Here is a 259,400-nt window from a genome sequence, read left to right as displayed (position 1 = left end):
TTTTTATTTCAGAGATACTTTATTTGAACTTATGCCAAAGACTCTTGAGTACAGCTGTGAGCGATGATGCTGATCTATTGGTGTAAAGGGAGGAGGATTTTTGCCGCTTCTTGTTTTGTCTTTTATGTATTCCTGCTTGTGTGTTAGCTGTTAATACAGGCTGATTCTGACTCAGTGATGAAGGTTGACTGCATGTATGTCAAGATAAAACCGGCATAATCTTTTGTTGAGTCACTCTCAGGAGAAGTAGGACAGAAATTGCCTCAAGTCATGGATGCTCAGCTTCATAATTAGTGTGCCAGCATGTGTCCCTGTGCGACAGAGTGAAGCATGTCTGCCACCGTGCTTGTTATACATGTGGAAACAACCTGGGAATATGTACCTCGTGGCAAACTGTGTGTTTGCTTTCGCCTTTCTGATCTGCCCACTTTCTCTGATCCACAGCAGAAGAGCAGATTGATTGTCAGCTGTGTGGGTTCAAAGAGACACTGTGTTTATTACTTTGGCTTTTCGTGTCCGCCTCTGGTTAGAATCCTGCTGACTGGGAGTGAACATGCATCATTTAATCACATCTCTGGGCTTCTGACTTAAAGGACACAACGGACCTGTGTGTCGCTATAAGAGCAGCGCGGGAACTGGTGCGAGGCTGACTGAATCCAGTTTAAGGGCCGTACTCTGCCATATTATTGTCAGAATCAGAATCAGAACCATTTATTGCCAAGCAAGTTTGCGCCACAAGGAATTTGTCATGGCGGGTGGTTCATAGCATTTAACAGTAAACAATAACATTAAACTATCACAATCAGCACAGTGCAAGAAATAGAAACATATTCAAATTTACAATAAAATATAAAATATGGAATAAAGTGCACAACAAAACAGATAACAGGACTGTAAAACAAGTGAAGTGTAAGTGAAAAGTTAAAAGTGATGAGTGTGTTTCAATAAAGAAACAGGGATGTGCAGGGGAGAGACCAGAAGGAGATGTCCTGGGGGTGACAGAGTCAGTGGGGGTCCTGGGCTCTGTTAATGAGCCCGACTGCGGACGGGAAGAAACTGTTTGTGTGGCGTGAGGTCTTGGTTCTGATGGACCGCAGCCTCCTGCCAGATGGAAAGGGCACAAACAGATCATGACCAGGGTGAGCGGGGTCGGCTGCAATCTTTCGTGCTCGCTTCAGGGTCCTTGAAGCGAACAGGTCCTGGAGGGAACGGCAGATTGCAGCCAATCACCCTCTCGGCAGAGCGGGTGATTGGGCTGTTGTAGTGTGTTTGAAACCAGCATATAAAACATCAAGAGCAATGGTCTCAAATTAAAGTGCTGATTTAAGTGCATTAAACGCATGATTACGCAGAATTATTGATTGGATAGCTGGGCTTTTTCTTCTTTTTTTTTTATAGCCGCAGGATATATCACTGGATATGATGTGATGTGAGCATGATTCACCAGGATGTGTTGGCCGTGTGTTTGGATCTGTGGCCTTATATGTATATGTGAGGCTGCAGCGATGATGTAAGTCACCGTGCCTTCATCCATAAGTGGAGAAAATTAGATGCTGGCAGGTCGAGGAGGAGGTGGAGGAGGAGAGGAGAGATTAGCTTGCGCTGTGAGGTTATGCTTCTCTGTGCTGATGACTCACCTCACAGCACATAGAGAGAAAGCACTGCGACAGCACTGAGGTGTGACTGTGTGTGTGTGTGTGCGCGCGTGTTTCATTACTCTTGGTCTTCTTGGTGCAGTGCATTCATGTGAAGAGGACTTTCTCTGTGAACTTCTCCTCTCTGTTTGGTGCAAAAGTAATAAATCACGGTAGTGATTCTCAGGGCTTTCGTCCAGGTTTGTCTCCTCTGGGAGCAGCCTATGAGTCCTACAAACCAGCTTTGATTTTTCTGTACAGAATGAAGTGGACAAGAGAGTCTAAGGACACAAGAAAGAAGGGCAGCCCCCTCTGTCCTATTTAGTTGCTTGGAGGGGGAAAAAAGGGCTTTAGTGCCGGTGCATCTCTGTGTGAACGTGCCGTTGTGTGCGGCATGCAAAAAAAGATGTCAGCAGTGGGTTCTCATGTGAGAAGGGTAATGATGGGGCAGGCTGCTCTGAGCCGTTACTGTCGAGATGCAGAGGGGGGATGCCAATGTGAAATCAAAGTGCTGCATGCAGCGGGCTTCAGACTGCAGCACAACCACTGACCCACTGCTGTCTCAACGTTTCCCCACTGACACACTACTGCTGGTTCCCATACTCGCTCCCTGTACTGTGTGTGTGTGTGTGTGTGTGTGTGTGTGTGTGTGTGTGTGTGTGTGTGTGTGTGTCCCTAAGAGTTCCCCCTGACACTAATGACTGCTGTGTCTTACATGCCTGATAATGACGAGCCTTAGCGTCTGATTAATCAGGAGCGTCATCTGACTGGCATCCTAGTCAATGGGAGGTGACAGAGTGCTCTGCTGGTAGTTTTGTTGCTGCTCTGATGATTACATTAGCGGTGTATTAGTTGAGTGTTGACTGGATACAAAAAGGCTACTAACAGGGAGCAGCAACATTTTCTGTATGAGGGATCATTCTTCACAATCTAAACCTGCAGTGAGGTACCAACTATTATCTGCTAACTCTTTTCTTATCACATACAATTAGGTGAAAATGCTTCCAACGGAGATTTAAGGGTTACTGGGATCCAACACCAAAAAGACAGTTTCTTGTTTCTTGTGCAACGACATGCAGTTGCAGCCCAATTTACACAAGAAGAAACATATGACAAAGAAAATCAAACAGTAAGTATTTTTTTAAATTTGCATCAGAAGAAATGGAAACGGCTGCAAAAAAAAACGATTTTCTGAACAGATAATATGGCCGACATCTTAACATTAAAAATCCTAAACATCTTCCATCAACTTGACAATGTTTAAGCTCAAAGCTTCAACGATGTAAACACATCATTTGTCCCACCAGAGTCCTGCGCTCTCTCCTGCGGTCCAACTGTCAAGCGCAGTTTGATGGCACGTTTAGCCAGGTCTCTGTAAAGATGTGGACACGACAGTCAACGACCTCACGCAGCTGGGTTAGCATGAAGTCCTATTTCATCTTATTGTTCTGCGACTGGACATTAGCCAGGACTAGGCTGGGTAGTGGAGTAGTCTTGGGCCCTAGCTGGGTTAGCTTAGCTTCCATCCCGACTCTCTTCCCTCTCCTTCTTTGGCGGTGGAATCGATTTTTGGGGGAGTTGGTCCGGCTGGTTTGGCTGGGTATGGTAGGATGCAGTGGACGGTGATCATCTCGAGGTCTGCTACACTTTATCCAATCCCCACGCTTCCTTCTCTGATCTTGATGTTAAGTATCTCTGTCAAGTGCCTTACGTGCATCCACTAATAAACACCAAAAGCCACCAAAAGCATCTACGTGCGCTGCCGTTGCCATGGCATGAATTTAATTATTAAATGTGGGTGTTTACACTCAGTCAAAAAATAGCAGCCTAAAAATATACAAATATGTGTCATACGTAAACTTAAAGTTGCCAAACCACCCAAATTCACAGAAAATGTCTCAGTGGTAGCTTATTAAATTACATGTTTTTGAATGGTACTGATTCCATTTTACATATTCTGTTTCAAACCCAGAGATCTGCGGAGAATCCATGTTTATTTCAAAAATATTTTTTATTCCTTCTTGCTACACAGATATTCTTAGGGGGCTTCTCGTCTGCAAATACTACATGGGAGAATTTTTGGACATATAAGGAAGAGATAAATTTAGGTTCCTTTTATGCCCTGAAGGATTTTCTGCTTCCAGTCAGCCAGAAGTAACTAACTGGCAACCACAAAAAGAGCTGTTATAACAGAAAAGGCCCGATGTTCATTCTCTGCGCATTACATTACACTTTGCTGTAAATTGAATTCATATAATACCGAAAGCTAAACAAACTTCAATGCTTATTTTAGAAATAGGGGCTTTTACCATTTATTTATTTCACATAACCACAGACTGTAGCATATTTAAACATGCAGTCATATGTTTACCCTACACTTGCTAAAGAGAGGTTTACACTGACTGTACCATAGGTTTGCATGAGGATCCTTTCATCCATAGAGCACTACAGTGTCATAGGTGCATATATTTTTAGCAACGAAAGCCACAGAGGGATTCGTTCCCCTGACGCTGGCGGTGTCAGTGCCATGCTCTGCCTCTTTAGCTGTATATGGTAGAAATCTTCTGGAGGACACCACCGTTGCCGTCAGTCTATTGACCGAACAACAACCCACGCTAGCCTCTGTTTAATGACGGGTGGTGTGGGCACAGTCCACTGAGACAGAGCTGCTGTGTACTGCACCTCCATGAATTTAACGCCAAGTCACTGGATAATATGCTGTGGAACTGAGAAGCATATTTTCTATGTCAAGCATCAAAATATGTCACATTAACTTTACATTTCTTATGGACAAGGTATAATACTATTTTGTTCTTCCTGATACGGGGAGAAATATGTTCAGCATCACCAATAAGACACTCTTAATTTATAACAATATACAATATCAAGAGTTCCCAACATAGCCCAAGCTCTTTAAGACTGAAAGTGTAAGAAACTATTTAAAATGTATGTAAGTGTGAATTATTGTGCAAATGGGCGAAAGACAGTTATGAAAATATATTGTAGCAGGTAGAAGAGGTTTAAAACGCAAGGGATTCATAAACGACAGATGGAATTCATATAAGTGTTTCCAGTGAAAAAGGCTGATGAAATGACTTAAGTAGAATAAGACCATTAAAATATCCAATAGCTGGTGTCAGGTAGAGGAGGCTTGAATTTTGGAATCATTTTCATACTTTCTCACCCATCCAACTTAAAGGGAAAGGCTAAAGTTTTGTTTTTACTTTCTGGAATTTATGGCTGTACGGTTAAAACAAACTCGGCTCATGCTTGTGACAATGTTTCAACACATGATGGTGCAACTTGCAGTTTCAGGTAATGGATTGTACCAATAGTGCAAGATGTTGCATGTGACATACAACAAGATGAACCCTGATGTGCCCTGCTTGGACCAAATAATATATTTTATAAAAGAAATGCTGCATTTGTATGTGGAGCTCCTGACAACAAAAATGTACGCAGGTGAAGCAAATTGGTAACTGAAAAATAATTGAAGATAAATAATCACCAAGACTTATAATAATCATCATGATAACAACAATGATTATTGTTATTATTATTATTGTTATTATTATTATTATAACCTCATTTAGCTGTTACACTCACAGAACTTTCACTTTACATTCACATTGTTCTGGGTTAGATAGAGATTGACTCCATATGAGCTTGAGGTCTCATTATTGAAATTAGTGATCTTGGATAAATTTGACAAAGAAATCTTTCCACAATGTTCACTTACTGTAAATGTTTTGATGAAGGTCATGTGATACAACAATTCTGTAATTTAAACTGTCAGTCGCATTTTATGGCCTCAATCAGCAGATTCACTGATGAAGTCCACAAGATGTGGCTGAAACCTCCGGAATATTTCCACTACGTGGATCTTGAGCTATTTCTTTGTTTAAAAAAGACACACAAAATAATGCAAAGTACGTTTTTACGATTCACTGAGGAAAAGTTGGTGTGTCAATGAAAGCAAAATTTGTTGCAATTTTGTTGCACCCTGATATTCCGCAGTGGTTTAAAGGCACCTGACTAGAGAATTAACGCCTCCTACTTTTTATTTTAAAGAACCAACTCGTAATATTCTCACACTGGATGCAAATGCACAATCATTCGCATTTTATTTTGCACATTTTCTGGAAATTCGGTTAAAATTTGTGCTAGAAACTGAAGCAGCTAAATGGAATTCAAGCGTCATTAATTGTATTATTTACACCTGTGCTTTTCCTCCCATGACATGTCAAAATGTCCTCTGTGAAAAACGACACAGAACAGGAAATGCCCACAAAAATATCCCCCCACCTCCAACAAAAGGAGGAAGGGGGCTCAGACTGTCTTGTTCCGCACCTGTGAATCATTCCTTGTTCCAGGAAGCACTGGTAACACAAAGATACTCCCCTTTTATAAATAAGCTCCAAGTTAACAAGTAATTAAAGACAAACTGTAGACTTCCGAAACAGATGCTACAACTGAGCCCCTCCAAATGAATCGGTCCCTCGCCTCCCTCCCCTCCTCCTCTCCTCTCCTCTCCTCTCCTCTCCTCTCCTCTCCTCTCCTCTCCTCTCCTCTCCTCTCCTCTCCTCTCCTCTCCCTCCTCCCCTCCCTCCCAGTCGCTCTCCTCTGACTACACACACTCTCTGCCCTACCTCACACACACGGACGCCTGGACGCTGCAGCGTTTTTAAGAGAGTGTTTCCAGTCCTGGATAGGAGAGAGGAGGCAGGAGGCAGGAGGAAGGCGATAATGTCCGAATCCTGACCGTATTCCTAAAAAAAAAAAAAAGGAACAAAAGAAACAAAGACATTGTACATCGGATGGATCGGCGATCTGTTTACCAGCGCTAAAACACGGTCAGAGTGTCATTGCAGACATGGGTCGCAGCGGTACGGCACCTTTCGCTCAGCTCCTTGGGGAGTGTTTTCACTGTCAGTCCTTCAGCGCTGGAAATGGCGTTGTGATGCTGAGCATGGAAGACGCAGCGGAGGCGGATGCCAGGGAATAAAGAAATATATGATCACCTGTGCTTTTCTTTGGGTTGGATTTTTAGTAGCGGTGGACAGTACCATGGTGAATTACCAGAAATACATTACTGTTATGCAGCTGGCTCTGGGGGTGACCGCCTCCAACAAAGAACATTGTCTTCCACCCAGGAAGCATATGTGGTGAGTATGAATACTGGTGCGGATGATGATGATGATGATGATAAAGATTATGATGCAGGTTGGGAGAAAAAAAAAAAAAGAAGGTGGGCTTCGATGAGCCGAGTTGTCGCCTGCCACATCTTGTCAAATGATGAGCGGGTCACGGATCCACGGTGCGCCCGCTCACTCTCCAAAATGGCATAATATTCCGTTCAGCCATGCAGCCAGTCTGCACCATGTTGCAAGCATCACAAACCCTACTGTGGTCGATACTAAGGCAACTGCTCCGCATGCTTGGAGTTTGTGTGAGTGCGTGCGTGCGTGCGTGCATGTGCGCGTTCGTGACACCCGTGCCTCAAGCTATGTCCTTCTCCACCAGTTTGTAAAGTTGAATGCATAGGGATGATGTCATAGCCTCATCATTGTTTCCTTGCCTCTAGCTTCATGTGCTTTAATGTACTATATGGCCTCCACTGCACTGCTGCTGTCACTGGAAATGTCACCATCAAGCTAACCATGTGATAAACCATTACCCTTCCTCCTCAAAGCCCTCTCTTAACCCCCACTGCTGTGTTGTAATTCATCAATAAAATGTAAAGCATGACACATGATCTCCTCCTGTCTTTATTCCATGTGCTGCAGCCAGGCCTCTGTACACCTCTCATTGCCATGTCGATTAAACATTTCCATACTCTGCTCTCAGCATGTGTGTTTGTGTCTTGTATCCACCTCGTCAGTGTCCTCATTACTCTGTGTGCCTGTATGCTACATATTATTGCAGTGACCACCTCTCATTGTCTCTCTTTTTCTCCTCCGTCGGCCTCGTTCATTTGTTTACTTTAAGACAGACTTTCATTCCTTTTCCTCGCTGGAAGCAGTTTGCTGCCAAGCCTGCAACGTGTGTGACATAGTATCCCTAATTACAGCCGGATTACCATCTAGTTTGAAAGTAAAGACGGTTAATTGGGAGTCAATAGGCTCAATGGCACTCTGATAGCCAAGTGTCTCGCACGAGCTCAAAATGGATCGCACGGCGGGGATCATTTTACCACATAATGCAGTTACCGGTACATCGGTGTGGCTCCAGTGTGTGAGAGGCTGAACTATTATCATCACCTCTTCAAAGCCAAACTAAACCACAAAATGTAAAAACACGGGTGCTGAGAATCTCTGGGCGTCATATTGTCTTGAAGAAGACGATCATGATCAAAGGAGGTTTACAAACTTGAATTTTTATAACGTGAAATTACCTCAACATTTACATTATGCAAATGTGTACAGTGGGATGTTGTTACAGTTTGTAGTTATTAATGGTGTAATAAGGTGTTTTACAAGAACATGAACACCATCTGTTATGGACTCTAAGAGAAGAGGAGCGATGCCAACGAAGTGCTGCTGAAACCTCATCATGGGTCAGACGCTGATCACATCCAGCTTTGTTTATCTCTTGGTCTCTTTGGCTGACATATAGCTCAGTCATCCTCTTATTAGCCCAATTGCACCCCCGAGGAGAAGATGAGGGACTTCACTGAGACAGAGGACTCCTTTCATCTTTCTTCTGTCGTTGTTATTTTGATACCTCCATCTCCATATTCAAGTGGATTTTTAGAAAGAGCTCTTCTTGTCTCATCCACAGCAGTGCACTTGTACAAAAAGCTAACATTATGTAACTCTTAGAGCAAGCTCTGACCTTGTTAAAATGATTTTTTTTTCACCAGAGTGAAAAGCAGCAGCCCCAGCTTATTTCATGGAGTGAAAATGCTGAGTTCTTCATGCACCTCCAATAATCCAGTAAAAAAAAAAACACTGACTGATCCATAAGTGGTATTTTTGTGTCTAAACGTTTTATCATTATATGTCATTTATGGACCATACCAGGATTTTGCATGTTTCACTCCATTTGGTGCCCCGGCGTTTGGGTACAACCAATCATTTTGCTAATCGTGTTGCTGCGGTTTGGATGTTTCAATGTCGACATGTTTTTATACCTTTTCAAGCAGCTGTTATTAATTTCCATACCGTGAAAATACATTTCTGTTAGTTGTCTAATTTATCACACTGAATATCATGCCTGCGAGTCACAGTGTTGTTACGAGCAATGCAGTGCAGTCTTTTCAAACCAATCTCCATTTTAAGTTCATTACCTTCAGCAACAATTGATCTTTGACAATGAAATATTGCAGACTTTTTATTGACAGTAACTGTGATACATCACCCGTCTGTAGAACATTTTAATGGACTGCTAATTTTTATTTGTGCTAATTCACTAATTCTGTATTATCATAGACACTCATAGTGATTTGCAGAATGTTTCGCTACAATGTAAAAATCATGTAGGCCAATTCAAAATTGTCAACAGTAAAGTATGTGGATAAGAAAATAAAAATAGCAAAAACACTGGTGTGGCCCTTTTAAAATCAATAATTAGAGTTGATATCAACACAAAACTCTTAATATGGTTTGAGAACTAATATTGACACTTATCAAAAAGACTTTTCAGCAACAAGGAGACACCAAAACCTACAGTTTGTTTTATATCATATTAACCTGATAGCTGAAATAAAGAATCCGGGATTAATACTCATGGTAAATGATTATGCTGGGTGTCATCCTCTGCTTTATAATTGTCATTAATAGCATCATTAAAAGTAGTACAAGTAACAGTTGTCGTTTCAGTTGTAAATGTAACAGTAGTCGTAGTACTAATACACTGCCAAGCACCTTTTACAGAATGTGTGAACATGAGTCATTGATCTTCCACTTCCTTCTCATCCTTCTCAACTGAATATTACACAAGCAAATGTGACCAAACACCTAATGGATGTGATCAAATGCAATGCTATGTAGTGCACAGTGTCCTCATTTAATAGGCGTGTGTTTTTGGACATGTCTGTGTCGATGGAGACCTTGTGAAACATGTGGTGTCCGTCCACCTGACTGAAATGCAGCAGAGTGACATTGTAGCGTTACGTTTCAGGTGGAGTGCAACAGCAGATTTTGACACCTCATGAATCATAAACACTCAGTAAATACAAAATGAATTTGATCAAAGCCAATAACCACATTTAAAGTTTCTTTAGTTGTCAGACATGAAGCACAACAAATGTTTTTATCATGATAAATGCACGGTGTAATGAAAGCCCTGGTTGCAGAGTGTAGTTCCTTGCAGGTATTTTGGAGAAAGATGCTCTTCTGATAATTTGATCAATACTGCTCCATACCCATTTACACTGTCTCACTCGGAAATGTGAAATAATAGAATTACTCCACTAATGGAAATGAATCTATGGCAGTCATGATAATTGAATTTTGATCAAGTCTTGTTAAAGCCTCCAAAATGAGAGGATCCGCTGGTTTCTTCTTTAATGTTATTGTAAAGTGTGTTCAATTTGAAGAAATCTCTTTGAGCTTTGATAACTTATGATCACCATTTATACTTATACTTTACTTCCTAGAAAAACCATTAAGTGAGCAATAAAATAACCAATACTACTACGACTGTAACTAATAATAATAATAATATTAATAATAAATGATAAGTTGCCTCCATGAAGGGAATTATTATTTTGTATTTGTCAACTCTCCTATCAAGGATTATGAAAGACAATGCGCTGTATGTATCTGGAGTTGGATCACATTTCGGTCACCACAAATACATTTAGCATACAGATGTACAACAGGATGTGACATCACTGAAAAACACACCGATTTAAACGGAGGAAAACACCTCATTGCATTTGAGTTCAGAATTGAAGCATCCTGATTTTAAGGTTGCTCTTTGCATAATTGCAGCCTTAACTCTGTCCCATTTCTGGTGAAATGGTCCGAGCTGCTCCCTGTTCTGCTGATCTCTCAGCGTGTGGTGGTGAGATTACACACCGCTCTGCCCCAACACTTATACCATCCACTGAGCAGAGACAGAGTATGCCATGTGCATCACATTCTCCTAAAATGAGAGGAGGCACAGCTTCGCTTGCCTTTGATAAAGACTGAATAGCAGCAGCAGCTCTCTAAATTAGGAATAATCTTTGCAAACAGATGTTCCTCTTGCCTGCAGTCTTAAAAACCCATTCCCCTCTGCACACAGCCAAAGATTAGCATTAACCTGGTTTAATGAACTTTACACTCGGTTGCAAGCCTGCAGGGATATTACAATAAGTCTATTGTGTTCATGTAATGTTTCCTCTTATTTCTAACCTGCACCTTTTCTCCAAAAAAGAAAACAAAAGCAGACAGATGGTGTGGTCACGGTGTAGAGATAACTCATTAAAGCACTGATGTTGAATTAAATTGTGTGTCTTTTACAGGGCGTTTTGCTGAATTCGTTTTATTGTGTTTCTATGTGTCCCAGGCACTGGTCAGGACTGCTCTCCTTGTTAAGTGTTATATTAGCAGTGGGCAAGATGGGAGGAATGAAGCGTAACATTGCCTATTGACCTGCTGATTAAGCAGTAGCCGTTATTGCTCGATCTAATCGTACCTGATGGCCCCTCCAGGCAGACAGGGAACAGAGAAACGGCATAATGTCCTGCAACGGATTCATGTGTGTGTGTGTGTGTCTCTCGTCCTTTCCTTGTAAAAGCATCAGGCATCAGACCTTCCCTGACTGTGAACTACATTATCACACTCTGTGGTGGTCGGTGTGGGCCATCGGCGCTCTTTGCATTGATCTTATTCCATTTTCTTTTGAAGTGGATTTTTCTTTGTTCGCAGCGACTCCAATAACGTTGTCATATCAGGGTCGCGCAGACATTGTGTTGTGAACTCGCCACACATCAAGAACCTGACCTGTTTGCTGAGACAAAACCGCGGATAGAGGATTGAGGCTTCTGTGTAGCACATTACTGATCAAGATCACGTAATCTCAGTCTTTACATCGCTGCCTGAAATCAACGGAGCAGAAATTTAAAATGAGATTAGTGCGTATACAGGACTAAAACAAGCTCAATCAGACAGAATATACAGTAATTCAAATATAAGTGTTTCACATTTAATATATTATTCTCTGCTTTACAATTGTCTTATAAATACGCCATAACCTTAAATAGGTCAACATTTGGAAAAATGCTCTTATTTGCGTTCTTGAGAGCCATTGAGAGGCAATTCAAAATGCTGCAAATATCATACATGCAACTTTAAATCTGTCCATAAACCAAAGTTTAAAAAACGACAAGTTGTGTGAGTTACTGCTGGAAATATTTCTTGGCTGGGAGCAGTCACAACAGTGATGCCAAGACTCTCTGAAGTCGCCGCGCAGGTCAAGAAATAGTCCGGCACATGACCCCCTGTGAAACCAAAACTTGTTGTATTTACACTTTGTACAAATTAAAGAAACAAGATGTAGAGTGTTGATAGCTGTAGAGATGCTAGATGGAACCAGGCTAGCTGTTTCCTCAAGTTTCCAGTCTTTGCACTTTAACTAACCTTTCATGTCTGTACTAATATGAAGCCACTGTCTCCTGACTGTAGCTTCATATTTAACGTAGAGACATGAAAGTAGTATCTGTCTCCTCATTTGACTTTCTGCAAGAAAGCTAATACAAGTTTCCCAAATGCCAAACTGTTCCTTTAAGACAATGTCTTATTTCATGAAATTGTGTCATAAAAGGTCTTTTGACTTTCCATAACTCCGGTAATATGTCTTGGGGTCATTATGCCAAATGGCGTTCATCCAGGTGTAGTTTAAAATGTACCTATTAATGTGATATAGTGAATCAAAAATGTTAAAATTCCTTCTCTCAAACCTCAAGAGAAACACATGATACCTGCATCGTTGATAGAGAAGACAAATTCATCCCAAAAGCGATGTGAAATCGTTCACTCCCCTTTATATATCTGAGTCGGCACAGTTGCTGGCACTATGTTACATTCTGCCTTTTGTGGCCTGAAGTGTTTTGGCAGAAATCCATTTCAAAATCAACATCCACGAAATGAGCCTGTGAATGCGCAGGACTGCACCGGGCCTGTGATACAGTCCAAGCCGTTTTTCTTATTTGTCATGTTTGCTGTATTGTTTATGAGAACAATCTGCGGTGGCTTGTAATTGACTGCACGTATTGCAGAATGCCTTTTACCTTGCACTTCCAGCCAGTGAGCACGTTACATTGCTTCAGGCAACTATTGACTTAATGCAGAGAGAAAGTGGAAGGTGATGTTCTCTTTCCTCCCATCTTTGTTCATTCCCTTCTCTTCTAATTTCCCCTCGCTGAGTCTCCAAACCCCGGGAGCTCCTCTGGGCCTGCTGCTGGGCACGCTAATGGATATCTACTGACCCTGAGCCGCACTGTGTAGACAGGATTTCTCCTCATTGAATATTGCGTTCGGTAAATCCTCATTAAAAGTGACTGTTCTCCATGACACTGAGAGAAAAGACTGAAGAGAAGAAAAGAGAACAATAGTACTAATTTGAGCTACACTGCTGTATGAGCACTGTACATTCATGGGACACAGCTTCTTCTCTAAGGAACTTGTCGTTTGGTCTACACAATGTCAGTAAATAGTTAAAGATTCTGTGTCGTTAAGTGTCGTCCTCAAATAGTTGGTTTTGTCCGTCCACAGTCCGAAACTCAAAGATATTCAGTTTACAACGATATAGAATACTGAGAAGCAGGTTATCCTTTACAATTGAAGAAGCGAACCAAATAGATTTATGCAAAAACATTATCATCAAAATAGTTGATGATTCATTTTCCGTCGATTAAATGTTTCAGCTTTGCTAACTACCAATGTAAGTGATATAATGGTACCACTTTCTAATAGGGCACATTTCATAAAACATTGTAACTAATGGCTTTGTCTGTGGTAAATAACTAACTTATAAACACTTTAAATACATGTTTTATAATTGCAGAATCACTTTTGAGTTGCCAGTTGGTGCGTCTCATAAGGACACCTATCATGTCATTTTGAATAGTCTTCATTAATCAGCGAATGGACCACTTACTGTAGCTCCTGGAAATAGTTGGACCGAAATCAAGTTATTACCGACTTGTTAACATTTGTAACTTTGTAGACTTGACTGCGGCGCATTAGAAAGTGTGAAATCCTAAAGAATTAATAGATATAATGACATGAACATTTTTCTGCATTATTGCAAAAGAAAAAGACAAACACTAGCCAGAATTTATTTTCAAAATCTGCCAACCCAAAGGTGCACTCATGAACTGATCTACAACCAATTTGTATTTTATTTATTAACCATTTCTAAAGCAGTTTCTTGCAACCTTTACATTTTTTTATAAAGGGTGCATTATTATAAAACGGCACCAACATAACATATATGCCTAATGTTTAGGACGCAGATGTGGCTGGTTTTAAAAAGAGAACCCTACTGCAGATGGCTTGATAAACTCTCAGTTCAGTTCAGCTTTATTCATCCCTGCAGGGACAATTCATTTTGTGGCAAACACAGCACATTGCAGAGCAATTAAGCAACGAACATGAGAAACACAAAGGAAATGAGAGGCGGAGGGTTTTAATGTGGTCAGCAGGGTTCCAGCAGTGCTGCTGAAGTATGTCATTTGTGGAGGGTAAAACCTTTCCTGAGAGTATTGGTGATGGGTCAGCCAAGTGTGCCTCCTCCTCACATCTCACCATGACCCAGCTGCAGTCTGGCTGGTGTGGCCCACAGAGCTGCACAGGCTCTCTGTGTTCGAAGCTGCAGTGCTTCCTGAGCTCCACCCAGCTCCCCTACAGGGCCTCTGTGACATTAAATCCAATTATAGATTTCCTTAAATGCCATTTTCCAGCGGGGGGCTGTGGCCTTTTGAGAAGCAGCAACATGACCACTGTGTTCCTCCTCCTCTTCTTCCGTCTTGCCTGTGGCACGTTGTCCTGCTGTGATACAACCATGCTGGATGTGTGCTTACTTGCCCTGATGTAGTGTTGTTGTTTTTCTTTGCCCTTCTTCCTCCCGCTTCCTCTACACTGACCTCAGGATACACCCCAGCCCGACCGCTGGCTCCATCACAGCAGCCTCCTCAGTGAGCACCATTCAGGGCAAACCATCACTCCGCCGCATCAAGGGCCGCATTCACAGGAGCAAGAGCCTGGACAGCATTGATCTGCTCGACTCCAATGTAAGTAAACTGACTCAAAGGCAACGCATCAACGAGCTGTATCACAAAACCACAGACACTGTAATGACTAAAATATATAGAGCATATGATTCACCATCCTGACATTAGAGAGACAAAAATGTCATTCAGAAATGTGTTTCAGTTGTGAAGGGGTCTTTTAGGACTCATGCAGGTATTGTGCAGCAGAATTAATTTGACTTTATCTGTATTTGATAAGTGAGTGACTGAAGAAACCACACACAATGCATTGTTTAAACAAATCCAACCCAAATCTAACAAAGGTTAGGGTCTATTTGTCTTGGGTAAAAACATGAAAGCAGGGATATGATCCACATAAACACACAGGTCACAAATGGTGGCAAATTTCACAAATGATTGTCTCTCGCAAATTGCAGAATATTTATTAAGTCCTTTGATGAGTGAAATTCGTCAACATGTAAGCAACAGGAAAATAAATGTTGCAAACTGCAGCTTGCATGTTTTGCAAATTTGGTGAAACAGATTCACGTTTACAGTTTATTGATGATGATGATGATGATGATGATGATGATGGTAAAGGGTTCGTACACTAAATTAAACACTAAATATGAAGCAACAGTCAATTACATGGTTTTATTGGAGTTTATTGGGGAGTTTGGAGGTGCTGGAAGGCAGATTTTGATACATTTGGACAGAGCAAAACTAGCAGTTTCCCCTAGTTTCTAGTGTTTGTGCTAAGCTAAGCTAACCGGTTACTGGCTGTAGTACAATATTGACCACACAAACAAGAGAGTTGTGTGAATCTGTTCATACTAATACAACTCATGTGAAAAGGTGTATTTCCCAAAATGGCAAACCATTCCTTTAGGGTGGGCCAAAGATGCGTTTACTTCCACATGTAACTCAACGGGGAAATCCTGAATATCACCACAGTCAGTTTGATAGTTAATCTCTCTTAATTTTGACTACTCAGCCGTTGATCCGATTAAAGATTAAAGTTTAATGTCAAATGTATTATATTGAGTTTAAATTCAAGATTTTCTATATTGGTTTCCAAGAAGACATTTGGTTTGAGCGTCAAGGTTGCTGTTTTATTTATAGACACACACACACATACACACACACCTTTCATCCATATTCACATTCAGAAAACAGGTGCCTCAATCCTTCGGTGGATCAAACTCTTTCTTGTCTTTATAGTCACACTAATTGATCCTGACGTACCCTTTGCTGAGTGTTTATGAAACAAAAGACATATTAAATCACAAAGCAGTGTTTGAAGTTCAGAGATCTGATGAGCATAATTCAAAGCAGACACAATTTTAAAACACACATGTGCTTTGTTGTTTCCAGACAGAGCAAACTGCTGGAGGGCCTCAGCCTCCAGGGAATTTGATCGTGTTGACAGCTCAGCTATGAGCTGACTGTGAATTCAGCTCAAACGCGCCATCTCATTAAAGGATATCACAGAATCACTGAGCTGGTTGAGGTATTGATAAGTACTGGTCAGCAATGTCAACATGGGCTTTTAAAAATATGCGAGTTTTGAACTTTAAGACATCAATTACATTTTTCAAAGCCGTTTACGCTGATTTGTAGCAGCTTAAAACCACGTTGACCTACTATTGTCTGCTTTTTTTAAATGCTTTGAAATACCATTTAGTGTACCTCGAGGGTTCATCTTCAACACCTGTGAAAGTAAAGACTCTCAGCTTAGTGTTGCTGTGTGGCACAGTCACTCTGACATGCTGATTTATTAACGAGACCAAGAGTCTGCAGACATGCTTGAGTCTCTGTGAGGCTGCATGCTAACATGCTGATGTAATGCAGTTGTAATGTTTACCATGTTCTTCATCTTAGTTCAGCCTGCTGGCATGCTCATAATGGCAACTAAGCACTACAGCTGAGGCTGATGGGGATGTCGTTGTTTTTGCAGGTCATAAACCAAAGTATTTGCCACATTAAATCTTTCAGCTTGATGATGGCGCTGGATGAAAAGTCAGAGCAGTTATCAGTACGTCAATGTCAATGAATATTATTTCAAGGCAATAGTTGTCAAGATACTGCAATCAAAACTCTCTTTCAATCCCGATACCGAGAGCATTAGCTGGGCTCTGGCCGAGTACCGATCCAATAGCAGTGCTTAATTAATAAGCTGTATTCCTCACTGTGTGGAAGAGACTGGGACCATTCGGTATGTGTAAAACAACATCAGGCTTGACATAAACATTGCTTTAAAACAAAATGTAACAAATAAATATGTTGAGTCAAATTTACTGAATTGTTATTTATGATTCAAATTTTCATCAAATTGTGCACCGGCAACTTGGTAAATCTAAAACATGAATTCAATTCAAGTGTAAAAAAATTAAACGGGAATTAATATTCCAATGTAATACTGTCACTGATACCCTGTTCAGCTACTTGAGCCAGTATCGGCCCGTTATCTGATATTGGTTTTGATCATGGGGGGGGTCACCAAAGTCTTCACTGCTGGATTCATCCTCTGGAGATCTCTAGATGTCTCTAGAAGATGACAAAATGTAGTTGTTGAAATATAACAGTCTGATCCGAAGTGTTGAACTGACATTGCCATACCTAAAGCAACGCAACTAGCAAGGTTAAAAAAAACGGTGAAAATATGACAGCACAGAACATTTGCATTGTCTCAGTCAAAAAAAAAGAATAGTCGTGACTGATTCAACAAAAGACCTATATTTCCAAAATGATTACAAAATCAGCATTCAGTCTCCACCCAGGACAGTGGACAGTGGATGCTTTTAGGCTGTAATTGACAGATTAGTCTTGGCCTTGATTTTGAGCCACACATGGCAATCATAAGCCTTCATCTGAACGGGAAAAGACAGTGTATAGTGTCAGTGTATTCTCATATCCTCTGTTGCTCTGTAAGTCATAGAGAGTGACTTACCACATCGATGTCATTTGTCTTTATGGCATGCCACTCAGAGGACGCGTCACATTGCTCGAGAGGCCACTATCTCACCAGAGACTGCGAGCCCAGCTCAGGGCTCCCGGCCTTTCCACGGTATATTTCTTTTGTACAGGCTGTGTGTGCACTGGAGGAAAACTTGCTGACTTGCCCAAACTCAAATGCAGCTGATGGAAGTAACGGTCCGCCTTACAGTGAGTGATGAGACTGCAGGATGCTGAGCTGAGGAGCAGTTTCCATTGCATCCTACTAAAATGTCACAACAGACACAACACTGCCTCTGAGCCGTTGGGTGATCTGCGGTCGTTTACGAACAAAAGAATCTCGTCTGATTGGCTGTTTCTACCGAAAACTGAAGATATTAATCAACTGAGTGTATGAATTTAGGTACATAACTATCATTGCCCATCAGCGTAGCGCAAAATAATCAACAGTGGTTAAGACTTTGTTTATATCGATTGTTTCTTTTGATTGCTTTTCTCTCTTGATAGTCAGGGGAGGACTTTGGACCGTCGCCCACTCCGGCTGTCATTTGTGTTGGCAAGCATCGCACTTGTTCACAGAAAGCTTGAATCAGATTTTAGTGCTAAGGCTGCAGAAAGCACAACAGAGATGGAGAGGGGGGGGGGGGAAACTACAGCCTTTTATGCACCCGATGCCTTTGTGTAAAGCAGGAGTTATTTTTCCCCGTTCATCAACAACACCTCGTCCTATTTCAAAGCAGCAGCGTTCACAGCATTTCTTAATGCTTTAGGGAGATGCATGAGTACATCTGTTTTAGTGTTAAACAAAATCGTATTCTCTTTATTATCTACACCACTAATCACTCTTCTCTGTGAAAGGATAGGAATTAATGATAAGAAATAGTAAACTGACATTTTCCAGGGGATACGCCGTCCTTGCTATGTGTGTTTTACATGGATCGATGTCGAGATGATTCTGAACATGCAGTTTATTCCTATGTGCATTATATTTCATGATGACAATTGGAAAAACATCTTTCACATACACAAAACATTGTGTCCTTGGTGCAGTGTGGATGCTAAACTGAGGCTGTTGTTTCTGTTTCATGTGCCTTGATTTGGGGAAAGATCTGTTTTTAATGCAGTATTTTTCCTGCCCTCTCAGCTGTTTTGTAAAATGTTAAAGGAATGTTTGCTGCAGAGGCTGTATAACCAGGTGAGTTGCAGGGAAACAGAGAGAGTATCAGCAGGAAAAGCGCAGTTAAATGAATTACTCCTTCACAGATCAGGATCAGTCACCAACTGGGCATTGAGCTTTGCCTTGGTCAAAGTCTTAATCTCTTATTAGTTCTACTTGCCCCATCCCACTTCTAAAATCTCATCCTTGGCTGCAGTCTAGCGTGGACAGAGGCACTCCCCCCTAACCACCACCAAAAAAAGCCCCAGCGTAAGCATTTATTCGCTGCTCAGTCTTCGGAAAGTGCTTGCAGATGCATTTACGGAGAGAGCAACTGCAGCTGAATTAACCAATCTGCATATTCAGGGCCTGTTAGAGGGAGATTGCTCCCGTGTGTTGAAGGCGTGGAGGTGGGTGCAGGGGGTCGGACCTGAGTGAGACACACCACAAGGGCTGAGGGAAGAGACAGAGACAGAGAGAGGAGCAGAGTGTGTGGGTTTATCACGACTACTGTAGGAGGCCTTATAGGAACGAGGCGGAGGGCTGTGATTGGGGTAGCAGCTGATTTTCTTTGAGGTACGACAGGTCTGTTGTGTAAGAACAGAGTCGAAAGGATGAGAGGTTGTTTTTAACCTATCGGTGATGGGCCCAGGGGGGTGGTTTGGAGGTGATTGAGGGGGTTTGTATGTGACACTGAGGTGGAGCTGGCCATGTATGATGCGTGTAGAGGTTGCGTGTGTCACCCACAGGCTGCGTGGAGGACATGGCAGATGTTGGTATGTTTCTGGAGGCTGTGACTCGGGAGGCCTGCCTACGTTTCCTCTGATGGGACATATGGCAGGTCACTGAAGGCAACATGCACTGTGTGTGTGTGTGTGTGTGTGTGTAGTATCACACATCTTGTAGCAATGCGTTGACTTTACAGCAGCAGCAAAAATAAATACATTTGAAACTGCATAAACTAGATAATCGTTAATATGTAATACTAATGTGTAATAGTGTTTCATGGTAACAGTTTTATGTTACATCCACTTCAGGATGACCTCAAATGGATTCCCTGTATAGCTCTCAGTAACACTGTTGGATCAAAATACCCTCTTGCTCATTTCTTCTTCGAAGGATGCTGGGACTATAAACAGCCGAGACCTTGGTTGTCAGTGGAAGGTTTGAAGACGATGACTCGTGCTTCTGAATTGTTTTCATGGTCGTGCTTGTATCCCTCATCTACAACAAATCATTTTGAAGAGACTCAAGACTCAAACCCACATAAATCCGAACAACTCTATTGACTTCCCCACATGATTTATGTCAGGAGAAGAGACCTGGACAGTAAGCGCCATCGGCAGCCGAGGATTAGTGAAAATGTAGCACTAAACCAACATCACTTACAATATTTTCCGGTCCAAAAATCTATTAATACCACAATAACAAGCTTTCATTGTAATTTTGGCTTATTTTCAAGGAGGACTTGATGTCCATGTTACCCCCCCCCCCCCCCCCCCCCCCTTTGAGCTCTTGAGTCTGTGGTCAAGTGAAGGACAACCAGCAGAATGATGTAATGTTTGTAGGAATCAAGATGGTAGCCATGGTGGGGAAGTCAAGCATGAAGAATGAAACACTGGGAAGGTTGTCCCGAGACAAGTTAATCAACCGCAGGATTTGATGCTCACAGTTTTGGACGCTCTGTAGATTACATTGTCTGTTGATTGATTATCCTGAGAGGAACATGCACTGCTTTTGGGGAAGCGATATTCTGTATTTACTAAAATTACATTTTACAGGCAGCAAATACGCTTTGGATCTACATGTGTTCATTTGTCTAGATAGCATGAACATGTCTTTGTTAATGCACTAAATATAAACAAAAGTAAACTATTTATGAGGTCTGCACCAGGTCTGACTTATCGTTTCAGCTCTTTTATTGTTGTCAGAAATATAATTCAGTGACAGTTTATCCTTTATTCATTGATGGTTGAAATAAAAGCAACATGCACTGTGATGAGATGTTATTAGTCTCAAATAGCACGATACTGTCAAATCACGTGAGATTCAACACAACCGAGCTCCATTTATGGTCAAAGAATCTAAATCTAAATGAAGCTAAAATATCTCTTGGAAATGAATGAAAGGATGAAGTGTGTGTGTGTGTGTGCGTGTGTGTATCACACAGCCTGCTGTGTTGCTGGACATGTAGGATGTGCGTTGATGCCCAGGGAGGCACCATATGCTGTTTAGACTGAGGAGCATCCCATCACAGCAGACCCGTGGGTGAACAACCCCAGCTCCTTCTTGTGTCTCCCTCCATCAGCTCACGCACGCATCATCGGCCAGCAGGAGATGAAATCACGCGGATCCACTTTCCTCACGCTTGTTTTCGCGCCACCATGAATAATTCTTCATATAGATTTTCCTTTTTTTAAGGCGGGAGACGGTCATGCTCGACGCAGAGTGTTCAGCTGAAGTCCTGCAGAGGGCAGAGTTTTATTATCTATATGTACAGGAACACAGTCAACATCCATGTTTGTGTCGCTGATGCAATAGAAGAAGGAGGGGTTGGATGTGCAGTTGGGATGTTGGATTTGGATGAATGTTTAGCTCTGATATGTGGTATAGAAATGTCGTTGTAGTTGCAAAGAAACATATTATTAAAAAAAAACAGGTGGCAGTGCAGCGGCTAGAATGGTAAGAGTTGTTGGTATGAGGACTCTTCATGCTCATGTTGGTGAAGTCAAGTCGGAAAACATAGTTTAATCCACTCATCTGTTGTATTACACGGGGCGCAACCTTGCCCTGTTCCCTCTGTTGAAAGAAAAATAATTGGGGTTTATTTTTGTATTTATCAATGAGTCCACCTGTAGTTGTGATCAAAATGCATTTCCAGTTGAATTAAGAAGGTGGAGATTTATACCATTGTCTGGCTTCTTTTCCGCAGTGCGGTAAATTACCCCTGGGTGATTTTTCTCCCTTTTTCTTTCCTGTCACCGTTACCCCCATCACCTGCCCTCCACAATGCCCCTTCAGTCTGGTCCGAAGGGAGCACCTGATCCCCACCAAGGCCTCTAATTGCTTTACTCTCATCCTGAGCAAGGGTGCTCTCCTGGGAAAAAGACATGAATAGACTTATGAATCAAAACTAATTTAAAGGTCTGGTAAATGGAAAATAAAAAATAAAGCCACCTCATTCATAATTTAACTGGTAGGTCACATCGAGGGTCACACTGCGGGGGAGGAGATTACACTTGGTGGTAAAAGATTTTCACATCTTGTGACATTATCATAACATTGTGTGGTTTCAGGGCATTGCTGTGAAAGAGCATACTGCTTGGTCAATGTTCCCTGAATAAACAATGGTTGATAACGTGATAGGGTTTAGAGACGTCTCTATGGGCTTATGTGAGAAAAGCTGCGGAGTATTTGTGGTTATTAATTAACAGATAATTAATCTGCCGTCACCATTTCCAGCTGTCTCTGAAATCACAACCGGATGGATCAGGATCTTGCTGCTTTAAAAGCTTTCATTCCCCTCAAGGAATTCAGCTTCATGGTCTAGCACTGCAATCTGATCTCTTGTCTTAAAAAGCAAAATAACTCCTAACTCACCATTTTTCTGTTGAAGACCTCTCTGTCATACACATATCCACATTAACTGATTGGAATTGTTCATCTTTATTGGCATTAGTGCTCCCCTCCTGGGATAAACATACTTAGGCGATTGATTCTTTGCAACTGTCCATGATGCTGTAGTTTGATCCAGAGAGGATTTGGATGTCGGTGGCCTGTTGTCACATGATCAGCAGGGCCGGGGATGTGAGGTCATTTCAGGTCACCTGATATGTCTGAGCTCTCAGCTGTTGGTGGGAAAAAAATTGAGATGGAGATTATAGGTTCATTTTGGGAGTCTTGAAAAATATGTATTTCCTCCCTGTATGGGTTCTGATTTTTATTAATGAATGTTATGCATCAGTAAATCCATATTTGTGCTTTGTCAATCGCATTCTGTATGTTCACAGTGTCCTTTGGTTACTGCCTGTAGCTCAACAACATTACTGAATGCCACTTTTCATATAATATCTACCTTGCAGCAATTCCACTGCAGCTAGTGCAACACAAAAATTGCCAAACATGTATCTCCTTGCAGATGACAATCCAATTGTTCTTGAAATACGGTATATTAACTGTTAATTTGAACTGCAAGGAAGCAATTCACAAAGAACTGCAAAATATGTTGTTTAATTGCTTTAGTTGGCCCTTACATAAAAGCTGAGTGCACTAAAGAGCAAAGCCAGTTGCATTGTTATCCAAATGTTATTATCTAATGCAAAATCTAAATATTATACATGCCTTCTTTTGTGGGACAGGTGTTACAATCACATACTGTAAAATGAGCTGCTAATAAGCTGGACAGAGATCAGGAGGCTGCAGCCAAAATCTCTCTCCTGCATGGTTCAGCTGCATTCTACTGCTGCACATCCTCAGCTCTGCCTCACCGAGCTCACGCTTCACTCCTCTATAAAGCACCTTCTGATCAGTGATGTTTCTGACTGCTGACTTTACGAGATACCTCATGCTTGCTAGATTATGGGCCCTCGCTTCGCCACGTAATCGTGAGGCATTATGACACCTTGTGAAATGACTTTCTGTCCCAAACAAATGGGTTGGCTGTTAAGTCAGTGTGCTGTTTCCTCATGTTAGAGGTCAGTGATACTGACAGAGGACAACACAGAAATACAAGCCTCTGTACAGACGCCAGCTCACTCCCTTATGAGATTACATTGATGTACTCCAATTTGTAAAAGCAAAGACTGGATAACAAGATGAGAAGCACAACATTTTGAGTATCATCTTTCCGCCTCGGCAACACGCCGCCACATATTATCATCTATTCTTTCGCATCGGACAAAATGCATTGGTTTTCCTCTGCTGCAGTGCTATGTTTAACGTCTGTCATGTCATTTGATAGCTGCAGCCGTTAAAGCTCATGGATAGCCACGCCGACCTTTGCTTAGTAGGCTGTTTTCCTGACCTGTGCAGCTGAGAGGTGACTCACGCACCGTCAGGAACAGTGCACTCTAAAAGCCAACCTGCTGTGAATTTGTAATTTGCTTTTCCACTCGTGTGATTTGTTCCTGCAGTTATACTCTGGTTTGAATCCTGTCCGTGTGCCTAAATGCGCTGATGGGGGAGAGGGGCTGCATAATTCTGTTGCACGGCATGTGAACCTCCCTCTGTGCTGTTGGAGCCAGTGATGCAAACACTGTCGTAGCATTAACAGAGGGTGTTTCAAGGGCTTCAACAGAGATACATGAAACAGCAGACGCTCACATCAGAGCCAATTCAAACACATGCAGAAGAAGTTTACATGCATGCATTTCCAGAGGGCTTAGATAGCTTGATTACACTTCTGCTGCAATACTTTAGCTAAATACCGTAATGCATGATGATAACTGATGCCGGCATCTAACTGTCATCCATGCTCATTGAGTATACTATCCTGATATACTGCCAAAGGTTTGCATGTAATCACTATCAATAGACACTCAACAAAGCTGTAGAGGGGCAGATCACGGAAACAATCATTGTATTCTGAGCAGTTTCTTTTTGTTTCTATATTTACAACGACTGTTCACCATATTTTGTTTTCCCACAGGGTATAAATGACTGCCCTTGTTTATCTAATTATTCTGACCTTGTCCAACTCGCATTCTACCATTCAAGATGCCCCCCCCCCCTCCTTCAAATCCTCCAATGGAATCTGCGGCAAGTCTCCTTACGTCAGCAACATTGCAGGACCTCTGTGCTCCTCCAGCGTTACATTCAGCCCGTATCTTCTCCTGCACTCATTAGTGCCAGAGGTAGAGGTGACAAGAACAGTCACACGATCTCAAAGTGATAAAATGCACAACAGAAGGTGCTGCAGAGAATTAGCCATACTTCTAGAGAAGCCAGCACAAAAACTAAAGTGCATGCAATGGAGTCTTAAGAGTGGAGTTTGGTGCAGTGCACAATTTACATTCTACTGTATATTGATTAAATCTGTATACCCCATGGGAAGGAGTATTGAGCATCGTGACTGTGGATTTTAGTTCTATCCTCTGCATTTTAAATGGCTTTATGCAGCATGTCATTACTACTTAAGTAGCCTGCCTCAGCTTTCCCTGTAAAGACTTTATGTTTGCGCTAGTTAAAAGTGATATCCAAATGGATTTTTCGCATTCAAAAAAACACATCAAAGTGAAATATATTCCACTTTAAGGGCCTCTAATCTTCATCTTCACAGCATATTTTACAGAACGCTATCATTTGAAAATAAATAGCTGTTTTTCCTGATCATGCACTAAACACACACACACACACACACACACACACACACACAAGCGATGAGGGATTAACCATCTTGTCCTTGTCCAGTCCTTTGTTTCAAAGGATGCCCAATCAATCAAACCACTTGTGTTTTTTTTAATTCGATCTGTCAAATCAATATTAAGGCTTGCTTAACATAAGAAAGTTATTTAATTCATTGGCATATATAATATGCACCTGGGAGTTAAGTTCTAGGTGTGTAGGTTATAACAATAACAGGATATCTACTGTATCTTGCTGTTGTCACATAGGCATAAAAATAAAAATAAACATATTGTATGATTGTTTTTTTTTCTTTCTTTTTTTTAAAGTATTTTGTAGTACTGCAGTACTGTTCAGCACCTGGTTGAAATGTATTGTGCAAACAGTTTATTTACATAATCTAATAAAGCAAACATTTTAATATGATGAACAGTTTTAAAGATGCCTCTCTTAAGGGGCATGTGGCAATGATTCACTCTCACTGCAGACAAAGCTCTCGGTAGCTCTTTCATCTCGTACCGATTTATTTCCGCTCTGTTTGCTTGTTAAAAGCTCTTTAAGATAAATTAAACCCTTACGTCACATGCAGCAGAGTGAAAGCTTACAGTGCTTTGTGTGCACAAAGGTCTGTTAGGCCTATACCTGTAAAAGTCTACTGCACCATGGGTGCAATAGGGAAATCATATTACCTGGAAAAGCAAGCTTTCGTAGGACATTCAAAGTTGAAACAGGCCATAACTGGCCTGTTTTAAGCTGTCTTGCTGCAGTATAGGTTCTCAAATCTTTAGTATTTTCATTATGTTAAATACATCCAAATGAAGTTGTATGGAGAAATATGAAAACCGTTAGACCTAAATAAAATCAAAACCCATTTTGGAGATTTTGTTGTCAATACTTCTAACTTCAGATGAACACAACACAGTTGGTGTTTTGGTATAGGCCTATAGGTGCTAAAAATAGGCCAGTGACAAAGACCATACACCATGCACATCTATTTCTTATTTTAAAATAGGCCTAGTTAATGTCATCCTTTAAAATAAATAAATAAATAATGTTGAACATATGAATATATGAATCATCAGTCCATACAATTAAAATATGTTGGTATTATTTCGTTCAGATGGGAATTATTTTGAAAAAACTAATAATACCCTGTGAAGAACAGCGTTGTAGTGTTATTTAACATTGTTGTGGGCTAATATGAAACATTGTGCAGTGAGAATGCCATAGGGACTTTCCTAGTATTTATTTATTTTGGTTCCTCAATAATTGATGCATTTGAAATAGATGACAAGGCGATACGAGTCGCATCCAGTCCTACACGTGAAGTGTTCACGGCTGTGTTCACGAAGCTTCTTCGGTGCGTGTTCACCCTCATCGACGACCGCTCGTTCTCACGCTGGAATTGCGCTTGATGCTGCTGGATAGCTGCTGCTGATGCTGCTGTGGACAGCCTCTCTGCACCCCCCCCCCCCCCCCCCCCCCCCGCGGACAAATCAGAATGGTTTCTTCCAGGCGAACCTGTCACTGTCACCGCGGCGGTGACGGCAGCCGAAGTGTGAGAGCAGGGGGGGGGGGGGGAAGAGAAGGAAGGCTTCATCCACTGCCTGCCATTGCAGTGCGGCGGCTGCTGCTCTGGAGCCACACCAGCAAGACCTTTCCATTCCCTTTTTTCTGTAAGATTTTCACGAGCACGGCGTGAGGACCATTGCTTTTACTAAAGGTGAATGGTTTTCTTGTTCTGTCCGCGAGTTCGTTGTTTGGGAGAGCGTATTTCGCTCTGGCTCGCGGGAGCTGACTGGATGTGTGTGTCTCTCTGCGGGCACGAGCGAACGATAACGGTGCAAGCTGAGGTAACTTAGCCACCTCTCTGCTAGCGAACTGTATCTACGCGCTATGCTAAGTGGTTAGCTAGTTGTCACAAACATGCTAACATTATCTTCTAGCTGCAAGCATTAATAACGGTGTTCATTGCCCTATTTTTCTTTTTTGTGGAGCTTGCATAAGCGATAACGTTAACTGACAAAATGCATTGCGGTTGAGCTGTCATCGGGCGGAGCGTCCAGGTAACGCTAGCTGTGATGAGCTAGCCTAGCTGCTGGAACAAAATGTCGGCCAGCTTGGGGTTGATTTGACCAAAGAGGGTATAAAAGGGGGCAGAAGATGAATTAAGTGTCAACCTGCAAGAGGCAAGGAGGGAGCGGTATCGTGAGGCCAGCTGCTACACATATGACATCGGGGTTTTGAAATTGCATGGACGGATAAGCGGTGGCTCACCTTGTTGTGATGGTCTGTTAGTCAAACTTAAGTGGGTCTTTGGTGAGGCTAGGTAGCAGTTGGCTAACGTTAGCGTTTTAGCTGTGTTGAGGTTTTGGTGACACTAGAATACCTGCCTGCCTGTCCCCGGTGTCTGTCACCAACTGTTACCAGCTGTCATAATAATGCCCTGTCAGCTGCGTGTGGGGGCTTTCCTGTGGGCTACAGCTGGTGTTTGGTTGGCATCGCTCATGCTATAAGCTAACTAACTATTTACATTTCCATAACAAGGGATAGACTGCTGCTAACATGAACACAAAGCACCAGGCATCACCTGTTGAATGTTATAAAAGCTGGAATCTGTTGACTGTTCTCGTTTGTTACATTTGCATTAAGTTAGACTAGTCCTAACTACAGCTAGTATATGGACAGATAACATTGTACAACACACATTCACGTCTTGTCACTCGAGCCAGGATACAAGAAAATTATCTTAGATAAAAGTAACAGACCTTTAATCATAATATTGTGATTCAATGTGAATTCCCTAACTTATCCTTAAGCCAACATATTTCACAACCTCTGTTTTGATTACATAATGTATGAAAGCATCACTAATAGTGGCCAAAATCAGCTAATAAGTATGCTCTTGAACGAGTACATTTGGGCTGTATTCGCTCACGTTGTGAATGGTATGTGATTGGTTGGACCTGTCTTATTGTCTATAATGGACAACAGTCTTTGAATTTAAAGGAAGCTGTCATTTAAAGCATTCAGTAACATAACATTTATTCTGTTACCACAACATATATCCACATTACAATCTATAATTAGATGTGTGTTGATGTGCTATGTGACATCATCACTGGCCTCATGATCGTAATGGGTACATGAAGTGGCAGCAAGGCAAGTCAACAGACTTTTCAAATGAAGTGGGTGAGGCACAATACAGATGATATTTGTGGCAGCCATTAGATGTTACATTGCCCCATTTAACTGTTTTGTTTTTTTAAATAATTGACTTGGCAGTGTTGTGCTGGTAAACATGTCGCCTGAGTAGAAGAACAGAATCTCTAGCTGCTCAAGGGCAGCCATACATGTTGGCCTGTAAGTCTTGTTGACCTAAGCTGTCATGGGAGCAGCAGTCATTGAGTCATTGTGGTTTTGGAAGGACAGATGTATCTGATATGTTGCCAACCTAAGTTACATGTGACTGGAGTTTTGTAGTCCTGTGTATTTGAGGACACGGTGTGGTATGAGGGGCTTTTGAACCAGCTCTTGCTGGTTGAAACATACCTATGAGACTGTATTAACATCATATGTTGACACGTTCTGTATTTCTTAAACCTCAGTTATGCACACATGTTAATGCCAAACTAAATGACTTATTGTATTGATATGAAAGAGATCAAAGTAAATGTCCTCAGGTACCTCTTTACAGAGATGAATGGTCTAGATGTGGAGAGAGGGGCTGCTGGAAAACAATGCCAAAACAATGGCGGGAGACTGTGAAGATGGCACATGTTCCAGTGTTAGTGATAGCCTAGAGGTGCTACTAGAATAAAAAACAAAAATATGAACCTGCAATGAGCTAAGTATTATATCTCTGCTAACTACACCATGGATTAGTTTGTACAATTAACATCGTTGTGATATTTTCATCCGTTGAGAGGTGAGACATCAGACTGAGATGGACTTTTGACACCAATTGTTTCTCCGTGCCTGAGCTAATAGATCTAATCCTTTTTTTTAATACAGGAGGATTTTCTGTTCTGCATTTCAGCCTAGTTTAATCCTGCCCCTCTTTATGTGCACTCAAATGTTACACTGCATGCTTTATTGGCACAAGATGAATGAAATAGAACTGGTGCCGATAGAGAGGGTTTTACATAAAAGTCACACATCTCAGCATGTATAGATCATTGACTGTAATAATGTTTGTGTCAACCTTCACACCCAACTCTAAGGACAATATAATGCAACATAGATTGCAGTACACTTACAAATACCACTTGATATTTTCTGGGTCAGGCTTTAAATAGTGGTCGTCTGTCTATCTTCTTTGGCTCCTTACATATTTTATACTATCTCATTTTTCGGCTACTTTTTGGAGCCTGTACGAGTTGTTGTGAGATTGATTAATGGGTGCTGTGAACACTCAAAGGTCAATGCTTTGACACGCGTCCAAGCTGAGGCTTCCTAGCAAACGCTGCTCAGAATTAGGACGGTAAAGTCCTCGTCCCCATCGAACAGTAAGTCTCTGTGTTGGCAAATTACATGTTTATGTTATGTTCATCGCTCCGGTTATACAGAAGCTTTCTTATATAAATCAAGTCAATCGTAAATTTGAAAGGGGTGTGAAGTCATCACAATGACGAGGCTTGCAAATCTCTCGTCGATCACATTTCAACCTGAACCTCCTTTTTCTTCCAGCGCAGAAACATCCCTTATCATTGCTGTTTGTCATTGGCTCCTTTGTCCTCGTTTCAGTCCCTGTGACTGAGAAGAGGCAGGGTGCAGGTCAGTGGCTCAGCTTATCAGCACATTCCTGCCCTCCAATGTGCTCTGTGTGGGGCGCTGATAACTTCCACAGGACTGATTTCCTCGTCCACGTGTTCAGGACACACTGTGGCTCTGGTTATGATCACTGACTCAAGCTGTGGATTCTGAAAATAGACTCCCCTGAGCCACTGTCCCTGAGACGAGTATAGACTTTGGGCTTCATTTATTTATTATTGTTCTGTTTTGTGGGAAATGGTGTAAAAGAATCCCAAACTCAATTCAAGAGTAATTTTTTGTTCGGGTTGGGTGTTTCTCTTCCGTTGCCCCAGAGTGGCCCAAACAGTTCTTGCAGGTTTAATATTTCAAATGCATTAGAGAGACAGAAGGACTTCTTCCACTGGATTAACTACGACAACACGACTTGAATTATAAAACGCGTTATGACAAAAGAAGACAACCAGCAATATACTGTCTCCTCTCCGCTGAAGAACGTTTTCCGGGTCTACACTATTGGACAGAAAGTACACAACTCATGTCGGCATCAATATTATGACAGATATCAAAGTAATAACTGCTCATTATCATGCTGTCTGAACAAATTACATGAGATCACTTGTTAATGACAGTGTTGACAGCCGTCCTCAATGTTTAGCACGTCAAATAAGGTTTGCCTGCTGGCTTCCTCCATTTTGGAAACTGAAACCCAATCATTGGTTATAAGTATCTTTGTCAGTTCTCGTAGGTTTCCGTGTGTTCAAACCATCACAAAGACATTTTACTCAATGATGCCTATTTGTCTCATGGACTGCCTTCGAGACTCATCCCTCACCGAAGTCGTTGCCACTCCAGTAACTTTATGTCAAGTCTCTTCCTCAGATGTGACCCCTTTAAGAGCGGGATCGAATGCTTTGACAGAAGAAGATCTGTAGTCACCGGATTGATTCTGTTTTAATATTTGCTACAACTCAGTAAAAACATTACACTTATGTAAAATCGACACGCAGTACATTGCTGAAGTATCCGTAACTGAAACAAGGAATGTAACAGAATGCTGGAGTAATCGTGGTGTGAACGGTACTGGACAGAGAACTGTTCATTCGCACGAGACAAGTTGCGTTTCTGCGTCATCGTTTTTGCGCTGGGAAAATAAATATTTATGTTTTATTTCTACGATTTATTTTGCAGCGTTTCATTACACCCTTGCATTCAGTCGTCACAAATGAAGTATTAAGAATAAGACATAGTAGCGGCTAAACTGCAGACTTGGAAGCGTTTAGCTGCTTGGGTTCCTTAAATGCCTCTTTAAGTTGTTGTGGGAATAATTAATTTGGAGGCTGGTCGGCAGGAGCTGGTGGAGAGAGCAGACTATGTGTGGAATCTGTCACCACGCTCAGGCTCTGCTCTGAGGGATGTAAATTTAACCAGCGGTGATTGGGTGTCCGTCAGGCTTGTCCAACTCAATCATTCCCTGACTGAGAAGTGGGAAGTCATGACCCACATGGCCTTTGAATGCCGTTAGATCCATGTTTGTAGTGCAAAGTGAAATGTTGCTTCATTTGTCTGATACAGAAGTATCGTAGTTTCAGCGCGTGAATCACCATCAACACTGTGGAGGGACTTCATGACAAATACATACGTTGTAACGTTATTGCTATACGGACGTTTGGTATGTGTGTTATTCGACTGATATGCTACACTAAGGCGTCAAACACAGACATCTTAATGGGGTAAAAGGATTAAACTACTAAAACAAATGTAAAAAGTTCCTCTTCATGCTGCTTGATTAGATGCACTCACTAAGATGTTTTCCACAGGACAGAACAATATTCTCAGTTGGTGGAACCTGCAATGCAGTGAGCTCTTTTCCTACTAAAGCCGTTTCAGTTGCCGCACTGTAAACACCATCATAATTTCGGCTGTACAATAATGAGCAGTTCCTTTGGCGATTTTTAAGTGCTGGCTTTTGAGTTAATTTCCCCATAAAACAGTTGAACTTATTGAACTACTTTGAAAGATGTGCAAACTAAATGATGAGTAGTATGCTGCGACCGTTTTAGCTGCCCCACAAAGAGAAAATGTAATAAAGAAATCTATAATGACTTGTTTAAACATTTCGTTTTGCGCTACAGATGTCAGAATGTCCTTCCTCATTGAACGATGTCACACAAGTCACATGTGCCTCTTTGCTTTCCTCTCATCCTGCCTGCACCTCAGATTTCCCTTTTTTTTATTGTTAGATTTGGTTTCATCTGCTTCATTGGCAACCTGTTAATATAGTTGCTGTTGGAGAACAAAGTATGCGTTGTTTATTATTAACTGTCAGTTTGACGGTCAGTAATCCTTTACGGGACGCCGCTGATACTTGAGCATAATGTGTGCATGCACATGCAGAGAGAGGACTGAAGAATTCTGCTCTGGCTCAACCCGGCACCTCGGGGGTTAAGTCCGATACAGCAGTTTACACTGCGGATGGTTGTTCGCTAGTACAGAGGAGTCCCATGCTGTGGCGGAACTGCAGATCCCACACAGATCTCTGCCAAGCCAGAGGGGATTTGCTTCGATCCCATGAGCGTGTGAAGAACAGAGAGTTGGGAGTGAGGGGTGCATTTTGAAGAAAAGATGTTTGGAGCAGAGGCAAGAGGAAGCAGTAGGGTGTGTTTCTTAATCCCTCACCTGTGGTCGTAGTTTCAGTTGTTCCAGAGCCAAGAGCAGAGAAAGGAAGGCGGGGGTTCGTCCCTCCTACCACTGATTGGTGCGGGTTATGCACGGAGGCTGCTGATGTGCGTCTGCAGGAATCTCCTGCTGGATTTACTGAGGAGGAGCTGGGGGCTGGAGTCGCTTCTGTTTGTGTTCTCTGTAGTGACCAGGATGAAGTGATGTAAGTACCTCCTGATCTCGTATGCATCCAGTTCCATCTGAATACTTAAGCAACACATCAAGAAGATGGTGGTGGAACTTTGTTTTACTGTAGCTTTTCGATAATGTTAGTTGTTGTCTTCTCATGGATGTAATGGTTGGCAGTTAAGTTTTTGTTTCAGAGCTAATAGGTTCCATCTGTTAGCCTTCTTAGCTTTGCTGCCTCTCCACAGCCCAGTGTCTGACCATGTTGTATGTGCACGGGGCCACTTATCTCTCGGGACCCCCTGGCTGGTGCTCAGAGATGGGCCCTCATTAGCATTTGAATATGTTCTCCGAGGCAGTGGAGATTTAGCAGTTATCAGCACTCCCCAGAACATCGTTTTCAATTTCTGAAGTCGTCAATCATCCGATTCTACTTGTTTGCTGCTTTACTGCCAGCAGCCACAGTGGAGTGCGATCCTGTTGTTGTGTTTCTGTCGTTGGCCGCAGTGCAACTCGCACACTGTCCTGAAAGTACCCTTGTTCTGGCAATTTGTTTGCTAGTCTTTTGCAGTCAGTGTCATTCGTTTGATTTAAAGACCTTACGGCTCTGACAGACTAAGAACTTTGGAAGCAATGAGAGACGTTTCTTTCCCTGCTGGAGACACGTGTAGCTTCATTGCTGCTCTCATCACGTGGGGAGTTGTATTTGTAGGACTGTGGAAGCTCATTTGGGTCTCTAAGGATCTGAAAGAAAGTGGTGTCTTATCTCAAACTGATACTAGAAATAGAATGAATATATAAGATGAATGGAAGAAATGTGTCGCACCATTATCACGTTTTATTCAATTATTGAGAAGTAATTTTCCTCAGTTGGTTTTGTTTCAGCGAATCATCATAATTCAATGCTAGAAATGTCCTTTTTGTGCCGCTCTGTGTACCCCGAGTGTCCCAGCATCAACGTTGAACATTCTTTATCGTAGTACTTGTTTGAATAGCCACATTTTCACTGCGCTGGCGCTGTAAAGGCTTTGTGAACATGATCTACCTCTCTGTTTTCCTCAGGCCAAATCCAACAAATGGGCACTAGAGAGATGGTGAATGTATTTCCTATGCCGTAATGCATCATTTGCCCCAGTGAGTCCGTGGCATTTAATATAACAAGAGGTCATTAAACGTTCTCCGGTGTTCATGCCGCAAGTTTCCCTTAAATCACTCTGTTGCAGCATCACAACGGCAGAATTAAAGAGAGCTATTTTTAGCCCCTCTTGTCCCAGAGTGGTCAAAATTGAATAAGGTTCTGCCTCACCCCTAAACCATACTACAGCACAAAATCTATTCTCTTCGTCAGATAATTGAACACCCCACCATATTGCCTCAGTTCCCTCTTTGGAAGAAATATGATTTTGTTTTTCTGCTGAATAGCGAGTTGTAGAGCCAGCACTCTTTAATTTTAATGATTCTCCAAAGTGAATACAAAATGAAACGGCATCTCAGCTCCCCTCCTCTCCGCTCGTGTTGGGCTAGCATCGTGGGGACTTGTTGGTTTTTAAGGATTTGTCTCCAAATGAAATTATGATTATTTTCCTTTTTTTGGTGCAGATCTTATACTTGACACAAAGTATGGATTAGTTAGAACCTGGATTACTACTTGTAACGTAGCAAAGCAATTGCTTCCACCATTTAGTTTCAGGTGGGTGAAGGTTGAGTGTTTTCTGTTTCGTAGCTACAGTACATTATCTGGAAAGGGAAGAAATAGATAAGTTAAAAAACAATTAATAGTTTGAATAGTACAAACTTGATGAAGCTTCTTGACATATGATGTAAAATAAAGATATCTTGAAAATTTGCTGGAAAAACTCATTTTGAGCTACATTTCATTAGTATTAAGAAGTGTTGTGTGTCATAAGTCTGCGATATTTAGAAGATATTTAGAAGTCACAAGATTTTGAAGACACATTGTCTAAAAACAAGTCCCTCTTCCTCACTGAGATGTGACTTTAGGTGTCTCATATTAAGTGGTATGAGATATTTTGACTAGCCATCACATAAATATACTTATTTTCTATTTGTCTTGCAATGAAGCACCGAGATCAGCTGCTCTTCACTATTTTACCAGCCAAATCGTTTTTTTTTTGTCAAATTGATTAGAAGAGAACGGTCAAAAGACGGGTACTTTGCCAAAGTGTCTGGGAGACTCGCCAACAGTCGCCAAAATCTGATGATATCCCTTTGTGCTTCAGACGGTGCTGCCAGGTCACACAAGTACTTCGTCTTAAATTAAAGCTGCAATGATAAGTCAATTATTTGATTCGACGTTAGATAATGGAATAATCATCGAAGCCATTTTAGGCAAATATACCAGGCTGGTTGCAGCCTCTCCAACGTGAGTATTGTTTCTGTTTTATAGAGTTAACTGAATATCTTGGTGTTTGAAAAATAATACATTAAATTACTTCAACAATTGATTGGTGGTGTTCAGTTTTCTGATAAGAGTATTTCTTTGACCGGCTTAAATAGTTTGTTCTGCCGAAGAATAAAGCCACACTCGGTTTATTGAATCATTTAGATATTGACATGGTCCGTTTTGCCCACAGCTTTCCTGTCCGTTCTCCACTCCGCTGTGTGTGTGATCCATCGGTGTTGTAGTCCATCTGTGTTGTAGTGCTGGCTGTAATCCCCCAAGCATGACCCAAACCGTCATGGTGTGTCTCTGCCGTGGAGAGCGGCTGCCAGCTCTGGCTTGTGGCTTGAAGGTTCTGTTGGCACCGGTAGTTTGTGGCCATAAAGGGCGAACACAACGGTGCCACAAACACTCCTCAGTCACTGGCCGCTGAGGCGACTTTAGTAGAAACCACACAGGAGACTCGAACGTGTCCCTTCTCTGTCTTTTATGTTTACTTGACCTTTGAGATGAGTGTCTCTGCCTCTGAATAGGACACCAAGACGTTTGCTTGTGAGACTGAACACAGAGAGCTGTGCAGTAGTTTTTGGTTTTAATGTACTGCAAAGCATTACTTTTAATTCCTACGAAGAACAGCACCTCTGAGGTAACATGTTTGTAATTAGTGAAGACTGTGTTTAGGGACAACCTGAGAAACGGTGCTCGTTTAAAGTTCAAAAACAGCTTTTGTTTCTAAATGAATTCAGCCGTGTCTTCTTTAAACCTCCCATGGTTCAGAGGAACCTTCAGACACGGCCTGAAAATGTCACATCACCACACTGTTCCACCTGTTACCAGAGCAACACGCTCTGCAGGAGGAGAAAGCTAAATTATATCCCTTCAAAGTGGTGTGTGTGTGTGTGTGTGAGAGAGAGAGAGAGAAAATGGAGGGTGGGATGGGAGAGATGCACACTGCAGGACCTGCTAAATCTTTTTTCCCTCCTAAATTCTGTTGAGTTTTGACTCTATTTTAGATTCTGTTTCGCTTCATTTGGGATCATACATCCCATTCATTTGATGGTGATTCATTTCCATTGGATCGGACACAGTGAGCATTCTCTAATCATATTTTCCGGACAACAAAGTCACATTTCTCCCAAACAGGGCTTAAACATTCTATGTGTGTGCGTGTGCATGTTTGTGTTGTTCTTCATGAATGCCGATACAGAATTTCTGAAAGTAGGAATGTCAACTGGAAACAAGTACCTCCCGTAACTTTACCGCTTAGTGACAAACTATAAATTTAGAGGAAACGTTGGAGTTCTTTGCATCAGCGTTTCCACAGTGCTGATCAAGAAGACACGAACATAAATCCTCCTCCAGACCAAACTTTCCAGTGAGAATTCACGTGTCTGTTTGCAGCAGTCTTGTTAATATTCAGATGTCTTTTCTTTTTTTTTTCCTGCAGTGCATTCCATGTAAAAAAAGGCCAGCGGGAGTTCCCCTGGTCCGTCCTTTTGTTCCCCCTCCTCGCATGAGTCCCGCCATAAGCTGCTCGAGGAGTTTGTGACCGTCGCTGCCAAGCTGAGAATATCTGGGGCCACTTGCGGTGACTTATTCAGCCGCCTGTGTTCCCAGACACTCGCTAAAGTTGGCACTTGGCTGACAGGTCGTGACGGACAAGAGGACGATGTGTAGAAGGAAGCCAGGGTGGTAAAACAATAAAACAGGACGCCAGCAGGGACAGTCGGCTAAATCACCTCCTCTGACTTTTCTATCATACAAAAACCGAAAGGATGTTTGCCCGTGGCTCATTATCACTTTAGCCATACCATGAGCAGGATGTCGTGCTGATGTGGTGCAGATTCCTCGTCAACATGAAGTTGGACTGACGCTCGCTAGACGTTTTGGGTATGAAGCTGCCAACAAGGTGGCAGTGATGTCAGCCGAGGGTCCAAGCACTGAAACTGATGCTGCTTTTAATGTACGGTTCATGTCCCGTCGCTCGTCTGTCATCGCACTTTAATGTGCCGCAACATGAGAAATCCCTCTTCCCAATGAGTCCTCTGCCTGGGCGAGCGTTGTTGTGGAATATTTCTATGAATGGTCGGGAGAAGAGTGTCAAAGTGTTATCAAATCAATGTCAAATGAAACAGAGTCTGGATGAACGATCAAGGTTGTAATAGTCAATTTATTTGCTTGCAAGCAAAGAGAACACTGTCCCACAGACACATCACGTCATCTGCAGGAGGTGCTCTGAATAACACAGTCAGATGCATGTCTTGCAAGCAAAGAGAGCACAGTCTCATGTAGAGATACAATTCTTAGATCTCTGTGTTTCTGTGTGTGCGTGCCTCCGTGTGTGTGTGTGTGTGTCTGTGTGTGTGTGTGTGTGTGTCTGTGTGTGTCTCCCCTGCATTCCTCTTGGACATCAACTTATTTGTATCTGCTTCACCTTTTTATTTCTAAGTCTTTGACTCGGTCTTTCTTCATACATTTAATCTGTTTCAATTTACCTTCTAAATCCCCTCTTAACATTTTGAGCTTCGCGGCGCTCAATCAGCCGTTTTCAGGAAAACCAAACTCCTTTAACCAGCACGTGAGGCATTCTAAACACCAGTTTCCATATTTCTGTCGCATCATATCAATTATTGGGCCCGAGGGCGCTGCGCTTTTACTACTTTTTCCACCCATCTTTCAGGCGTGGATACGTTAACGTTACCTTTACAGTACAGTCGTCACCATACAGCGTATGTTTATTCTCTCGAAGGAAAACTTTTTGCAAAAAACCTCGTTTGAAACTCACGTTATGTTGTGGAAAATCACGATTCTTATTTCAAACCTATTTGAAACTCACGTTATGTTGTGGAAAACCACGATTCTTATTTCAAATGTTATTTGAAGTTCACGTTAGTTATTTATCACGATCTTATTCTATCAGTATAGAATTCACGTATTGGCGCATAACAACGGTCTTACAACAAACCTATATCTGTAGTCAAGCGATCTGTGTCTACGATCACCGTATAACACAATCCTGTCTTCTACGTAAAAGCGTGCAAATAGTGAGATGCCAGAAAATGAAAAAGGGAGTTTACATGAACCACATTCGTAAAACGAAACCACGAACGTCAAAAACAATTGTTACCCAAATAATAAAAAAAAAAAAAAAAATGACTACTTGACCATTCATCTGTGTCTGTTAAATCACATGACCTTAGTATAATTTTACCATTACTTTTACAATTGGAATTGTAACTTTCTTACCCGATATTGTAGAAATTAATTCTTTTTCGTTGGATTCGCGTGCCGTCAATCAGAAACTCCCTCAGGTCTGCCGGTTCTCTCTCTCTCGGCCAATGAGGTATAAGACAGGAAAACCACAGGTGTGGATTCCCGGGAGAGGCCTCTCCCCCGGTCAGTCCCTCTGGAGCTCCGACAGACAGACAGCGAATCCTGCCGACAACGCCAAATTGTTGTGGAATATTTCTATGAATGGTCGGGAGAAGAGTGTCAAAGTGTTATCAAATCAATGTCAAATGAAACAGAGTCTGGATGAACGATCAAGGTTGTAATAGTCAATTTATTTGCTTGCAAGCAAAGAGAACACTGTCCCACAGACACATCACGTCATCTGCAGGAGGTGCTCTGAATAACACAGTCAGATGCATGTCTTGCAAGCAAAGAGAGCACAGTCTCACAGACACATCGCCGTCATCTGTTAGAGGTGCTCTGACAACATAGTCAGATACATGTCTTGCAAGCAAAGAGAGCACATTCTCACAGACACATCACATATACATACAGAGGGTCATGCTCTTCAGCTGATGCTCATCAGGAAGTACCGTAATCTAAACCTCTGTGTGTCGCCGTCTTTGAAGACAGAAACAATGCACAGGAGAACAGATAACAAGATAACAGATAACAAAACACCTGGATGCAAAACTGATAGAATCATCTACTCAAATAGGTTTTGTGCCTGCACTTTTAAAGACTTACATTCTTCAATCCTAAAGCATAAGACCATGACATATTTTCCCATAACAGCGTACCGTAAGTGTTCCAGGTGTCAAACGAAATCGCCAGCGAAGCGGGAGGGAGATGTGCGATCGTCTCACCTATTAAGGTCACACTTTCGGGATCAATTTACATGACAAATGTGGGTTATTGGCATTAGGTGCTGCGCTGCGGGTTGTAATTTGCCCCCAAAGGGATGAACCTTGTAGTATTTCACATGCAGTCATTGAACGGCTAATGTGTGGCGAGATTGTGGTGGAAGTGGAACGATGTAGAAGATAAGATAAGAAGTGAGGCGCAGAGGACAGTGCTGACCTGACAGCGGAAGGAGGTGACTGTCATCGTATCCTCTTTAGTCGTTAATGTGACGGAGGATGTGCTTTACATTTAAAGACGTACTGTTAGTGTGGCCCCGTTGTGTGATTGTATTAAATGCCGGGTAAACATTGTGAATGTACCAGGAGAGAGTATGTTGCTCGTGTGTGGTCTGTTTGAGTGCACTGCAGGTAAAACCAAGCACAGTGCTATCAGCCTCACTGTAAATGGGTGACAGTGACGCAAACTCAATAACCTGCTGGGTGCGGCTCTGGATGTGTATAGTGGCTGTGACAGTTTGCCTCCTTATTAGATCTCACATGTGAAGAGCCCACTGAGACTGCGGCCCTCTTCTACTAGAACCTCTTAACTTAGTAGAGGGGATGAAGTGGAAATTGACTTCAGTCGAATGCTGTTAGTGTCTGATGACTTTAGACTGTTTTTACTTGATGCACTTTCGTTCTCTACATTCGACAGTGCAGCCTTTTAACGATTGTTCATTTCCTCCTTTTATTTCCAGTGCAGGACTTGTGCAAATCACAATATGAAGTTATTAAGTATACTGCAGAAGCACTGGGTGTACAGCTGCGCCTGGAAGCTGGAGTGTACACATTATGAAGGCAATTAGCTCGCTTGTGCTGATAACATCCACATTATTCACTCACGAAAGATGAAGGAGCATCCTGCTGAGTTACATCAAGGTTAAAGTCACAGTGTGAATCCACTTCAGGAGCGAACTGTGTGGAACATGGACAGGTTTACAATTCATCAACTTGAAGGATTATTTCTGCATGCTCTGTGACTATTAGCATTTGAGCTTCTTGAACCAGTGAGTTTTTGCCATATTCGCTTATCTGTGGGTGTCTGCGATAAGACGATCAGGCAAACAACTACTTTATTTCTGTCTTCCAGAGTGCAGCAATGGAGGAGACTGTCATCTGGGAACAGCACACAGTAACACTACACAGGGTAGGTATCTGCTCTCCTCCCTCTGATGCTCTTTACTTGTGTCTGTGTCGAGACTCGTCCTGGTCCAGATATCTCTCTCCCCTTCCTGCTTCTGCTATCTTTCCTTCCATCCCCCATCCCTGCATTTTCTCTTCCCTCCTATTTCCAGCATTACATCATGTAGGAAGTGTGCTTACTGTGTACACAGTTGCAGGTGGAACAAACAAAGCATCAGTCATCACGGTGCTTTTCTTCTGCATAATTCCCTCCCACATGTTTGGCTTGGGAGCCTGAATAACAGACACTAGAAGTGCATGTTGTGCATGCTTTTGCATTCAAACTACACTGACGATTCTAACTCGCTATAAGTTCATGTGCTTGCTGGCAGTGAAAAACACCGATGTGTGTGTTTTGTAATAATGTAGATTTGGTTTACTGTCTAATAAAATGGTTGAAGTACATGTATGCTTTTCTTAGTCAGCTCTGTCTATCTGTATTCGGACCTTTACATTATGTCCAGTATTCTGATCTACACAGAAAGCTATGCTAACATGCTAATCTATGTTTCTCTGTCTGCAGGCACCAGGGTTTGGCTTCGGGATAGCCATATCAGGAGGTCGGGATAACCCTCATTTTCAGAGTGGCGAGACCTCCATTGTCATCTCGGATGTGCTGAAAGGAGGCCCAGCAGAAGGCCTACTGCAGTAAGATTTCGTTCTATTATTGGCAGCCCGGTCAAATTGCAAGTTATTAGTATTAAATGACCCTTCCGGCTACAGAGAGACTCCAGCATGTCTCATGTCTCTGTGTCCGCTCTCTAGGGAAAATGACAGAGTCGTTATGGTCAATGCTGTCTCCATGGACAATGTGGAGCACGCGTACGCCGTCCAGCAGCTTCGTAAAAGTGGGAAAATTGCCAAAATTGTGAGTCAACAGCCCATTGTGAATTCCTTTGCTAAACTTTGGACTAAAACTTACGTCAGTCACGGCAAAATGTTGATACATTTTTATCATTGTCTGTCATCGAGCCATTTCGGACTAGTAGGAGAAATGTACTTAAATGATTCGTCTTACTGTAACTGATCTCGTATCGTATTTCCTTTCCCCAGACAATCAGGCGGAAGAGAAAGGTGCACGTTCCCATGGGCCGCCTAGGGGAGAGGGAAACTATGTCTGAGCATGACGAGGAGGAGGACGACAGTTACGATGAAGAGATATACGAGACGCGGAGCGGACGCAGCGGCGCCTACAGCGGTGTGGGCGGGGCCATGGGCAGGCGCAGTGGGCGGAGCAGCGGGCGACGGGACAGGGAGCGTGAACGCAGCGGCTCGCGGGAGAGGAGTCTCTCCCCTCGCTCAGACCGCCGCTCACACAACCTGCCCCCGCGGCCCGCAAAAGTCACACTTGTCAAATCTCGCAAAAATGAAGGTGAGGCTCACAAAGTCGGGGATGAAAAGACGGAAGGGCACTAAGAAGGTTTTCTGAGGTAATCCAGCAAATCACCTGCCATTTTCTTTATCCAACTATGAGCCACTGACAGCCAGACGTTAAGGAGAGAATAAGACCTCCAAATCAGCATTGGTCAACTGCCAGAGCAAACAAAACTTGCCAGCCGCAGCAAAATCCAAGTTTACTCAAGTAAAGAGCAATTAATCTTCTTTAATCAGAACTGTTAATCCCAGTGGGAGCAGCGGCTTGACAGCAAAGTGTGGTCAGTGCGGTGTGGCCACGTGAGCTCTGTGCTAATATGGTCTTTGTTGCTGTCGTTCACTTTGTAAGCAGAATATGGCCTGCGCCTGGCCAGCCACATCTTTGTCAAGGACATTTCCCCCGAGAGCCTGGCAGCCAGAGACGGCAACATCCAGGAAGGAGATGTTGTTCTGAAGGTGAGGCATACGACTTCAAGAAGCCCGGTGAACATTTAATATGTATACGTCACGAAATATTAAACGTCAACGAGACAATTGAAAATGACATATTATTTATTTTTTCCCCTTTTTGTGCTGATGGAGAGAAGAATTAATATCGTGCTGAAATGTACGAGTACTCACTGCTGTACTCATCTATTTGTTTCTATCCATCTAAAGTTGCATAACAGCACTGACAGCTTTATCGGCTTGATGTTCCTCAATTCGTTGACATTTTTGAAAGAAATGAAAGCATAAAATAGCTCTTTGTGCATGACGGGTGCTTTTTCAACTGTAGCTGTTCTGAATCAATCGCTTCTCACATTTTACTCTCTTTGAATGTTCGCACTTAAGGAAGGAAAGGTTAGGCAAATGATGCAAGGAAATACTTGTCAAAGGGATGTGCTAGTTGATACTGCACAGCCCAATCTTAAGCTTACAAATTGATTTGACCGTAACAAACATCAGTTTTGCACTTAATTTGCACGTGATCTTGTGTCTTCAGGACGATGCATTTGTAGCCTAAACTTAGCTTTTCATTTGACAATTTTCTTGCAATAAAATGTGAAACAAAGACTTCATTATTTCATTTTTCTTTTTTTAAATTGAACTACTGTTCTTTGTCATGTCATGGCTAATAGCTTCTCTCTCTGCTTTTCGACAGATCAACGGCACAGTGACAGAAAACCTCTCCTTGATAGACGCCAAGAAGCTGATAGAAAGGTCAAAGGGCAAGCTAAAAATGGTCGTGCAGAGGGACGACAGGGCGACCCTGCTGAACATCCCTGACCTCGATGACAGCCTTGCTTCAGCCAACGCCTCCGACAGAGACGGTGAGAGCGGTGTTAACCGTTGGATTCGGCTGAACTGGGGCGCAGCTGAAAAGCCAGACTTGTCCGTGTGCGTTTCAGACCGCCGTGGCTCAACGGTGGCTTTTGTTTGATCAGACATTTCAGATATCCATTCTCTGGCATCCGACCATTCCAATCGATCGCATGACAGACATCGTAGCAGCCGCTCCCGCTCTCCAGACAGAAGATCTGAACCCTCAGACCACTCCAGAAACTCACCCCCACAAATCAGCAATGGCAGGTAAAGATCATCCCGCCACACCTTAACATTTCAAAGTTTAAATGAAACGGTGTATAACTGGTGTATAACTATAGCCTGACATTTTCATATCGGTTCAATTTTGCTACTTTATTTCTGCTGCTTTCTCTCTCCGGTTGATATGAAACTTCAGTAATCCAGGACCAACAATAATTAAGATTTCAATTTAATAAATAGAAAATGAACGTCTCAGTACAGGACACAATATTCGACTACTGACTGGAACAGCACAGCAGTGACTTCTTGCCACTAAATGTTACAAATAGATTACTAGATTATTACAGTTCACAGCCTCTATAATGGTTCCTTTTTAATGTGAGTGAAGGGGAATTGGTTTTCATATTCATAATGTAGATCTGAAACAATTCATCAACAGAAATATAATTGCAATCTATTTTGATGATCGACTAATAGTTTGAGTATTTATAGATTTGTTGTCTAATTGGATCGTAAATTGATTATTTAGAGGCTTTTTTTGTTGTTTTTAGGTTTGGTAATACAAGTAATTTGATGACATCACCAGAGGATTTTAGAACAAGTGTGATGGGCACTGTTAATACAATTAATTAATCAACAGTCAAAACAATAATTTGTTTTAGCCCTTTATTCATATTTAAAACGTTCTGATGTAACTGATCTTGTCGTAATGAACTTCTATCTGTCAATGTTTATTAAAACAAATGTGTTTGGGGTTTTTGGGGGGTTTTGGCTGTGAAGGACTTTCGATTTTATGTTTGAGTTAATACCAGCCATCAACCCATTCAGCACTTCTGTGACTGTAACCTTGTTTGAAAGTACCTCCATAAATTCTTCATTTCAACTCAATAGCGCACCGGAGTTGTTCCCCTTTCACGCTGCTTATTGACCCGAGGAAAATAAAAGTCAACTGTTCAGCTGCAAAAGAGACAATCTTGGTCAATTAGGGTCAAAACTCTGCTCTACTCTGTGTCTAAGTTCAGTGCTCAACCTACATCACTGTGTCTGGAATGTAACGTCCTCTGCCTTTTGGAACGGAGCATTTCCATCAGTTTCAAAAACACAAATTTATTTACTCTGTGAACTTAAAAAGAAAATCGTCACTAGCAAATAGCAATGCTGCTTCTACGTATAGTCTCACCAGTCTCACGATTTCTCTGTCATTTTTATTCCCTTAATACGACTCAACAGCTGGAGAATACCGTAAGTGTATCGCCTTTATGCAGTACGAGTAGTTACCAATAGTAGTGCTAGTAAATCCTGACTAGATTTAATGTAGATTAATAGACGACCCTAAACTCTCGCAATAGCGCTGATTCTCCTGAAGCAACTTCATTCTTTCTCTGGTGCAAAGACGACTCTAACAGCAAATTACTACTCAGAGGAAGATTGCTGTCGTGATGTTATATAACATCAATTATTCAGTGAGGCGTCTTATTTTGACTTGAGATGATTGAGTCACATGATCCTCCTGTCTCTTCAATGTTTTTGTGGGCAAACCGCAAGTTTGGCACGAGGACAATACGGCTCCAACAATGGAGGAACAAAATGCTGTCGCCCACCATCCGTGTCAACTGTCTCCCCTTTAGCTGCTGAGCGTCTCTGAGATCTTTCTTTATACCGGTGGATGTCTGGTTTGATTTGTTTATTTTGCTTTAATAGATTGTGTTTTGTGTGCAATATTCTCAATGTGTTGCTTTAGTTTATTTGTGACCCATCTAGGCTACGGGAGCACAAGTCATTTACGTATTTCACTGAGCAGGAAGGAGATGCTGGGACAGGATGTTACTGTTTATCTGAACCTGGATCTGTGACCTGTGACCTGTTCTCTCAGTTCAGAGAATTGGCAGTTTAAAAGGAGGGGCTCCTCCTGGATGGATTAAAAAAGAGCTTTGTTCCTCTCCAGCCAGTTCAGACAGGGTCCTGCATGCTACTCGGTCACTCAGCCTGTGAATGCAGCAGTATTGTGCCAGTAAAGTTGTGCCAATGAGCAGCTATGTGACCAGGAGTTTGGAGACGCAACCATAAAGCCTCCTTTGCATTTGAAACGCATACAGAATGTCAGCAGCGAAACGCAGGGTATTTATTTCATCATTTACTGACTCGTAATTGACCAGGCTCACTGCGTATCAGTTAAGACGGCCTAACTCTTTAAAAACAGGCATTGAAGTCAAACCGTTGCTGGTCTACAGCCAGTGTCGCACTGTGAAAGTCACCTGGAGGAAATAATCCACTCTGACACCTTAGATCAGCTGCTCTAAAAATAGAGCACAAAAAAAAGTAAAAAGACAACGTAGTGACCTTCAAGACTAGGGTGCAGCCTCGGACTCCGAGCCGTTCTCTTCACCCGTGTTTCCTTTTCTCAGCCAGTGCGTGCCCACTGCAGTCAGGACAAACGTTGTGTTGAGTCGTATACGGCCTTGGTATTGTTGCGTGTACTCAAGATATAGCCTTAAAGCTCTCCTGTTACCTCCGAGCGCTACATCTCCAGAATGCATTATTTATAATCTCACGCATTCCTTCGCTCAAGACAAAGTATTTTTGTCTGCAGTCACAGAAGTCGCGATGACGAACGGCTCTCAAAGCAGTCTTCAACTCCCGTGAAGCTACCGGAGGAGGTTCCTCTGCCCAAACCGAAGGAGTCGGCTATTGCTAGAGAGGAGAAACAGCTCCCACCACTCCCAGGTCAGTAATAACACGGCCATTAAACCTCAATATTGTGTGTACACGTCAGACAAGTGATTTGTAAATCAGAAGTTATCGGATAGACATAAGTACACCCATTATTTGTGTCTTGTACCTGTCAACAAATACGACATGTGGGTTTCCCCGTCCATCATAAGCAGTCATTTAATTGTTTTATTAAATGAGTATTAAATGATTTCATGATCGTAACATGAAATCTTCTTTGAACCAGTCATTTTTGACCTTTTTTTTAAGAGCATAACTACCGGGAAAAAAAAGTTAGATCCAGACGCCTGGCTCGCCTGAAGCCAGATGAAAATAGACCGTTTGAGTTGATCGAGTCTGACGTTCCTCCCCAGCCTGCAGCGCTCTGCTGCCTTTCTGTTTGACCTCCCTGCTCAGGACTGCGTGTGAGAGTGTGTGTGTGTGTGTGTGTGTGTGCAAAGCGTCTGTGATGACACTTTGACAGTGTGTGGTTTTGAACAGTTGTGTTTTTAATTTCTGTAATTGTACTTAGTTTAACACGTGTACCTGCGGTGTTGTGAATGTGTTTGAGGGAGTGTTTCTCTGTTTTTAAACCTGTTCAGCGTGTGTCTGCATTAATAACCTGAGGTTGTGTGTTGGTTCAGAGCCCAAGCCGGTGTATGCTCAGCCTGGACAGCCAGATGTAGACCTGCCAGTCAGTCCCGCTGATGCCCCGGTGCCAAGTGCTGCCCATGACGATGGCATCCTACGGTAATAATAACAGCGAACAAATTCACACCATCAAATATTAATGTCTTATTAAAATCTACAAAACAAAAAGTGACCTTTGTGAGCGCCTCGCTCCATAAATCTCAGTTCAGGCCAGAGTGAGGACCTTTCTACTTGCAGTATATAACAACAGCACATCTTGAAGTAGCAATTGACAGTTTTCAAAATGTTATCTGTACGAAGCATTTCGGCTGCAACAAGGCAAAGATTTAAAAATGTTCTGAACACACTGGATTGTTCTGTGGGAGACAGTTTACTGTGGTTATTTTTCTCTTTATCAAAATTATTGAAATATATTCAAATGTTCTCCATCGCTGCGCCTTTCTCTTTCTCCAGAACAATTGCACGTCTTTGCTTTTATAAGCTCGGTAAAGAGAAAACCTGGCTTACAGCCAAGAGTCACTCAACAATTCATAAATTGCAGTTTTCTCTGCAAAGACAGAAATGCCATCAAATGGTGTCGTGTAAAAGAAAATCACCCTAACAATCGTCTTCCCCATCCTCAGGCCAAGCATGAAGCTGGTGAAGTTCAGGAAAGGGGAGAGCGTGGGTCTGCGGCTGGCCGGGGGGAATGACGTGGGCATCTTTGTAGCCGGAGTGCTGGAGGACAGCCCAGCGTCCAAGGAGGGCCTGGAGGAGGGCGACCAAATTCTCAGGGTGAGATGCTTTTACTTTTTAACACAGCATGTGTGTAACCTGACAGCTACAACAGAGTGGTTCTTGTCCAACTTAAGAGGTGTTGAAAAAACTGCAAAAAAGTTCCATGTCCAAAACTTAGAGCTGTTATTCTACGTCACAAAGGATTGTTCTTTTCTTCGCCTCATTTTAACAATGGGTACCTGATGGCGTCTGTAAACAGACATGTTTTATGGGGTATGCGTCCTCAAGCTTTTACCTTTTTTTTTATTCATGGTTTTACACACTAGCTGCTCCAAAATGCTTGTACCTCCATGCTGGTCTCTTAGCAATGGCCCAGAGGGAGCACGCACAAAAAAAAAGCTGTGTTTCCTCTCGCTGTGTTTGTCCCGTTTCCTCAAAGCCATATATCTCCCTGTTTGTACCTCCTCCTCCGTTCTTTAAGTATAAAGAGGAATGGCTTGAGTTCTTTTAGTGCAGTAAAACCTTCAGACAGACAATACTGAGAACAGCAAGAGCGATGTAATCCTTTCTATACAAACAGAGATTTACACACTTTGAACAATGAAACTTACTTCTTAACTCAAACTTTAAAGTACTCGACAACAGCGGTAAGCATAAATCGGTAATCTCTGTGTTCCCAAATTGCAGGTAAACAATGTAGATTTTGCGAACATAATCCGAGAGGAGGCGGTGCTGTTCCTGCTAGACCTTCCGAAGGGTGAAGAGGTCAGCATTCTGGCCCAGAAGAAGAAAGATGGTAAGTGAAGTGAGTAAGGAGATGAAATGAGAGATTAAGTTCTGTGGATCACATTAGCCCAATGTTTCTGACTCGCTGTCTCCTGCTCAGTGTATCGGCGGATTGTGGAGTCGGATGTCGGCGACTCCTTCTACATCCGGACACACTTTGAGTACGAGAAGGAATCTCCGTATGGGTTGAGCTTCAACAAGGGGGAGGTGTTCCGTGTGGTGGACACCCTCTACAACGGGAAGCTGGGCTCCTGGCTGGCCATTCGCATCGGCAAGAATCACCAAGAGGTGGAGAGGGGCATCATCCCCAACAAAAACAGGTGACCTGAGAGACATGTTATGGGTTTAATGATACACTTTATTTATAGAGCACCACAAGAGATGTAAATAGGAGATGCTGAAATGTAAAAGTTACATAAAAACCAGACCATTAAGAATAATAAAAATGATAAAGCATATAAGAATGACAGCTGCGGGTTAAAAAGGTTCATGTGTCAGCTCTAAGAGTGAGATGCTTGATAAACGTTTGCAACAACAGCTCCCTTGTTAATATTACATTTGTTGTGATTATCATTGCCATGTAGTGTCCTGAGGCATTGGCAGTGTTTAGGTTAGCGGTGCCAGATTTCTGACATCCATTAGACATTGTGTTACATTAAGAACCGTGTCTGTCTGTCATTCCTTAACAGAGCAGAGCAGCTGTCCAGCGTGCAATACACTCTCCCCAAGACGGCGGGTGGTGACAGGGCTGACTTCTGGAGGTTTCGTGGTCTTCGGAGCTCAAAGAGGAACCTGAGGAAGAGCAGAGAGGATCTCTCTTCTCAGCCAGTCCAGACAAAGTTCCCGGCTTATGAAAGAGTTGTACTGAGAGAAGGTGAGGACTCTAACAGTGTCTGCTAGCCTACAGTCTACAAAACAGGCTTTATATATTTTTTTTATATTTCTGTGCAGCTGGTTTCCTGAGACCTGTGGTGATATTTGGGCCGATCGCTGATACTGCTCGAGAAAAACTCGCCAGAGAAGAGCCAGATCTTTTTGAGCTTGCAAGTATGTTTGTCTACATTTTATTGCACATATGTTGTAGAAAACATCAACTGACAGTAAGCTTATGAGTGTTCAAGATTTATTTCTCTTCATGAATCCCTTTTAATCTCTTTTCCAGAGAGTGAACCGAGAGATGCAGGAACAGACCAGCGTAGTTCAGGAATCATTCGTCTTCACACCATCAAGCAGATCATTGACAGAGTGAGTAGGCCTCCTTGTATCGTATAAACAGCGTTGTAGGTTCTTAGAGTATTTCCTAAATGATATACGTTTCTTCTTTCCTGCCCTTATCTCATGAAGGACAAACATGCTGTCCTGGACATCACCCCGAACGCTGTGGACAGGCTGAACTATGCTCAGTGGTACCCGATTGTAGTCTTCCTAAATCCTGATGCTAAGCAGGGTGTGAAGAACATGAGGACCAGACTGTGTCCAGAGTCCAGGAAGAGCGCCAGGAAGCTCTACGAGAGAGCCATCAAACTGAGGAAGAATAATCACCACCTGTTCACCAGTGAGTGTGCAGAGTGTATCCTGTCTCTTTTCACATGTTTTATTCTTCTTGAAGTGATCGTGACCCAAACAAAAATACCCTCTTTTAGCCACCATCAACTTGAACAATATGAATGATGGCTGGTACGGAGCTCTGAAAGAAACGATCCAGCAGCAGCAGAACCAGTTGGTGTGGGTGTCAGAGGGCAAGGTGAGAGACTGTTGTGTCATTCCTTGTCCCGCAACAATATTGTTGGGTTTCCTGTTCGTCTCACTGTCGTTTCTCTGCTCAGGCGGATGGCACTACAGAGGATGACCTGGACATCCACGACGACCGTCTGTCCTACCTGTCTGCGCCAGGAAGTGAATACTCCATGTACAGCACGGACAGCCGCCACACCTCTGACTACGAGGACACGGACACGGAGGGCGGAGCGTACACGGACCAGGAGCTGGACGAGACACTGAACGACGAAGTGGGTCTGCCCACGGAGCCCGCCATCACCCGCTCATCCGAGCCTGTGCGAGAAGACCCGCCTGTAATTCAGGACACCCCTGGTTATCCTGGATACCAGCACCCTGTGCAGCCCGACCCAGCCAGTCGCATAGACCCCGCTGGGTTCAAGATGGCCGCTCCGCAACAGGTAACATTTATATCTAGCTTTGCAGGCTGCACCCGTCAGAGATGGATGATGGCTGACGGTACTGGCGAGCTGAGGAATAGCTCCTTTGTGTTCAGTGTTGTGTCCTGACCGTTGTTAAGATTTAATGCCCATTGCTAAGTAATAAACCTGTTCTAGAAGCTACTGGTATGTTATCTATTCCAACCACATTCTCTGGCTGGTGTAAAACTGATTCAGTGTAAGGAAGAAGCTCGTGGTGTTGGGGTGAGCAGTGCTTTGTGTGCCCTTGGCAGGCTGTGTTATGAATGTCTCTTAACAATACTTCACAGCGAGATGAGGCTGCTCTGCCCATGCCCTCGTTGCCTCCGCCGGCGGTAGCGCCCCCTGCTGTTGCGCAGCCTGTACAGCTTGAGGGCGTGCACCTAGAGGAGCCGCCTGCTGCAGCCGCAGCTTCTCAGGCGGACTCACTTAGCAGCCCCAGCCCTGCCCCTGAGCTTATTCAGCCCCCATCACCACATGAACCCCACCTGTCTGGACCGCCTGGTCCAGAACCAAAGGTACCCGCTGTTTCTCCAGCCGCTCGGACCGGGCCTGGGCCACAGCCTGCTGTTTTATAACTGCCTGTCTTCTCGCACATGCTTTCCACTCGCTCTCTGCATGACACGCCCACACTGTGTGCCTCACTGAGCCCACTGTGTGCCTCTGGCTCCCAGAGAAAATGTGCGACAGACTAGTCCACATGCACCACAGTGGGCTGGGAGACCAGGAGGACTGGTACGTTTGAGTCTTTGACCAGGGGGAAGACATCCATAACCAGCCCTAACTGTTGCCTCTTACTTCCTTTGCATGGCTCCTAATGTTTTTGGGGTTCCTTTCAGCTTTAACTCTCTCCTGTAGATGAACGATAGTAGCACTTACAGTGGCATCATGGTGGTAGATGTGGCGTCTGTTGTAGTGCCAGTAGTTTGACGTTGCATTAGATGCAAACTGAATGTTGGTTGCATGATGCAAGCTAACCTGCAGACAGTACTCTTGGGAATGATTTCCATCTAGCAATATTCCATATCTAAAAACAAACACATGTCTGCATTGTGTCTTCCGTTGAGTAGTTTTGTCCGGAGTAGATGACAACAAATCAACCTTCTTCCATAGGAAGTACCGGTACTGTAACTAGATTTGCTGTCTACAGGCTACACATCATTTGTTTGAAATGAGGCCTTTCAGAAATGTGCAAATTGCTTGTTAGTTCACTGTTTATGAAATGTGTTAATGTGTAAAACCTCGTCTCCATATGGATTATAACCATTCTTGAGAGGCATCTTGTCAAACAGGCATTCAGAACTGTTTTTGAATAATGGACAAAGGTTTGCTTGTGTAATTGCACTTTGAATTGATTTTTGTTTAATTAAACAGTAGAGGGATTCTCTAATGATTTGGTTAATTTTATACATGTTAAATTCCTCAAAGTTTCAGTTTATATTCCAGTCTTGAATGTAATCTTTTTAATTATTCTCTATCTGGTGTTGGGAAAGCACTTTTCCCCCGGCTGCTTTCTGTCCTCTGGTGATTGTTAAAAGCAGAAAATGACGACTATGTAATGGATGAATTCATTCAGTGTTGTTTCTTCACAGATGTACAAGAAAGATCTGTACAATATGGAGGACCCTGTGCGAATCAACCATGGCCTGAAGCAGTCTTTGAGCTACTGTCACCAGCCGTTCCAGGACAAACAGCCATACCGCGATTACGACCACCCGCCTTACGGATACGATGGAGGCGGCTTCACCGATCCAAAGCCTCACAACACTGACTCTCACCTGCACTACGACAACCGTGTGCCTCATTACAACGAACAGTGGCCCCCCTATGACCAGCAGACCTCGTCCTCCCAGCCCGCAGGGTACCAGCCGGGCCACCAGCCACCCATGGGCTACAGCCCCCGGTCGCCCTACGACGACGGACCGGGCAGGGACTACAGCCCCACCCAGCCGCGTTACGATGAGGCCCCTCCGGTGGGCTACGACGGCAGACGACGGCACAGTAAACCTGGGCCCATTCGTTACGATGAGCCCCCGCCCCCAGCTGGCTATGACGCCCGCTCCCCCTATGAGGCAGAACCTCACGGCTTCCCCATTAATTCACCCCGATCGCCGGAGCCCCCAAAGCAGTATTACAGTGACTCCGGTCTGAGGCCCACCTACATTCCTGGGCCTGCAAACCGTGGCTTTAAGCAAGGGATGCATGACCCTATGATGAACTCTGAACCCACAATTCCCCCTCCTAAACCAGAGACCCTGCCCTCTCCCGGCGAGCCAGCGATCACTCCGGGCTCCAAACCCCTCCCTCCTCCGCCACGGGAAGACCTGGACGAGGACCCGGCCATGAAGCCACAGTCGGTGCTCAACAGAGTGAAGATGTTTGAGAACAAACGCTCTGTTTCTATGGACAGGGCTAAAGAGGGAGGAGAATCAGCTCTCAGGGTGAGTTCCTCACGGGGGTGTACAGATTAATGTGAACACCTCGTAACTCTACATTTTAACCCCGAAAAGAACTTCATCACCGTTATGAACATCGATAAGGAAGAGAGATTCTGTAGTTGGAGAAATTGGAAAATTGCAGCCAGGTCACACTCTGAAAGAGGGAGACAACTAGGATCATATTGTTACTCTAGATTTAAACATTGCCTGGTACAAGGTGGTTCGTGTTAGGCTACATTTCAGATGGGAGCCTTTGTTAGCTATTAAAGGGGTTTAACGATTGGTACTTTGATATGTTAGCATTTCAAAGCAGCACAAGATAACCAGAAATGCCCCACTGAGGCCGAATGATCTTTTCCCAAACTGCAGTCAGAAAACTGCAGAATAGACGGGGCTTCAAACTGCAAGCTTGTTTTTGTGAAATGATGGTCTGCTTTGTAATCCTCTGGCCTGTGAGCTGTCAGGCACAGATAGCCATGTGAACAGAAATCTGGATCAGATGCACGAAGCACTAAAGAGACGCCTTCGCTTTGCTTTTCAGCCTGCAGATGTTCCTAAACCTGTGATTGCACCTGGCCCAGTCCTCAAAGCCAATTCCCTCAGCAACCTGGAGCAGGAGAAATCCACCTATAGGTATGTAGTCCTCACAGAACCCCAGGCTGCAAAGTAGGTGGGTGAAGGACAACCAGGAGATCCTTGCAAAGGCATCTTGTAAATATATTATAGTTGTTTGAGCTCCACCTAGTGGACACAGGTCTCCGTGTAGCAAGCCAGACTCTGGAGTGGTGTGCAAAGACACACAAGGCATCGAAAGAATGTCTTTCTACCAGGACGACCAGTTCTGCATGTTTACGGAGTCATGAGGAATGTCGTGGCCCCCTGCTGTGAGGAGGTCGGCTCCAGTCTCATTGCCGTGCTGAGCTCCTCACCCCGTCTGGGACGTCCAGATTATTATTCAAACATACTTGATCATTTCAAATCACAGTCAGGATGTCTTCCATCAAAACGTTGTCCAGCGGGCGTTAGACCAATCCTACTGTCTTTCCCTGCAGTTTAAATCTCTGCAGCTGTTTTACTCGTTTCGTTCTGCTTCCTCTGCAGGGCCCCTGAGCCACAGAAGCCCCATCCTAAACCCCCGAATGATGTAATGCGGTCTAACCACTATGACCCAGATGAGGATGAGGAGTACTACAGGAAGCAGTTGTCCTACTTTGATCGCCGCAGCTTCGACAGCAAGGCCATGGGCCAACCCAGTCCTGGCATCAACCGCTTCCACGATCTGCCCAAACCAGCTCAGCTGTCCTACCCGTACAACAGGTAGAACTGCACCTCATGCCAACACCTCCGCTTTTTAACTCCACCCGCTGCGGAATCACAATTATTTTGTTAACGGTTTTGTTTTGTGTACTGCAGAGTTGAGTCTGTAGAGAAGGTGAGTCCAGTGGAGAAAAGATATGAACCCTTGCCCCAGATCAGCCCCTCATCCCAGTATGGGCCCCCAGCGTCCGCCATCCCACCCAACGCACTGCTCAAGCTCAGCCCCAGTGACGGTAAGCGCTCTCTTCTAAAGTGCGAGAGTATAATAGTGTGACAAAGACTGTGTTTAAGTGATTGTATTTTCCTTCAACCATCTCCAGCGAACTCCATACCCGAGCCATTGAGTTCACCCAAACCCGAGCTGCCGGCTCTCAGGCCGGCCAGCAGAGACGAACCCGCTCCTGGCGGCTACCTGCCCCCGAGGGGCATCCCCGACAAATCCCCAGTCAATGGCACCGAAACGGCAAAGACGCTGGGCGCTCCCGCTCCAACGAGCTATAACCGCTACGTCCCCAAGCCGTACACCAGCTCAGCCCGGCCCTTTGAGCGCAAGTTCGAGAGCCCCAAGTTCAACCACAACCTGCTGCCCAACGACACACAGGTGAAGACGGACCTCCTCGGCAAGCCCAGCGTGGTGAGCAACAGCGGCGGGAAGCCTGCGCTGTCACCACAGCCCCTGGACCATGACAGTGGTCTGGACACCTTCACACGCACTATGGACAACAGGCCCAAATACCAGCACAATAACATCAACGCCATTCCCAGGGCCATCCCCGTAAGGTGAGAAACTCGTTCGTTTCCGAGGGTAATTACGGAGCTGCTGAAAGATATATCGAGACTTGTTTTGTTCACAGGGGGTTTGTTCTTGTGTCCTCTGCTGTGCAACTTTCTCGACCTACACGGTTTTGACTGATGATGCTGACTTTTGCGCTGCGTCCCTCAGCCCCAGCACGCTGGATGATGACGACGAGGACGAAGGACACACGGTGGTGGCCACCGCCCGGGGGATCTTCAACTGTAACGGAGGGGTCCTGAGCTCCATCGAGACAGGTGTCAGCATCATCATCCCTCAGGGTGCCATCCCCGAGAGCGTGGAGCAGGAGATTTACTTCAAGGTGTGCCGGGACAACAGCATCCTGCCCCCCCTCGACAAGGAGAAAGGTCAGTCCTTCCTTTGTCTGAATGTCAAGGAACAAACTTTACTACACTCAGAGAAAAGCTACACTTGAAGTTATACAATAACCGCAGTAAACACGGGAGTTTGAGGCTTTTTAGTTTTACTTCAGGGTAGTTTCAGCAGTACCTTTTTATTGTAGATTTGATTCCTACATTATCGAAGACTTTATACATTTATGACTGACTACAAAAGCAAACAACTCTACATGTTATGAGAAGAAGTATAAACATAAAAGTCCAAAATAAATAGCTGACGTACAGGCAAAACGGTGGTTACACAGTTAGAAATTAGCTCTGATAAAATAACATCCCAGCAGTTATATTTAGAGGATTTCTTTAGATTAACATTCAGCACCGAGGGAGTGTGGTCATTTAATTAATCTGGCAAGTCCGTTAACAGTTAATTATCATTCACCATGAAGGCCTAACTCCATTTTGCCTCTTGATTGGGTAATAAATAATCCGGTGTGCTGATTAATTCCTGCAGGTTTAATTTGTGGAATTCAAATCTTGTTGTGTGTCCGTGCAGGAGAAACGCTGCTAAGTCCGCTGGTGATGTGTGGCCCGCATGGACTCAAGTTCCTGAAGCCGGTGGAGCTGCGCTTACCTCACTGTGCGTCTATGACCCCTGATGGTTGGTCTTTTGCTCTAAAATCCTCCGACTCCTCGTCGGGTACGCTGTCCTCTGTCCTTTTGGGGTCTTTGGGCTGGCTTTTGTGATTAGAGAGGAGAGTTTTTTTGGTGTCTGACTCATTTAAATCATGTCATCTCTGTTTTCCATATCTCCCTCATTTCTTCTTCATGCCTGTGCTGTTTGGAGATTTGATGTGTTTGCTTCATATGAACTGAGGTGCCTTGACTATTCAAATCTCAGGCTTCCAGACATAACGAAATAAATCACTTCAGCGCCACTAGAGCTGAAACATTTAGTCGATTTATTGGAGTCGAGTCAGTCACAGAAACCAGTTTTATAATTAAGACCCTTTTTTGAGCAAAAATGCCAAATGTTACATAAGTTCCAGCTACTCAATGGTTGGTTTAGTCTTAGACAGTACACTGAATGTCTGTGGAGTTTAAGTTGCATTTGTTTATAGTCACGTCAACATCTTTTTTCTATTCCACACATTCCTCTTCCTTCTCAAAACCTGGTACCTACATTTCCCACAATGCAACACAAGTCACCGTAAGCAATCGGTAGCTTAATTAGCATCGGGCCACCAGCATAATAAACATAAACAAGACTGTTGTGTCATCTACCAACATGTAGACGTTTGCAGCTGACCACCTTCATGCAGCTTTATATTTCCATGAGAAGCAGCACTGCTGTGTTTTCAGAGAGGCACCTTTGGAACTGGATTATAGCTCATTTAGTGGCATATGAACTCATGTATGAAGTAACTGAGTTAACATGAATGAGATTTGAATGATCCATTAAACATTAACTAATCACATAAACTCATGGTGGGCCACAGGAATTAATTCCCTGCTTTAATGTTTGCATTAAATCATCATCAGTCGTACGTGTTCTCATTGAGACTTGTTGTAATTATGATACATCTATCAGAATAATCCCTTTTGTTTTGAGCATCTGTTGTGTTTTTGTTAGGGATGCACCGATATGATACCTGATATCAGGCCCATACTGACTCAAACAGCTGCATCGGGTATCGGTGACAATGAGGCAGATCTATTCAAGCCTACATGCAGATGTTACATTATATACTGGAGTTGTAATTCCTGCTCATTTTGAAGATTGCTAAGCAGGTTGCTGGTGCGCTATTTATTATTTTAGTAATAGTAACTGTTCAGTCAATTGATATCTATGGATTTATTTGTTACATTGTGTCTTCCCGAGTTAATAAAGCAATGTTAAAGTCAAGCCTGATGCTTACACATGAAAGTTTATTAATTCTAACACAGATTTGTACTCTGATACCCAAAACACAGGTACACACCGGTGCATCCCCCGGTTTATGTTCTGTATTTAAGCAAAGGAAGGGAGGCTCCAGCAGCTGACATCATGTCTCTCTTTCCTGCAGGTGATCCCAAAACCTGGCAGAACAAATCTCTCCCCGGAGACCCAAACTACCTGGTGGGTGCGAACTGTGTGTCTGTGCTCATTGACCACTTCTGAAGAGGAAAACAGCTGGCCTGTTACTGAATGTGATAAACAGGGGACCTCCGTTGCCCCTGCCGGGCTCCCTCCCCCGTGGCAGGGTGCACGATGCTCGATGAAGTATGAACCTGATACTCTCACGCTGTTAACGGTGCCCAAAAATAAAAAAAAATGAATAAAAATCGACACACACACACAAGGAGAGTCGAAGGAGTCCAGCATCCCCAACGCTGTACTCTTGTTCTTTTCTCTTTCTTTCTTTTTCGGTGCTTTCAAGGCTTGCAAAAAATAAAGATTCAAACAAGGGAACTGAAGTTGGAATGCATGACCAGTGTCAGAGACTGAATAATCTCGTTTTGACTTTTTTTTTGTTTTTTTTAGCTAATTTTGTAAAAGGTCAGAGCGGTGCAGGAAAAAGGAGAATTTTGGAAACTCATTTAATCGTGCAATGGGATTTTTTGCATACCGTTAAGGAAAAAAAAAAAAAAGCAACACTCACAAACAGCAAAGTTGGTATATGCAAAACTTTTGTTTGTGAGTTCTGTGGTCATGCGTTTCACTCATGAAGGATCTCTGAGGACTTGAGAAAAGCTGAGCTCGACTCACGAAGGAAGACGTAGGCGCATCGCAAAGATGAAAAAAATAAAATAAGAAGAATGAAGGTTAAGTATTAGTATCAGATGCCCGTTTGTTGTGACGGGGCTCTCTCTGTTTAAAACTGATGTTTTGTAGCAATGTTTTACCGTAGATAAATATACTGACTTGATTTTTACAAACTCCTGCTGTCTAGAGATCTATGCATGTGCTATGACTCAGGTCCAGAAGCCTGCTACTACTAAGTTCAACACATGAAAACCCCATCGTACACTGCAAGCAGTGATGCCTTATCTGCATATTAACTTTTCAGTGAAACTTTAAAAACATCGGTTCCTTCAGTTATCGCGATCACTGCGGAAAGAAAAAGTCGTCTCTGCATTTTCTCATGAACCGTGAACTTGGATTTAGCACACGAGAATAATTGAGGCTGATGAAAAGGTACGCTTTCTTTTACCGCTATGCATATGAAGTTTGAGGAAATTCAAAAAGCTAGAAGATGCTTAAATTGTTGCTGTACATATTGCTAGTATATGGCCTTGGTTCTCTGTAAATTAACTTTTGTACATCTTTGTTATTTTGTATAAAAGAGAAAACGTTTGTTTAAAAAGAGAAAGCGGTTACATTGGTTATGTTTGTATTCTGGTTATACCCCTGAGCCTTGGAACTGACATAAGCAGTAATAAGTCTGACTTTTCTACCAACATATACACACACACACACACTACTAAAGGCATTTTTAACAGTCAGAAAACTTTTTATTCTTATTTACAAAATAGAGAAGTGCTTGGTTTGAATGATTTTAAAAGATGTACTTGAGGGGGTCTGCTGTGAAGAGTGGTCCCTTCCTTTATTTGTGATACTGGATGCTGTATTGTGTGCCCTGAAATGTATTTTTGTACTAATAGACAATTTATTATGGCACATCGGTACAATTTTCTTTTGATATGACAACACTGCTTCAACCCAACACTAGTTTATTTCCCCGTGTGGCTGACGTTTTTATTTATTTGCCTTTTTCTTTGGTTGAACTTCTTTTTTTTTTTTTCGTTTCTCATTTGGGTCACATTTCTAAGTATACCACTGTATTAATAAATAAATTCATTTTTAAAGTAACTGCTTTAAAGATGCACTGCTTGTATTGGTGTGTTGTGTTGATCTAAACTTCCAGATGTTTTACATACCGACACACCCGGACCGTTGTGTATTATCAGCGTTCAACTTTTGATTCAAGCTTTCTGACATTCACAACATGCTTCACAATTCATTCCACATGTAAACTCCGTGTATCGAGTCGTCGGGTGGATTCCAATGCAAGTCCAGTGCTGACTGTGTTCTTTTAAAGATGAACAGCTATTGGCACGCATCCTATTGGGTTTGCTTGGTAACTGCCATACTCGTGAACGTCTTGAGAGCATTTCTTCACATTTGGCACAAACGTTTACTTGGACTCGAGGTTATCAAACATTAAATATTGTGTCAGCCGTTCTCTTGAGGGAATTTCTTGGAATTTGGGACAAACTGCCACTTGGTCCCAGGATGACCTGATTAGAATTGTTTTTTATAACATACTATGACATTTCAATGGTATACTATAAACATACTTCACAGCCATGCTATACTACAAGTTGTTTTAATGTGTTACGCCCCTCCCGCTGTCTTGAAGGCTGTCCTGGTTGTCCGCTTGAGGAAGCTCATCGGGCCTTCCAGCCCTTAAAAGCTGGTCCACGTTGTCTCTCTCCCTTCCTGCAGCCGACATCCACACTGCATGTCCTTTCGGTTTTTGTACCTTCAACACCGCCACAGCACACACGCCACACACACACATGCACTGCTTTCATCACTGACTTTGCTGATCTGCACACTCCATTGTTTGTTTTGTGTTAACCTCAGTCCAAGAAGTCGTTTGGTTTCATAACGTTGCGTGGTCGTTTGTGATATATGACATACTGTACTATGACTCAATGGTATCCTATACTGTGGCACGTTAGACTTTTCTATGGGATACTATACATTGACATAGATATGACATACTATGTTTGTGGCATTCTACAATATCATTTATTTTATGAAATACTATACTGTGAATTTTTATGACTTAACTTCTATGTGACATTATACTATGACTTAACGACTTATGAGAAACTATACGATTACTTTTTTTAACATAGTAAGACTTCTTATGACATGCAAGACTTTTTTTGAGATACTATAAAATTACTTTTTAACAACATATCATTCACCTTTTATGACATATTGTACCATTGACTTTATGACACTATACTCAGATTTTTCTTTTTCCTGACACTTGCAACAGAATGTATAAAGCTACTCTGCTTTTAATAATTTGGCTGGTAGTGTTTCAACAAAAAACTTCCGCTAATTCATTCTCTCTCTCGCTCTCTCTCTACATCAAATCTAGGCCCTCTACCTCCAAATGCAAAATCTAAAAGAAATATATATATATATATTTTTTTTAAGTTTAACCAGATACAAAGTCTCCTTTGGTGGAAAGTAAAAGTTTGATGTTTCCACACCAAAGGTCTGAGGACCTTTGGCTTATAACCCAGTTGTGAAAGTCAAACACTTAAGGGAAGTAACAATAAGAACAACACATTTGAGTCATGGGTTAAGTTGACTAAAGTTCAGCTCAACTTATTTCTCTGAAACCAGCTGATTTCAAAATGTTTTCCGTGTTTGTCACAGTGGCAGTAGTTAGTTTCACTCTCTGGTGTTAGTGCACACACACGTTGATAAAGTAAAGACTGGCTCTACATAACAGTACAAGTTCACTGATAAAACCAAGAGGGATTGTGCCAATATGTGACATAAGTAGGTCTTCAAAGTGTATGTACAGCTGTGTAATATCTGACCCGAGTCATTTTCAGTCGAACGCAAACACACTGAAACTTCAAACGTTATCATTTATCATGAAATAGGAGCCAAGGGGGGAAAAAGACAACCAGAGTTTAATTATTAAAACTACAACAGTGGCAGTAAGACATATCTGTAAATCAAATACTGTCAGCATTAAGGTACATTTGCAAGAACTGCAGAGATGGACGGAAATTGTTTTATTAAAAAAATAAAAAGTACCGTAGTCTCTCAACCCTCCTATTATCTTTGGGGTCAATTTCAATGTTTAGAGTCTCTAAATGATGAGCGTTCCCCAGCTGTATGAAAACTGATTTTGAGCTCACTATGCAACGTTTCAATCTTTCGGGCCCTAGCCTGCCATAGCACATACCTGTAGTAGTGTGAGAACCCCTGATATGTCCCATTTTGGGCCAGTGAGGTTTAGCCACAGCTCTCTGACAGCGATTTAGAGGAGAATGTGTCTGAAACTGAGGAGAATGTTGAGAAGGACCCCGATTATGAGGATTTCTCCTGCGAGGAGAATAAGACCCTTGAGGTTGCCCCTTCCTGTCGCCTCTCAAACACCAGCAGAAGATTCTGGGGTCATGTTTTATCACAAACTACCCCGACACAAATTGGGTAATAGGTTGAATTGCAATCATTTTCTGGGGGTCCAATTGACCCTCAAGGATAAAAAGATAACGGGTTAAAACATGATGCAATGTGTCAGTCTGTCCCTGAGATTAGTCGACTGTTAAACATTACCTAGAATGAGGTGTTATCTGCTTCAATAGCTGCTGCGTCAAAGTTTCTGTGTTAGAGTTTTAGATCTCGACGAGCGATTGCTCTGTAGATGTCTTCAGTCAGGGGAACATAAGTCTTTTTCTCAAGATCTAAAAAGTATAACGGATCTTCGATGTGAGCTGGATTGAATCCCTCCTCCACCAACTTCACTTTCTTCATCTTGAACGTCCCCGTCATCTCCAGGCAGGGCTACAAAACAAACATTTTATGAATTTTTTTTTATTTAAGTTTGAAAAATGTTTTTGGGATAAAATTTGGTAACAGTTAATATGAAGGTTATGTTTATAACGCATCATAAGCCGGTGGCGCAGCGTGTGTTCTGGCTGAGCTGCAAAAGCCAGCGCAGAAAGGTCCTTAAATCCCTTGATACTGCTTTAAAACCCAAAAAGTCTGACGATAATCAGATGCCACAAGGCTGCAGGTGCATGAAATAAGACAACAAAATGCGACGCAAATTGTTATTTTTACCTGAATCCTGATGAATCGAGGTCTTGCGTACGCTGGGAGGTAGCTCACGACCTGCTTGTAGGTGTGCAAACAGTCAAAATCGTCTCCTTCTTTCAGAGTGACCGCTGCCATGCCGATCCGACCCTCGTGACCTAATAGAATTAGTTACATATAGAAAATATTAAAAAGCAGAGAATACAGCATTTCATTTTAACGTAATAATTTCTGACATCGTCAGTGGCTTTACCGTCAACTGTAACGCCGTAGACATTTGCCTCTGAAATACTGTTGGCTATTGAGAGAATGTCTGCAACCTCCGACGTGGCAACGTTTTCTCCTTTCCATCTGCAACAAGAAACAAGCAACAGACACTACAATAAGAAAACACTTGTGCAAGATGTCATCCCAAATGACTTCCTGACTGGCACCAGATTTAAACAAATAACTGAAAAGATATCTGTTGGGAAAAAAAACTGCACCTATGAAGTGTAAATGAGAGCTGTGCAAAGTTGAGAGATGATTAGTTAAAGTGAAACTCTTTTATGATGTGAAAACAGTCTAAAATCTAATATCTCCATGTTAAAACACCGAAACAAATGGAAGACCTCCTGTCCTCAGAGAATTAAAACAACTAAATCTAACCGAGCAACACAAATGTGTCACGACTTGCCTGAAAGTGTCTCCAACTCGATCCTGAAAGTACACAAACTTGTTGTGATCAAACCGAAGTAAATCCCCAGTGTTGAAGTACAGGTCGCCTTTCTTCATCACGTCACGGAGCCTCTTCTTCTCCGTCTGTTGCTGGTTGCCGGCGTACCCGACAAAGGGCGACCTCCGAGTGACCCTTCCAACCAAAAGTCCCGTCTCACCTGACAAAAAAAAGACAGATGAAAAAAGTCGATTATCGATCGGAGGTGTCGCTTTAAGGTTGCAGGTTTGGTCCAACCAACAATCCAAAACCAAATCTTATTGAATTTACAATAAATAAAACGGATTCAAAAGAGAAATAAGGACACAGAGGTGTGTTCTCACCTGTGGCTGCCTCGATGCACAGACCCTCTGAGTTCCTGACAGGCTCTTCCTTCTCATTGTCAAACTTGATCAAAGTGTACGGGAAGAAAAACTAGACGGAAGAAAGTTATAGAAAAAGTTAATTCGTCTACACTTAATTTAAATGATGACACAACGGTGTCGCTAGAGGAAAACCGACATATATAAACAATTCCTCTTGTGGGGAACACAAACGTCTAAGATTCTCGTTTTACTCAAAAACAAAAATGTCAACCTCATGGTGGCGCTGGAGGAAAAGTCAGGGGGGGGGGGGGGGGGATCACCAGTGTTATTAAGATTCATCCTCCGGAAACCAAGACTGTCTGTACCAAACGTATTCACAAGTCAGCCCACAGCTGTTGAGATGTTCCAGTCTGGACTGAAGCAGTGCTGCCAGCGTGGCTGATGACAGCGGACACTTTCCTTTACTTACCCTGTGCACAAAATTGAGTCGCCCAACTGCACCGATTTTGGACGTGTAATTGATGAAGCCGATGTTGCCCTCTGTGGCAGCGTACAACTCTCTGACTTTAATGTCACCGAAGCGATTCAGAAACTCAGTCCAAATGTCTGTTCGCACTCCATTGCCGATGGCGATCCTCACCCTGTGGTTCTTCTCGTTGTCTTTCTGCAAAAGGAGAGGTTTTTTTTTTTGAATATTTTATTTTAACAATGCAAGAGAGCATATAGAACACACAACATTAAACATTACAAACAACTACATAACAAGTTAAGAGAAAAAAGAAGAAAAAAAACTAAACACAAACAAATGAAATAAAATGAAGTAAATAAATAAATAATCCCCCCCCACCCAAACAAAAAAAAAACAGAAAAAAGGAGAGTTTGACTCCGGGTCTAAACGGAGACATGCACAGCGTCATCATCTCTTCCATCAGAACAATAGTTTAGTATTTTAACTGGAGATTCAGTTCACCCTGGGCGTGTTGCAGAGGTAGCGCATCGTTTCACCGATGTACTGCATCACTGTCACGTTGTACTTCCTGCAGTCGTCCCAGAACTGAGAGGCAGAGAACTTTCTCCTCAGAACAATGGTTAGACCTGCAATAAACATCATACAACGCAGCTTTCATCTGACTGTAAATGTACACAGCATCTTCTTAAGTGCCCAAACCAGGTGTGGGAATACTTTGGCAGATTGAGAGGATGGGATTACCTCTCTCCATGCCGCCGATCATCCCGATGAGGAAGCCTGCGCTGTGATAGAGAGGCAGGTTGATGTAGAAGATGTCCTCTGATGTGACTCCACATACCGCCTGGAGGAAGGAGGCGGCCCAAACCCTCTCATGGGTGACAACGGCTGCTTTAGGCAAACCTTCCGAAGTCAACGAGAATAAATCATCATCATCAGGTACAGCTAGTATAAGGTATATGCAGTTTGAAAGGAAACTTCTCAGTCCTGCAGTATGAGCCAATTCTCTGCTGAATATTTTCTTTAAAGCCACATTTTTTTATGCGAAACAATTTATCAAATGACCATGTGCAGTATGAAAGGAGTCGCTTGTAGGACATCATACAGAGAATTATCACTGGACTCTGGACATTCTGGTGTCATGCAGCTCATTGTTTGGGTTTTGCAGCCTGCAGCTTTACTGTTTGGACTCACTGTCACCTCCATCATCAGATGTGACAAACTGCTTGAGACCGTTCATTGGCGAGCACCCGAGAAGAATCGAATGTCCACCCTCGTATGAATGCAGTGGAGAAAATATAACACACACACACACCTCTCAGTAGAAGGAAATACAGTTTAACTGCACCACTAAATGAGCCTTCATAGTTACCATGAAGTGGAATCTCTCTAAAAACAGTTTCAACAAAACATTATGATGCATTGGAGGACTGTTGTATTGGACTGCATTGGTTTTAGCTGGGTGTTGGTGTACCTGTGGTGCCCGACGTGTAGATGTACAAAGCGATGCTCCTGATGTTGACGTTGGCTCTGAGGTCCCGGGACAGCGGCTGATCGGAGGCCAGGGAGATCTTGTCCGACAAAGCGTTGATGCCCTGGATGCTGCAAGTCTCCGACATGAGGTACACACGGACACCTTGCTCTCTCAGCGTCGGTAAAACCTCCTCCAAAGCGTCCTGCAGCTCTGCAAACAGAGAGGCATTCAAGCTCCACACAAGATGTCAAGAGCGCCGTGTTGCGCAATGCAGCACATGTGGGCTTCATGTTACCTCCCGCCCCACTGGGACACGAGCACATGCTGCAGGAAACTAAATGTGTGCATTTCTCTGGGGTGGACCTCTAGCGCCAAAATGGGGAGAGCGGAGAAACAAGTTTTCAGAGTGCCTCGGATGAACAGTCGGACTGAATGTACAGCACACTGACTGAACCCATGTGTGGGGGGGGGGGGGGGGATTCAACTTTTCATCACTATGAACTGAGCTGTTAGTTAAGATGACTCATCAACTGTCCAGTAAAAGTTCACGACTTTAAAATCACACTGCTATGTTCTTCAAACATAAGAGAGATAAATCATTTGATTTTGTATCTAGAACTAAATGAAACTAGTCTTGGTTTATAATGTGGAGATTAGGACGGGTGACAGGAACTCAATATTATCAGTTGTTGTCTTTTCCATCTCATCATCCTGTGACGAAAACACAAAACAGCAATTCCAATCATGCAGTCAACACATTTCAGTGTTAATCTTGCTCATTGTGTCTTATCAGATCTAGTGCCGACTGACGCAATCATCAACCTTTAATCTGCGGTAAAAGTTATTGTTCATGAAGGCTGATTAGTACTCAGTGATCAGAGTTGTTACCGACACTTACCAGCAATACGAGGCCCGATACTTGATAAGAACATTTGAATAAAAAGGTATCTTTGTGTTGTAATCTCGTAGAGAAGATCAACTCAGATCGGTGGTCTTACGTGGACATTGGACTGTTGTGAACGGCCATGCTTGTGTCAAAAGCAAGTTTTAAAGACTTTACTATTTCAGTTGATATGGTGCATATTCCTAATATATACTATAATTACAGCAGACAATAGTGCTGCAGAACAGAGTGGTTGGTGTCTGGGGCTCAAGACAAAATAAAGAATCCAGCATTCTCTGCTGTTTGCTCTGTTGGTAGTTTAGTTTAGCATTTGTATTCATTTTTTCCCAATCTTAGTTTTTTGTGAAATATTGCAGAGTTGTAGCTCTGTGAGCGTTGAACAGTTACTTAAATTAAACCACGTGAGCCCCAACTAGACGATGCATCTTCGTTAGATGTAAAAAGGCTAAATGTCTTTGTGTTGCATGATAGAAGTTCATCAATGTTTTAATTTTTACAGCAACGTAACCAGTAGATGCTGTCAAATTAATCTAGTGGCGTAAAAAGTGCAATTTTTACGCCACTTTCGAAATGTAGAATAAAACAGCATAAAATAGAAATACTCAAGTACAAGGACCTCTAAAAAAACGGTATTATGCGCCACTGAAAGTTGCACATACTGTAAATACTGAATGTACCAGCACATCACAGTTGTACATTGCACGTGTTTGCATGCGTAAAGATGCAAAGACCCCTACTCGCCTCCTCGGGGCCCCTTGACTCGTGTATTAACACGGTTCTGTACCTCACCTTGAGAGGCGATGATCACTTTGGCCCCGCAGCAGGAGAAACAGTGCAGCAGAGACTTGGACCTGATGTTAAAGTTGAGCAGAGCAGCCGGACAACCCAGCTTGGCCAAACCGAGCCAAGTCCACACGAAACTGGGCTCGTTGGCCAGAAACAAGGCGACCGCGTCCCCCTCCTTCAGCCGGGCTTCAGCCTGCAGAGCCCTGGCCACCTTGTTGCTCTGTTTATCCATCTCTCCATAAGTATATTCTCGTCCTTCGAAGTGCAGAAAGATCTTACTTGGATGCCTCTTCACCGCATCCAAGAAGCAGTCCAAGACGCTGTAAAAAGGTTTGCACTTCTTGTATTTGAGGAGCCTGAAGCCGAGCTTTACGGTCGCCAGGACGTACATAAAGTCCTCGCCTAAGTGAGGGAAACATGTCCTGCGGAATGAGAAGGACAGAATAGCCAGTCCGGCCAGAACGGTGAACCAGATGTACATGTTCGCAGCGCGCACTTCGGAGCTGGCATCGGAGGAGGAGAGTGTTATGCGGCTCAGCGAAGTTTGTGAGAAAGTTCACCCACCCAGTCCGGGGCGGTGCTGCACTGTGGCCCGCTGACCCCTCCTTCATTCCGGATTCTTTTTCTGGTTGCCAGACCGGGTGTTTCCACATCCACTCTGAACGGATTTTACGCTCGTTTCTACCCATATTTATTATCGATATATCTTCTATCCATCGTTATCCTCGTGTTGCGTTCGCACAGTTCCTCTGTTATGATGACAACCGGATTCCATTAAGCAGTGAGAAAAGTGATTTTTGTTTAGCTGACGGACATTAAAGAAAGAATCTCTGCATTGGGTTAAAACAGTTAACTGCAGTTGACTTCCTGCTAATTACTTTTTTACAGGATATAAAGTGCCAGCAGCAGAAAGGAGACTGAATTCTGATGATTCTACGGTGCAATATATAAATAATAAAAGTCATATATATCACGACATAACTCTGTAAATGGCAACCCGAATAATAAATACGCATTCTGAGCAGGCGGTAGGCGTGCACTCCTTAAACTGAGCTGTATTTGTCTGCTGATTATGAGGAGGGGCATAGCGACAATTCACTCACGCACGCACGCACGCACGCGCGCACACACACACACACGTGCCATAGGTCATAAATATCAAGTGGGGAGGGTGGCCCCTTTCTTTTTGTTAGCTGTCCCATGTATGGAGCAAGGCTGCAACTATGGATTATTTGCATCACTGTAGGCTGTTTTCCCCCAATAAATCAATTGAATGTGTCAGAATATTGCAGAAAATGCCAATTACCAGAATTCAGCTTGATGCCTTCAAAATTGCTAATTCCAAGAATATCAAATGCAAATCTGTCTGAGCTGTAGGTTGATGGACACAGATAAACACACTTACACCACAAAATAACTTCAGACTTGACTTGATTTAACGTAGATTTAAAATCAAAATGTTGAAATACCACTTAGATGGTATATTCAAAGACTTGATAATTTATTGATCACTTGCCCTCAAAGACGTGCGACTTGTCTCGATTGATTTAAAACGTGACGAGCTGGAGCCTGGAAATGTTGGCCTTTTTGTTGATCAGTGATTCATTGATAATCCAAATTCAGGGCATCAGGGATTCTCAAACGTATGGGCCCAGAGACCCCTCACATATGCTTACTACCGTTTACACTCTTGGATGTCAATGGAACCAATTCAACTTTTTATCCTAAATGCTTAAAACCTGTGTCATAGTGATAGTCTTCAGAAAATGAACAGGAGCAAGACTGGCTTAGTCCTAATAAATCCAGACATTTAACTAGTAGTTTACAGCAGACTTTCAGTATTTGCTTCAACTTAAAAATGATGAACAGCACAAAGTTGTTTGATGCTATAATAATGCTCTCAATATCGTATAGAACCTTCAAAGTAAAATAAAATATGTGATAATGACGGATACTTCATTTATCATTCGGTTGCACATTTTCAATCAACAACATTTGAGTGAGATTAACAGTCTTGTTGATGATCTTGTTAACATCAGTGACCTGTTCTCCTTACGCCTGAACTGCCCAACCTCATTCCCCATGTGTGTCTTTGCCTGTCGAGGTGTCCTCCATGCTCCAAGGGCAGCACAGCCTGGGTCACCCTGCACCCGACCTGAGGGTGAAAGTCAAGTTTCTGTCCCTGGAGCAGGTCATATTGATCAGAAACACTTTGATGTGCTTAAAAACCCCAGACGATTTATTCAAGACACATAAAATTACACCTTTTTTATTACACATTACTGTCCACCATAAAAAAACACACATGTGAATAATTTAAGCAAAAATACTTAAGTTATATTTAAATTGAACTCACATAACTTAAGAAGGAGACGCACAGGTGTTACTTATACTGTGAACAATGAATGCAGCCATGTTGGTGTGCCGGCATGCACAGTGGAAGGGCCCTGGCTATCTATTCACCTTTATGACGTTAGAGGACATAAATAACAATTTGTGTTTGTGATTGCTCCAATCATATTTTGTTTAAAAATATGAGCACAAATAAAGAATTTGATCTCTAGAAAATAAGAACCATTTTATTCACAACATTGATTAGAAATATCTGAATAACTCGTTTTTCATCGCTCAGCCCGACAGAGAGGGAGGAAGCGAACAACAAACAAGAAGAAATCTATTGTTTAGAAGGCAGAGATTCTAGCTGCTACACTCACAATACCCTCAATAGATCAGAATGGTACGCAGCATGTCCCCGCTTCAATAAGGAGCTCAGAGCTTTCACTTTTCTCACCTGGAAAAATTGTGCAACGAGCTCAAACATGATGTGTTACAGAGCAGGCAGGATTATTTCCGTTACTACAGAGGCAACGAATGCTACTTTAGATTTTGATCTTCCCTGATGTAATTGAGTTGAACATGTCCACCGTAAGTGGGACATAATTCTTGTCTTTTTCATCCAGGAAGTAGAGCGGGTCAGTTATTTGATTAGGGTTGAAACCCTCCTCCACCAGCTTCCCCTTCAAAAGCTTGAAGGTGCCTGTAACGTCCATGGAGCTCTGTAATCACAGAAACATGAATAGTTAGGGGGAGGAAACATGTGATGCTTTGTAAAAAAAATATGAAATAAAAGAGTAGAAATACCTGAATCCTCATAAAACGTGGCCTTGCGTAGGAAGGCAGGAAGTTTTCAACATGTTTGAAAACACCTGCAGAGTCAAATCTCTGTCCTTCATTTAAAATAACGGCAGCCATTCCAGCTCTCCCCTCCTGACCTGGAAGGTTCAATCAGAAGACAATAGTTTCCTGATGTAACGCGCTAGTGATTGAACAAAACATGTGGTGCAGAGGTTATTTCAGGTCGTGGGCACAAAGCTCCCGGTCTACTCGAAAAGTCAAATATTTCGGCCAAAGTTTGTGACCAGGACAATGATCGACAAAGTGCAAATACCACTGGCAGACTGGGTCAAGTGCCATGATACCTGGGTTTATAGTACGAGTACCATTTCACTTCAATACACGAACGACTCCTGGCAAACAGTGTGTCCGGTTAATGGTAAATATATCCAAACTTGTACGAAAACACAATTCTTATTTTGAGGTAATTATTGTTTAACAGAGCTTAAACGATATGCTGCTTGCCCATGTTTAATGTTGTTGTAAAGAAGATGTACAGAGGATGTTACCTGGCACTTCAACTCCATACACATTGGCTTCCTTCATGCAGTCAGCCAGCGTGATGACGTCAACCACCTCGTTTGTAGCCACGTTCTCTCCTTTCCATCTATTCAAAAATAATAATGGGAAAAAAAAAATGTTTAAGGCTAAAGCGAGGCTTAAAAACCTGACGCTGAAAGATGAACTCACCTGAAAGTGTCTCCAACTCGATCCTGAAAGTAGATGAAATGATCTTCATCAATGCGCAGCAGGTCCCCAGAGTTGAAGTACAAGTCTCCTTTCTTGAGCACGTCATGCAGCCTCTTCTTCTCAGTTTGCTGCAGGTCACTCACATAACCCAAGAACGGAGACTTGGCTGCTATTTTACAGACCAGAAGTCCAGTTTCTCCTGCGGGAAGGACGTACAGGACAGGTCAACATTTCATTTTGTCCAATAGTTTGTTGCAGAGACACAAGTATTTAGCTCAAGTAACGCATCACAGCTCCGCTAACATGGCTGTAGACTCTTGACAACTCTATTCATTTGGATATGTTGTAATATTCTTCATTCATAAAGAAGAGTTGTATGTCCCAGTTTCACTACATGATAATCCAATAATTGTTTTAAGATTAGTACTCTACCAGGGGTATATTAGGTTCAATGTTCATTTTTTTCCCAAGAGTCAAATAAAAGGGCATTGAGTCCCTTAAAAACATAAAATGATTAAATGCAAACTGCACTTTTGGTCTCCATATTACCCAGATGAAAAAAAAAGAAGAAAACTGAGGACATGATCTCTGTTTTCATCAAGCTACCACCCAAGTACTAACGCACCTTTGGCAGCCTCTATGCACAAACCAGAAGAATCCCTCACGGGCAGTCCTTCATCTACGTCAAATTTGATCACAGCGTACGGAAAAAACCTCTGCAAGATATAAAAATAAAAAATAAAGTAACGCCTTGTTATTGATTGACGTATTTGACTTCATAATGTGGAATGAGATCAGGACTTTTACCTTGTAGATGAAGGTGTCTCGGCCAACAGCTCCGATCTTACCGCTGTAATTCAGCACACCCCAGTTCCCTTCAGTTGCTCCATAGAACTCCATGACTTTAACGTTTCCAAACCTGCTTATGAAGTCCCTCCAGACATCGGCTCTGATCCCGTTGCCTATCGCAAGCCTCACTTTGTGTCTTCGATCGTTGAGTTTCTGTCGGGGAGAAACCAACAGCTTTATTTTGTTTGTTTTCATTTCTGGTGAGCATTAATGCTCGTGCTGTGACACACAGTACCTTTGGTGCGTTGCAGAGGTAACGCATCGTTTCTCCTATGTACTGTATGACAGTGACGTTATGTTTTCTGCAGTCATCCCAGAACTGAGATGTAGAAAATTTGCTACTCAAAGCCATTGTGGTACCTACAAACAGCAACAAGATGACACATAACAATCTTCAAGGATAAGATTGGTGATATTTATCCATGAAAAGACCAAAACCAACAACGATTGTGATCTACAAACAAATATCCAAAGCCTTATAGCAGTTCCTCCCTCCCATCTGTTCATCTGAACAGAAAGATGTTAAACTGAAACACTAATCGATCGTAAAAGTGAAACACTGGTCCAGGGCAAATCAATGTCTCAGCCTTGACTTTTGGTCAAGTTAGCAATCAAAGCTGCTTGTTTCAATCATTTATCTGGGACACATGCTAGTTCTCACTCACTTGCAGCTGCAGCAAATGGTGTTAAAGCTGACGTGAGGTTGGTGGGATGCGAGTCTGGTTGCAGTCAGCCTGTGTCAGCTCGTTTGTTATTGTGACAATAAATGTAATCTTTAGACTAAGATTAGCCATTTTTATAACCCCTTGTTGGAAATCAGTGCACCAAATGTGAAATGTGAGAGACTGACTCATGCATTCATGGTTTTGCTCTTTTCATTGGATTTGGTGAGAAACATACAACACCAGCCTTATTCCTCAACAAAACGTTTCTCACACAGTTTATCAAATAAATACCCAAAAGTGTGCTTACCTCTGTCAATAGCTGCAGCGAATGCCATGAAGCCGGCGGTGTGATAGAGAGGGAGGCTAGCATAAACCACATCGTCAGATTTCATTCCTGCTTGACCATAAACGCAAGATATGGTCAGCAGTTTGGCCGGCGTGATCAACGCAGCTTTAGGGAAACCTGTTGAAAGAGCAGCCAAAGGTACATATAGCGCAGGAACCATTTATTTGACTGTTAAACCCTGAATATGTAACACCTGAAGTAGCTCACCTGTTGTCCCGGATGTGTAGATGTAGACTGATGGACTTGAATGTGACCTTAAATCTTTGGATAGAGGCTCAGAGGAGGCCTGGCTCATTTTGTCTTTGAAGCTCTCCACATCGGCAGTTTTGCGTCGGTCAGCCAGGATGAGAACGGTGACCTGCTCGTCCAACAGACTGGGCAGGACCTCCTGCACAGCATCCTGCAGCTCTGGAAATGAAACCGAAGGACCATCTTCACCGCAGCTGAAATTTATTTGACTTTTTTTAGTAAATGATGTTTTTGCTCCCCTGCGGCTGAGGCAGGGTTTTACGGCACACCAGCACTAAAGTAAGTGAAGAAGTATCAACACAACAATGTAAACATGTTCCATTAGTGTTGCATTCAACTGCATTAACTGGACTGAAAGTACACGAGTATCGGTGAAATGTACAAAAGACAGATCGTTAATGCGGTGATGCGCATGTTGTGGTTGGTTGAGCTAGTTTTAACTCAACAGGCCCCTTCAAAGAGTCAGGAGATAAATCTGAGCAGTTGTGAGATGATTAATTTATCATTTTTGGGCTATTTGTTATTTAATCTTTACTTGTTTTGTGAAATAATAATTACTGCTACTGATGCATTAACTCTTAAGCAGAAGTTTCATTCGTCACGCAAGATCATTTTAACTACTCTATTAGGTAGTAATATCCATGCATCACAGTATAATTAACCGATCGTGTTGTAGCTTCTATAATACTATTCATTTAAAAAAGTAACTAAAAACGGAACACAGTTTTTGGACACAATTTGTTGATCATACTTTCGTCCTTCATAACCTTCGCATTACAGGATTATAGCAGACTATTTGCACCATGCAGTGTGGTATTGCGCACTAAATACCTGTGATGTGCAGTGTTCACCACTGAGAGCAGACACACGTGCAGACCTTACCTTCAGCTGCCACCAGAGTCTTGGCTCCGCTGCACTTGAAGCAGTGTAGCAGCGACTTGGATCTGATGTTGTAGTTGAGAAACGCAGCGGAACATCCGATCTTACTCAAACCGAGCCACAGCCACAGGAACATCGGGTCATTTCTGAGGAACAGCGCAACCGTGTCTCCTTTTTTCACGGCTCCGCTCTGCAGCAAAACCCGTGCAGCTTTGTTACTGAGCTCATCCGCGTCCTGGTAGGTGAAAGCCTCGTCTTTAAAAAGGACGAACGGCTTGAGTGGCTGCGCCTTCACCAAGTCCAGAAACCGGTCCAGGAGGGAGTAATTAGTCTGCATGTATTTCATGACGCGGTCCCTTGTTTTTATTTTGGCCCACACGTACCAGGCATCCTGGAAAAAGTGCAGGTGGCGGAATAAAAAGGCGAGAAAAAGCCCAGCTGCAAAAACGACCCAAAAAATCATGTTTATCTGTGGATGTATACTTCAATCACGAGTTCGACACTGAGGGAAACATGATCCGAGCAGAAATATGTAGGAGGAGCAGTCATCTCAATCAGGGTGGGAAAAGGTTACTTAGTGTTTAGTCTAGTTATGGAAACTAATCTGTAACTAGTCTGTGCCCTCATCAATGATTTACACCTAATAACAGCGAGAGATATAGACGGAATAAAGGTGCAACTAACTGTTATTTTCATTATTGATTAGCCTTCATACATTGTCAGAAAGTATAATTGTAAGAATAGGGCTGCATTCAGCTTATATAACCAAAAGTACTTCCACAGGATTTGCTGAAGAAGCTCCACTCTCACGACAAATTAATTATTCCCTCTCAATAAAATAAGATTTATTAAAACAAATTAAATCAACACATAAAAAACATTTATAAACTATGCACAGCATATCTCATTAACGTGATATAAAATATTTTAAAATATAATAAACACAGACAGAGTGAGGTGAGCTTTGGATGAACCTAATCTACTCCACAGGCACAGTACAGGGAGCTATCAGTCACTCAGGGTATCACAAGGTAAATATTACAGTGTGGGCAGACTTTTGACCTAAAGAACATCAAACAAAACAGAAGGGTACAAAACGTAACCAGTGTTTCATTAACACTGGTTCATGAACTAAAACCTGTGTGGTTTTATGCAAAGCTAACCAGCTGCTGGCTGTAGCTTCACACTTCAATCTTCCTATTTAAGTGCAGTTCGCAATATGTTAGAATGTTCCTTTAACAATGTCAAAGCAAACCACAAACACACTGCAAACCGCTAAGGCAAAGGTTGTACGTCGTGTAAACTTCCTCCACTGTCTCAGAGGCACTATATCTGTTGGTTGAATGGACTGTCGAAGCCGCTGTCCTGCTGCCGTTGTCTCAGCTCAGAGAACAACGGCCTGGAACCAACACCATGCTGCTTCTCGCACTCAGAGCCAGGGGTGGGCTCTCTGTGTGTGCTTATCGTTGCAGGCGGAAATTTCAAGTTCTTTTTGGCAATTTCATTATAGACGGTCAGGTCAGAAACGTTCGTTGAGAGGTCGCCAAACTCTCCCGAGTCGTTGGCCGACACAGCAGAGACAGAAAAGGGCTTCACTGGTTCTATTCTCCTCCCCGAGTAGGAGAGGGTGGAAACATGGAAGCCTGTGTACGAGTCACTACTGCTGATGCTCCAGTCAGTCCGTTTCTCACCTCTGGTAGGAGCCTCCTTGATGAGGAATGGTTTGCTCCGTCGCTCTGAGTCGGGGTGGTTGTCTACTTTGCTGGAGTGATCTCCCTGCAAGTACTGCTCCCTGCTTTTACTCCTCACAGACACATTGGCCAAATCCACCTGGGATGGAGATGCCATCTGTTGAGAGGGTTCGTAAGAGCGGAGGTGTGAGTGAGCGGCAGTTTGGGGTTTCAGCCCTGAATCTACTGAGGCCTCCTCCTTCCCAGGTGGAGAGACGTCTTGGTGACTCAAAGGTTTAGTTCTCGCTGCAGCGGTTAGCTTCTGCTCTGAATCAGCTGATTTTATTTCCCTGTCGGATCTCTGCTCTGGTCTGATGTCAGGCGGCTCAGTAAGTGTTGACGGGTTCTTACTAAAACCTGCGTTTCTACCTGGAAGGCAGTCAGCCGTCAAACGACCTGTCGATACAAAACAGATTCCCACCACTTTGATATTTTGAAACGAAAAAGAAAACGTCTACAGTAAAGCATTTCCGCACTCACTTTGTAAACTGTAGTTCTTTCCAGATTTACTTTTTAAGGGCGTCTCTAGCACTTTAGCCATGGCTGCCAGCTTGCTTGCAGCATTCAATATTTTCTTTTCAGCCCTGCAGAAGACAGGAAGATCAATACAATTAGCCCGAGGAGCCACGATGAAGCAAGCAAACAAGTTTAGGACAATTATGGCCTCTTGCCCCGTCGTCTGTCCTCCGTCCTCCAGTAACTCCTGCAGACAGGTCAGATAATAGCGCCGCATCTTTCTGGCAGTGTCCTGCCTCTCCTTCTGCACCTCCATGCGGATGATCTCTGCTGCTCGCTCCCGACTCTCCTGGAGGTACTGCAGCATGTCTCCTGCCATGAACAACACAATTATGCTTTGTTGCTGCTATCTGACTCCGTCTGTTCCCAATATTTACAGAATATTTTAAATCCACAAAGATCTAAACACCACTACCAACCTCTGATGTTTTCTACAGTCGTCAGGTATTGCTGCTTCATCTCCTCGAGGCCTTGCTGAACATTTAGTTTGTGATCAGATCTCCTGTAAGCAAGAACAACTCATTTTTTCATAAATGTCTGAAAATAATGTACAGTAGATCCGATGGATGTTTTCAGAGCACTGTCACCACTCATAACACTGAACATGGGTGTATTCTCAGTTTGTTTTAAAATATTTCCGACTATAAACAGTCCAGAAAAATAACCATATAAACATTCTGTATGTTGAAGAGACCTCAAATCTTCACTCTGTTAGAGTTAAGGTTTGTATACAAATAAACTCGTGGGGCCTGAAGACACATACTGGCTGATGGGAGCACTACGCTGTGTTTGGCCTCACAGCTGATGGAAGTAACTTCCCAGCAGGACCGACTGTTCAGAGGAGGCTTTAAATAGACAGTTCAGATGCACAGAGCAGGTGCAGACAGCTGCAGTGACTCAAATAAAAACACGTCTGACATGCTTGCGGTCTAGACGGGGGGTGGTTGCAGTAGAGCTGCACTTTTCTAGTTTGATATGGTTCCTGAATGGATCGTGATGTTGGGGCTGGATGTAAGTCTCGAAGAACTTAAGATAAACTGAAGATAAAGATAAAAGAGAAAACACAAACCCTGGGGATTCTTTGGCTCTCGTCACCTCCTCAAGCTGCTGCAGATGTCCCTCCTTTGCCTTTCGCAAGCTGCTTTCATGCTCATCTACGATACACAGATGCATTGCCTGTTGAATAAATGGCTTCAAATGATTTAAAGAAACATTTTAGATGCATTTAAATACCTTTCAGATGCTGCATGGCGGTTTTGTGCTGGCGAACGCTGTGCTGGAGTTGACGGCAGGCTTTCTCTAAGTGCTTCTGGAGCTCCTGGTTCTTCTTCTGCAGCTTCCCTGAAGGCAGAGTAAGTGCTTTTTTGTCAATCTACAATGTTTAGGTGCGAGTTGCCCAGTTTTGGAGGTCGTAGAGATCTCGGCCTTCTCTCCAAAACAATGGGACTATAACGGCTTGTGGTGCTCAAAGTGCAAAGAAAAGTCTCTTTCCAGAAATCATGACCTTTTTCCTCAAGACAAGTGCTGAGTGCTAATAGTCCCGTTATATTTGAGAAGAGAGACATTTCTACAGCTGATATCTCAAAGTCTAGGCAACTACATTGATAATAGCACTACTGATTTTGGGGTGAACTGTCCCTTTACCTAACGTCTCAGCGCACTCCTTCCTGCAGCGAGCCTGCTCCTTCCTCTGGGACAAAACATCTGGAAACCGTGGAAAATATTGTTCAGGCAACGTCTTTATAGGCACTAAACTAATGAACACTGCACTTCATATGGATTGAAGTGGAGTTTCCAAACGCCCTGCTGAGTGAAGAGACAATAAGGGAGCGTTACATACTTTGCATTTTGTGGATTTCTCTCTCATGCTGCTCCCGTGTTTCTTCTAACACTCGGCTCAGTTTCTCCTCGTCTACCTGTGGGTCAGAAATAAAACCATGAAGGAAAACACTACTTGCACTTTTTTGTCCTGCAACTGTGCCCAACTGTGGTTACATAAGTGTACACAACTCTCCTGTATTGTTTTGATTACTTCTTGTGTTACCTTTGCCCTCTTCAGACTCAGAAGATGAATCATTGAGTAAAGGTTGTTTAACTTTGGCTAACAGATGATAAAAACTCACCGTCCACTCCTTCTTGGCTTGAGATACGGCTCTGTTGACGAGGTCTTTGCAGAATGCTTGGAGGATGTGTGTTATTGTGCCCTCTGATGTGGCCCCGCTGGTCCTCTTGGTGTCTTCAGTGCCCTGCCGGTCTGTGTTGGGATCCCTGAGAACTTGTGCCTGGACCTCTGCCAGACCAGCCTGAAGCTCTGCTCGTAACTCCTCTCTCATCTGCTTTCCCCGAGCCTGCTCCTTCTCTGCATGCCGACAGCTCCACTCCTCCTCTCGGGCCTTCAGAGTCTGTTGTAGCTTGGCTTCCACCTGCAGGAGCAGCTCCTTCTTATGGAGATCGGCATCCTCTCTGGCCTGCTGCAAAGCCTGCTCCAGCTTGTTGCGCTGCTCTTGCAACTTGCTTTGGTAAACCTGCTCATTGCGGATCTGCAGGACAGAGATCTCCTGTTTGTCTCGGTTCCAGGCCGCTCTAGCTCCGGCCAGCTCGGCCTTTAGCAGGGCCGTTTGCCCTCTCTTCTCCTGCTCCAGCTGACTGTGGAGAGAGGCCACCTCCTCCTGGAGATCCTCCACCCTCTGCGTCCCAGAGCTCTGCTCCTCCAGCTGGTTCTTGTTCTTATCACACCACTGCCCCTCTGCCTCCTTCAGGGCCTGGGATACCTGAAACGTTTACATTGAGGAATATACATTATCAGAAAAGAAAAAGAAAAAACAGCTGACGGGAATGACACTTTTTGAGTCACAAAGAAATATCATACCCGTTGTTCTGTGTATTTTTCTTGGAGTTCTTCCCATTTCTCCCTCTCTGTTTGGAGAGAGGCGTGGTATTCTGGTAATGAAGTCAAATCCTCCATCCAGCGATTGTAGGCCCTGGTTACTGCACCTTCAACCTGAAACACCACCACTTCATTTGTCAATCTCCAATGAGGGCAAGATAACCAAAATCCTTTGGGGGACAGAGCTTGGTGTGTAGGAGAAAAGTTGTGCAACATTGAATTTTGATGGACCACTGCTTGATTTGCTAATTTCAAATAATGGGCAGATAAATCCTCATGTTTCTGGGAAATCTAAACTGTGTGTGAATAACACACAGTCTAAAGGCCTTAGCTTGATTCCAATTGGTGCCACTCGTGTAAGTACAGTATAACTAGCACAAGCATCAAACTGACCTGTTTGGCCATGTCCTCCAGGTGTTTCTCATGGAGCTCTCTCTGGGCTTGTTTCCGGGCTTCTTCCACAGCTTTGCGTTTTACTTTGTCAGCCTCCAGTTGCAGCTGCTGTTTCTGGGCGCTGAGCCTGGAGTCGAGCTCCTCAACAGTAATCGTCACACTGCTGGCCTCAATCTCATCTGCCTGACAGGTTGCCTCAGCAGTCTCTTTGCGTTTCTCTCTGCTGGCCTCCTCCAGCCTCTGGACCCAGGTCTTCTCCATCTGCACAGAAGCAGTCCATTATTTAAACTCCGATGTAAAAAAAATCACCATTACAGAGTTGAGGGAGCTGGACGGTGATTACAGCCAATCGTACCTTTTGTAGTTCCTCCTTCCAGGCAGCCTTGGCCAAGGCTACCTGAGAGCTCACCTGCCGCTGGATCTCAGCCTCCTTTTCTTTGGACCACAGAGCCATGAGCTGCTTTATTGAGGCCTGATGCTGAGCCTCAAGCTCAGCCCTCAGCTTCTCCACAGCGGTGCCACTCTCATCTCTCATCTTTTGCTGGACATAATAATGAAAATCATGAATCATTCTCAGTCCGCAGGTAATCTTTTGTTAGCTACAGGCCATGAGCATAGGAACCATGTCCAACTGCTTCTGGTGTTGTAAACATGTTTTAGGATCTTATACCTCATTTAGTCTGATCAAAGCCTCCTCCTTGTTAACCATGTCCTTCTCCTTGCAGACAGATATGTAACACTCCTGCACCGCCAACATCTTATCATTGGCCTGAGACAGCTGAGCCCTGTGAAGAAGTAATGCGTGCTGTAAATGAGCTGCACAGGTTTCCAGAGAACGACGTTCAGCGACCGATGCAGAGGACGTACTGTAACTGTTGGAGCTGGTGCTGTTGCTGTGCAGTCAGCTGTTCAACCTGAGCATCGTGTTCCAGCATGAGCTCCGTTCTGACCCGATCCACCACGTCATCCCTGTACTGCTGATGAATCCGCTCGGCTCTCCATAAAGAAACAGAAACACGCATATATATATATATATATATATGTATGAATACATGATAATTTAAGGCTAAGAATAAACACGGTGTTATTTTCCTCCTCTGTGCCGAACCTCTGAGAAGCCTCCTGCTTCTCTTGGTCGAGTTCCTGGATCATCTCCCTCATCTTGGTGCAAAGGTCCAAGTTGGCAGACCTCAGCTTTTCCTCGCTCTGTTTCAGCTCCATATTCTGCTGTTCCAACACCTAGAGTTTGAATAGATCACCACCAGTGAGTCATGAAATAGTCTAAAAACAAATAATTCATTTGATGAATCTACAACCAACCTCCACTTGTTCCTGCAAGTGTCGTTTGTCTTCCTGTAGTCTCGCGAACTCTTTCTGAGACTCTCCAGTAATGTCGAGCTGTTTCATCTGGCTGGTGTCTCTGACCTGTGAACACAGTTATATTTATGATCACTGTTGGAATTAGACATTCAATCTCTTACCCGTTATTCATGCATTGTTTCTTTTTACGCCAACACAACTGGATAGTTTTGGTATGAAACATGCATGAATGGAATATTCTAACCCTATCAGGTCCATATGTTTAATAGTTTTGTCATCAATTGCATATTTTTTTCCATTTATGTTTTATCAGCAAGAAATCCAATTGGCCAATCTACATTAAGCTGAATAATATCTATCAGAAAGTGTACACCAGTGCAGTTTTAAATGTTTGCTCAGCAATGCAACATTTAAGCTCATCTCTGGTCGGGTAGAGGCCAGTCCTCACCGAAGAGCAGAGCTTGGCTTCGTCCAACTGGGTCTGCAGCTCGCTCAGTCGACCCCGACAGAGCTGGAGCTCCTCCTGCAGCCGACTGATCTTCTGCCGCTTCCCCTTCAGACTGCCCAGGCAGCGCTGCATCTCCACCCGCAGCAGCCGCAAGGCTTCATCTTTGGGCAGCTTGGAGTCCGACAGGTGAGCCAGGGCAGCACTGACCAAACAGCAGAGGAAGTTAGATTTTGATCGATGGGAGGGGTGATAAATGAGTAGAAATATTTCCAGTTGACACAGTTTCACAGTAAATACTAACACTTATGACACAGAAAGACACTCAGAGTCATTGTATTGATGACAGTGACTCTGCTCTATAAATCACAATGTACCTGTGAAGCAAGCCATTTTTCCTGTTGGTTTTCTTTAATCCTAAATCCACACAGGAGTCAGACAGCTGGTTCTCCCACTGACTGCTCGGGTCTAATGCAATAACACCGTGTTTCACTGCAGATTCATACAGAGTGATCTGCTCCTTCAACTCAGCCAGATCCTCCTGTAGAATAAAAAGAAACCATGAAATGTTTAAGCACATCTTTTTTTCAGTAACAATGTTTTCAGAGTGGTTCCATTCTTCAGCAGAAACATCAGAGGTCAAACCTGCAAGCCTTTGTTCATGTTGTCACTCAGTGCTTTGGCTGATTGAGCCTGTTGTAGCTTGATTTGGATCTGACTCATCTCCTGCACTGAACCTGAAGACAATACAGCCACCAAAGAGAAGAAAACAATATTTGGAATTGAGCAAATAAAAATAAAAAGTTGCGACTTAATGTTCTGGGATTTCTTCTCAACTTAGTTTCAGCAAGTACGTAAGATACATGCAGGTGGTGGAAGCCCCACAGTCACTCACATGTCTGCAGCAGCTTGGCACATTGCTGTTGACTCTCCTCCAGCCGCTGAGTGAGGGTATTGACCAATCGGGCTCTCTCCAGTTGCTCTTCTTCTCTCTGGCTCTCCAGTTGCTTCACCTGCTCTCGTAGCCTCTGACCAACATCAATCTGGAAGCCACAGAACAACAACACCGGAATTTAGTACGTATGCAGGCGACTTAAGACGATACCTCCTGTGACAGTAACACCGCAGACCTTTTCGTTCAGGGCCTGAGAGGTCGAGTCCAGCTGCTGCTGTAGTGTCAACAGGGCATTCTCATGCTGCTCCTTTATGACAGCGAGGTCTCGGTCATGCTGCTGCCGCGTCCTGGACAGTGTGTCGGAGCGACACAATTCCAACATCTGCTGCTTCAAGCTGTCCACGGCAGCTTCTGCCACCCGCTGCTTCTTCAAGTTCTGCAGAGCAAACAAAGTAAAACTACTGTATAGACTAATGAAACATGAACCTCATATCAAAGGCTTCAATGAAGGTATTAATGCTGTCTGTGCGTTTCAGAAAATGACAGAAGCAGAATCTCTTTGGGTCTGTTTAAGAACACGTTACAAAACTTTTCAGTGAGGCCTCGACATTATATCATATCGGATGATTTAATTCTGTAAAGCTGACATTGCTTTTGAATGAACTGAATAAATCCTGTATGATGTTTTTATTATAGATAACCTGATTTGTTGCAGACTGTCTTGTATACAATTAAGATGATGCGAAGGAGTAAAACAGCAGTGTGTGTCCGTGCACAACTCACCTCGTGGTCTCTCTCAGTGAGGACCTGTACTTGCTGCTCCATTGCCTTCACTTTGTTTTGCATTTGAACCTCTCTCTCCTTGGCATTTTCAACCAGTTGACTCGATTCCTTCAGGCTTACTGCTAGGCCATCCTTTGCGTCTGTTGATGATAAAATATGAGATTATGTCCCCACAAGCAGCAAGAAAACACACAAACACCGCCCAGTTCATCAGAGGATAGTGTGAGTCCTCTCAACAGCCACAAGGGGGCATGTACACAAGTGAGTGAAGACATATCCCATTTTATTTCCCTTCATCAATCAATGCTATAGATTAATAAGATAACAAGCCGTTTGGCTTATAATGGCATATCAACAAAAAAGTACGAAACAACAGTCAGACAGTGAAAAACTATTCTTTAAAAGAGAACAGGTTGGAGTGAATTATTTATTCATTCCAAGTTCGACAGACTTGCCTAAATGTTAGCTTTTAAATGCATATAAGAAAAGAGAATAGACTATAACATACAGCAAAATTAAAGTTCAGTATTTTGCTTAACATGTAAACAGAAAGTGTGAAACACACCTTTGGCAATCGCAAACTGATGCTCGATGTATCTCATATTACGCCTTGAATCCTCCAGTTTCCGCTCCAGGTCTTCAATCTGCCTCTGCTGAGCCTTGTTTAAAATCTGCAGCTGGGCAAGCTGCTCTCTATCAGCAGTTTCTGGAACACAGCACAACATTTAGATTCAACAACTTAATCACTTATCCCTTATTTGAATGTGATTTGAGGGTGCATGTTAAAAAAAAAAAAAAGATTAGGTTAGGCATCCAGTCTTATATTAGCAAACAGGCTCAGTCAACCAAGGGTTATTGTCTTTTCATTTAATAGATCATAAAATCCCTAAAAAGGTTAAAGCTAGTCGTAAATTACACGTTTCCTGTGGTCTGGCTGAATATTTCTTTATGACACAGGAATATAATAGGTATAAACGTAAGCTAATTATTGTTATTTCCACATAAGGATTTTAAAGTGAAACTTTGCTCATCTGAAATAAAACTGTCAAAGTGTGATAGTTTATTTAGGAGGTACATGGACCAACATTGCACATCTCATTTGTCAGCCCTTTCCAGTGAATAAGAGCTCATTTGTATACTAAAGTTTAGCAGATAAAAGTTAAGTGTGTTGCTCAATGGCACTTTGACAACAAAACAATACTTTGGATTATTCACCTGGATAAATTTGTTTCCAAGTATTATTGTGAGTGGCATGTCACTGTACTCCTGTGCTATTAATCCACAAACTAAATCGAGACTGTCAAGACTCACGTTGTGTCGAGTCAAGGAATTCTCTTTGCAGATGGTCAAATTGAGCTTCTTGGTGAACGGCCTGTGAGTTAAACATCTTTGGCTGACGGGCCGGACGGTGAGGACTGTAGATGGCCTGGTGCTGATCCACCCCTCTGTCCAACACTCCGGACTTTAAGGTCTGAAGACAGAAACACAAGAAACACAGTACGTTTGAAATAAAAAACATTACCGTGTTCAAAAACTACCAAATCTGTACAACAAGCTCATGACTGGTGGACTTCCAGATAAGATGTTTCTTGAAAATGTATTAGAAAAAAAAGGCGAAGCAAATGTATTTCATACACAAGGAAGGACATTTTCAAATCACACGTGTGACATAATACAAAAACATCTGCGTTGATGAAATAGACCAAACATAAAACTCTACTCACTTGAAATTGGTTTCTGCCGTTGTTGTGATCGCCGTAGTTTTGGACGTCTCTGCGTCCTCCTTCTCCATCATACATGACAGCGTTATCAGTGCCTTGAGGATACGGCTTAGACTCATACTCGTCTCTGGAGAAATCATTGGTCTCTGTACATTTGTCTGAGACTATGCTGGTGTATGAATAATCTCCCTGGGTGAACTGATGATCCTGGTTCCAGGTGTTGGGGAGAGGTTGACTTTGAGGGTGATGTCCATTGTTCTGAACAGCTCCATCCTCATAAGCGTACTCATCATGGGAGCGTTGATCATAGTCAACTTCACGGTGCTTCAGAGAGACATCGACAGGAATCATGATTTTTTTTTTTCAGAAGACAAAAATCTAAAAAGCAGTGAAAACAAACTAACTACCGGTACCTACCTGTTCATGAGAAGTCGGCATTGGATGATCCGACCATTGCTGAGTCCATGCGGACTGTGGGCTGAGTGGAGAGGGCAAAAAGCTGAATTATATTACAATGCAATGAGGTATGTCTAATTGTGTACAACAAACCCACAGTTCTCCAAATCTGAGATTACTGGTGTCAGCAGCAATGTATGTTTCACCTGTTGCCAGTGTTTTTATTGCTGCAGGTGGAGTACACCAGCTCTGGGGAGGAGTCTACGCTGTCCTCCAGCATGTCATCGGGCAGGTCGGTGAGCAATTTGTGCAGCTGCGGAAAAAATGCACACGGAAATGAGTCACTATGGTTGCTGCGTTACAGAGTAATAAAGTGTTGCAGATAGACAAAGTAAACAGCAGCGAAGAAATCACTGACAGCCTGAGAGACAGAATGCGTCGGGGGGGGGGGGGGGGGGGGGGGGGGACACATTTGTTTTGCTCCACAGTTATCTGAAAACAAGTTAAACCAAAATGATGTTGTCGTGAGAGGACTATGGCTCAATGTAGCCAATGAAAACATTTAAATCTGTTTTTAGTGATTATAATCACTTTTATTCTTATACGTCAAACATTCAAGTCATTTGTTAAACACAAACAACAATGTATTCTTCTGTCGAAACATCTTAGCAGTTAATGACACAAAAACAACAAGTCAAATCAACATCTGCGTCAGTAACAGACCGACCAGGCTTGCTTTACAACCAGCCATGTGTGATGGAACAAGCAGCGCATGCTGGACTTACTTCCCCCAAGGACCGATGAATATTCCTCAAATCCTCCACCGTGTCCACAACCGAAGGACCCATGTTATCCCGCTGACACATTTAACAAAGATTGAAGAGGCGCTTCTGCTTCAGCAGTGAAGCCACGGGATAACCTCCTAGTCTAATCTTACTGCAGAGAAAACGTTCGGTGTGAAACATCCAAAGCGTGCCTGGCATGTTGTTGGCCGAGGCTCCCTGCGGTATCGCCGTGTGTTTTGCTCCCAAAGAACTCCATTGTTTAGACAAAACCTATAGCAAGGTTAACTAGAGCAGAAACATTCCAATTACCGGTGGCAAACATTTTCCACTTGACCAACTTATGTATACTAAATAGGCTATAACACGGAAAGAAATTCAATTTGAGAATTAATATTCAAAGTCCCTTTCTTCTGAGTGTTGAAGACCACTGGTAAGACATGCAGTAACAGTTTCTTCATGCTTGCGTCAGTTAGTCAAGTATAAGTGAGCAAAGCACAGACTCAAGGTAATCTGAACAGAGAGAAAGTAGGGAAACCACAGGGCAGAGCGGGTTTCTGTGTGACACACCTGGAAGGAGCCAATAATAGCTTAGGGTCGTGGTGCAACAGATTGTAGGCGTGAGTAATAACTAGAATACTAGAAAAACAACAAACAGGGACCTGACAAATGTAAAGCTCAAAAGGAGCATTACTATTTTTTGTAAATATATCAATACGCATAATCAGAGCGCAAAAGGTGATAATAATTGTGTTATTGCATTAGTAGAGATGCCCACAGCACTGCAAAAACCACAGGTTACTGTTTTATAATCCGAGCATGTCCTTGATAGTTCAGGTCGTCAGACATTTTGGATGACTGATCTTTTGGATATATATCATTTTAAAAATCAACATGAACTCAAGCATTTAGCGTAGCAATCACATTGACATGTGACACAAGAGGGTTCAACAACTAGACACAAACGTTACTGTCACAAAAACATTTATCCCAACAACTTCAGAGTGTTGTATGCGTTTAATACCTCCTGTTCTCTTGCATAGTCCTCCTGGTCGTATTCTTCTTCTTCATCGTGCTGGGTTTGAAGAGCAGCGCTGTCGAAATCAATAGACATGATGCAGAGCCTGTTGGTGTAGGGTTCTCTGCGAAAAGAGGTGCAGAAACAAACTTCAGAGGGACATCACAAACAACCAAGAAACATATTTGTTACGTGTAGTGTAACAATATAGTATGGTCGACGTTAACATTGCTAACATTAACGTTACAAGTTAGCTCAAAGTTAAAAGCACTAATATGAACCAGTGTAAACAAACACAAAACGCAAGCTTACCTGTAGGCATGGATGAGACCGTTGTTTCTTTTGTTGGGTTACTTATTTCTTGATGTGAGAGACGTTATAAGCTATCTAACTGTTCGCCACATTAACTACTGTGTACATTGCAAAGCAACGAAGCTAGCTAGCTTAGCGGTAACTAGAGTCATGTTAGAAACGAGCCCAACAACTTAAAAACCGCCTGAGCAGGCTTCGAAAAACCTCCGCGGATACATTTGATCAAATATTCGTTATCCAATAAAATGTTAAGTACCAGTTAACGTGTAATTTGGCCGAGCACTCGCGTTAACCGTGGTGAGTAAAATTAACTTTGCAAAGCTAGCAAACTCCGGCTAGCTTCTTCTTCTTCTATTTTAAAGACTCGCCCACTTTGAAAACTCGCGCGCATTATCAGCGGCAAACCACTGCGGGTCTTAATGTAAAACACACAGACAACTCATAATATATAACTACACGATACACATTATTTCACTACATATGCATTTACTAATTAAATATAAATTCACTGGAACAAAACATATATGGTAGAAGCTATTTTGTAAATATTTGTGTTGCCGCTGCCAAACCCGGATGTAGAAGCTATTTACGCTTCCATGGTAACAGCGCGTCTAGAATTATGGGAAGCGTAGTCGTTGTGTTTTACTGACCGAACGAACACACTACTTATTAAAAGATTGATTAATACGACAATTGCAAAAACGTTACATGTCAAAGCAGCATATGCAAATTTATAATCTGTTATTTCCAAAGAAAATAAAAGTGAAATTAACAACAAATGGCTGTAAACAGCACAGACCGAACATTTCCTGCATGATTTTGTTCATATGTCTTTGTAAACGTGCAATCAGTATTGTTGGCCATATATATACATACACATGAAATCACAACGTGTGAAAAATAATCAGAGAATCAGGGAAATAGGATGTGCATAACCTCTGTATGTTCTCTAATAAGAGGGACACACAATACATACTTGCTTTAGTTTTCTTCACAAAGCAAATTATCGAGTAGCTGTTGTAGGTTATACCGCTGTTGTCTAAGAAACATCATCTAGGTCACTTTATAAGCAATACAAACCCTGAGGTTTCTTCAAAATAACTTTTTAAAATCTAATATTATGTTCCCACCTTGTGGTAAAACAGTGACATTGCAGCAGTTTCCTTTAGTGAAGTGCGTGGGATTGAACCATTATCCTGCACTCCAAATTGGGGAAATCAACTTTTAGCCGAAATCACATAATTTAATACTGATTGCATAACATATCACAAAAAAATTAAAGCAAATCTAAAACAGAAAATGAAGATATGTATCGTATTCACAACATAACAGTCATACAACATTATGATAAATTGGCCTACGTGTGGAAACACCGTAGACCACGCCTCCTTTCCTCCAGACACTTCCGTGTTTTTGCTGCTGTGGCCTCAAATGTTTCAGAATCAGCTCAGCTGTCACAAACTGGAACTTGACATCCGGGATCTTATGACAGTCAGCTGATCGCGGTCAGGATCTGCAAAAAGCTGTGAGCTCTCCTGTCGGACAGCAAGAAGTACATTCGGTTCACACATTCATTCATTGTTTTTAAAGAAGTAGAAATGGCTGAAAACCCACCCAAGTTAAAGACTGCAATTGCTGCCAATGAAAGGTGAGTAGCAGTAGCTCAGTAGCTACATGCGGATTGTCAATGAGAGGAAACAAATGCGATACTCACTTCATTTTTTTATTTGCAATTTTTTATACAGGCTGCAAAACTTGAAAACCACGTTCGAAACAAAGTATGGAGAATCTCCTCTCTTCTATGCATGTGCACCTGGAAGGGTAAATCTAATAGGTAATTTAAATTTACATAGGATGTGGTTGACTCAAAACAACTATCAATTCTGACATTACTCTGATGTTGCTGTATTGGCCCGAGATACAATGGACGAACACGTGACAAGTGACATTATGGGGAAAAAAAATTCTGACACATTTTTGCTTTTTGCTTAATACTAATTGCTTAATATTTGTATTAATAGTTAGATGAGTGGCTTCTGCTAATGATAACCCCTTTTTCAAATGTGTCATATTTAATAGGAGAGCATATCGATTACTGTGGCTATTCTGTACTTCCGATGGCCATTGAACGGGATATCCTGGCGGCTGTCTCAGTGAACAATTCAGGGACAATCGCACTGGCCAACACAAATCCTCAGTACAAGTAAGGCTTGAACACCCATGATCATTGTTGAATATTAACAGTACGTTGTGCTTGTGTAGTTATTCAGGAGCTTAAAACGCAAATGTACATTATCATCAACTGTGTGCAGGGATTTCACTCTGTCATGTTCAGAGGACATTGCCATAGACAGAGAGAATCCAAAGTGGCATTATTACTTTCTCTGTGGAGTAAAAGGTATTCAGGTAACATCAACATATTCTTCATTCATGACAATTTGGTATGCAATATCAAAGTGATACTTTCTGCAAATTAACTGAAGTAAACTTCCCGCTGTGTTTCTTTCACAGGAGAAGTTTGGCATTGCTCAGTTATCAGGGATGTCATGTGTCGTAGATGGAACCATTCCTCCGAGCTCCGGCCTCTCCAGTTCTAGTGCTTTAGTTTGCTGTGCCGGGCTCGTAACAGTGGAGGCCAATCAAAAGTCCCTCTCCAAGGTAAAATGCTTTACAGTACAAGCATATCATTTCAAAACACTGTATATATATATATATATATATATATTCATTCATAAAAAAGTGTGATATAGTACAAGTAAACTTCTGAGCTAACCTATAACGTGCTTCACTTTCATGCCAGTAGTCAATATAAGAGAGTATTTGTTATTTCAAATGTTCTATTTAGTCCTTTTCTCATTATTTTCTGGATCCTCCAGGTGGAACTGGCTGAGATTTGTGCCAAAAGTGAGCGCTACATTGGCACAGAGGGAGGCGGCATGGACCAGTCCATCTCATTCCTGGCTGAGAAAGGAACTGTATGTCGCTTTCCTTTCAGTACATTAGCTTAAACAAGTGGTACAAGTAGATCAGGGTCATCTGTTAATCCAAGCTATTCCACGTATTCAACAGTTACCACTTGTTCTATTACTTTTATTTTTTTCAATTACCCATCAGGCAAAGCTGATAGAGTTCCAGCCTCTGAATGCCACTGATGTCAAGCTCCCAGACGGTGCCGTGTTTGTGATCTCCAACTGCTGCGTTGAGATGAACAAAGCTGCTTCTTCTCACTTCAACATCCGTGTGGTGGAGTGTCGAATCGCCACAAAGGTCAATATCTTAAACGTTCCACTTAAAATGAATCAAATCAAACAAACTGAGTAAATAATAATAATAAAAAATGGTTTTACCTTCATTACACGTTATGTCGCATGTGCATCCTATGACGGTAGTAGGTTTGGTGCAGGAGAGAAGCACAGTACTGACAACTACAACAGATTAGTATGTAACTTTAGCACCATATGTTATTAGGCAGTTAAAACGGGAGTTATTGTCCAGCTTTTTCATTCAATTAAGCTGCCTAGTAACATTATAATCATGATACATGAAAATATTTAGCATGTAAGTGAAGCAATGTACTCAGACAGACAGACAGGAGAGTTTGTTGTTTCTTTATTGACAATCCTGATGATAGACCTACAGCAAATATGTGTAAATATCAATATAGTTCAAGTGAAGAGAGGGGGGTAAATAATCTCACATTCCAATGTGTTGGCGGGTTTGGACTCAGATGCTGGCACAAGCACGAGGTCTGGACTCGAGCCGGTTGTTGAAGCTGGTGCAGGTTCAGACGGCGCTGGAGGCCTCCCTGGAGGAGATGCTGGCTCTGGTGGACGAGGTGTTTCATCCTGAGCCGTACAGCCGAGCAGAGATCTGCGAGAAGCTGGGCGTCACCTCTGAGCAGTTTTCCTCAGAGCTGCTGAGCGCCAACACTCAGCATGGTGAGCAACAGTACACGGAAACAGCTTTGTGTTTTTATATCTCTGAACTGAATCATGTCCAATCTAGCAAACAAGCAGGAAGTTTGTTCTGACCAGATATTTGACCTGACAAACACCTGTCTCGTCTCGTCTCGTCCTCTCTCAGTGAAGCATTTCAAGCTGCACCAGCGAGCCAAGCATGTGTACGGTGAAGCTGCGCGAGTGCTGCGGTTTAAGAGCGTGTGCGACTCTGAACCTGCCGAATCCGTACGGCTACTGGGAGACCTGATGAACCAGAGCCACGCAAGCTGCAGAGACCTGTATGACTGCAGCTGCCCTGAACTGGATCAACTGGTGAACATCTGTCTGTGAGTACAGCTCACAGCTATTACAGATAGACTCAGGATGGAATCCAATTAAATATTAGACAATGCCGTTTTGGAGACCTAACTAATAAAAACAGTGAATAACAACCAACTTTAGACAAATTTGCAAGTTGTGTGGCTGAAATGCATTTAGCTGCTCCTGGTATTGTGCATGCTGGCTTCCAGTTTGATACTACTGATCATAAGGAGTATAACAAACTAAACTTTAGACTATACTGTTTCTTTGCTGTTGGTTTCCAAGAAATCAACATATTAAATCATATGCTAACAGAAGATGATACGGTACCTAAATCTAACTTTAAAAGTGCCACGACCAATTTACCATGAAGAGACTGCAAAATCTGCTAACAAATTAAAATTTTTACTTTTAATTTCCTGTGTGCAGCTCTTTTATTTCCTTTGTGCATTACATTATTGGCAAATAGCGTACACCAACAGCATGCTGTACTCTGTGTTTTGTGCTTATTAACAAATGTTAGCATGCTAACATGCTGAAATAAAATGGCACCACTGTGCCAAAGTACAGCCTCACATTGAAAAGCAAGATGGATGAAAATAAGAAACTTGTCAGTAAATGTGGACATCTTTATGTGTGTGTTTATTGTGGTTGGTCAGTTATAAATATAATGGTGTGTATTGTATAAAGCAGAGAATGATTGTCTTTACTGAAATACTGGCTTAACAGCTGTTTCCTTTATCTCTTGGTGACAGGAAGTCGGGGGCAGTGGGCTCCCGGCTGACAGGAGCAGGTTGGGGCGGCTGTGCTGTTTCAATGGTTCCTGGTGAGAAGGTTGAGTCTTTCTTACAAGCAGTGAGCGAGGCCTACTACCTCCCCGATCCACGCAGAGCAGCGATGGAAAAACAAAGTTTGTTTGTGTCAAAGCCAGGCGGGGGAGCTGCAATTTTCCTCACAGAGTAAAATGTATTATCCATGTTTGTACAAAAATAATTCATTCAAATACACTGCTGCTGGGAAATAAGAATCAGAAGGTACTCACAAATGACGTCAACCAAAATTGAAACCTTACTTCAATGTTTCATTTGACCTCTTTACTCTTTCTAGATTATTCTGGAATATAAACGCTGCACATTGATTACAGGTCTAAGGCACATTGTACTGTGACGAATGTAAGTGCAGCATTCTGCATTTAAATCTGTTCATTTTTATCACATCAGACCTCACCCAGACAGTATTCGCTTTCACTCTTTCTGGTCAATCAACTAAAGACTTGATAAGATGGGATGTGATTGTTGGTTTAAATGCTTGAGGTTTTTAAAGCTGATCTGCACCGTATTTTACGCTCCATTTATTCTCTTTGGGATGCAGACCAAGAATGGAATCATATTTGGTGTTTGATAATAATCATTCAAATATTGTTTAGCATCAACTGTCTAAAGTGTGGGATAAGTCAGTATTTTGAAGAGGAGTTTTTTTTTCATCATATTCAAGCCATGCATTCCAGTTTCACATCTTTTTTTGAATAACTGAAACATTTTTTAAAAACTTAATAAACTCAAGCCAAATAACCAGTGAATATCGAATAAAAGAGATGATCTAACAAGAACCATGTAAGGCACAGCACAGGGAAATGTACATATATTGACAAAATATGGAGTCAGTAAAAATCCTTTAAATCAATTGAGTGGTGCGTATAATTTTCAGCAGCTTTATGTCAGAATGTACAGAAACACTTGTATTTTAACACTTTGGACATAGGCTGAGAGGTGCATCGGCTTACAATCGAAAATCTATTGAGAAATGTTTGTGCTGGTGCTCGGGGCTACCTTTGTTTTTGCTTATGTCACTTATGTATGTGGACAGTAGTTTGTGATGGTTTATGGTTCCTCTCAAGGTACTGAAATGTTCCAATATCAGTCAATCAGAACATAACGTTAAATAAAGGCACGAACGACTTAAAGATCGAATTGGATCAGTTGACACAGGAGGACAAATAATTCTGTAATTTCCACAACTCTTGCGTAATGTTGTCCGAAGATATATACCGGCTGCGTTCCCACATTAACGTGCTTCAGACTCAGAGGAAGACACAGAGCAAAGGGCTGCTGGTCGGAATTGAACCCGGGCCGCTGCCAAGGACTCAGCCTGCATTGTGCGCACGCTTGACCGGGTGAGCTAGCGGTAGATTGGTATTCCTGCAAACACTTGGTGGCTTCCATCCTTAAGATGGGAGATAAGGACAAAGATTAATGTAGTACATAACACAACACAAATATGCTGATTCACAGTGGGGCATAATAGTGAGAAGTCATCTGAGGTTAAAACCCTCGAATGCTGTAAAGTTATACATATGTGTTTGGGAATTACAATAGGATATTAGTTGTTTTTTGTTTCTTCTTTATATTTATTTAGATCAATATATGAATTGTTCTTATACATCTTATCTTAACCAACTCCACTGTCTATAAATGCCCTCTGTCCCCCATTAAACATAGTGTTATATTAAGATCATTTGGTTCTTATTTACAAGTCTTTTTATTTTGTCATTTTTGATATGAAATTAAATGAATTGATGGAGACTATTTGTTATGAACCATGGATTTTGTTTCTAGAAAACACTAATCCAGTCAAATATATCTACAACAGTACCACTGTACTTAAATTCCTTCATAGAGGCTTGAATAATATAAATGGGATATTGAGGAGGCAGAGTACAGTTGATCTGTCTTTCAGCCACACCATAACAGTGTGGTCCCACAATACAACAGGCATGGAGAACGAGACTCCACTCATATTTATACCTGGTCATACTTCCAAAAGCTGTAAACCAAATTGCCATTGGGCTCCTCCCTATAGTATTCTCATTTTAACAACTGCACAGTCTTCTCTGTTAGATGACACCACATAGTAAACCAGATAACAACATGGCCACACATCCAGAGCTCTGTCTGCAGGTGCTGCCATTCTGTTTTTGACCGCAGCGTCCACCTTTCAGAATAACAAAATGAACATATACATACTATGCAAAATAAGATTAATTTCTAAATGTGGAACTATCTCGAACTGTAATCTTTTACTCAGTGTAACGCCTGCGTATATTACAAATAGGTTCCTCTACTTTTAGCACCAATTTAGAATATAACTCCTGCATTGTTTGCTAAAGACAGAACTAGTGTTTCTTTACTGTTTAATACACAAACAGGTGTGCAGAGGGTGCGGCTGAGCCTGCAGGAATATAAAACCACCTGATGTTCTCGTAACAACCACATTAAACTCTTCCAAAGGCCACAACTGTCTATTCTTCATTGCACAATGACTCATTCTCCAATTACTCTGCAGTACAGTATGTGTGCGGAAACTGTGACAGTTAGCTTTGCGTCAACAGAAATTCTGATATGATTGTAACACCCAGCAATAAATTAATTATTTTTTAAGTTAAAGCACTTACTGCAAGTCAGCTTTAGACTGCTATATTTAAATATCTGGATCCATTACTATGCCAGTCTTGCTACTGTTCATTTTCTTAAATGTAATTTGAATAAAATCACCCTCTGTTCAAAGATAAATGGTATTCAACAATATTGCAAATGTACATATAAATGTGAGGATTTTAGCTGGTTAACTGCACTTTTTGGGATAAAACAAACCGGGTAAAAAAGACATGATTGGTCAACGCTTTTCCGCTTCATTGGAGCGCTGAATAAAAGTTGAGGCCAGGTTCAGATGAACTAGCTGTAGGTCACGCCCGTCACAGTGGCAGTCAAAGGGACGGTATCATACCGACTTTCTTAAAAAAAATGACGCTGTGAGTGTGAACGCAGCGTCTGTAAACTGACAGGTGAGACTGTTCAGACTTTTGATTGGTCGAATGATGGAGGAGGCGGGACGAACGCATTGAGCGTCAACATATTTCGCCCGCCCTCTCGCGGGCTGGTTTAGGGTTCACATCTTGTTGTCTTCATGCATCTGTGGAAGTCCTGCAGTCTTTACAGAGTCGAGACAGGTCGGATTTAATTATCCCGGGTTTTGTCCAATTGTCCGGTCAGACAGACTGTTCAACGGGCGGTGAGCTGTAGTGCTGTTCAAGGTAAATATCACACAAGTCCTGTCTCTTCCGATATGACGCAGCAGCAGCGCCCTTATTATGCAAACTTTTCTACAACGTGTCAAGTAAAGTTGCCTCATAGAAGATATTCTGGTGTCTGTGTGTTTTGTCAGGTCAATTATCTGTGATGGTCCCTTTACCAAGAATGGAATCATATTTGGTGTTTGATAATAATCATTCAAATATTGTTTAGCATCAACTGTCTAAAGTGTGGGTTATTTACACTACTCCTGCATCTCAAAAGCAAAACCGGTTCCTTCAGGAAGTGCAGGTTGTTGACAGAGTCCCAGACGGTATAACTGAGTTTATTGCCAACCACAACAATGCCTTGTTGTTATTTCTCACACAGAATGGCTGCACTGCGTCGTCTGAGGCAGTGCCACTCCACAGGCATTGCCATCTCTCATTTTCACACCAGCAGCCGTGCCTCTGCCAAACTGCACTATAAAATGCTTGTTGTCGGAGGAGGAAGTGGAGGCATTTCAATGAGTGCAAGAATGAAGAGGATGGTGGGAGCTGAGAATGTGGCTGTTGTGGAGCCCAGTGAGGTAAGGATCCGGTGGATTGTGATTATTATTTGCCCCACCTCTCTTTGTGTATTTTCCCAGTGTGTCATACAGCTTTTCTGTTTCTACAGATGCACTACTATCAGCCAATTTGGACCCTGGTTGGTGCCGGTGCAAAAACCCTAACCTCATCAGGTCGTTCTACTGCGAGTGTTATGCCCTCTGGAGTGAAGTGGGTGAAATCAAAAGTTCAGGAAATAAACCCAGACACAAATACTGTCCGCACAGATGACGGGAATGAAGTATGTTTGCTTGAGGGAACTGTTGTCTTCCAGTGTGCATATTGAATAATGTGTCATTTACTGGCTCACATTGAGTGTGAAGTAGATTATTCTGAAATGATTATGATCTATGTGCATCTTGCCTTACTCGGACCTTCTCTCACATTGCAGATCTCCTACGAGTATTTGATTGTGGCTCTCGGTTTACAAATCCATTTTGAGAAGGTGAGGTGAAGCTTTGTTCATTCCCATATCATGTGCAATATTACTTTTTCAACATTGGGCAATATTAGTTTCCATATATCATGTGCAATATTACTTTTTATTTTTTCCAATATCATTGCCGATATTACTCTTAATATCAAGCACATGCTTTACTTTTCTATTGCAGTTTACTTATTTTACTAAATGTATCTTATACTTGCTATTCTATTTTGTACTGGTGTTAGTATAACCTTTTATTACTTTATTGAAGAATTTTCCTCTCTCTTAATAAAGGTCCATTTAATCTCGCTTTAAAGAAGTATATTCCAGGAAATTGACACTCTTCTGGTGTGTAGATCAAAGGCCTGCCTGAAGGATTTGAACATCCAAAGATTGGGTCAAACTACTCGGTCCAAACTGTGGAGAAAACGTGGAAAGCACTGCAGGACTTCAAAGAGGGCAACGCTGTGTTCACTTTCCCAAATAGTCCTGTGAAATGCGCTGGAGCTCCACAGAAGATTATGTACCTAGCGGATGCCTATCTCAGAAAAGTACTTACATTTCAGAATGTAATGATGATTTAGTACATTTTGGAGTGTGGTTCTCCAAAGTAAAGGAAGATGTTTTTATATTTCTATCCAAGACAGGAAAAAGGGCAAAAGCCAATGTCATATACAATACATCGCTGCCTGTGCTCTTTGGGATCAAGAAATATGCAGACTCATTGTGGGACATTGTGAAGCAACGAGACCTACAAGTGAACCTGAGGCAAAACCTGATTGAAGTCCGAGCAGATAAGCAAGAAGCTGTGTTTGAAAATCTTGACAAACCAGGTGAAACCAAAGTGCTTGAGGTAACTGTGTTACTGTCCCTCAACAGTAGCTTTTACATGTATATTAATGACTGCTGTGTTCACTGGACACCTGTTACACTGTGTGCGATGCTATTTACTTCCTCTTTACATTCTTAAAAGAAGGTTGTGCTTTGTATGTAATGAACAACCTAATGCACTGTACATTATTTCACTCTTTGCACCTAAATATTAGCCAAATTAGAAAAAGACTCCTGTGAATAACTGAAACTTTTTTGTTTTTCTTTATCAGTATGAAATGCTTCATGTCACACCACCAATGGGACCCAATTTGGTGATTAAAGGCAGTCTTCTGGCAGATGAGGCTGGCTGGTTGGATGTCAGCAAAGACAACCTCCAACATAAGAGATATCCAAACGTGTTTGGGATTGGAGACTGTACCAACCTGCCCACAGCCAAAACGGGTGCGGCTGTCGGTAAGTTATTTCCGTGTCAACATTGCACCAACGCAACTCTGGAATGCACTCTGTTGATGCATACAGTTCATGCACTTACATTTATTGTTAACTGTTTGGGATTTTCTGTGATTCGAAGAGAGTTCTTTCCTCAGTAAGTGTATTGCACACAGGGTTTGGTAATAACGGATTATGTGTCATCGGGATTATGCAATCGTATTACAGAAAATGTACACCAAAGAAACCGGACCCCACGTGTTGTAGAACACACGCGTTATATGTTTTGTAATTGTTTGTTCTGACCAACTGTAAATGCCAACCATAATCATATTCTGGGTTAATTAATGACGCCACAGTCACAATTTCAAAACGTACATCGCAAATAAGTCCTAAATAAGTCAAATGCATTCTGTCGGCAGAAATCGATCCTGCGCTTATAAACAGAACACAGTTTGTTAAAGAAGTACGGTAAGAGGCTACCGAGAGAAAACACCTCTACAGTGATGATTACTGTCTTCATTGGTATTGAGTAATATTAGTGACTATTATAAGTACAGTGATCATGTGAACAGACAAACTTATCAAAAGTCTCGCCAGCTGTGATCAGCTGATCCTCCGTCATCAGAAACAGACGTCGCTTCACGTGACGCTCCAGAGGAAAGGACGTCTCATGTGTCTTAAAACATATTTCCTCGTTCCTCTCTCCTCGCATGGCTTCCTCCATGCATCCCTGGTGGGAGGGACTAAGACACAAGGAAAGGACTCAAGTGAGGGAAACGGGGATGCAATCAAGAGACTTGGGATGTACCCCCATATCCTGTTTTAACTGTCAGGATTTAAAGTATCTGTGTCATGAAATGTATCTAAAAATAGATGACAAACACCGAATGACACAACTGCCTCAGACATCCAAGCAGTTAGTTATTGAGTGATAGCTGTGGCAGATGGCGCAGACAGTCATGATCCCCTCTGGAGAAGATATTTGACATTTGGCTGCCGCTTCCAACAAGGACTGTGAGCCAATAGTATAATTAGTATCACGCGGTATCTCTGTGTAGTCAGTTAAAAAACAAATAAATGGCTGAGTTTGACGGTTCAGTAAATAACAATCCTGTCAAACCCCGGATGCACAACATGCACACTCCCACATACTGTACATCCTTACCAGAACTGGCAACCACTTGTTGTGAAGTGAATGCAATGGAACAGGGGGGAGAGTGAGACCTCTAGGAAGAAAATCTTATCGGCTCAAATCTACTGGGGACTTTCTGTACAGGCGTTGATGAAGGCCCATTGAATGTGTGAAGCCCCAGATTTTGTTATACGCCGCTGATGTTACGTTTGCATGGTCTCTCTTTTTTCCACCGGATCCACAGTCCATAGACATGCCTGTTGGGTGAATTGGAAACTCTAAATTGTACCTGGATGTGAGTGTCTGTCAGCTCAGTGATAAGCTGGTGGCCTGTTCAGTGTGTGCCCTCCCTGCCTCTTGCCCAGTGTGTGCTGGGAAGGGCTCCAGCCCCCCAACATCTTGCAACATAATATGGATTTGGGTCACATCTTTCGTGATTAAAAAAAGAGAACTTACACGTGTATTATAAAAGTTTACCATTTCTTTTATCGTTCTCAGCGGCACAGACTGCTATCTTGAACAGAACCATCAGCAAAGTACGGAAAAATGAGAAGCCAGATAAGATAGTAAGTGACACATGAACGTCAATCTTGATTCATCTCTTTCGATTTTGAAAACGATGCAAATACATAAGTAACCTCCTTGTTCACAGTATGATGGCTACACCTCGTGTCCCTTGGTTACAAGCTACAACACAGTGATTCTTGCAGAGTTTGACTACAATGGACAACCACTGGAAACATTTCCCTTCAACCAAGCCAAAGAAAGAAGACTTATGTACTACATGAAAGCTGATGTGATGCCTCACCTCTATTGGCATGGTCTTCTGCGGTATGTATAAAGTTAATTAACAGAATGTTAATAGTTTGTAGTAAATAAACCAACCACAATTTATTAATGTTCTGTATTTGTCTTGTGTCAGGGGCCTGTGGGGTGGACCAGGACCATACAGGAAACTCCTTCATCTTGGAATGAAATGAAAACTGAAAATGAATGAAACTACCAATAATCATCCCCGAACTTTTCAATTAAATTCATTTTGTCTATCACAAATTTGCAATCTGTACACATACAACATCCTCTGTCCCAGGACCCTCTCATTCGCACAGGAAAAGGTGTGAATGCCCCCACCCCCTAAAACAAAATGGAGGAAGAAACCTTATGGAGAGCAACAGAGGAGGGATTCCTCTCCCAGGATGGACAGAAGTGCAATATATGTCATGTTTTACAGAATGAACAACACAACATAATGAGAGTAAGCTGAATAATGATGGAAAAATGACGACTACTAATGATATTAGCAGCAGCAGGGGATATAGTAGAATAATGATTAAAGCAGTAATGACATCAGTAATAGTAATGTGACTAATAATGGTCGCAGTGGGTGTCAGCAGGGCCATGGCAGGAGGCTCGACCACTATCCAGGTGTATCCGTGATCCATGGAAACCTGCGAGGCGCAAAAGCACAAATACTGCGGGGAAGAAGCAAAGTAATGAGCATTAATGTCACATGAATTCATACAGAAGGAGATAGAGAGGAGCTCAGTGTATCCTAGGAAGTCCCCTGGCAGTTTAGGCCTATAGCAGCTTATCTAGGGCTGGTCCAAGGCAAACCTGTTCAAGACCTAACTGTAAGCACGATCAAAAAGGAAAGTCTTAAGCCTACTCTCAAATGTGGTGAGTGTGTCTGCCCTCTGAACTGAAACTGGAAGCTGTGCTCTAGTACTCTACTTCATCTCGAACTCTAAGAACCACAAGTAACCCCGCATTCAGGGAGTGTAGCGCATCTAGTTAGATAATATGGTCACGATAAGCTTCTTAAGATATGACAGTGCCTGACCAATTAAGGGTTTGTAGGTGAGAAGGATTTAAAATTATATTCTAGATTTTACAGGGAGCCAGTGCAAAGAAGCTCATACAGGAGTAAGATGATCTCTTCTTAGTTTTTGTTGGTACATGGGCTGCAGCATTCTGAATCAACTGGAGAGATTGAAGAGACTTATCAGAGAAGCCTGATCATAAGGAATTGCAGTAATATAGTCTCGAAGTAACAAATGCAACAATTGTTTTTCCATCTCTTTGAGACGGGATGTGCCTGATTTTTGAACTGTTATGTAGATGAAAAAGGCAGTCCTTGACATTCTCCAGCTTAAATGCAAAATGTATTTTTTTGTTGATCATTTGTGCTGCCAAACATTTTATACCACAGATTTGTCTTTTGGGAATACTTGACCATTACAATGCAAACAACACAGTGCTTTTCTTATACTTCAACATCCATACTGGAAATAGTTTTGTGCATTATTTTTCTATGAGTGCTTAACTGGGTTATAAACATCTTGGTAGTTATATCATCTTGGTCGGTGCTAAATTCATTGTTTTATTCATTGCTCTTTAATCATAAAATGACTGTGTATAAATGACGGTGATAATTAAAACCTAAAATTGCTGATAAAAAAATAAACTCTCTATAGTTTCAAACTTGTTGCACTTTGTTATTTTACATCAAGCAGTTTTACTGAGTAAAGCTAACAAAAAAGTTTATTGTGATCCAGTGTCATTCTCAAACACTTTAAAGTTGAAATAATAGCTGCAAAAAGAGACCTTTTCATTGTCATTCTGCTTTGGTCCAAATCAGCTACTGCATTAACAAACAATGCAACAGAATACGGTGTAAAAACATCTATACGAGCACCAGACTACAGCTTATGTTTTTTAGATTCCTTGCTGGTATTTCACAACAATACCAGCAGGGATCAAGTGCAGCAGTGAGTCTCGATCCAGCTGCGCATCGCATCGCTCATTCACCACCATAGCCATCTCTCTGTTGACTCCGCTCTTCGCCACGTTGGTTACCCGTACCGTACGCGTGTGTGTGTCGCATTCCACTGCGCATCACCAACGTTATGTTTGTGATGAGGCGGGAAATGGCGTCCGCAGACATGTTTAGTCTGTGACTAGCTACCGAGCGACGGACACAACAGCTGGCAGCAACAACCACGGAGCCGACCTCTACCGGTGGCCGCCACGGTCGCGGCCGAGAGCTGCCGCTGCGGCTAGTTTTGAGGAGCTTCCTAGATCATCAGTAAGTAACGAAACGTCAACATGTAAACAAAAAAGGGTTGCACCCCCCCCCCCCCACCGATAGCCTGACTGCTGCTAGCTAGCGGCTAACGTTAGGGGGCGTAGTCTTATGGCTGAAAATAATTATGGAAGCTAACAAAATGACGCGGTAGCTAACCGACTAATTGTTTTATATTACCGATGAATTGTTTCCATGTTAAACAAAGCTATGTGTACGAGGACACATGTGAGAAGTGCCATAAGAACTGAAGTGAATAATGTCCGGCCTTGCTGTTACTGCCATTGGCGTTTGTTAGCCTGGTATTAACTGTAGCTTGGTAGCCTGGTAGCTAACTGTAGCCGCTTCTGTTCACGAGCGACTGAACCCACTGACCGCATCTGGTTTCAGTTACGTTTAAATGATTTATGATTGATAGCAGACATACTTAGCTGACAATGTCAGCTTTATCCACAATGAACCATAGTCCTGTCCCACCTCAGTTAGAACACCAGCGTCAAACCAGTGGTGGCTGTACGCTGGGCTTTTCATGCTAAACACCAGCAGCTGGCTAACATTAGCGATAGCTTCCGTCGTTGGTGTTATTACAGCTATACAACGACGTTACGTAACAGTCAGCGACACTGGTATGCTGCCAGATCTAATTTAGCAACGAATGGCGAACAAAAGTGCAGTTTAATTGACCAAACGTGCATTATTTAAGCGTATTGTAATGAACACCCGCTCAATTTGAACGTATTAAAAGGCCTCGTATTTCCGTTCACCATTCATGTTTATCACGTAACGTTACACCGCCCACTCTACTGACACACACTAGGTGGTGACAGCAACTTGTGCCCATAGTCGTGTACAAAAGTCTTTTAACGACTAAAAATACATTTGTACGCAGCACTAAGTGTCAAAAACTGTCAACTACAGTACGTTGTCATCAAATATCCAGTCATATACATAATCTTGTTTACTTATTTGATGATATAATTCTTGATTTGAATCCAAATTTGCCATTTTTAGACTGTTTTATTCAGTCACATTTCTTGTAAAGCTGCTTTTGGTTGAGCAACCTGTAACATTGAACAACTTTGTTCTTTTGTTCAGTGAAAAAGGGGTTTTGTAGAGACCCACGTTTATATTTCTCAAGAGTACGTTGTTTTCATTATTAGTCAAATGTTTCCGAACTTATTGTTCTACCCTCTTGTCAGATTTTTCTATGTGACGTTGGAGCATGATGAAGCTGAGAGTGCGTAAAGCTCCTCAGCAGCCAAACTTTGGCCGTCGCACACACCCGTCCCAGGCCAAACGGAAAAACCGTGAAGTGGAGCCGTCCCCGGTGAGAGGTCGAGGCAAAATGCAGAAGAATGAAACAGGCCTTTTCTCCACGATCAAGAAATTCATCCGTGGAAATGCTGTCAAGGTGGGCTTACATCAGAATTCCCAGCTGCTCTTTCCACAAGTTTGTTTTTGCTGCTGCAACATATTGATACAGTGTATGAGCACACACTCTTACTTTATGCAGAGAAAGCAGTGCCTCAGCTGTATTTTGTGCTGGTAGTTTGAAACAGTGACTCACACATAATAACTTAACAGAACGTCTGCACACAGCCAACACTGTTTCCGACTGGCTCTTTCTAAGTTTTTGTGGACTGTATTTTCATTCTTACAGATGTTATACATTATAAATGGTCATTTAGTACATGTATTTACATGTGGATGGAGACACAGTGGTACCATGATGTAATTGCTGTTGTGACAAAATATGCTCTCATAACTTATTTTTACAACACTACTAATTTGTATTTCTCATTATAATAAATTGGAGATTTCTTTTTAAATTTTTCTCAGGTGGAGCCGGATATCCCCGCAAAGAGGAGTCGTATTGATTGTAATCCTGAGAGCGATCTAATTACTTCAACACCGCAGACTAGAGGCCTTTCCAACAAAACGGTCTCCAGAGTTTGCCGGAAAGGTACAGAGAAAGAACTGTTGTAAAAGAAATAACAGCAGAACTAATTATATGCCTTTTCCAAAGTAACAAAAAATATACAGAAATCTATACATATAATCTATCCAGATGTTTTGTTTTGAGAGTATTATTAAAGAGTTGTCTTTTTTCCAGACACAATGACGTGCAACAGTAAACCCATGAAGCCGAACGGTAAACTGGACGTCCCCGTTGAGGCAGCGAGCAGCCCACCACGCACCACCCTGCTCGGCACAATCTTCTCTCCAGTCTTCAACTTTTTCTCACCAGCAACTAAAACTGGTAAAACAAAATGTCTTAATATTTCGGATTGATCAAAAGACAAACAAAATCCTTTTGTGACATGTGAATTGAACTGCTCCTGTCATTCGTATTCAGCCACTCCTGGTTCAGACTCTCCTGGCCAAGCGGTAGAGGCAGAGGAAATCATCAAGCAGCTGGACATCGAGCCGGCAGAAGAAATGGCGAGCAGCACCCTCACGTCCACAGAGGGCATCACTCCGTGTCACACGGCCCCGGTGTTACCGCAGAGGCTTCAGATTACCTCTGATACAACCATAGAAGAAGGACAAATAGCCACTGAAACCGACATGCCACCATTAACGGGTACGTCCACTTTCACATTTGACCTCGTTCTTTGTATCTGGGAAACTTTCTTGACCATCATCGCATGAAGACGAATACTAACTGAAGACAGCTCTGATTATTTATTTGAACTGGCTTTGATATGGTTTGCTGATTTGTGTTAGAATATGAACAGTCAACCTCTACAACGGGCTTCATTTTTTGAGAGAGGCCGACATCCAAGATGTTGAATGTGAGATCGACTTACAGAAGCATGACGAACCGAATATATATATATATATATATATATATATATATATATATATATAAATAAAATATTTGAACTCTTTCTCCATCTCTCTGTCTTCTTCAGCTCCTGGTTGTATGCCAGCCGGCGGTTACCCTCATGCGCTACCTTCAGCTCCTCCAGAAACCTCATACGAAGAGGAATGGGAGGTTTTTGATCCGTAAGTTGAAATTGATTTTGAAGGAGCTAGTCATAAAAAGTAGCTGTTGAATACAAAATAAGGAACTGTAAATTAAGACAGATTTTGTGTAAAGTTTCAACTCGGCACTTTTGACGACACCCTCCATATAGTCTCACTTCCAAGGTGACATTGCATGTTGCTGCAATGTGACATTTCCAACCACTAGATGGCGACAAATTGGAGCAGACGTTCTCCCTTTATTAAGTGGTGGAAAGATCCCATTTCAGCCAGGATGACATGCACTGTATGTTGTTCCAAATGTGTTGCTGTGTGTTTGGACACCTCTTCTTTGTTTTGGTTGAATGAGGGTCTTTTTATGTTTTCTCTGCTTTAAGGTACTTCTTCATCAAGCACGTGCCTCCACTAACAGAAGAGCAGTTAACACGCAAACCAGCGTTACCTCTGAAAACACGCAGCACACCAGAGTTTTCTCTCGTCTTGGATCTGGTAAGCAGCGAGTGGTTTCGTGTGCTGTGTCTTGTATTAAAAGTAAGTAGACTTCAATGGATTTTTTTTCTGCATTTTCTCAATTTTTTTCTCCTTTTTTTTTCTGTTGTCAGGATGAAACTCTGGTCCACTGTAGTTTGAATGAGCTAGAAGATGCAGCCCTGACATTCCCTGTGCTCTTCCAAGATGTCATATACCAGGTACAGACTGTTACAAGTCATTCTCTCATCTAAAGGTTTCCATTTTCCTGCTGCTGTGATTTAAAATTTCTTCATTTTCAATCTGAAGGTGTATGTTCGGTTGAGGCCCTTTTTCCGAGAGTTTCTTGAGCGCATGTCTCAAATGTATGAGGTGAGATGCAACTTCTATTTGCAAGAGACTTGACACCGTATCTGTTTCATCTGACCGGCTCTAAATGTACTTACTATTCATCTATTGCTGCTGTCATTACAATTTCAGATTATTCTCTTCACGGCTTCAAAGAAAGTGTACGCCGACAAGTTGCTCAACATCCTGGATCCGAAAAAACAGTTGGTCAGGTCAGTGACAAAACGAGACTCTGAAGCAGCTTTTATAGGAACTGGTAAGGATTCAACAGCCGGTGCAACTACAGTAAAGCCTGAGGAAAATTGTCCCTAATGATTCAACAAGGAATAAGAGAATTATTCTACACTCGGCCGTGGGAAGTAATACAAGATAAACATATTAAGTTTGTCAGTGGGACAAAGAAGGCCCGAGCTCTTTGCTGTTTTCTTTTCCAACCTTTTAAACAGTCGCAGAAATAAATGAGGAAGAAAATGCTGCTCAACATAAAAAATGAAATCCAATTGGTGTTTTGTCTGCGTGGAAAGCTTCCTCTTCCTTTAGTCCGATGAACAAATGAGAGGAAGAACCGGTTTAGCTGATAGAAAGCAGACGATCTCTGTAATCACACACAACTGGTTAATGCTGCTTCTCAAGTTTGTACGAATATTTAAAGAAGCATTCTTCTCTCCGCCATTAGAAGTGTACATTCACGTCCTTTAACCTAAAACCCTCCGTCAAATCTATTTGTGCTGGTTTTTTTTCGAATAAATGAAGATTATCACCACTCTCTCTTTAAATACTCTACTCCATATTATGATCATTATGTCACCAGTTTGTTTGATCTCAAGAACTTGTTGAGAAGCTGCATTACAGCGCGTAACCTCACCACCGGTCTCTCTTTCTGCGTTTCTTTAGACACAGGCTGTTTCGTGAGCACTGTGTGTGTGTTCAAGGAAATTATATTAAAGACCTAAACATTCTCGGACGGGATCTTTCCAAGACGATAATAATCGACAACTCACCCCAAGCCTTTGCCTATCAGGTAAAACCCTTTCACACCAACCAGTGAACTATTTCTGTCGTATCGCGTCTGTGTGTTAAAGTCATACTACATCATGGGGGTTTGTGTCTTTTGTAGCTTTCCAATGGAATTCCTATCGAGAGCTGGTTTGTGGATAGAAATGACAACGAGCTTCTGAAGCTCGTTCCTTTCCTCGAGAAGCTTGTGGAGCTGGTACGTATCTCGACTTCCGTCTAGTTAGACTGAAGGAAACACTCCGAATATCTGACCCCCTCTTTCCCTTTGAGAGGCTCAAGATTGGATGCACAGACACACGGTGCCTACAATATCATACAGATACTTCGGCAGATATAAGAGTAAAATACATCATACATTTTCTCCTAGTTTTTTTTGATCTGTTGTCTCTCTCTTTGTCACAGAACGAAGATGTCAGACCGCACATCCGAGAGCAGTTTCGTTTGCACAACCTCCTTCCTCCAGACTGACCGTGTGCGCGTCTCTCGGTCGGAGATGGTATCAACATTGGAAAGAAGATAAAATGACTCCCAGAAGAATATACTCAACGGATTTCTCTTTGCAAACATTGCCATTGTTATTTTTTAAATTATGCAAAACATTGAAAGTTATGATTGAGTCAAAAAGCCCTGGATGTTTTTATACACGCCATATTCTGAAAAAAGCAGAAGCGCTCGCTGCGGCAGACTCTTCATTCGTTTGTTTCTAGTGCGACTTTGAAGGCAGCCTCCTGGAAGGTCTGTTGAGAACCATTTTGGATTAACTAAACTGAATGTCATGCAGTGTTGGATCATATGGACCTTGGTGGCTTCAGCCTGACCATGAACGGACAGTCAAACCTGTATAATATTCACTCTATTTACTTGTAAATATGTGTACAGAGGTTGTTTTTTTTTTTCTTCGAGGGTTTTAAGTCATTTTATTTTCATTTCAGATTTTAGTATTCTTTTGATCAGGTTGCTTTTATAAACCAACAAAATGTTAGTGAGTTTTGTTTGAAGTTGTTGATCAACAGCTGCTTTTCTGTTGTATGCCTGCGTTATTCCTGTGATGCTTTACTCCATTACATGCAGTTGTCTGTAATACGGTGCAGTTTTAAAAAAAGAAAAGAAAAGAAGTATCTTTGAGGGGGGGGGGGGGAAATGTTTCTGAAACAATATTTTAAAGTTCTATAATGTAAGCTAGACTTATGTCTCAACTGAATACAAAGCCATAATGGCTGAATTTTAAATTTGGAGATTTGTATTTGACAGTACATGGGGGGGGGGGGGGGGTTCAGGAATCTTGCACTTTGACATCCAGCCCTTTGTAAGTTGATGTAAAATCTTGTCACTTTTCTATACAGGTGTGAATCACCTCGATTTGTTATGTGGGGTGGAGGGGGAGGAGAATGAAATTGTAGCACCAGCAAATTGCCAACATGTTTGCTTTGAAATCTTGTTTTCCAAGACGTCGTGTATGTGGGATCTTTATGATGTAGGAGTCACGAGTTTTATTGACTATTGAATGATCACTCCTGTTGTATTCAGTGTTACTCAATGGTTTCCTTGAAAATAAATACATTTTTATACGACTGAGCCTCCTACCACTAATTAAAATGCATAACGTTGGTTACATTTTTGAACATTTATGTTAAAATGGGTGTTCCTTTTGGTTATTCCAGTTTAACAATATAGTATTTAAAGCAAACAAGTGAATTGAGTTTGACATGTCTGAACCTTGGAAACAAACCTTCAACTCAAAGGCCACTTACTCATTTGTTTTTGTGCTTTTAACTGTATCACACTGTCCTCATCAGCACAGTGCTGTTGAGGACCACAACAAACATGTAAGTAAGTGTATCTGTGAGTTGACATACTCTGTAACTATAATGAGAAAGTTGGTATTTTTACTTGTGAGTTCCAAGTACGAAGAACTCAAGATCTGAAAGACTCTTCTGTTCATATTATTCTTTACACCTGTGCTTTTCCTGCTGTGAAAATGTGTCTGTTGGGACAAACTACCGAACCCTAAAGGAGCTCCCTTTGCACATGTTTAAAGAGTTCAGTCAAACTGAACACGTTTGAGCCACTCAACGCATTAAAATGTGTTTTTTATTTTAATTTTAAAACATCTGTGGTGTTTATGGTAAACACACGGCCATCTCATTTTGAAAGCTAATGAAGTTTTAAGCCCTGCGATGATTATTATTCCTTCAAACTACTTATGATCAAATCCATTAAACGCTTTCAGAATTATTACTTTTTTCAATATTTTTCTGGAACATTCTTAACTCATGTGACCTTCAAAAACAGACGCATATTTTGCAAACATTAATACATATTTGGACAGAAAAAAAGTGTTGTACAGTCACAGTGTAAACAAAGGCAGGTGCTCGCCTGCCTGTTTCTGCATCATCAAATATATAATCTCAAAAATTACAAAACACAATCATTGAGTTTAATAAACCAGATATACATTTCTATTCATCTAACAATGTAACGTTGCCAAATAAGTGGCTACTTTGTGATATTATGGCTTTAATTTAGCTCCATACTTTGCTTTATTCTTTAAGTGTAAAGCATTTTCTCTAGTTACCGTACTGTAGAAATAAAAACATATTTAATGTACATTGTTTAAGTTGAATAAGGGGCTAATTATTTGATCACATAATCCCCTCATGCCTGAAACACACTCTTTAGCTGCTCGTTGTGCTGCCATGTAAGAAGGAAGCCAGATAAAAATAAGAATGTTAAAACCTCCAGTGTAACTTAATAGTGACAGTAGTCATCTTTTACTGTTGTGTACACAATTGATCCTTTTGTTCTTTCAAGAAATAGGTCATTACCTGATTGTAGGTGTGCACTGAATTGCCCCTTCCAGAGGTCATGTGACTCCAAATACAAAGGGGGCCAGTCTTCATCAGACTTATCTAACAGGTGTTCAAAAGGAAGAATCATGTCAAAACAAAATCCCACTGTTGATAGTGTGAAGATAAGACCTGGGGATAGTTAACTGTGTATTTAGAGGGGAAGAAACCCCTCTGGCCTCATCTATTGGCTGCTGGTGGGGGGTGGAGGTTGTGGCTCATAAACTATGAAGCCTTGCTGCTGAGTTTTCCCGGGGTCAGACAACTAAATATAAAAAGCTGCTGTCTAGTGTTCTCACCTCGGGATAACAGGTTGATAGAGGATGTGGATGCTCTTCTTTTTCAGTGCCTTGTTGGGGGCGTTGGGTTCACAGGAACAGGAAACTTCCTCTGGAGCGGCTCAGCAGCTTCAGGCTCTCCACTGCCCGCCCTGCGAGCGGATACACTGCTCCTCCCGACGGGCGCTGAAGCTCCAGTGTAAAGGGGGTGTCACGACGGGTGTGTGCGGCTGCTGCCCCGTCTGTGCCAGAGCAGAGGGGGAGACCTGTGGAGGAACGTGGGACTATCTGGGCAAGTGTGACGATGGTCTGGTGTGTGTTTACCAGGACGCAACAGCTGACAAACCAGACGCAGAGCGCAAAGGCATCTGCAGAGCAGGTGAGATTATGGTTTATAAACTCAGCAGGACCGAGCAGGTGATGTGATGACTTTCTAATCATTGATCCATATATTATGCCACAGTGAGCCACATTTATTGTTAAATGAATCACCAGATTAATTGAATGCATTTTTAAAAAGATGCAGCAATCATAACAAGTCGATATAAACTCAAAAACACATGTTGTTAACAGCAATATCACAATGTATAAATACTCCCTTACAAGTAAAAGTCCTGTAGTCAATATGTAAAAGCACTGTCGGAGAAATGTACTTAAAAGTATCAAAACTAAAAGTACCCACCATGCAGTAGAATTGCTCCTGTTAGTGTTACATTTACTGTGTCATCGTACTAATATTACAGATTATTTTAAATGTTGGAGCTGACTACTTTATATACAGTTGGAATATGTCATCTTTAGCAATGCATTGTATTTCTGGTTTTGTGAATAACTATAGCTGTGAAATAAATGTAAGTAAGTAAAAAGTCCAAGATTTTCCCCTGAAAAGCTGAATTATTTCATATCATTGCAGAGGGAACGCTGCCAATGTGGTACATCTTGTTTATGAGCAGTGAAGACTGATAGTGTGGTCAAGGCTTCCTTTGATTCAAAGGTGTGTGCTGAAAGCTAAGCCGTAATTACACCTCTTATCTCCTCATGGGGAACAGAGTGGTCACTGTTATAGATACGGTATCAGACGTACGACGAGATTACAGAGATGTTCATGATGTGTTGCTGCTCGGGAAAAGATGCAAATATTAAATTTGAAACATCGAATATGCCTTGTGAATCGCAAGTACATCTTCTGTGTCTTTGAAACTGTTGTTCTGTGCAGTGATTGAATCGCTGGATCCAGAGAGCTGTCACCCAGAGTGCACCAGGGAATACTGTCAGGCCAACCCCTCGGAAGTCTGCTCTGCCAGGTGACTTAAAAATAAGAAAGAAAGGCGTTTTACACTTAGTATCTTCTCCTGCTGCATTTTTTAACATACATCTAAATCTCCTGCTCTTTAGGTCTGTGTCTCTGGAAAAGACAGCATGCCAGGGCTCCTGCCAACACACCTCCTGTTCAAGCTGTCTGCTACTGAAGCCCCCATCATGCCCTCAGACCTGCACCCCCTCCGATTCCCCCTGCCTGCAACGCTTTGGAAAGTGTGTGCACAATCACCTGAGAGCCACTCATAATCCCGTATGCCACAACAACCTGCAGGTATTTTGGGAGGAAAAGCACCAGCTACATCAATAAACTGTGTTTCTTCATTACGCTGTACTGCCTCGAAGCACTTCCCCCATCAATCCAACACTTTGTCTTTCTGTTTTTCCTTCTCTAGAGTCATCCTGAGGGGCATTTTCTGTGTTTGGTGCCAGCCTGTCCAAACACAGCCAAGTAGTTCTCTATGTAGAGAGAGGACATCTTCACTAGTTCATGTAGCAAAACAGACAAGGGCAGCTATACACTTCTTTATTCAACATTTTATATACAATGTAAACCTGAATAAAAACCTATGAAATGTAATGTATTATTAAATCATGAGAAATAAAAACAATATGTCGTACTGTACTTTGATTTCATTAATCAAGAGGGAACAATGGCGATGTTTTTGATTGGGTTGAGGGTTTTAGCAAAACTTTATACATATTGATTGTATCTTTTGTGTGTATATGTGTGTGTCTTCCTGCAACACACACCTTTTGTCCATTTGGACCCAAATATCTCAACAACTTAGATGGATTGCCATGAAACGCAGTTCAGACATTCATGTCCCATTCAGGATTAGTCATCTTACTTTTCATGTAGAACCATCATGAGGACACAATATTAATGTGTCCAATACTTATATGACCAAATACCTGCACAACTAACGGCATTCCCATCAGCCTCAGCTGTTCTGTATGTTTAGTGTTATTTAGCAAATGTTAGCATGCTAACATGCAAAACTGAGATGGTAAATAAGATAAACCTTATATACGATATATAAGATATACCTGCTTAACATCAGGCACATTGCCATTGCAGCATGTTAGCATGGTTGTATTAGCATTCGAAGCAGAGCTTCCTCTTCTCAAGTTCAGTCTCGAGTCCCCTCTGCCATCGCTGCCCCCCCCCCCCCCCCCCGCCAGTTGATGGTTATTGAATAACAGACGGTTTATGAGGCAGCAATAATGAAGCTCGTACAGAAAGGGAATAAAGTGTGGACCAACAATGGACAGTTTGTTCTGTGTCCTTCCAATGTGAGCCACTTCTAAAGAGCAGAAGCAGTTTATCTGAAGGGTTTCGCAAGGAGGAATCGTTTTTTTACACCAAAACAAAGGCTTGCGTTTTCTTTCATCTTCATTCAACTTGTTAGTCATTTGCATCACTAAAGTACAGTGACATCTTATTAATATCTGGTGTTTAATCGGACAGAGGAGAGGAAAGTGCAGCTCCTTGTCCTGTGTCTGTTCTCTCAGTGTTATACAAGCTTTATGACGAGATTAATGAAATCATTGTTAAATACAAGGCACTCTCATCATTTACAAATCTGGATACAATAGCCTACCAGAATATATATATAAAATATTCAATACTAAAATTTCACAAACATTCCTGCTTGTAAATATAGTACTAATTTCATCATTTCAGTTAATTAGTTGTTATAGTTATTAGGTTTTGTGGCAAACTACAAAAAACAATTGAAATTCTTCTTCTTTTGGTGTATTTCTTGTTCTAACTGTGGAAACCAATCCGCATATCAGGTGTCGATTAAAAGGACAGGATCTGTCACCAAAGCAGGCCGCCTCTGTTATCAATCCCGTATCGCCGTCTCACTTCTTTCAACTGATAAAAACAACGCATAACAAAGGACCGTCTGCGTGCCAGCGGTAATAAATGTGCCCCCGTCAGAAGAACGTTAAAGTTTGAATACAACGCAAAACAATAGAAAAATACAAGAGATGATTATGAAAGAGTGACCTTCAGGTAGAATTTGGATGTACGGGATGCAGCTGCAGAGATTTCTCTCAGCCTGAATAAAGTGCGATATATCTTTAGAGTCAACCACTACGACACTAAGATCTTTAAGTCAACTTTCAAACAAACTAACCTCATTGACAAGAAATGAAATCAAGTATTGCTTTATTAGTGTAACAAATGTTCAGAAGCTCATGCCTTTGAGCGGACGTACAGTTTATTTCATGTACCAATATAAGGATGTAAAAGCATATCCTAAATCATTATCAGTGAGGTTATCCGTGGCCTTTCTATGATCCATTATTATAAATACAGTATGTCAGCACAAAAAAACATGGCCACCGTATATTTTTTCTTTATTAATAGCGGTTATATTCAATACCTCAAAATTACACTAAAATCATGAGTTATAGAACAAAATGTCCGGACCCATAACTGAGTGATGCATAATCATATCATTAAAAAGTAAGAATGTGATCAGTAAATGTGCTAAACATTCTCAGTACATGAAAGGAACAGTGTGCAGCATGTAGGTGGGATCTATTGGCAGAAATGGAATGTAATATTATTAAGTATAAATAACAATCGTTACCTTAGAATTGGCCGTTTATATCTACCTACGGAGTCGGCCCTCTTCATGGAGCCGTCCGCCATGTTTCTACAGTAGCCCATAAAGGACAAACCAAACATTGGATAGAGCCATTTGTATTTTTGCGTCGGCCACCGAAGTTACCAGTCACGCCGCCGGGAGAAGTTGCAGTTGCTTGCAATCTGCAACCTAAACACTAGATGCCGCCAAATCCTACACACTGCACCTTTAATACAGGATAAACCAAAAAGAGATGTTATCACTCGACTCTTTTGTTATTGAAACAAATTGCTGTTTTTATTCTTTGAACACTTCGTTTAGAAAGACCACACAGCAACAGATCTCATCTAAAACACAGGATGTTTACTAAAACAAACTAATTACAGGTGAAACATTGCATAACATTTTCATAATGCAGAATGGTCTTATTATCCATTTCAAATAAAATGTATCCCAATATTTTCTATTTGAAACTCATAGGTTATAACTGCATATAACAGAACAATAGCAATTATGGTTATTTGTAGACGTAAGAATGATTGTAGAGCGAAGTCAGTATAAAAGGTGCATAAAACTGTATCTTTGCTCCGGCCTCTCGTCAGTCTCTGATCACGAAGGCACTGTGGATAATAAACATTTTTTCTTGTCACCTAAACAGTCTGTTCCAAAAGGATATGAAGGTGGTGGAGTTAAAGGCACCGATGAAGATGAGCAGCAGGAAGTAGAGACTCATCATGATGGCAAAATGGTGTCTGAGGAGCCAGGAGGTGCTGCGGGAACGTCTGAAGAAGAACAACACAAAGATAACCTTTCGTTTACCAGCACCAACCAAAAGCCTCTCGTCTGTCACAAGCCTGACGATCACGAGTGTGTTTGCATTAAGTACATAATCATATATTATCGTCACCGCTGACCACAGTGAGAAGCTTTCCTTCATCTTGTTCAAGTTACTTTTACGTCAACAATGTGCTTTTGTTGAACTTAAAACGTTTAGCTTTCCCACATCGTGTCGCTGGGCGCCTTTTAAGCATTCGGGTCCTGCTGGGCAGCACAAGCATGTTTTTCAATTTATAATGAATAACATCATGCCACATCTCCTTGGCTTAGGTTTACATGTATGAAAAAGTGTTGTAGACGTTTGCACAGCCCTCATAAAAAATGTTTTTATGTGTAATTTGTCAAGTAATTCTTACCTGGACAGGTGCTTCCTCTGAGAGTACACGAGCAGGTACTTGACTCGCAAAAGCTGATTGTTGGTGACTACAAAGTAGTTCTGCGGTACGTCGCCTCCTTCGCTGTTCTTTGCTCTTGAGCGCTGACGGTCAATGATCTCAGAATCTGAATTAGGAAATGAGTGGCTCATTTTGACATGAAGCGATTAAAAAAAAATCAGTGTTGCAGGATTTACAATTTGTTGTTATCCTGCGAGTCACAGAGTTCACGCACCTTTCTTCTTCACCTGGCACTTAACATGCGGGTGATCAATGACTTCACACATGGCAACACAGCTGAGCAGTGGGCCCAGCAGACTTTCTCTCCAGCCGCTGCTGTGTGGACTGTAGAGGACAGCCATGCTGAGGTCACTGGTGAGGTAGGTCCCCTCTCCAAACATCGAGTTCTGCACACGATGTGAAGACAATAAACCAGAGTGTCGGGCAGAAACAACAGAACATCTCAACAGCAGTGATGACTGCACCAACCTTGTTGAGGTGGCAGTGCAGCCCATTGTGAATGATGGAGTGAAAGTTTTCCAGACGGCTCCCGTGGAATGCATAGAAGACGTCTCTGCCTTCCCTCGTCTTCTCAAACCTGGCGTTCATCTGATCACAGTACTCCAACTCAAACAGGAAGTCAGGCACAGGCGCAGAAAGCCCATTGTTTTCCGTCAGGTTGCAAAGTTTGGCATACTGGTAAGAGTTTAAATACACACTGTAAACAAAGAAAGCGGGAAGTAGACATATCTGTGTTTATACTTGTAGTGGTGTACCTCATCTTTCTGTAGTGTCTTTACAGCAAAGCTCTTTGAAGAGAGAATCCAGTGTGTGAGAGCCAGATGATGAGCTCCATCTCTGGGTCGTAGTCTCACCAACTCTCTCACACCAGGCAAAGAGTGCACATCTGCCAACTAGAGAAGAAAATTCACTTTTTTTTTTGGATCTCATTGCCACAAGAGTAGTCACACTTGTCCATAGAAGGTCTTGTTTTCCCTTTCACTGCATGTGAAGCTGTGTTTTCTGTGAACCATGTATCTCTCTGAAACAGAGCGGTCATCTCTGCGTAAATATCAATGTGGGCATCGTCATTCTATATCATGACAATGCCCACAGAAACCAAGATACAAATCTGTACAAATCTGTAATGCACAGTACATATATACTGCAAAGCAAAATGGTCTCAACACCTTTTGATCAAATGTTGGAGACATGGTCATTGCAAATACCCCTAAAAATACATGTAATACATGCTTACATTTAAGCATAAATGCTACAATAGTGTGTTAAAAATGTGTAGCTGTCAGTATATATATATATATATATATATATATATATATATATATATATATATATATATATATATATATCTCTCTCTCACCAGCTCCTCAAAGTTCTTATTGTCACCACTTATATATCGAGGGGGGAAGGGTCTGAGCAAAGAGTTCCTCTTGTAGGTCTGTGCAGCAGCAACAAACAGGCTGCAGCGGAGGTCTGCTGCTACTGGGTCTCTGTGCAGACAGGAGCACACCAGCTCTCTGACTGCCTCAGGTGGGACCAGGGGCTGCATTCCCAGCACTGAAGACAAGAGGTGATAAGATAACACAGCCAAAGGATAAACCGCACAGCAAACACCTCATGACAACGTGTGTGAGGGCGAAGATAAATTAGTTAAACACTGGTGTGTTGTGCCAAACTGTGCACTCTCATTAGAATCTGTTATTTTTATTATCAGTTAATCTGGTGATTGTTTTCCTCATGAATTGATCAATTGCATGATCTTTGAAAAATAGTGAGAAATGCAAATCACAATTTCGAAGGGACAAAATACAGTCCAAATCCCCCAAATAGTCAATTTACTATTTACTACACAACAAATCATCCCATTTTTTCATGAAAAAAGGCTTATTTATATCAAAAATGACAACGGATTCATTTTCTGTTGATCATCTTCTTTTACTTTGAAGGAAAGACATTTTCTGACAGAGAAACTAAATGTGTCATTACACCTAGATAAGCTCGAGTCAAGTTGAGCTCTGTTACTTGTATCAATTGTCTGCTGTCCCTTTAACTTTTTAGGTCAACGTCAAAACAAAAACTGACACGAACACAAAAAGTCCAACAAAGGCTACAGTTATTTTTCCTGAGCTGTAACGTTAAATAACAGAAGTTCCTGGATGAGTCCTGCGTCAGGTTATCGAGTAACGTTAAAGTTAACTCTTGATTAGTGTAGCAGGGTGTGAGGAAGCTATGCTAGCTAACATTAGCTAAGCTAACGCTACAACAAGTGAAGGTATGCTAACATATGTGTCGCTGCATAACGTGACTGATGACACATACAGCATTACCGGAATGCTGTGGGAGCCTGAACATATTAAGAATACATCCAGGTGGCACACATACCTATTTCACAGTAAAAACACTAGTTTTATATCAGTGTTTCCCTTACCTTCAGTCTTGCTCAACTCATAGCAGGAAGCGCTAACGTTAGCTTAACGAACTGCTGCGTTCATGACCCGTAGAAATATAGGAATTATAAGTTTTCGTGCATAGGTGAGAAGAGTAAGCACACACGTGGCAGTTTAAGCGAGTGGAAAGGCGTAAAGGGTGTGTCAGTAAAGACAGAGGACGAGCACACAACTAACTTTGGTAAAAATGCCAATACATATTTAGTGTGCGTTTTTAATCTTCGTTCTATTATGTTCCGGAAGCCTATCCGGAAATGTACGCGGAAAGTTGAAAGCAGCATTCAACATTTGGCCTTTTAAATTTCACTACTGAAACAAAATATCACTCTTCCTCCTGCAAAAACAGCTGATCTGAGCCGGGCTTTGTCAGGTGCAGGGTCACAAACAAAACTGATCAACCAAAAGTGCACGGTACATTTTGTGAAAAAAGGCACAAACCTTCAGGCAAACTTTGTATCATTGCATCACAGTTTTTGTAGCCATGATGTAGATACACGCACTGTGTGTGTGTGTGTGTGTGTGTGTGTGTGTTTTAATTTTCACCTTAAATTTTTGGGACTCAATCTGCTTGCTCAACTAGTGACAAAACAGGGCATGCTATACATCCCCTTACTGGGTCCAGAGCTGACATCACCTGAAGACTATTTTAATGCTGACATCAGATCTGATTTAAAACTATTTTTGTGTGTGTCTTGAGCAGCAACATCTGACCTTTTACAGTTTATACCCAAAGCTTACCATGACACTGACTGCTAAAGGCTTTTGTTAGGAAAAGGCCGAGATAAACCAAACCTATGTCACAAACCTGCACAGACAAACCAAACAAAACCTTCCAGCATGACATACAAAATATGGTTTCAGACAGGGGGGAGGACCGTATGTATTAATATTTAATAATTTACATCGTTTATTGAGAATTTGCTGATATGTTATTATTGTTGGTTATTCTTATTTAGTTTTCTAATTATTTTGTACACGCCAAAATAAATCTACCTACTGCAAACATTTGTGTTTTACCACCGCCTTTCACTGAACCCTGAGCACTTTTTTTCCACCTTGCAGGGAGATCTTTATGCATTTTTTTGTTTATTTAGTTATTTTACCTATTTGATTCAAAATGTTTGCTTTACTTTCAATTTGTGTTTCAATGTTTTACGCATCACGGAAAGTTTTTAGAATTGCCTTTGTTTTTTAAATGTGCAACAAAAATACACCTGCCTTAAATTTCTGACTTGGGTACAAAAAATGTCTAAAAAAGTAGTACATGTATACTCTGTAGGCTATGCATCCTGTTCATTCATTTTGTTATTTACCCTCAGAGTAGCCTAATACTGACACAGGCCACATCTTTTTACTTGTATCTGTGACATTAGTATGCTTCGTGTATTTGATAATGTGATAATAGGCGGCCAATCACATCAGATTGTGTGATACCCTCTTCGATTTTCAGCACTGTGGACAGCATCAGGGGGCGGGACTTGTTGAAATATTCCTGATTTCTGATTGGTCGGATCAGGCCAGCAACACAACCCCTCGTTTTCTTGGCCCTGGTCCTGCCCGGGCGGGTAAAACCAGCGGATGGGGAGGAGGGGAGATATGCACGTAAAGAAAAGACCGTACGTCACGTGACCGCCCCTTACTCCCAAACCCGTCAGTTGAGGAATAACGTAAGATATTTCTGTCTAAGCAGCTGGCCGTTTCCTCCATTGTGTTTTAATGCAGATTAATCCATATAATGCTATTTAAACGAACCGAGGGATTCTAAACTGACGAAACTGGAGGTAAGGCTTTCATCACGGCATTTTCATTTATTACAGATTACAGGATGGGGGGGGGGGGGGTGTAGGCTCTTCAAATTACATAATTCTAGCATCAGAAAAACCTAGAACTCTGTATCCTGTGTGGTTTATTGTGGGGAGTTTGGGCTTGACCTGCTCGGCATCGGGATGAAGAGGAGGCACCAAATGCACCGTGTCGCACAGGCTGAAGGACGCTCCTCCGCCGCCTGTGATCACGATGCTCTGTGCCCTACTGCAGCATCACTGCCATCCGCGGAAACAAATGCACATAGCGGACAGTTTAAAGATCTAAAAGCATTTAAAGCAACCGGGATCAGTCTGTTTTTCTTGGCAGAGATTGCTTTATTTTGTGGTCGAAAGATGCTCCCCATCCACCATCATATGCATTGCAATGTGGATTACAGACCCACTCAAGTGACGTTTAGGGTGATTCATTATAGCGCGTTTGCAGGGTAAAGAGCTAGACAAACATCTCTGTCATAGATAGTCCAATCTGTAAACGCTGTAGGCCTGTAACGCATATTTTTGCATATATTCAAGTTATGAATAGCCTTCATTTTAGGAATCGCGACAAGGCCACACTGTCCCCCCACCACACCCACCCGCGCGGATTACACAGCTGTAAATGCTACCATTAAAACGTGTTTGTCTGTCGATTTAATGAATGTTGCTTCAATAGGGGTGGATACACCAAAAGGGCTGGGCACCACCTCTAATATAACCATGCAGGGATATCAAGTATTTTATTCCAGTGAAGTGAATGCATCCACAGGAAGGCCTGTGGAGGATTGTGGCCCATGTTGCCCACAAGGAGAGCAGTGTGAGTGAGTGATGCTGCACTTAATAAACCAGCTCTGTTATCTCTCTGCAGTCTGGTTTTCAAGCTGAGATCAAAGTCTGTGTGATTGTCGAGGAAAATACTGAACAGTCATCATGGCAGGTAAGCTTTTCCTTTCTGTTCAACTAGATAGTGTGCATGCGAGTCTCTGCACAAAAACAACCCATTTATACATTGTAATCCTTCATGCAGCTGTCTTGATTTCTTCATGAATTTAGTGTGTGGGACGCTGGGTTGACCTGTGTCTTTGTGTCCTAGAAAACAACTTCCCTCCCCTGCCTCGATTCATCCCCCTCAGGCCATGTTTTTATCAAGACTTCAATGAGATCCCAGACCAGCATCGCACCATGTGCAAAAGGCTCTACTACCTATGGATCTGTGAGTGCCCCTGCAGTGAAAGTTTGTGTTGACTGTTAGGTTGCAGTACAGTATTGCATGTACAACATCTTTTACCACAACTCAAGTTTCATGTGTGTTGTTGGCGTGTGTTTCTTATGCCGTGTCACTTTGTTTTGCCCAAAACATCATAGACACTCCAGTCTAGCTGTGAGACCAGATTAACCAGTCTCACTGTCACAGAGAATATATTCTACGTTATCTTGTGCATTTGTATGCATGGGTTGAAATATTGTGTCTAAGTTAGTTTTACACATTTGCGTTGTGCTCTCTTTTGACAAACAAAATCTTTACAAATCTAAAACGGGAGCTCAGGTGGATTTTGATCAAGTTGATCTGCAAAACAATTCTAGTTTGAACTATTTTTCAAGCAGAAATAGCTAATTTCTCTGGCTCCAGCTTCTTAAATGTGAGAATTTGCTGCTTTTCTTTGTTGAAAATCACTGAAGATTGAATATCTTTAAGGTTTGGTTGAAAGAAAAACTAGATATTTGAAGACATCTCAGTCATTACATGGACTAAACGACGTATCTATTAATATAGAAAATAATTGGCAGATCAAGATTAAGATTAAAAAAACAATCAAGAGTTACAGCTCTTAGTGGTAACAGTAAAGTAATGTGTCAAAATGTATTCATGTGAGCATCACGGTGTCTTTTTCATCACCACATAGGTTCTGCCAATTGAAAACAGGAATGTAACTCTGATGAAAAAGGAGATTAGTCCCCACAAACTGTTTGGTACTTGTAGAAACGGTGTGCTGTGAGTGCTTCATAGCTTTAGTGTAGAACTGGACTGCTGGTGTTGAGTATTAGCTGAGATTCATAGTGAGTCAGTCCTGCTGAATTATGACTAATGCAGCCTGTGGGATATTCACTATGGAGGCTGTTGTCTTCACTCTGTCTTGTTTTGGTCACCCTCGCTCCTTCTCTCTGATGTTGACAGTGAATAGCGCCACACTGGCTTTTAATCTGATTGGCTGTCTGGCGTGGATGTGCGGAGGAGGTGGAGCGGCCAACTTCGGCATGGCCATCCTGTGGCTCCTCCTCTTCACCCCCTGCTCCTACGTGTGCTGGTTCAGGCCCATCTACAAGGCATTCAAGTGAGCTGGTTCCACGTTGAGCTTACTCAACATCTTTTACCTGCTGTCCTGCTGGGTCACATCAGTCTTGATGTTTATTATTCTCTCCATGCAGGACCGACAGCTCTTTCAACTTCATGGCTTTCTTCTTCGTCTTCATGGCGCAGGTGGTGATCAGTATTATCCAGACTGTTGGCATTCCAGGCTGGGGAGTGTGGTAAGAGCGTTGATATGTTTGATATGAAGCGTAAATACAGATGGGTGACAAATAAAAGATATGAAAAACACCACCATTCTTCTGAAATGTATTTGGATTTCTGATTATTTTTTCGATGGAGAGATAATGCTATCCTGGGGAAGCGTAAGTTACACTGAACCCAAAAACACTTCTGTCTGAGTGTTCAGATCTGACTGAGTTATGACTCAGATGAGTGTGAGGAGTGTGAGTTTTGGTGCTACTGGCTTTAAAGTACCTTAACTGCACCAGCATGCACCTGTCTCTTTCACATCATGCCATGTCTTTGCCTGAAGTGTCTCCCTCTGTACCCCTCTTGAACTCTCCCAAACAGTTAGAAAACCTCTGCCGTAAACCAATGATCACACATATTTTCGAACAATTTTGCATTGTCATAGGTCATGAGGTCATGAGTATTTACTAACTCTCTTGTTGTTCCCATCAGTGGCTGGCTGGCTACCATTACCTTCTTCAGCACCAACATTGGCTCAGCTGTGGTGATGCTGATTCCCACCATCATGTTTACTGCGGTGGCTGTACTCTCCTTCATCGCCCTGACAAAGGTGACTTATACATTTCTACTTCTTTCAGCAAAAATTAGTGATGTTACAGAGCCATTATCTGCTATGAACGTTGTTAAAATCTCACGTACTGTTTCAGCGTACAAAATAGCATGTTCATATGGAATTTCAGACGCAACCTGTGTCGTAGACTTGTAGCCTACATGCCCCGATACAAAACATTTTCCACTCGTTTTCCAGGCCACATGGCGTTGGTTTTGAATAACAACTTCTTTTGCAGGTTCATAACTTGTACCGTGGCTCTGGCGGCAGCATGGGTAAGGCCCAGGAGGAGTGGGCCAGCGGGGCTTGGAAGAACCCCCACGTCCAGCAGGCGGCTCAGCAGGCGGCCATGGGAGCCGCGCAGGGAGCCGTGCAGCAGAACCAATACTCAGCAGCTCCCACCTACAACTACGACGAACCGATGTAGGGCAGGGGAGGGGGCCGGGCTGCCGAGTGGGAGAGATAAAAAGGGATCAATTAAGAACGCAATTCATAATTAGGTGCCCTTCATTATAACACTGTACACGCTGAATTCAACCAGACGTGTGCTCTTATTGAATTCTGACATACATGGAGGTAATATTTAAGTCACTTCACATTTAAATCAACAGCCAGCTATTAAGCTGGCTCTTTTTATTTTAATCTCTTATGCTGCTCAATTTTAGCTGGTCAGTGTGTGTTGCTTTCCAACGGAGAGACATAATATAGCTAAAAACAATCCCCTGAGCGTCATCAGTTTATTCAGGTAGGTTCACCTGTGGTCATCAGAGGGACCTCTCTGCCTCTGCCTGAGTCACACTTTTAAAACTTCTTTTGATTACAGTTAATGTGTTTTTTCATGTACTGTCGTAGCGATATTGTCAACAGTGATTACTTTCATTAGCCTTGAAGGTCACTAAATGCTAAAAATATTTGCCACCCTTAGTTGATGCAGCTGCTTAATATTCAGCTGACGTGTGTTATCAAAGAGATGGGTCAACAAAATACACTTCTTTGCTTTCTATGTCAAACGAGTCCATTAAGTTTAGGGTACAGTTAAACCTTAAGTTAATTATTTAGGAGCATATTATCCTTTTGATACCGGCCAATCGTTTTCTTACTTTGTATGCTTTTGTTGAAAAATAAAAAATTGAACGAGGCCAAAATCTTGACAACGGAAGTAGCATTTTAAAATATAAAAATAATGAGATTTAACAGGAAGAAAACTCGTCTCAAACATAATTTAAATCAGAAGACATTTGCTGGAAGCGATATCTAGCACAACATGTATCGAGCAGGTATTTCCACAACTCTTAATCTTAATCTTTGCAAGCATCTTGGAAAGCTCATGCTTTGGTGACCTGGTTGTTGTTTTCTTCACTGCTGAGAAGTTGCATCAGTGAACCTCTCAGTTAAACTCAGCATATTTGTTACATTCTCAGGAAAGATGTGACGGCTGGTTTTAAATTCTACCAGTAAAGCCCTGAAAGTGTCAACATGTCGGGCGTTTGCCTCCTTTTAATCACCTTTATTCAACCATTCTGGTTGGTTTAGACATTATGCATTGCTTATGTGTTTAGCGAGTTGATTTCAGTGAAATGAAGAATCATTACATGTTAAAGTGAAGCACATGCAGTATTTAGGATTTCAGTTCATTGGATAAAACATTCCAAATCAACGTTGTACAGGTTAAACGTGAAAGAAAAACCAAAACACTTGCAGGTTGGACATGCAGTAAATATTAATAATCATTGTTGTAGGTGGTCATCACATTGTATGAAGTGATGGATATTTTCACCCCTTTGGCAAATTCTCCCACTTACCCGTATGTAAATGCTTAATGACTACTTGCTCCTGAAGCTCTGGATTTCAGGCCTTGGTGTGTCATTCCGTGGCTGTTGGTGTTATTCTGTGAGTAGGTGTGATATGATATTTATACAACAGAAAATATAAAATCCAAGCCAATCATTTCTTTATGAAGTGAAATTGAAAGACAGAATAGTTATGTGTCGCCAGTCAGTCAGAGACAGTGTCATATTGATATCAGTGTCACTCAAGTCTTCTTTGGAAACGTCCTGAGTAGATGGTTATTACAGTAATACAGTATTAGACTTGAAACAGAAGTTAAGATTTGTGTCCGAATGCTCGTTACTTGAAAACCTGTGAGTCGTCTTGTCCGATTGTGATGATGTGGTATTCAATAGGTTGTTGTTTCACTTTTTAGTTTGTTGTTTTTTGTACCTATTATTATTTTGTGTATTTTGGACGATGTGTGGATGAGTTTGAAGCACATGTCCTCTGTGTCTTTCCATGGCTGTGGGTAACAGATTTATTTTGTTTTTTGAATAAATCAAAAAAATAAATGGATAATGTTTTGCTCTGGGTTACCTGCTGACATCAGTGCAAACTAAACATACATATATTAAACAGTAATTAGGATCAAGTGGGTCCCTGTTGTGCAGGCTTTAAATATAGACGTGAGTAGTAACGACCATAACATAAATTGCTTCGACTTGAAAAATGGTTGTGTTTTCAAGTTGGACACCACGAGTTTAATTTAACAAGTGCATAACATTTCCACCAGCAGATGCACACAGTAGTTATGTATAACCCTGTAAGCCGTAGCATCCACACGCTCCTCTGTTAGCAAATGCACAACGGTTAGCTGATCGGTTCTATCAATTAAGTGTGAAGTCTGCACAAAGATGAACAGAGTTATCAAATATTTAAAATTATTTTTTTTTTCCCATATGTACATACAGCACATCTCATGTGATTATGGAAACTACAGCTGTATAGTTAACATGCAGCAGGAGCTGCAGTGCTTATTGGATACAACTACTAACACTTTGCATTTCATGCTGCTGTATCAACGCTTCTGAAAGCCATTTCCCATGAACTCCCCCATGTTCCCACATGTACTGTATGTGTTGTTTGATATGTATTATCATGTACTATATCATAGATATAAATCTATGATGACTTGAGGTGCGGTAAATATTTGCCATGGATAAACACATTCAGTAGAAACATGTTGTAATTAGGTGAATGAAAGGTTCGAGGAGGCTGTGTCTCCATGAGTGAAGTAAATGAGAAATACATTTTTGTGTATTACTTTTGTATTATTTGGTCTTACCCTAATAGATATTAAACAGTTATTGTTGCATCCTGTTTATTTGATGACTTTGTACGTTGCTGTAGATGTTGAAGGAACATGAACCTCCATATTAGGTGATTTTTACCTTTTCATGAATGAAAAACACAACTTAAAAACCTGCCACAAAGCTTAAAACATGAACAGATAAGAGCCTACAGCTAACATAAAACCCTTCTATTCTTAAAATGTTTCTAAGCTTCATCTGCCCTCCAACCGCATTTGAATTATTTATTGTCTTTGGCTAAAACTGACAGAAAGTCAGATAGTGTGAGCTTACTCGTGATTAATACCAATTTAAATATAATTCAGTGTTTTCCCTCAAAATAAACATGTTGCATGTTGTAGTTTGGCTCAGGCAGGTTTAATGTATCCAGTTAATGCATTTCACCAAGCTGAGGATGGACTTCTGCTTCAGACTGCAGTTGCTGGACTTTCCAGGGAAAACAAAAGAAAAATGAGGAGCAACTTTTAAAATAAAGTAATAATAATATATATCTATATTTAATCAAGGGTTTGTGGAGTTGGATGTTTATCTAAATGCAACTATATTCTAATTATTTAATAGCATATTGATTTCAATTTCAGGTGCTTGAATGGCAATTGTTTCTCATGCTTCTTCATCCACGTCATTGTAAACGCAAAAGTTCAATGAAACCCAGACCGATGAAAGTCCGATGCAGATTTGCAAGGCTGTCAGACAGGAAACACTTTCATACAAAATCAAATCAGTATGACAGTTGTGACAGCAGTAAATTATTTTATTCATTAAATAAAATATCAACATCGGCCCAATACATCGGCAATCCATTAAGCAACAGTGAAAAGAATACACAGGGAAACCAGTAAAACAGCAATACTCTTAAAATTCTTTATTCATAAACTTGATGCAAGTTTACAAATTACTGTACATGGTCAAAATTTCTTCAAATGGAAAATGAGAAATAAAAGAAAACCAAAGTGGGCCAACGCTGCCAGACTTGATCATGTTTTGTTGGAAAAATGAATTGACAAGTTGAGATAAATTTATATTTTTCAAAACACAGCCCAGTTTGATAAGCGTGAACGTCTCTGAATGGTCTCCTGATATCTGACGGGAGTCTCGGCCCTTTAGATGAGGACACTTGTTGTTGTTGAGACCTGACGATTCGTCCCCGCTCAGCTTCATCAGACGTGTAACAACGAGATGCGTGCTGAGAAGAAAACGATTTCTCCCGATGTTGAAATATTTAGCTCAGAATGGGTTTGTTGTTATATTTGACCTCTACAGGCATGTTGTTGCCAGTTGTGCAAATGCTTTTTTATACCAGGAATATTTAAAGATCAGACGCTGAAATCAAATCTACTTCAGTATTTGGGATCAAAAACAAAAACAAAGCATTATATACTACAGCGGGACATCATTGGGTGGTCATCATGCTACTGCAATGCTGTTAAAATGGCATCTTTCTGCTTAAGTCCTTCCGCTAACATTGCTTGAATTAAAAGAAACACGTGGCCCATATAATTGTAAAGTTCATCTGTTTTTGACATCAGATCAGTGTGTGTGTGTGTGTGTAAGCCTAAACGTCAGCAGTACAGAGCGTTAAGTAATCCAAGGAAACAACCACAAACTCAACATGTACTGATTCCCCTCTGAAGTATTGTTTGTTACCTGAGTTGCCATTCAAATATACTTTTTGCAGACAGTGTGAACAAATAAACTGCAAAAGAGCCGACAGATTGATAGATACAGTGCGTCCTGCAGTACGGGGAACAGTAGCAGTGATGAAGTACTACTGCTGTATATTGCATGGTCAAAGTTGAAACGTACAATATCAGAGGTTCCGTTCACTTCTGAATGTACATTGTTGGGGCAAAAGGAAGCTCTGCAAATGGTGGCTGTTTAGCTGTTGACTGAGAAAACAGCAGAGAGGAGATGAAGCCGGCTGCGTGTGACGTAACAGGGAATCAGTTTCAAATCTAAACTGGGCCGGGGGAGCAAACCACTACAACCCATGTATGTCAGGAAGATATGAAAAACTAATTTGCTGCTAAACTGGAGCGATATTATGGGAAAAAATCCAAAACACATCTAAACACAATTTCATTTATTCCTTCTGTAAAGCCAATCCCAGTGCGATTCTGCTGGAAATCAAACTACCTTTTATAACGCCGGTTGAGAAAAGGCCCGTTTGCAATATGCTGTTTACACACACAGGGCGTCATTTTCAGCATCAACCTCTGCAGCTTTAATCGATAAAAAGACCAATAACCAAACTGAGCGCTTGCGGGGCTGTTGGAGTAACATATGAGGCAAGAAAGAAGCTCTTTAGAGGTGTTAAAACTTCTAAAATGACGGCTTAACATCTGGTGAAAATATTTCTGTTTTCTCCTCCCAAGATATGCAACGTGGAGATTCTGAGATATTTCATGCCCATTGGCCCTGTTTTATTATCAACTACTGGTGGATTTGTTCACAGACAACAGTTAATCTTAGTTCAACAACATCCCAGCATTTTAATTCTGCTCGGCCCGATATTCTTCATATATTTTAAAAAGTAAGAGCTAAAAGACACAGAGTGGAAGTTCATCTCAGTTTTAAGATGAGCTTCCAAAATATGAAATTTATTTATTGTCTAGGATGCTCAAATAATAAAAACAATAGCTGAATAATATCTTTATAATATTTGCAATTATGTACCAGTTAGTTTGCAAAAGGAAGAAAAGGGGAGGGGGATAATGTGGCCGATAAAAACAGGTGCAGGGAGGCGCCACATCGAGAGCTTCAGTATCAGACTTCCGTTAAAATTCCCATCTAGAGGCGGAACCGACTCGTCGTGAAGCCCACTTTGTCAAAGCAGCTAAAGAAAAAGCACTTCCCCAAAATTAAAGGGAGAAATATTTTTTTTAAAGACAAATGAGCATATTTAGAAGGACTAGTGATATCCTCACGTCCTCCTCCTTACTAAAACACTGAGGGGAGAAGCAAAGTGACACCAGAGTTAAGTCTTTACTGGACCGCGGCGAAGGAACACTTGTCAGATGGGCCAACAAGATGGTTTCCGCCAGGAAGATGATATATTCCCAGTTCAGTCAGAGAGGGTGGTGGGGGTGGGGGGGAGGTTCCAAAGAAAACAAGATACTTTGACCCAAAGACATGTTCCCAGTGCATAGTGGTAGCAGCTCCTTATCCGTCCTCTTTAGGTGGTGTGTACCAGCCTGTAAAGACAGAAAGACAAACCCCTTTGCCGATGGATCCAAACCACTGTGTACTGAGGCCCAACAGCAACATGTACTCACCATTCTTTTCATGAATCTGCACAAGGGATTTGTACGATTGTTGTGCTCTGGCAAGATTGTACTGGTTCTGAAAAACAAACAATGTTTCGTTAGGTCCACAGAGATTGGTTGGTGTCTGACATCTCTCTCTCTCTCCGGAACTCTTTCTCGCCATCTTTCGGTCTGATGGAATTTCCTCTACAGCTAAATCATCTGGATGCAAGATACAAATGATGGGTGGAACTATGATTTAATTCAACTGTGACATAAACTACTTGTCATGTGTAACCGTGCCACCGTGTTCATTTGAAAAGCTCTCTATACAATATTCAGAGCAGAAATACAGCAGCATATCATTATCATATCGTAATGATGTCTACCTGAGCAGAGAAGGAAGTCGCTCTCCCTTGTGGGTGTTGTAGTCCGAGCTTCTCTGTGCTTTGCTGACTGGCCTTGAGCCAACGAGTGGGGAGCGCTCACATGCACTAAACACATGCACGGCCAGCCCGGCGGTGTAAAAGCAGCTCCGATAACAACGCACACAGAGGGAGAGCGACTTCATTCTCTGCCTAGGTCGACATTACGCCACTATATCTTCACATAGTACATAGTTGTTTGATGATGTGTCCATGCTCTGAATATCGGCTAGAGACCGGACCAACGACGTCAGTTACCTTATTGGCTCCAAACTGCACCCTGGCTTTTCCTTTCACCAAAGTTGCATTTATCTGCATAATGACAGATTCTATGGAATAGGCACTGCTCCAGCCCTGAAAACACACAGAAAGACATTCGTTCTGCTGTCGTAAGTTGAGTAAAATGATGCGATGCCATGTATCAAAGTCATTTACAAACCTGTTTTGTGAGAAGCTCCATGCACAAGGCCCCTCCTCCTAGAACATAACTGCAATGAAAAGATACAGATTCAGGATAAAGGTTGAGTGTTGCATGATATACACGAATATACCAGGAAGGTTAATTGGATCAAGAAAGTGTTCACTTGACTTTTTGTAAAGTTGTTGTGCTTCAAATTGAGTTCACAATATCTTGATTTGCCTTGTGAGAGAGATTTTCACAAAGAGGGGATTTAAATCTAGGACCAGTTGTGAATGCAACTTTTAAATGTACCAAGAAATTCAACCAGGATCCAACAGATCTCACATTAGGCTGTAAGCAAGCAAAGCACCGCATCAACACATCTGCAACAGATGCCAGCGAAACATACGATGTGAAACATTTGCGTTATTTCATCCACAGTGGGACAAATTAATACTGTGAGTAAATCTCTCCCAACAAAGTCCCAAAAATTCCTCTCAAAATTGTGCCCACAACAAATGTGGAGCAAATCCCAGTGACTGAACTTTCATCAGAGCATTTCATTTGCAAACAGAGGAGATCACACTCACCCTCCGGAGAGCACGGGGGCCACAACCCGGACAAAAGGTGGGTCAAAAGGAAAATTATCCTGTCGTGTGAAGAAAAACAAACAAACCGTGAGTCTCGAGAAAACTCTTTTCCCCGAATAAAACGATTGACAAATATTATGACAGGACTCACTTTATAAGAGAAATCGAGCAGAATGTAGTCCACTCCTTCTTTTTCTTTTAAGACCTGCATGTCACTATGTAACGGACTATCTGGGTCTACCCTGTAATACACAACAAGTCAAATCTAACAGGAAAAACTACATTTCACACAATATTTGAAAATGTAAAAGCAAATGAATGTGGGCACTTACATCCTTAACTTGACGTGCCATTCATAAAGGCTGTCACCGACTAGTTCACATGAATAAATACCTGCGAAACACACGAACACAGAGCTTTACTTCAATCTGCCGATGAGATGTTCAAACGTTAAAAGTCATCACTGTAGTGCCACTGTAATCACCTGTCTTGTAACTCTGTGATCTGTAGATCTCCCTGAGTTCCTTCATGAGGCGGTCTGAGGCTTGCACAGAGCCAGACACGGCACCCTGCAACACAAATCACATCGGCGGTAAGACACCGGGACAAATAAGAAGACGCAGAATACTACAGACATCCCGAGGTGGAGGTCCTGTGCATCTTCTGTCAATCGACAATGTTACAATTGAGCATTTTCAAGTTCCTAAACTCTTCTTCTATGAGCCCATAAGCGAAACGTTAGATCATGAAGTGTTCCAATAACAGCTATTTTAAGATGTTGACCTTTATATAATCTGAATAAATTCAGCAATTAACGTTGGATCATTTGGCAGACTATTGCCAGGTGTTTTGTTCCTGATTTCAGCTGACATCTTTTATCCTCTGCGTTGCCCGATGCAAACTAAACTTTTTGCTGGGCGGCCTTGCTTTTCTCTCTGCGGCAGCAGCCACACAGTGTCAGCAGTGAAAGGAACGATGAGTCTGCATTTTGGAAACAGTGTCAGTGTTGATCTGAACACGATGAAACTGACAGAAGGAATAAAGAATGAGCCTCTGTGTCCAGCGATCAACATTTCCTATCGTGTCATTTTCAGGTGGTAGTTACAGTTTGTGAACGTTATTCGGGCTGAAGTACAGTGTTTCGACCTTCTCAGCGAGCAGAATGTGTTACATTACAGTCACCAAAACGAAATAAAGAAAAGAAAAGACCCCAATGAGTGCTTACATTCAAGTGATCCTGCCTCTGGTTCTTACGAATCTTCTCCAAGATGGCCAGATTTTCTTTTTCTATCCCGTCATCTTCTGACTTCTTCCCATCAACTGGCTCCTCTTCTTTCATGTCGTAATGGTCCAGGTCTTGGTCCAGGTCAATGTCCTGCTGTTAGCGTATCAATTGTGTTTAGAAACAGGATGTAAAACAAAGTGCACCTTTAAGCTATGAAGCATACGAATGCAGTGAACTGTCATTAATACACATAGGTACCTCTCCCATTTCTTCCTCTTCTTCCTCTTCAGATGTCACCTCATCTGACGGCCCATGCTGCAGTGATGAGAAACGTTGTGAGTTGACGAACATTGAGTTTTAAAATGCAACACACAGACTCATTTGACTCTTTTTCAAGTGAGTACCTTTCGCTCTTGGGTAATCGGTCCAGTGGGCAGAGGCTGGTCGAGCATTTCCACATCTGGATGTTGTGGCAGGTTGTAAAGCCGACAGAGATCACAGATGAGGCGCTTCAACTGCTGAAGGAGCTGCGGGTGGAATCATGAAGACAAGACATCAATTACTGCGATTAAACAATTCTACCAAGTTTCCACGGTCCACGTTCTCATTCTGAAGCTGGATCCACATCAGCCAACTTACCAATGTGCTGCCTTTTCTCACATCCTCTAAGCGCTCCAACACTTCGGCCAGACTCGGATCATCGGAGTCAACAAACCATATTGGGGGTGTTGAGGGATAAGATTCCTGCAACAGAGAGACATGGAAATTTAGGGATATCTCAAAGCTATAAAGGATTTCAAACAGAATGTCGTAGCCCACATAGACTCCCACTGACAAAATGATTTGCCAGCTTTAGGCCGGGTGTATCTCTGGTGCTGTATCGTCAATCTTAATATATTTCCTAAACAATGTTCGACCTTCAGTTGATGACTGAAGATGCAACAGAATGATTGATAAAAGGGCAAATTCTTCATTCCAGGAGATTATGGTAAAGTGGAAGTAAAATATATATATACACACCGGTAGTTGTCCATCAAGCTGTGTGTTACGTACGGTAAGTAGCGTACTGAGAACCATTTTTTTGTGTTACGGATCCCATGTCCGATTTCCAGAATGGAAAATACTGCACTTAGATATACAGCAACGGTGATGTTTTGGTATAAGGTTACAGGTCGGTCATGACTCTGGGAGTGTATAATACAGTGTCATGTTATATAAGGACCAGTTGTCAGAGACACAAAAGACTCCCATGTTTACAACTCGCCAACAAAAGTAATTTGACAACAAAAGGCAGTTGTATAAGTATGATGTTAGTCACGTAGGGTTTAAAGTACTGTGCAATCACCGTTTCATTTTACTTTAATTACCGTACTTTCCGCGCCACAGAGCGCACCGGCATATAGGCCGCACCAGCTGATTTTTAAAAGAAAAAAGAAGGTGTACATAGATAAGCCGCACTGGTCTATAAGCCGCAGGTGTCCCCGTTGAATAGCAAGATGCTTTTATCAGTACTAAAGTTGTCTTCTTCTCTGAACATCATAACATGTCGCTAGCTTCTAAGCTAATTTTAACATTACGGCCAATGGGGAAATGCTAACCGTGATTGGCGGTAATGTTAAAATTAGCTTAGAAGCTAGCGAGTCGGACATGTACTGTTAAAAGCATCTTGCCGTTCAACCTTTTTTGTTAACAGTCCTAGTGAGAGGTAGGTCAAAGGTACTTCATCCATATTGTAGTGACCCTGTCAGTAACAGCTGGTAGCAGAGGGGTTGCTGGTAGCAACTGTTCTGTGTCGGGAGCTAGTAAATGTTGTGTTAGACCGGAACCGGAAGTTGCGGTTGTTGTTGTGGCGGAGAAAAGCTACGGAAAAATCCGTATATAAATCGCACCGGACTATAAGCCGACGCCTCAAAGCGTGGGGTAAAAAGTAGCGGCTTATAGTCCGAAAAGTACGGTACCTTGTATGACGACTGTGGCATCATTGTTTGGTTTTGAGACACGTATGCGTTGTCAAGCGCCAAGCATCGTGTATCAGAGCATTCAGAAAAAGTGGAGGCATAATCATGACTTGTGTGTTGAAGTGAGCGCTATTCAACATTTCAGCTCTCTCTCTATCAGCACTAATCATCATGAAGCCAAATTCAAAGAAGACACTCGCATACAAACCGGTGTATCTCTAGCTGCTCTCCTTATAACTGATTGTCTAAATCAGGTGGGTGATGACCACACATGATCCAGCTAATCAGACATGGGAAATCTGCAGAGCTTGGGGTACCGGATTGACTGACTTACTCACTTCTTATTTCCTAAATTCATATTGCGACTACTGAATGTACTCTGACATCTTAGAGATTGCGTCGATGCGGACGACTTGACACAGCTTGAGTCTCGACACGACATGGCCTATAAAAACATTTTAACAGGCCATGTCTGTGTGTCTCAAAAATCGAGCAGAAGTGCAACTGCGTGTTTGGAGGAGAGGATGTGGTCAGGATGTTAGGATGGTGTGTGTGTGTGAGTGATCTGCACCCCCTGAACCATACAAATACAGCTGCAGTGACACAAAGAGTGAGCCTCAGTTGTTAGTGACATCACCTACACAACCTCACGGTTGACTTAATGCGTTCTGCACACACGCCAATATTATTTACAATACTGATAATGTATACACACCGCTTCAAAGAGTTGGTGTTGAAATACATGTTAAAAAATAAAATCTACGTAATCATAATACGTTTACAGCTAAGCTCACATTCTTAGTTGTTAAGTATAATATAGTGAACACAAGCTGTTGTCGTCATTATGTCGCTTTCTACGTAACGTTAGTTTTGCGTCCTGATAAAGAAAACAGTGAAGTGGTATTTTACGTTCGTCACAGGGATCCGTCTATTTACTGAAAAGGCACAAAAACACAGTGGAACAACACTCCATTAAACTGCCTCTATTTAATATATATGAACGGGGACATTCAGCCGTATGCCTGTGTAGATAAATGCGTTCTTATTAAATGTATTTTTGTTAAAACAGCCATGATGTTGTGAAACGTTAAATAATGTTAACATTAAATTAGATAGGGGTTCAGTTCAGTAACTCGAAAGTTAGCAGCTGTTAGCAGCTGTAGCAAACATGTTATTTAGGCTAACAGGCTAGCAGAGAGCTACCGCAGCGTCGTTCCTAAACGACGTATTCTTCTACACTTTTCCAAAGTACATTTAGCACTATAGTGCTGTGTTGTTTTCTTTAATCCACACGGTTTATTGAGTATTGGTGGCTTTAAACACGACATGAAAATAAAAAGTGAACACTGAAATCGTAGTTAAATTGTAAACACGGAACCTTCCGCGGACAATTTGGTTCCAGTCGATAGTCGGTGGTTAGCTTGTGGCCTGGACTCACCGTGATGTTGCAGTGAATGATCAGCGGCTTCTCTCCTGTTACGTTGAATTGGCAACTGAGTTCGTCTGGTTTCCAGTCTATTATTCTGAATCGTTCGTGGTTTGGGTCAAAAATGGACTCCAAAAACTTCAATTCGGCCTTCAGACCCGAAACCGACATCTTCTACTCATCTCAAACCATCAGGCCGCTGGCAGAAGGGAAGTCGGGGCGGAATGTGACCGCGCAGTTGAGTCGGGTCTACGGATCTCGCACATTAGCGTGAGAACAACAACAAAGGGCTGGAGGGTTAGGTCTTTGGTGAACACTGTCACTGGAATCTGACAGTGCTGACAGTCTACAACTACAATTTTAAATAACTTAATTATGTTTTATTGTGTTGTGTTATTTGGTGATTATTACATGACATCATTTTATTTAGAAGTGAGCATCAGCCCTGGGGGCACTAGACCTCCAGGGGCCCCAAAAGCCTGTGTGTGCTTTTATTTTTTTGGGGGGGGTTATTTGAGTAATTGCAATTTTTTTTACCACAACAGAACAATGTGAAATGCACGACATAACTGTGTGGTCCTATGTCGAGCTTTTAAATGCTTTTAGTGCTCTCTATAGTGCAAGGTTTTCATGGCTTGACGGACACAATTATTATTTTATTAAGTACTGGATGGCTTCTGGGCCTCTGTCCAAAATATGATAAAGCTATACCATTTATAGTGTCCTCTGTACTTGATGGGAACTTGCAGGAAGACAGGGGCCCATTAGCAAGTATTTGCCGTTGGGCCCTGAAAACAGGATCAATCAAATGCCTTTCAGAAATACCAATCAGAAAAATGCTTGATGACCAGGCAAGATGTTCGCTTGGTATAATTAAAGCTCCTCTTTTAGCTCTCAGATCAACCTTATAAATAAGGTCTCAATTTACCTTTCCGCTTTTGTCATGCAGATCCTGATTCTATAAACACCAAAATCGTAACTTTAGCAGAAGACGTCAAATCCCTTTTATTTTAAGTAATTCCAACTAAGCAAAGATTGGAGCAGTGGTTTTCAACCTGAGGGTCAGGACCCCCAACAAAGTCCCAAAATACATCTGAGGGGTCATAAGTTGATGAAAATAACATTAAAGCACAAGGTAATTTAGTTCTACATAATTATGTTTATGTTTTTTAAACTTTGATTTTTGCATTTGAATTCGAAGATGTACAATTGTAAAGAAGTATATGTATAATTATACATATGTATAATTATAATTATTCTAGTCCCTGAAAAAGTATTCAGGTAAAACATTCTGGGAGGGAAAACTGTGTCTTTGACCTGGCATGTATCATCGGTTATCCACTCCTTTCTATCCTTCTGTTTGAAGCCCAGACATTTTTTACTGGTTTCTAGATATGTTTGCTTTGCTTGTTCCCATTTGGTGTTAATCTCATCTGTATATGTCTGTATCCTGTTGCATATCACTTTGGTCAGATAATGCTTGAAATCTATTCTTTAGCTCCACTATGAAGGAGCTTTTCACTTTAGGATCTTGTAACTTTTCAGTGACAAACTGTTGTCTTCCTATCTTTCTGCTACCAGCTTTCCTTAACTTTACTTTCAGCACTGCTAACACTAGGTGATGATCACTAGCAACATCTGCTCCTCGCATTACCCTGACATCAAACAGTGAGCGTCTCCAGGTTCCATTTATCATCAAATGATCTATTTGGTTCCTGTCTCGCCCATTAGGTGAATTCCATGTCAATTTATGTATATCCTTGTGTGGAAATAAGGTCCCTCCGACGACAAGGTCATAACTGGCACAAAATTCCACTAATCTTTCCCCATTTTCATTCATGATGCCACAGCCCTGTCCTCCCATTGCCCTGTCATAGCCGGTGTTGTCACTTCTGACTTTTGCGTTCAGATCCCCCATCACTATATTCATGTCATGTCCTGGTGTGTTGTTGAGCTCAGCTTGTAACTGCTCATAAAACTTGTCTTTTGCTTCTTCACAACTATCATTTGTTGGAGCATAACACTGGATGATGGTTGTGTTGATTTGTTTTCCTTTTAGCCTGATCTTCATGAGCCTGCTATTGATCGGTTTCCACTCGATAAGACTTTTCTCGACTCCTTTTTGTAGAATGATGGCTACTCCTTCGGAATGGTGGCCATCATCCCTCCCTGAGTATAATACTGTTTTGTCTGTACTGGTTCTGAGACGTCCCGACCCGTCCATCTGCTTTCGCTTACCCCTAGTATGTGTAGGTTGTATCTTCTCATCTCATTTGTCACTTGCGCAAGTTTCCCTGACTCATACATTGTACGCACATTCCAAGAGCCTATCCTTGTCTTGTGCTTGATATGAAGAACTTCCAACTTCCTGTCAGTGGCTTCCTTATGGCTTTGACCACTGGCATTCATGCTGGCATCAATTGATACACATGGAAACCCATCACATCTCGTTGCTTTTGATACTTTTGTTGCTGTTTCCGTAACAATACTTCTTTTACAGGACAGAGCTGTTAACCCTGAGTCCAACCCCCAAACCTGGAGGACCAGGTGCCGCCTTTTGTCTCATACATTTTGAGCGCTGTTATTCAGAGCTCCACACTCGGAGCGGCAGAGCGTCTCTGGGCACTCTATCAGAGGAGACAGGCCCACCCAAATGTTTACTGATTCAGTACAGTACAGTACAGGCCTTGAATTGATTGACAGGGCATTACAGCACAAAGTATTATATTTCTAAACAATAAATGTTCATGTATTCTTTGCTGATTGCATTTGAATATTGTGTAACTGTACATCTTCAAGTCCCTGAGAAGTATTCAGATAAAACATTATGTGAGGGAAAACTCTCTCTTAGACTTAGTTTTAAGGGGTTAGAAGCCCAAAGGAGGCTGTGAAGAAATTGACTGGTTTTTATTACTGCTCTCTTCGGGTAAACAAGAGCAAAATCAAGAGCAATTTAACATAAAATACACAAACTTGACACTATATGGCCCAACAGATCAATGAGCTGTGCTTACAACTAAATATTAACTCTTGTTGCGGTACAGAACACATATTATATAACAGGGATGTTTTCTGCAGCAGTACACACCTTCTTATACAACAGATCTGTTCATAGTACAATTACATGTTACTACACGCCAGCCAGTCATGACGTTGACACACCAGGAGGTTCATTCACCTTTCTTTCTTTCCAACTGTGCACAACAACTTATCACGTAACTGATACAGTCGTTGAACTGACACTTTGAAGTTGGATTGTCTTTCCTCTGGATTTAGGTAAGTGTTAATAAAAAGCTCTGTTGTGCACACGTAAAGTAAAGCAGCCATGGAATGTGTGTTTTGTTGAGATATGGTCAGTGCAAGTCTTGGTAGTTGCGTGTACTGTATGTGTAAAGTTTAACAAAAGATAATATTAGTTAACAGTCTAACTTCTGTTTGAAAATGTTATTTCATTTATTGTTTTGTGTATTTTGGCCTCAAGCTGTGATATAAATGAGGCCATCTGAGAAGTGTATAGAGGGGAAATGTTTCTTAAAGTAAAAGTAAATAAAAATTACATGCACAGTACTTGAGTTAACGCACTTAGTTATTATCCACCACTGTATTTCATGTTATAATGTGATTGTAAAGGGAACAAATTGCATTTTGATCTCCCTTTGTGCTTTATAGGTCTCTGGGGGACGTCACTATGAAGGTGCTTTCCTCGTCTCTGATCACCTTTGCTCTCCTGTTGATTCAACTCTCCAGTGCATCTGGGGGCAAAATCCTGGTGTTCCCATTGGACGGAAGCCATTGGATAAATATGAAAGTAATCATAGAGGAGCTGCATGCCAAAGGCCACGAGGTCACTGTGGTTCGGGCGTCCGATAGCTGGTACATCAGTGAAAAGTCTCTGCTCTACACTTCTGTCACTGTTCCTATCCCTGGTGGATTTGAGCAAAACTACTTTGAAGACTTTTTGTCTCGACAGCTGGAGATCAGGCTTCAGGGTAGGCATGCATCTTTTTGGTCTAAAATCTGGAATCGAATTCAAATGCGGTGGCTGTTTGTGGGACACTTCTCTCAGCTCCACAAGGGAATGAGTGAAGTGACCATTCAAATGTTTGAAGATGAAAACCTGATGCAGTCTTTCAATGAAGCCAAATATGATGTCGTTTTGACCGACCCTGGTGTCGGTACCGGGGCAATGCTGGCACGTCGGCTCCAAGTTCCTCTTGTTTTTAATGTCAGGTGGACCATTCAAGGTGAAGCTCATTTCCTTGTGGCCCCCTCACCTTTGTCATACATTCCTTTCACTGCAACAGAGTTGACAGATAAGATGACCTTCCCACAAAGAATAAAGAATGTTTTGAGCTATATTTTAGGGATGTACACAATGTCATTAATCACGGAACCTTATTACAAACCAGTCGTTAAAAAGTACTTTGGTCCCGATGTGGATTACTCAACGTTTTTTCTGGATGCAGACATCTGGCTTATGAGGAATGATTTTGTCTTTGAATTTCCACGTCCAACAATGCCAAATATAATCTACATGGGTGGATTTCAGTGCAAGCCCCCAAAGCCACTCCCTGCAGACTTGGAGGAGTTTGTCCAGAGCTCTGGAGATCACGGGGTCATTATGATGACCTTAGGAACTTTGGTCGGGAAGCTCCCTCTAGATATCGCTGAGGAGATCGCTGCAGCGTTCGCCCAGCTGCCTCAGAAGGTCGTATGGAGGTATATGGGACAAAGGCCAGCCAACCTAGGCAACAACACATTAATGGTCAACTGGCTGCCACAGAAAGACCTCTTAGGACATCCCAAGACACGAGTGTTTGTGACCCACGGAGGCACTAACGGGGTTCAGGAGGCAATTTATCACGGAGTTCCTGTAGTTGGACTTCCTTTATTCTTTGACCAGCCTGATAACCTCTCCAGAATCAGAGCAAAGGGAGGAGCTGTGATTGTTGACATTGTCGAGCTTGACAGACACATCTTTGCAGATGCCCTCAAGACGGCTCTTTACAATTCCTCTTACAGGGAAAACATGCAGAGGCTCTCAAGGCTGAACAGAGATCAGCCCATGAAACCACTGGACCAGGCAGTGTTTTGGATCGAATATGTCATCAGACACAAAGGAGCCCGTCATCTGCAGACTCAGTCCACCAAAATGTCCTGGTTTGTTTACAACTCTATTGATGTCATTGCTGCTTTGTTGGCAGTTGTGTTGCTTGTAACATTCACCTGCATTTCAATTGTCATGTTACTGTGGAGAATTATTCTTGTGGGGAGAAAAGTTAAACATGAATGACATGAAAAATAAAATGTTGGTTTTGTGTGCAAAATTCAAGATTTACCAAACATCAACCCAACAGTTCTCTGTGTGTGATGTTGCTGAAGTTGACAGCATTAGTAGAATTAGTCATTTGGGAATACCAATGAAAATACGAGCTCCGACAATCAAAATCCTCCCAAACAGAAATCAAAGGGGCTAAACCCAGCAATCAGGAAATTCTGCAGAATAAATTCCATTAGATAGGAAGACACCTAAGAAGATAACAGACCAGTTCAATCTTACTCAACTGATGCAAGGACCAACAAGAATAACCGTAGCAATACTTTTTTGACTACCATTAACAAAGTAAAATCCTCCTTTAGAAAAAAGATGCAATACGACCCAAGACAAAAGAACCCTTTACCATGGCTCAATGACGCCCTCTGGTGAGAAATGAGAGCGCGAGATGCTGCGCTGAAAAGTGCACTTAAATCAGGAAATAGTAATGACGAGCACACTTTTACATCCCTTCGAAATAAGATAGAAAGAAACATAAGGAAGGCCAAAGCTAAATGTTTTCATTTGGGTAATTAATGATGCAAGGGGAAATGAGAAACGGATCTGGGAAAGTCTTAATAAATGAACTGGAAGAAATAATAAGAGAACCTGAACTAAAAATGTATGAAATCTTAACCCAAAATCATGACATAAAAACAAGTACTTTTACCAACTTTTTTTATGAATTCAGTTGAGGAGCTGGCCCCGAAGCTTCTCCTCCAGAACTGTAAAATAGACCCAATAGGATAGAATAACAGAAATATCTGAATCAGGAGTGGTCACCATCATAAGCTCCCAAGAGACTCAAAAGCAAAGGATGATTATGGGTTGGTTACCACTTTTTAAAGCAATACAAAGCAACTCTTCTGCCTCCTCCATATGCTTTTGCGTTTTGTGTTTCTTCTGTACCTCGGTGTATCAAGTGGAATGGATGCAGTATTGCACCAATGGCCTCTTCTCCAGTTTGTTCACTTTTCTTTATTCTGTCTGCTGATCCTTGTAACTGTACATATGATGTATGTTGTAACAATGAGTTGCACAGAATCCACATCCAGTGAGCATTGAGTATGAAATGATTCCAATGACAATAACCACAAGTAAAGTATGTTTCGGCCACTTAACAGGCTCACTTTAGTTTAGGGACAAGGTAACAGTGTGACAAAGGTGCGTGAGGCTGTCATTACCCGATATTAGTTCAAAGAGAAATAGGATTACGACTTAAAGCTCTAGGTGCTGTTAAGGTCAGGGCTTATGTCAGACTGAGAGACTGCTTGACCCACAGTTTCAGACCCAGTAGCGGTTTGTAAAGCTCTGGGTGCCGTTACAGTTGTATTAATACCTCCGAATTACTCGTTCCTGATGTTTTTTTAATTGTGAAATGAGAAATAACAGCGTCCATTTTGTCTGTTTTAATATAATTGATTTCTGCTCTACTTTCTGATGGGACGTAGTGTGGATGTACCCGCTTGTCTCTGCGCTCCTCCAAGATCTCGCGCGATTTAAGATTAAACGGGTGGTTAAGAAAAAAGAAAAGGTGGTTCCCTTGCTGCACCGGGCTGACAGCAGAGAGCCGTACAGGTAACCAGCTAACACAGGGCTCCCGCTAGTCTACCTAGCGACACTTCTGTCTCTGCGTGATACGATTGGAGTGTGTGGCGGTGAATCCACGTCCCGCATCATCGCATCCCGCTCAGGTCACCTTAGCGCTCGGTCCTACCGGCATTTTCCAGGCCCCCCCCCCCCCCCCCCCCCAGTCTCCAAAGATGATACCTGGCAAACGAAGAGCTGCAGTCATGTCCTTCTCGGTGGCGATATTTGGAGCCCTAATGCTGCAGTCTGTATCCTCCCAGAACGGTAGGAACCGAGCTCTTCTTATAGAAAACTACACGGTGGTTATTCTCACGTCATGGCGAAAATGCGGTGCTTTTAGGGAGGGATGTCGCCTGCATTTCTGCATTCTAATTAATCATTACAAGACGTGTCTTTTCTTAAGAACGTTGTCCATCACGAGTATCTCACCAGCAACCAGGTTTCATTACATAATCCCTTCAACGTTGCACTGTAAGAAACTGCTATTTGTCGAATAAAGCGCTGTTTTTTTGGCATTCTGTGCATTTGAAATTAAGTGTCAATGCATAATTGGCTTATTCGTTGGGCTAAAGTGGGCCACGCGCAGGCCTGTGTCCCTAAAATGTCCTTTGAAGTGTGGAGCTGCATGTAGCCTACATGAGCGGTTGCTGATTGCAGCAAGGACAAGTTCTGCTCATTGGGTCGGGGGGATAGCAGAAGGTGGATGTAGGGAAATGGTGTCACACTGAAGTTCAAAAACCTGCCCTGCTCTCCTTAGAGATTGGTTCTCACACAGTCATCATGCTGTTTGTCACGCGTGGGTCTGCTCAGGTATGTCAGGATGTGGCTCAGGAATTCAGCATCCAGCAGTCTATCACCAAATCCCACTCCTACAGGGTGAGATCATTCCCGGCATCAGTCCAGGTCCTTGTGACCGAGCACATGTCATTAGATGTAGGACCTCAGAAGTGCTGTAAATGGCACCAGTTCGTTTTGCTGCATGCTTCTATTTTTAGCGCTGAGATGCTGCACTGAGACCATGGCTTTAATGTCCTCTTGCAACAGTGAATCTCTTAACTCTTCGCTGAGATGTACTGCACTGCAGAATGGAATTGATTTCCCCCCCAACAAACTGTTGTAAACCCGTCTCAGCTGAGTCTTCGGTGGTGGATGCTGTAAGTCTGATTAGCAAACATTGTGTAACAGTAAGTGAGAATTTATTCAGCCCGGGCCTTCTCTTGAGTTGACCGTGCATTACACATCTCCTACTGCACACCCACTCGTTACATCTCTTCTTCAATCAGCACGCCAGCAGATAAAGTTCTGCTTAAATGTAATGCCTTTTCATCTGACAGGCCGCTAGTAAGTGTGAATTTGTCTTATCTTCTTCAAGTCCAGAGAGGATGGATGGCTCAGAGAATGCCACAGTATACTTTAAATACTGATAATCACCATTAGTTGAGTCTGGTCATGCTATTAACGGGCACAGCAGCCAGCCTCATCACAGAAGCCATTTTTATCTGCTAATGGCTGCTCACTTGCGAAGCTATTCCCGCCAAAGTTCTCTAAGGATGTGTGTTTGACCTGAAGTGGCTTTTACCAAGGAGGCAGTTTACATCATTCAAACTATTTTATTTCGAACTTTCACGCACAAGCCACAACAAAAACTTCAATAAATGCAGGTCGGGCCACAAATATTGATTATTTTAATTATTTAATTATCAGATTACTTTTCAATTTGTTCATTCATTGTTTGGTCAATACAATGTCAGAAAATAAAAGACTGTTTATCAAAATTGCTGCAGATTATTTTAATTATTTTCAATTAGTCAATTGGAGACGTGGTTTGTAAGAGCAGAACAGAATCAAATGATACATTTGGTTATTAACGCATATTAAAACTATATGGCTGCAGTTTAAAATCACTTTTATTTTCTGTAAACATCAGTTCACAATCATGTCACTCGTGGAAAATGTCAATACTCAGCGCTTAAATATATGCAATAATCCGTACATGCTTTATGCTTTTTCTAATCTACAGTGAGTGTCGTCACTTCTGTTCAGATAGAATATTAATTTAGCATCTAATTCAATATGTATTGCTGCAGTAACTGGGACAGTATAACTATACTATATTTATTGGTGTAAGTGGATTCATAGAAGATGTAGAGAGAATATCTGCAAGGAAAGACTCATGACTGTTCCAGGCCTTCTGTTGTCAGGTTGTCACATTTATGGTTTGAATAATGTACCACAAATTAGCATCAATATAAATTCATGTCAGTCTAATCATTGAAAGTTGTAAGGTTATGAAGTTGAGAATGTATTTCTTATTTTCTGGTACAAGCACTATATTTACCATCCTCTCAGTTTACAGTCACAAGGGGCTGACAGGAAGTGACTGAAAGGCAGATTTTGATTGGTCCTCACTAAAACATCAAAGTGTCTGATTGGAGAGAAGTACTTTACAGTCTTATACATGATAATGCAAATGGTTTTCACTAGATAGAGCTTTCAGGTGGTGAAAATAACACCGTGTGGTTTTGGTTTTATTGCACACTTCCAAATATTCACCAGAACTTCCAGAAATTCACCAAGAAAATAAACAACATCTCGCCTAAAACATGGATATAGAAACACAGAACGAATACACTTTACAGACATTTAAATGTCAAGAAACAATGTGGAAACAATAAATATTGAATTAATGAAGTGTGACACGTGGACAAAAAAAGAAAACATAGAAATGAAAAGTGATAAACGGCATAAGAAGGCAGCAGAAAATAACAGCTTTTTAAGCCTGCTTTTAAAAAATGTATGGATGAATTGGAAAAAATAAAATGATCATTTAGTAGCAGCCTAGCACATTCAAAGCCTAACAATATGTTGACGATTTAAGATTAATCAGGTATTAAAAAAAAGAACAGTGCAATGCAGCCTTAGTTCTAAGATCACACACGTGAGACACGCACAACACAACACTAAACTAACATCAACTTGACATGAGTGATGTAATTTAGACGTGTGTGTGTGTGCGGTACAGCGCTACTCGCTCAGCACTTTTGACACATGCACACGATCCGAGGTGGCAGGAACCGTCTCTCAGCAGTTCTGTGTTAAGAGCTGAGGTTTTGGTTTTAGTTTTCAGACCCACTCCGGTTGTTTACTGCTACTTACAAACACTCAGTTGACTGGTGCAGTCACATACAACAGTATCAATGAGACTAAATAATGAACACCTGTCAGTATAATGCAATAATTCAACAATATAGCCTTCATGAAGGGAGGATGTATTGCAGGATTGTTGTATTAGACTGCATTGTTTTAATATGGGGTACCTAATAAACTGGCAGCTCAGTGCGAATCTATTTGTGCCTACAGTAGATGTGCTGGTCTCAGTGTACCAGTTCCGGGCTGTACAGCAGGGTTATGATGTCTTTCTGCCTTGTGATGATCTGCCCGGTCTGGTTGGTCGTCTCTCCCTCTTCCCACTTTGTTGCCGTAGAGTGCTTCTATGGAAACGGAGGGGGTCCATCACCATTCGCCCACATGCTCCCCAGAGACCCAAAGCTGCAGTTTCTATAAATCTCCTCTCAATGTGCATATAGACCATACATATGATTACAGCCAACCGCCTGGAAATAGCAGCAATAATGGCTTTAGGCAGATCTGAGGTTGCCTCTCTTTTCTCTCTCTTCCCAAAAATGTTGCTGTTGCCGTTCCTGACGGACAGTTTGATGCAGATTTCACTATTTTGTGTTTGATGGTTTTATGTTGTATGTTGGAGCTGAAACTATTCGTTTATCGAAAACAAAATGAATCAGCAACAATTAAATGCTAAAAATGGCCAAAATGTTCTATTTCCACATTTGTAATTTCAGTCTTCTATGATAGTTAATTGAATATCGTTGAGTTTGGGACTTTGGGGTTTAAGATTTTTTACATTTTCTACTCTTTTTTTATTTTTTATTTTTTATTTTATTTTATTTTTTTTATTTTTTTCTTCTTCTCCATTTTACTTGAATTAACCTTTGTTTCACTTTATGATAATTTGTCTGTCATTTTTTGTTGTATTATTATTTCATATTATCTTTTTTCTGTTTGTCTTTCCATTTCTTCTTCCCATTTAATTGACCCTGTTATTTTCTTGCCTTTCTATACTCCACCTGCTTTCCTTTTTGGGGGGGGGGGGGGGGCTTATCTCTGGACATGCTGTCCCCTAAACCTCCACCACCTCCACCAGCGTAACGACCTGCACCAAAATCCAGCCACCACCTGGATCCGTGCTCAGGCCACTATCACGGTGCTGCAGAGTGAGTGGTCACTGTAGAGGAAACACCCTCTTCCCTTCAGTCAGCAACCAAACTTAGCAGTTCCTGTGTGATCCAGCCTCCCTCAAACCTCTCCAGAGGGTCTGTAGCTTCCTCCATCGGTACCATCCTCCACTAGAAGAAAAACACCACCAAATATTCTTTATTTTACCAGCAGTTGATTGAGTAGTATATTGTGCTCATCCCTTGGTTCAGTACAACTGAATCCCCATCTCCATTTCCCCTTTACTTGATTTTTCTCTCCCTTTAGCTCTCATCCTCTAATTTCTGTGAACTGTATAACATTATATTCTATTTAATTTTCTTATTTTTTCTTATATTAATCTGCATTATTTCTGTGTTTCTAACACTTGTTTGTTGTTTGCTCACCAGCAGCTGTACCAGAATCTGAAATCTAGATTCAAGTTAAAACATGCGGGTGCTGAACTTGGGTGTTTAATCTCAACACTTTTTTGGTACTGACCGAAATGTTTCTGCAGCTCAGAGTATCAAAAACGGATGCACACAGGCTTGTAGCTTAACGTTTTATTAAAGAACCAGATATTTTCTAATACAGATTGACATCTTATGTACTGATGATTCAACCGAGGGAGTTTCATCCGAACCTTGGAAGTGCTCCCACTTCCCAGTCACCCACCAACACAGCAAATGACTACTTCTTCTTAAGGAACCCTGGATGCCTGAAAATAATTCCTCCCACTTCACAACTCTATTCCTGTGCTATTATTGTATAAAGTGTGGCTGGCTGTGGTATCTGTCCGAACCCTTTGTGCGTTTACATCCTCCACCCACGAGTCCCAGCAAACATCACTTCTGTCCAAGCTGATCTGTGTGTCTCTCTTACAGAGCCGTCCATTTCCACCTCTGAACACGCCACGCTTCCTGTGGAAGGCGACTCTTACACACTGCAGTGCAACCTGACCAGCGCCCACAGTGTGCACGAGGAGAGCTACTGGATGAAGAACGGAGAGGAGATCCCGGAAACACGCAGCCCAAATAGGAACACTGAGTACAAGTAGGCGTCACGGCAAACTGTATACAACTTCTGTGTGTGTGTGTGTGTGTGTGTGTTAAACACAGAGTTTAGCCTGTTGTGGGTTCACGTGAGGTGTGTTTCTGCTCTGCAGGCTGAAGAAACCAAGAGGAGACGCCGCCGGATGGTACATGTGTGTCTACACTTTCGAGATGGCTCCTCCAGCAAACGCCACCATAGAAGTTAAATGTAGGTGTTGATTTGTGAGCTGCATGCGGGTTTTTTCAAGGCCACATTAGAGATGCCCCTGATTTAAAAAATGGCCCGGAATGGCCTTGAGCACTAGCAGCGCTGTCATGTGAGGACCTGTGATTTCAAACGGCTCTGCTTGCTGCCCGGGGGGCAGCCTGTGCCCTTGACACTTCCATCCAATGAAGGCCCGGCTCAGTGGCAGCAGATGGCGTCTTGTTTGTCTGATGGCAGGGGATTATGTCTCAACGTTAAAATCTGGTCAGCCTTTTCTGCTGTCACACGCATCGCTATGGAGGGAAATTGGATTTTATGGGGCATTTCTTTTCATCCGGGAAGGAAACAAGATTTACAGACCAGGCAGAGTTATAATATACAGAAAACACAGACTACTACAGGCAGCTCGGTGTTCAATTGGATCACATGATCCTGATTGATGAAATGTTGTGAATGAAATATTTATATTTCACCTCTTTTCACTCAGAAGTTAGTGGGTCTTCCCTTTGTTGATCATGGCTTAAAAAACTTGTGGGTTTTATTTCTTTTATGTTTCTCTACTTGTTACAATGTAGTTTGCTGCATTATTTTACCCTCCTGCAGCTGTTTTAATGCCAATTATAATGTCTGTCATCTTCTTAAATCGTACTTTGTGCATTTGGCTTGAAAAGTACTCAATGAATAAATAATAATAATTTTTATGATCTCAACACAGTGAAGGTAAAACGTAACTGTTTTCTATAAGCACTGCTTACTTAAGTAGAAACGGATAATAAATGTTGTTTTCATTGCATCTATTGTTTATATCAGTTAAATGATGAAAAGCACAAATTTGTAATATATTTAATCTCATTCCTATACCTACAATTATGAATCACTGAATCCACAGTAGACCTGTAAAGCTTTACTTTGTGAATTTCGTGAATGTATTATAACATCTGATCTGTGCTATTTTGTTTTAGCTGCTCCTGACATTACAGGCCACAAGCGCAGCGAGAATAAGAACGAGGGCCAACTTGCTGTTCTCTACTGTAAGTCTGTGGGCTATCCTCACCCGGTCTGGACCTGGCGTAAGTTAGACAACGGCATTCCCAGGGTATGTGAAACCAATATACACTCCCTGATGTAGTCAACATATCATCAATCCTAAACATTATAAAGTACATTTCTTTCTTCTCCCTAAATAGGAAATTGACAACTCAAGCGGACGTTTCTTCATTAGCAGCAGAGACAACTACACCGAGCTCCACATTGTGGAGCTGGACATTACCTTAGATCCAGGCGAGTACCACTGCAATGCCACCAACATGCTCGGCAGCAGTGACGAGAAGATCGTACTGAGGGTTCGAAGCCACTTGGCCCCCTTATGGCCTCTTCTGGGGGTTTTGGCCGAGATCATCATCCTGATCGTCGTCATCGTTGTTTATGAGAAGCGTAAGAAGCCGGAGGATTTACAAGACGGTGAGTCACCAGCGGTGGCGCTTAGGACTCTTATTATTCCAGTGTTTTTAATATGTCTGAGGAGAAACTGGTTTTATTGCTCGGAGTTGACATGGATCTCTCCTAAGTGAAGTCTTTTTTTTCATCCCGAACCTCCGTCGGTGTGGTGTTGGGCAATCAGGCGACCATGAAAGAAGCCACACTTTATTTTTAGCTGTCTGCTTAAGTCATTCTTTAGCAGGAGACACGAACAGAGTCACCTGACACTGTGCTGTGCCCACACTCAATAATTCAGTCTGGCGAGGTTGACCTAACAGGCAGACACTGTTGCAGGAGGTCGCACCTTGTCAGGACAATTTCATGCATTTAATATTCATGAGAAATATGACACTGCAGTTTTGCAGTGGTGTACAGTTTCAATTATTTACGGCTTTCCAGGGACCTTGTGCCGTCCCCGAGCTGCTGCAAGCTTAACCACGAGACGCATCATTTAGCTATACAATCTGTGTATGCCAGCCTGGGGATTTTCTAATACTACTGAGTGCTTCCAAGAGTCAAAGCTATATCATAAATTATGGATCAAAGGTATTTAGGTGACCTTTTCCCCTCAAACTGAATTTTGATGTTGTCACATGCTGATCAGATGCAATGTGCAGCGAATGACTGACAGCTCAGAGCTGTGACATTCAGTCAGTTTGAGAAATATATGGTCATTATGGTACATTACAGGCTGTTTACGTCACCTTGAGAATCCGCACAGTCTTACAAAATGGACAAGGATGTTGTGAATCATTCAGCAAATTCTTACATGAAATGTTGATACTTCATGTTTTACGTAGGTTAGCTAAGGCTGTTAAATATTTTAACAGATTGTTCCCCTTCTCCCCAAATTGCATAACCTAAAACCATGTTTGTGGTAAGTGTGAGACTTTGCATGCTTCATGAATATTAATAAGCATTCAGCCTCATCTTCTTCCAGTTCACACGACAGTACACGGTTCTGTTCAGGTTCAGCCTCAGCGTTAGTGTCAAATGCCCTTCTGAATCTTCCGTTTTTAAGATTTTATTTACAAACGGTAACGTCATGTTTTTGCATCAAACCGCGGCCGTGAGATGGCATGCAAGTCACAATCAGTCATTGCTGCTGTCACTGCTTGACACTGCTTTAATGACGTTATTACCTGATATTAACGGAGCTGCTCCTCGCTAATCTCTTTGAGTGATCAGCTGTTCTTTGTGAACGCTGCCTGTCTGTGCATGACAACAGCATTTTTTTCAATATTGGGTTTTGCCTGTATGTGATTGTTTTAATGTGGTCTTGTGCTGGATTTAACTGCACTCTGTGTTTTGTGAGTGACTTCATGTGGTGTTTTTTTTTCCTGTGGCATGACAGCCTGTTGTTTAGTATTTTGTTACTTCATCTGGGCGATGTTTTCATCCCATAGCACGATCTGCACATGCAGTACAGTTTAACATAAAACGCTGTGTAAACCTGAAGAGTCACAACTTACTGTTCTTAATGCTTTGTGCTTTTTGTAAAAAAAACAGTTTCACTTCATCAAGTGTGCAACATTCTTGCGATTATTTTATTTTTTGCTCTTCATTTCTCCATATTTTCCCTTGTTGCCTCAGATGATGACCCTTCAGGTCCAGTGTAAGTATAAACAATTTACCTCCGTTAACTTCTGTGTTTAACTTGATAACGTGTGTTTTGTTGTAGATTATCATGATGCATCCACTCCTGACTGTCTTTAGAGCTCAGTGTGCAGTACACCCCAAATCTGTGTCCCAAATATCTGGGAGCATCATGCGATAGTGCTTTGCTGCCTTCATATAAATCCCAGGGAAATACATGTGAAATATATGCGACATGTGTTGCCGTCAATGACGAGTTATCATCTGAATTGTCCTGAAGAGTGAAGCCCTGCCCATGATGCTCTAAGACTTAAAAAGTTTGAATGACTTCTTTAACTTACCATATTATCGGACATACGCAGTGTGCAAACGTTTAATAAATGGTTTATAATGCAGTTGTAAGCAGGAATGAGCGTTAATATATTTGTCAACAACTATACCTCCTCCCATGGGCACCCACAAGGAGGCTGGTCTATAACAAGAAAATAAATGATGATGTACTGAAACACATTTGGAGTAATTAGAAAATACAGTTCAAAGGAGAATTTATAATTGTTGACAAATACTTAATAAACATTTTGAAATGTATCTATACTGCTTATAAACAAGGGACTTGAAGTAAAGGGTTATCAATAAAGGATACAAATATCAACAATTTTTTAATAAATAAGTAACTGGACCCAGGTCTGCTATACTCCCCCAGAGTGAAATGTTTAATTTGTGTTCATTCAGTGTACAATAGAGCTGAACTAAGTATTTTTTTTCCCCAGTATTGATTAAAGGCGCATTTCACCCGATAATTTTCTCAGACTTTATAAAGCTCCCATAGCCACAGAAGACATACAACTGTTTTCACTGCCTGAATAACTGTGTGTAAAATCAGTGAAGTGCCCCTTTAATCTACGGTTTTGTTTTTTTCTAAATTGAATTAGTATGTACGCTGAATGACAGAAATTAGGCTAAAAGTCCATCGCGAGGTGATGTGACTTTAATACGTAAAACAAGAGAAAAGCAAATCTTTTTAGTTGGTAAATGACTGCAATGATTCAACAGTTATTAGAATCAGGATGAAAATTATTTTCTGCCAATCATGTGACTGATTTTATTTGAGGTATGAACTGATGGTGTTGTTTTTCCTCCTGCTAAAGCAAAACTAATTCAACCAACAACCACAAAGACAAGAATCTCCGCCAGAGGAATACAAACTGAGCAGCCTGTCTGCTGAGTAAGTATTACATTATTTAGAGGAAGTCTGGTGATGAATATGTATTACAAGCCTGTGGCCACAAGTTACATTATGATCCACCAGATGATCTTATCACTGAGCGCTCAACCAAAATAAGACTACCGTCAGTCTGCTCTAATGAGTCAAATGTTCTCTTCATTTGCAGGCTTCATTGCACATGTATTGACCATATGAAGGTAAACGAGAAGGGAGTCCAAACCGGTTGTAAAGAGGATGTATCTGCCACTACAAGTATGGTTGAGGAGGAGTTCAATGAGTCCTTATGATTTTATTGTGTGAGGGTGCGAATATGGAATATGAAATTAACATTATAACCGTTGTTGCTGCATGCAGTTGTGACGTTAGAGATTTTTCTTTTCCCCTCTTATCCGCTAATTTTACATTTTTACTACTTCTAAAATAATGCATGCAAGATGTTGACCTTCTGTTTGATACAGAAACAGCTTTTTTTTTCTGGGAGTGGCTTCATTTAGATAATCCCTACTGTGTGTTCTAGAGGAAAAACAAAACTTGGCAATGTAAACAAAATGCCTCCATAATTGGGTATGACAGTTGTGTACAGTTTTATCATACCACTGCATACCATCTTATCATAGAATATCTATTGCATTTTAAGGGCTTTGCAATGTCCCTCTAAATTTGAATACGGTTTTCTTTACTGTATGTATTAAATCACTATAACTATGTATCAGATCACCAATAATATAAAGACTATTCATATGATATGATGCACTTAAATGTTGAAGATAATAAAAAACTGTTTAGACCGACTTTAGGAAATCTGTACGAACCATTCTAACATATTGTTTAATATTCATGTGTATTGTACAGCATGGCTATTATCCTATGCAATTATTATCCATATCAATATATTGAAAACCATCGCAGCTTTTGATTTCTCCGTGACAAAGCTTTAAACTAGTAGAATCACCGTAGAGCGTTGATGGCGTACTGCACAGCTGCATGGATTCTCTAGAGCTGACGTGGGAGGCGGCGAACGTCAGGACTGATACATGTGAAGCAATTCAAAGATCCCCGACTCATTTTTAAGAATAAATATCTCAAAAAAGTAAGTGTCTGTTGAGTTGGTTTCCTTGTAGAGCACAGTAGACATTCAGTTGTCCCATCAATGATGCAAGCAGGCCGTCCCATCAGGATGCTGGGACATATGAACATGCTGAGAACAGCGCCATCTAGTGAGGTTTTCAGTTGCTCACTTCAGGCTTGTCAAATATGATGATGGACTTCACATCAGGGGAACAAAGACAAGTTCTTGTGAAATGCAGAACAACTACAGTTCATTGGCAATGAAAATCTTCTCTCTCAGATTATCGAATATGTATAAAAAAAGGAAAATCACACAAGTAGTTTTTAACATTAGGATTATTTAAAATCCTAACTTTGGGCCTGAAGTGACGAACAAACCCACAAATCATCAACACTATCAGTAGCTATGTGTGATTGTTAGTGCAGGTACTATATGAACATGGATCCCAATTTATCTACGGCAACATTTGCAATTTAGAATATGTTTTAAACACTTGTGTACCAGGTGATAGTGGTATTGCTACTTACTCATTTTGAGGAGTTTTGCCATTTTAATGTTTGACGAAGACAGGAACATAACGCTAAAACTAATGCAGTCTAAAACCGTTATAAATCATACTTTTATAAAGGTGTTTATTCAACTATATTGTTAGTTTGGAGAATGTAGTTTATGGTGCTGGTAAGTCGTTTGTGTTTTTTAATATTTAGTGCTCTCGTATATGAAAGACATTATAAATGGGTTGGACACAATATCACATGTGGCTGTTTTAGCCCGGTGTACCTAATAAACTGCCAACTGAGTGTATGTTTCTCCTGTGTTATTCTCAAACAGAGTGGGCAGCACATTCAACACATTATGTATGCAGCAGCACAGCAAAGGGAGGCGCTATTTTATTGTGGCTGCTGTCTGGAAACATTGTTGGGCTTTCATCAACATTTCTAACTATTTTCAGATGGAGAGTAATGAAATATTGTGATGTGTTTTTCATACCTTTTTTAAGCTGGTCTTTCATTTGTCTGGATCTGATTCACATGATGTAATGTTGACCTCGATTAATACGCCAGTGGGATTCAAACAGTCATAAGAACAGTCCATTTCTGAAGCGGACAGACATCTGTGACCTTGTGAACCCGGAGAAAAATGATTTGTACTTCTGTCTGTGTGGTTTAATCTCTAATTCGGGTGATGAGTTGTTTGGTGAAGTTTGAATACGGTACATCTGATGGTCTAGTTCTTAAACAGGCCAGTGGGTTGTATTTAACAACAAATTCAGTGGGTATTTCAAACTTTGTCGGAAATATTTACAGTAAGGAATTCACCAAAGCCCTTTTTTTGGACGTGTTCTACTTGCCTCCTCTGTGACCAGACTGAGTCTACTTTAAACGATTCTCTCTGGTCATGTTTTACAACATAACCAAACATCTGCAATATTACAAAATAATAATCAGTTCTTGTCAGATGTTCCCAACATTGTGAAGCCTATTAGTTCACCACCTGGGCATTGAGATTCACGACTGTACAGTGTGTGTTTCCCATTTGGTATTTTGTGAATAGAAATCCCATGATGGTGTTAAAATCATTCAAACTACACATGTAGTTCATGACAACAAGAAAAGCATGGAACATGCATGTACACTCAGTGGCCAGTTTGTTATGTACTTATAGCTAAAACTAATATTTAGGCTATCCTCATTGACATAAAAGGGGTGGACAAAATACATGACACTATGGCACAACACAGTTCAACAGCACAAACAATCCAAAATGACCTTAAAGCTGACTCAACCCTTGTTACAACTGTTTAAAAACTGCATTAGTTTTACTGTAGGTGTAACGAAAACAACTGTAAACTGTGTGCAAACCTGCCATGTGATCTGCGATGGCGTCCTACACTTGGTGATAATCGGGCCTGCAAACATAATGGAGAGTGATGACTGGAGGTGCAAAATAGGGCACATAGTGTGAACTTCTATTCCCTGTAGTTCATGAGACTGACAGCTTGAAGTGCTGACGCTAAGACACAGATTGTTTGGATCTCCGTAGGAACATTTCTGAAGGACAAGTCCCTTTTTTTTCTTCTGTTGTATTCTATTCAATTCATGTCATTTTACCGTCCCATGTTGTTTGACCACCGATGAAAATAAATAAAATAGGTGAACGAAAAATAGTATCTGTTGCATACAGTAGCAGACTCTTGACCTGTGATAGATTCACATTTATATTAGTTTATTACTGTATCGTGAGGAATTATTATAGCAGAAACAAACTGTTCACTATCCTCTTCCTTATGGCAGTAGGCCATATTAAATTGCTGCGTGGTTTGTATTGAATCATATACAGTAATGCAACCAGCTGTCAACAACCTGTAACCAAATTCATTTGCAGTATTGGTCTTTGCCAGGAAGGATTTCATCTCTTTTCTACCCGACTGAAAATGTCTTCTTTGGGGAATAAAAATGAAACACTGCAGACACTGAGAGTATTAATACATCTGCCATAATAACGTGAGTAGTTGGCCAAACAGGTTGCACCTCGATGTATTATCATCACAGTAAGTAATGAAAGTTGAAACAAATCCCCCATTAACAAGGAAAGTATTGGACATTATTCACATTCTTCTCTCCTCAAGCTGTAGGTTCAAAAGTTGATCAGAAGATGTGGGGATGTAAATTTGGACACAACTAATTCTTCAGTTTATTGGAGATGTTTCAACCCATTAGGGCTACCATGGATACAACATGTTCTATAGATCACTGGAGAAATTAAGGCAGTATATTGTCAAATCAATTTTAGTTATATAACCCAATATTACAGATTTTCCTCAATGAGCTTTATAATCTGTACAGAACACCCTCTATTCTAAGACCCTCGATTCGCAAAAGGAAAAACTCCCCCCAAAATTTTAAAAGAGTGATTTAAATTGTAATTGTAATAAATTGTAATAATGTAAATAGTGTTAAATCACTGGCACTATACACACAACATGTGGGTATTTGTCAGCACAGCTCTTACTTGATAAATATACGATAGTCAAACTAAAGAGTTGTGGGCTCGTCTGGGATTTGAACCAGTTCTGAGACTGTTGAGTATTATGACCACTTGTAGGCTGACTGGTGTTATTATATCGCAATGTGTCTCTAAAGCTTAAAACTATATTAATAACATAATAAACATAATTTGTCTGGCAGATTATGACACAAGTACTGTTTCTTCAGTGTGCAGGGCCTGGCGACAAACATTTGTTAGATGCATAAAGATCTGACTTTATTCTCTGGCGTTCACTCGCTTTCTCTCCGCGAGTGAACTATCAACTCCAAGGCTGGATCGCATCCTTGAATCCTCCTCTTCCAGCTGTCCTGGGCGGGGTGAGCGCATGTACCGTGCAGGCTCGTATGGCAACCCAACCCAAGCCCATCGATATTCACGTTAAAGCGGGAGGCTGATGGATCAGTGGTGTCAGCGCTCTTTGAACGCCGGTGCTGGCTGCGTGCATGTGTGTCATCGCCTCGCACTGACAGAATGCTCAGATATTTTGGGGAGGTGGAGATCATGCTTTGTCATTGAGGAACTCAGCAGCAGCGGTCTCCCACTCCGGCACGTCCGACGCTCAGCATGCTGCATCCTGATGCGCTCTCGTCTGCACGCGGTGGGCTCACCTGGATTTACACGCGTTTCCCGTTTACCGCTTTCACATGACCTTCGGAATTGAAGCAACCACGTATATCGTTGACGCATCTCAATGTTTGAACCGGGGGAGAGAGGAACGTCCCAAGTGTCAAATAAGATACAACCTGTCCTGCGGATGCGCCGTCACTGTTTGCCTCCAGTGGCACCCTTACGAGATTCATGATTGATCCCTCTGTTTTCACGGGCTGTCCTGAGAGCGCATCTCTTCTCTTTCTTCAAAATGGAAATATTTCAGTCTTCCATGCGCAAACGGCTGTACAGCTTGCCGCAAAACATTGGGCAAAAAGCCATCGTGATTGACGAAGGAGACAACGGCGACAAGGACACTAAGAGGAAAAGTATTCGGCTAAAACATTTCTCCTTTCCGTCTCCTGCAAGCAGTTGCAAGAGTATTGAGGAGACCAGGAGCGAAGACTTTGAGAGAAACGTTACTGTGAAGACCAACTTGAACGGGGACTGTCGCGTATTTCGGGGCAGCCTCTCTTCCATCACCGGGCGGCATCCTCCCGGGTCAGATCCGGCGGAGCAGCAGTGCCTCATCCCCGAGGCGGGCGTCAGAGAGAGTTACCCCGGTGAGCACAGCCCCGGGGCCCAGCAGCGAGCAACGGGTGGTCTGAGTGGCGTAGCCGGGCAAGGATATGTGTTTGACCAGACAAGTTTTATTAAGTTGGAGGGCACCGAGCAAATCATACCTGAGGACGACCGGCTGTACCAAGCCGGCTTCATGCACCGGCAGTTTGGGGCGATGCTCCAACCGGGTGTCAACAAGTTCTCCCTGCGGATGTTGGGGAGTGAGAGGGCCGTGGAGCATGAGAGGGAGCGAGTAAAGTCTGCTGGCTTCTGGATAATCCATCCGTACAGTGATTTTAGGTAATTTGTGTGCAGAAAATCTTTCTTTACAAACGGCTGTTTTAGGAAAAACAAACAAAAAAGTGCAGCAGTGATCCTGTCACACATTTTTAGGCTTGTTTGACATAAAAATGTGGAAAAACAGATCATTTTAGAACAGCCAAATCTTGATGAGACATAAAATACTGTCAAATATGATAAGGTCACTCTTAACTTAATATCATAGACACACACTGATCCCCTTTACAAAGGACTGCTTTTTCTTTCATCACTGTGATGATGTTATGATAACCAGGTGTGTGAGCCTGCAGCAGAATAGATATCATAAGCTAAATGTGCCTCGGTAGGCTATCCATATACATAAATGGCTTAATTCCTACAAAATGATCCTTTTCTAAAAACTCAATCACTCGCACTGTACAGGCCATTCTTACAGGGAAACATCAGTCAGAATGTATCGTAAAGGAGTTGACTGGCATACAAAATCTGTTATTAGCACAATGACAGTCAAATTAAATCATACAGATGTGGAATATAAATCGATATTTAGTTTGGCCTGTGGGAGTGTTTGTGTGCATAATTTCATTCCCACAAGTATGCTTCATATGACAATCTAACAAACCAATTGTCTCTGCCTGTAAATTAAATGTGTGCAACAAACTAAGCCAACCTGTATCCTCTAATTTAACACACATGCTGTGCTGTGTTATGCATGTTCTACATTTCATGGAACGCTGCATGCAAACCAGCATTCTGTTCATCGCGGCCATCAAGGGATTTTCATGACATTTAACCTTGAGGCTCGCTGTCATCATATCTTCACTGGCCAGTTGTATGCCGATGTGTGTCACTGCAGTTTTTTTCCCACTCATCTGAATTCCACTTTTTTTTTTTTGATCATTTAGCGAGGGCAATGGATTACAGAGAGTGCAGCAGGGGCTTGGGAAATGGGTAATCAAAATAGGGTAACATGACCATTCGAGATATTAGAAGCACACATCAGTGGAGATTATTACAGTACAATTAGTCTAATGGAGCAGAGATGGTGTGGACGGGGAGGGGACACTCTCCACAAAACACCGATCACACAGAGACTGAGAGGTTGAAATGGAAATGGTGTTGAGAGGAATCAGGACATCCAGCTGTTACATGTGTTATGAGGTGTCATTACTTAAAGCCCAGTTTGGGTCTCTCTCTGAGCTTTAGATAGCAGGGTTCTGTGCCTCTTAAGGAGGACACTTCATCCCGCAGTTTCCATTTTAAGTTACCGGTAACCTAAAGGTTATTTGGGTCTTTTTAGCTGTCCGAGAAACTGTTGTATCCAATCCTAAAAACACTCGCTGCTTCCATGACCACTGTGCATCGGCTCAGCAAACCAATGTATCTTCTCCTTGTATCTTTTATAGAAAGTCTGTGTTGTTCGTAGCATAAGTAACTGCTGTCTTTTAGTCAAGCTGTCCGTGGATAGAGCAGCAGACATACTGAACTGGCACGCTGCGTAAATATGGTTAATATGATTGCTGGTGGGCCTGAGCCACAGTACAGGTGTGTGTTAAGCCACTGAGCTGCATGCAGGCTGTTGGGCTTCAGCTGCGCTCTGGCATCACGAGATAAGTATCTCTAGTACAAATGTGATCCCTTTTTCAGCTGTCCTGATTGATCTAAGCTCCTTTCACCATTTTAAGCCTTTTGTGTTCACTTTGCTTGTAACTCCCCTCTCTTTCTGCTCTCATGCTCTTTGACGTAGTTGCACTCTGACCCAAATAGTGCAAGATTCCTTTCTGGACCAGTAGAGGTCTTGAGAACCCATAACTGTCAGCTGTATTTTCATGGTAACACCAGAATGTACCAGCAAGTTGTCTGATCTTTGTGGCGTGAATGCTGTGTGCACAGTCAGCTGATCAGAGTCAGTGAAATGGTCTGCAGGTGCAGTAATGCACTGTCCCCTGTGCAATATTTGCAAGATTTGTTAATGAAGCTATGAATTTGAACATTTTGCAGTACTTTGAAATCCAATTTGCTGACTTAACTGTGAACAAAAACTTAACACAGCGACATTTTTCAAGCAATTCCTGAGGAAATCGAACACTCTGCTGCTGGTACTTGAGGATTAAGTTAGTTGTGAAAATCAAAATTTCCTCATGAGCAATTCGGATGAATACCAATAACATATTTTCCTCTCCGTCCGTCCAGGAACCCAGTATTGGACTGAATGTGTTTGTTTGCATTGTTTCTGCTCATTTGAACAGTCTAAATCTACTTAAATGAAATGGATTTTGACTTCCAGAATTAGACCTCAAGTTGCACAGAGATTCATTTCTATTTGAAGTTCCTACATGTCCCAAATTGCTTTGAATATGCAGCACATATTTAGTATGCACATAGACACACACACACACACACACACACACACACACACACATTCAGACTCTGGCTTAAAAGTCTCCTGTGTGAACCGAACGGAAACCATTGATCAAATTGGTTTCTGTTCATAATCTGTTCCTGTGTCAGGATCTTTCCACCATTTCACTCTTTACAGACCATGACGTTTTCATCTGCTGATTATTGTTCATCATTTTGCCAGTAAAATCTACAAAAATTGTGAAAAAATGCCCATTGTAATTTGTCTAAAATGTTTTGGACCAAAGACAAAGACGAGCATTAAATCCTTGTATTTGAGAAGTTGGAACCAGCACATGTTTTTATTTTTGCTCTAATCTCAATGAAAGTCATACAAATGACAAACAACCCACAAAAATAGCGTATTAATCCACGCATTAAAACAGTCAACGCAGTTATTTTGTCAAAGGTAGGAGTGAACCTGAAGGACCTTCGCCCGCTGTTTTCTACAACGTGAGTTATGTGTGTGGCCGTGTGTTACAGGTTCTACTGGGATCTGACCATGCTGCTGCTGATGGTGGGGAACCTCATCATCATCCCTGTGGGCATCACCTTCTTCAAGGACGAGCACACGCCGCCCTGGATCGTCTTTAACGTGGTCTCGGACACCTTCTTCCTCATGGACCTGGTCCTCAACTTCCGCACGGGCATCGTCAAGGAGGACAACACGGAGATCATCCTCGACCCGCATCAGATTAAGGTCAAATACCTGAAGTCCTGGTTTGTGGTGGATTTCATCTCATCCATACCCGTGGACTACATCTTTCTCATCGTGGAGACACGCATCGACTCAGACTTTTACAAGACGGCCCGAGCCCTGAGGATTGTCCGGTTCACCAAGATCCTCAGTCTGCTGCGGCTGCTGCGCCTCTCCAGACTCATCCGCTACATCCACCAGTGGGAAGAGGTAGATCCTGCATGGAAAGGCTCTCTGGATCTCCATATACACGACTAATAGAGCTGCAACATTCAGTCAAAATTAATCAGCAGCAATTTTGTTAATCATTTCATTCATTTGTGTTGGAAGAAAAATGCCCCAAATTCAAATCTCATTCAAAATAGTTTTGTCCTCTGACTAAAGTGCTGTACATGGTGAGATTTCCCTTGCATTAGCAGATTCCACCTATCTTGTAATCTTGTCTGGATTACCAAATTCATTTTTTTCTATTTCAATGAAAATACTTGACACTGCATATTGTAAAAACAAATGTGCATGTTCTTAAAGCTGTAGAGTTCATTTGTCGGTTTCCCTCTGATGCTCACACACAACCAACTGACTTAATAACATATATTTTTTCCGGCATTATCTTATTTTTATAATTCCAGCTGAGGCTGCACCCACAGGCCATTAATGTTGCTTGCAGATTGTTACGCAAGACTGAAACAGCCTCTGGTGATCTATAGAAGATTAAGAACAGTATGGTCTGATGTAGGACCACTGTGCCCATCGGCCCACAAAGCACCTATTGTACATTTCAAATCCTCTGGTTGCATGCCAGAGAAGTGAAATTAGTTGTTTCAATTGTATTAATGCTGATAATCTGTGTGACAGGTTTTCCATATGACCTATGACTTGGCCAGCGCCATGGTGCGCATCATGAACCTGATCGGTATGATGCTGCTGCTGTGTCACTGGGATGGCTGTCTGCAGTTCCTGGTTCCCATGCTGCAGGACTTCCCTGCTGACTGCTGGGTCACTAGAAACAAGATGGTGGTAAGTGGACGAAGTAGTCGATGGGGTCCTGCAAGAACACAAACTTTTTGGTTTTTTTCTGTGCTCGTTTTGCTGGTTAGACGTAGGCGGGTCTCAGCTAGAAAAAGATGTTTCATGCTTCCATGAAGCAGGAGTTAGCAACATTTAAATCAAAATAATCTGATGTAATTGTGGGTCTTGTTTGGTTGCTGTTAATCAAATCAGATCACAGTCCAAAGACAGCATTTTTGAATGGTAATCTTAATAAATAATATTTAATGGTATTTTTTCCTTCCAAACTCTAATTTAAAGCTGGTGCTTTATTTAGCACCAGCCTCTCAAATGTGGGAGTGTGGATATTTTCTTTGTCATATATTACAGTAAACCAAATATCTTCGTATTTTGGACCGTTGGTCAAATAAAACAAGATATTTTAGTGCATATCTTTGGGCTGTGGGAAATTATCATCAGCATTTTTCATAATTTTCTGACTTTTTGTAGATCAAACAATCGATTCATTGAGAAAACAATCTGCAGATTAATTGATAATGAAAATAATCATTCGTTGCATCATATTCAATATACAGTATAACGTACAGAATATATTATTAGGTATACCAGTAGCTGCAATAGACTTACACCAAAGAATAAATCAGGACAGTTATGTCAATGCAAAAGTCAACATGCATTTTATAAGGTGTTGTCCTAAACTGCGAATAGGCTCACATAGATTTTCTGCAGCATTAATGTTGTGCTGATAAACATTCTCCTTCCTCCTCTTCGTCTCTTACAGAATGACACTTGGGGTCAGCAATACTCCTACGCCCTGTTCAAGGCCATGAGTCACATGCTGTGCATCGGGTACGGCCTGTACCCCCCTATCGGCATGGCTGACGTGTGGCTCACCATCCTCAGCATGATTGTGGGCGCAACCTGCTTTGCCATGTTTGTGGGGCATGCCACTGCACTCATTCAGTCTCTGGACTCCTCCAGGAGGCAGTACCAAGAAAAGGTCGGTGTTTGCTCCCTGCGTGGCTGATATCTTTCAAAGAAATCAACTTTCTTTAGGTCCAAGAGAGTTTTATTCCAGAGAGCTTTGTTTACATTTAAAAAAAACCCTCTCCAGCTCAGCGAGTGAGTGCGTGAGTGAGTGAGTGTGTGAGTAACAGCAGTGGTTGCGTGAGCTAGAGAGTGAATAAAGAGACGGGGCCGGCATTAGTGAGAACAAAGCCATGAATCAAAAGAATAAAAACGCTATTTTCAGATTTTTTACGGCGGTTATGTTCCAAATGGAATGAGACCGGGCTGCACATCCTGCTTATTGGCTGGGGGTTACGCTCCCACTTGGGGTCCAAATGCTCTTTGCCGACGCCCAGAAATGTCCCGAAAACATGCAACATAAGAAAAAAAGAGAAAATACGGGCAGAGGGCAGGGTCAGATACAGACACTGCCACGCTTCCAGTGAAGGGATGATTGAGAGGGATTATATTTTGTATCGGTCTATACATTTGTTGGAAATTGTTACACATTGTACCTTTAAATGGAAACAATGATATTGTGAGTGACAACGTATTTGTGTGAATACTTACCCCACCTGTCATAAATATTTAGGCATTTAAGTGAGAGAAAGCCCCACAGAGGGAGACGAATGGATGAGAAGGGATAGAGAGCAACATGTGAGAGTGATCACTGAAAGATTTGTGAGCTGCTGTTGGGGATTTTTAACACAGAGAGGCATCTGGAAGAGTTAAAGAGCTCGTTGATAAAAGCTAAACAGCAACTTGCAGCAGGACATAACTTACATAGATTGGGTACACGGACCATTCATGGTGCTTTGCCAGTAGAGTACACCGCTGAAGGACACAGTAGTTAATGTTATTAGCTTGCAGCCTGCAGAGCGCAACTGTATTTGTCAGATGGGACAGAGGCCCAACATCGCTCTGTGGGCAGGTTTCACAGATGGCCCGACAGTTGACTGTTAACATAATGAGACGCATTACAGTCCACCTCTGAGCCAACACATCAATCACTTTAATACATTCTGACATGACTTTGCATTTTCTCTTGCAGTTATTTAAGTGACATAATAACTATTATGATTGTTATTGTTGCTGTTATTATTGTTATTTTTATTCTTGTTTTACAAATGCAATCCCTGTTTCGTTGTTGCAGTATAAGCAGGTGGAGCAGTACATGTCCTTCCACAAGCTCCCTGCCAGCATGCGGCAGAGGATCCACGAGTACTACGAACACCGTTATCAGGGCAAGGTGTTCGACGAGGAAAGCATTTTGGAGGAGCTGAACGAGCCACTGCGAGAGGTCAGAAGTCATCTAACTTGTCGCCTTGATGATGATACTGCTGAGTCATCGTAATGTTGGCTTTACATTTACTTTTACTGTTTAGAATTTATAAGCAGTACGAAACACAAGTAAATGGTTTATAACACAATGCGATGGAGGTGTCAGCAGATAGACGTGTAAATGAATATGTTAGTCAACAACTATAACTCCTCCTGTTGATACCCTTAAATGGAGGCTGCTGTATAAACAGATAGTGAATGACAATATAGTAAAGCATAGTTGTTATTCATAGGATCATTTCTAATTACTGAGAAACACTGTGCATTAACCACCACTTCAAACGTCCTTATATATCCACTTAAACATGTATTACATGTGTACATACAGCTTATAAATGCTAAATCGATTTTTTGTTTGACGTGAGCATGCTTGATCGAATGGTTTCCAGTTAGTTATTTACTCAATCTAATATGCCTCCCTTATTTTGCATGATAATGTTAATCGTCATGTAATCTGATTAGTAACGGCTGGAGACTTTATGAGACAGATCCTCATTAACGGAGCACTAAGCCGTTAACCGCCCTGCTTTTATTATGATTTCAATGTGCACATGTCGTTATACTGCCATTTCTGATGCGAAGGCCTCGCCTTAACAGCTAAAACACTGTTTTGTGTCTTCTGCAGGAGATCATCAACTTTAACTGTCGCAAACTGGTGGCCTCCATGCCGCTTTTCGCCAACGCTGATCCGACCTTTGTCACCTCCATGCTGACCAAACTGCGCTTCGAGGTCTTCCAGCCGGCCGACTACATCATCAGAGAGGGAACCATCGGCAAGAAGATGTACTTCATCCAGCACGGTGTCGTCAGTGTCCTGACCAAGAACAGCAATGCCACCAAGCTGTCCGATGGCTCTTATTTTGGAGGTAATGTCTGCACACAAGCTGCTGTGTGGACTGCATGCTAATATTTTGTGTAGCTGACACTGAGTCAGTATGGATGTATGTGAAGGAGTGCTGATAGTGTGATTTGTTTTGATTTATTTTGCTCTGGCACTCAGCAGATTAACTGCCCTGACTATTACAGATGGGAAAAATTGTCCACGTCATCTCCTTAAAAGGGCTCGGGACTAAGAGGGGCAAAGCTGTGTGATCTTTGATTCTATTTGTGAGGTTTTCCCCGTTGTTCATGCCATATTTAAAGCTGAAATCCGGAACTTTCAATTTGTTGTCGCCCATGTTACATCGTCTCATTGTCTGTAACCGGCTGTGTAGAAAAGGGAAATTTCATCATCAAATATCTACTAGGAAATATAAATGTATAATTTACTTTTAAGGCGGTGTGATCTGACAACTCAAGCAATTATTTCTAACCATATTTTTATGTTTAATGTTTACACTTTGATACAACCTGATGATATGGTAATCACAAAACATTTAATATTTTGGCTTACAGCTACTCAACACAGCTGAACACACACACACACACACTGATGTGATAGTGGTAAATGAGTACAGGAAATGTGTTTAAAAGAGAGAGCGTGTGAGTCTGTGTGTGCGTGTGTGTTTGTGTCTATATCCTCAATATGGCCGTCCTGAAAAATATGTCCACTTTACTTTTTTTTTTTTCAAATGGCGAATTATTTTATTTTTCTGATCTCTGGCACGACAGATGAGGTCGGGACAAACTGTAAGCTGCAGAAATTGCATTAAGTGCTCCATCTGTGGGGTTCAGAGGCATCGGCCGTTTCATGCTTTATCTTCTCACACTAATGATACTGTTTTTGCATTTTCTTTGATGAATGGATCTCAAAAATATACACGTGTCTGTAATGTATCACACAACATGTCGGAGAGAAGTGGAAAATCCTCATACAGTACTTCATATGAATCACCCATTTAAAAAAAAAACCTTGATGTTTCTGACTTTCACTCAGCAGGATGTGTTTCAAAGAAATGGTACAAACTTTTCCCGTATCTGCTCTGCAGAGATCTGCCTGCTCACCCGAGGCAGGAGGACGGCCAGCGTGCGAGCTGAAAACTACTGTCGGCTGTACTCTCTGTCGGTGGACAACTTCAACGAGGTGCTGGAGGAGTATCCCATGATGAGGAGGGCCTTCGAGACCGTGGCTCTCGACCGCCTGGACCGCATCGGTGAGTCACTTGCCTGTACATAGAAGCTAGTTTCATGTTTTACAGTTAAATATTATTAATTATATAAGTTTGATAGTTTGCTTTGCTTTCTTCTTCTTCATATATTACATTTAAAAACAAGGCTATAACAAATTGTTTATAGCAGTCAAGCATTAATTGATTTGATTGAATTTATTTTCAGGACACAAAAATGAAATATTACAAAGAAAATATCACCAATCATACCACTCACGATTGATTAAAGTAAATCAGATTATTCTCGCATTATTAATTCATCCATAATCTTTGGATTAACGATCTTCTTCAGGCAGGAACTATGAATCCAATACCAAACAATAAAATACTCATACATACAAATCCATGACAAACTAGCCAAATTAAATAAGAATTATGAATATGAAAGTTAAGAAATACAGAATACGAATAAGAATCATTTCATGGTCTGTACTCTGTACTGTTTTGGATCCCACTCCGTCTTTGCTGTTTCAGCCGCATTGTACTGTAACGCCTCACATAAGAACCGGACATCCATGTAAATTGGTTGCTGATATATGGAAATTGTATGTTATGCTATGACATTTAAACTCTCTCTAGTTTAAAGCCGCAAGGCAATGGTGCTGTGGAGTAGTCCTCATATTTTGCGGTGTATGCTCTCATTAATGAAAAAGATAATTGCATGACCTTATTTGTGTTTTCTTAACAGGGAAGAGGAACTCTGTTCTGCAGAATAAAGTCCAGCATCACCAAAGTGCTGGCACTTTAAACTTCCAAGAGACCGAGATCATCCAAAGAATAGTGCAACATGACCGTGACATGGCCCAATGCACGGAGCTGATCCAGACCAGCCCACAGAGCCTTCACCTTCTCCCCGTTCCCCCATCACCCACCCCGGTCATCTGGGCCCCGCTGATTCAGGCCCCGCTTCAGGCTGCTGCTGCCACCACCCCGCTGGCTCTGGCCTTAGCCCACCACTCCCAGCTGCTCCCCATCCTCTTCCACCATCCTCTGGCTCCAGGCTCCCTGAAGGACCCCATCGGCCATCCAAAGAAAGTCCATGTTGGAGCGAACATGACCAGTAGCTGTGGTTCAGGGCCCAGTTCTCCTGTCAGTTCCAACAAAATCAGATCGGGGATTGAGACTCCCACATTGGCGTCGCTCAGGGCACAGCATCTCGCAGCTGGGCCCGTGTCACCCACACTGCAGTCCCAGCCCGTCTTCACCAGCAGCCTGCAGCCTCTGGCCCCTCTGCCCTCACACCATCTCCCACACCACCCCCCCTACTCTGGCATGGCCTCAGTCTTCCCCATCGCCCAGACCACTGTCTCCTACACCTGCTCTGCTCAGCTCCACTCTCAGCCCTTCCACGGTGCAATGACCACCCCACCACACCCGATAGGTTTACTCCAGCAGGGGGCGCCGGGTAGGCTAGCAGTGAGGTTCCCAACTCCCTCTTTCTCCACCATAAGCCCTCTCATCTCCAGCTCAGTCGGCCCCATACTAAGCCATCTGCAGCAGCCCTCTCACGCCACCGTGCAGCAGATGGGGTACAGTCATGACAGAGCAGGCAGGACATCCAGTGGTCTGAACCTCACACATTTTCCCTTCATCACCAGCGCTCAGTCCCCCACTGGATTTATTCAGCCAGGGTCTGCAGTTGTAGTTGGGGCCGCAGCCTCCCTGGCGCAGCAAAGCCTTGCAGGTCTCCAGTCTGTTTTCCTCCCCCAGGTTCTCGCCGAGCACTCGGCCCTCGCCTCCCTGGCCCAGTATGGCTCCGCCGAAGCTTCGCCCTGCTGCACACCTCAAGTCCACAGTCCTAGCATACAGAGCCCTGTGAGGGGAAGGACAGTTTACCACAGTGAGCTCCCCAGCGCTGTGGGCTCTCGTAGCCCTCTAATCCTTCAGACCTCATGCCCTACCAGGGTGGCCTGTACACTCAACGAGAGGGCCGAGTCCTCGGTGGATCTCTTTACCCAGGAAATAAAGACTATCTCAGGCTCTTCCAGCTCTTTACACCAGGAAAGGCCTTTGGCCATGAGCGGCTCCTCAGAAGGGGTAGCAGGGGGAACCAGCCCCTTCTCCTCCCCCATGGCTGTCAGCAAACCCTACAGCCCAATCCTGGGTCAAGTTGCTCCCGTTAGTCGGACACATTCAGGGCCTGAACCTCAGAACCAGTCGGTTGGTGTTCACTCTTCCCAGGCTAGATCCCCTGCTAAGATCTTCGAGACCGAACACAAGCAGTCCAAGCTTCCATCTAACTTGTGAGGTTCAGACACACCCTCCTTTAATGCCTGAACAAAAGGAAGGTCACCTCCTTATTGGCATTGTTGGCATTAACACATTTTAAAGTAGGAGGGTGTGTTATTTTAGACTGGAGATTGGTTTCATTTTTAATCAGGCTGAATGGATCGGGGATAATCATGTACAATGATGGATATTTTTTCTACAGGATATTGTATCTTTGAATATGGTAATAAAATCAAAAAACCTGTTGATGGGTATATATAGCACCTCATTCAAATATAAATTGTTCTGTGTATTGTATTATATCCACACTTTGTTATTCAGTATTTTGTTTGAACCCCATTGTTTAGCCAATTTTGTGAAACCTTTTAGCTACACCCGTTTAGTTGAACATTTGTCCACAGCTGTATCCCGTTATGATTGAAACCAAAAACGATTGTCCTCATTTATGTCTTTTCCCACCACCGAGTGTGTCGTGGGAATGCAAAGTTACTAAGCGATTAGAGGATAGAGAGACACTTTGCTTGTCTCAGAGATCACCTAACGTAGTGGTTTGATGACGCCATGTCTTCCAAGATAGCTTTTCAGCAATATTGCACGCCCATATGGGTCACACAAATCAGATCACACTCAAAAATAAAAAAAACTGAAGTAATGAATGTAATGTAATGTTTGTCTGTCTGAGTGGGAGAAGTAGGATTAATTCATGAATGTGTTGAACTCGAGGGCGTTTACGGTGTTCTGTGGAGAACTGGAAGCTGCAACCAGTTTAAGAGACAACACACATTTCCCCAGCCGCTCTGAGACGCACCACCGATGCCAACTAGTTTCAGTCTGACGCTAACTTCGGTACAGAACATTTGTTTGTGTGCCATCAGCATAGTATGCAATAATCTGTGTTTTTTTTATAGGTGTACAAAGGTACTGTGAATAGAAGCACTTGAGTCAATGAGGGAGATTTTGTTTTGAGTTAGAACAGATTAAAACAAGGGAATCAAAGCAATCGTGCATAATCAAACACCCTGAAACCAGCAATGCAGTAAGACTGATCTGAATGTTTCTTGCACCAGTCAAAGGGCTAAAAGCAGTTACTTGGACACGTGGTTACAGAGAAGCCCTGATGGGTCACATATTGCTGCATATTTACCTCTTTCATTTTACAGTATTTGATTGTAAGATTTGACATCTGTTGTTAGACAATTGCTGCTTTGTGATGCTATGCTGAATCAGTAAGACATGTATCACAGACTGCTTTTTAAAAACCAGACTCTTAAATCCTTCTTGTCGATCCAAAGCATATTGTTTGAGTGCATTCAATTTGTGTAGGAGAGGACGTGTCATTCATTTATTGATATATTTATTTCTCATTTTGCTGCCAACAAATGTTTCAACCAACAAATGTGAGCAATCCACCACCTATGTGTGTTAGGCATATTTTATTTCAGCTACTGAATTCAGTGCAATAAAATAACATGGTCAATGATGCTCGTCTTAGCTGTTGATTTCTTTTCCAGAGCAGAGTGTGGAATGTAAGGAGAATCTGATGAAACCCTGGTGAACTTTCAGACTTTAAACCGGATAGTGAATTGAGAACTGCATGATTCCGACATTCAAAATAGCCAGGATTGTAATCTACCAGATATTCGACTCTGCTGTGTTCACGGGGTTGATAACTGCTGGATTAATGAGTATTTAGAGCCACTGCAAGGTTTGATTCAAATTAAATTGATGAAGATTTTAAGGTCGATCCAAAGCAGACAGAACTTGTACATCTATTCAAGCACTGTGCAATTCTGAGATACTCGTACTTTACTTGAGTATTTCCATTTTCAGCTACTTTTTGATACCTTTTAGTTATTTTCTAGTGACTTTGCAGATTCAGATTAATAATACAAAATATAATCATCAGCTAAATTCTGATATATTATTATAAATAAGAAAAAAAATGTATCGATCACTTCATGAAATTTGCACGCTGCCTGGCAATATAGGAAACAATATGACCCACATTTACCATTTACACTTTGTACTTTAGGTAGATTTTGATACTAAAACTTTTGTACTTTTTATTCAGTATGAGGCATACAAATATGGCTCGCTGTAATACTTAACATTAAAAATACTGAATGAAAAAATGACTCTTTTTCTAGTTTAATGTGACGGTGATGACGAGAGGAAAACAAACACAGTTGACCGAACACCGAATTCCGTTTAATGGATTGAAACCCAGATGACTTTGTGCCAACTGTCAGTTCAGCATGAAACACTGGGCAAGACAATACTAGCACATATTTATGTTCATCCCTGGATAATTAATGAACCAAAAAACAAGGAAATAACAAAACATGTACTTTACAGTGAATGCAGAGAAACACAGATTACCACTCTGTTCAACATGCAAGCTAAGTCGACACAGTCACGATAGAAAGGTTTCCATTAAAAGGATTTAGACAATACATGTAATTTATGGATAAAGGAAGTAAGGAGTTATTGTCTGTGAACGACACCTTCAAAAGTCCTTTGAAGGAGCGGCCTGGTTTTGATTTGCTGTTGGGGATGAAGACTGAGAGGAAAGAAAAGTCCAAAATGACAAGGCAGGTTACAGGAGAGGGGAGGGGGAGCGGTTACTAATGTCCTTTGATGGAGTTCAAGGCACCAGCACAACTCTCATAGTGTTGGTGTAACCGGTACCTGGGCGCCAGCCAGTCACAACAAGGGCAACATCTCCAGACTTGAAGAATTTGCGGTGCTTGCCTACAGATAGAGGAAAAAGAGGCATTAGTGGAAAAATAAGGACTCAGTTAATTAGATATAAAGTCTTGTCAATTAACACATTTATCCCATACCTATTGCTCCATAACAGTTTTACAATCCTTTTTCTTGAGACTCATTTTAACAAAAAACACTCACCAACTTCCAGAGCAAAGTTCACACGCAGGTCAACGTCCTCGGCCCAGACATCGTTGGCAGGTTTGGTGTAGAGCACAGGGTAGATACCGCGGTACAGGTGGGCCTGGCGGGCGGCCTGGCCACAGCGGGTCACAGCAATGATGGGAGCACGGGGCCTGTACCTCGACAGCATGTGAGCAGACCTGCAGGTCGGAGGTACAAGTTCTTTCAAATACGTAGAACTGAAAATATACCAATTCTAAAATGTGTGTGCAGTGGAAGGCAGTCGTAAAACACAACATTGACATATCACTTTTCAAGTGGATTTGGTGAACTTTGTAGTAAACAGTTGCTTATTTGTACATTCAGAAGCTACATAGCGACATTAGCATTCATTTGAAGTTGTGTCTGTGTCCAATTGTCCAATATTCACACTTTTTTTTGATTTAGCCCAAATGGTCCACTATGTTCACCAGCTAGTTTCTAAATGTGTCCGTCTGCTGTTTAGTGCTGAGCAGACGTGTATATTGGGTTTTTCTAGCTTTTTTGCAGATGTAAACGATGCTATAAGGGCAGAGAAAAGGAACCAACACAGAACACATGCAGCTGAACAATAAGCTGACAGACGTTATAATGCTGCTTAGTGTTGAGGTGAACAGTAGAGATGGGTAATAATTCTCTGTATCACCCCTTTTACATATAGTCATGAGATCCATTGTGAATATGGAAATGTTAATTATAGCTGTTTTAATTTTTCCATTAATTATCATTACGAAATCCATCCAGCTGACAGTAATACGCCTTCTGTATCATGTGATGTGTGGATGATCTCTCAAGTAGAGAGGAATGAACAGGGAGTTAAAATTAACTTGTAAAATGTCAGGGTTCAGATCTCAAAAGGTCACAAGTGGAGCACAGATTGTGAAAGTTGGCTGACTTTATCTGAGCCAAGGGCTTGTGTTAGGGAAGGAGCGAAGGCGGTGAGCTAGAGAGATGTCATAATGCACCACTTTCTTTGCTCACAGTGGGCACCGTGTAGGATATTATGAGTCAGAGCTTTACAGGATAGATTCTTCTTTTTCAAGTCTCACCTGCCAGACTTGGTGAGCACGATGATGGCGCTGGCGCAGCACTTGAAGGAAGCCTCGACGGCACCGATAGCTACGGTCTCTGTGGGGTCACGGGTCAGATGGGAGGTGCGACGCAGCTCCTCGAACATCTGCCTGTGGTACATGGCTGCCTCGGCTTCACGGGCAATCTGAACATGAGAACAGATTACAGTCAAGTCAGGCTGCAGTCACACAGCCAGTTTCAACTGCAGGAGTTAGTTGGTATTTCAAAGGACAAAACAAAGGGGCAGTCAACCTCAGTGCAGAGGTCTTCATACCTGAAAGCACACTGAGACATGAAGCTGAACAACAGCGGTGGCTGTGATGTCCAGGGACTGTTGCTGTGCACTGCAGATCCTCAGACACATGCTAACTGAGTAAATTAAACACACACAGTTGAAGCACAACGCGAGACAACAGCAGATGGACAGAGGGGCGGGGGGGGGGGGGGGGTTAGGTGCAACAACAGGGATACACAAAGCAAGTTAAACAAACACTAAACAAGCTGTCAGTGAAACCCAAGCTGGTACCAATGATGTAAATGCCAATTTTCTCTTCCTTCTACATCATTTAGAAACTTAGTATTTATATTTACTGTCGTTAGTAGTACATTTTACAACATATTTTATCAAATTTTGTATTATTCATGATGTTGATCATGCACTTACATGGAACTATACCACCAAAATTACACAGAATTAGACCGATGTGACGAGTAAAAGAGCTAAAAAAACAATTATTTATTCAGTGCAAAAAGTGGCTTCAGGTCTGCACAAAACATATGCCGATGCATATAAAGCCAAAGAGGGCAAAGCCATTAAGTTACCAGCACCAATGTGTTGCTTGATCGTGTGAATTTGGTAGCTTTTGTCATTAAAAACATTGCTGTTTGGCAGCCAACTTTAACACTGATTATGCAGGCTTTCTCCCAGCCTCAAACACATGAACAGATGAGACACACGTGTGCTGGCACAATTTTAATGTCAAATATGAATTAAAAGAAAACTGACCAAACCATGCAAAAACACTGGTATGGGCTTTTCAAATTAAGGAATGGGAGCAGTCAATGGTGCTCTTACCATGTGCTGTGTGTGCACGGCCTCCAGGGGATAGTCTCCCTTGGCGGTCTCACCACTCAGCATGATGCAGTCGTTGCCGTCCAGCACGGCGTTGGCGACATCGCTGGCCTCGGCGCGAGTGGGGCGGGGCTTCTTGGTCATGCTCTCCAGCATCTGAGGAGAAACAAGACTCTCTGATAAACTGTTCTTTTTAAAATGCATTCAACAAAACAGTTGTCCACCTGATGTCACAGACCTGTGTTGCACAGGTGATGGGCTTGCCGACCCTCATGCACCTGCCAGTCATCATCTTCTGCGCGATGAAGACCTTCTCTGTTGGGATTTCAATGCCCAGGTCTCCACGGGCCACCATGATGCCATCACTAGCCTCCAGGATCTCATCGAATCTACCGGACAGAAAAATCTGTTCAACCATTTTTCAAAGATTCAGACCTGTGCAGATTAAAGCGTGACCGTTGGTAATGCCACCACCTGCGCACACCCTCGTGGTTCTCCAGCTTGCTGATGATCTTGATGTCCTTGCCCTTCTCGCCCAGCACTTTCCTGACAGCCTGAACGTCAGCAGCCTTGCGGATGAAGGAGGCGAAGACCATGTCAACACCCTGCTCCACGCCGAACTCCAGGTCCTGAATGTCCTTCTCAGACAAAGCAGGCAGGTCAACGGCAGCTCCAGGCAGGTTGACGCCCTTCTTGCTGCCCAGCAATCCGCCATTCTCAATGTTACACATCAGGAAGTCGTTGCCTTAGGACACATGCAATGAAGCAAAACTTAATTTCCACCATTACGCAGAAAGGTGAAAGCAAAATCTCAATGAAAGCTAGAAAAGATGAACCAAACAGGTGACTGTTTGTGTGCTTACCAACTTCTTTAACCTTGAGGGAAATCAGACCATCGTCAACGTAGATGTGGCTTCCTATCTGCACAACCTTGGTGATGTTCTTGTAGTCGAGCCACAGAACTTTCTCGTCACAATTCTCCATGAACTGGTTGTCGAGTGTGAGCTTGATGGTTTCACCCTTCTTGAGCTCAACCTCAGCGGTGCCACTCTAAACGAGAGCAGAGAGAGGGAGCTTGTTTGTTCTCAGGATGAAAACCTCTGCATCAAACCTTCATATCAAACCTCGTGAAATGAATCAATGATGGCCTCATTTGAAGTCTTGGTAATTTGGCAAGAACTCACGCCCTTGATAAGTCCAGTCCTGATTTCTGGTCCCTTGGTGTCCAGAGCGATGGCCAATGGTCTGTAGTCAGCAGATCCGGCAACAAAGCTCTCAGCAGCCTCACGGACATTCTTGATGGTCTCAGCATGGTACTGCATGACGTGAGATGTTAAACAAATGTTATCACATTGAAAACCTCAATAGATCTAGAATAGCATAAAAAAGGGACAGAATTTACATTAGTGACCTGACTCATAATACCTTGTTTTATTTGGGTTCCTAAAATGCAGATACAACAGGTGGACAAACGTGGTCATGCAGTCACAAGGGCAGCACGGTCACATAACTGTATGGAGTAAATCCTGAATGACAACTGCAACATATTTTTAGCTCATGACAGTTTTACTGTACACAAATAGCTGCCAGGGATTATATGAATAGTTTCCAAAATATCTGATTAAATATGATTTGATTTGATTTAATTCAAGCGGGGTGTTTGACAAATCCAATAAAAAGCCAATACTTCTAATTTTCCACTTCATGTGATTGACGTGTAGAACTGCTACGCTGTCTACCTACAGCTTTGGATCTAGTAAATGCATAATACATGCAAAAACAACAAGTTTAATGTCTAATCCGCACAATAGCACTGTCCTCAGTCAATAATGAACGCCTCTCTGTGGTTTCGCTACATGCCTTCTACTCGCACTGTTGCTGCGAGGCTGACTCTCACACAAGAACTATTTATAGCTAAACTGACAACTGACACGCCAATGAGACAGAGGTCAGATCTATTTTGTCCAAATCATATATCGATTTAGTTGTGATTTTCTGGAGTTCTGATCATATATTTAAATTTTTTACCAAAACACAGACTGGACAGACAACTCAAAAGCAACTCTGAGAGTTGTGCTACATTGAAAAAAAAGCACTGCTTTTAACCTTTGAAAATCCAAATATCAACTGTGGGTGTTCATACTACAGCTGAGGATAGATTTGAAGGCTCATCCACTCAGGTGACAGTGAAAAAGGTAAAGAGGCATGACTTTTAAAGGCGAAGGGGCAGTAGTATAAGGTCGGCCAAACAGTTGGCAGTGATGCAGTTGGCTCACCAAATCTCAAGCTACAACACAGACCCGGTGAAGGGGCAAGTACAAGCTCATAGATCACATTACAGCCACAGACAGCTACCAGGCCAAGCGAAATGTCACACTGACGGATGCAGCTGTAAAGGGCAAATCCACTGAATTACTTGCAGAGGGTCAAGAAGCTACTGCTGCACTGCTCAATCTGGGTTCCAACGCTGCACAAATTAGAATCAGTGATGTCACAGCAGGCGTTTTTGGCTTTGACATCTGGTGTGATTTCAACATTTGGGATTGTGTTGCTCAGCAGGCTACACAGCTAAGGTGAAGTTTTGGAGATGCAAATAGTTTAAAAAGCAAGAATTGACCCACCTCATGTGTGCCATGAGAGAAGTTCATTCTTGCAATGTTCATCCCAGCCTTGATCATATCCTTGGCCATGTTCACAGATCGGGAGGCAGGTCCTGCATCAAGACAGGTGAATCAATACGAGGCTAAATATGATGTTTGTAAATGACAATGAGATAATCTTTGTCGTCACGAGTGCGTAACAAGAGAAGAATCAACAGAGTTTGTTAATGAGTCTGACCGATTGTGCAGATGATGCCGGTGTTGCGAGACACAGCGGGTTCAGAGTCGATGTCCAGCAGGCACATGTGCTCAAGGAGCGTGTCCGCCATGGCAGCATGCATCTGCTGGGTGTGAATGATGGAAGAGCCCATATCCTTTGACTTCGACATGACTGGATCTGGGTCTGCAGGAAATGTCCTGTGGAGACAGAAGAAACACGGGAAAAATAAGTAATATAAGCTATATTAACATAATAAATGATCACATAAACGTGAGCACATACATATTGAAAGAGTGTGAAAGGTAAATTAGAAACTATAGCAAGGTTCTCATGAATATCTAAATGTGAAAGTGTACACTTATAGAAAGGTGTGACCTCTCCAGAGTGACCGAACAGCCTGTGTAAAGAGAAACAACAACAGTATGTGCCTGCCTGACTACACTCTCCCACATTCCAACGGGAGTTTATGTGCAGCTGAAGAAGAGGAGCTGGTCAATTGACACAAAAAAACAACAACTCCAGGACTCAAGGAGGAAGCTAAACAACATTGTAATCCTTATTGAGAAGCCAAACAGTCGACATTAAAAAGTATAAAGCAGCAAAGTTATCAGGATTCAGATTACAGTCCACTATGATAGAGGTATGCAACATGCATGACTATGTGTAGTCAGTGCATGGGAATCCATTCCTGTCTCCAGCATTCACCTAAAATATCAGCTGAGAGCATTTATGGACTTTAGAAACATATCAGAAAAAAACACATCAGGAAAATTACCGTATTCATAATTACATGAAAAAAAGGCAGTGTTATTATATAAATATTCACCAGACAAGGTCAAAGACACCTCAAGGTATTTGTGACTCGTGCCGCCTGCAGAAGCTTTGTGTAACAAAGATAATTGCAAAAAATAGTTTTGTAATAATTCACAGGTCACAGGTCAGGCTGCTATTCATTTCATTAAGAAAGAAAAGTTTAAAAAACATGCAGTTTGAGTAGAAACAAATTGTATCTTTGTCTGTAGAAGAAGCAAAGCAGAGATGTACCAGAACAGGATACCGATAAATAGATAAAATACATACAATTAACAAATAAATCTAAATTAGAGAGCTGTATGGGACTTTACCCTTCTACCGTGTGCATAAAGGAACTGTAAGTGCAAACCAGTGCACTCTCCTCATATTTCAGATCAAAGTTACATTTCGTTACATATTTATTATTATTATTATTATTATGTATTATGATAATGCACAACAACTTCAAATATATTAATAATGTTGTAGAAGTTATCAAAGAAAACGTTTAATCAGTAATTGAAATTCGTTTTTCTTTTGTTTTTTTTACTTTTTAAAAAACCTGTTAGAGAATGATAATTTGATTCAGACATTCACTTTAAACTGCATTTCCACTAAATTAGAAATCTCCTCTCCACTCTCCAGTCATATAGTTGAGTGTTCTTGTTGCTACTCACCTACTGGGTGAACTTTGCAAGGATCAAGACGCCACTGGCTCAGTAGGAGCGACAGGTTTTATTCGCCTCACTAACCGGGACTACTTTCCTGTGCGAACAACGCCCAGTGATTCAGGATATAGGGCGCGAGAGTTAAAGTACCGTTCACTGTTTTGACAGCGAGTTGAACGTATGTTTTTCATACGGAAGTTGTTTTCTATACCTAAATAACAATAAACAGAATGTCAAAATTCCAGATAACATCACAGAAGTACAAATAATGTGGGAGGACACAGCGCAGGTGCGTGTGTTGTTCGCCTGGCCCAAAACTCTCCGCTGACGACCGAACATGAGCCTGGGTCTTCAACTTGGACCCGATGAAAAATATTTTGGATCATACGGGACCAGCCTTTATTTCCTTTCCTGACCTCTGACCCCAACCTTCTCAACCCATGCTGAAACTCAATTATTACACTAAGTTAAAGTCCCACTTTTAACTTGAACATTAAACATAATCTGTAAATATGTTAAAGATCTTTAAATAAGTGTATTGCAAATGTATTTATCAGTTTTCTGTTGTTTTGAGGACATTTTGTGAGTGGGAAAAACAAAATTCACATACTTTTGATTTGTTCCCCTTTAGCTTCCTTTCCAGAATACATTACCATCAATAGCATGCGACACCTAAAGGATGTATAGATAAGAAGAAGAACAATTGATTTATAATTATATATAATTTATTATGTTTTACTTTATTTATGTTTTACTTAAAATAAATTATAATATCGCCTCCTTTTTTGCTTGCCCTATAATCTTTCATTTTGAAGCTGACAAATCTTCTCTTTATTTTTTATTTTCACATGTTATACTTGGATCTGCAGGGCTGCATATTAGGTTGTTTCATGAGCTCAGTAGGGGTGGGATCGTGTCAGCATTCCTGCACCATGATATGACTGTCCAAATGCATTCATTTAGAGCTTGATATGTAGTTATGATGCTCCAAAATTTAAAAAAAAGTACATCCAAGCTGAAAATGACATGCATTGGAGGGTATATCAGCTGATGAGTCAAAAACAACAGTAAATGCTTGCAGAGACGCAAAGTTAATATACTAACATTTTACACAGATGCACAAATGCATGCTTAGTCAGTATGGCCATGTCACACATCTATTAAAGAGTACAGTAGTGTAACCCCATCGTGTCTGCCAATGTATGTTATGGTAAAGGTCTATATATCGTTGAGCCATGCCCGGCTCCATGCCTGAGGAACATATTTGGAACATATACCATAACGTGGCAAAAAACATAAAACTATAGGTCCACACAGTGCCATTCTCAACTTAAATAACATAAGTTCGTTTCAGTGTTCCTGGTCTGTTTTGTTTTTTGGATTTGGCTCTGTTACCTGCACTCTGTAAGTGTATTACCCATTTGAATCACCTGCTGCTTCATTGTCAGTGTTCTCTGCAGTCCAAACCTGCTATTCCTGAACTGTGACGAAACAAACTGACCAATTACGAACCCAGCAGAGCGATGCTTTTTCTCCAAGAAGGTTTGTAAGTTTGATGTGACTGAGGAAAAACTCATTGCTCCCCAACCACATCAGCAAGCTCAGCTTTTGGAGAACATCTGTACACAGCAAAAGTGGTTCAAGGAGAGGGTGACTCATTTTGTTTACCACCTCGATGCCATCCGGGAAAAACTGTTTACTGCAACCCAGCCCAATCGACTCAACACCAGCCTGCACCCTGGCCTACTCAAAGCCAGCCTACCTCCCAGTCTACGAGGCATGGCTTCGTGAGTCTGCAGCCAGCCTATCCTGAGCCTGCTCCATTGCTAAACTCGTCATGGAGAACCTGCCTGGCCCTGGGGGGACCTTGAAGCTTCTGTCAGGCTCCATCAGAAGAAACCGAGTGTTTCTTTAGCCATTGCCAAATTCTGGTTTCCTGTCACCGGTCTGGCCGACACCTGTTCTTGCTTGGCTGCAGAAACCTCCAGCGGAGCTTCAGCAATCTCCTGTTTCCCTGGGTTCTGGCCGCCAAACTCTGGGCCGTTCTCTAGAGCAACTCTGCCGGTCTAGTCTTCCTCCAGTGGTCTGGCACCCTGGTCACCCTCCTGAGATGTCTTGCTCTGCTCCTGTCAATCCTCCAGGTCGTCCTGCTGAGATCCCTCGCTCCACCTAATGTCTAGACATTTGCCCCTGAAGTTTGTTCTCCCCGTTTCAGTGTTCCTGGTCTGTTTTGGGGGATTTGCCTGAGTTGCCTGCCTGTTTTTGTACAGCGATCTAAATTTATTCTCCATTTAAATGATTTATTAGCACCTGCTGCTTCCTCGTCAGTGATTACTGCATCTGTGTCCAAATCTGCTATTCCTGAACTGTGACAGTACACTAAATCTGCTTCATGTCTGAGTGTGCTAGTGATGGACAATGTCCTCTGACATTGCATTGCTTAAAGGTGGCGTTACTCACAGTTCAACTAATTGTAGATGTTCGTTAAAACAAGGAAACTCAAATTAAGATAATCAAATAAGTGGGGAAACATTTTGATGAATAAAGTTCAATTGTCAGGGACATTCCAAAAGTTCTGTTTGATATTAGTACATAAAGTACAATACTATCTCTGTCTCCCTCTCTACAACAACAGCTCCCTCTTGTGGAAGACTGGTTGAAGTGTTGTCTGGGTGATTGTGTCAACCTGCAGAACAACTGAAATGTGCTGAATTGTAAAATGAATATTAAGTTATTGTAAATAAATAAGTCTCACTACAGTTATTACAATATCAGGTCACAATACTTTTTTTTTTTTTAATTTAGCTGCACCACACTTTTAAACGTATAGTCTGTGGTTCAAACTCATTTTAAATGAAATGTTGTTTAGTAGATATTGTACAGAGCTGGTTGCTGTGGAGATATGATTACTGTATGACTCATTGTGAACCTGTTTGTTTGTCTTGTGGGAAGGACAGATGAGGCCTGAAAGTTATAACAGTGGGTGTATCAAATGAGAAGGGGGTGGATGCAACACAAAAACTACACAATAAGACAACATCAATCAATATATCTGCTAAAAAATACTACTTTTGTGTCTGTTGTCACTGTGTCTGATGACTCACCTCTGCAGAAATTTCAGAAGCTTTGTATTCAGTTGCTTCATCTTCTTACTGTTCATGCAATGCCTTAAAAAATAAGAAGTTTACAGTGTAAAGTACAGGGGTTCATGCTATTGTGCCCAACCACTATAAATAAACACCGCCACATAACACCCACTCATGTCTAAGTGGATTACTCTGAGAAAATCACTTGTTGAGAGACAACTTGAATAGATGTATGCAGTCCTAGAAGTGTGTAATCTGACCAGACTGAAGAGCAGCAGGCGACTGCTAACAAGGGTAACTGGTGATTAAGGTCAGACTACAGCGCAGCAGACAGATAGGAAGACTAATAAATGCCAAACATCACACGTATCACCAGCTTTCAAATGTGCCACCAGGGATCTTTGTTCTCATCGCAGTCTTAAAACTGATGCATTGACATGGCTTTCCTGGTCTGGAGGATCGTATGACACACATATCTGTTTCGACAGGCAGCCAGTCAAGCCAACAAACAGGAATATTCCTTGTTTTTGTTGTTGCAGCGTCAAATGTGGAGATGCGATTATTTTTATATGTACCATAAAGTTGTTTGTTCACTTGGAATATGTTGAAAGTTCTTCTCAGGAAGGAAAGGTAAGCGCTGTTTTTACATTAGTACAAAACATGTTGCCGTCTTTTGAATGGTTTCATTTACATTGTCAATAATGTAGATGTTGAGATAAAGGGAGGCACATGAGAAGAATCTTGTTGATGAAAATGTAGCTTAAATTGTAAAGAAACTAGGGACAGTCATGTGTTAGTATACTGTATTTATAATGTAGAGGTAGCTGAACTAATCAGGTCACATATGTGTTTAATTGTGTCAGTCACAGTGAAGGAAGAAGACTGTTGATTGCTGCTGAAGAAGTGCCAAAGAACTGAACACATGGTGAGTTTAATATCCCTTACATTCTTAGTAAGTTGTTTGCATTGACTACACAGCTCTTATTTTTAGAACTGGAATCATCAGCCAATTCAATGATTTGTTGGTCAGAATTAATTTGCAACAATTTTGATAATAGCTACATTGTTTGACCCTCATATGTGTTGAAATCAGTGGCAGTCTCAGCTGCACAGTTGGTTGACTTTGTTTGTGTGGACAGAAGGAGCTAATTAGTGGTGTAAATAAGAGGATCGTTTGATTGACAGTTTCTCCCATTAACCCGACAGGAGACTGAGAGCCAGCAGTGGACAGAGAGCCAAATTGATGAGGACAGTGACTCGGAGGAGATCCTGTGTAGAATCCCTGTAAGCATGACTTTGTGCTGGTTTGAATGTTATCTTAGCACAATCCCAATCATCATCACACACTTGAGTGAAGACACCAGCAGAAAAGGTTGCGTATGATGTTTTGATTTAAAGGTTATCATATGGTTACTGGATACTGGAATGGCAATTGGTCCCTTTAGTTTGCATGTTGGGGAGTAAAGTTTGGATTAAAGTCATACTTGACATGTGAAACCAGAATATACTTAATAAATTGTTCATAACACTATAATATAGGTAGTAACAGCTATAAGGCCTTTTATTCAAGTTTGTATCATGCATTGAGAGACGATTATAATTTCTAGTACACATAACAAACATACATAACAGAGAATAAATGATAAATTACACACTATAACATATTTATATGTGACTCCACTCAAACAATCCTCAGTGTGTTATAAAACATTTATTAGCTCTTTATACACACGTACAGATCATTTTCAATCAGGTTTTAAACTATTCATAAAAGTGTTATTTCTCTTGGCCTGCATCAGCAAATAGACTATATGAAAATAAAGAAGTATTTATAAATTGATAAATCCATGCCATTCATTTATACAAGAAACAGTAGTCATCTTATGTGTTTGTTTAATTCATTTATTAAGCTGCACAGGTATCATGCAAATACAGTTGACAACACTTAAATGTTCCCTGTATCTACTATGGTGTGTTACTGTAACATATAGTCATAATGCATTTTTAAATGTTTATATGCTGCCTATATACATGCCAAATAGAAAATAGAGGTTGATGGAAGTAAAGTATTACCCACGTAACGTTTTGTATCTTAAGGAGGAGTAAAAGCCATCTTCTTAGCCATTGTGGTGCTGAGCCGCTTGGACCATAAGGCAAGTGTGTCAGTGTTTGTCTCGGCAGGAGAGCTGTGCCACCGACCTGACTCACCACCCTCAGCTGGAGACTGACATTGAGGCAGTCAGGACTTTGTATTCGGACTCTGCAGCCTCCATCGGGTCAGAACATCTTGTCTTTCTCATGGTCTTAACAGGATTGCTGCTGATTTTATACATTGTTAAATTTGTACTTCCTTTTCTTCTTCTAGGGAGTATGGGTCAATTGATGATGTGGATGTTGACTTAAACATAAACAAAGGTAAAGATGCATGTTTCAAAGCAATAGTAGTTCAAATTTGCAGCCAAATATTATATCATAAACTGTGTTTTATACAGTTTTATACTGTTTAATTGTATTTTGTTTGTGCTCTCTTTTGATCACTTTTTTCCACATTAGCAACTTAAGTTCATGCACACACCCCATCAGTTCCTGTTGATCAGCAGCCCTCCATCCAAAGAAGCTCATTTTCAAACTGCCAAGAAACTGTATGGCAGCACCTTTGCTTTCCAGTGAGTAAAAGCTGTGCCACTAATATAAAACCTTCATATCAATACAACAAACAGAATATGAGCCTGGCTTTATATTGTCTCTTCTTTCAGTGGTTCCCACATCGAAAACTGGCACTCAATTTTGAGAAATGGACTGATAAATGCCTCTTATACAAAATTACAGGTACAGTATGAAAACACAAAAGGAGTTTGTATTCCTCAAGCTAAAATGAAATTAGCCTTTAAATCGAATGTCATGTCCCAGTGGAGATTTTAACAGAGTTTGGAGTTTATCTTGTTCGACTTGGATCAAGTGTACAGTTAGACCGAACAATTAATGATTTAAAATTAAATAATTCATTAGTGTTCACATTGTATCTTCTTTAAGCTTCATGGAGCTGCATATGGGAAAGGAATCTATCTGAGTCCTATCTCAAGCATATCATTTGGATACTCTGGTATGAATGCACAATATAATTATTTTCACAACATAAAATATATACAAAAATTACCATTATTTATTGATTCTAGCATCTTTTCTTTTTAAACTGATCCTTCCTGTTTGTGCAGAGATGGGTAAAGGGAAACACCAAATGCCCACCAAAGAAGAACTCATAAAGAAACACAACCAAATAAACAAAATCAAACAGGTAGATCATCATTAACGTTTGTCCAAAATGTGTCGACTTGCACTTTGTAGGACGTCTTCTCTTGTTTGTTAAATCTCATCCTGTCTGCTCTCCTTGTCTTAGAAGCAGCATGGACAAGCCAGGTTTCTGCAAAACAGGAATCTAAACTGCATTGCTCTCTGTGAAGGTACATTTAAGATACAAATACATACATGTTACAAAGAGCCTCGCTTTGATAACATTATGATTTTTTGACAAAGTTTTATAAAAGTTGTCTGCATGTTTTGACAGTCGTAACTTCGAAGGACCTTCAAAAACACAGGAACATTTGGGTGTGTCCGATATCCGACCATGTGTGCACACGTCTCCTCTTTGTGTGAGTACAACACAAAGCAGCAAAGACAGGAATGCCGGAGAAACCTGTCAGTGTAATGATACATTGCCTGACTATATTGCAGATTTCTACAATATTCTGCTTGTGTCTTTCTCAGGTATGAGAACGGCCAGGTAGGAGATGTCCACATCGACACTCAGGAAGCCAGGATCCACAGGGAGATTTTACAAGTAATGGCTTCAAACCGTGCTGAGAAAACAAAGAATGATTTATGATATGATCATGATAAGTGCAGATTTGCTTCTTTTTTTTCAAAACTAACTGAAAATAGATTTGTTTCTTTGTGGCTAAACATGGCTTATGGTTTGACAAGTCAACGTAAAAACAATGCTTTACGTTACGTTCATCAGCTTTTGTTTGTTTGAATGAGAAACGTTAACTCAAAGGAGGGAAAATACCAACAATTAAGAGGGCATCTCTTCTTTCAAGTGAGATACTATTCGATTGATGAAGCTTGTTTGTTTTGTCATGCACCTGTAAAAGCTTATTTGCCTTATATCGTCTGGCTTCGTTTAAATCTTCATCTCTGTATTGTAAACTTGTGTTTTGTACGTTTTGTACCATGCATTTTTTTTAAATAAATATTTTCAATATCTGCTAATTTTGTTCAACAGATCAAATATTTTACTTCTACAGCTCGAAGGGCCACTTTGTTATTTATGTATTACTTGTTTTGTACCACAAGATGGAAGTGTAACCACCAACAACTACTGAGGGCTTTTTCATTGCACACACATAGCCAATAAAACACCACAATGATTATAGTTCAAAATGTCTGTAGATATTGCCACAGATGTTTAAATTAGAAAGCATTTTCATCACATTAAAAACGTGGGTGTTGATATGATCCGGTGTTGTATTCCATTTCGGAAAAACAACAGAAAACTGCCAAACACACCAGATGTGTCACAGGAGTCGCACACAAACATAATCATGTGCTTTGAAGAAAATGCTCCAGTGTTCCACAACTATATCATCCAAATGTTTTACAAATAATTTGCATGATGTGAATTCACTGAAACATGCATTGTATTGACATTCATGGACAGTGGCTTATTCTCCTGGGAACCAATTGTATTTTGTTCTGAACTATATTGACACCACTGAGAACCACATCTTTGTGCTCATTGTTCAAGTCAGTGAATACCATGGGGTGCATCCCATCCTGTGAGGCAGAAATGCACCATTATAACAGTACTGGTTCCATATTAGCCCTACAGCTGCCTCCTGAACTCCTCCCTTGAGTGCTTCTCTGAAGAAAGCCTCTCGGAAAACACATCTGTTTGCATCTGGATACAGAATCTATTCTTACAAGTTCTGGTTTTATGTAAGTTTGGCAAAAAAAAGCCCAAGGTATGATTGTCCTCATAAATGTCATTGACTCAAAAGAGGCACAAATGAGGGAGCAAGCATTTTCTGGGTCAGCCCAGCAGGCGATGGACTGAAGGGAGGAGAGCTGTAAAGTTGCTGTGATAGCCCAAAGGAAGACATTTTTCAAGGACCATATGGCTCTCTGATAATAGTGCAGAGGAAGGGTTGTCTCGAAAGCCATGATATGTTGACATAACTATTATGTCATTTCTGAATATCTTCACCCCAGTGAGACTGTAGTTTGGTGCAATATAAGGCAAAAAGGCGCATCAAGAATGTCAACAATCGAAACCAATTCAGTTGAAACAACTGCACGCCTTGTTAGATCTCATTAACTCGTGTTAATTCATCCATATAATTCAAGCATCCACATGGACAAATACAATCTCTGAACCCTTTAGGGTTCAACAAAAGCTTCCCCCCAAAACCAACAAACTACAACGTGACAGACATTATTAAATGTTGCATGTGCCTTTAAGAGCACTCTGTCCCATACTACATGTCTCTCTCTGAGCCTCATATGTGTTTGTTGGCATCAGCTGTCCTCAGTGCTGAATAGAGCAAGGACATCCTTTTCTTCACGTCAATGGGATTAGAGGAAGAAATACCCTCTTCATACTGCTGGCTCTCATCTCAGTGCTCAGAAGACAAAATGGAAATGCAGTACACAGAACAGAGAGAAGATCAGGATAAGTCACAGTTTTTGATTACAAAGCTGATCAGTTTTTAATTTCTTAATTAACGAGAAACGTGTTTGTGATCTCAAGGGAGGTATGCAAATAATCCGAGGCTGCAGGCTCAGAATCCGCATCCTGCGCTGTTATTCCACCGCTCTCTAAACAATGACTGAACCCAGGGGTCAGACGAAGAGTTCAGATGCTACAAGCAGCACTGGGATGGAGCTGCAGTCTGTTTCACTCGACCCTGATGTCCCATCTTCATCGTTGTCTCCAAAAGTTGGCCAGAGCAACTTCGGGAGAGTCAGCCGCACAGAGGACAGCAGTCCCTATCCGATCCCCGGCCTAGCAGCAGACATCCTGCACATGCGAGTGAAAGAAGGAAGCAAGATCCGCAATTTGCTGCGGTTCGCAACAGCTCGCATGCAAGGGGAGGGGAGAGACAGCAATGGGACATCAATGAGACAAGTGGTCTTCACTGGCTCAGGAAGAGGAGTCACCAAGACCGTCACGTGTGTGGAGATTCTGAAACGTAAAGTGGGAGAACTCCACCAGGTGTCCAAGCTCTACTACAAGACAGTGAATGAGGTCTGGGAGAGTCCACAACAGGGAGCAGCAGGTATAACCATGCAGAGGACAGTTCCTGCTATCTGTATCCTGCTCTCTAAAGACCCTCTGGATCCCCAGGAGCCTGGATATCAAGCCCCCCCGACCCTGAGTGTTCCCACGGAGGACGCAGAGAGTCAAAGAGGTCTGATCAGGCCAGCTCACAGTCCCTCCTCACAGCACACAGCTAAGAGAGTCTGTCTGGATGACCTGAATGACTGAATGTTCTCCATGAACGTCTCCATGAACGTTTGACTAACATGTGAAAGATCATAAAATGTACGATATGTCTTATATATTATATTTGGCTGGAACTGAATGTTATTTTATCATGTCTTTATGCAGCATTAACTTTGCCTAAAATAGGAAACACCTCTGAAGTTCAACTTTTATATTGTAATGTACAATTTTCTGCTCTTAGAGTGGACAATTTCCTTTGCCTCCGAAGTCAAAAACGAGACATTCTCTCAATTCATAATATACAATTTGCACACAGCTCCACTGAGAATGAATAAAGGGGATACTTTGAATTATTTGTAGCAATAAATGTGCAAGGTTGGTCATATCATTGTAAATATAAACATCAAGGTTTTATTCTGTTTTCTACTTTTGGAGGGAAATCATGTACATTGTCATTATAGGACCAGAATGTTTTAGTTGAGGATTTATTTTCCGAATGATGCTGTCCCTTTTTACAGATATAACACTGAAATAAATTAACTGCATTTCAACTTTGATGTTTTGTTCTGTATTGGAGAGTGTGTACACATCTTTTATTTGAATAAAATCCCATAAGGTAGAATCAGTTTAATAAATCTAAATCTGGAATTTTTAACAGAAACAAACCTATTTTACGAACATTACCGTCAGTTAATTTTGATCCAAGTTTGTTGTGTTTTGGGGTGAAATCTGTCCTCCAAAACATGTCATCTGGCAGACCTTATGTTCTGTGTTATAGTGGAACGCAACACAGTGAAGCTGAAAAATAGTATCCAACACCACAAGCGTTGGGTCTATTTAACTCCAATTCTCTCATTTTCCTCCTGACAGAATATATCCTATAAGATACCCAAAAGACCAATACATCTAATATTGGTGTAGGTACTAGTGTGTGTAGTAATAATGATTGGGGTCATATGTAAGATAATTACAGAACATTTTATTCACAAGTAATGTCATAATGATATTAATTGGGTCTATACATGTATGTAAACAGTGAGAATAATAATATATGTATGAACATGTTGAGCCAGTTTCCCTTTGGGGCAACTCTTTTGAAAATATTGTGAAAACAAATATAAAAAAGGCAAGTCACTTCATTGTATTACAGTATTTCTGGGTCAAAATCTGATCAGAACCTCTGCAGTTTGCACATGCGCAGAACGGAGATCGCGTACGTAACGGTCTAGGAAACTGAGCGCTGGCTTCCTCTTTCAAAATCTCACCGGTTCGTGTCGTGTTAGCCGGCTGTCCCACATCATGTTCAGAGCCGCCGTCCGACTATCTGTCTCCGGGGTCCGGAGTTTAACCCGTATGCAACCAGGGTGCAAAGGTATGGGTTCACCTCTGAATGTTGCTCCTGAAGCTGACTGGGCGAAGTTCAAACGGAAATCCTGTGTGGCTGTCGGCGCATGGCTAACGTTAACTGATATTAGCTTAGCAGCTTAGCCGGTGTATCTTATCACGTATAATAACGCGCCTAACTGTTAAACGTGTATGTGTTTCAGTCAAATTATGTAGACTTGTGACCAATACTACTAATACCCTTAAAACCCGGATGTGTGCTGTTCTGAAAACGTCTCCGTGTTGAGCTCGTTGGTGTCTGTGTCCTTGTCATGACCCGGTGCAGAGGCTCCAAATGGGGCCTGTGTTTCTGCTGCTGATGCTAGTCGCTAACATGCTAACTAGGTTAGTTAACTGTGTTCTGCCAACTAGCTAACTGCTAGTCGCTAGTGTGCTCTGTACATCAACTTATAGTTTGGTAAAAGACAGGAAACACGTAGGTTAGCTTAACTCTATATATAAGCCAAAACTTAGCTACATTATCTTTGTCAGGGAAGTGCAGCTGTAACGTTAGATGTAGCTGTTATTACAGCTTACGTTATGTAAACTATATGCAAATCGTCTGATTGCCACAGTCTCTTCAATATATTACGAGAATTAACGTTAACTATAGCAGAAATACAAACGTCCTGGTTGCCTGTGTGTGTTCCAGCTGGTGGGTGCAGTAGGTTGGTCATATCAGGACGTTGGCAATGATCCAGATGCATTACGATACTAGACTGCACTTGTCCTTACTCACTGTAGAGAACACACCCTTGACTGTTTCTTGTCCTTCGTTACCTGACGCTAGGCGCCATTGTAAATGCATTTTATTGGTGAATCGCTCCAACTAAAAGTTGTGTTTTCGTCATGCAGCTCTTTTGGCCTCGAGGTGTTACTCTCATGGGAAGCAAGAGACAGATGAGGAGTTTGATGCCCGCTGGGTCACCTATTTCAACAAGCAAGACATTGACGCATGGGAGCTGAGAAAAGGTATGTTTGTGGATGTCAGACAATGATTTAAGACTTATGTATGTATTGAGACTTAAAGACTCAATACATAAGGTCCAACGGTGATCGCAGGGGTTAACACGAGGAAGTTGCATTCCTGTGATGAGATTATTGATTTTCTTTTGTTCCCTCACAGGATATTACTTTAAGGAAGTAAACTATAAACTGTATCGTAGTAAGATTACAAAAATGCAAACATGGTTGACGTAACATTTTTTTATTGAACTAGTATGCAAATTATATTTTCCATAAAATGTGCACTGAATTTTGAATGGGTGACACAGCTGATCTGTCTGTAAATGGGATCAGTGTTGCCATGATAACTTAACGGGGGTGAAAAGCTCCGTCTACATTCAATACCAGGGCCAGGTTTTATTGGGACGTTTTCAATACCAGTGCCAATTTTTTTTTTTGTCATTTAAAGGTTCTCTGTTTGATATTCAGAGCATCTTTCTTGGTTAAGGCCACACTCGGACAGACATTAATCCTGTTACAAAGCAATTTTAACAGTTGTGCAGTGTTTTGAATGAATAGAAAAAGGCACAACAGAAGAAATATTTTGAGTTGCAGAAAGGAGCGAAACAGTGAAAAGCTCATTACAAAATGATGAGACCAGATACTTGTGGAAATTGTTCAGTAGGTACTCCTAGTGTAAAAATATAGAATATCACCAGCCTTATCCTTTCAAGCCACAGAGGAAATTAAGTAAAAGTGTTCAAATCAGTCTCTGTTCTCCAATTCAAGAGATGTCATTTCTTCTTTCAGGAATGAACACATTAATCGGTTACGATCTGGTACCTGAGCCAAAGATTCTCGAGGCAGCACTGAGAGCCTGTCGGAGGTTAGACGACTTGGCCAGCGCCATCCGAATTTTGGAAGCTGTGAAGGTAAGAGGAAAAAGAGCCCCTCCTGAGCTTGGTAATATTTTTTTCGGGGAATGTTGCCAATCATCATCTTTGCTTATTAATCGTCATACGTTAACGATTGGTGTGTTTTAATATTTGTCATTTCCTCAGGATAAATCTGGCCCTCATAAAGACATCTACCTGTATCTGATCCAAGAGCTGAAGCCAACATTAGACGAGCTCGGCATCCCGACACCTGAAGAGCTCGGCATTGACAAAGTATAGATTAGAAGGTAATGGTGTTCTCTGATCAGTCATGTGTGTTTTTCCCACATCAGGTTGGTCATTGGACGGAAATCTAACCGAAATGTTGTGTGTTTTGTTTCAGACCAAATGACAGTGGATATCCCCAGGACACAGAACCCTTGTACTTAGCTGTTTGCCTCATATGATGCGTATGATATTTAATTTGGCCTTTATTAAGTTCTTTTGCTCGTAAAATATTGATGAACATGATAAAGGGAAGTGTATCTTTATTGAGTGTTCGCAAGTATTTTGTGATATTTTAAATAGTTTGAAACAATACACTCAGTTAATTATAAGTTGTTTAAATGGAAAGCACAGCATCACTTGTATGGTTCGTGTCTGTATGTCTCGACATTCTTGTGTGAGTCACATTTTGCCACCAGGGAGCAGCGTTTTCACATGAATGTAAAAATCATCTTACTGTACTCAATCTACATTACATCGGTTTTAATTTCACGGAAAATGTACATGCTTGTAAAATAAACATCTTCATGTAATGTTATTATAGCAATATATATAAATGGAATATTGCTCCTGGACATACTAAAGACATATGACAACTTAAATTATTATTTTCTTGCAAGATTGGGACAGTACGAAATACTTGCAGTTCATGGACATTTCAGGATTTAAAAGATAAAGAATATTGTGATTAGTATTATTATTACTACCATGAATGCTACTTTTTATTGGGATGAACAAAAAATACCTCTGTGTCGAACTAAAACAGAAGATGTACTCAATGCTACAATTTGTATTTTTTGTTAAAATAACCTGATTTAAGTAAATATTTCAGAGCTTTTTTTCTTTACTGTAACTGTTGCAAGTATTTTCTGCTATTTGGCAAAACTGCGGTGCAGTTTAAAGGGGTATTAACAAGTCAACGGTATTTAAATGTGTTTGATGCCTGGAAGCTCTAGTGTCCTTGGAAAACAATTACTTAATAAAGCAAGCTATTTTCACCAACTTAAACATATAAATGCATAAATCTACCATTCAGGGCTCAACAATAAAGATTGTCCACTTGCATGTGGAAACTAAAATGCCACGTTGGGCTAGTAAATCTAGCAACTGAGTTGCTCGATCAGGCAAGTGGTAAAACATAATTAAACTCAGTTTTTCTCCAGATCTGATGACAGAAATAGCTACGGAGTGAGCCATCTTGCTTCCTTCTGTTGAGTTGCACATGTGCAATTCCAATCAGGCAGTCAAGAGAAAATGGCGGCTGGTAAAGAAAGTTTATGAGCTGAAGTGCAGGCAAGCACTTAAACTATGTTGGAAACAGGATGTTTGTTGGGAGGCATCAGAGGATGTGGGTGAAACTCCAGAGTGATTACTTAAGGATTAAACATGACACATAACGTGGTCTTTATTTGATAACTGATGCTAGTTCAAATATTTTTAAAGGGGCAATTAAAAATGTACTTTGGGCAAGTAGATTTCTGAGCCACTGGTCCGAACTTGTGGCATGGAGGAAAAAAACATGAACGTGAAGACGACCAGGAAAAATAGAGTAACTGCTAATTCAATTAGTCACGATTCTGCTCCTGCTATGAGGCCACTTCGAGTCAAATTGTACTTATCTGAGGGGAATTCGTTTTGTATGGTTTGCCCTTTTCAATTACAGGAATTCACCATTTAAAAGCTTGTGTTAATGAATTATGTGATTTATTTCTCAATTTAAGTAAAGTGTCTGCCTAACACTCAGAAAATGACATCTTGAGCTTAATGAAAGTATGAATTGAATTCTTGACATCAAAAAGTAGTTTACTCTAAACCTTTTTATCCACCAACAGCATCTACCCATCTAGAGGCGTTACTATAAGCAAGGTTCCAGTTCCAGTACTATGTCATACAGTATTGGGCTGCTCTTGGTAACAAAGTGAGATGTTCCCCAAGTTGCAGTTAAAATAGTTTTTGTTGCCAGGCAAAAGTCAGAAGCCCTATTTGTTGTTTGAGCTCATTGAAACCATTTAATACTGAGTGATGAAGTTGGACTGCAGCACATACATTGATGGTACCACCATGACCGAGAGGAAAATGGAAATTTCGTTGCAGTACCTCCAACAGATGACCTTTGCCGGCCTCTTTTATACACCTTTTGTGAAATGTTCCTAATCCTGCCCCCAAAGAAAAAAAAAAGAAGCACAATGACTACTGAACTGAGACTTTATAGACTGAATTAACATGTTTCTGCTGTGAAATGTCACTGATTTAGCGGTGGAGGGGGGAAACGTGTCCTGTGGCTGTTGAGGTCAGACCCCGTTACAATGTGAATGAAGCAGCTCCAGACTGAAATGTTTTTTTTCTTCATATTTTTTAAGTAAAGATCGTGTTGTCTCAATAACTATTCCAGTAGGATAATAGCAGTGGGTGGGTGAAGTTCCACAGATATGCCAGAAAGAAGTGTCCCACTTTGCCAGTACAAACCCACTTTACGAGCTTTACGCACGGGGCGGGCCTTTCATTCATGCGAGTTGGGGGTGTAGGCCACTCAGCCAAAGACAATCAAAGATGTTTGAGTTTCCATGCGCAGTGACCAGGGAGGTAAAGCGCAGAGCAGTTTTACCCCTCCTCCAGTTCTAGCTCCGAACACTCAGGCCTCCCAACAACGGGGGCTTTTAAATCACATTTGATCAGAGGAATCTTTTTTTCCGTTAAAAAGAAACTGATCATGCGATGCGATTTATTTCTGCCGGAAGGAAGAAGGAACAACTAGATATAAGACCTGTTGGCGATGATGGATTACTCAAAGGCGCAAATGGTGAGTGTCGACGACTCTCTGGTAACGCTCCTACTCGTGTTTGTTACAGTAACAAAGCAAATGGCGATTAATCTAGACTTTTTCAGGACCATTTGACCTTCGTGGACTTAATCTCGCTTTATTTTGGAATTAGGTTAAGCGTTTTCCATGATTATTAGTGTAGGCCTTGTTTTCACATTAGCCGCACTGTAGAATAATTCATTTCCATTTAAAAACCGAAAAAAACTTTGTGAAATAACCTAACCCTAATCCTTTCATATTTAAGTAGATTTTAACAAAAGCGAGGATACATAAAGTCTTAGTGAGAAGCATTCTTTTATCCTGCTACTAAATTATTCTCAACTAAATTAATGTAATTATTGTCTGAAGCCATTAAGCTTTGTCTCACTTGAGCTCCAGACAGCTTATTTAAGTTTCCCTTTATATGACTTACATTATATTGTTTTGTATTCCAAAACAAATATGTATAACTTTATTCAGACGATATACGTAGTATTTAATCAACACATTCGGTTCATATGTCTCTTTTAGCCTTCTTATACTTGTTCAATGCTGTTTCTTTTATTTCATAACTTTGGATAATCTTTTGTAGTATAAAAGCAAAAACACAAAATCAAACATTTTCTCATTAAGTTGGTGATTTTAATTTGTTTTGTTTTTTTGTCCGTAGTCAAACTTATCCGAGGAGGGCAGTTCAGCTGGGTGTCCACAGTCCAGCAATGCCGGGGTGAAGCTGGAGGCGGTGATGGAGCAGCTGCAGAGACAACATGGGGCTAAACTGGAGATGAACCTGCAAGAGAAACATATTCTCCACGCCCAGCTCTTGTTTGCTCAACATGCTGCCTCTGGCTCCAGACTAGAATCTGCATTATTTGGCAAAGCAGATGGACAGACCTATCAAGCAGCTCAACAAGCTTTGAAAAGCCATCTCAGCAGAATAGATCCAGATGAGGAAGATGAAGACTCTGATGAGGAGGAACAGGAAATGATGGAGCCTGACGAGAACGACGAGGTGGAGGAAGACGATGAGGAGGATGTGGGGGACGGGCCTCATCAGCAAGTGAAGAAGCCTGGACTCCAGCAGGTTGCAGGCTTCCCTTTCACTCCGTACTCCACACCTCTCTCGTCTGCTGTGAAGCAAATGTCAGAGTCTCCGCCTTTAGCAATAAAACAGGAGCATGAGGAGAAGGAGCTTCTGTCTCCTGCAGGCCAACACAACTTCACGTCACCCAATGGCTTCGCTGACTGGGGCTATGACGAGTCATTGAAACAAGTAAGTCATCTAAGTTAGCCATATTGTTTTTCTTCGCTGTTTTGTTTACCATCTTTCATAGTGAACGCTTCCTCTCATAAATTACATATACAAATGCCATTGTAATATCTCTGTCCACTCTTCGATGGATTAAAGTGATTATAACTTCATTTTGAAGTAGCCAGAGCCTCAATTCAAGAACTGAACTGTCTCTCCCTGTTTGCTGGTGTGTGTTCGAACTCTTATTATTAATTGTTGACTCAGAGTCCTCCTGTCCTCTCGCATGCGGGGTGAAGGAGCGTCTCCTTTTGGCAAGATGCCCGAACTTGGTAGTGTTACTGGCCAGGCCAGAGATCTCTCCTTCTGCTACGCTGCACCTCATTTCTCACACTCTTGGAGAAAGTGACCCCAGCCACTGGCCGAGCTAATTGGTCTTGGCTGTGGTCCAATCCTAACTGTTCAAAGCCACTGGTTCAGGCCTCACAGAGATGAAGTCAAAATGAGAGCAAAGGATTAATGAAATGGCCTCAAGCGTGTATTAATGGACACGGTTGGCTTCAAGGGTTAATTGATGTAAGGAATTGCCCCTTTACCCAGAAACCCCTTTAGTAATTAACCCTTTTCTCATTGTACCAGACGGCTCTCCTTTTAAAGCCAAAGTTAGTATTTACGAGTGCTTTCCAACAGATATGTTTGACTACTGACAGTAAACAGTGGGTCCCTTCGGAGATTGTGTGTGTATGCATTACCCTTAAAAAGGCCCCACTTCAATACACTACATTATGATTAATGAGGCCTGTGGCCAGAAGGACAGCTGGGTTAGTGCCTCACAGTATACCAGCAAACAGCTACCCATAAAGTTTACTTCCAGGATACTTCCAGTGGAGCAGAATGGGCTGTTGGTATATGTTATCAGTTTTACACATTTCATGTTCATCATTTAGAGATATGTCATATTTTTTCTTCCCTCTCTGTTGCCTGTGTTTTGGTCCAAGTAAGACGTGGAGGGAAGAGTTACTGGCTCTCTAATAGTTTAAATAATGTGTCGGCTCTGTTTTAAAACGACTCGCTTGTTTAGAAACCTCATTACTGACGTAGCTCAGTGGATAGGTTCGCATAATTTAGCCGTCGCTTGGCAACACTTAATGGCAGCCTTTTTCAACTGCAAGTAATTAATAGATTATATGGCCAGATAATTGCATTTCCTTTTGTCAAACCAGCACACAACACCTAGAGCAATGAAGAACATTTGTTCTGGTTTAATGAAAGCACAACGACGAGTTGTAAAAATAACTTGTGTGTGAGACACAGTTTGGATTCTGTGTTTGGCTCGCTTGAAGCACAGGAAACCTCTCTACCATAATTGATCATTTAAACAAATGTTTGAGAGACGTTTGCTTTGACCCATTTGAGTGAAGATTTCGGAGGGATTGCTTGTGTTATTTAACTTGATCCTATTTTCTGTGTTCAGTTTATCTAAAAAGCATTCTAGTTTTCTTCATCATTCCTAACTAGTTTGTAGGAAACATTATTGAGCTTAGCAAGCTTTTGTTAAATGGCATTTGTGTTTGTTTTGGTATTGTTGGGTTTGAATTTGAAAGCAGGACTCCTTCAGTGGTTCACTTTGTTAGCTTGAAATGGGGTCTTCTTGCAAGTTAATGGTGGCTGGTTGAAATGATTGTAAAGATTGACTCTTGTTACCCTCTTTCCATCCTAAAATCAGCTCCCTCTCGAACGTCTTTCGCTTTTTCTTTCAGTAATTTCATTAATTACGCATCTTTGAAGATGTGGACATGTTGTACAAGCCTCACCATGCGGGGCAGCCATTGTTCACTCCTTGTGTGCGGTCTCGATGTACACCCTGACTTGTCTCATGGGCGGGGAAAAGGGCCCCTGTTTGCTCTCAGTCCCAGTTCACCGCACAGCAAGGGGCCAGATACTTTGTCTTGACTTGTTCGGGTTGACTAAAGACCCAATCATTTAATTTGGATTCGACTTTTGATCCCCCTGTGGTTACATTGACATTACGAGAGTGATATGTATGTCTGCTCTGCTGGAGCAGCTGAATGATTTTCATGAAGCTCATTATAAAAGGCAGCTTCCATATTTCTTAGGGGCATTCCACATAAAGTGTCATTTATTTGGGTTTTATTTTTTATCTTGACTGGTTGAACAGACATACTTTCAGAGAACTACTTTGTGTGTTTATTAACATACATTAACCGGATAATTTGTAATTTGTCATATTTAAAACACAATAACAACGAGCCTTTTTTTTAACAAAACAAAAGAAACCCTTTCCTGACCTACATACTGAATACTATCAGGATTCCCAGGGCTGAATGTGTGAAAAATGTGTGAGCAATTAACTGAAAGCTCTTTGTTAATGGAGCCACAGTAGGTCTCACTTGCTCATCAATACGAGGGGGGAAGGGTTTTATTTCCATTTCATGGTGAAAAGACTGGGATGTTTATCTACCTTCACCTCAATAAGCTCTCTGCTGGGGGAGTAGAAGTGCTTTTATCAGACATTTCTAAGCTGAAGCCATTAGATGCGTCAACAGCTGTGTCGCCACAGAGGCAGTTGTATGTGTAAAGTGGAAACAGTTACATATTGTTCAACAACTAAAAACAGGAATATCTTCTTTTTTTTTTTACAGAGGAAATGTTGGTGTTTACAGGGGTCCATTAAAACAGTGGTTCCCAGCCCAAGGAGCAACTTACTTCTGTATTTATTGGGAGAAATTAAATAAAATTTAAAAAATCGATTTAGAAAGTGCAGTATGTCTTCATCAGTCAGCTGTATAACCTGTGTTTGTGATTTGGAGTGTGTGAAATAAACAGTTGGATGAAAGTATTGTACACATGGTTGGCTGAACATAATGGATAAATTGTTAAAATGTGATGGTTTCAAATATATTCAAATGATCTCTGATGGGGCTGAGGGGGAACATCTGCATTAGAATTATATGTAGCAATAACATCTCAGCAGGCTTTTTCTTCTTTTACAGTGCCCCGCTTTAAACAGACACTCCCTTTGAGAAATATAAGTGAATCATTAGAAGTATATAAAATAACACTAGAAACCATACAAGAGCAAACTCAAAATTGCAAGGCATCCAGTACACATCCAGTATTTACTGTAAACTTCCAGTTCAGTGTAAGTGAAGTGACACAGAGGTGTGGTTAGTAGCTGCAAAGTCAGCAAAACAAAGCCCCTTCCCTACTTGACAAAAACCCACTTACACCCACTAACATCTGCCTTTTGTCTTTTCGTGGGAAAGGTTACAATTGCTATGAATGAGTCTGCAGTAGTCACAGGGATTTATCGGCTCCAGCTCCGATCAGCAGTGATGGAAATGTGAGATCCAGTTGGAGGAGCTAGTTGTTGCCCCATTTCTGGCGCATGGCTATGTGACATACAAACATTCAAGTAATATGCTCTCCACAAATAAAGAGAAGCTTTGTATAGGAATGCTATCGCACCTCAGAGTGTTTATATAGTGTGTGTGTGTGTGTGTGTGTGTGTGTGTGTGTGTGTATATATACAGTATATATATACACACACAGTAAGACCATCCATTGTGCATATCTGTTTTAGTCTGAAATAAGCAATTGGGAATCACTAACACAACTTGCCAGTGTTTTTGCCATGCTCTCTCCATTAAACTCATCATATAATGCACAAGCGGGACAATCTGGAGGACTCACATTTGACTCGTGTTCCTCTGTATGTGTGTATCTACAGAGAGGAAATGCTATCTGGGCCGAGGAAAACGAAGGAGGAAAAATAAGAGGAGAACCATCCAGGGACTTTGCCAAGGTAAGAAGATTTAGTGGATGCATGTAAATGAGAAAATGGCTGAAATAATCACAGAGTAAAAGGTGATTAGCTTGTTGCTCTTTTTTATTTTTTAACTTCCAGCTATATGAACTGGATAATGACCCACAGCGGAAGGAGTTCCTTGATCAACTCTTTGTCTTTATGCAGAAACGTGGTAAGATTCCGAGTTGGAGCTGGTTTGGTTCAAATACTTTTGTTTTTGTGAGTAGCTATGGGACACCTTTCTGGTATGTTGAGGAATTACTGCAAGTGAATGCAACAACACGCGCAAGTTTTAATAATATTCACTTTAAATTCCATATACAACTGATGGATTTAATTATTAATTGGTTAACAGATTGTCATCACTGTCTTAACTGGTGTTTACTCGTGTCCACGGAGGTCATGGTAACAGAAAATGACTATCTTAAGCACCTTGTTTCTACAATTGCTGTTAGCCTCCTTGCTTAATTGGCTTTACTTCAAGTAGGGATTGCATGGGTTAGCTGTCAACCCTGTGATTGGCCGCCACTGCTGGCTCTAAAATCCCCCCCCCCCCCCCCGCGCTCAAATCAATGCAGCAACAGAGCTGCTGTGGAATTGTCCCCACCCCCATCCATCTGAAATAAGCTTCATTAGAGAAGTCTATCCACGCAGATTATACATGCTAAGCCATATTATCAGGTTAATTATCATTAACCTCCGAGACTAAGGGCCGTAAATGAGAGTATGTTGTTCTTGTTTACCTTGCTCCTCTTATCTTATTGCGTGCCAACTTCTCAGAAGTATAATTCAAAGGCAACAAACCCATTTCATTGGATTTAAAGTGTCTGTGTCCTCCTCTCACTCATTCAGGAACTCCTGTGAACCGCATCCCCATCATGGCGAAGCAGGTGCTGGATCTGTACAAGCTGTATAAGCTTGTGACAGAGAAGGGAGGCCTAGTGGAGGTTATTAACAAGAAGATCTGGAGGGAGATCACCAAAGGTCTCAACCTCCCCACATCCATCACCAGCGCAGCCTTCACTCTCCGCACCCAGTACGTGTCTTTCTCATTTTTATAATAATTATTATAATATTGACAAATAAATTGGATGTATTTGTACGCCATGTGGGTGGCCTTTAGTAATGATTGCATTACAGTATTCAGTTTATCACATCAATAAATATCTTTATTTATATATTTTCAAACTTATATGAGAGACATTGACTACGTTTTGAGAAATTATTTTATTATTTAGTAGTTGTTACATTATTATTTGCTATTATGTTTGCCATACTTTTTTCATCTTGAAGGCAGCTATGTAATTTACTAAATTATGAAAAATGTTCATTTCGTTCAGCAAAATAACTAAATAATTAAAAGTAATTTCTGTAAAGTAAATCCCCCAGCGTTGTCATCTTTCTTTCAGATTAGTTTATAATTGTTTTTATGCTGTGTGTATATCTACATGTAATAGTAATTAAAGAATATATATATACCGTCAACATGAACACAGCTTGAGTAAGTAAAACACAAACATTTCACAACACTGATATTTTCATTGTCTTTTCAGTGAAGAGGGAAGCTACTTCATGGATGCATTAAATGTTTGATCTTTTACACCCAGCTTATCTTTATTTTAATTTGGGGCTGGTTTGCACCAGATCAATTGACAGATTACAAATGTCTCTTGCAGGTATATGAAGTACCTTTACCCGTTTGAGTGTGAGAAGAAGGGTCTGAGTTCTCCAGGAGAGCTGCAGGCTGCCATCGACAGTAATCGCAGAGAAGGTCGACGTCCCAGCTACACCAACAGCTTATACCGCTACTCCACCTCCCCGAGCTCCGCTTCACATGCCCTCCTCTCTTCACCCACCATGCAAACCACCCCGACCGGACACAACGGCCTAAATACATTTGCGAGCGCAAATCTGAAGAGAAACACAGGTATGACGCATTGTGTGCTGTGTAAGAAAACTGGTTTCCCTGATTTTGTTTATTTTGCAAATCATTCTTGTCTCAAGAAAGCCCTGTTGGTACTTTGATCACCATGATAAAATACCTTGGATTCCATATTGTTTTATTCCAATCCATCAGAAGACTACTTGATGATTAAAGCATGTTTGAACTATTGTAACCTTTTGTGGTGAACCAGGATTTACGATACTTGTGGTTTAAATCTTACTGCACGTTTAGCAGATTTATCCTTTTTTTCCAGTTTCATAGGCAGAATTATGTTTCAGGCATATTTTGAACTTCTGTCTTGCTTTGCTTTTTCTTTGTGCCATTCTTCTCATTACACAACGTGTTTACAATAATTCTCGCTGTGGTTTTTTTACTGATCAGATGAGATGTCAACCCCTGTATTACCCAGTCGGCTGCCCATGGCTCTGGCCCTGGGGCAGCAGCAGCAGCAGCAGCTGGCACAAGCTGTGACGTTGGAGCAGTTCAGAGAGAGGCTCGAGCGAGGAGCCGGAGGAGCTGCAGCCGATGGTCCAGAGAAGAAAATGATGCGGATGGCGGAGGAGCAGCAACGCCTCATGCAGCAGGCCCTCCAACAAAACCTCCTGGCCTTTGCGTCTCACTTCAACCCCATGAACCTCAAACTTAACAATGGACATGGTGAGTGGCCTTCGCTGGGATGATACATGAGCCTGTCGTCACTTAACATGATTTCCGGAAAGTCCATAAATTGGAGTATTTTCTTTTTCTCCCACAGAGAGCAAACAGGATTTGTCTCTGAGTATCTCCACTAATGGAGCAGCCAGTATCAGTGTATCTGTTGAGGTCAATGGCACCGTTTACTCAGGTGAGTAGTTACATTTTAACAGGGTTTTGACCTTAATGTGTTATAAAATAAAAGAGGCAGCTAGGAAATGTATTTTTATAAAAATTTAGCTGGTTACAAATTTGTTATAATTTAATTTAATTTTATCTGTTTTATATATATCTTCTGTTATCTTTGTAGTCAATTTTAATGTACATTGCGAAACCAATGCTCATTCTTGTGAGATATGAGACTGCACTTTACAATACATCGCACTTTAACAGTAGAATCTCGGTTTACTCTCATAGTTCTCGGTTTACACGAATAGTTTAGCAAGCAGGCGTTGAGTTTAAAGACTGCACAGCGAGCCCGGCTCTGTCAGAAGATAAACATCTCCTGTAAACCTCAGTGATTAACATGTTGTATCTTGTTTGTTTTCATCTGTGCAAAAGCAGTGTAAAAAAACACAAGTTGTGGTTTTAGAGGGGGTTGTGTGCCAGACTAGTTCAAGGCTTGGAGAAGTGACTTCCTTCCGCAATGTGTTGTTTATACACTGTTTAGGTACGTATTAAACAAATATGTCATTTGTTAATTGATGGGATTTGTTACCTTTCGACAGTGCTAGGCTAGGCCATCCACTTCTATTCTGTATGCTAAGCTAAGCTAGCCTGAGTGCTCATCTACGGTAACTCCCAGCAAGACGCAAATTAGCGTCTTTTCCAAAATGCTGAATTATTCCTTTAATACTCCTGTATTCTACGGTCTCATTTTACTGTTTTAATCTGTATCTCTATTGTGTGTAGACTGCAGCACTAAAGGCTTTATTCTTCTGAATATTAAGTACTGAATGAATTCAAATTCTCCCTTGAACTTGACCTTGGAATCAGTCAAATGTGACCAGTTAATCATTCAACACATCTTTTTTTTTATGTCTATTTGTTTTAACTTCATCTCTGTATTGCAGGAATGCTGTTTGCCCAGAAGTCAGCTGCTCCCGTGGCGTCACAGAACATAACTCTGACAGGAACAAATGGTTTCAGTGCCATGTCCTCCTCACACAGTCCCTCCTCTTCATCTTCCTCCTCCTCAAAGGGACCACATTAAGCCTCACTGAAGCTAAATAATGAATAATACATTTCCAACACGCATACATCTCTTGTCCGGCAAGAAGTGTGTAAACTATACTGCTGTTTGCTTGCACACCTCTACCAGTCGACCTCCTGTCTGTTCACTCAAGCAGTGCAGTCCTTTTGTGAAACTCAGCCGTAACACGTGAGGAAATCTAGCATTTGTTTTTCCATTTTGACGACGTAATGTACTTTTAAATGAGTCTTGTCAAGGGGACATTGATATTTCACCTGAAAGGCTAACATATTTACCATAATATAGATTCAGATCATAGTTACCTTTTGTGCCTGTTAGAAGCTTTTCTGTTTTAAAATGTAGTGGGATTCATGTCTAAAGGGCTTTACAAGGTTTGTTCAGAAGTGTCTATAGAGCCTCGTTGGGTGTCAACTGCATTTATAGCTAATTATGGAACCGTCCTGTAGCTGCCTTTCTCCATAGTAGAACAGTGTGGTTGCCAAAAGTGCAGCGAATGAAGACCAAAAAGCCTGAGTTCAATGTCATAGCTCCTGTCTGTATTTGTAAATATTTGGTTTAACCCGAGTTCATAGTTTGTACTTTTCACAGCAGCTTTCAGGGATTATGTACACCATCGGTTTCCTTAAAAATGAGAGGTTTGCTGCAGTTTGGATGGATTTTTTTATGTTTTGTATTGTGTTTCATTTCACTCTTATTTAATCATTTGTCTCTGCATCAAATTTACAGAAGTTTTATTTCAATTCAGCTTTGAATTGAAAAAGGCAAACAAATGGAGACACTGTTTTGCTGGGAATTGTCTGTAGGATGGAAGTGATTCAACATTTACCTCAATTGACTTCCCATGTTGGTAAGTTTCTCTGGAATTCATTCTGGACTCAGGAATGGTCTCTGGACTCATCATTGTTAAACTGCATCTCATTATATATTGCAGTGTTGTATTTGCATAAACGCAGAGAATGTATCACTAATGACCTCACGCTTTTGACAAGTGAACACTGAAACACTTCTACCTCACTCTTCTCGAGAAATATGCAATACTTTGTACGTGGACAATCAAGTAGACATATCAATCATGCAAACAAATGTCACTGTGAGCTTTAAAAATCAAGGTCATGTGAAACTCTGTTTTGGTCTTTGAATACTGTATTTCTTGGACTTATGGTCATGAAGAATAAAACAAGCTTGTGTGCTGTAGAAAGACTGTTCATTTTTTACAAACAGTCAGTCTTACCTTTGTGAATCCCTCAGGGCTATACATGTATTCTTAATGCAGCGGGGCCTCCGGCAGCAACCAGCCCGCCGCAGACAGACCCAGATGCGGCTTCGCTGCCTCCTTCGACATGCAGTCGTAAGCTCCGACGAGAGGAGGAGAGCTGGGAGAGCTGGGCCCGCTGGAGGGAAGGGTGGCACGGGAGAACCGGGACTGAGCGGGGAAGACTCAGATCCTACTGCAGTAAAATGACAGGTTTTCTTACGGGATTCTGGTGCTTGGAAACACTACCCCTTTTGTCCACAGGGACCGCCAAAATCAACCCAAAATGAAAGATTGCAGTCGCTTTAATATCTTTAATGGAGAACCTGAACCGGTGAACAATTAAGAGATTTATTTGTTAAACAATTCCTGTCCTGGATTTTAATTATCATTTAAATAGTGTTCCTAATTTTGACATTGGTGACAAAGCCAATTTGTAAATGTGGTTTTCACAATAGGTGTTATTCTATATCAGATTAAGTTTAAAAAGGTGTGTGTGTGTGTGTGTGTGTGTGTGTGTGTGTGTGTGTGTGTGTGTGTGTGTGTGTGTGTGTGTGTGTGTGTGTGTGTGTGTGTGTGTGTGTGTGTGTGTGTGTGTGTGTGTGTGTGTGTGTGTGTGTGTGTGTGTGTGTGTGTGTGTGTGTGTGTGGAAAGGAAGCACAGGAAGAGTCCATATTGAGAGTTAATTCCTGAACTCTGCAGCAGACCGATATGACTTATGCTAATGGTGATAAAAGCTCATGAGTCAGAGGATGAGGGCGGGGCATGTGTTGCAGGATTTACTGTTGGGATAGTTGTTCTGTAGTGATACTGCTGGATTGGCATCTAGAACACTGTAGAAAAAAAGATGCTTCAGGCACAATTTAGAGGCATTATGAGATGATATCTCCGCCCACAGCCCCCGCCCGCGTGGGAGCAATAATACCGGTCAAGTCACTCTGCAGATGAGGAGATCACTGTACTGGGATGAAGACTGGAATATACTCCATGTGCAAGTAGGGACAGCAGGATGATTTTTTACAACTTTGAACCAGGAAAGACATCTGAACATTGCTTGACTATAGCTATATGAGAAATCATTTTTTTCTAATTATGTAGTGTGCAGGGTTTTGCGACTAATTTTGTTACTCAAAGCTGAAATGTGTGATTCAAAATATCCTAGATGTTTTTGTGCCTTTGTGACTTTTTTTTCTCTCCAAAACAATGGCTTTGATTGACTGAGGCAGAATCATGAGGGAGATATCTCCAGCACTGAAAGCCAGAATATGTTCTCATAAGTCAAACTAATGATCTTCTCCACTGGGACCTCTGGGTTTCTACTTGTGGATGTTTTGAAATAGGCTCTGACAAACCTTCGGCACACTGTTGGCACCATGCCTTACCATGATGAGGAGTACCCAGGTCAGCCTCTGTGGCAGTCTGTGCTGCTCTTCTGCTGTAAGGGCATGACTGAGGGCATCATGGTCATACTCTTCTTCTGGCTTCTGGTGCAGGTCCTTTTCACCAAACAACTAGAAGGTATGGTCTTAAAGGATTGGTTCATTTGTTTTTTGGTCTAAAACAATACGCACATGCGCATATTTACATTAATTGGTGCAATGTTTGTTTTCAATGTGGGCATGTGATTTAAAACACTCCTTCAACAGTACTTTGATATGAAACATTGGGTCTATGCTTTCAGGGAAATGGGGTAAAATGGATGTTCTGTTCATGTAATCAACGGTAAACAGTTTTTAAATCGGTGCCAACTGATCTTATTATTCTCTTTTATGTCTACAGTTCACCTCCAAATTCTCCTTCTGGTCGGCCTGATAGTCTTTTGTCTGTGTTTGGTCCTGGGATGTATTCTGTGCTGCAGGACAAGTCAGATTTGTGCAGGGAAAGACAAACATCCTGTGACATCAGCACCATCTCCTGCTGAACCTGTGACCTTTGCCCAGAACCCGCCTCCCTCAGCAGCGACGACAGCGTCCACGCAGCAATACGAGGAGCTGGATGTTGACATAGTGGAGTACAACCTCCACTTTCACCAGCCCTGCGCCTTCGGAGCGTGAATTTGCATCTCTGCCATTCTCTAAACGAGCTAGAGCTGCGTCTGAACAGAAGGAGCAGCCAAAGTCTTATTCTTCCCTGCGTCGCCTCAGCACACCACCACCAACATCACCCCTTTATAAACCCATTGATCACAGTCATGCTTTCCTGTCTACATTTCCCAAACTGGGTCTGTTGTCCAAAACATGTAAGGCTCTGCAGAGGCGCTGCATGGTGACGGGAGATAAGATATCTTATAATGAACACAGCAGGCTCACCAGCCCCAGGGCTGTTTCTCCTTCTATGCCTGAAGAACCAATTCCACTGGCTCCGCTGAGCTATGGCTCCAGTGCCAGCTGCCAAATGCCAATATCACGGAAACCCTGCCTCCATTTCACTATGGCCTTCTCCCCAGAGCAGCAAACCCTGGCAGTCACTGTCCTGAACCTCACTGGGATGCTCCACAGACTGGAGGATGTGTCTGTGCTGGGAATACGTCCTTTTTGACCTGCCTCCAGGAGACATCAGTCAGCTGCCCCTCATGCTCGAGTTCATAATCGTGCAGGTAAAGATTGCTTTGGGAGCTCACGATCACAGCATAAAATGCATTTCTGTTGATTATACATTTATTTGTAATGTAACCCTGCGAATTTCACATTCCTGCTCAAACTCAGGTCCCTTCAGAAGGTAAAGTTCTTGGTCGAGTCCTTATCGGAGCTGAGGGTGCAGATGCAGGACGTGCTCACTGGAGAGACGTGCAGCCTTCAGGTGGAGCAGGCACGCTGGCACACTGTACAACCTGAGGCTCCAAAAGATCTATTTCATGACCAGTGGACCTGACGTACTGTATTAACAAAATAAGATATTATACGTCACATTTACCATGAAGTGTACACTTTGTGTATCAAATGATGCGTTTACTGACAGTTCCAATCGGTGGATATGTGGGAACTCTTGACAATGGCCTTATTTCAATATCAACCTGTGTATGGAAAGGTACAGTAAGTGCACAAAATGACCTTTGTAAATGTAAGTTCATAATTTGTAGGCAGAACAATATATTTGTAAAACAGAATTTTTTTAATGCATCTTTTACAATTTTGGTGATCTATTAAATATTTGGTCTCTGAACACGATGAAGACGATTAAACTGATCTTTATTTATGAATCCTGAAGAGTCACTCCAGTATTCAGTCTTTGTAACTAAAATACATGTTGTCATTCATTTGAACACGTAAAACACACATGCACTTCAAATTCTAACATCACATGACGCTCACAATACAATAGGAATAGGCGTGTTTCTATTGTGAAGTGAAATGTTAGTGTTTTGTCCTCTTTTAAATCTGGGATGTGATACCATTTCACTTTTTGTTTTTTAACTTGCTCATTGTATTTTTGGTTTAGCACTCCACCATGTATCCCATTGTTGAAGAGCAACCTCCTTTTCCAAAATATACATATACTCTCATGTGCATCTGTAATGATTGCCATATCACATCATACAAATAAACACACTTATCTATAACAGCTTGGTGGCTTTTAGTCAAACTTTTATCTGCGGTAAAAGCATCCACCAAGTTTAAATTGTTGAAGTGAAGTTCTTAAATTGAATTTGAGTAAAAGGTTATAAGGCACAATGTTGGCTGGTGCAGCGCCCTGTAATTGCTGGTCTAGGACTTTATTGCACTTTATAACAGTACATAGCAACTTTTGCCCAATGCTTAACAAAACACATCATTTGTCCTTTTCCTCCTCTTCCTCTTCATCAGGGCTACATATATCTACAAGCTCAGACAGGAATATTCCATCAGGATAGAGGGATGGTGGTCTTTTCTGCTGCAGGTCAATCTCGTCTGAAAAGTGACGAGACTTGTCTGATAGTTTCTTTGCAGTAGGAGGGCAGTCCTGAATTGGTTGTTTGCACGTTAGTGTGGCTAAATCAGGAAAAATGGGGAGCAATAATTATACAAAGATTAATACTTCAAAATGTCATATCAATTGTGTATTTTTACACATGCAGAAGTCAGAAGGCCACAGAAAGCAGAAGAGAAATGAATTAAGATCGGGGACTTATCCACCAATAAAGTAACTTGTTAGTTCATTTAACAATGTGCTCCATGTTGTTTAGTCCACTGTATTTGTGGATATGCCCCTGTCTGAGATAAATACATGACTCCTATGGTTTTCCCAAAGGCTCCAAACCATAAACATGGCACAGATCACAGCACAGGTCGACACTAACGATTATTACACTGATGCATTAACGTCACCTTGCAGCAGATTCTCATTGTTTGCCTTCAGATTGCAGATTTCCGCACTCAAAGATGACATCTGGCAGAGGACAGAACGGTTACAAATCTCTCGTTTCATCTTTATACTGTGTGATAAGACAGACATATTCTCTATTTTTAATGAATGCTTTTGACAGTAGATTTTTGGCACATGTCACTTTCAAATAGCAGCTAAAACAGAAGTGTAAAAGAGGGCAACATCATCTTATTGTAAAGTGCAACTAGCTGTTCAGCATTTAGACCTTGATCTTTTGATACAGAGTTTATCATGTTGTGTCTGGATGTTACTGACTTGTTCTCATGTCTGTTCTCATGACCGTGACACACTGTAACTCTTCTCTATCCTCTTATCAATGAGTCAAATGTTCCAGCTGACCGGTTCACTCCTCATCTTTAAATCTGATTATTTAGAGTAGAAAGAGTCATATGTGAGATTACAGCTGAACTACGTTTTACATGGAGTTGAAGTGGTTGTGCAGCCAGGCGGACACCCCTCCCTGTGTGCTGTTTGCTCTTTGATTAAAGCAGAAGCTGGGATTAGTGCACGTCCGTGTGTGTAATGAAGGAATGTGCGGGTAGGTCTGCTAATTATGTGATATAATCTGTGATTATGCCATGAATGATATTAATTTGCATCAGTTGCAGTTGCTAATACGTTATTTATGAAACATGCAGACAGGCAAATACAGATGGTCTTTTGAGGTGGTGTGGTGGCTGGAGGTTGTAATGTTTATGTTTTAGTCATTTAGCAGTGGCGTAAAAAGCCAGTTTAGACTGTTTGTTTTTGGAGGTTCGACTAGGTAACCATTCCACTTGGTGCCATTTTAAGCCCTTACAACCTGTTGGCTCTGGTTGTGGAAGTTTTCCTCCTCATGAGCCTCTTCTTCCTGCTTTCCCTCCTCCCCTGTTGGCCAGTCACTGCCCTCCTCGTCCTCCTCAAACACTGGCATCAAACCAGAGCTCTGCTGCCAGATCCTCCAGTCCGCTGGATTCTGAATGAAAAAGAAAAACAAGATATTTCTGCACATATTCACAAAATAGTGAAATCTTTTTATCTTTATCAGTTTGTGTCGGTGCTGCTGAGAGGTTCCTTACCCTCACAACTTTAGATGTTTGGGAGCAGTCTTGAGGTGCGGAGGCTCCAGTCTGACCTGCTGCTGATCTGTTGTGAGCCTGTCCCACCTCCTTTCTTTCTTGCCCCTTAAACAGACTCTTTAACTTCACACATTATAAGATACAGTACATTCCGCCGAGGCATTTGCAACAGGTATGTTGTCAACCTCTCGGTTTAACGTGTTAGCATGCTAACATTTGCTTCATAGCTGTGGTAAAAGAGGTACTGGAAACTTTTACTGAATTAAGTAAAAAAGTACAAATATTACAATCAAAACATTTTAAAGAATCAAAAGTAAAACTTGTCATTGTGCAGAATGGGACATTTCAGAATAATTTACATCATATTATTTACAATTATTGATGCATTAATGTGTACATCACAATAGTGCCGCTGGTAAAGGTGGTGATTTTAATTACTTTATTTACTTCTTGGTTGCTTGTGAATTTCAGCAAAGTCATCAACGTATCCTCATACAACGGTTCTTATGATATATTGAACCAAAGTAGTGAACCGACAGGCGGACATGAACATCCATAGAACCGTTGTTTTAAAAGAAAACCTGAAATCATGTTGGTATCAATATGTACCTGCTCAGTGACCATCCTCCTCTGCTGGTCCGTCTCTACATTCATTTTATCCTTCCTGCCTTCAACAGATGGTTTCTGGTCTTTAACCTGTAGACGAGGAGTATTTTATTATGTCCATCACCAGTAAAGGATCTTTAGAGGTGTTGTTTTTACAAACTTTACCAGGTAAAGCTGCCCCAGTGTTTGAAGCTTCTGGACTGCCAGTGTTTCCTCCTCCGGCAGCTTGTTCGTCTCTCTCCTGCTCTCTGAAAACATGTGACATGAGAAAGAATCTTCAGAGCTCAGCCAGTGAGGAAAATCAACACACTATCTTCAGTTGTTTTTTAAAAGTTGGGTCCAACCTTCCAGCTGGGCCTTCAGTGAGTCAGTGGTTGAGATATTTGCTTGGCCTCCATCATCTTGATCATCTTCAGAGTCCTTTTTCATGAGCGTTCATGGGAAAGAAACATGGTGAAGAACGAAGAGATGTGCTGGTTAATCCCACATTCAATACACCTGCTGGGTCACAGTTGGTTAAGCACAGATCTATGTTGGATTTGATTCATAAATCGATGAGATTGCATGTTTTGGGTATATAGCGACTGTACTTTGAGAGCAGAACTCTTGAGTTGAGCCTCATTTTTTCCCATCTCTCGCCGCCTTTCTAGACGCTTCAAAGCGTCTTCCCGATAACAGTAACAATGAAAACCTGTCCACATTCACACTTCTTAGTCTTTAAAACAACGAACCATTCGTACATTTTTCAAAGAAGGCTTAATTTCCACTCAGTTGCTTCTCTCTTTCTGACAGTTGCTGCATCAGCCTTTGACCCTCACTGCTTTGTATACATACATATTAATCATTAACGTTAACTGTCAGTAGATACTCCACACACAAAATATTTACTCCCCCCCCCCACACACACACACACACACCCACAGCTTATTATGAAGTTCAAATTCAGTTCAGTGAGAGAGGAGCATGTTGTTACCTGAGGGGCTTTGTTTTGCCTGCCGTCGGAGTCTGATGGCGGCTCCCATAACAAAGAGGATTGTGATAAGCTGATGAAGTGCAAACGATAAAGAGAAAGATCACAGAATTTCATTTTGAGCATTTTGCCGATGGTGCATTTTGAAAATGAAAATCTCATCAAAATCCACTCACACTGTCTGTGTTTCTGTGTCCTCAGTTTGAACTGAGGCTTCACTGCCTGCAAATACAAGGTCACAGCACTTTACCACCCCCTTGTGGTGAAGAATAAAAATACACTTGCTTAAAGAGTAATCTTTTTGAGAATATTTGCAGGTGCCACAGACTGCTGAGGAAGAAGTGCATTTGCCTTTAACTTTATATCTGTGAAGCAGAGCCTGACTCCTGCTCCTCTCCAGCTCTCGTTTGCATGCATCAAGCTCAGTCTGTAGGAGTGAGTCTGACTCCTTCTGTTAAAAAACACATTGTTAAATAACTCCCTTTGCCAGATGAATAGCTTCTGCTTGGAGCTGAAAGTAGATATTTTTTTCATTTTTGAATGTAGATGCATCTGAATGAACTGATGTGGAATGAAGTTATTTTTAAGGGATGGTCTTACTTTGTTCCTGGAGTTGTTCCTTTTGAGTTCCTCTCGCTCCTCCTGTGTGGACTGCAGTGTCAAAGTCACCTTTTGCCATTTCTCTGCCCAGTGTGAGGCCGCAGCTTTTAGTTCCCCGATGCTCTCGCCTCTCACTGCATCTTGTTTTCGATGTTCCTCTTCTTGCAGTTGTTGCTTCTCCCTCTTCTCGAGGACCTCAGCCTCCAAACACTGGCACATATCTTGCAGATTCTGTTTCTCTAATTCCAAAACTCCCAAAGATTCCCTAGATCATTTTTCAGTTTAAAAAAAGACAAGGTAATTGTAATATATTATAATAAGTTTTTCTTCAAATATTGAAGAATAGTGCTTGTTCAACATCTCACCCAAGCTGGCGGCACTTCTCTTTCATCTTCTTTAACTCATCATGTCCACCTTCATTCATTTTAATCAACAGTTCTTCTTTTTCTCTGATCAGCTGAGATCGTTCTGCCTCCACAGCTGTGATCTGTTTGGAGCTGGTGACCATCTCTGCCGTTACCTCCTGTAGCTGAGACTGTGATGTTGTCAGTTCCTGCTTAATCATTTCCAGCTCACATGTCAGCTTTTCATTTGCCTGGCGTAAAGACACAACAAGGATCATTTTAATAAAGAATTCAGAAAAAGTGAAATTTAACAAAAATATGTCCACTTCAGGCTTTTAACCTCTCTGAGAGCTTTGTTTTCTCCCTTCATCATAACAGTTTCCTGATCCCGTTTGTTGTTTTGAGGCTCAGTGTTACATCCCTCAGAACTTTGTTGGGCTGTCTGCAGCTGCAACTCCAGGACATGGGCCCTCTGGTGCAGATCTGCTTTCTCCTACACATGCAAAAATAAGCTTGTGATGATGCCAATATATTATATTTTGATCTTAGATACACTGTTGTAGTTGAAGAGTATAATAAGATACCTGGATCAAGATGTCTTTGTCAGACAGAGCCCCTGTCAGCTTGGCCTTCAGTTCCTTTACATTATCCTCCAGCTTAAGCACTTGAGTCGACAAGATGGCTTTATCCTGGGAAGATTGAAAGACCATTTCCAAGATGTGATTTATATTACAACATTTTAAATGTACCTGTAGGATAAGGTAATACTGAGTCAGAGACAGGAAACTGACCAGGCACGCTTGACTGATCTTGTTGTTAGCTTCACTCAGCTGTTCTTGCACTTCACACTGATTCTGTCTTCTTTGATTCATCTCCTCTATTTGATTCAACAGCATCCTCTGTGTCTAAGTACACAGAAACAAAACCACAGAGCATAAACATGTAAGTATGGAACAAAACGAAAATGCAGACAACTGCAGTGTAACTTTGTGATTTTGTCGAAAGAGAATCAACAGTAAATTTAGGTTTTCCCTTATATATTTTTAAACTGACCTCTGTAGAAGTCTGGAGTTTCTGGAGGGCCTGGTTGTGTTCTTCTTCTTGTGTCTTTGCCCTCGCCTCAGCATCTCTCAGAGCCGCTCTCAGCTTGCACAGCTCTGTGTCAACCTTCTGCTTCTCCTGAATTTAAATGTAAAAGCAGTGTTTGCCAAACAAACGTGACGAATAGAACACAGATCTATTTTCTTCAACAAGAAGCTTACACACCCGTCTGTTAAAGTCTTCTTGACTCATTGCTATTGTTTCGGTTGGTTGATCACTGCTTCCTCCCTTCAAAGCACATCTCATTTGCATGAGGTCCTTCTCCAGCTGTAGGACCCTTGTGAGTGAATTTAGCAGAAGGACTTTCAATATTTTCTTAAGTGTTTAAAAAATTCCATGTCTTTTGCGACACTTACTTATCATGAAGCTCTCCACGTTTCCGGCCCTTTTCAAACTGGGATAATTTAGCTGCCTCCTTCTCCTGCTCAAGAGCACCAAGCGTTTCTGACAGCTGTTGTGAAACACATTAGTGCAAAAAGAACCCGATGCTGTGGTCAGATGAAACACGAAGCAAACCTCTTGTCATCACAGAATAGATTATATAATTTGTTTACATAGACATTTTAAATCACTTTTTTCTTTGAACTTACCTTGTGTTTCATGTCAAGCAGTTGTGCAGTAGTTGTGTTGCAGCTCAGCTGTGAATTTCTGGTCCTCAGCCGGTCCAGCTGAGTGTCTAAACGCTCATGAGCATCCTGCAGCCAATGCATCCCTTCTGCTTGTCTAAAGCTGCATTCACCTCGGGCAGCCCTTAATTCAGCCCGTGGATATGGAGGAAAGGTTCGTGTAGCACCCTCAGGCACCAGATGGGACAATGACTGCCACTTCCTCAGACTTGGGTCATTCTGTCTGAAGCCACCGGCACTCCCAGATGTGCTGGAATACATTCAGTTTATCAGCAATAACTTCTTACACCACCCTTGCTTGCAAATAAATATTACTGTCACTGAAAAACTCTATAAATCTCCCCCTCACCTCGTGTTGACTTTGGACAGGAACTCTGTCCCAGAGACAGTTGCCATACCACACCATGCTGAGGTCTAACAAAGAAAAAACTTATACATTAAACATTTACACTTTTATCAACACGTTCTACCAGATAAAAAAATACGTTTTCTAGGTCTTACCTGAGCTGTAAAGCGTGATTTTGTGTCCCACATATCAAGGTCTGAGGTAAGGGAAAATGGACTTGAACTTCTGTATGAGGGTCTAAACATATTGGGGTGTCTTCCTAGATCTGAGTTATCTCTTCCCTTTGTATGGGAGAGGTTACAGTCCTCATCTGCCCACGTGTCAGCCCAAGCTTCAGGGATAGGTTTTCACACAAAGGTGACAGTTTGAGGTGTTTGGCTATTCTTGGATCATGTGTCTTCATATTTCCACTGTTTGCTTGATGGTAAACAACTAGTTTTAAGACTGCATGATTATTACAATGTGTTTGTGATCGACAGATTTATTTTCTGTTATTATAAATTGGTGCATCACACCCTTTGCCATATCTAAATACAAGTATATATGTATTCAAAAGTGTATTCACGTACGGTAGCTGGTGCAGAAATCCTCTCCTCTCCATAAGCCTATAAGCCTCACACAGCTTTGATTGTAATCTTTTCCATGGTAACCTATGTACACAGGAGGCAGTGAGGTGGGTGTGGCATGTGCTAACACTTCTGGGATAGTCTCCACATGATCTCACTCAGTCTGCTGACTGGTTGTTAAGAACATCTCACAAACAGTGATCATAACAGCTTATAGCCTACATCTGATTCATTATTTATTACAGGGAATGTGTCTGGATTAATTATTATTTACTTTGGGAACACAGAAAGAATAAAGAATGCTCTTAGGTAGGTGATTTTCAAAGATTTTTAAAGGGAAAAGCAAGCATGTGATGAATGGTCAAATAGTACCATGGCTATGCACGCATGCTAATACTCTACAGCTCTGTGTGAAATATTGCATGCAACTGATTAAATCCAAAGTTGTTTCTTTGCATGGGCCAGTCAGACCATAATTCAGCTCTATCCCTCAAGAATATTGCTCATCTCAATTAATGCTCAAATAGTCATATTACACGTTACATGTGACTCAGTGTTTTAAATTAAGCAAAACAAAAGCGTTGACAACCAAATCCATTTGGACAATAGAAATTGCAGTATTTCAGATTTCGCTAATTTTCATGTTGATAAAAATCTTCACCTTTGAGCTCTTATTGTGAAAAACGCCGTATATCGGAAACCGGAAGCTGTCATCTTGAAGCTAGCGGCAGCATCTTTTGACCATTCAATAAGCTAAAAGCTAGCAGGTTAAATGAGCTACGATTTTCCTTTCAGCACTTAATTTGACATTTCATTAATTTGAGTTCTTGAGAAGTGTTCTTCGCGTTAACCCCGGAAAGGTAAAACACTTTAACCTCTCATCTTTAATCAAATACAGCGTTTGCGTCTTGGAATTAACGCTAGATAACAGGCCGATGCTAATGCTAGTCAGTTAGCATAACTTCGGTAACACCACGCTGATATCTGATGTCCTGCTGCCAGAAAGGTAGCGTACTATTTTAACAGAGTCTGTTTTTTTTCTGACAAAGCTTCTCTGACAAGAAACGTGAAAACCAAACTTCTGTTCTTCAACGTTGTGCAATCATGGCAGCGGATTGGTTGGGTAGTTTGGTGTCAATTAACTGTGGGCCAACACTGGGAGTCTATCAAGGAGAGGTGGTGTCTGTGGAGCAGTCCAGCCAAACCATCTCCTTAAGGCAACCTTTCCATAATGGAGTCAAGTGCCCTGTTCCCGAGGTCACATTCAGGTAAATACTCGGCCACGAAATGTTTACTCTCTATATATTTTTCACTAATTGTGCTGATTGACAACCACCGTTTCTTCCTGTCACTAAACATATTATTATTTTTTCCCTGTAGTGCCATTGACATAAAAGAACTCAAGATTTTAGATATCACAAATGGCAATGCTAGGAACAGCTCTTTTGCAACTACAAAGGTAGGCAGTGCTCCAGTCGCAGTCCCAAAGGGTGATCCCAGGTCTGTGGAGAAACTGAACTCTCCTCAGCACTGCTCCAAAAGCCATGGAGAGCGTCACCAGGACATACCCGGCCAGCCAAAAGCATTTCGTAGAAGACACAACTCCTGTAAGTGCAATGTAGTGCAGCTCGATCAGAAAATACTGTTGCTGTGTTGAGTTAATGTGTATTTTTCCCCATCAGGGTCATCTAGTAGTCGAGGGGCAAACCAAGTGACACCGAAGAAGAACGGGGTGAAGAATGGTCAGATGAAGCTCAGAGACGACGAGTGTTTTGGGGATGCCATAGAAGACGGGCTGGATACAGACTTTGATTTTGAAGGAAACTTGGCGCTTTTTGACAAAGCAGCCGTTTTCTCAGAAATCGATACATCACGTAATGGTGCCAGGTCACGCGGGACTCCTCAAGATCAGACACCCACACGGTACCGTCACGATGAAAACATCCTGGAGGCCAAACCGATTGTGTACAGACAGATTACTGTACCGCAACCGGGGGCCAAAGAGTACTGCACCGGTAAGTTGAGTCGCATGTTTGAGCAAATTGTAGTTGCGCAAATGATCTAAAGTGCACTGTTTTTTTTGTTTTTTCCCCCCCATACAGATTCTGGGCTTGTTGTGCCCAGTATATCCTATGAACTACACCAGCGTCTATTGTCAGTCGCTGAGCGCCATGGTCTCTCACTGGAGCGAAGACTTGAGATGACTGGAGTGTGTGCAAGTCAGATGGCACTTACATTGCTGGGTGGGCCCAACAGGTAAGCATGCATGGAGGATTTGTAAGCACAGATGAGAACAGCCTTATGCTGCGTTCACACCGGTTGCGTTGATTTTTTGACACGCGTAGAGATACAAAGTCTATGCACAGACGCGATGAGACTGCCGCGGCGCGATTTTGCCAACGCGCGAGTTGAAATTTTTCAACTTCTGCGAAATAATCGCGTGGCGCGATAGCCTATCGGCGTTGAGTTGCTCCCCCTGTCATCACTGGCGTTTGGCATTCCGACGTTTGAGGGACTTCCACAACACGTACAAAGCAGCAATTGTCCTTATTCCTTTCACGGTTGAAAGCGGAAAGAAATATGGGCCAGGTGAACGGCTTCCTGTCGATAAACCACGCCCCCTCTCCGGCGCTACGCGATTTTGCGGCGTTTGGTGTGAACACGACCGGCGGCGCGTTGGACGCGATTTTGCAGTGCGTCAAAAAATCAACGCGACCGGTGTGAACGCAGCATAAGTTAAAAGCAACTTAGTTTTGTTATCATGTTTCCTCCAGATTCACTCCCAAAAATTTGCACCAGCGTCCCACGGTTGCTCTGCTGTGTGGGCCTCATGTTCAGGGTGCTCAGGGCATCAGCTGTGGGCGTCACCTGGCCAATCATGAAGTGGAGGTCATCTTGTTTCTGCCCAATTTTGTCAAGATGCTCGACTCTGTCACCAGCGAGCTCACCCTCTTCAACAAAACTGGTGGCAAACAGGTGTCGAGTATCAAAGGTGGACATACTTCTTTACTTTTATAGTTTGCTCAGTTGTTTTTGGTCTTTATTTTTATATTTTGCACTCTAGTTGAGGTCATGTTTATAATTTTTTTTTTCTCCTCCGACTCCACAGACCTTCCAGACACTCCCGTGGACTTAATCTTAAACTGCCTGGACTGCCACGAGAACACATTCCTGATGGATCAGCCTTGGTACCGAGCAGCTGCAGACTGGGCTAACCAGAACCGAGCGCCAGTGCTCAGCTTGGACCCTCCTGGTAGTGGAAAGGGACAGGCAGTCGAGGCCAAGTGGTCCCTCTCTCTCTGCCTCCCCCTTCCCCTGGCTGAAGGGGCTGGCAGCGTTTACCTGTGTGACATAGGTATTCCTCGCCAGGTGTTCCAGGAAGTGGGAATTAAGTACATTTCTCCTTTTGGCTGCAAATTTGTCATCCCCTTGCACTCTGCATAATGGGACTAGTGGTAAACAAGACACCTCCGTGACCACACACAAGGTTATGGCGCCTTATATTCCAGAGTTCATCCATTACGTTTCCAACTCTTCAACATGTGAGTGGGGCCGCTGTTTAGTGCATTAGTTCTGCAACGAATAAGTTCTATGGGTGGGATCGCGAAGAGCTTTATTGAAAAAGTAAATGTGTCGACCATCAGAGGCTTCAGCCATCATGTAGATACCATTGTATTTACATGATACTAACCGATATTTGGAAGAAAGAGTTTTTGAAAACACAGCACAGTGTTAAGTAGTTTTAGATTGAATGGACAATCTGTGACTTCACATGGAAACATTTCTGAATGTCGCTGCAATCGAACCTCATTCTAAAGCCGTCTGGCGAATAAATGGAGATCCACCATATAATACATGCAACGGTGATGTTATTACATTCATCAGTAATCCAATTTATATCAGCGGCACCATTGCTAATGGCTTGTCTTATACTCTGCCATACTCGACAGCACTCTGTAGCTGTCGTCTGATCGACTGTTTGTCATTTATGCGAGTAATTTTGTATTTTCAATCTAAACCAGTGTTGAATGGAGCAGCTTCTGCAGAGCATAAAGATATCAGCACTTTTGTTTGTTCATGGTAAATTAGGCAGTCATGATAAGGGCTTTGATAGGATTATGCAGCCTGTAAGACCTCTAGCAATTTAGCTTTTTAAGGGGGGGGGGGGGGGGGAGTCTAACTAAATGTGATTAATATAGAGGCGAAAGTCATGAGCCTCTGTAAGTCAATGCAATCAGTCATTAGTCTCATCAATGCATTCGGCAGCAATCTACAGCAGGTACATGAAGCTAAACCTTTGTTAAACAATTATTTTGTGAGCATAGGAAACACTACAGATCCCACGTCAGAACTACAAGCCCGGATATGGACAGTTGGTTTAGTCCATATCCATAACATGTAAAAGGCTTTTAGGACATGATGTTCGCCGAATGCCGCTAAAACATATATTGAACAGATATTACATTGTTTTTCCAAAAAACACTTGAGGCGACACACTGACTGTTACAAAGCTAGATTTTTAGTGAGTTTGGTAACAAATGTCAATGAGAGAGATTTTCTCTGGAACACAACCCGGATGTTTCAGTTCTACTTCGGCTCTCTATTGTAGCTGTTAAAGGACCATACCAGTGCGTTTGCAAGTTTCAGTTCCTTTATTACAAATCATTTGTTTATTTGACATTTAATAGTTTTACATTGGTTTCTAATTGCTACTGTGTAGCATTAATTAAAAAAAAAAAAATCATCGTGAACATAGTCTACAGTAGTTAAATATTTGTGGTGTGGTTTAGTCACAGATTTTAAGAGGACACTGCATCACACTAACATAGGAATGCATACATAGCATCTTCTGTGATGCACTATTCTTTTGAAGAATGTCCGAGAAGAGTTTCATCAAGATCTTTGAACCAAATACATTTTGTTTTTTTGTGATGAGAAATCGTTAACATTTCTTTTCATGGGTTCCACCTCCTGATGTAAGAGTACTGCTTTGTGTGTTTCTAAAGTGTAGACTGTGAAATATCAGAGCTGCTTGATTTGTGCTGACTGAGGTGATGTTTGTATCTCTACTGCCAGAACTTTTTGACAATGAAAGTGAAACCCTCTGCTTGAGCACATTCACTTTGCAGTATGTGCAGAGCAGAGACGCCTTTATAAAGAGTACTGGACCTGCAGATTGTTTACATCAACACTGTATTGTGTCATACTGTGTTCACACACGGATCTCATGTGTTTGTTTGGTTCATACAGTAATTCAGTGAAATTGACATTCATGCGCAAAGGGTTTGTCCTTTCTCCGACATTCCTCCGGCCTGATGTGTTCCGTCTCATCTGTTGAGACAGGTCTGGAAGCATCAGCCAGCGTTACTGACTGCGACGAGTTTATACCGTGTTTGGCCGCCAGGGGGCCATTGAACCGCAGGTCTGATGGCTCTTCCTTATTCTGTTGTAATTCAGATTTATGCACTATTTCCTCATTCAAACGTGTTATTTCTCTCGGTCAGGAACCATGAGGTGATCTGTGTTTGTAAAGTAACTTCGTTTAAACGCTGGTTACGCGTCTTGAGATTGAGTTTACATGTTTCACATTCTCAGATCTGCACTGGGGGTGTTCAGTCCATGCGACAATGCTTTGCAGTTAAGAAAATAAAATCGCATTGAACGGTTTTGTCTAGACTGCACAACTGTTTATCTTTCGGGAGCGAAGTTCACTGCCAGGCGTTTTGTGCAAAAGTACTGTGCAGTCCTCTTGTGTCATGTCTGCAGACCGAGACAATAAAAACAATTAAAAAAATTCACATTTGCGTCATCTTTGTGGACTTTGTGTGTAAAAACAAAAAATGGATGATCAAATTCACTCACCAAAGTGACAGAAATTAATCCATTATTCTATTTTTAACCAGTCTTGTTTCTTATTTAACGCGCATGTGCACTGCAAAATCAAGGTGGGGCAAAAAACTTGAATTTTTCTGAAGGGGAAAAGGAGTGGGGCAGTGTGAAGTGGACTCAAATTGATCTGAATCGCATTTATTTCATCGCTGTGACATTTCACCAGTCGAGTTACCTCGTTTTGTTCTCACTCGACTTTTTCTACACGGGGACCGTCGAGGCTGCAGCAATACGTTCTTTTTGGAAAAGTTTATTTTTCATAATTTGCAGCGACCTTTCCCCAAATGATGTTGACAGGATACGCACCAACAACTGTCGTCGCTGGTTTGATTGAGATACTTTTGGACTGCTGAAGTTTCGGGTCACCTGAGGCACAGTTCACTTCCTCATCGGGACTTGATGTGTTTTGCATTTCGACATCGACTGTCAGTTATTTCGTGAATGGGAATTTGTCTGCTGCCGCTGAGAGGACAGGAGCTGAATCACCTGCTGTTGCCTCAAACCGATCGGGTTTTGCCTGCAAACAGGTAAGAGTTTATTTATTTAGAAAAGGACCCTCGGCTTGTAGACGCAGTGAAGCGCGTGTGTCGTGGTAAAACTAGCCCACACTTCTAGAATAGCGCTGCCAGCTTGTACACTTCCGTTGTACAGTTACTGACACGTCTGATCATCGGAACTCATTGGGGCTTTGGGACCTGTGACACGTAGGCCAACATCTAATCTCATTCCATGTAATGAGTGTTGCTCAAAGTGCTTCACAGTAAAACAAGACGAGGCGTAGTAAATGTGTGATTTCCTTATTTACGTCCTCCAAGCCTTTTTGGGGTACAGAAGCTGCATCATGCAGCTCTCAAAACGGTTCTGTTAATGATAGTGATGGTGATCATTCTGCTGACTCAAGACGATGCATCGGGACTGTTTCAGAACTTTTTAAAAACTTTGCAAAACTGGCTGCACTTGCAAATTTAACAAGCCACCCATGCAAAGTGGCAAACAGAAAAACAGCTCAATGAAAGAAGTAGGCTTGTTGTCAGAGCGAGGAACTGAGGACCTCTTTGGTCTGTTAAGGGGTGATGCCCCTCTTTGGCTCTCGCAAGTCTGGTGCTGCTGGCACAGCCTTAGAGCTTCTTCTACAGAGGATTCCTCTTTTAGAGTGTAACAAAACTGTAAAGAAGGATGAAGCTTATGAAACAAGCGCATGAAACCACAGCAGACGGCTGCTCTGTGAAGCATAGCTGCATCAGCAGAGCAGCATTGCACTGCATGGTGTGCATCACACCTCAGCAAGGAAGTGTCCGTTCACTGCTCAGGCAGGGCAGCTTTGCCTTACATGGTGTTTTTTTTTAACGTGTTTACTTATTAAAAGCACCAATTACCCCACGTGGCATAAGGGTCAATGCCTTCATTGCGTTGTTTGAACTTTGGAAGGGAGTAAAATGCAAAGTTTACTGTAATGCCTGGATGCAAAATGAAGGGGGATTTCCCCCTGACTGACAATCATTGCTTTTCTCGTCCTGTTAGCCTGAAGACGGCCTTGTTTTTCAGGGTTAAATTATATTATCTCTGATAAACAGGATGCTATTTTCCATGTATGCCCTATCAGTATGCTTTCATACTTTGTATCACTTAGCCTCACAGGCAAAACTGACCGCCATTAAAGTGATACAATGACGGCTTGTGCTGCTTGGCAGACCACTGGACTCGTACTTCCGGTCTTATATCCTGCAGAGAGACCTCAGTTTCAGTGAGCAGTGCTGCTGCACCAGAGTCCAGCTGTGCTAGAGTCAGAGGGGATTTCCTCCTCTGAGGTTCCTCAAGAACATCTGCAGGCTGTCAAAGCCAGCTGGGTGAACTGTTGGCATGCCATGCGCTCTTTCTCTTTCTGTACATTTCTCACCACTCGGTGAGTTGGTTTGTATGTCTGCCAGACGATAGCTCCGGGGATGTGGACAAAAATCATTGTTTCCTTCTCTCTGCACTTGGCACTGCCACCCTGCTGCTGTAATGGTGATGATAACAGGGCAGCAGCAGCAAAGCAGTCGCAGAGCATCCTGAGACTGGAGGGTCAGGACGAGGGGCATATTACCCAGCCCCCCTTCTGCAAATAGAGGAGGGATGCAGGAGCACACAGTCAAAATCCTACTTTGGTAAAAACACAGAGGCACTATCAGTAAAGTGCAAATACATGGTCCATATGACTGATATATTATAGTATTAGATTGTTAATACTAGTGCATCAATGTGCGAGCAGCATTTTACTTAAATACTATTGCCTTTTGATGTTCAGAGGGCAAATGTCTCTTTGGTGGAACTGCGAACAACTCATAGACATCTGAAATGTGACAAGGGGCCCCAAGTAGACACTGCTTCTTTGTAAGGAGTCACAAGCCCAAAAAAATTGGGACCGCTGATTTAATGTTTACCAAGGAATTTTATTCGATGAGTTTGTTTTATCTTTTTGTTATATGTTCTGTCAGATAAATGTAGTGGAGTGAAAAGTGCAATATTTCCTACTGAAATGTAGTGGAATAGGATTCTTAGTAGTAGAAATAGCCTAAAATGGAAAACTCAAGTAAAGTAGATGGGTAGATGGATAGATAGTTACTTTAATAATCCTGCAAGGGGAATATTTTTTTCGCTACAGCAGCATTTATGGTACAGGTAAAATAACAGAGTAAAAAATATTAAATATAAAAATGCACAATATATACCGGTACAAAGAAATTGAATAATATTCAAATGAACTAACTAAACAATAGTGCAAAGATTTAACAAAACAAACAAACAAGAGTACAAAGTACAAGTACCTCAAAGTGCCACTTAAGTACAGTATTTGAGTAAAAGTGCTTTGTTGCTTTCCACGACTGAGAAGTGGAGGGAGATCTGTTTGAAGATGGCCTTGTTACTCTTCAGAGTAAGATTTCAAAGACCAGCACATGCTGCTGTTTTTGAGTGACACATTTGCAGATCTGTCCACAGGACCTCCAGCCATCGTCACTTCACTGTATCCCAGCAGCTTTTGCAACACCTTGCATGATCGGCATTTTTACCTCTACAGATAGACCAGGGAGTGGCAGATTTAAACAAGACCAAAGGAGATATCACTACATTCCTGTCTTGTCTTGCTTTGTGCGCTCAGGCTAGCACTGATTTGTACAGTTTAGACTGTGACTTGCTTGCTAGAGACAAGAGAGACGAGACAAAGTGTTGATCAACTGGTTTGTTTTCAACAGTAGGATTTTTATCGATGCCAATTATATGTCAAATTGGACTAGTTAGATAAGCTTTGATTGAAGTGATGTGAAACTTCTATTTATTAGTGAGTGTTAGATTTGGAGTGAGTTTGTGCTCCTTGTGCTCTTTCCTGACGCCATTCATGTTTAGTCTGTCACAGAGTTTGCTGGTTTCCTGTTGCCGTCAGTAGCTTAGGTCATGCCTGGCTTCTCCTAAAACAGAAAATATCTCTCAATATGAAGTACAATTCATATCTCCAGACCTGCAGAACTAAATCATTGCTGCCCCTAAAGCTACTCACCGGACAGGCTGATGATGATGATGATGATGGACTTCTCAATGAGACAGGGGTCAATAGAAACTCGACCGACTCACAATGACAGCGTTGTCCGCTTCCTGAAAAGAGCAAGCTGTGGTTCTATGTGGAGCTCTCTGGAAATGGCAATGTGACACCATCACAGACTGAGTTCTGTCCCATTCAGTCGGCTGCTGGTGGCCTGCTGCTGAGATGCATTCCTCGTCCCAAAAGAGATGAAGAAAAAAGTGCCGTTGTGTGTCGGCCTTGGCCCCATTGAGCCACACTCGGTGAGATCACTTCGCTCTTTCACCGAGGATGTTGCCGTGACAGATTCTGCAAATTCTGTTTTCATAACATAACAAGCAAAAGTTCCTGCTTTAAATTATAATTTATATAGATTTTAGTCAGAATAATGGATTACCTACAGTGACAATGAGTTGTTATCCACGCCAGCAGCATGGCTCTCGGGATTGACCGTCGGTCCAGACTGAAACATCTCAACAACAATTGGATAGATTGACAATTCATGGTCCCCACATGATGAATACGACTGACTTTGGTGATCCCTTGCCTTCACTTTACCTCCAGCAACAACAGCAGGTTGACATTTGGGATTCAAAGTGAAATGTCTCAACAACTGTTTGATGGTTTTTGAAATCTTAATTTACAAAGTAACAACTATCGGTACCAAATAATTCAATGTAGTAAACTAAAGAGCATCCATTACCCTAAAAATAAAATCAAAGAAAGTACAAATAACAACTGAATTGTGTAAATGTACTTACTTACTTTACACCACAGCTTCTTATGTCGCACAGTGGTTTCCAGCCTGGGGTCGGGTCAGACGCGAGATGATTAATGGGATAGGGTGTTAACTGTTTTGTGACTTATTTTCAATGAAATACTGGATACATTTAGCCTACCAGGCCTCGAAATAATATGTAAACGAACAAAAATAGAGTGGGCAAAATGTCTTTGGTTAAACTGCTCATAGCTTAAAGGCATGTTAGACTTGTGTTGAGGGGTCACATGGCACCATTAGTTTGGCTTCCTTCACAATGAGCTTTACAGTCTCAAAGCACCGCTAGCATGGCTTCAGACCTTTTCTTTTCCTGTCGTGACCCTCTGTGCAGTGTGAAATGTCAAAGTGTAACCGTAGAAAAGACGGGTTGGGATGAGCAGATGCAAAATGGGGGTGTCCTTTATGGGTTGATGGGTGTGGGAAATGTGTCCAGATAGACAGCTGCAGTGCTCCATAGGGGACAACATCCATCTCACCCTCATCATACTGAGTGATGACAGTCCTCTCCGGGACGCAGGACAGTTTTTAGTCTAACACTTGTTGTGACGAGGCTGGTCATTTATTTAAATGTGTGAGACATTTATTTAAATGTGTGACAAAGCAGAAGTGCCAGATTATATTTGCAAGAGAAGAAATATAATTTTAAAAGGAAGAGCTTGGAAAGTGATATGAGGATATCATAGAAGTATCTGACCCCCCCCCCCCCCCCCAACACATACAGGACGTTGACTGCATGGTAACCGACATGTTGGAGGATGTGACCTCATGTAAAGTGGCAGATGTATCAAAGCCAGGATTTTCCCTGACCATTGAGTCCCACCTCTTCTCCATGGGAACTAACACAAGAAGAGAGGAAGTGGGTTTTTTGGGGGAGGATTGAGGGGGGGGGGGGGTGTTGAGTGTGACTTAACCCATAGGTCATCATTTCGTTATAACGTTGTTGTGCATGTATCATGGAAACAATGCTCCAGAGTGACTCAGGCCCACGGTTACAGTCGCAGTGGCTGTTTTATTGCGGTAAAGAAACGCTGGGCTGGATGAGTCCCTCCGGCCTGGTCAGATCGCACCACGAGTTTGCATTCCAGCGCTGAGGAGAGCTATCTTGATTCATACAAGGGCCAGTCACTGGGGCGGAGCACTCATTGGTCAAAATGAACTGGTTTAGCATATAGAATAAAAAGTACAAAGTAGATCAAGTTTTAAGCCTTTTATTCATCAGTTAGAATATTATTCCAAAACATACTTTACAGTATATTTATTATTACAGAGTTTTATTGTCCATCAACACACAGAAGCCTCGTCTTCATGTATTCATGCGTCATGGAAACATTCTGCCCTAGTTGTGAAAGTGTGCTTTTAAAAAAAGACTTGTTAGTTCTGCTTTCTTTATCAGCGAGTTATTTTTACTGACACTGTCTGATCTGAAACTACTCTTGTGCGTTCTGATAATAGCTGACTTGTTTACTATGAATGAACATGCGCACCATAAACAGCAAAACCGCAAATGATCTTTCTTCCTGAGAATTAGTGTGTGGTTAAGTGAATACCTTTTGAACTGAGGGCGTCAAACTGATTTAATTCTGTTTCCCTTCTTACGTACTGTGTGTGTGTGTGTGTGTGTGTGTCTATCAGCTCTAATGGTTGCAGCTAGAAAACATCATCTGAGAGAGGATTGAACCACCTCACCATGACAGAGGTCCAGGTAAGGTATTCAGATACACATCACGACATGTCAGATGAGACAATTGTTTACTAATTAGTGATCTGCCCATGTTCCCGTAGACTCCATGGCCACAGGGCACAGAGTGTGTGGCCAGGTACAACTTCACAGGCACATCAGAGCAGGACCTGCCCTTCAATAAAGGAGACGTGTTGTCGATTATTATTGTCACAAAGGTAATGTTTCATGGCCTAACTTATGTTCCTATAAATATAGCGTTTTGCTCTCATGCAGCATGTCTGTAGATATGAAAACACATGGAATGACTTCATGTTTGTGTTTCCTACTACACATTAATATTTAACTTATTCACTTTAACCATTTCTGACATTTTGTGTTCCAGGATCCAAACTGGTACAAAGCGAAGAACTCTGCAGGTCTCGAGGGAACAATTCCAGCCAACTATGTTCAGAAAAGAGAAGGAGTGAAATCCGGAGGGAAGCTGAGTCTAATGCAGTGAGTACAAACAATATCATGGTTTACTTAGTTTTGATGCCCCATGTAATCTTTCACTTTCAAAGCAAACAGGATTAGGTTTATGTATTTGCTGTCTTTAACTCAAAAGTTGCCACTACACCAGCGTTGTGTGGCTTTTGCAGCTACGGCTAAATAGCTGGTCTTTGCCCTCTCCCTGAGGCTGTGTGGTTGCTGGAGGCAGATGGGCTATTTGTCGTGGCTGTGGCGCTGTAGTTATGTGAATGGGGACCACAGTTGGGTCGGGCTGTGTTGTAATTGCAGTGCACTTGTTTCTGTTTCCAGGACACTATGCAGCACAAGTTCAAGCAAAGCTTTGCTTGAACTTGTGCTGCATAGTTTCCTGTTGTTTCTTTTCTATCTCAGACTGAAGTAATCTAAAAAAGAGAGAAAAAAGAAAGAGAAAGGTAAAAGAGATCTAGGTGCATCTGAGTGGATGCAGCATGCAAATTAAGTTACTGTACATTCTGTGACCCTCTCAATAATACACACACTGGTCACAGTGGATATGCAAATGACTGTAATCTACACCTCTTGATCCCAGAACGGTATTTGTTTTATTTGCAATTTGCATCAAAACAACGAAAGATGAACACGTCTCAAAGGCGAATGGAAAATAATCAGCAACACAGGCCCAAAATGGATCCCCGCAGTCTTTCCTTAGTAATCGGCAGGAATTCTTTTTTCTTTTGGATGCTCTGTTACCTCTCTGGTTCTTCTACTTCCAGGTGGTTTCATGGGAAGATAACGCGGGATGAGGCCGAGCAGTTGCTTAACCCTCCTGAAACTGGCCTGTTCTTGGTGCGAGAGAGCACCAACTTCCCCGGCGACTACACCCTGTGTGTGAGCTGCGACGGCAAGGTGGAGCACTACCGCATCGTCTACACCAACGGCAAGCTCACGATCGATGACGAGGGGTACTTTGAAAACCTCATGCAGCTGGTTGAGGTCAGATTTTAAAAGTTGGTTTTATTTTATAAATGAAACAAGACGTTTCTAGTGTTTGCTCTGGTGCTATGTAGAGCTTTCGTCTACTGTATGTTTGGTGTATTTCACTGTTTTAGAGGCTCTGCGTCTCTGTGCTACCTCGTAGACCACATACAGTTCCTGGAACAAATAATGAACAGGAAGTGTCAAAGAGGAAGAGTGAACAGTATGCTGAGGTGCAGAGTTCTAACCTCAAAAGACATCAAGCGCTTTCCTCTCACAATGAGCTCCTTTTACTGATTAACAGGCTTATTTTGAACAGAAGCATGCTGTATGTACTCTACAGAGTAAAATAGACCTTTAGTCTGACCTATTTGAGAGGGAACCTTGTTTGTCGTCCATTATATGTTTTTCTAATTTGATTATACAGCCCTCTATTGGTCATTACGAAACACTGCTCGCTGAGTTTGATTGCCCCTAAACTGTGGTGTTGTTTTATGTCATATGACGTTTTATTGAAGCTATGTGAGTGTTTAAACAGGTGGTACAGTTATGTGCTTAAATATTCCATCAAATAATGCCAGGTTTTGCTTTTTTTGTAGCACTACACCAAAGATGCAGATGGCCTGTGCACCAGTCTAATAAAGCCAAAGGTGGAGGAGGGGACGGTGGCCGCTCAGGATGAGTTTTCCAAGGGTAAGTCTCACTTTACAATTCAAGCAACCACAGCATTTTAGCATTTTTGTTCATGCGAAGCATGTATTAGCCTGTTATGTTATGTTATGTTGTCTTTAAATCACCAACAGGTGGCTGGTCGATGAGCAGGAAAGACCTTAAGCTGCAGCAGGTTATTGGAAAAGGAGAGTTTGGAGGCAAGTAGCTTCAAGTTTACACTGCATAGTACAAGTGACGCACTGTTATTTAATCGTTTACATGTGGTGGGGATCAGATATGCACTATGAACATGCTAACAGGCAGGGGAAGATGGAGCATGACTGGTTTTACTTTAAAAAGTACATTGTGTTAACAAGTATTGGGGAAAATTTTGCATTAACGTTACATTTTTCTGTACATAATTTGTACAAAGGTTTTGACAAAAGTCCAGTGAAAACATAACCATGCAAACTTGCTTAATTAAATTGAATTCCAAGTTATTAACTTTTAACAATGAAACATTCCTCCATGTTCCAAATGGTTGAAGAGAAGGGTTTGTTGTTTTTGTTGTAGGTATTGTATCAGGAAGGAGGGTGAATAAGAGTAGACATTGTTAGATTTGAGTTAACTGTCAATTGTTGTCGTTTGTGATCATTCCAGATGTCATGGTGGGAGACTATAGAGGGACTAAAGTAGCTGTGAAGTGCATAAAACATGATGCTACAGCACAGGCCTTTATTGAAGAGGCTTCCGTCATGACGTAAGGAAATAAAAATACTTTTCTTTGTTTTTGTTTTTAGAAATATGAATAAACAAGTAACATGTGAACCACATTACATGTCTGTGTGCTCCTCTCCTTCCAAAGGCAACTACGGCACGATAACCTGGTGCAGCTGCTTGGAGTGATTGTGGAGGAGAACGGGAGTCTGTTTATAGTTACCGAGTACATGGCCAAGGTAGGTGGCAGACTGTCTGATTCATTTGTTGACATCTTTCGTACTTTTATAAAGTTGTCACACGTCTGTTTGTTTGTTTTCAGGGCTGTTTGGTTGACTACTTACGTTCCAGAGGCCGGACAGTACTTGGTGGAGATGCTCTCCTTAATTTTGCACTGTGCGTATGACTGCAGTTTTCTACCATATCTACAATTATACTGTATTAAAGGTAGACTGTAGAGTTTTTGATCTGTGGGGCTGTGGTGCTGTTTTGAAGAGCGGCTCCCCGAACTGTTTGTATTCGTGCTCTGCATGTCACACTACTGAATGTCGTTTACCTCCTCCGCCTACCTCTAAAACAGATCAATGTGATCAAATAAAGGGGAGTAGAACAGCTGTATCATGTCTTTCTGTTTCAAGGTTTTGAACTTCGACGTCTTGTACTTTTACAGAGATGTCTGTGAAGCAATGGAGTACCTGGAAATCAATAACTTTGTCCACCGAGACTTAGCGGCCCGCAATGTTCTTGTGTCAGACGACAACTCGGCCAAAGTCAGTGACTTTGGTCTGACCAAGGAGGCCTCTTCCACTCAGGACACTGCTAAGCTGCCTGTGAAGTGGACATCGCCAGAGGCCCTCAGAGAAAAGGTAAACCGTAGTTTACAAGGACTGTTGCCATGTTGAGTAGTGAGCGTTACCATGTGTCGGTCCCACTGACTGAAATAAACTCTTGTGTGTGTTTTTCTCTTAATCAATAGAAATTTTCCACCAAATCAGATGTTTGGAGCTACGGTATTCTGCTTTGGGAGATTTACTCTTTTGGCCGAGTGCCTTACCCAAGAATTGTAAGTATCAATATATTTTTTGTAAGTAGGCGTACAGAACATATTAAGGAGGATTTGGGCTTTGATCTAGGAGAGAGATTAATCAGCAATGCATTTACCTTCTAGATTTGTTCCTGTTGCTGTTATACTTCATGCTAAAGGGGACAATATTTGGTGTGGTTTTGTGACTTTCAGAGAACTCCACCTAAATCCACCTAAAAATGTTATTGTTGAGGCAATGTACATACCTGAAATTAAGTAACAGGATAAATATGAGACTATAAACTACATTCCGTTTAGTGAAAATCAAAATGTAATTGAACTGTATGAACTGTGTTCTTCAATGTGTTCCTGTATTTTTACGAACCACGTTATTAGCCTCAAATTGACCTCCATGTGTTACAGAATACACAGATCTCACAGTTTTTTTTGAAAAGTAAGTTATGTTTGCTGTCAACACATCTGTGTACCAACAACTTTTTCCATTCTGTAGCCATTAAAAGACGTTGTGCCTCGAGTGGAGAAAGGTTACAAAATGGACTGTCCAGATGGCTGTCCTGAAGTGGTGTACAACCTCATGAAACAGTGCTGGAACCTGGATCCTGCTGCTCGACCAAGCTTTCAAATGTTGAAGGAGTGGCTTCAACATATCAGCCAAGGGATGAGAAAAACACAATGAGACGTCTCACAGCACCAACACAAAAAGTGACTTTTCTCTTCTTTCATTTTGACCACTTGGACCATAACCTCGGAGGAAAAAATAGATTTCAAAAGACTGCTCTTCCAAAGTTCATGACAAAGTTCACTTTCACTCATTGGCCGTGAACCGTTAAGTAAAACTCAGCATAATGTTTCTTAGCATCATCCCTCACCTCAGGTTGTTTAAACTGCAGTAACTCTTAATGACTGACTCAGTCGCTCGAGTGAGTCTTTCTGTGCTCGGTTATCAGGAGTGAATGATTAACTGTCATTTCGACAAGTCTTTCCTTCGAACACACCGCTGCCTCCGAGCCACAGTGCCTTGACCTTTTTTTATAAATACATTATGTCTTTTATGTTGATATCCTTGGTCATATTGGTGGCATCATTACATTTTATGAACATGTAGAGTAGACCGTAACATAATTTGACTAAGTTGACCAAATCCATGGTATCCATTTAAAGAGGAGAGACGCTTCAAAAGCAGGAGTACAGTTGTGATACGTCATTACTCGCTGTGTTATTTTTACAGCTTCCAGGTACACCTTTTTGCATGAATGTTGAATTATTTTGTTAAAATAACTTTGATTATGCGTCTTCATTTTTGCATTGCCATATGTTTATAAATGTGTTTGGATCCCTCTGCAAGTCAAAAAAGGAAGCACCAGTTTTCACTTTTACCACTGATATAATAACACCTTTCAGCTCAGTCATGTAGACATAATTCCCATGTACAGAATTTTCCCTCTGACATCAACAAATGTTTTCATTTTGGAATCTTTGGATTTAACCAAATGTTGGGGATTTTGTATGTATTGAGAAACAGCGAATGTTAATATTTTTACTGTGCTGCCATTTTCAACAATAAAAAAAGAATACATTTTGAATCCTTTTTGTTTTTACAATAGCGACTATTTTTTAGCATCCTTTCTCATCAATTAGTCAATTAGTTGAAGTACAGCTATTTCATATGAAAGCAATAAAGTTGTGAATCAAAGCTTACGATAATGTTCCTCTAATACTGTACTTACAATTGGTATCAGAACAATTTGGAATTATATATATATATATATATTTATATATTTATATATATATATATATATATATATATATATATATATATATATATATATGGTAAGTTTTGCTACACAAAATGAATACATTAATAAGGATATAAGAGTCATTGTCTGTATCCTGTTGAAATAAACAAGATACTATCTTTGAAGGAAAGGAAAAGTATTGCATAACATACGTTTACATTTTTGAACTTCTAAAGTGAGACTGCAAAGCTTTTATTTCAGCAGAAGAAGAAAACACTAGCTTAAGGTCTGGAGGCTTCCTCACAAATACCTACTCGTGAATAAGGTTAAGACGTGTCCTTCAGAAATATTGATAAATATTACCCTGCCAATCACTACATGCAGAAATTTAAAAGAACATAAACACAAACTATTGATTACTATTTAACAAGAGATGTTCTTAAATGAAAATTTAACAATAATGATAAGAAGGTATATGTTTTATTTAGTTTTCCTGAAGGATGTTGCTCAGCGGCGCAATATATAAAACTACTTTCTAATTCGACTTCAGTAGGTTTTAAACTATTATATTTACTATATTGTTAAGTGTGATATATCCCTGGCTCTTTTGTTATTGTTCTATTTGTGTACTATCCCCTGTACACTGAATCTATATTGTGTTATTTTGTTTAATAAAGAATTAAAAACAACGGAACCTTGGCGAAGGGAATCGCCTGGAAACAGGGGGGGGGGCTTATTTCTGTGTTGCACTCTGGTGCAACAGGAAAATGTAGACTGAAAACAGAGGCTAGTTGGCAGAGACAACAACTCAGGGCTCACGGATTATCGCAGGCGTTGTTCAATTTAGTGATGGATAATGAAGCGGATGTTTTTTATCGGGAGCTGCCAAAAGTGGTAAGTCACAAAAGTATTGTTACATCTTTTGGAAGGGAAGCCAGTCGGAGGAGTTTAAAGACGGTAAAATGTAACTTAGTTAACATTTGTAGGTAGCCACATGCTGACCTCAACGTTTTAACTGTCACCAGGAGCTTCACGCGCACCTCAACGGCTCCGTCAGCTGCCACACCATCGAGAAGCTCATCAGCCGAAAACCGCATCTCAACATCGAGCACGGCATGACTGCTATCGGGAAAGGCCAGCGGAGGACCCTGGAGGAGTGAGTATAACGTTAACTCAAATAAAAAGTTTAACAAGAGCGTTATTAACGAATCCATCAATTGGTGTAAGTTATCGTTACATTATTCGGTTTAAAATAAATAAATAAGTGATATAGAAACAATTCATTTGGCATTAAAGTAGATTTGTTTCTTTGTATAGAGTGGTAAACAATTAAGTGTGTTCATGCTGACAATAGTGAACAGGTAGTGGGAAGAGGGTCTTTGTGTTGAACGTTGTAACAACATGGCGCGTGTGTCCGCAGGTGTTTTCAGGTCTTCAAAGTCATTCATCAGCTGGTGGACTCGGAGGAGGACATCCTGATGGCGAGTTTTGGCTGTTTGTTCAAATTGAAATCGACTTTTTCTGTCTTTTAGGCAAACATAGCAAGAGGGTCTTTTTTTTGGGGGGGGGGGCGCCCAATATATCAGTGACAGGTGTCTCTTTTCTTTCTCTCCAGGTGGCTACAGATGTTATCAGGGAGTTTGCGGCTGATGGCGTCAAATATTTAGAGCTGAGGAGTACACCAAGGGAGGAGAAAAACACAGGTAAAGATGTCAACTTATAGTTTGATGAAGTGTTTTACTATCGGCATTATTTTATCAATGTATTAAGCTCACGAGTTTTGTTGTTTTTCCGATAGGATTGACAAAAAAGAGATATGTTGAAACTGTCATCAAGGCCATCAAACAGTGTAAAAGTGAGGGAGTGGACATTGATGTCAGGTAGGCAAAGCCTGTTTTATTTTAACTCGCTACAAGTCCACGAATGTATCTCCGGGTGTGTGAGATGTTTCACACACTCCCACCAGCATCATTCACTGGTGATAAAACCACCAAAATACTGCATAGTGTTCGAATGACAATTTAAAATCTGCCCATTTGTCTCGAAGGTTTTTGTTGGCAATTGACCGCAGGAATGGGACTGAAGTTGCGATGGAGACCGTGAAGCTTGCGGAGGAGCTCATGCTGTCTACTGACGGTTTGGTGGTGGGACTTGACCTCAGTGGAGATCCAACGGTCAGCCAATATTGCATACATCAGTAGTAGTAGCTGTGACTTATCCCAGTGTGGTGGAGCTCAAGTGCTCTTTAGTGTGCCAAGATAAACTGATACAACAAACACAAAGACGTGGCTCTGATCGTAATTTTCATCCTAAGGTTGGCCATGCCAAAGATCTACTTCCAGCTCTGCAGAGGGCCAAGAACTGTGGACTGAAGTTGTCACTGCACCTCTCAGAAGTACGACCTTAATGTTATTCAGTATCTGTCGTCACATTATCTGTGATCTGACATCACAACTGTTGCAGGTACCATCACAGCTGGAGGAGTCAGATCTGCTGTTGACTCTTCCTCCAGACAGGATCGGTCACGGCACCTTCTTGCATCCTGAAGTGGGTGGATCTCAAAGTCTTGTTGACAAAGTGGTGACGAACAACATACCGCTGGGTAAGAGTGAGATGAAATTATTATTTTCTGTTTGTGCGCAGTAAGTTGACGCGGCCTTTTCTTCTTGTAGAGCTTTGCCTGACATCAAACGTCAAAGGACAAACTGTACCGTGTTACTCCAAACATCATTTCAAGTACTGGTACCAGATGGGACATCCAAGTATCATTTGTGTAAGTTTCCTTCCATTACACCTCAGTCTGTGATTTGTTACCTTACTTTGAATATGTATAAAATGTTTTTCACCAAAAAAATCTAAAGATGTGAAAGCAATACTCTGCTTTCTATGGCTTAATCTACCATGGCTCTTTTATTACGTACAATATAACATTGTACTATGAATTTTTTACGACATACTTTTTTAGACATACTATAACTTTTTTTATTACATTTATGACATATACCATGATTTTGTTTTATTTTATAATATACTATGACCTTTTTGACATACTACACCATGGCTTTATAACTTTATTTCCAACATACTATGACATTTTTATCACATACTATGTTTTTTGACTTTTATATTTTGTGGCTTTTTGACAAACTAATATGACATGTTATACTCTTAACTTTTTTAAATACTATGGCATACTATACAAGACTTTAGTGACACAGTTTGAATGACTGACACTTAATGGTTAACGTGAATAATGATTTATTCTTTGTCACATTACAGACTGATGATAAGGGAGTCTTCAGTACAGACTTGTCTCAAGAATATCAGCTGGCAGCTTCCACATTTGGGCTCAGTCGTGAAGACGTATGGAAACTCTCCCTGCAGGCGATAGACTGTATCTTTGCACCAGACACCGTGAAACAGCAGCTCAAACAGACGTGGGCTGCTATAAAGCCTCAGGTGTTCAAGTGACCCTTTCAGTGGAACCTACAGCCAATCATATACCTCACCTTTCAGCTTGAACTTTACTAGAACGTTTTTACAATAACCTTTAACATACTGGATAAAATATTTGTAATAACTGAAAGTAAATGATATCTATTTAGTACAACAAGTGTAAGTGTGTTATTTTCTGCTAATATACAGAGTCTGTGCAATGTTGCACACATCATAAATCAAAGCAACAAACTTGTCACAACATACTGTAGAAATACAGATGAACCCGGTGAGAAAGTTAAAAAAAAAAAGTCTAAGAATAAAAACACAATATCAACAGATATCCAGGCTTTGGGGTGCTGTCCAAACTACAGATCATGTTGATTCTGCTTTGAACCCCCACACGGTGCTATCAGCGCAGCTGTATTTACACTCACGCCATCTTTCCAAATTTGCCACGCTTGTCTTTGCTCTTCTTGAATTTGCCGTGTTGCATTTCCTTCTTTACTTTCCCGTGCTCGGGAGCCCCTTTGGAGTTTCCTTCATCGTACTTCCTCTTCTTGTCACTGTTGGGAGTAGTACCGGTATATCATTACAAACATGTTTTTACAACAAACACACTTTTGCCAAAGATCCAAAATAACACGATACCTCTTGATGCTAACAACAGCTGTGTTTCCTGCTTTCTTCAACACCTGGTCCCATTCCTCCTCATCTCCACGGATCTTGTACCTGTAAATACAAAAGGAAGTCATTGCAGCTGCAGTAGACATTGCCAATTCATAATGCTTCAAACTAATAACCTCATACTCACTCTTCCATGTCCATTTCCTTCACTTTCTCTACATCCTGCTTGTGTTTCTCATCAAACTCCTGAGCTGCTTCTTTCTGTTGGTCACAGATTCATTCTCGCATGAGAAGTTGAAAACAGCAAATGTTTTGCATTTTTGTTTGATAAACGACTAACAGTTTTGATCAAGTCATTGTTCAGCACGTACCAGATCATCAGTAAGGCTTCTGACAGTCGGCTCCATGGAAACATCTTTTGAGGTCGCCATCTCTGCCTCAATGGCTTTTTCTTGGACACTGGTGAAGACCTAGGATCGTAAACATTCAAAGTATTAATGTAGTTCCAATAGTTTTAAAGGCAGCTTTTAATATGTATCATGGTCTTACTTGCACACATTTCCGGATCAAGCGGTTGAAGAGTCCCATGAGCTGTGAGCTTGGGAGTCCAATTTCCTTTTCGAGCTGATCTACCGATTTGTGCTGTAACCCTATACCCAGCAGTAACGCCTAGAAGAAGAAAAACAGGGAAAATCAACACCCATCGCAAGAAAACTACTCATGACAAGGAAATCAACATAACCAATGGGGGGGAACTTACACACTGTCCGACTGAGAGAGAGATGTCACCCAGCTGCTTGAGGAAAAACAAGCGAGCGACTGTGGGGATCAGGTCCATGATGAGGTGGTAGTCCACCATGCTCCTCGAATACAATTCCAGACGCTTGAGGTCGTAAGGGCTGAATTGGGAGGCCAGCTCAGAGCTCGTCAGAACTGTGACGGTCAAAGAGAAGTTAGATCGGGTCTGTGAGACGCAGAGGGAATCTGATCAGGGTTAGTTAGTAGAAGAGTCTTACTGCTCGTCTCCTCCTTGGACGTCTTGTTCTGCAGGACGCTGAGTGACAGGCTTGGATCGAAGCGGCTGAACTGGTAGGAGAGGAGAGACAGGAAGCGCCGACGGAAATCTAAAGGGAACAAAAAACTGTTCGGTCAAACTGTGATAAGTTGAAACAAACTAGATCTCCAGAGGCAGTGCAGGAGAAGTTGTGGAAGTTCACCTTTCCAGAAGGCAGAGAGCCACTGGCTCTGCTCTGTGACTTCATCTGTGTTCAGCTCCTTCAGCATCACACAAGAGTGCTCTCCTGTCAGGTCATTCTACAGACGACCACACACACACAACAATAATGTGACAACAGCACAACAGCACAGTGTACATACACATAGAACTGTATTTGTTATACTCACAGGGGTTTGTCTCAAGTAGACTGGAGTAAACCCTGCTTTCTTCCAGAACCTGTCAGGTTGCAAAACACATTTTTGACATTTAATAATCTGCAAAAATATTACAAACCCCTTCTCCATATTAAAGGAAACTCACTTGAGCAGCAGTGTAGTAAGACCAAAAGAAACTCCGAGATAGTCCAGTCTCTCTGCTCTCCTCTCACTCAGCTTCAGCAGCAGAGGAGGGAGCTCCTTCCGTGGAGTGATCACCTCCTCCAGCAGACTGACAGCCTGTCAAGAGACAACAACAAGGCCGATGTCTAGTGTAATCTCTAAAATGTGTTTTACTGTAGTTACACTTCGTGTAAGGAAATGGAGTCTTTTAGATATAGCTGAATACATTTAATTGTATTACCTCGCTGCTGACGGAGGTGATCTCATTGTGACTCGGCTGCGTGCTCTCATCCATGGTGGGAAACTTGCCCTCGTAGTACATCTGCAGCAGTTGGAGAGCTCTGGAGCCGTAGCCCATCTAGTGGACAGGTTGAAAACCAGTTACATACAGTACACCCTGATTAGTTAAAAGGTGGGTGAACATGCTGAGGTAGGCAAACTCTTACCCCTTGGTAATCTGGATTAACAGCAATTCGCACAACTCTGGCTCCAGAGAGGCTGCCAAAATCTGGGTCTTGGAACTACAACGAAAGGAGCAGAGGATTTGATGGATGTTTGGAAACGTGAGCTGTAACGACTTTGTCAAAAGATTCATGACCAGTGGGCACCTGTTCTGACACCGTCCAGGGAATGAGGTCACCAGAGGCCTTCTTTCCTCTGGACAGACTGTTTAGGATGGACTGCCGAGATATTTCTCCCTCCAGACACACCTGAGGGAGAGAGAAAAACCAATACAGTGAGTCAAGTCAATAAACATCACGAATGAAAAGATACAAGCAAAAAAAGAAAAGAGGGAGAGGCTAAAATAGTTTTTGAATGCTTTAAGTGAATAAGGAATGTCTGATTCGGTGGAGGACTTTCCTCTTATCACAGAGGTTTGCTTTCAAATGAACGGCATGGCCTTCGCTCTGGTTTCATTGGGGGGGGGGGGGGGGGGGGGGGGGGGGGGTCTGGAGTGTCTTACCTGCACCACAGCGAGGACCTCAGGTAGTGAGTTCTGCGTGGGAGGAACCGGTGGCAGGAGACAGAAAAGGTGATGTGCCGGAGCATCGGACAACATCTGCAGGTCATTTGGTGAATTCTGGACCCAAGAAATCATTTGCGTGAATAAACACGAGAATGACTTCACACCGTGTGGAGGACATTGTGCTCCTTGAGGAAAAGCAAGTTATGTGAATACAAACGAATGACATCACCTTATAGTGCGATGCCACGTAAAGGGCCATCAACCTCTGCAGGAAAGCCTCCGATGCCTTGTGGTAACAGAAGAGCGTGTCTCTGTTCACGTAATAGCTGAAACGTGTGGATTAAGGACAAACGCAGAAGAAACTAAAACTTGTTTTGCTTTAGACTATATATTTAGACATATTGTATCATAAAAAAGACATGCATCATTTCATAAAAAAAGTAATGCCTGTATTAACTAGTATGTTGCAAAAAAGTTATAGTAAAGTATATTAAAAAAAGTTTGATAAAAGTCATAAAATACAGTATGTTGAAAAAAAAGCCATATTATATTATGTCACAAATAAATCTCTCTCTATATATATATATATATATATATATAGTACTTCATAATAACGTCATAGTATAGTCTGTCTATGTGTCACACAAAATCCGTAGTACGAGATAGCGGTGACAGGCCCGGTCTAAACCGGGGCTAACATTAAGCCTTTAAAGTGCACGAAGGATACAGGTCACACGTCTGAGGAAGTGGGCAGCCAGAGATGAGCCTGGGTATGTTCAGACAGTCGAGACAGAGCAGGTCATTCAGCCACTTCTCGACTGCATCCCCTGGAGCGTAGCGAATAGACTCGTGAAGAAAAACCTCATGGAGAACGCGAGCTGTGAACAGAGCCGGAGAAACAGCAGTCAGTCCATCCATCTCCTGCCCAGAGATACTTTAACTGCTTCACTTCGTGCAACAACTCCCTCCCAACCCAGAGGAAGCAATCCACCGTTTTCAGAGAAACATGGCAGTTACACAGATACACAGATAATACAAAAACGCCGGGATATTTACCGGCTGCCAGCCTCTCTGTGGTGATGATCCTGTTCAAGGCTGCCATGGTCTGCTGACTGTCGGCACTCTGCTTCCTCAACTGCTGAATCAGTTTGAGGGAAAGAGAGCGGCCGGTGCCTTCATACCTGCAGAGAAATGCAAATAGCTTGAGCTGACACGAAGAAGAAATTCACGAATCAGCGGAAATATTAACTATTTCAGTAATTGATGAATTATAATCACTGGTTGCAGCTTCTCAAGCGTGAATGTTTTCTTAGTTCTACGATACTAAACTGAATATATTTGGAGTTTAGACTTCTGGTCAAACAAAACCAGCAATTTAAATTTGTTAACTTGGGTTTAGGAAACTGTGAGAGATATTTATACACCAAACAATGTATCGAGAATATGTTTTGCAGCCGTACAAATATTACTGATAAGTATTGCTTCGACATCACTGGTCATAAAATCCATATTACTAAAAATAGTCTCTCCAAATGTCTGTGTGTAATCCTTCTTGGACCAAAGCAATGTTGCATTTGATGATGCGATATCATCCAGCCCCCTTACTGACCCGTTGATGGTCGAAGCCATGAAAACCAGATAAGGCCCCAGCAGTTTCTTAACCAGAGGAAGAGGGATGGCCGCCGCCTCGTCAATGACCAGCAGTTCAGCCTGGCCCAGCTTCACTGCATCGCCTGGGTGAATGTACTGTGGGTCGCACGGACAGGAAGAGATATGAGTATTTCACTGACGACTGTAAACACAAACAAGAAGCGGAGAAGAGCGGTATGGTCTTGTTTACCTGAATTGTCTGTCGGTGTTCTTTGAAGATGTTCACCCGCACCACAGCTTTGTTGAAGTCTGGATTCAAGGACTGGATGATATCGTAATCAATATGCTCCTACAAATGCAATATATATATATATATATAAATATAAACTGGTTATTGCCAACACCATGAATGTACTGCCGCTGATCGAGAGAAGCACCTCAGGCAGGTTACCTGATAGTGGAGCGCATCAAAGCCTTTGAAGATGAATTCAAACATGGTGTGGAGGTTGTCCGGGCTCGGTGAGGTTACAAAGATGTTGGAGTAGCTGTAAAGAATGTCAAACCATCATTAGCAAAAGCACGTAAGACAATGTAATCGATAAAAATGATCATTTTAATGACATAAAACTAATCTGTACCCAAAAGCCACCGCTCCAGCCACAGCCAGCCCCAGTGCTGCAGACTTGCCTCGACCACGGGCAGCAGTCATAGCCACGGTGCTCCTCAGGTTCTTCTCCGAGGTCGCCTCAATGAACTTCAGCAAGCCTTTAGCCTAGAGGGCAACACAAGCATCGAAAGTTATTAATATTACGGCTGCTGAGGTGCGATGTCTATGGAGCATTGTTGTGATCTGTCAGTGTCGTGAGTGAAAATGTTTTTAGTGCATTCATTCAAAGTTGACTTGGTAAATGTCTTGAGTGAGAGGTCCTGACCTGGTCCATGGTCCTGCAGCATTCCACCAACACACCCACAGGCTGCGTGTCCTTAAGGGACTCCTTCAGATCCTTCAGCTCTTGTTCTCCTGGAGACAAACCATCCTCCTGAAGGGGAGGAGACGACGGGTCAGGCATCAAGAAGCAGCAAGTAGGCAAACTTCATAAAGGATACGGATTTTTTTCTTTAGCTTATTATGAAGTAAATGCTGATCGTTTAGGTTGGTTCCCGATAAGCCTGACTTCAGCAATGCAACTCTGTCTGCCGCCAGGCTCGAAATGAAGGCCCAATTTACGGCACAAAGGCAGTGAGTCAACCATTCGTAACGAGAACGGGACGAGGATAGTGATTTACTTCCCCCCGGTAGCTAGCTTTAGCTAAAACCTGTGTAATCTACATTTTGTACAAACAAGCAGTGAATTGTGCTTTTTGATTTTATTGTTGTGGATCTACATTCGTGCATATAGATAAGCAGTGAAACGATAAATGAAGCTGAAAGATGCCTGCCACAATTTCCCTGAGCCAAAGAAGACTTTATTAAATATCTTGTTGTTTTTCAACCAAATGTTCAAAACCCGGTAATATTTACTTTAAAATGATATAAAACAGAGAAAAGCAGAACATTCACATAGGAGCTCTGGAAACAGTAAATGTTCTTCACATTTAATTGATAATTACTTAAACATATAATGGATAGATTATTGTCTGTTGATCAACTAACTGATTGAACAAAGAGTTGTTTCTCCTCTATTATAATTACCTGAGTCTTCGGAGGGACAGGCTTGATGTTCGCCATGTGGCTGGAGATTGGCAGGACGTTGAGTTGGTCATCGATGACAACACAGTTTTTGCAGGATGCAAGTGACAGAATGAATCTAGAGACAGTGGAACAAAATGAAAAATAATTGTAAAACCGTTACATAAAAGATAAAAGTCATAAAATACAGTATGTTGGAAAAAAAATATATATATATTATATAATATATATATATATATATATATATATATATATAATATTTTTTATATATATATATAATATTTTTTATATATATATATATATATATATATATATATATATATATATATATATATCATGAAAGTCAGAGGAGCACTTACCTCTCATTGAACCGTCCCACCACGTCCTGATGAGCCTCCGTCCGGTATCGAGAGTGTACGTCCTGGATGAAAACAACCAACATTCATCCTGAGTGAAGCAAACAGAGTTTGACGTGTATGGAGATGGACCAGGTTATGGTCTTACCATAGTCATCGTGTAAAGCTGCTTGAGAGAGTTCATTGTCCTGAGCAGAATCACCACTATACCACCTCCTTCTACCGTCTCAACGGTTCTCGCCAAGAGATTGGGAGTGAGGGCTTCAAAGTCCTTTGTGGCATAAAAAAAACAAAAGAGTTTAAGAGTCAAATACATGTATTCTACAGCAGTGGTTCCCAACATCTGTCCTCACGTAACTCACCTGCAGGACACACATGCCGTAGGTGTTCCCCAGGATCTTGTGCGTCTCGTTGTAGTAACAGTATCGGATGTTGGTTGCCGCGATGAAGAGTTCAAACGGGTCATCCTGATTCAGATTCAGAGTGCCAGTTTTTACCTTCTTCTGCAGCTGTCTCATGCGCTTCTTCCGATTGCTGTTTCAGACAATTTTGACAAATTAAACACCCTTCTTCCGTTTGACACAATAAACGGCAAACAGTTAAATCTCTTGAGATGAGTTTAGTCTCACACACACACACACACACACACCTGCTGAATCCCAGTTCTTTCTTGTAGCACCAGAGTACAGACGGTCGTGCTTTGACGGTTGCTTTAGACAGCATGTGATGCAGAATCACAACCTGGATCAGAGACAGATTTAGTAGGTTTCATTCCCCATGTAAAGAGACGTATGTAAACATGCATTGAAAGCTAATTTAAACTGGCAAATGTGCCTGAAAAGAACAGGGAGGGAAGGATTACCTGATCTCTCCCGCGATCTCCCACCACCACATATATGGTCCGATGGTGCAGAGCGACACCATTCTCTATCTGGACACGAATCCTGTTGTCCACCTTCTTGCGGACTGTCGCCATTGTTCACTGCCACTGAGGGAAGTCAGAAAAAACACATGTAGAAGAAAACATCAGAGATACAGTACGACAGTAAACGTTGTAGAACCACCCATAAAGTTACGTCAAAATGAAATGGGGAGGAAGGATTGAATCGAGCTAACTTGCTGCCAAAACAAATGGAGAGTTAACGGCAACAAGGAAACCAAACTCTTCCACAACGCGATGAAGAAACACAGAACTAAACACTTCGTTTCTAATAAAGTTACCTTCTGTCACACAAACTGCTTGTTGTTCAATCTTCATACAATTCAAACAAGTCCAGGGCTGAATTTTACATGCACGCCATCATGCTGTTGATACACTCACGTGGAGACATCGGTTCACGGAGGACCCCGAGTGTAACGTCGTATCTGTGCGACGGGTTCCGGGACACAGCGATAAATACCCTGAATTTAGTCTGACAGGTGGAATTCTCTACAACTGAAACGATTAGACTGAAACTGCAGCTATCTATCTATCCATCTATAGATCTATCTATAGATAGATAGAAAGATAGATAGATAGACTTTGGGTCCATACAGACAGATACATAGAAAGATAGACACAAACCTCGAAACAATACATCGATTAAGTATTTTTTTTAAGCAATTGTGTCAAAAAATTAACCTGTTATGTTTAAAATGTGAATATGTTGTGGGTTTCTTTAGCGTGATCGTATGTAGTTTATCTCCGGGGTTTGGACTGAGTGGGTGGTCAACGAGAACAATTTTAAAACTGTCAACCATGGTTCCATTTTCGGACATCATTTTGTCGAAGAGCAACACAATGAACCAATCGACCGTGGCCTGTTGCTTCATTTACCTTGATGCTTTAAGAGGTGTGACGATGATTGGCATTTGGGATCCAGAATGACGGTTTAAATCGAGACTGGTAATTCCAACGACGGCGGCAATTCTGCCTGCGAGCAGTCGCTCCGGGGATAATAACCATGACTCTCCTCATGAGCACGCGGCTGTCTGTGGCAGCACAACTTCCAAACACGTGAACAATCATTTTTTGGTTTCTTCAAAGCAATTGTCGGGAATTTAATGCAATGAATCACATTTATCTTAACTGCCAAATTAAACTTAAAACTGCTTATTGTCGCGGTTAAATAATAATAAATAATTTAAAATGTACAGCCCGTTTCTAAAGTGATTTGAGCAACATGTTGCTGTATCACAGGCAGCTGAAATATAATGCAATAAATGAACCATTCAAAATAAGATAAATGAACCCAGAGTACAGAGTAATCATTAGAACAGATAATGATCCACTGCAGCATTTAGTAGTCGACACATTTTCACCGACTCTTGTTACTGTACAGCAGAGAGCTGAGGCTGAAGCATGGGGTATGCAACACAACTTTATTGAAACTCTTGAAGCAACATCAATTTACAAACAAGGAAACGGGAGCTCATTGAACATAAAACGCTTTCTTTTTTTTAAAACCAAAATGACAGAAAAATAACCGAGAAGGGGAATAAACTCCCACGGGTTGGACCAGCAGTGGCAGGTGCATTTTTTTGTACAAAAAATAACTTATGAAATCTTTCAAGTTTACAGGAATATTGTTAACACATGGTGTTATGTAAATCGATGATTGGATTTACAACTCTGCTTGTGTTTCAGACTTTAAATGATTTAATATTTCCAAATATCAAAGCAGGCATTACTTTGATTTAAAGAGACAGGAAAAATACCACTGATGAAGAATTTAAAAAAAGAGAGAACATGAGTGAGCTTGGGCAAATGCAATCTTGAATTTTGAGTGTGGTGCAAGTTAATCAGTCACAGTCATTATGAAAGGCCTTTTCAGGATCGTATCGCCTGAGTGCTGCCTCTCGACACTCCTCTGGGTCCCTGACCAGCTCCACGTTTGTAGTTTGGTTGGTAACCATCCTTGAGCAACAGAAGGGGGGAAAAGACATTTTAGAAACTACTCCTAGAGACAGCAAAGATGACATTAACACATCGAGTGTGAGGTCTGAATGGCTCTTTCATACCCTCTGATAATTCCCGTTTGAGTAATCCCGAGGTGTGTTGAACTGAGTCGGTCCATAACCAGAGTTTGGAGCGTTGGCGAAAGGAGGGCGATAACCATCGTAGCCACCTAAAATAGGAAGAGTTTAACACTTAAAATGCTTCTCTTGAGATCAACAATAAAAGAAACTCTGGCTCTTTAGCCCCTTTCAGACATGCATGCAATTTTACATGACAACAAGCACATGTGTCACTTTAATGTAAGTCACTGTTGAGTATCAACTCCACAAAAACATAAAACACATAAAAATATTCTAAATTAATCAGAATGTCTTAAAATGAACTTAAAGGCAACAGCAGCATTAGGTTAAATACACTCAGAGGAATTAAATTCACTTCATGTTTCTTTTTTAAGAGCACTGTAATATTTATCATTAAATGCAAAACAATAACATTTAACAGTTGAAAAGGTGCAAAGATTCTTCTCATGTGTTTGCCCTCATCGTACCTCAAAAGGTGGTAAAAACAAAACAAAAAACCTGCACAACAACAACAACTCGCTTTTGGAGCCGCTCCAAGTGGCCATTCCAGGAACAGCAGTTTATGGCACTTTGGCGTTGGCTTCATTCTTCAGCACTAGAGGTTGCAACTTGGTTGTGAGCTCACCTCTGAATCCGTTCGATGAGCCTCTGTAGCCGTTGATCATGCCTCTGGCATTGCGAGGTCCACCGCGAGACATGCCTCTGCTGTTGTAGAAGGACTGACCCTGCCTGACGAAGCCTGGGCCCTGCTGGGGAGGCTGCTGATGGCCTCCTGACTGGTCTTGGGAATGGAAGGCACCAACTACTAAAAAAACAAACAGAGTTGGTTTGCCCCAGAACAGCTGCAAGTCAACCTTCAGTCAAAGCTGAACACACTGTAGTTACATAAAGGCAGGAAGGTAAATCTGGCACAATCAATCCAGCAAGTTCATAATGAAGAAAGCTTAAAATCAGCCCACCAGATTGCAGTTGTTCTGACTGCATCTCGGCCTCCTCCACAGGAAGCTGCGACTGGCTGCTGAAGGCTTGGTTGTAGCTGTCCTGGTATTGGCTGGCCTGGTTCAAAGCCTCCGTCTCATTAGCTGGTGGGACCGGGGCATTGAGGTTGAACACCTGAGAGGAGGACAAGGGCCACATTGTGATGAAGCCAAAACCAGAGGAAAGGTCACGGGCTCGTTAGGAGTAAAGGCCGTTACTCATTATTTCCTGGACATAGCCGCTTCACTACAAACCCATGCAACTGCAATATGATGAGAGGGCACTTAAGGACTCCACAAGCAATTCCTACTGGAAGTCATTGGTGATTTTCTATATTAAGTCCTGCAGAGACCTTTTTTAACTACACGACATGTCAAATATTCACAATAAATGCTTTTAATATATATATTATTTGACAACGTGGGCAATTCTTCAGTAATGTTACGAGTTTCTTACTGTCTGCATTGACTGGAATGGTGCAGCGTTGACGTTGATGCCACTGCCTTGTGGAGCTTTGGAAACAGGCTGGAAAACTTGCGTTTGAGAGACGGGCGAGTGAGCTGCAGAGGGCGGAGGCTGCTCCGACGACAAGGACATGGAGGTCTGTCGAACAGGGACCACACAAGTTCAGCAGGCCGAAACGTTTCTCTACGTCATTTATTATTTAAGTGCAGTTTCACTATTAAATTCCATTTCTTTACATTTTCTGGGCAGGATTTTAAAATGAGATGAAGATATGATTCATGTTGTTAACTGAGGTCATGTCCTTGGTATTTTCCCCGACTATTTAAATAATTTAGCAACCTTTAACTAAATACTTGCATCAGTTGGGCATTCTACAGGCTGATTCCAGTAGGTTTAGTCTGCTAAATACTGTCTCTGTTCGTATGCTTATGCGGTACCTTGCTTTGAGGATTATAAATATGTTTTGATCATTGTTAAATTTAAAAATATGAATGTTAAATAAGACCTTTGCCCAAAAAAAAATGTCTCAAGTTAGACACTAGTTACACAAAGAGACTCTTTCACAGAGCAGCATGTTTACCTGGATGGGGTCGATATTTTCTGTTGAGGGTCGAGGATCTGGCGTGTGTGAGGTCTGATATGTGGGGGGCGGAGTTGGGGAGACGATAGGAACCTGAAAACAAAAGTAGAAATGAAACATATTCTCTCTCAAAATGTCTTTAACCACACAATCAGTGTTGTCCATTCAAGATTGATTGCTTACTTGTGTGGGCTCAGCTTGGACAGGAACAGTGTTGGGTTGCGATAGCCGGGACTCTGGGTGAACTAAGAAGATCAGTATGATGTAGTATGATGTTAACACAACACATCAGAAGTAAGTTTCTCTTTGGAGAACATACCCGGAGGACACACCATCTGTGGTAAGTCCATGTTCTGAGCAGGTTTCATCGGCTGTGCTGAGACAATAGCAGGATCGATGGGCTGTCCGTCAAACTCCAGCATAGAGTCCTGAGAGCAGAGATGTGATGAGCAACAGTGCTTAATTATCTACAGTAAACAGTCGTTACTAGCACACAGCTCCCACCTGCATGAAGTTGTACGTTCCCTGCATCTGTTCCATTAAGTCCTGCACCACCTGCTTCCTGACTATGGGGTCAGAGGGCGGCACAGGAGACACCAAGTTCAAGGGGTGGGTCTCCAGAGCAACAGGTGAAGCCGCAGGCTGCTGCTGCTGCTGCTGCTGCTGCTGCTGCTGCATGGCACCGACTGCCTGAGAGCGGAAGACGGGCAGAACAGGTGAATAAGGACCATACATCACGAGGTGTAATTGAAAACTGGTATGGAGCTTTTTGGATGAGAGTTACTAACGAGCTACGAGCATGCACGAAGGTGTTTATGCTCAACGTGTTGTTTCAAGCATTCTCTTAAACGCCAGGGGGTGTTCAACAAAATATTCTAAACTTGTGTCTCATATCAAATATTCATAGACATACTTTGACTTCTTACTTTACAGGGATTGAAATAAGGCGATAAGTATCTACAACATTATAAGTTCTACAGATCTGATTACCACTAACAAAACCGGCCAAATGGATAAAACATCTGAAAATGACTTTCTAGCCTGCGTCTCTTCTTTCACTGTCAAATAAGGCAAAATATATTTTTTAATTCTTTCAGAGTCTGATATGATGCACTGATGAATGCATCTAATCTGAACATCACATAACCAGTTTCAACATGAAAAGGCAGATGTCACGTGATAACAGCAGCAGCCACATTGCTTATTTGAGTAAAGAGTATTTTGTTGGTTAATAAAACATTTAGTTTCTATTATTGTGGCTGCATCTACAGCAGGAAAATATTCATCAACACAAGAGAGGAAAAAAAGTGAAAATCCCAGAAAACCAACATCCCTGCAGCGTACCTCTGTTTCCGTGGTCCACTCATCGCCCTGCTCCTTCTCACTGCCGCTGTACGGGCCGTCTGGAATGAACTGTCTGTTTATAAACTGGAGGGAACAAAATAAAAAAAATCAGCACAAAGATAACATCAGCCCCAAGACTTTACTGGAAAGAGGAAAATGAATCTCACCTCTGTTGTTTCCACCGCAATGGAATCTGTGAACTCCTCAATTATTTCAGTTTCTGTAAAGAGAAAAACTATTTAGAGAATGCAGAGCCGATATCGTTACGGCTTCATTACATGAGCATTTTTTTAAAACAGTGAGTTTAATGTCATGACTTCGGAGAGCGATCAGGACCTGGATCAGCAGTCTGACTCTGCTCTTCTGCTTCTGACGATTCAGCTGCTACAGCGGGGGCTGATGCTGCTGCTGCTGCTGTCACAGCCGCCGCCGCCACCGCTGAGGCTGGCTCTTCCTCCTCCTCCTCACACACTCCGTTTTGGTGAGATGGAACCCGGTCAAAGTACCCACTCAGCAGAACCTGGTCCAAAGTCTCTCTCAGTGCCTTGTCTAGGAGAGGAATAATATAGTGAGCAATTAAATCAAAAGCAATCCATACAAATCACAACAATCTGTGGAGCCCACACTGTCACTAACAGCTCTCCCTGAAGAAATATCTAATATTTGGAAAAAAATGTAAAAATATTTCAGAGAGTAGCAGACACAAGGGTAAATATCCAGGATGTCAAACTGATTCAACAGTAAAAAACAGGTTAAAAAACGAAATAAAAAAGCTAAAAGCCTACAGATCACAGTGTAAAGGTGAAGCACCACATCAGCAGGTGATGTGAATGAAGGCACAAGATCATTTAAGTTCAGCGAGCAGCCGGACTTCACAATGCAGCAATCAAAGCTAAATAGAGTGTTTATCAGTCCCAAACTCAACATTGTGAGCATGACAGAAAACAAAATAAAATATCCACTTTGAGGCCTCTGAAAACTTTGTTTCAAATCGTTATAATCATCTATATAATTCAGTACTTCAAATGAAATCAGCAAAAGCAATAATCAAACCTTAACGGTTCTATGTACAGGACACAGAGTATTAATATAGAAGCAAACAACTAATTGCAATGTAAAGGTATAGTGGAGTAAGTTCGGGTTCTCTGTGCTTTGTTTACATAGATCTGCATTTTAATGCAAACAAGTCTCTTTGTTTTGCTCGTCTGGATAGCTAATCGCCGCCTCTCTGCATTGCACTCTTTTTGGCCGGCACCGCTGATAATAACCTAAAAACTACGGCAGCATGAACATAAATCGATGATTTTAGGAAATCCAATGGGCTAAAATGTCCTAAACTGTTGACTGATCAGATAATAAATGATACTATAACAATCGTGACTTGTGATTCACTAGAAAGTACTAGAAGAGCCTTTAAGCTCACTCAGGCTTTAGTAAGCAGGTCAGTGTTATTTCCTTTACTGCCTCAGGCGTCAGGCCAAGAAGTCTGCTGCCTGAATAAATATCACCCCGAGTCCCCAAGTGAGTGAGGTGAATGTGTTGGCCGGTGTCACTAAAGCGAACTGGGTCACCAGTATCCTAAAGTGGCTCCAGAGATCTGACCAGTGGAGCCACAGGCGGCAGGGCCACTGGCACCCTGCCCCGCTGCTGAGTCAGGGTAAGTCCACAGCGCTCAGCCCCCCCAAGCAGAATGCAGCACTGCGAGTCCTGAGGCCGGATCGCTGAGAATGCAGTACGCCCATATCCCCGAGCCCCGGTTTTTCACATCACAACACTGCACACAAGCTGCATTAACAAAATACAATGCACATGCTACATTGACATATTAAGACTGGTTCGTGGCCTGCAGTGCCTTATGACTAGAAGGTCATGTTTAGATCATTTGACAACTCTTTTTTTGTTTAAAACCTTAAAATCGTTCTCAGAAATTCCCCAAAATGATTAACTGATTATCAAAACGGTTGCCAATTAGTTTTCTAAGTGTGTGCTGAAAATAATAAGCGAAAGCAATCATTGACAAAATATTGAGCTTGACTGCTCGCAATCATTCGTAGTCTCCGAATTCAATTTCACTTACATGTTGTCCCGAGCACGGCCTTGTCCTTCCCCTCCAGCAGGTCCCAGAGGTGCACAGATGCTTCTTCATACTGGTCGACCAACCTGCAGGTGTAGAGATAAGTTGAACAGATCCTCTTGTTAAAAACTAAATCAAGTCTTTTGCATCTCAACCTCACCCAGGTATCAACGTCTCTGACCTACCTGACGTTCCGGTCACGGTCTGGCCCCACAAGCTTGTAGAACTCATCAAAAGCTGCAAGGTCTGCGTCCGTCAGCGGTGGTGAGCCGCCGACTCCCTGCTTCAGGTCCTGCCGCACATTGTCCTCTCCCAGCCGGTCCAGAAGGAACTGCAGCTCCAGAATTGTCTTCAGCCTCCTTTGCTCTGCCTCCTCCCGCTGCAGCTGCTCCCGCCGTGCGGACTTCTTCACCATCTTCTGGATCTAGTGATAATATACATGAGCCACAATGAAGTCAAGTTACTAAAAGTCAGGGTGGAAACCACTCCGAGGGAACATTTTCACACAAAAAAAAAAAGCAGTCACACTTACATCTTGTCCCAGTGTGATGAACGTCTTCTGCAAATCGCGGCCAAATTCCAAGTTATATGTGATTTCCTGGAATTTGGTGAGTGCATCCTAGAAAGACAAAAGGAACATGACACATTACTAGGTTATAATACGCTTAAAGAATTACAGGATTTGTTCTTATGTACAAAATGATGAAGGCTTCAATGCACCCACCAGCTGGTCCTGATTGAGACGCTCCCCTTTATCCTTCCTGACTTGATAGTCATCCAGTTTACTCTGTAATAGAATACATGTTCTAAATGTTAATGCATCTTAAAAATACAGACCAATTACATTTTTTAAGGCCCTTCAGCTATGGATTGCTTCTGCGTGGGACACCCGTCACGCCTCATACTGTACACAACAGAGACGTAGGAATGTCGTTATCAGGAAGGATCTGGAGACAAATGGCTCTGGACTGAACTCACCTTTTTCTTCTCCATGTTGCGGACCTTCTTGTCGAGGACACACAGCACTTGCTTCATAACTTCGGGCTGTCCGCCAAAATTGCCCATTGACCCTGGAGCGGATCCCACATCTGGGCTGGCAGACTGCACCGTCGTATTTGCATTCATCGCTGAGGGCATCTGGAAATGATGAAGTGTGAATGGTTATCTTCTAGTGGTAATAAAAAGAGGCCGTTTTTAAATGTGTTAAATAGAAAGCAAAAGATATTTGGATGAGCAAATATTATCTGCAGTTACTCCGAGTTGAGGTATCGATACCAATATCAGGAGATAAGGTTGGATCATTGTATTCTTAAAACGTCCATCATAGTTTATAAAAGCCCAAATCAACATATTCAAATGTGTTTTGTTTTCAATTTACAAATAGTCCAAAATCTGAAGGTAAGAGTTCAGTCTTTTCAAAACAGAAAATAAAAACACGGACGAACCACCAAGTGAAGCTGGAACCTGTAAAAAGATGTCTTGGCCGTTTTGCTTAAACAATAACTTTTACTACTGTTTATAACATGTGTTGCTGGTTGATGTCCTTTCAGTTTATTGGTCGAGTTATGAATCATCACTTCTACATCAGATTGCATGACACAATGGGCCAAGACGAATAGATTGACAGATACAACTATCACCGGAGATTACACATGTATTAACAACAGTAAACATCGTAATAAACGGAATAACGAAAGTGGTGGAAGCGGCTGAAGTGGGAATTAATGGCACAAGAACAGCAAGTAACAACTGTAGTAACTCTGTACTACAGGTGGTGCACAACTGTAAGCGATATAAACACAAAATATACACGAAATATAGATTCATAACTAAATAAGTCCACCAGTCTTACGACCTCCCTTAAGCCTTAAAACCCATTTATTTATGGCAACTCGCTAACTTTGGTCTGAACTGTGTGTGAACTGAGGAGAGGACGGATTTTAACCACGCAATTATCTTTTTCTCAATATTTTCACTACAACTGCAGCCACAAAGATGTGTCTTCGACAGCAGCTGTGTGGCTAACATTCCCCCCAATAGTGTGGTCAGTTCGTTGTTGTTATCTCTGAGGTTTGGTAAAATGGCCCTTGCCGCACAGCCGTTAGCACAGTCAGACCATTGACTTAGGTTAGCATCTTCACGCATTGCTAGCTTGGTTGTCTGGTAGCTACAGCGACGCGTGCTAAACCAGCAGCCGGACGATGAGCGGCGTTATCTCGGTAGCACGACTACGGGTTCACCCACCTTGATGGTATGTATCCACAGGGGAGCTTGCTAGCGAATTGTACGAAACGGTCAAGTTGTTATTATTGTTGTGTTGTTTTATTTTTCTCTTTCACTCTAGTGTGGGATCCGCCCCGCCGGCCTCACCGACAAATGAGACGGTGCGAAAGACTGAGAAAGTCTTTATAAAGGCCAAGGTCCGTTTTCAGCTGTTGAAGATATACCTGTACAGAAAAAACCCCAAAACAAACCCTGATAAACCGTAGATTTATTTATATCAATATTTTCATTTATAATACGAGAATATGTAATGGAGTGTTTAATTACAGGCTAACCTTCCCGCAATTAAACATTATGAAGCTGCTATTTCTGATCAGGCAAAAAAGTCAACAGCCGCTTGGCAGAAAATCTGCACAATCATTAGCTTTGATTAGGCTATTCTATTCTAGCTCTCTGTGCCATAAACAGTATTTCTTTCTGCAGCAGCTGTCCCAACCCGCTGTAAGCATGTGCTGGCATAGTTCACAGCTGCCTAATTACACACATTGCTCAAGACAATACATGACTGTATTATCTTTTGCACATCAGTTGGAAGTTAAAGTTCAATGTTCAATTTTAGTAACTGCTTTATAAAGTATAAAGTTGCAACCAGTATGGCAAAAGTCTAATTCCAAATCCAGAAACCAAACACACAACTAAAACCAATATATAAATGTTTTAAGATTTCATTCATGAACCAATAATAATATTAACAATAACAACAATAATCACAGCAATACAATACTACATCAAACAAGTCTAAAAGTTATTTTTGAAATATAAAATAGGCTGCATGAAGTGTCAGAAAGATCTAGGGGCTGTTTAAGTCACTCTGAGTCAGCCAGACCTGTCTGGATTATTTTGTAAAACAAATGTAATACATCTGAAATTGTAATAAAACAATATATTCATATTTAGTTTAATTATGCTCAGAAATTGTCTATACGGTTGGTTACAATTGTTTTTCCAGAAAAATTAACAAGTTAACCTTTTTGTTCATCAGGAGGGTTATTGAACACTCCTTGCCTTGTGCTACCCATGTGGTCTGCCCTTTATGGAGAAATGTATCCATGTCCAGATGATGTAAAATTCACGATTGAAAGATTATCCTCGCAAGGTTGCTAGTTAAATTCGCACATCTGTGTGAGAGAAAGTGCACATAAATATGTTGCTGAAATCTTGATGTACAGAATTTTCTAATATGTTATCTGGAACATATCAAAGAAATATCAATCTGCCAGTTTTACAACCACAAAAAAACCATCTGCATCTCATGCATCCCTGTTGTCCTTACTCCAAGTTGACAAACTCTCCCGAAAAACAAAGGACATTTAAAGATGCAATGCTGATGTTTCTCACCTTGTGAATTCATAATCATATAATTATCTGTGCAAACGCTTAAGTCAATGTCAAGTCTCAAATGAACATAGCTGGTTCCAGACATCGTGCCAATGCTGCTATCTGTACTGCCACCTTAAACCAATAGGTGTCAGTAAAGCTCAGCAGTATGTTCAACAACAGAAAATTATGCAGTAAAATTGATTAGAGAAAATGTTCAGTTTATGTGCATCCTCTGACTCTGAATTATGTAGACTTACAATCCTTTTCTAATGAATTGACTGACAAATATACTATTAAGAGACCAAAACATTTGCTTGCTTCTACATACGTGGAATAAATGCTGAAAACAAGGGAACACTTTTTGGTATTTAACGTTTCCAATATATTTGGGGCTGCATTTATATTTTTATGTTTTAGCTTCATCTGTGTTTTAAGGGGAGCACACTGACCAGAGGAATGTGAATCCAGCTTTCTTTTGTTTTGCCAAATACAGGAAGCAGTTAACATGGCAGCACAGCTTTTTAATTGCACTGTTCCACTGAAAGTGTTTTCTTTTCGGGATAATACTGATAATGGGAGGATCCCGAGGGTAAGCGATGCTCCCTTTCAACGAGTGACTCATTTCCGCAGCCTGCTGTATTTCAATCAAACAACAACACTGTCCACCGGCCATTTTCTAACAGAATTCCAGGGTGTTTCCTCGTCTGACCTCTGATCTTTACACCTTGACATTTTAAAACTTACAATCAATCTCACAGTCATTTAAACCCATGTGGAAACAGTGAACAATAAAACATCTCCACTTCAGTAGACCTGTGACCGTTTAGGAGGAGGGCTTTGAAACAGTTGCCAATTATCTCTTCACTTCAGATTAGGCAGGAAGCGGTCGGCTTTGCGGTTCCAGAGTTTGTGCTATCAGAGCGTCAACAGTACATCCACGATGCCTTTATTTCAGGAAATGGGCCTGCAAGTTTGTGTCCAGATAGTCCATGATGTATGGATAACCATCTTTGTTCCATTTGTAATTAATAGATCTCCTTGAATCTCTAATGATTCAGCAAGATGGTGGATAGTGGTTGTATATCCTGCATCAGCCTTGCTATACTTTGCTATTCAGTAGAGTACTTGTGACTTTTAGTAATTCACATTATTTGCTGAAATTCAGCTGTTTGCTTAGTGCTGACGCTCATTTTCCAGCTGCCCCTCGAATTCCACACTGCTTTCAACTCCATAATGCTCTCAGTACCAAACAGGCAAAACAGGAAGCTGGACATGAGTGACACCACTTCCCAAAAGGTTGTCTACATTCTTAACTGTTTGCACCCCAAACTCCACTCCTGTTTTAGCCATGACATAATATGAAGTATTAAATATTTACAAATCTTATTTTAACAATTCAAATTTCGACATGAAGCTTGAACTCTCATGCTGGTGACATTTAGGGAGCCAAAGACACAGATGAGGGTTTTATCGCCGAATGACAACAAGCTAGTTTTTATGGTAAGCTGTACTCCTATCATACTGAACCATCTGGAGTCAACCTGTCAATCGGGGAAACCATGAGAGCGGTAGCATCATGCAAGGGTGTGTGTGTGTGTGTGTGTGGGGGGGGGCTACAAAGTGCACCAACCCCCCAGGAAAGCTTAATTTGTGCATGCCAGTTGCACATCCTCCGGGCTTTCTCAGTCAACCCCACAGGAAGAAGCGGATGACTTGGGTGTCATGTCAGTACTGACTTTCTCTTCTCTTGTTTCTCGACCCTTTGGAGGGTTGAGACATCATGGCACTGATGAACTCCACAGACAATCAGTTGTGTTCATAATTACAAAGACTTTTGTGCAAACAAACACTGTACAAACCTCCTCAACTTTATTTTAAATTCCTGCTGATGCCAAGGATTCAAATATGCTCAAGACACGGGAGGAGATGTTGAAGAATTAACCTTAAAATCTCAATTTGTAAACCAACATGGATTAGATGTCCTTAAAGTGCTAATAAAACATGGATACTTGAAGGGCTACATTTCCATGACTAGTGCAAATTCTTTGGGTGGAGGAACAGTGTGATATGGAGAGCTCCAGATCAGCTGCTGACCTTGTGGTGAGATTGTTTTTATCAGCTTTGAAGTTAAAGGGGTGGTTTTAAGAGTGTGGACATTTTTATTTATAAGAAGGAAGCCATCATAGTTGTTTTGTTGTATAGACATTATGTGAAAACCGAGCAATGGAAAACTTTTCATTTGAAGGACAATTTAGTGATAATTCAGAGTTGTATCTCTGTCAAGCTGCTCTGCTTTCCGTATAGCTGGCAGAACACAGTGTCATGCTCACCTTGCTCCTGGGCCTACTCAGTTTGGTATCTATCCAGTGAGCCTACACAGTCCAACAACTGCCCAAGGGTGCATTCAGGCTGAATTTAGAGTTTGCCTGCAATCTTCCTCTGTTGCATCTGGCTGAGGAGCTGACTGTGGTTACTGGAGTTGAGGTGCTTTATCTCCTGGCCCAGTCCAACTGCTGTTTGTGTCCCTCCCTCCTGCAGGCAGCCCCGAGGCTTTGGCAGCAGATAAGAGAAAGAGCCCACAGCATGCTCTGGTTTGAAAAAGGAAAGGCCGAGAGGACACCGACTATGTGGAAATATCATTCCATTCATTTCTCACAGAGACGACTTTCAAAAGAGCTTATTTTGGGGGTATTTCAGCATTAGTCTTCTGCAGGTTTATCTTGTGATCCAAGAGCTATGTAAAGAAGACAACCCCATAGTAATATGGGTAAAGAATTGTCAAGAGATTTCAAGAGATCCGGAAAGTAATTACATTTACTCAAGAGCTGTACATACAAGCTGTACTACTTTAAGTATATCCTTTTTATTTACTTTCGCCCACCACTCAACTACATCTCAGAGGGAAATATTGTACTTTTTACCACGTTCATCTGAAAGCTACTGGTGAAATGGCAGATTATGCATTCACAACTTTCTAAATGTTCTTGCTTCAACCACACAACCCATAACATGACAACTGCTGATTGTGCACAAGGGCACTTTTACTTTTGATATGTTAGGTATATTTAAGTGTAAACACGTATGTACGATCCTAATGAAGAAACAGATGATAAACCCTTTTCTTTATAAACCACCCTCTTAATTGTAGGCTATTCCACCATATGTGATATCATTTGTAATGTGATTGCTGTTTCCTCTGCATCTGCTGGTCATTTCATGATGTGATGACATGTTTATTTCTTGTGTGTTGTACAAATAAAACAGGTATTTTTTCTATTTCCGCCCTGATGAGATTGAAACCAGTCAGTTTTAAAACAATATGCATGACTAAACATGACTGTAAAAAGAATACAAAGACAGTGTAGGCTAAAAATACATATTACCAGAAAGATTACCTTAAAATATCAAAGGTACTCAATATAATCACCTTTACCAGACATAAATGACAAGCCTTCAAGGTTGAAAGATGATATGTCTTCAATCTTTTGTCTTCAAAGTTATTATTTTATGCAACAAGATTAAATATATTCAGGATTTTGGGGACTTCAGGGGCTTTCCTGTTAGTTTTGTTGTGGGACAAGTAACACATTGATGACCTTTATAAATCCCAACACAGTGTTGCACAACTCCAACCTGAATACATCTCAGCTACACAATACATCACCTTTTAAAGTTAATCATATGTTTTGTTTTCTAAAATCAATATATTCATTTGTAAAAAAAAATACTAATATTAACTTTCAAATACAAGTAGTGAAGGAAAAAAATATATAATATTTTACATTTCCTTCTGAAATATAGTAAAGTAGTACAAAGTAGCAAGGTACCACTAGCTTAGAATTGTACTGAAGTACTTCTTGAGTAAATGTGCTTTCCACCACTGTTAATGACTCGCCAGCCAGAGATTTTTCAAAACCTGTTAACCTAAAAGTTGTTCTCGTGAATTGCTTATAACTGATCTATAAAACGATAGTAAATTACTTATTACCAATTGATAAAGTCCTTAACAACTTAAGTCCTTTATAAAGGATCAAATCATATGATCATAAAGTAGTACTGGATATTTGTAACATATGTTCTACAATGGAAGTAATGAGACGCACTGTGACTAGAAACTCATAACGCTATCACTCGTTATCTTTTGTCCTATCGGCACTTTGGTGAAGCAAAGCCTGTAACGACCTTATTAGTCTCAGTCACGACCTAAACCTCCCCGCGTGACAGAGCAGGCTGTGTTCAGTGTTTAGCTGTCGCTTTAAGACCGATTTCCCCCCATTGTCAAACAGTCGTGAGCAGGAAGAGGGAAACGAAAGCAGAGACGGAGAGGGGGCCCGACGTATTTAAACACGATGCTGCTGCTGCCGCACAACAACGGTGACCGTGGATTCATACGGAGGAGCGCGTCTGCAGCCCGCTCCCTTAAAAAAAGACCCACGCACTCGGAGGTCCCCGCAAGTGTCCATTTGGATCGGATTGATGGTGCTTTCATTTAAAGAACGGACGGTCCGCAAAGTCGCTGCAGGATGATACAATATACTTGAGAGACATGAAAGTGCCACCGCGGGTTATTGCCTCAGGAAATGGTGACAGTGTCCCCCATCATCAGCTTAGCTGCTTAGAGAGAAATTGTCTTGTCTTGCGGCCATTTCCACGGGACTCAATTGGCAATTAATTGAACGCACAACAAGCCTCAAGCCGGCGTCTCGGAGGCTGTGGGAGCAGGTGCAGCGTGTCGTGGCTTCAGGGTGCCCGCAGGCAGCGTCACAGGTAGCCCCTGGAACCTTATCTGCATCTGGCTGGACATCATTAGACATGACATCCACGATAGAGAGGAAGACGCTGGACGCAAATGAGTAAGTAGCTTATTGGTGTATAAACTGGCAGATGTATTTCTGATATGTTGGGGTAAAATAAACAAGGACGCCTTATCTGACAGCCAGACTCGCGTACAATAACTGCATATGGCTGATAGCATGGAGGTCAGGAATCTCCTGCTGATAAGCAAGAAAAAAATATCACGTTCATGTCCAAGGGCAGCATGTTAAATGTGTAAGGGAGGAAAGATAGCTCTTGGCAGGAAAAAGTTCAGTGTTTCCCAGAACAAGATTCCTAAAGGTAGGCTAGGATATTTAACTCTGCAGGCTAAATAAATCGGAATAAAATGATTTCGCAGTTTATTTTATCGACATTGTTTTAGGCATAAAGGCCTATAAGAGGTATTTCCACCTCAAAAGCAGCTTCCCGCTACCTGATCAGTAACAAACTTTGCATCCAAACATTATTCAAACACACAGAACTGTACTTTAAATTATCGTGGAATAATTGAATACCAAATGTGTCAGGCCCTGAGATGATGCACACGACATCTACAATATTTACATATGGTGTAGCAACATAAACGTTGAGGGTTCCTGGGTTTGAGTATTTCACAAACCTTCATATGGTTTCAATGAAGAGTGGGAACAATCCGATACAGAACATGATCATAACAACCTGAAAGCTTCCTGTTGGGAAAGAAAATGGGAAAATGTGTGGCTCTGTATTTAACAATATCCAATGGCTCCCTCAGGTGGACAGCATCAAACTGCAAATGTACATGTTACTTATGGACAGTATAGAATCAGTGGACTAATAAATGGCGAATCCAGATCATGTTGGAAGTTTGGGCTTCGAGCTGAAAATATTACCAGATTAACAAAGATTTGAAATTTTCCAGGTAATGAAATGAATTGAGGAGCAGTCATTCGGTGTATCGCTGGTATATTTGATTTTCTTATCAGTCTACTTTCTCATCCAGGGAGCCAGTGGATGAGGTCCTCCAGAT

General features: G+C 41.7%; 24 protein-coding genes across 33 annotated transcripts in view; 16 read left to right on the top strand and 8 right to left on the bottom strand.

Moving 5' to 3' along the window:
- Positions 1 to 26,909: 26,909 nt before the first annotated feature.
- On the top strand, positions 26,910 to 59,295 carry tjp1b (tight junction protein 1b). Of its 4 annotated transcripts, none has more exons than XM_079274909.1 (28): positions 26,910 to 26,990; positions 40,491 to 40,547; positions 41,106 to 41,230; positions 41,348 to 41,450; positions 41,636 to 41,954; positions 42,309 to 42,412; positions 43,098 to 43,266; positions 43,381 to 43,525; positions 46,071 to 46,204; positions 46,834 to 46,939; positions 47,464 to 47,614; positions 48,245 to 48,353; positions 48,444 to 48,663; positions 49,033 to 49,217; positions 49,295 to 49,390; positions 49,506 to 49,588; positions 49,688 to 49,898; positions 49,987 to 50,087; positions 50,170 to 50,520; positions 50,829 to 51,056; positions 52,131 to 52,979; positions 53,518 to 53,609; positions 54,078 to 54,293; positions 54,390 to 54,526; positions 54,614 to 55,073; positions 55,237 to 55,454; positions 55,999 to 56,103; positions 57,509 to 59,295. In XM_079274909.1, exons 2-28 carry the CDS (start codon positions 40,500 to 40,502, stop codon positions 57,601 to 57,603), a joined length of 5,160 nt encoding a protein of 1,719 aa, XP_079131035.1. In that variant the 5' UTR covers positions 26,910 to 26,990; positions 40,491 to 40,499; the 3' UTR covers positions 57,604 to 59,295. The 4 variants fall into 4 exon arrangements, with proteins under 4 accessions (XP_079131035.1, XP_079131036.1, XP_079131034.1 ...); XM_079274910.1 differs by having other exon boundaries at positions 42,306 to 42,412; positions 55,999 to 56,082; XM_079274908.1 differs by having other exon boundaries at positions 42,306 to 42,412.
- A 1,879-nt stretch (positions 59,296 to 61,174) lies between these two features.
- Positions 61,175 to 74,245, bottom strand: slc27a2 (solute carrier family 27 member 2; the record flags this gene model as incomplete). The annotated part of the gene is given in 21 exon segments (XM_079277457.1): positions 61,175 to 62,028; positions 62,308 to 62,438; positions 62,534 to 62,631; positions 62,957 to 63,155; positions 63,319 to 63,409; positions 63,770 to 63,964; positions 64,271 to 64,395; positions 64,511 to 64,669; positions 65,241 to 65,450; positions 66,934 to 67,411; positions 67,413 to 67,555; positions 69,815 to 69,986; positions 70,072 to 70,202; positions 70,614 to 70,711; positions 70,795 to 70,993; positions 71,420 to 71,510; positions 71,602 to 71,796; positions 71,879 to 72,003; positions 72,616 to 72,771; positions 72,862 to 73,062; positions 73,786 to 74,245. Coding segments are annotated over 21 exon segments (3,834 nt in total). The 3' UTR covers positions 61,175 to 61,851.
- A 439-nt stretch (positions 74,246 to 74,684) lies between these two features.
- On the bottom strand, positions 74,685 to 87,118 carry cep152 (centrosomal protein 152). Of its 3 annotated transcripts, none has more exons than XM_079277208.1 (29): positions 86,981 to 87,118; positions 86,675 to 86,792; positions 85,075 to 85,181; positions 84,890 to 84,950; positions 84,476 to 84,796; positions 84,063 to 84,222; positions 83,317 to 83,457; positions 82,752 to 82,891; positions 82,204 to 82,404; positions 81,969 to 82,116; positions 81,719 to 81,810; positions 81,451 to 81,614; positions 81,077 to 81,278; positions 80,629 to 80,733; positions 80,417 to 80,547; positions 80,176 to 80,304; positions 79,979 to 80,093; positions 79,664 to 79,849; positions 79,309 to 79,569; positions 78,898 to 79,029; positions 78,152 to 78,799; positions 77,869 to 77,944; positions 77,673 to 77,732; positions 77,262 to 77,369; positions 77,098 to 77,182; positions 76,448 to 76,530; positions 76,184 to 76,340; positions 75,993 to 76,096; positions 74,685 to 75,908 (listed from the first exon to the last, which is right to left on the bottom strand). In XM_079277208.1, exons 2-29 carry the CDS (start codon positions 86,762 to 86,764, stop codon positions 75,109 to 75,111), a joined length of 5,007 nt encoding a protein of 1,668 aa, XP_079133334.1. In that variant the 5' UTR covers positions 86,765 to 86,792; positions 86,981 to 87,118; the 3' UTR covers positions 74,685 to 75,108. The 3 variants fall into 3 exon arrangements, with proteins under 3 accessions (XP_079133334.1, XP_079133333.1, XP_079133335.1); XM_079277209.1 differs by having other exon boundaries at positions 75,467 to 75,630; XM_079277207.1 differs by having other exon boundaries at positions 75,993 to 76,340.
- A 1,318-nt stretch (positions 87,119 to 88,436) lies between these two features.
- Positions 88,437 to 94,361, top strand: galk2 (galactokinase 2). 2 transcript variants are annotated; one of them, XM_079270725.1, is made up of 10 exons: positions 88,437 to 88,628; positions 88,726 to 88,814; positions 89,060 to 89,183; positions 89,293 to 89,386; positions 89,492 to 89,638; positions 89,857 to 89,955; positions 90,095 to 90,247; positions 90,708 to 90,918; positions 91,064 to 91,265; positions 91,995 to 94,361. In XM_079270725.1, exons 1-10 carry the CDS (start codon positions 88,579 to 88,581, stop codon positions 92,200 to 92,202), a joined length of 1,377 nt encoding a protein of 458 aa, XP_079126851.1. In that variant the 5' UTR covers positions 88,437 to 88,578; the 3' UTR covers positions 92,203 to 94,361. The 2 variants fall into 2 exon arrangements, with proteins under 2 accessions (XP_079126851.1, XP_079126852.1); XM_079270726.1 differs by lacking the exon at positions 88,726 to 88,814.
- An 816-nt stretch (positions 94,362 to 95,177) lies between these two features.
- Positions 95,178 to 101,204, top strand: sqor (sulfide quinone oxidoreductase). The gene is made up of 10 exons (XM_079297190.1): positions 95,178 to 95,329; positions 95,697 to 95,895; positions 95,985 to 96,155; positions 96,306 to 96,359; positions 96,695 to 96,889; positions 96,982 to 97,191; positions 97,442 to 97,625; positions 99,235 to 99,302; positions 99,389 to 99,567; positions 99,659 to 101,204. Exons 2-10 carry the CDS (start codon positions 95,698 to 95,700, stop codon positions 99,714 to 99,716), a joined length of 1,317 nt encoding a protein of 438 aa, XP_079153316.1. The 5' UTR covers positions 95,178 to 95,329; position 95,697; the 3' UTR covers positions 99,717 to 101,204.
- Positions 101,205 to 101,570: 366 nt separating this feature from the next.
- On the top strand, positions 101,571 to 107,753 carry ctdspl2a (CTD (carboxy-terminal domain, RNA polymerase II, polypeptide A) small phosphatase like 2a). Its single transcript, XM_079266129.1, has 13 exons — positions 101,571 to 101,821; positions 103,018 to 103,229; positions 103,658 to 103,781; positions 103,932 to 104,078; positions 104,175 to 104,402; positions 104,734 to 104,827; positions 105,184 to 105,295; positions 105,409 to 105,495; positions 105,584 to 105,646; positions 105,755 to 105,834; positions 106,517 to 106,643; positions 106,740 to 106,835; positions 107,042 to 107,753. The coding sequence occupies exons 2-13, from the start codon at positions 103,041 to 103,043 to the stop codon at positions 107,105 to 107,107; spliced, it is 1,413 nt and encodes a 470-aa protein (XP_079122255.1). The 5' UTR covers positions 101,571 to 101,821; positions 103,018 to 103,040; the 3' UTR covers positions 107,108 to 107,753.
- A 2,055-nt stretch (positions 107,754 to 109,808) lies between these two features.
- Positions 109,809 to 111,593, top strand: LOC306783630 (insulin-like growth factor-binding protein 4; the record flags this gene model as incomplete). The annotated part of the gene is made up of 4 exons (XM_079277344.1): positions 109,809 to 110,142; positions 110,980 to 111,067; positions 111,159 to 111,354; positions 111,476 to 111,593. 4 exons carry the CDS (start codon positions 109,809 to 109,811, stop codon positions 111,533 to 111,535), a joined length of 678 nt encoding a protein of 225 aa, XP_079133470.1. The 3' UTR covers positions 111,536 to 111,593.
- Positions 111,594 to 113,242: 1,649 nt separating this feature from the next.
- parp16 (poly (ADP-ribose) polymerase family, member 16) lies at positions 113,243 to 117,471 on the bottom strand. The gene is made up of 7 exons (XM_079275937.1): positions 117,344 to 117,471; positions 116,276 to 116,472; positions 115,671 to 115,808; positions 115,384 to 115,590; positions 115,130 to 115,301; positions 114,877 to 115,021; positions 113,243 to 114,465 (listed from the first exon to the last, which is right to left on the bottom strand). Exons 2-7 carry the CDS (start codon positions 116,462 to 116,464, stop codon positions 114,330 to 114,332), a joined length of 987 nt encoding a protein of 328 aa, XP_079132063.1. The 5' UTR covers positions 116,465 to 116,472; positions 117,344 to 117,471; the 3' UTR covers positions 113,243 to 114,329.
- Positions 117,472 to 119,016: 1,545 nt separating this feature from the next.
- On the top strand, positions 119,017 to 125,424 carry scamp5a (secretory carrier membrane protein 5a). The gene is made up of 7 exons (XM_079272975.1): positions 119,017 to 119,143; positions 120,033 to 120,101; positions 120,258 to 120,377; positions 121,341 to 121,497; positions 121,592 to 121,693; positions 122,157 to 122,274; positions 122,513 to 125,424. Exons 2-7 carry the CDS (start codon positions 120,095 to 120,097, stop codon positions 122,699 to 122,701), a joined length of 693 nt encoding a protein of 230 aa, XP_079129101.1. The 5' UTR covers positions 119,017 to 119,143; positions 120,033 to 120,094; the 3' UTR covers positions 122,702 to 125,424.
- Positions 125,425 to 126,264: 840 nt separating this feature from the next.
- Positions 126,265 to 134,891, bottom strand: LOC306785891 (ubiquitin-conjugating enzyme E2 Q2-like). The gene is made up of 13 exons (XM_079280458.1): positions 134,696 to 134,891; positions 131,939 to 132,043; positions 131,704 to 131,826; positions 131,558 to 131,614; positions 131,300 to 131,452; positions 130,559 to 130,643; positions 130,407 to 130,467; positions 130,226 to 130,316; positions 130,075 to 130,133; positions 129,524 to 129,572; positions 129,343 to 129,438; positions 128,690 to 128,756; positions 126,265 to 128,608 (listed from the first exon to the last, which is right to left on the bottom strand). Exons 1-13 carry the CDS (start codon positions 134,852 to 134,854, stop codon positions 128,577 to 128,579), a joined length of 1,137 nt encoding a protein of 378 aa, XP_079136584.1. The 5' UTR covers positions 134,855 to 134,891; the 3' UTR covers positions 126,265 to 128,576.
- A 3,480-nt stretch (positions 134,892 to 138,371) lies between these two features.
- On the top strand, positions 138,372 to 139,976 carry LOC306784224 (UDP-glucuronosyltransferase 2C1-like; the record flags this gene model as incomplete). The annotated part of the gene is made up of 1 exon (XM_079278105.1): positions 138,372 to 139,976. One exon carries the CDS (start codon positions 138,372 to 138,374, stop codon positions 139,974 to 139,976), a length of 1,605 nt encoding a protein of 534 aa, XP_079134231.1.
- A 1,784-nt stretch (positions 139,977 to 141,760) lies between these two features.
- On the top strand, positions 141,761 to 152,469 carry LOC306784542 (neuroplastin-like; the record flags this gene model as incomplete). The annotated part of the gene is made up of 8 exons (XM_079278576.1): positions 141,761 to 141,851; positions 146,744 to 146,912; positions 147,025 to 147,119; positions 148,079 to 148,212; positions 148,304 to 148,577; positions 150,189 to 150,210; positions 151,340 to 151,416; positions 151,583 to 152,469. The coding sequence occupies 7 exons, from the start codon at positions 141,761 to 141,763 to the stop codon at positions 151,398 to 151,400; spliced, it is 846 nt and encodes a 281-aa protein (XP_079134702.1). The 3' UTR covers positions 151,401 to 151,416; positions 151,583 to 152,469.
- A 3,923-nt stretch (positions 152,470 to 156,392) lies between these two features.
- LOC306776576 (potassium/sodium hyperpolarization-activated cyclic nucleotide-gated channel 2-like) lies at positions 156,393 to 167,830 on the top strand (the record flags this gene model as incomplete). Its single annotated transcript, XM_079267288.1, has 8 exons — positions 156,393 to 157,042; positions 159,905 to 160,328; positions 160,974 to 161,135; positions 161,908 to 162,126; positions 163,288 to 163,434; positions 164,101 to 164,341; positions 165,404 to 165,568; positions 166,272 to 167,830. 8 exons carry the CDS (start codon positions 156,393 to 156,395, stop codon positions 167,828 to 167,830), a joined length of 3,567 nt encoding a protein of 1,188 aa, XP_079123414.1.
- Positions 167,831 to 169,998: 2,168 nt separating this feature from the next.
- On the bottom strand, positions 169,999 to 177,281 carry LOC306785758 (pyruvate kinase PKM-like). Its single transcript, XM_079280211.1, has 11 exons — positions 177,173 to 177,281; positions 175,722 to 175,900; positions 175,505 to 175,596; positions 174,068 to 174,199; positions 173,747 to 173,933; positions 173,358 to 173,628; positions 173,122 to 173,272; positions 172,887 to 173,039; positions 171,790 to 171,956; positions 170,720 to 170,901; positions 169,999 to 170,563 (listed from the first exon to the last, which is right to left on the bottom strand). Exons 2-11 carry the CDS (start codon positions 175,870 to 175,872, stop codon positions 170,457 to 170,459), a joined length of 1,593 nt encoding a protein of 530 aa, XP_079136337.1. The 5' UTR covers positions 175,873 to 175,900; positions 177,173 to 177,281; the 3' UTR covers positions 169,999 to 170,456.
- Positions 177,282 to 186,130: 8,849 nt separating this feature from the next.
- LOC306783551 (ribonuclease P protein subunit p25-like protein) lies at positions 186,131 to 186,793 on the top strand (the record flags this gene model as incomplete). The annotated part of the gene is made up of 1 exon (XM_079277259.1): positions 186,131 to 186,793. One exon carries the CDS (start codon positions 186,131 to 186,133, stop codon positions 186,791 to 186,793), a length of 663 nt encoding a protein of 220 aa, XP_079133385.1.
- Positions 186,794 to 187,975: 1,182 nt separating this feature from the next.
- On the top strand, positions 187,976 to 191,092 carry LOC306782489 (cytochrome c oxidase subunit 5A, mitochondrial-like). Of its 2 annotated transcripts, none has more exons than XM_079275882.1 (5): positions 187,976 to 188,123; positions 188,990 to 189,106; positions 189,890 to 190,011; positions 190,141 to 190,262; positions 190,358 to 191,092. In XM_079275882.1, the coding sequence occupies exons 1-4, from the start codon at positions 188,051 to 188,053 to the stop codon at positions 190,252 to 190,254; spliced, it is 426 nt and encodes a 141-aa protein (XP_079132008.1). In that variant the 5' UTR covers positions 187,976 to 188,050; the 3' UTR covers positions 190,255 to 190,262; positions 190,358 to 191,092. The 2 variants fall into 2 exon arrangements, with proteins under 2 accessions (XP_079132008.1, XP_079132009.1); XM_079275883.1 differs by having other exon boundaries at positions 190,352 to 191,092.
- A 1,920-nt stretch (positions 191,093 to 193,012) lies between these two features.
- Positions 193,013 to 201,979, top strand: LOC306779872 (AT-rich interactive domain-containing protein 3B-like; the record flags this gene model as incomplete). The annotated part of the gene is made up of 9 exons (XM_079271943.1): positions 193,013 to 193,039; positions 193,710 to 194,312; positions 198,040 to 198,114; positions 198,217 to 198,289; positions 198,970 to 199,153; positions 199,794 to 200,044; positions 200,444 to 200,719; positions 200,817 to 200,906; positions 201,829 to 201,979. The coding sequence occupies 9 exons, from the start codon at positions 193,013 to 193,015 to the stop codon at positions 201,966 to 201,968; spliced, it is 1,719 nt and encodes a 572-aa protein (XP_079128069.1). The 3' UTR covers positions 201,969 to 201,979.
- Positions 201,980 to 206,347: 4,368 nt separating this feature from the next.
- LOC306783488 (uncharacterized protein) lies at positions 206,348 to 209,675 on the bottom strand (the record flags this gene model as incomplete). Its single annotated transcript, XM_079277156.1, has 7 exons — positions 206,348 to 207,188; positions 207,525 to 207,585; positions 208,385 to 208,537; positions 208,641 to 208,763; positions 209,250 to 209,336; positions 209,412 to 209,494; positions 209,591 to 209,675. 7 exons carry the CDS (start codon positions 209,673 to 209,675, stop codon positions 206,989 to 206,991), a joined length of 792 nt encoding a protein of 263 aa, XP_079133282.1. The 3' UTR covers positions 206,348 to 206,988.
- A 4,859-nt stretch (positions 209,676 to 214,534) lies between these two features.
- On the top strand, positions 214,535 to 219,561 carry edc3 (enhancer of mRNA decapping 3 homolog). Its single transcript, XM_079296873.1, has 7 exons — positions 214,535 to 214,659; positions 214,849 to 215,067; positions 215,180 to 215,406; positions 215,482 to 215,814; positions 215,902 to 216,055; positions 216,574 to 216,791; positions 216,909 to 219,561. The coding sequence occupies exons 2-7, from the start codon at positions 214,904 to 214,906 to the stop codon at positions 217,241 to 217,243; spliced, it is 1,431 nt and encodes a 476-aa protein (XP_079152999.1). The 5' UTR covers positions 214,535 to 214,659; positions 214,849 to 214,903; the 3' UTR covers positions 217,244 to 219,561.
- Positions 219,562 to 219,788: 227 nt separating this feature from the next.
- csk (C-terminal Src kinase) lies at positions 219,789 to 231,107 on the top strand. The gene is made up of 13 exons (XM_079267395.1): positions 219,789 to 220,215; positions 225,655 to 225,724; positions 225,805 to 225,918; positions 226,086 to 226,198; positions 226,945 to 227,164; positions 227,746 to 227,839; positions 227,950 to 228,015; positions 228,458 to 228,557; positions 228,663 to 228,753; positions 228,837 to 228,910; positions 229,185 to 229,380; positions 229,491 to 229,577; positions 230,050 to 231,107. Exons 2-13 carry the CDS (start codon positions 225,710 to 225,712, stop codon positions 230,233 to 230,235), a joined length of 1,356 nt encoding a protein of 451 aa, XP_079123521.1. The 5' UTR covers positions 219,789 to 220,215; positions 225,655 to 225,709; the 3' UTR covers positions 230,236 to 231,107.
- Positions 231,108 to 232,063: 956 nt separating this feature from the next.
- Positions 232,064 to 234,773, top strand: mapda (N6-Methyl-AMP deaminase). The gene is made up of 10 exons (XM_079278208.1): positions 232,064 to 232,189; positions 232,321 to 232,451; positions 232,716 to 232,776; positions 232,911 to 232,998; positions 233,094 to 233,175; positions 233,343 to 233,469; positions 233,610 to 233,690; positions 233,759 to 233,897; positions 233,968 to 234,068; positions 234,575 to 234,773. Exons 1-10 carry the CDS (start codon positions 232,145 to 232,147, stop codon positions 234,764 to 234,766), a joined length of 1,047 nt encoding a protein of 348 aa, XP_079134334.1. The 5' UTR covers positions 232,064 to 232,144; the 3' UTR covers positions 234,767 to 234,773.
- A 141-nt stretch (positions 234,774 to 234,914) lies between these two features.
- On the bottom strand, positions 234,915 to 242,855 carry nat10 (N-acetyltransferase 10). Its single transcript, XM_079278197.1, has 29 exons — positions 242,736 to 242,855; positions 242,377 to 242,502; positions 242,164 to 242,255; positions 241,877 to 242,048; positions 241,663 to 241,785; positions 241,518 to 241,579; positions 241,162 to 241,276; positions 240,401 to 240,508; positions 240,107 to 240,240; positions 239,920 to 240,013; positions 239,719 to 239,817; positions 239,488 to 239,624; positions 238,935 to 239,059; positions 238,606 to 238,756; positions 238,108 to 238,204; positions 237,876 to 237,992; positions 237,520 to 237,621; positions 237,358 to 237,432; positions 237,153 to 237,269; positions 236,895 to 237,028; positions 236,762 to 236,810; positions 236,575 to 236,671; positions 236,374 to 236,481; positions 236,118 to 236,290; positions 235,907 to 236,026; positions 235,729 to 235,827; positions 235,545 to 235,618; positions 235,382 to 235,462; positions 234,915 to 235,296 (listed from the first exon to the last, which is right to left on the bottom strand). Exons 2-29 carry the CDS (start codon positions 242,488 to 242,490, stop codon positions 235,164 to 235,166), a joined length of 3,102 nt encoding a protein of 1,033 aa, XP_079134323.1. The 5' UTR covers positions 242,491 to 242,502; positions 242,736 to 242,855; the 3' UTR covers positions 234,915 to 235,163.
- A 999-nt stretch (positions 242,856 to 243,854) lies between these two features.
- On the bottom strand, positions 243,855 to 252,350 carry caprin1b (cell cycle associated protein 1b). 3 transcript variants are annotated; one of them, XM_079279596.1, is made up of 18 exons: positions 252,218 to 252,350; positions 250,952 to 251,110; positions 250,698 to 250,760; positions 250,506 to 250,592; positions 250,159 to 250,397; positions 249,977 to 250,059; positions 248,236 to 248,448; positions 248,067 to 248,119; positions 247,885 to 247,983; positions 247,060 to 247,209; positions 246,875 to 246,983; positions 246,739 to 246,800; positions 246,556 to 246,648; positions 245,967 to 246,113; positions 245,492 to 245,645; positions 245,158 to 245,337; positions 244,515 to 244,621; positions 243,855 to 244,410 (listed from the first exon to the last, which is right to left on the bottom strand). In XM_079279596.1, exons 2-18 carry the CDS (start codon positions 251,108 to 251,110, stop codon positions 244,324 to 244,326), a joined length of 2,085 nt encoding a protein of 694 aa, XP_079135722.1. In that variant the 5' UTR covers positions 252,218 to 252,350; the 3' UTR covers positions 243,855 to 244,323. The 3 variants fall into 3 exon arrangements, with proteins under 3 accessions (XP_079135722.1, XP_079135720.1, XP_079135721.1); XM_079279594.1 differs by having other exon boundaries at positions 247,060 to 247,245; positions 247,900 to 247,983; XM_079279595.1 differs by having other exon boundaries at positions 245,158 to 245,334; positions 247,060 to 247,245; positions 247,900 to 247,983.
- A 5,479-nt stretch (positions 252,351 to 257,829) lies between these two features.
- Positions 257,830 to 259,400, top strand: part of lmo2 (LIM domain only 2 (rhombotin-like 1)) — a 3,439-nt gene continuing 1,868 nt past the window's right edge. Inside the window, exons 1-2 of the mRNA XM_079281562.1 lie at positions 257,830 to 258,429; positions 259,374 to 259,400. The exon at positions 259,374 to 259,400 is cut by the window's right edge and continues 189 nt beyond it. Coding sequence (XP_079137688.1) covers positions 258,389 to 258,429; positions 259,374 to 259,400 — 68 coding nt within the window. The 5' untranslated portion in view covers positions 257,830 to 258,388. The remainder of the gene's footprint in view (positions 258,430 to 259,373) is intronic.

This window comes from Melanostigma gelatinosum (genome assembly GCF_949748355.1).
Source record: "Melanostigma gelatinosum genome assembly, chromosome: 1".
Taxonomy (NCBI): Eukaryota; Metazoa; Chordata; class Actinopteri; order Perciformes; family Zoarcidae; genus Melanostigma; species Melanostigma gelatinosum.
Note: the sequence above shows the minus strand (reverse complement) of the source record. Positions and strands in the feature narration are given on the sequence as shown.

Excerpts from the sequence above, each read along its gene's own strand:
- tjp1b (XM_079274908.1), top strand. The coding sequence starts at position 40,500 with ATGGAGGAGACTGTCATCTGGGAACAGCACACAGTAACACTACACAGG. Across the intron at positions 46,205-46,833 it reads ACAGCTCCCACCACTCCCAG|AGCCCAAGCCGGTGTATGCT; the intron begins GTCAGTAATAAC and ends GTGTTGGTTCAG. Across the intron at positions 46,940-47,463 it reads CATGACGATGGCATCCTACG|GCCAAGCATGAAGCTGGTGA; the intron begins GTAATAATAACA and ends CCCCATCCTCAG.
- cep152 (XM_079277207.1), bottom strand. The coding sequence starts at position 86,764 with ATGTCTATTGATTTCGACAGCGCTGCTCTTCAAACCCAGCACGATGAA. Across the intron at positions 81,615-81,718 it reads ACATGAACAAAGGCTTGCAG|GAGGATCTGGCTGAGTTGAA; the intron begins GTTTGACCTCTG and ends TTTATTCTACAG. Across the intron at positions 76,341-76,447 it reads GACTGTAGAAAACATCAGAG|GAGACATGCTGCAGTACCTC; the intron begins GTTGGTAGTGGT and ends TGTTCATGGCAG.
- galk2 (XM_079270725.1), top strand. The coding sequence starts at position 88,579 with ATGGCTGAAAACCCACCCAAGTTAAAGACTGCAATTGCTGCCAATGAA. Across the intron at positions 88,815-89,059 it reads TGGAAGGGTAAATCTAATAG|GAGAGCATATCGATTACTGT; the intron begins GTAATTTAAATT and ends CATATTTAATAG. Across the intron at positions 90,919-91,063 it reads GAGCGCCAACACTCAGCATG|TGAAGCATTTCAAGCTGCAC; the intron begins GTGAGCAACAGT and ends GTCCTCTCTCAG.
- sqor (XM_079297190.1), top strand. The coding sequence starts at position 95,698 with ATGGCTGCACTGCGTCGTCTGAGGCAGTGCCACTCCACAGGCATTGCC. Across the intron at positions 96,360-96,694 it reads TACAAATCCATTTTGAGAAG|ATCAAAGGCCTGCCTGAAGG; the intron begins GTGAGGTGAAGC and ends TCTGGTGTGTAG. Across the intron at positions 97,626-99,234 it reads CAAAACGGGTGCGGCTGTCG|CGGCACAGACTGCTATCTTG; the intron begins GTAAGTTATTTC and ends TATCGTTCTCAG.
- ctdspl2a (XM_079266129.1), top strand. The coding sequence starts at position 103,041 with ATGATGAAGCTGAGAGTGCGTAAAGCTCCTCAGCAGCCAAACTTTGGC. Across the intron at positions 105,296-105,408 it reads TTTCTCTCGTCTTGGATCTG|GATGAAACTCTGGTCCACTG; the intron begins GTAAGCAGCGAG and ends TTCTGTTGTCAG. Across the intron at positions 106,836-107,041 it reads TCGAGAAGCTTGTGGAGCTG|AACGAAGATGTCAGACCGCA; the intron begins GTACGTATCTCG and ends TCTTTGTCACAG.
- parp16 (XM_079275937.1), bottom strand. The coding sequence starts at position 116,464 with ATGCAGCCCCTGGTCCCACCTGAGGCAGTCAGAGAGCTGGTGTGCTCC. Across the intron at positions 115,022-115,129 it reads GTGCCAGGTGAAGAAGAAAG|ATTCTGAGATCATTGACCGT; the intron begins GTGCGTGAACTC and ends TTCCTAATTCAG. Across the intron at positions 114,466-114,876 it reads CAGAGGAAGCACCTGTCCAG|ACGTTCCCGCAGCACCTCCT; the intron begins GTAAGAATTACT and ends GTTCTTCTTCAG.
- scamp5a (XM_079272975.1), top strand. Across the intron at positions 121,498-121,591 it reads CCCATCTACAAGGCATTCAA|GACCGACAGCTCTTTCAACT; the intron begins GTGAGCTGGTTC and ends CTCTCCATGCAG. Across the intron at positions 122,275-122,512 it reads CCTTCATCGCCCTGACAAAG|GTTCATAACTTGTACCGTGG; the intron begins GTGACTTATACA and ends CTTCTTTTGCAG.
- LOC306785891 (XM_079280458.1), bottom strand. The coding sequence starts at position 134,854 with ATGTCGGTTTCGGGTCTGAAGGCCGAATTGAAGTTTTTGGAGTCCATT. Across the intron at positions 130,468-130,558 it reads ATCACAGAGTTACAAGACAG|GTATTTATTCATGTGAACTA; the intron begins GTGATTACAGTG and ends TGTGTTTCGCAG. Across the intron at positions 130,317-130,406 it reads TGGCACGTCAAGTTAAGGAT|GGTAGACCCAGATAGTCCGT; the intron begins GTAAGTGCCCAC and ends TGTGTATTACAG.
- LOC306785758 (XM_079280211.1), bottom strand. The coding sequence starts at position 175,872 with ATGTCGAAGTCAAAGGATATGGGCTCTTCCATCATTCACACCCAGCAG. Across the intron at positions 175,597-175,721 it reads CGGCATCATCTGCACAATCG|GACCTGCCTCCCGATCTGTG; the intron begins GTCAGACTCATT and ends GTCTTGATGCAG. Across the intron at positions 173,629-173,746 it reads CCTCAAGGTTAAAGAAGTTG|GCAACGACTTCCTGATGTGT; the intron begins GTAAGCACACAA and ends ATGTGTCCTAAG.
- LOC306782489 (XM_079275882.1), top strand. The coding sequence starts at position 188,051 with ATGTTCAGAGCCGCCGTCCGACTATCTGTCTCCGGGGTCCGGAGTTTA. Across the intron at positions 189,107-189,889 it reads CGCATGGGAGCTGAGAAAAG|GAATGAACACATTAATCGGT; the intron begins GTATGTTTGTGG and ends TTCTTCTTTCAG. Across the intron at positions 190,012-190,140 it reads GAATTTTGGAAGCTGTGAAG|GATAAATCTGGCCCTCATAA; the intron begins GTAAGAGGAAAA and ends TCATTTCCTCAG.
- edc3 (XM_079296873.1), top strand. The coding sequence starts at position 214,904 with ATGGCAGCGGATTGGTTGGGTAGTTTGGTGTCAATTAACTGTGGGCCA. Across the intron at positions 215,068-215,179 it reads GTTCCCGAGGTCACATTCAG|TGCCATTGACATAAAAGAAC; the intron begins GTAAATACTCGG and ends TTTTCCCTGTAG. Across the intron at positions 216,056-216,573 it reads TTGCTGGGTGGGCCCAACAG|ATTCACTCCCAAAAATTTGC; the intron begins GTAAGCATGCAT and ends TGTTTCCTCCAG.
- csk (XM_079267395.1), top strand. Across the intron at positions 228,558-228,662 it reads GAAGAGGCTTCCGTCATGAC|GCAACTACGGCACGATAACC; the intron begins GTAAGGAAATAA and ends CTCCTTCCAAAG. Across the intron at positions 228,911-229,184 it reads GCTCTCCTTAATTTTGCACT|AGATGTCTGTGAAGCAATGG; the intron begins GTGCGTATGACT and ends GTACTTTTACAG.
- mapda (XM_079278208.1), top strand. The coding sequence starts at position 232,145 with ATGGATAATGAAGCGGATGTTTTTTATCGGGAGCTGCCAAAAGTG. Across the intron at positions 232,452-232,715 it reads CAGCGGAGGACCCTGGAGGA|GTGTTTTCAGGTCTTCAAAG; the intron begins GTGAGTATAACG and ends GTGTGTCCGCAG. Across the intron at positions 232,777-232,910 it reads CGGAGGAGGACATCCTGATG|GTGGCTACAGATGTTATCAG; the intron begins GCGAGTTTTGGC and ends CTTTCTCTCCAG.
- nat10 (XM_079278197.1), bottom strand. The coding sequence starts at position 242,490 with ATGGCGACAGTCCGCAAGAAGGTGGACAACAGGATTCGTGTCCAGATA. Across the intron at positions 236,811-236,894 it reads CTTACTACACTGCTGCTCAA|GTTCTGGAAGAAAGCAGGGT; the intron begins GTGAGTTTCCTT and ends GCAACCTGACAG. Across the intron at positions 236,291-236,373 it reads GTCCAAGGAGGAGACGAGCA|TTCTGACGAGCTCTGAGCTG; the intron begins GTAAGACTCTTC and ends TGACCGTCACAG.
- caprin1b (XM_079279594.1), bottom strand. The coding sequence starts at position 251,110 with ATGCCCTCAGCGATGAATGCAAATACGACGGTGCAGTCTGCCAGCCCA. Across the intron at positions 250,398-250,505 it reads TCATCACACTGGGACAAGAT|ATCCAGAAGATGGTGAAGAA; the intron begins GTAAGTGTGACT and ends TATTATCACTAG. Across the intron at positions 247,246-247,899 it reads AGTGGACCACGGAAACAGAG|GCAGTCGGTGCCATGCAGCA; the intron begins GTACGCTGCAGG and ends TTCCGCTCTCAG.